This window comes from Phocoena phocoena, chromosome 14 (genome assembly GCF_963924675.1).
Source record: "Phocoena phocoena chromosome 14, mPhoPho1.1, whole genome shotgun sequence".
NCBI classification, from domain to species: domain Eukaryota; kingdom Metazoa; phylum Chordata; class Mammalia; order Artiodactyla; family Phocoenidae; genus Phocoena; species Phocoena phocoena.
The window spans coordinates 82,964,162-83,251,310 of record NC_089232.1 but is presented as its reverse complement, the minus strand read 5'-3'; the positions used below and the strand labels follow the sequence as shown (position 1 = coordinate 83,251,310).

General features: G+C 47.0%; 5 protein-coding genes across 6 annotated transcripts; 4 read left to right on the top strand and 1 right to left on the bottom strand.

Moving 5' to 3' along the window:
* The first annotated feature begins 52,369 nt into the window (after window positions 1-52,369).
* TAF1B (TATA-box binding protein associated factor, RNA polymerase I subunit B) lies at window positions 52,370-112,001 on the top strand. The gene is made up of 15 exons (XM_065891178.1): window positions 52,370-52,442; window positions 53,816-53,914; window positions 57,425-57,512; window positions 59,690-59,787; window positions 61,493-61,588; window positions 64,400-64,553; window positions 70,330-70,486; window positions 80,571-80,670; window positions 93,141-93,288; window positions 97,904-98,081; window positions 98,650-98,696; window positions 101,224-101,314; window positions 105,708-105,778; window positions 106,334-106,556; window positions 111,637-112,001. Exons 1-15 carry the CDS (start codon window positions 52,425-52,427, stop codon window positions 111,839-111,841), a joined length of 1,773 nt encoding a protein of 590 aa, XP_065747250.1. The 5' UTR covers window positions 52,370-52,424; the 3' UTR covers window positions 111,842-112,001.
* Window positions 112,002-127,436: 15,435 nt separating this feature from the next.
* GRHL1 (grainyhead like transcription factor 1) lies at window positions 127,437-171,885 on the top strand. The gene is made up of 16 exons (XM_065890985.1): window positions 127,437-127,456; window positions 130,672-130,858; window positions 133,360-133,430; window positions 135,375-135,765; window positions 136,814-136,890; window positions 138,336-138,492; window positions 138,678-138,789; window positions 139,763-139,857; window positions 158,400-158,558; window positions 162,803-162,854; window positions 164,122-164,261; window positions 165,339-165,376; window positions 167,475-167,566; window positions 167,901-167,986; window positions 170,528-170,592; window positions 171,771-171,885. The coding sequence occupies exons 1-16, from the start codon at window positions 127,437-127,439 to the stop codon at window positions 171,883-171,885; spliced, it is 1,857 nt and encodes a 618-aa protein (XP_065747057.1).
* Window positions 171,886-208,508: 36,623 nt separating this feature from the next.
* On the top strand, window positions 208,509-216,082 carry KLF11 (KLF transcription factor 11). The gene is made up of 4 exons (XM_065891277.1): window positions 208,509-208,550; window positions 210,170-210,439; window positions 211,720-212,680; window positions 215,698-216,082. Exons 1-4 carry the CDS (start codon window positions 208,509-208,511, stop codon window positions 215,976-215,978), a joined length of 1,554 nt encoding a protein of 517 aa, XP_065747349.1. The 3' UTR covers window positions 215,979-216,082.
* Window positions 216,083-224,914: 8,832 nt separating this feature from the next.
* CYS1 (cystin 1) lies at window positions 224,915-247,687 on the bottom strand. The gene is made up of 3 exons (XM_065890864.1): window positions 247,352-247,687; window positions 229,751-229,803; window positions 224,915-225,020 (listed from the first exon to the last, which is right to left on the bottom strand). The coding sequence occupies exons 1-3, from the start codon at window positions 247,685-247,687 to the stop codon at window positions 224,915-224,917; spliced, it is 495 nt and encodes a 164-aa protein (XP_065746936.1).
* Window positions 247,688-269,608: 21,921 nt separating this feature from the next.
* Window positions 269,609-275,596, top strand: RRM2 (ribonucleotide reductase regulatory subunit M2). Of its 2 annotated transcripts, XM_065891081.1 has the most exons (10): window positions 269,609-269,716; window positions 269,802-269,876; window positions 270,236-270,379; window positions 270,669-270,785; window positions 271,260-271,393; window positions 273,031-273,125; window positions 273,241-273,374; window positions 274,575-274,679; window positions 274,764-274,877; window positions 274,956-275,596. In XM_065891081.1, the coding sequence occupies exons 1-10, from the start codon at window positions 269,609-269,611 to the stop codon at window positions 275,106-275,108; spliced, it is 1,179 nt and encodes a 392-aa protein (XP_065747153.1). In that variant the 3' UTR covers window positions 275,109-275,596. The 2 variants fall into 2 exon arrangements, with proteins under 2 accessions (XP_065747153.1, XP_065747154.1); XM_065891082.1 differs by lacking the exon at window positions 270,236-270,379 and having other exon boundaries at window positions 274,956-275,108.
* Window positions 275,597-287,149: the final 11,553 nt, after the last annotated feature.

Below are 287,149 nucleotides of genomic sequence, written 5' to 3'. Positions count from 1 at the left end.
TAAAAATCTGCATGCTTTTCTCCTGTTAATCTGTCTTAGGTCAGTTGAATCCTCAGGCCCAGCTGGAGACCTAAGAGGGGAGAGGTCAAGCCTTCCTCCTCCCACCTGGGGGTGCAGCCAGACGCCAGGGGCGCATATGGAGCCTGTGGAAGTCCAGGAGGGGCCTTGGGAGCAGAACGGACCTCGGATCCTGACTGAGGGGAGAAGGAACAGACACAAAGCTCCAGCCCCAGGTGTCGTGCAGGCCGAGTGGGGACAGATGACCAGTTCACCAGCCCCACCCCGCCCACCTCACTCACTCAGTCCATCCCCTGCCCAAACCCTAGAGATTCCAGGTCTCCAGCCCGTGGTGGACAGTTGGGAGACAAGGGAAGGGAGAGTTGGGAGCAAGAGGACAGGGTTCCCAGAAGATGACTCAGGGTCTAGCCCCCAGAATATGCCTCCATCTCAATAAAGGCCACGAACAAGCCTATGCCCATCCCGCGGGAGGACGGTACCTACACAGCGTTGCTGTCGGCAAGCCAGACCTGCAGTAATGCCAAACCCCTAAAAGGCAACCGGGACTCCAGCCAAGTTCAAGTCCTGCATTGCCAATAAATTACACAGACTTTGGGCAATCAGCTCTCCTGGAGAGGCTTTCCTTTTCTCCTCTGGACAGTGAGGTCCGGTGGCTTTTCCTACTGATCTGTAACATCCCATTTTTAGGATGTCAGGCTAATACTGCTGTTAAAAATAACCTCTTCAAATGGCAAGGTTCTCCCCATTAAGTCCTTATAGAGTATAAAAAGAAAACTAGCCAAGCGAGCACGGAAATCCTGTTTTTAGGACAAATGTCCTTTGGGTTATAAGTAAGCAGATCTTAGCGGAAAGGAGCCCCGAGGCCGGGTCTACGAGGCCCAACTGCTTTGCCCCTTCACCTGGGCACACACATGTCTGGTATAAAGGACGTGACAGGCCCGAGGGGAGGCAATATTTCTGTTGACAGCTGTTGCCAAGGTAACATCAGGCCAGGCTGCAAACAGGTAGAAAGAGCTGGCTCTTTTTGTAAAGCAGCAGGAAGCTGATTAAATTTTCTTAGAATTACAGGTGGGGGCCGAGAAGCCTATTCTTCTCGAGCAACTCGCGGCTCAAAGCTGGACTGGAAACAAACAGACATGGCGCTCGTACCTGTGCTGTCGTGAATTTCCCAGGGTTACCCAGGGAAATCGCTTCTCTGTTTCCCCACCTGCAACGTGAAGGGTTAAATCCGTGGAAAAGCTCCGGGGCTTCAGGGCACCCCTCAGTAGACACCCTGGGCAGGAGCCCACTCTCACCGGTTTTTTCCCCAGAATATAGAAATGGATTTATTTTTCACGCGTCTCCATCTCGGCGTGTCCAAGTTCAATTACAGGTTAAGTAATAGTGGACCTTGTGTTTCAATCAAAATGCAATACTTATCCCATCTAGCTCTAGAGGGTCCAATGAAGTGGAAATAATGTATTCGTAATGATTATATCAAAATCATCCATCTTCGAAGAACATTGTCTTAGGAAACACAATTCTATTAAACTTCAATAAGAGCAGGTGCGGTATCAATTAAATAACAGCAGCTAAACTAAAAACTATTGATCAAAATTGCTTTCAGGAGAGAAAACGGGTAAAGGTCTCTGGGCCCACGGGGCTGCTGCTGCGAATGTGGCATCACCCCCGCAAGTGAGCCGGGTCCCTCAGTCCTGGAGGCTCAGCGGCCTCCTGCCCCGGGGACCTGCTGATCCACGGCCCCGGGCCTCTGCCTCCACGACTGGTGTCCGCATCCCCCCCGCTTCTCACTAGCTGGGCTTCCCCTCAGTGGGAAGAGCTGGCGCCCACTTTTCTCTAGCTTCCTTCTCAGAAGAGATAAGACGTTTCTGTTGCAGGGAAGGAGGTTGTTCTCTCCTGTCCCCTCTCCCGTCTCCTCCTGCAGGAGGTCACTCCAGTGACTATGAGGCTAATGTTTCCACGCACGTCGGGGAGCTGCTTCTCTACCTCCGCGCGGTAAATTCCCCCCTCCGCGACCTTTCTGCGAAGTTCCAGCACTCGCTCTGGGTGAGGTGCAGGCAGGATGTGAGGTGGTAGCTCTGGCACCTCACCGTCCAGCTGTGGGATTTCAGGCTGCAGATGTGCTCACTCACGTTGGAGGCTTCTCATCTGAACTGTAAGTGCTTTGTTCATCTACTTTTCTTCACAGAACGTCTCCTATATTCCTTGTTTTCCTCCTTCAAGCCTTTGGAAGGAGGGGAGCGTGTGGGCCCTCTATGTGGAGGACAAAATCATCACATCTCCTGACTTAAAGCCTCCTTCTGCAGCTGGATGCCCTCCTGCCCACCAGGAACACAGGGTCCTCCTCTCTCCTCCCTCCCTCCCTCTATCCCCGAAGGGCCCTCCTTGTTCACGCTGTGCCTCCCGCCGCTGGGCAGGGGCAGAGGACCGCAAGCCCTCATCCAAGGGGTTCACTCGTGACCCACTTTTCACTCAGAAGAAATGCATCCAGACGGGCAGTGTGCCAACATCTCACGGACGGAGCCAATGTGTCCCTTCCAGTCCAAGCGCGCCTGACGGGGCTCCTGGGGGCTGGCCCATGGCCAGGCTCCTTCCTCCATGGGCCTGTGTCTAGAGCGCACAGCCCCACGGTTGCCCAGTCATCTCAGAACTGTGCCTCTGTGGGCGGCTCTGCCAGCCAGCGGGTCCTTCCTGGCACTGAATGGGCACCCTTAGTGCTTTAGACAGCATCTCACCGTCCTGGTCCCTATCTGGTAGGCTCAGGCCCAGCATCCCCTCGTCCATCACCCAGACCTGCCATAAGCCACTGTCCACAGTGCCTTGACCTGTGGCTGGAAGTCCCAGTGGGCACTGGGGAGCAGGCCACGAGTCCCCGAGTGGACGGGGTGTTCACAGGTCAGACCAGGCCTGGAGGGCGAGGACAAGGGGGCCAAATGCCTGATGGAGAGCAGGGGCGGTGGCGGGAACGACGGCCAGGGCCGCCTCTGTCCTCCGTGCCCTGCACTTTGCTCCCTCCCAGCTCCTGCAGGGGCTGTGGAGGCCCAGCCCTTCACGGGCCACAAAACATGGACAGTTTTATATCAGGCTTCTGCTGAGAATTTCATTTGAATGAATGTTTCCTCAGCTATAAAAATCAGTCACCACTGAACGGTACACTTACACATGGTTAAAATGGTAAATCACGGTTATATTTGACTACAATAAAAATGATTTTCTGATCAAGGGCTGGATCAGATCATCTCTGAGGCCCTTTTTGGCACCAGATTCTGTCCACTGTCATCTGAGATGTGACCGATGCACTACAGTGAGAAGACGGACTCCATGCAGGGGTGGTCTGTGCTGCTCGGGGAGACGCGCTCACCAGGGAGAAGCACAGAGAAGGTCTGAGGTTTTCGCGTGAGGAACAGGAACCCCGAGGCGCTTGGGAACCGGGCACATCTGGGCAGGACCATGTGCCTCCACAGGCCTCAGAACCAGGAGAGCCCAGAGGAGGTGACCCGTGCATCCAGGGACCAGGAGGCCCACCTGGCATCTGGCTCACCACTAGGAAAAGGTGGGGTCACGGGTCCTTGGCTTCAGAAGGAGGGCAAAACTTATGCTGCCTCCCCAGCCCCGCCCGACACTTGAACCTTGGCCGTGATACGCAAGCCGAGGAAGTGGGGGTCTGTCACAAGAGGGGAAATCCTGCCCCACCCTGACACCCCCTGGATGGCTCTGCTGTCTCCAGAGGGGAGAAGAGGGGACCAGTTTTCCCAGGCGCTTCCGTGCTGGGTCCTGCTTCTTCCTCAAAAATAAGCCACCAGATCAGCACAGCTGCGGCCAGGCCCCTGATGACCTCCAGGCCGGGGCTGGCAGAGCCTCCCTGCTAACAGTATCTGTTAGCCGCTGTGTCAAGACAGGGTACTCTCAGTTCACCCCTGCAACAGCCCTGAGGTGCAACCATTTATCATCATTTTACAAAAGAAGTGGCATAGGCACAGAGAGGGTTATCTAGCAGCCCAAGGTCACACAGCTGGGGAGTGGCAGAGCCAGGACTCAAAACTCCAAAAGTATGGTCAAATCTGCTGCCCCAGATGTTGCCTTTTCCTCCCTCAGAGCCAGGAAAGCAGTGAGCGCTTGATAGTTTTACTTGGGCAAGTCACCTCTCAGCCTCATATTCTCCTCACCTGAAAAGTCAGGTAAGAGGCCCAAGACATGGAGGGGGGAGCTGCCAATCCTCGTGAGTCTAGATCCCGAGCTGGTGCAGCGTCCCTTCTGCTGTACTCTGCTGGTCAGAGCAGTCACAGGCCAGTCCAGGCTCAAGAAGAGGAGAAACAGATCCCGTCTCTCAAGGTAGGTATACGTGTCTCCATTTCACAGATTCATCAACTGAGGGTCAGAGAGGTCAAGCACCCAGGGTCACAGAACTTGTGACATGGAACCAAGATCCACACCTGGGACTGTAGCCTGGTCTGTCTGATCTAAAGTCTGGACTCTTCTGCTGGCCTCAGTGTGTGCTGGGGCAGAGCTGATGGGTCAGGACTGACGGCCAACCTCACCACCTGATCCGGCGGTTCCCCGCCTGAGTTGTAGCCTCACCTGGGTTACTTTAAGATCACGGATTCCCTGGCCCTGCGTCCAGGGTTCGGCTTTAATTGGTCTGAGGTGGAGCCTGGACGCTGGGAACTTTTTAAGCGCCCAGGTGGTTTTCATGGAAGCCAAGGGCTGGGGACACTGTTTCAACCAAACAGGTTCCCTCCCTGCCTGTAGCCTGTGTGAGGGACCCTCCCCTGGACCCTCCTTCCCTGACCCTGAGCATCTCATGCCAGTCCTGCCCCTGTCCCTCCCTCCAACCCCCCCTCCAAGTCAGAGGGACTGTCACCAGGTCAGCAGGTTTCCCAGACAGAGGAGAGATGTTCGGTCCCTATGCAGTTAGGGGCTGGAACGAGCGGCCCCCAGCAGAGCAAGTCTAGGCCCAGCTCTGCTGGCGGGCCAGGGATTTAAATCCCAGCTCTGTCACTTACTAGTTGAGGCATCTTTGATGTACAGAGTGTGGTCTCTACTTCACAGAGAGTTTTCAAGGCTCTGAAGAGGGAATAACTGTAAAAAGGCTTTGTAAAGAAGTGCAAAAGGCTTTTACACAGAAAACTACAAAACACCATTTGAAGAAATTAAAGCCCTAAATAAACGGAAAGATATCCCTTGTTTGTAGATTAGAAGATATAACATCATTAAGGTTTAAACTTGTCAATATTGCTAATACTGTGTAAATTGACCTATAGATTCAGTGCAACATTAGGCTTAAAAACACTCTCACAGCCAGGGAATCAGAAGGCTGCTGGACATCCAATGTAAGATGCACATTTTTTGTTGTTGTTGGTGGTGGGAATGTAAGTTGGTGCAGCCATTATGGAAAACAGTATGGAGGTTCCTCTAGAAAACTAAAAATAGAGTTGCCATATGGTCCAGCAATCCCGCTCCTGGGCATGTATCCAGAGAAAACTATAATTCAGAAGGATACGGGGCTTCCCTGGTGGCGCAGTGGTTAAGGATCTGCCAATGCAGGGGACACGGGTTTGATCCCTGGTCCAGGAAGATCCCACATGCTGCAGAGCAACTAAGCCTGTGCACCACAACTACTGAGCCTGCGCTCTAGAGCCCAAGAGCCACAACTACTGAAGCCCACGTGCCACAAGTACTGAAGCCCGCACACCTACAGCCTGTGCTCCGCAACGAGAAGCCACCGCAATGAGAAGCCCTCGCACCACAACAAAGAGTAGCCCCCCGCTCACCGCAACTAGAGAAAGCCCACGTGCAGCAATGAAGACCCAACGCAGCCAATAAATAAATAAATAAGTAAAATCTATTAGAAAAAAAAAAAGATACATGCACCCAATATTCATAGCAGCACTATCCACAATAGCTAAGACATGGAAGCAACCTAAGTGTCCATCGACAGATGAATGGGTAAAGATGTGGCACATACATACAACGGAATATTACTCAGCCACAAAAAAGAATGAAATAACGCCATTTGCAGCAATATGGATGGATTTAGAGATTATCATACTAAGTGAAGTATGTCAGAAAAAGACAAATACCATACGATATCACTTATATGTGAAATTTAAAATATGACACAAATGAATATATTTACGAAACAGAAACAGACTTACATAGAAAACAAACTTACGGTTACCAGAGAGGAAAGGGAGTGGGGGAGGGATAAATTAGGAGTTTGGGATTAGCAAATACAAACTGCTATATATAAAATAGATATACAACATGGTCCTACTGTATAGCACAGGGAACTATATTCAGTATCCTGTAATAAACCATAATGGAAAAGAATATGAAAAAAATATATATATCAGTTATATACACATAACTGAATCACTCTGCTGTACACCAGAAACTAACACAACGTTGTAAATCAATTATTCTTCAATAAAAAATTAAATTTTAAAAAATGCACATTTTGTTGACATTTTAACATCCCTGAAATTAGAGTGTATCTTATAGAGGGTATCATAGTTTCGTTGTCACAGAGCCTCTCCAGCTGGCGTGCCCCCGATGGGGTCAAGGAGACGCCCTACCAGGGTCACCCTCCTCCAATTCCAGGAACTCCGAGGGCTTGCTCCTGGGGTCAGTCCTCCTGGAGGCCACCCGAGGCAGCTGTTTGTGGGGCAAGGGGTGTGAAGATGGGCAGCCTGGACCGATTGCACGCGTGTGCCCGTATGCATGTGTCCTCGTGGTGCAGGGTGGGTGGGATCAGAAGGGGCGGGCAAAGCTGGCTCCCCCGCACCATCACGTTTTGGTGTGTAACTCCAAGGAGGCCCAAAATTCTAAATTTGAACCTGGCTTTGCAGGCCCTCGTGAAGGCATATTTGTCAAAGTGAGAGTCCGGAACATACTTTATTTAATAGTTTATGAGCTTGATTTATAGCTTTAAAATATTTAGCCACAGAGGATGTGGGCCTCCGATTGCCCCAGGGCTTGACGGTGTTAGGATGAGGTCTGCGAAGTCCTCTCCTCTGAAAACGCCAGCCCTGGAATCCGTACAGGTTGTCCCCTTTCCTGGAACGCCCTCTGCCACTCGTCTGCCTGGCCAACTGCAATTTTCCCCTCAAGTCTCAGCTCGGATTCCTGACTCCCCCTGGGCAGACTTGGGCTCACAGGGGCCTGTGTGCCTCTGTCCCTCTCAGCACTTGCTGGTCAGCGCTGCCCAGGCTGTGTGGAGGCCAGGACGCTATGAACCTGGCCAACATCCCTGGAATTTCTGGGCCCTGGCAGGGGTGCTGCCCAGGGAAGGCCCAGTGGGCACGTGCATCACCCTGCAATTCCTTTGCCCCCTTAGCCCCGTTGCTTAAGACACTCTCGCTCCTCAAGGCGTAATGAGCACGTGAGTCACCTGGGCTCTGGTTAAAATGCAGGTTCGGATTCTGTAGGTCAGGAGCGGGGCCTGAGAGTCTGCACTTCCAACCAGCTCCCACGTGACGCCGATGTTGCTGGTTAGCATGACACCACACTTTGAGTGGTGAGGCTTGAGAGCTCGCCCCCAGAAGGACAAGTTCAATAGATGTGTGGCTTGTAGCCAATGCTTTCATGCAAACTGAACGATGCAGCTCAGAAATAAGCCTGCAGCTGCCCACAGGGCCCGTGGGAGAATCCAGAGCAGCCCGCCCAGAGGAGAGCAGTTCCGGGCCTCGGGGAATCACACGAGGTCGCTTGGAATCAGGGCACAGTCTCTGCAGCACCCAGGCCTGTGCCCGGCTCTTGGTTCCAGGCTCAGCAGAACCAGCGTCCTCGGGCGGAACACCTCTTTTCGGGTCTCTGCCCCATAGGCACTGTCTGGCATCAGAGCGAGGGAGGGGACACTTTTATTAGTTATTTTTAAAACTTCTGGCCGCACCGCGCAGCATGTGGGATCTTAGTTCCCTGACCAGGGATCGAACCCCCGCCCCCTGCATTGGAAGGTGGGGTCTTAACCACTTGACTGCCAGGGAAGTCCCGAGAGGGGACACTTTTAAAAGAAAGAAGGACCGGTGTAAACAGCACTTACCACGTGCCACATACCGTTCCACGTGCTTTTCCTGTGCCAGTGTCTTTAACTCCCATGGCCACCCTCTGAGGTGGGCACTTGCCTTCTTACTACCATTTTACGGATGGGGAAACTGAAGTTTGGAGAGAGGGATAGCCCAAGGTCACATGGTGCCGTGAGGCCCCAGACAGTCTGGCTCCGAAGCCCAGGTACTTAACTAACTGGCCCCGAGGCCTCTCTAGTGTGAGGCTGGGCTCAGACAGGGAGAAGGGCTGGGATCCTCTCCACCCCTCACGCCACAGCCCCAAGGCTCCTCTGCAGACATGGTCACAAACCTCTTCCAGGCGTCCCTTCTAGCTCTGGGGCTCTGGCCGCAGACAGACCAGTACTGGAGAGTACCCCTGGCGCCCTCCCACCCCTCCTGGGAAGCCTAGGGCCTCCGGAGTGGAGGCTGGCAAAATCTTCCCGGACCTGGTGGTGCCTCCTGCTGGGAAAGGCTCCTACTCTCAGATTTGAGGCTGTCCTGTTTTAAACCAGCCCTATTTTGTAACACCCCAAACTTCCCCAGTGTAAGTCCCTTCCTCGTTGTATTATCATGGCCTGTTTTCTCCTCTGCCTTCCACCCTAATCCATGCGCTCTCAGAACCGGGGCCATTTTCCTTTTTCTCTGACTGCCAGCTCTGCGCCCGGTGCACCGTAGGTGCTGAATGGACTCGCATCCATCCTACAGTGGCGGTGCACTTGCGGATCCTGCCACCAGAGGGCAGGCGCACACAGCAGCGGGAACACAGGCCTAGCCACTGGGAGAAGGTGGGGCTGTGTGGGTCCCCGAGCGCCCAGCGACTGGACCTCTGGACAGGAGAAGGCCAGGCGAGCCGGCTTGGGGCTTAGGACATCTCTGCAGTTCCCCTGCTAATTCCAGCCTCAGCTCCAGAGCCCCCCTTTTCTCTTCCTTCCCCTCCTCTTTCCCCTCTTTCTTTCCTCTCCTCCCTCCCCTTCCAGGTTCCTGGGTCAACCTCGACTCTGAGTGACTCTGGGCCAGGCACTTTTTTCCCTCTACGTCTTGGTTTCCTCATCTCAGCTTTTGCGCGTTTCTCCTACCTAGGGACTTGGGATCCTCGGTGTAAGGCTATACTTCCCTCAGCCTGGCCCTTCCCTGCTCTCAGGGCGGAGGTCCAGGCTGTGCTGAGGCAGAATCGTGTCCCCCTTGCTGTAAGCTGTGTCCTCATCAGGCCTCCTGCTCCATCCCTGGTGGACGGTATCTCAAGGTCTGAGTCTGTGGTGCTGCCTGGGGCTGGCTGAAGTGGCTGGACTGGCAGGACCACTCCTTTTCCAGCCCAGGAGCTGCCGCAGCCACATCTGTGCTAGGATGCTTGCCAGACATCAGCTGGGCCAGACGAGCGGGTGGGGATGGATGGATGGATGAGAGAAATTCATGACTTGCTTCAGAGCATTTGTAGCAAAGGGATTTTCATACCCACTGCCAGCAGAACCCTAAAGCCTTCTTAAGCCTCTTGGAGCCTGGCTCCAAATGAAGTCAGTTGCGAGCCTGTCCCCCTTTTGAAGCTCCCTGTCCTTTGGGGATTTCCCACTGGTGGTGGCCCTAGGGCACCAATAGCCCTGGTCTAGGCTGTCCTGGGGACAGGGCGGCGGGGGTGGTGGTGGTGGTAAGGATTCTACTAACTGTGAGGGTTTTACTCCTTCGTCCCGGGCTGGTTACAGCGCGAGTCAGCCAGCTTCCAAGGAAGTCCCTGGCCAGAGGGTCAGCCAGGGAGACCCCGAGATGCTCCAGCCCAAACCCCAGGGAACCGAGGGCTCTGTGACAACCCACAGCGAGCCTTCCAAGCTCCGGCCCTTCCCTTACGCCACGCTGCCTCCAGAGAAAGGGTTTCTGGGCGGGCCCGGAAACGAGATGTGTCATGACAGTGGGTTCTCGGTCCCCAGCTGAGCTCATGCTTTCTTAAGTCTCTCCTGGCACTGGGGCCACTTGTCGGGATTTGCCCATTGCTGACCCAGGTTTCCAGGCCACTCTGTCAACACCTCCAGGGCAGGGCAAAGCGCAGCTTCTCAGAGGCCCAAACAGAATCCATGACCAATATCGCAGAAACTTGACCCGCCGTGGGAGGACACCTGCCTATCCACCCGTGGGCCTCCTGGTGTCAGCCTGGCTCTGTCCCTCCCTGCAAGGCTGTCCTCAGGGCAGTGAGTGAAGATCCGTGTTAGGTAGTGGGTAAGGGGTAGGAGGCGGGCAGCACCCAACGGAGGCATGCAAGTTACATGGCTGGAAGGAGGGGCTCTGCGTGTGTCTGGGGCCGGTTTCTTCTTTATGGCTCTTGCACAGTCCCTGCTGCCCTGGGGATCACTCAGAGCCTCCCAACTTCTGCTGCAAGCCCCGCCCCCAACCTTGGCACACCCAGTTCTCTCAGGATGGCTGATCTTGTTGCCACACAGCCTAGAAAATTCTGCCTCTGGCTTGGCTCCAGTTACTGAGCCAAGATGAGGCATGAATCACAGGGCTGTGTCAGAGGAGCTGCACGCCCTGGAGCTGCCGGAGGCTGGCGGGAACCGCAGACCTCAGACCTGCAGAGCCGTAGGCCTGGCTCCTCTTTGGGGCTGACCGCCTTTCCCTCCCTGCTGCCCACCCTCCCCCGCCGGAGGCCATGACATCATCCAGCTTCTCTGGGTCCTTCTCTCACCAGCCTGCAGTGGTTCAAAGAGCCCCCACGTGATCTGGGCCCCACAGCGCATGGCTGTCCCCCACTTATTAGAGGTTTGTCAGGATGAGCCAGAATATGCAAATCGTATTCCTTTTAGATTTTTCTTAGGTTACAAACACCCAATTAAAGGTCTTCTTTGTAAAGAATTCCTAGACTCCCAAGCAGACCCAGGGGACCCCAGTTTGAGGAACTCTCAGAGAGCAGAAGTTTGAAGGTCAGGAACCAGCCCAGTGTCTGGTTTGTCCAGTTGTCCGAGTACCGCCTTTCTCGGAGCCTTATTTCCTAGCTGAAGGCTCCTGTAGCTTGGACATCCTTCTCTCTGTGATTCCTCAAAGACATCCCAGTCCCTGTGGCCGTTCAGACACTGGGCTTCAAGCTTCTGGCTGCACCCAGAGGTGGCAAGCTGGCTGCCAGCCGAGGCCCCTCCGGGCAGAGGCGGGAACACACCCAGGGCTGGGGGGCGGCGGTCTCTACCCCACCTCTGCTGCAAGGTCATCTCTCACTCCCCAACGCCATCTGCATGTTGGTAGCTCGCCACTCAGAAGAGTTTGGCCCAGGCCTCCCATCAGTGACCGCATGGGGGTCCGGGCCGCACGGGATGCTGACCTTGCCGGGAGGCCTGGCCTGAGCCAGCGGGTGGAAGGTCCGTGTACTCAGGAGGGACGCCCACTGGTTCCTCTCGGGCCCTGCGGGGAAGTCCCAACAGATAATGATACCGAGCAGGGCCCTGTGGGGCTCCTGGACATGATGTCTGTGTCCCCCATTTCTTTGATTACAGGAAACAGGCTTCATCCAGCCTCCATAACCTTCCCTGAGTTCCAAGGGGCAGATTCAAGCAGTTGTTAACTAGGGAAGGGAGGGAATGCAAGACAAGGGAGAAACAAAGTCAAGAGAACCATAGTTCAGCCTTGGGGCAAAGTGCTGGGGCCCCATCAATGGATACACGCAACAATATCTCTGAGCTGTTTTGCAGATGCCGAAACACCCTCCAGGTGGGAGAAGTTATGCTGCCTACCAGCGCCGTGGACCCCAGACCGGTTGGAACCAGAAGGTTGATGATGCCGACTCCCACTTACCTCCTCACCAACCAATCAGAAAAATGTCCATGAGCTGATCACGCCCTCTTTGAACTATTGCTATAAAACTTCTCACTACCCTCTAGAAGGGTGGCGGGCACAGCCTTCGGAGGCGCTAGGCTGCAGTGTTCCCTCTTTGCCTGGCAAAGAGTAAAGTTACACTTTCTCTTTCCTCCTAAATTCCGTCTTCGTATTTCTATTCGGCACCAGTGTACAGAAGCCGAGATTTTGGCAAAAATAGCCTGGCACGTTCCCCTGGCCAGCCCTTCTGGAAATATGGCCCCAGCTCCCTCCCCGATGCTGGGAGGCTGCTGCCTCAGTTTCTTAGGAGGAGATGAGGACGAGAGGACGCAGGGGCTGTAGAAACTGCTCCACACACACTACCCGTGCAGACATTTGGGCTGTAAGGTGTTTAGAGCTCACCTGGCCCAAATGCTCCCCATGAAAGAGGGCTGGCCCAGGGCTCCCCGGTGGAGTCAGGGGCACCTGGGTCTCCAGGCTCCTGGCCAGACCTCTGAGCTTCAGAGTCAACATCTGTGAACCTTCTCTGAGAATTAGGCTGTGACATCAATGCACACAGATCACAGCAGAGGTGTGAAAGCCACTTAAAAGAGGCAGGGCTGGAAGGCCCCTTCCCTCTTCCCTGCCGCTCCCCCAGTACACGCTGGAGGGACTCCTCCACGTGGGACACGGTCTGGAGGGCCCACCTCGGAGGGCCCTGTCCTCAGCTCCCCACTGTCTCCTGCCGCCCTCTTGCAGGCTAAGGGGTCAGGCTCTTGGCTCAACTAGAGCCACAACTACTGAGCCTATGCTCTAGAACCCAAGAGCCACAACTACTGAGCCCATGCGCCACAACTACTGAAGCCCGCGTGCCTAGAGCCCGTGCTCCACAACAAGAGAAGCCACTGCAATGAGAAGCCCACGCACCACAACGAAGAGTAGCCCCCCTTCGCCGCAACTAGAGAAAAGCCTGTGTGCAGCAACGAAGACCCAACACAGCCAAAAAAAAAAGTTGGTCCGTATGACATTCATTATTGATAAATCGACATTTTGTCAATCAGTCACGTGAGCTTGGTCAACGTGAGCCCTTCCTCCAGAGATGGATCCATCTTGCCGAGTTGGCAAATCCGGTTCCGAGCCTGCAAGGCTGACATCCAGAGGCCTGGTGGGTAAATAAATCCTTTAGGGTTCGGAGGCCCAGGCCCTGCAGCAACTTTTCTGGGACAGAGGGGCCTGCTGGGCACTGCCCCGCCCTGACCTACCTGCGATGGCGTTGGCTGAAGGCTCCTTCACCACAGGCTGCCTCTCCCCACGTGGCGCCCTCAGAGATGAGGATTAATGGCACTCTGACTCAGTTAGCCCTCCTCTGAGAGCCTCCCCTGAGTCCCCTTGTCTCTGGGCTCCTCCAGGAATGTGTTTTTTATCCACTTGCTACTGGGCGGCTTCCTCCAGAGTGATACTCTCGCCAGCCCTTGGAGGGTCTGTCTCGTTTTCTCTCCATTCTGTGACTCTGGGCCCACTAGCCTCTCCACCCTACCCCAGGGCCCTTGCCTAGCCTCCCCCCAAGGCCACGGTGCTGCGGCCCATCCTGACCGGGGGCCACGGACAGAGAGCTTCTGGTCCAGAGCGGGGCCCACCCTCAGCCCGGACCACAGTGGGAGGCGCCACTTGCCCTGCCCTGGTGCCTGGACACTGCCTGCCACGCCCACCGGCCTCACCAGCCCACCTCTCCGGTCTTCCCTGATGCCCTGCCTTCCGCTCCGGGGCCCTTGGAGCTCTGCTGCTTACCGTCTACTTCCGGGCCTCCTGACCCTCTGAGGCCAGCCCCGCCCGGTCACCCAGCTGTAGTCAAAGCCCCAGCTTATGTGTGCCCTGCCCTGGCCAGCCTGCACAGCCACTTCGCAAGCGGGCCTGGCAGTCCCCTGGAGCCTCCGCCCTCCACCCTGACTTCTTACTGAAGCCCTGTCTCTGCTTGAGTCAGAACCTTGGCTCCAAGCCCCAACGCCAGTCCTGCCTCTGACCCCGGGGCTGGCATCTGTCCCAGGCAAGCTGATGGGTGAATAGTTAGAGCCTGGTTCCCGGTGCAATGGCAGATTGGCCCGTGTGTTTATCACCTGTGGTTCTCCCAGCCCCATAGAGTGATGGGGGCTCAAAGACAAAGGGGCAACAGCAGTGAGAGTTCACGGACTGTCCGGAAGCACATGGAGCTAAGGTAACGGAGGTAGCAGCACTGAAGTTACACATAAGGGCCTGCAGAGCAGGTCAGCGGCGGTAAGGGTCAAGTTTGCCTTGCAGAATCGCAGACCCTTGAAGCTCTTGAAGTCGATGGAACCACAGGAGGCCTGGCGTTGGTAAGAGGGGAGTGATGGAAAGTCTTTATTCAGAGACCTGGACCCGCAGTGGGTATCACTCTCCATGCAGCCAGGAGACCATCGTCTCCCATCCCTGGGGGCCGCAGACAGAGTGTCTGGGGGATCTGAGCCTGAGACGCCCAGCACTGAAAATAGGCTGGGAGGGAAAGAGGATGAAGACAGAGTGGAAGCAAGTCAACGGACGCCCGCAGAGCAGTCCGGGCGGCCCTTGGGCCTCCCTCGCCTCCGCTGGCCGCACTTGACACTGTCTGGCTCCACCCAGACACCCGGGTCCCTGGGACTCCTTCCGGGCACCCCTCTTGGGCGTCAGCTGCCGGCGCTCCCTGTGGCTTTGCCCGCAGCTCTCCTGGGAGCACCGACCTCAGGCTCCTGAAGCCACTTGGCCAGCACTTGCTCAGTCCCCTGGGGTGGCCCTCGGCCAGTGACTGATTGGTGGCTGTTCCAACAGAGTTTTCTATCTAGAAGCTTCCCTTTGAGCCCTCCGAGCTGGACGTAGCACGGCCCTGTCACTGTGGCTTGGATCTCGAGGGGCTGGAGTGGCTGCCTGCTCCCTACTGGCTCAGGAGCTGTGGCCGCCGAGGCCATCGTCCCTGACCCCGCGTCCTTATCTCTTTACACACGTCACCTTCTCTTCTCAGAGGTTCGCTCTCTCTTTAAAACTTGGGTTGCTTCTGACGGCAGCTAGGAGCCCAGCAACACGATGATGTACACCAGCCCTGCTCCAGTGCTGCAGCCCTTCCCCACCCCTTTCGGTGCTGGAGCTCTTCTTTCTATGGCTTCTCTTCTCCACAAGACCATCTCTTTGCTCTCCCCCTGTGCGTGCAGCTTGGTGCCGCCTCCTGTAAAGCCCCAGTGGACGCCCTGCTACATGCCCTTCACCCCAGCCCGGCTCCCCCTCGAGAGGCTCACAGAGCCCGGGGGCCACCGTGCTTGCGCACGCAGCTGTTCTAGGAGGAGCTGCTGAGCGGATGGGTCCACAGAAGTTTGAAGACGCATTTGGGGCCTCAGTTTCCCTGCTCCTCTGGGAGCCTTTGACCCCAGTCCCCCCCCAGGCTCCGGGCATTGCCCAGACTGGCCCGAGGTACACTCACCTTACCCAGAGGGCACGCCTCCTCACTGCCACCCTCCACCCCAGAGGCCCACTGCCTGGGCCTCTCCTTGTCCATCTGCCCCCGAGACTCTGTCGACCCCTCTCCCTCCTCATTCACAAAGGCTGGCGCAGCCCCCGTCGGGGTTTTTGGTGGAAGGACTGGCCTGCTGAGCGGCAAGCCTGAGGGAGAGGTAGGACCGTATCGGGAGGCGGGAGGACCCACATCCGTTCCCAGCCGGGCACCCGACTGCTGCCCCCTGCAGCACCCCACGCTCACCTGGTGTGGACAAAACCTTTTCCCTTGGTTCAGCCTAGCATCTGGTATAAGGGCAGATACAAATAATCATGTTTGCAAAGGACGTTCCTAATCATGTAGCGAAACTTCTAGAAAACGAGTGGGTGCAACTGAAAAGCTCCGGGGTCAGGACCAGACCCTCCCCACACCAATGGATGGTCTCGGTCAGATCAATAACTTCTCTGCCGCCATCACATTCTCAGCTGGGAAATGAGAATGCCTGTCTGCAGGGTTGTTTGAAGATCAAACAGAATCACAATGGGCTAAGCGCTTGGGATCACCACTGTGCCGAGAGGGCCCTTGAAGGCGGCAGTGACTATTATTACTGCTGTATTCCTCTTGCCATAAAGAGTTGCTACCAGCCTGCAGGTGGCATCTCACTAGAATTTGTTCCCAGAAGATTAGCCTCGGCGCTGGTGTGCCAGGAGCATATCAATTTCAAACACTTACAAATGTCCTTGTCATCACCGCATGTTAAAGAGTTGAACATCAATTCTTTACTGGTGGGGTGACCTTGGGCAACTCTGGGAGCCCCTCTGGGCCTCAGTTTCCTACCCTGGAACCTCAGACTCACAATAGAGATGAGGACTGAGAGAGATCCTGGACCCGGGATGCCGTTCCCACCGGAGGCGAGGAGGCGGATTCAGGGCGGGGCCATGGATGCCAGGTGAGACGGAGCCGACGGGCAGCTCTGGGGCTGCTGCCTGCCCACTTGCACGCACGTGCACACGCACACGCACACTCGCCCGCCTGGCACGCGGACGGAGCTGTTCTCCCAGCCCCCGAGGCTCCCCCTTGCTCCTTCCCGGGTACGAGGAAGTCTCGTGTCAGGGGCCCCTGTGCTCCAGCGCACGAGCTCCTTGCGGGCAGAGGCGTGTGTCACCCAGTGATACCCAGCAGAGGTCTGCTGCGTGGAGGGAGGGTGGGCGACCGGGTAAACGGGCGGGGCTGGGTGAAGCCGGGTGGGCACCCACCTAACACGAGTACTTTCACTCAGAGCCGCTCACAGCAGCTGCTGGAAACAACTCTCTCCGTGCAAAGAGTCCACTAACTACCTTCTAAATAACCACCAAATAACCAGCAGAGCTGATGAAGAACACCGCCCCTTCTCACAAGCAAACACTGAAGGGCGTTTCTAACATGAGTATTTGCGAATATAACATTTGAATGCGGTGTGGGTAGATTTTCTTTTCTATCTTAATGAAAAATTTATGGTTTTATGTAGCAAACTATGTTTATGTTCCAGAATTCATGTAACTGAACTTCACAACAGGTACCAAAGTCCCTCCCTGCACATGTGGGCGTGTGGGAAAGGGCACACGCCTATTTCTCCCCCCACCACCACCCACCCCGGGTCACACGCTTACAGCAGAAGAGCCGATCAAGGAGCCAGAAGAACCGAATTCCATTATGGTGTGATTTTAGCAGATCATGAACCTCTAGGAGCCTCAGTTTCCTCTTTGTTTAAATATATCTGCCTCTCTGGGTTTTTAAGGGAATTAAATGAATTTCTGCTGGTTGATACTTTTCCAACTGGGATATAAATTCCCCTGAGGAAATTTAGAAATGTCCTGAAGGCTCATGAAGCCCTAGGATATACATGTTCCTCCTCACCAAAGTGTCAGAGCTTTGAAGAAATAATATTTCCTATGAAAACAAACATGAATTTAAAATAGAGAATAATGTATGAAATGCAAGAATTTTTAAGATGAAACTTGAGACTCTAAAGAAATTTCAAACCTGGAACTCATGGCTTCAGGCTCTGCCCCTGATCTGTTTCTTTTCGATTGTGGGTTGAGTTGTCCCCCTTTCCCCCAAAGATATGTTCTTGTCCAAAACCCCTCGTACCTGCGAATGTGACCTTATTTGGAAGAGGGTCTTTGCAGGTGAGGCCATGGGGGTGGGCCCTAATCCAGTATGACTGATGTCCTTCTAGGAAGAGGAGATGCCATGTGAAGATGGAGACACAGAGGGAGAGGTGACGGAGGCAGAGACTGAGGTGACACAGGGCAAGCCAAGGAGCACCAAGCGTTGGCCACACCAGAAGCTGGAAAAGTCTCAGAGGAAGCACAGCCCTGGTACTCTTGATCTCGGACTTGCGGCCCCCAGAGCTGGGAGGGAATAAACTTCTATTGTTTCAAGCCCTCTATTACAGCAGCTCTAGGAAACTGACACACTCCCTGACTTAGAAAAGTGTGGGAAGCCCTAAGGCTGGCAGACCTGTGACCACACCAGGCCCTGTCCCATCAGCTGTGTAGCCATGGGCAAGTCACTTCGCCACTCGGAGCCTCAGTTTCCATCTCATGTGGGTCCAGCCCATTCCTGGCAGATGTCGCCTGTGTCGTGATTAATGCCCACTGCTACTGTCCTGCTATTACGTGTGGGTAACTGTACCAGCACCATCCACGTCCTGGCCACCGTCTGAGGGGAGCTGGGCCTCCGGGTGGCAGGCCCGATTGGGCCCAGGAGGAGGGACGCAGCTCAGGCCATGCCCCGGGGCGCCAGCTGGGGAGGCCACAGGGATCACGCAGCCTGAGAGCTCAGAGAAGGTGCTGACCAGACTCGCAGCTCCCTCCGCCCGCCTCGGACCCAAGGACTGAAGCCAGTGAGGGGCGAGAGACCGGACCCCAGAGAAGTCTCTTGTGCCCCCCGGCCCTGGGAGGCGGCAGTGAGATTCTACCCCAGCCCGAGGTGTCTTCCTGCTCTCAAACCAACCGACCTCGCACGGGTGCAGGGCAGGTTTCCTGGAGAAAGTGGGCTCAGACCAAGCCAGGAGGGGGCTGCACTGCAGGACCTGCCCGCCCGTCTGCACTGTGCCATCACGGGAGCCCTCGGGGCAGCACAGGGCCAAGCGCAGAGCAGGTGATGGTAAGTATTTGTTGAGGTGAATCAAAGCAGGAGGAAGGAAGGGAAGGCGATTTCCTTCCTGGCTAACCGAGGCCTCCCCTTTGCTCTGTGGAGAGTTCTGGGAACGGTCCAGCACATTTGGGGTTCAGGACAGGGGTATCTGAGCTGCCTGCTAGAGCTCTGCCCTCATCTCCTCCCGGGACCAGGCGGCTGGCCAGAGAGGGCTGTATGGCCGGGCAGCATCCACAGGGAGGCCAGCCGAGTGTGGCTCTCCAGCTGCCCCGAGAATGCATACGGAGCCCCAGCCCCGCAGCCTGCCCGGCCCGGGGAACGTCTGGGCACTGTGGCAAAGGCACCATGCAGAAGGTGGGGCTGCGGCCTCACCCAGCTCGGTGCTCCTGCTAGGAGGCCCGGCCGGCTCAGCCCGCCCAGCTCCCCCCGGGGTCAACCCGCTCGGTGACCTGAGGCCCGAGAGCCCTGCAGCCCAGCCGGTGTCCGCCCTCCACCCCACGGTCTCTCTACCCTGTGGACTCAGAAGGCTCTGCACAGGAAGGGAGTGCAGTCCCCTTTTCCAGAAAGCTCTGGAAACAGTCCCAGCTCGAGGCTCCTCTCTCCTGGAGCCAGCGCAGACCCACGCACTCGTCCCGCCAGGCCTCACCTCACGCAGCCCGTGGGCGCCGCGGGGGCAGCTCCGTCTTCTCTAGCTCCCTTCCTGCGATGGAGTGGGTGCCCCGCTGCTCTGACTGGGTGGGGCAGAGCTCTGGTCTCTTGGTTGGCATCTTGGCACTCAAGTCCTCCTGAGAGAAACTCAGGGAGTGCTTTCCCCCCAACTTCATTCACTGACCATCTCTTAGAAGACTTGAGGGCAACCTTCTCATCCATTTTACGCTGGTCTCACAGCCCCCACGTCAGGAGTCACATCTGACCCACGTGTCCATCTGAGCACGTACCAGGTGCCTGGCACTGTGGCAGACGATCTTGCACCTGCCTGCCATGTACCATCTCCCAGCTGGTGGGCGTGCCAGCAAGTAAGTGATGCCCAACAGGGGCTTGAGGGTAGCGATGAGGGCACCCAGGGGCCACTGAGGGGAGATGTCCCCCAGACAGGGCAGGGAGTGCGTTCCTGGAGACGGTGCCGGCCGCCACTCAAGTTCACAAGCTGCCATTTTTAGCACCTGTTAAGTGCCAAGAGTCTATGTCCATATCTCCAACTCTCAGGAACGTCCGTGCTGTAAATCATTACCCTCTTTACGAAGAGGAAATCTGAGGCCCCAAGAGATCAAGTGGTGTGCCTGTGACGGCAGGCTGTTCAACCCGGGCCTCTCCGCACGAAGCTCATCCTCAGCTCCTACGCCACACGGCACCCCAACAAGGCAGCATCCTGCGACAGCCCCACTTGGCAGCCTCAAGAGCTGGTGAGACCTGGGGGGCGGGGCTGGAGAAACATAAGCACCTGTAGGAATGAGACCAGTGGGACCTTCCCCTTCCAAGCGCTGAAAGCAACTTCCCTGTCAGGAGGCCCGGGGCACCCCGGTGACCCGTCTTAGCGGGGTTGGGGTGTCAGGACAGGCAGGCTGGGAGCATGCGGTCTTCCCACCCACGGTCTTGGGCCCTCAAGCTTTGGGATCCACAGCAATTCTCCCGCCCAGGGGCAGCTTTCAGTGCCATAAACGCTTGGGGCCACAAGGTGGCGCCTGCACCCCTCGCTCAGGGCCAAGAGCTCAGACAGCTTGAACTCAGCAAGGCAGCTGGGGCACTTGCTGCGGGGGACCAGAGACAGCTTCTGCCAGAGGGGCATCCTGGAGCCTTTCAGAATGCAGGGCCTCGGTGATGCCAGGGATGGGGAAAGGACCCCCAAGACGGAGGGAGGACCTGGAGGTCTGAAAGTGTGTTTGAGACAGTTCCCACCTTGGCTGCGCCTGAACCCAGATTTACGAGCAAGGTCCTAGTTTTACATCACAGTTCCCCAGTTGTCATGAATACGCTGTCCTTGTCACCTTGCACATTCCAATGTTTTTGTTCAGAGAAGACTCATAGGGTCTGTGGGCAAAGTTGGAGGGACAGGAACCTGGAGAGATGGACCTTGAATGCCAGGGTAAGGGGTTTGTTTAGGACTCAGAAGGTGACAGGGAGCCTCTGGAAGGCTCTAGATCACTCTGGCTGCATGTGAGAGGAGTAGGCAGGGTCACTAGGGAATAAGCCACATCCTGCATTGGGGACCTGGGCAAGGAAGTGGAGCAGAGATGGACCGTTCCCAGAGATGGTACCCCTTGTCCTGACACTTCTGCCCCGTGTCTGCACCCTCAGCTCTACATCCTTCTCTACATGGTCACACGAGGGCACGTCCTCCCACCTCAATGCCCTCTGCCACCCTTGGTCCCAGGCTCAGTCTTCCTATCAAAGCATGACCTTCCTATGTCCCATTCTTTCCAAGCTCTGCTAAGAAGGAGCTGATAAGCTCACGAACACTTTGTGCCTCTGGACTAGCAGGTATGTATACGCACATAATCCTTCTGTTTCAATGTCTTAGCCCAGAGGGGGGACCCGTAGTGAAATTTCAGGCAGAATGGCAGGCCCGTATTTGGAGATGACCAAATATGGAAGGTAGGAGCCTTCTGAAGTGCCTCAAATCATATGAGAGAAATAGGTCCCCATCATAACCAGTAAAATCAGCTCCCTTGGACCCTAGGACTCTTCTCTGGTTCCCAAGGCCATCTCCTGCTTAATTCGCAGTGACAATACGTCGACCAGCTGGTCCACCGTTAGTGTCTGGCTCTGCCCCAGGCCCCCTTTACTGTAGCTAGAAGGTGGTTACAGTTTGAACTCGGAGCAAGGGACAATTTGCGGCCGAGCAAGATGAAGTAAGAGGAAGTCCTGGGACTTCCCTGATGGTCCAGTGGTTAAGACTCCACTTTCCCAATGCAGGGGGCCCGGGGTTCAATCCCTGGTCAGGGAACTAGTCCCACACGCATGCCGCAACTAAAAGATTCCACACGCCACAACGAAGACCCCGCGTGCCGCAACTAAGACCTGCGCAGCCAAATAAATAAGTTAAAGAAAATAAGAGGAAGTCTTACTTTAATTATTTGCCATAATAGTTTCAGAAAGAGGGGTAGATTAGCTCAGCCCAGTATGATTGGCATTTGGCAAAATCTAGAGAAGCAAGTGCTCTGATAGCTTAGGATTTAACAGGGATGCTATAACTGTTTAGCCATCAACATTTCAAATGTGATCCAGATGCAGTTTTAAAAGTGGATAAATCCACCAGAAACTAACACAACATTGTAAATCAACCATACTTCAATTAAAAAATGGATAAATCCAAGTTTAATAAATGGATAAATCCAAGGAAAGTTTTTCAAAAAAAGAAAGAAAAGACACTTTTACATGGCAAAAAACACTATAAGCAAAGTCAAAATGACATATACTGAGGGAAAGTACTTGTGACGCAGATATCAAAGATATAACGCGAATATGATTAATATTTAAAGAACTCTTTAAAATGTGAGGGAAAAGACCAAAGTTCCAACAGAAAACTGGGCAAAAAACATGGATATACGATTCACTAAAAATGAAATAAACGGCCCTTAAACCTAGTAAAAAAAGGTTCAACTTCACTCATAATAAGAGAAATACAAATTGTAACTATACTGAAATGCCATTTTCACCCATCAGGTTGGCAAAAATTCAAAAGCTTGACAACGCACCACATGGAGAGGCTGTGGAGAAATGGGCGTTCTCTGGCATTGCTGGTGGAAATCAGAGGGGTAAAGCCCTATGGGGTGATGTGACAATACCAAATGAAACTAGACGTGTATTTAACCCCTGCCCCAGCAACCCCATTTCCAGGAATTGACCCTGAAGATTTATTTCCAACTTTATGAAAATACTTATGTGCGCGGTTAGTCACTGCAACATTATATGTAATAGCAAAATAGTGGAACTGCCTCGATACCCATAATCAGAGAGAGCGTGAATTAAACGCGGCACACCCACAAAACGGACCACTAGGCAGCTGTAAAAAGGAATGAGAAAGAGTTCTAAAAGTTCTTATGGAACACGATTCCCAGCATATACCGTTAAGTAGAAAAATAGAGTGATACATTGTATGTTATCTTTTGTGTAAAAAGAGGAATAAGAAAATACATACAAATCTGCTTATTTTTGCCAAATCACAAGAAGGGTAAACTAGAAACGAATGAAACCACATTTAATTACCCACAGGGGTGGGGAGGAATGGAGTGAAAGGGAAAGGAAAGAGAATGATATTTCTCTGAATATACTTGTTCTGCATAGTTTTGACAAACTTTTGGAACTTTGTTAATGTGTCACATGTTGAGTAAATAAAATTCCATCAGTATGGATAGGGAGCTCACCACCCCTAAAACTGAATAAAACCAAAACAAATAAACTGAACTATATATCAAATCGATAACATAACCGCATAAGAAAAAGGAGGGAAAAAAAGAACTAATCCAAGTAGCTTTGAATGCAGTACTTTGACTTTATACCCTTCGTATAAACACAAAAAGAACTGCAAAGAATCTTTAACTTTACTTAATAATTTTGTGGTTGGTAGAGATAGGAGTGTAACAATTCTGAGACAATTTTTGTGTATCATAAGACTGAGAAAATGAGATATTGTTAGGAACCAGAGTTTTCATTGTGGGAGAAAGGAGGCATAAGTAAGAAACAGAGAAAGGTGAGTGTATTAGTTTCCTAAGGCTGCTGTAAAAAGTACCACAAACTGGGTGGCTTAAAACAACAGAACTGTTTTGTTTCCCAGTTCTGGAGGCTGGAAGTCCCAGATCAAGGTGTCAGCAAGGTTGGTGCCCTCTGAGGCTGTGAGGGAGATGACTTCTCCCCTAGCTTTTGGTGGTTTGCTAGGAGCTCTGGCATTCCTTGGCTTATAGAAGCATTGCCCTCATTTCTGTCTTTGTCTTCATGTGCTGTTCTCCCTGTATGTGTCTCAGTTCCCCCTTTTTAAGAGCAGATAAATCCGGGCTTCCCTGGTGGCGCAGTGGTTGAGAGTCTGCCTGCTGATGCAGGGGACACGGGTTCGTGTCCCGGTCCGGGAAGATCCCACATGCCGCGGAGCGGCTGGGCCCGTGAGCCATGGCTGCTGAGCCTGCGTGTCCGCAGCCTGTGCTCCGTAACGGGAGAGGCCACAACAGTGAGAGGCCCACATACCGCAAAAAAAAAAAAAAAAATGATGACAATAATGGATTATAACATATTGAATCAAAAAGAATGCACGAGTCCACAGTGATCCTAAAAATGAAACCAACATACAAATAAACTGGGGGAGATGGGAAAGCTCTTCTTTATAGTAGAAAGATGACAAATGTGGAAGGGATGAGCGTTAGAAAACAAACCTTCTGCAACCATCACTGAATAACTGATTCAAACAAGAATATTCAAACCATTGAGTAAAAGATCGTTGGGTAAACAGATATTTACAGTCTCAAAGTAGCTCCCCAGAGATTATTTAGTAATTACAAAGAGAAAAGATAGATATCTTTATGGTAGAGAAATACAGTGGAGAAGGTAGAGCGCACTGCCTCTGCCTTTACCAGTGGTTAAGTAAACATCAACAGTGATGACACACTCTGACATCAGGTACCTCCTGGTGTAACCCGTTGAGAAGAACACAGTGGCACTTACGCACGGGTCCTGCCAAAACTGAGACATCCAAATCAAATCTTGAGGAAACAATCCAACAAATGCAAATTGAGGGAGGTTCTCAAAACAGTGGGTTTCTATTCTTCAAATACATCAGTCATGAAAGACAAAGAAAGGCGGAGAAATTTCCAGGTTAAAATAATGGGATTTTTTTTTTTACAGGAGCTTAGACATTTACCCTAAAATTTACATAGAAGTAAAAAAGATCCTTGACTAGGTAAGTCATCTTTAAAAAAGGAAAGCAAAGAGGGAGGATTTACCCTACCAGAAGTTAAGACCTACTACAAAGCCATTGTAATAAAAATAGCCCTAAAAGAGACCAATGGACCAATGCAATACAGCAGAGCACTTAGACAGACTCATGCATACTTGCAAAGTTAATATAAGATAACTTGGCATCACTAATCAATAGGGGAAAGATAGATTTTTTTTAAAGGTAAATGGTATTGGGAAAACTGGCTCACTCTAAGGAGAAAAATAAAACTGTTCCTTACCTAACACAACATAACCTATCCCAAAGATCCACTGACATTTTACACAAGAGATATCTGAAAGGCAAGCAAACATATGCTGTTAAACTCATCAATAACCACAGAAAAGGAAACCAAAATGACAAAAGGCTGGGTTCCCACAGCAAAGGGCTCAATGAGCCAAGAGCCAGGGAGGGGAGAGGCAGGAAGCAGGGAGAGGCCCCTGAAGCACGCAGTGGGAGCAGGAACTGTCCAGCAATTAACCAATTAGGTTAATCTAATTTAATCTAATCTAATACATGACTCAGCAATTCCGCCCCTGGACACCCACAGGGACTTTCTTTTTTTTTTTTAATTTTTAAAAATTTATTTATTTTTTACATCTTTATTGGAGTATAACTGCTTTACAATGGTGTGTTAGCTTCTGCTTTATAACAAAGTGAATCAGTTATACATATACATGTTCCCATATCTCTTCCCTCTTGCATCTCCCTCCTCCCCCCCCATCCCCTCCTTCCCTATCCCACCACAGGGACTTTCTTTGTAGAGGCATCTCTGGGGGACATCATGATTGATTGATTCCAGGTCTAAATAGGTCAGACCAGATTCTCAAGGAACCAGATGAGGACACTAAAGTCATGTTAAAAGAACTCAGTGTCCAACCTGAAGACGCTCCCACTGGCCAAAGACGGGATGCTTCAAGCACCAATAATGATAATAACCACAGTGGAAACCAATTGAACGTGTTTATATTCATGAGTTCATAATGATGCCAAAAAACAAGCGAACAAAAAAGGATTGACTGCTTTTAGACAATACTAGGAAACTGCTTCATTATTTTGAAAGCAGATAGATAAGGGGAAAGAGTCAAGTAATTATCGTGCTTTTCTGAAATGAACTGTACTTCAGAGTTAAACCAAATAGGTGATGAAGGAACATTTCTCTTTATATATATATTCCTACAAATACACAAAGAAAGAATGATAGAAATTAAAATATCACTGTTATGGACTGAATTTTGTCCTCCTGAAATTCATACATTGAAGCCCTAACTTCCAGTGTGACAGTATTTGGAGATGGGGCCTTTAAGGAGGTAATTAAGGTTAAATGAGGTCATAAGGGTGGGGCCCTAATTCAATAGACTGGTGTCCTTATATGAAGAGGAAGGGATGCCAGAGATCTCTTTTTCATCAGGCTCACAGAGGAAAGGCCATGTGAGGACATGGCATGAAGACAGCCATCTGCAACCACGGAGAGAGGTCTCACCAGAAACCAACCCTGCTGGCACCTTGATCTTGGACTTCCAGACTGTGAGGAAATAACCTTCTGTGGTATAAGGCCCCCAGTCTGTGTTAATCTTTTATGGCAGCCCAGGCAGACTAATACAAGCACCAGTTTGCAACCCCTAATGAATTATGGATCTGGGCAATGATCTCCAATGGCTGACACCACCAAAGAGAGAGAACCAGACAAACACACCTCCTGATGGTACCACCTAGGAAGTTGTCCAGACAAAACAAACAAAAAAAACCCACAAAACAACTGGAGTCTGTTAGATGTAACTAGTAATTTACAGGAAATACCAGGGACAGAGGACCATGTTAACCAACGCCAGAAGGATGTAATCAGCAAAACCCACAGTGCATGAAATTTGACAAGACTGTTTCCTTGAAAAAAATTGGGAGGAAAATAAAATAGAGGAAACCCCTCTAGATTAGAAGAGATTGAAGAGTCATAGCAAACAATCACAATGTATGGACCTCATTGATCTCAATTCAAACAAAGAAATTTTAACCTCCCAAAAATTTTAAGACAAAAACTATGAATACTGACTAGGTTTTTAATAATATTAAGGAGTTATTTTTAATTCTGTTCATGTGCGATAATAGTTTTATATTTTCTAAAGAGCGTTTATCTTTTAACTATATAGACTAAAATATTTGCAGGTGAAATAATATGTGGGGGATCTGATTTGAAATAATCCAAAGAGTTAAGAAACGGGAGGAGGTGTAGATAAATAAGACTGGCCACGCACTGGCGATAGCCAAAGCTGGGTGATGGATATACATGGGAGGAGGTATAGATAAATAAGACTGGCCATGCACTGGCGATAGCCAAAGCTGGGTAATGGATACACAAGGTACTATATTATCCTCTCGACTGTTAAAAGCTGGACATTTTCTGGAATAAAAAATTGTTTTCTTGAGTACTGAGTATTTTTAAAAGTGATAAACAAAATGAGATTTTCTCTTAGGTAAATTAAATATATAATACACAAAACAAAACACATTTTACAAGAGTACTAACAAAGCAATACACATCTAACACGTAGAGGAGTTGTTGTCTGGAGGAGCGGGAGTAGGGTCTGGGGATAAAAGGAATTGGTTCATCATTTAAATAAACCTGCAGGGCTTTCCTGGTGGCACTTAGGAATCTGCCTGCCAGTGCAGGGAACATGGGTTCGAGCCCTGGCCTGGGAAGATCCCACATGCCGTGGAGCAACTAAGCCCGTGCACCACAACTACCGAGCCCATGTGCCACAACTACTGAGCCCTGCAAGCCACAACTACCGAGCCCACATGCCACATCTACTGAGCCTGCGCTCTAGAGCCCGTGAGCCACAACTACTGAGCCCACGTGCCACAACTACTGAAGCCTGCATGCCTAGAGCCTGTGCTCTAGGGCCTGTGTTCCACAACTACCGAACCCAAGTGCTGCAACTACTGAAGCCTGTGTGCCTAGAGCCCGTGCTCCACAACAAGAGACGCCACCACAATGAGAAGCCCGAGCACCGCAACGAAGAGTAGCCCCCCTTCGCTGCAACTAGAGAAAGCCTGCGTGCAGCAACAAAGACCAAACGCAGCCAAAAATAAATAAAAATTTTAAAAAATCATACATAAATAAATAAAGCTAGAGAGGAACTGAGGAGTACGTTTAGTGCCATCCTCTGCACCTCAGGTCCAAGGACAGAGAAAAATTGGAAGATGGAAAAAGCACGAGGATACACAAAAAATGATTGTAGCCCTACTACCAGAAAGAAGCATTGCTCACATTTCCGTGTTTCCTTCTAGTGTTTTTTCTATATCTATAGAAAACTACCCTCTCCTTTCCACTCATTCTCAGGCTTTGGAGACACATAGAAATGGGTTAAAATTCTGGATTAACCATTTTATGAATGGTGTTATCTTGGACAAGTCATTCTCTCTTGTCCAACTTTCGTTTTCTAATTCTGAAAAGTCGGAACCATCACAAGCACCTAAGATCAGGTGATGATGGGACAAAAAAGCATCTAGAGGCTCCCTGGGGTGGTTCCCACTGGTATTTTGCACAGCTCTGTGCAGAGGCAGTGATAAATATTTGTCAAACTGAACGGGATGAAATTACGAGACAGCCGGATCTCACGTGTGTGTTTTCATCTCAAAGCCTTGTGTTGAGGCACATAATGTTTTTTCCTGTGATTCACTCTCAGTTCCACGTGCAGGGAAAAGAAACTCCCTCTTTGGGGTCACCCAGTTTACATGGTGAGAGACCCCAGAAATGTCTTCTCATCATTTGCAGTGTCTCCCAGGGAAGAGTGCAAAGATGTTGAAGTTGACAGAAGTATTGCAAAAGGCTTCCTGGCTGCTAGCAGTGAGGATGTTCAGTCTCTGGGGCCCAAAGGTTCCCAGGTGGTTTCTGGCCTTCAGAGTCTGGCTTACACGAGCCACCCTGGAAGCCACCACACGTGGTGTTTTTCTGAAACATCACTGGGTGGCTGGGCACAGAGCTGGGGGTCTCCCAGGGGGCTCCTGTGCGGCATCACCGTGCTCCCTAAAGGTCCAAGCGGTCCCGGGAATGTTTTCAGTTCTAGTGTTCAGCATCTGTTGTTAGGAGAAATCGTGCACTCTACTGGCATTTGTGAATTCTGGGACTTTTAGAAGTTTCTGGAATGCAGGCCTCATGGGGCTCAAGGGCCTACTTGACTCCTAGCCAGTCTGGATCCTTGTTCTTCCTTAATCCTTCCAATGATACTTCAGAAGCAGAGCAGGGATTTGGGGTTGTGTTTTTCACACAGGTTTTGGTCTTAGGGGGACACACCAGCACACACAGGAGCACAGGGCCCTCAGCAGGCGTCTCGTGCTTCTCCTCTGCCTTCTCAGACCAGGAAGCCCCGTCCAGAGAGGTCAAGGGACCTGCCCAGGGTCATCCAGAGGAGAGTCAGTTCATGCCACGTGGTTCCGGCTTTGGGGTTAGGAGAGAAGAGGTGAGATCATGAGAGCAAACCTAAGAGGGCTCGTCCTCCGGAAGCCCAGACTGAAATCTCATGAAGTCACAGAACCAGAAACCTGGCTCCTGGACAGACCTTCCTGCTCTTCCAGGCACTGGGGGGTGGGGGCAGGGTAGAGGGGTTAAGAGCTCAGACTCGACTTACATGGACCCAGGTTCCAGCCCTTAGATGCCTTTACTAGCTGCTGAGTTTAGGGAAGTTACTCCACTGCTCCGTTTTGGTTTCCTCCGTAGTGAAACCTATCCCCCTGCAGAGCTGCTGTAAAGACTGAATGACTCAAGGCAAAAAGTGCCTGCCCGATGGTAGGCCCAATGTGAACGCATGATCACTATGGCCCACAGTACTGCGGGGAGAGGCAGGGGTGCAGGCCCTGACTCCCCACAGGTGACTCTGTCTTTGGGGAAATCTCGCAGCCTGTCTCCCAACCTGTAGCCTCAGAGTAAGGAGACTCATTGCACAATGAGGCAATGTGTGTGGAAGCACTTTGTGGACTGCCAAGCACAGGCCGGGGCCCAATACAACGACTGCTGTTAAAAAAAAATCTGGTCCAACACCATCAATTCAAGGAGGAGGTCAGAACACGCCACCCCAAAATATGCCACTCTGGCATATCGCCCATTTTGAGTTAAAGGCACTTAAAAAAAAACAGCAGATACAAGAAGAACACCCGGACTTTCCTTTTTTTTTCTTAAAAGCAAGAGATGAAACTCCCATGTGAAAGATGTCCTCCCTACACCAGAGAGACAGTAACATGCATATCATCAAGAATGGTCAGGTGAGATCACAGAATTCTGTGCCTTGTTAAAATAACTCTTATCTTCCTTTAGCCTATCCACTTATTTTAGTTTCTTTTCCACCATTGCTTCTCTCTGTTTTACCTCATATAAAAGCACAGAGATTTTGCCACTTCTTTGGGTCTTCATGTCCTTTTGAGGGCTCCTATGTCACACAAAACTTCTGTTAAATAAATCTGTATGCTTTTCTCCTGCTGATCTGTCTTATGTCAATTTAATTCTCAGGCCAGCTGAAAAACCCTAGGAAGGTAGAAGGAAGACCCTGCTCCCCTACAAAAGCAAAGCCTCAGAAGGTCCTGGGTCTACTTTCCATGGAGCCTCCATCTGGCTGGTATTTATCTGCCTCCCCTGTCTGTCTGATTTTAGTCTGAGAAGTCAATTCAAGCCCAAAGTCAGCCCATCCTTCTCACTGAGCTTCCATCAGAGTTTCAGCCCGCCTGGGTCACGTGTGCCTGGGGACAAGGCAGAGGCCCTGGCTAGGATGTGACAGCACCAGGTCACACAGGCAGGGTCCCCATCGCAGGGCACAAGCTGGGGCACTGGGAAGCTAAGCTGATAGGGATGCTAACATCTGAGAACTCCGGAGCTGGAAGCAGGCTGGTCCAGATGCTCACGTTGTTGATAGAGAAACCGAGGCCCAGAGCAAAGAAAGAACTTACTCAGGGACACATGGCCCTGGTGGCAACACTGGGACTGGAATTCTGGTTTGCAGTTCTATACTCTTTCTCCCACACCTTGCCCTTGGAATGAAGCCTAGTGCAGGCTTCGATCTGGACATGTTCATTCTGAGCTCACAAATACAAATGCTTAATCCTCTGTAACATTCTTGGTCACGGTCTTGTTTTTTTTCTTTATTTTTTTTTGGCCACATTGCGGCATGCAGGATCTTAGTTCCCTGACCAGGGATGGAACCCATGTCCTGTGCAGTGTGTGGAAGCACGGAGTCTTAACCACTGGACCGCCAGGGAAGCCCTTTGGTTAGGGTCTTGAATGCAGTTCAAGGAGTTAACTCCTGGGGGTAGGAGTTAAACCCAGAGCCATGTTCAGTGTAAGTATTGCTCTGACCTGTAATTTCTTATTTTTAGTAACACTGAATAGCACCCCCAGGCTGTGCTGGAGCCCACTGATTACTGGATGGCTTATTAAGGCCACAGGTCCTGGGAACAGCAAAGGGAAATCAAAATGAAAATCACAGTCTCTCCGACGCACAGGCCTTTATTAAATCCCAGTCTACTGGTAACATTTCAGGATACAAAGAGATTTTTGCTCTCTTTTGGAACTGTGGGAAGATTTAAATCAACAGTCTTTTGTTGAGTGTCGCCTATGGTGGATAGTTTGGGATGACTGAACTTCAGCCTCGTGGGAGAATCAGACAGCATACATTTGAAAAGCACTTTACAGTTTACAGAGCCTATTCATGTTGTCTCAGTTAATCCTTACTACAGCCCTGGGAGGCATCAGACACTCAGAGAGGTAAGGCAATTTGCCAAGTATAGGCCAGCAAGTGGAGAGGCCAGGATTAACCCCAGGTCTTCTGCCTACAGATTCAGGTCACTTCATACTATACCATGCAACACACAGATACAGTGAAATTGTCAGGAGACACAGGTCGGAGAATCTAAAAAATTTATTATTATTATTCTGTGAAAAGCTCTTGGAGGGATTAGCATTTGATATAGGTCTTTAAACGGCTATGATTATTTTCCTTTTTTCCTATTTTAATAGGTCACTGTAGATGATGTGGAAAGTGTAATAAAATGCCACAAACAAAAGATCGATAATCCTGATACAGAGGTGCTGCCTCTATAAATCATTTACATTTGCTCCTTCCAGTTTTTTCTTTGTGTTTTTTAAACTAGTTGAAATCATACTCTCTATATGGCTTTGAATTGTCTTTTTCTCCCCTTTAATGTACATTTTATCACATTCTCTTTGAATGGGTTAAACACCAGTGGGTCTGTGATTAGGGAATTCTGGACTAAGAACATAGCTGGAGGGACTTTCCTGGTGGCGCAGTGGTTAAGACTCCACGCTCCCAATGCTGGGGGCTTGGGTTTGATCCCTGGTAAGGGAACTGGATCCCACGTGCATGCCACAACTAAGGAGCTGGCGAGCCGCAACTAAGGAGCCTGCCGGCCGCACCTAAGACCCAGCATAGCCAAATAAAAAAAGAAAGAAAAAAGAAAGAACATAGCTGGAGAAAAGGTGTGGGGACAGGGAAACAAAGGGCGTATTCAGGAAACGGTGAGTAATTCTTCGAGACTAAACTTGTAACTCTATGATGAGCTGAGGTTTACCAAGGAATCTAGAAAGACCTTTAATATCAGATGGTGGAGAGCCTTGAATGACACACTAAGGAATTTGTAGTTTATTCTCATTAAACAACAATACACTTTACACTGTACATATTTAGAAAAATACATATGAGAACATTCAGAAATAAGTCACAATCTGTGCAGATGGAATTGCTATTAATATTTTGAAACATGTATAACCTACCAATTTTTTTCTGTACACATATTTCTTTTTTCCCCAAACAGGGACATAAAACACATATTCTTTTCTAATCTGATTATAATTCCATGAACATCTTTCTTGGTCATTAAAAGTTCTTTTGCAATAATGGTTTTTAAACACTGTATGCACCGGAACTCTGTTTTTAAACAAAATCCTACCAGGAACCTCAAAGGCCAAAAGGGATATAAGTAGAACTACTGTGATCAGAACATGGGTGGGAGCCCCGATGCCCGCCTGACCCTGTAAGACACCCTGACCCCGTTCTGAAAAACACTGTTGCCTAATGTCATTTTTATGGCTGCAAGGTAAGAGCATAGCATCACTTAATCAGCTTGCTCGGTTGTTTCCAATTTTTCCCTTTGTAAATTGATACTACATTCTTTGAGCACATCCCATAATTATTTCCCAGTGAAGGTTTCTGAACATGGGGTGTGACATAATCAGAGCTATTAGCGTGAATGCCAAATACAGCAGAATCTTACTTAACTGGAATTCAGCTGACCACAATCCTTAATTAACCAAGTTTCTTTTGCTCAACTTTGGGAACATAAAGGAAACTCTCCACCTCCCTCCCTTTTCTTCTCTCTCTCTCAAACACATACACAAGCACACATGCCCGGAACTATGAAATAGGGATACAGTTAACAAATCTATGCGATCACTGTCCTCTGAGAACTATGAAACATTACCGAGAGATATTCAAGGTGAGTGCAAACGGTGAGACATACCATACTCATGGACTGGAAGATTCAGTATTGTTAAAATGCCAATTCTCCCCCAGATTAATCTATAGAGTCAACACAATGACATTCAAAATATTAGCAGGGTTATTTTGAAAAATTTAGTAAGCAAATTTAAAAATTTATGTGGAAATGCAAAGCATGTAGAATAGCCAAAACAACACGGGAAAAGAGCAAAGTTGGAGGCCTCACCCAATCCGGTTTCAAGACCTACTATAAAGCTGACAGAAATCAAGATAGAATGGTATTCAAGTAAAGGTTGACATATAGACCAATGGAACAAAATAGAAAGTCCAGAAATAGATCCACACAAATATGAGGTCAATTGGTTTTCTAGCAAAGGTGCCAAGACAATTAAATGGAAGAAAGGATAATCTTTTTAACGAAAGGTGCTAAAATAATTGGTGGCTATACGTACAAAAATGAGCTAAAACTATAAACCTTTAAAAAAATAGGAGAAAACCTTCGTGATCTTGGGTTAGGCAAAGATTTAAAAAATAGAACACATAAAATTTTAAAAATCAATAACTTGAACTTCATCAAAATTGAAAATGTCTGCTCTTTGAAAGCACAATTAGTTAAAAGAAAAGGCGGGACTTCCTTGGTGGTGCAGTGGTTACGAATCCACCTGCCAATGCAGGGGACACGGGTTTGAGCCCTGGTCCAGGAAGATCCCACATGCCGCAGAGAAACTAAGCCCATGCACCATAACTACTGAGCCCGTGTGCTACAACTATGGAAGCCCACGCACCCTAGAGCCGACGCTCTGCAACAAGAGAAGCCAACTCAATGAGAAGCCAACACAATGAGAAGCCAACACAATGAGAAGCCCGTGCACCACAACGAAGAGTAGCCCCCACTCGCTGCAACTAGAGAAAGCCCACGCGCAGCAACGAAGACCCAACACAGCCAAAATAAATAAATAAAATAAATTTTTTAAAAAAAGAAAGAAAGAAAAGAAAAGGCAAGCCACAGACTGGGAGACTATGTCTGCAAACATACACAAAATAAAGGACTTATGTCCACAATATGTAATGGATTCTCAATATTAAGACAAGACAATTAAAATTAGGCAAAAGATCTGAACATTTTATCAGAAACACTGATGCCAAATAAGCGCATGAAAAGATGTTCAACATCATTAGTTGTTAGGGAAATGCAAATTTAAACCAAATGGAGATACCACTACATATCCACTGTAGTGGATAGAATTTGAAAGACAATGCCAAGTTTGGCTAGAAGGTGGAGCAATGGGTTAGCATTTATTTACAAAGCTAAACATTCACTTACCATATGACTCAGGAATTCCACTCTTGTGTGTTTTTCAAGTGAAGTGAAAATATTTAATATATGTCTACACAAAGATCTGTACGTGAATATTTATAAGAGCCTTGTTCAGAGTAGCCAAAAACTGGAAACAGTCCAGATGTCCATTGATTGGTAAATGGATAAAGAAAAATCTATACCTAAATGGAATACTGCTCAGTAATTAATAGGTATAAACTACTTACACATGCAACAACATGATGAATCACAAAAGCATCACTAAGTGAAAAAAGCCAGATACAAAAGACTACGCACTATATGCATTTATATGAGGTTCTAGAAAAGGAGAATCTGAAGTGGTGATAGCAGATCAGCCGTTGCTAGGGGTTCAGGGATTGGGGATGGGGATTGACTGCAATGTTCTAAATCATATTTTTTTTTTTTTTTTTCCCCAGTACGCCGGCCTCTCACTGTTGTAGCCTCTCCCGTTGTGGAGCACAGGCTCCAGACGCGCAGGCTCAGCGGCCATGGCTCACGGGCCCAGCCGCTCTGCAGCATGTGGGATCTTCCCGGACCGGGGCACAAACCCGTGTCCCCTGCATCGGCAGGCGGACTCTTAACCACTGCGCCACCAGGGAAGCCCCCTAAATCATATTTTTGACAGCAGTTGCACTACTAAAGACATATGTCAAAATTCATCATGTAGACTTAAAATTGGTGAATTCTATTATAAATAAATTATACTTCTCTTGGCATTTGGATTCATCTTCGTTCACTTTTTTGTCATTCTTCTAGCCACTTAGTGGTTCACATTTAATGGTTCAGATTTGCCATGTCTGCTAAGTGCCAAGAATAGAGTTTGTGTTTCTTGTTATTTTCCTTGGTTGTTTTTGAGCAAAAAAAGAGGTGGGAACACCTTTCCTTCACCATTTTAAACTTGGAAGTCTTACAGATGACATTAAAAACCATGGACTGGAGCTATCCCTATTTCTTAATTATTAATTTACATTTTGAGACGCTACTACTGAGTCCCTACAATGATAAATAAGGACGCAGATCTCCCTCACCTTCCCATCTCCACTTCCCTATCCCCCCAATGTAGTTACAGTCAGGACATATTTAATTATGATTGTGCAAATGTCATTCGCTAGAGCGTCACTCGAGCTCTCTGCCCACCCCATAACACCTTAGCTATTCAGTCCTTCACTTTTACTGGAGTTACTCATTTTCCCATGTGCCTGATTTTCTACACATTTAATTTTTCCTAATATCCCAATAAAGCCTGCTTCAGTTCTATTAATAATGTTTTCCATAATCTCAAATATATCATGTTCATCTTAATCCTAGAGACCTTCTTCTCAGAGCCTTCCTTCCAAGTTCTCCAATTTAAACTGTATGCGGTACCAATGTCAACCAGACATTTCCATTCACCATCATCGTGGGGATTCATGTTGCCTCTTGCGCTTCGGATCCCATCCCTTGCTTCCTGGATTCCATGTATTCCTTTCTTGGTTTACTCCCTCGTTTTACTGGATCACTACCTCCAGTAGTTCACTAAAGGTACAAGGGAAGTAAATGATTTTCGTTCTTGCCTGTCTGAAAGTATCTTATGCTATCTTCATCTGATGAACAGTTTGGCTGAATATAGAAGTATAGGATATAAATCAGAATATTGAAGGCATTGGCCCATCGTCCACTAGATCCCAAAGTGTTGTTGAGAGGTCCATTGATTCTGATCCTCTTCTTTTTCTCTCTAGAAGTTTATAATATCTTCTCTGTATCCCTGATAGTCAAAAACTTCACCGTGGTGTACCTGACCATGGGTCTTTTTCATTCTCCGTGCTAGGCCCATCCCTTGAGCTAGCTCTTTTGAGTTGGAAAATCATGCTTTAGTTCTGAGAAGTTTCCTTCATAATTTTGTTCCCTTGGCTCTCTATCTGGCATTTCTAGTAGTTGGCTTTTAACCTCTTAGACTTATCCTCTTGCTTTATTTATTTTTTTAGATTTTAAAATTTTTATTTATTTTTGGCTGCGTTGGGTCTTCGTTGCTGCACGCGGGCTTTCTCTAGTTGTGGCGAGCAGGGGCTACTCTTTGTTGCAGTGCACGGGCTTCTCATTGCAGTGGCTTCTCTTGTTGCGGAGCAGGGGCTCTAGGCACACAGGCGCTCTAGGCACGCAGGCTTCAGTAGTTGTGGCACACAGGCTTCAGTAGTTGTGGCACACAGGCTCAGTAGTTGTGGCTCACGGGCTTAGTTGCTCTGTGGCATGTGGGATCTTCCCGGACCAGGGATTGAACCCACGTTCCCTGCATTGGCAGGCAGATTCTTAACCACTGCGCCACCAGGGAAGCCCTACTTTTTATATTGAATTTTTATTTTGAGTCGTATATGTAACTTTCCAGAGGTTTTCCTTATTTAGTGGATTTTTTTTTTTTTTTTTTTTCCCCAAAGCTTTCTGGTTCTTCTTTCATAGATCATCCCTACTCTTTTCAGGGAGATTGTCAGTTTGAGGTTGTCTCTGATCCTCCCAATTCTTTTTCCCATTTTCTTTTTTTTGTTTTGTTTTCTGTCTTCAAGTTAGAAGATTTCCCCTGTGTCTGGAGGTACTTAGCCATCGGCTCTCACTTAGGAGCCTAGAAATCTCTTTGCACGTATGCCAGACTTGGGTCCTAGGGCTTCAGTCTAATAGGACAGAACTTCAAACCAGCTCATTGTAAAGAATCCCAAATGGTAGTCTCTGGGATTTACTCCAGAGAAGATTCTTATCTCCTGCCTTGGGTGGGGATATAAAACTTGCTACTAGGCATTCTAGGAAGGGGGAGGGGCAGTATTCAGATTTTCACTCAATTCCCCCATTTCTGGTCTGTGCGTCCTCCTACCCCACATGCCCACTTTCAAATCCTCTTCAATTACCATTGCCTCTCCTCCCATTTCCTTGGTCCTTGTGGACTTAATACTTTTTTAAAAAATTTTATTGAAATATAGTTGATTTAGTTTGATATAGTTGTGTTAGTTTCAGGTGTACAGCAAAGTGAATCAGTTATACATATATCCACTCTTCTTTATTTTCCCGTATACATCCTTACAGAGTATTGAGTAGAGTTCCTTGTGCTATACAGTAGATCCTCATTAGTTATCTATTTTATATATAGTAGTGTGCATATGTCAATCCCAATCTCCCAGTTTATCCTCCTCCTTTCCCCCTTGGTAACCGTAAATTCGTTTTCTACATCTGTGACTCTATTTCTGTTTTGTAAATAAGGTCATTTGTACTATTTTTTCAGATTCCACAAATAAGTGATATCATATGATATTTGTCTTTACTAGATGAATTTTAACACTCTTTCTAGTCTGAAATTGTGTCTTTCAAGAAACTAGAACCTGATCTCCATGGTGACTTTATTGATTTGTCCTATTTTGGGTGCTCCCAAGATGTCCCACCAATCTCCTTTTAAGATCTTTTCTTCCCTTCTCCAGAATCAACAGCCACAGGCGGGGCTGGCTTCGTGGGTGTGCAGCCCGTACAGTCACACGGGACCCCACACTCAGAAGGGCCCCAGCCTCGGTTTACTGCTCTGAGGCCACCGCCTTGAAGTTCTTACTAATTTGCAATCCACGGGCATAACATTTCCATTTTGTGCTGGGCCCCACGAGTTATGTAGCCAGTACTGGCCACGGGGAGGGTCACGAGCCAGGACTCATCTTTCAAGGACTTTAAGGCTCGTGGCCAGAGCTACAAACACCTGTGTTCTGTTAACTCTGCTTCCTGGAAGGGAGGGAGGAGCAAGACATGTTTGCCCAAAGATTAGAAATGGAGAAACCAGCCCCCAACAGGTTCTGCAACTTGCCTGTGATCTTATCACTCGAGAGTTTGGGAAACTCCTGAGTTTTTCAGGCCACACTCTGAGACCTCACATGAATCTTACAAGGCGGTTTTGCTTCTGTGTAATCGGGGCTGTGCCTTCCGGCTGTTGATGTCCTTTGACAAAAGGCAATTCTGCATCCACTCGCTCATTCACTACGAAAACCTTTATGAAGCACCTACTCTGTTAGCAGAACGAGTGGGCTTTGAAGCAGGGAGAAATGAGTTACCATGTCCCCCTCTGGCTCTTGTTGGCCACGTGAGCCAGTGAGCCTCAATTTCCCTCCCAGTTTGATGAGGAGAGAACGATTACCTCCCAACTCAGTGATGAGATAACCTGAGTAATGGGCCTTTTATGGCTCCAAACACTGTGTACCCAGCCCGTATTCGTTTCTTTACCTTTCTCCCTAGCGCTACGCAAAACACATGGGGTTTCAGCTTCAGGTGTGGATAGGCCAGGCCGCTAGCAGGTCCTGGAGCACTCAGAGGGTCCATTCTTCGGGGACACACTTGATTCTCTCTTCCTCCAGCAGAAATGTTGATGGGCGCCCAGGGAGAAAGGAGGCACGTGCATGTGATAGGTGTTTGCACTCTAGACTATCCCAGTGCTGTTATTAGCATTTAATAGGTTCCCAGAAAGCTTTGAAGATAATAATACGTCTCCCCTCCCTCTCAGCTGGTGATCTTGACGTGATATATTTATGTCTGTAGTGAAATTTGGAGGCTCTCACAAGGAGCCAAGCACTTGCTCTTATCTTTAAAAAAGCTTAAAAGTCTAGTTATGAAAATTAAAGCCACAGAGAGGAGTGCCCAGGAATGTGTCCCAAGAAATGCTTCCTCTACAAGCTGTGCCTGTTTTGAGAGATGAATGGGGGAATGATAGAGTGAATGAAGTCTCATGACAATTTATGGCATTTGCATCTCACGTCCCAGCTTACAGAGCTCTGACGGAGCCTTTGCACACCCACTATCCCGTTTCTACCTCACAATCTCAGAAGGCGTCTTGGTAGAGTTATCATCTCCACGTTGCAGATGAGAAACCTGAGACTCAGAGAAGTGATTTGTCCAGGTCGCACAGCTGGCAGGGAAGTTTCAGGGCCAAGATTCAAATCCACTCTCCTGATTGCAGAGTCTCTGCTCTGTCGCCTCCTAGAAATAGTATTTAGCTATTTCCACACTCAGCAGAACCTCTTAACTAAAATCTAGCTGAGTTGTCCTGGGCTCCAAGCCCTGGGATGTTGGCAACACCAGGGGAGGGGGGTAGGTCCTGAGGAGGCGGTGGAACCAGCTCTGATGCTCAGATGTGGCCACACCCGGCAGACAGGGGCCCCAGCCTGGCTGAGAGGTGGCCACATTCCAGGAATTTCCATGGCCTGGTCAGGTGAGAATAATGCAGCCCCTCAGGGTGGCCTCATCTGGGGTCAGATCTGTCCCTCTCATCCACTCAAGGACTTTGATCCTGTAATTCTATCCCCCACCCCAGTCAATGTTTCATTTCCATTCACATACAAACCCGCTGTAATAGTTCACATTTTTACCCTCTCTGTACCTCCCTGCTCTTCCTTACAGGCCTTTACTGACGGTCTACCCTTTTCCTCCGGCTCTGCCTTGAGCCCACTCCAATTCAACTGTCATCCTTAACACGTTACTAAAACCGTCTTGTCAGTGCCATGCATCTTGCTAAGTCGGGTTTTTGTTGGGTTTTTTATGCTTAACTCTTAATAGCATTTGATGTTTCTTCTTTCTTGACACTTTCTTCACGTGGTTCTGGTCACCATACTCGGCCCGTTTTCCTCATTCCCCTTAGCCGCTCCTCCTGTACTCCCTTTACTAGATTGTTCTGCCCTTCTGACTTCTAAAGGTCACAGAGCCCGCGTCTCAGCCTGGGGCTCTCGCCTCATTCACTCACTACTCTCGCTCCCCAGGTGTTCTCATTTAGTCCTAGGGCTTTAAATCTCATTTTGACACTAGGACACCCAAATCCACGTCTCCAGCCAGAACATCTCTGAATTCCAGATTCATTTATCTGTAATGTCTCCTCTTGTATTTCTAAGAGACATATCAAACCTGAGGTGTCCCAAATCTTGATTTTCACCCCAAACCCGCTCATAACCATCTCTGCTCCACCATTCACCTCACAACGTTACCCTAGATCCCTAGGATTTTTCTCACAACTACACCCAATCCACTGCTGGCTCCACCTCCAAAGTATATCTATATCCCATTGCCCACGACGGTGCTCTTATCCAAGTACACCCATGTCTGGGTTGGATTCCTGTAACAGCCTCCTGTGGACAGAGAATGTCGCCTGCCATATCAGTAAACAAAGGATGTTGCGATCATCAAGCCCTCAGCAACCACAGGCACCCCACGTCCCCATGGTGCACCCGGAGGGTGTTCAGGATGGAGCGAGCAGGATACTGGCCCCAGATGGCTAAGGTGCGTATCAAAGAAATGATTTCAATGAGCATCCTGCACCTGCTCATACGTAGAAAAGTGCTAAATGCATTAACTTGAGATTCTGGTTTTTCTTTAATTAACAGTAAGCTTTTGATGTTCCGACTACCTGGGGTTTTTTTGTTTTTTGTTTGTTTGTTGCAAAAAATTCCTATATATCCTGGCTCCTCCCTTACCTCTTTGGAGAAATTCCTCAGAGCTACGTGAGAGGCTGTCTCCGGGTTTAAGTCCTCAGTATGTCCGCTGAATAAAACACAATTCCCAACTTTTAGGTTGTGCATTTTTTCAGTCGACACTCCCAATTAGCCGTCTTCATTCTACCCTTGTGATCTGTGGCTGTTCCCTATACAGAGACCTGAATAACAACTAAAAGAATAAAATAGAGCATGTCATTCCTCTGTTCAAAATCCTTCAGTGACTTCTCAACACATCTAGAATTAAATTGAAATACCTTCTGTGGCCTCAGAAGAAATATTCAAAATACTCATATTTAACAACTGGTAGGGAAATATATATTATGTATAAGTTTCTACATAAATCACAATTTAAAAATACATTCCCTTCTATTTTCTAAATAAACCAAACTATATCTGTTTATGTAATAAAACTGCTTACAGATGATGTAAGTTGAAACACAGAGCATTCATCAAATCAGTGTAATAATTTCTAAGTCATTTCTGGTTTTTGTGTGATCTTTGGTTTGATACAGTCTCACTAATTAAATAATGTCCCTATTGGGGCTAGGATTTGACAGAGTGAAACACATCAAACTCCTCCAATAACTTCCCCGTTAAATCAGTAGCCACTAGGTCACTTGTGGTCTTGAAATACAGAATTTCTCTTAATAAAACAATATTGTTTGCAGTACTGAATTGTCCCTCAGCTTCTGCTGAACTAAAAGTAATTATATTCAAACATTTTCTGAGCCTTACAATATCACCTGAGGTTCTTAACATAGTCAATATCTTATTACTGGCTAAGCCACAGGGACCCACTGTGGAGGGCCGTATTTTGCCATATTTCATGAGGTTGACCTTCCAGAGAGGGCCATGTGGCCAAAACCATGTTCTCCACTAGGCTACTTGGTTTTGACTCCTGGCTCTGCCACTTACAGAAATTTAAAATCTCTTTGTTTTAGTTTTCTTGTCTGTAAAATGGGGCTGCTGATGATGATAATATTCAAAGGAGTTAACAGGTTTAGACTGGTGTTTGGCCCAGAAAACGTTACATATGCATTGGCTCTCACTCACCAAGGAAAGCAGCGCTGTTAGGGCCCTTGGCTGGAAAACTCGTGGAGGGTTTTTACAAATGCACGCCCTTAGATGGAAGTGAATTTCCGTAAGAATGGTGAGAAGAGGGGGCTGCACCCTGGTGTCCTCAGGCCCTTCCTTCCTCCACTCCTGGGGTGGGAGTATCTGCCCTCCCAGTGGAGCCCCAACACCTGGCTTATGCCTATGTGGGGCCCCATTTTTCTGCTCCCCCAGGCTCTCCCTGCTCTCTCTGAGTCAGAATCTTGTGAAGCCTGTTATCCCCACACACAGGTCTGGGCTAAGTGGGCAGGACAAGGCAGCCGTAGCTGATCCACCAGGAGTCCCTTCCCGCCTCCCTGGTAGGAGCCAGTGATGGTGGCCAGGAGGCAGGACCCACCAGGGACGCCTGGTGTAACACGTAGAAGGGGCTGTAAGGGTGTACTGGCCTCGTATTAGCCCCGTGGGTCCAGGAGACCTTCAGCAATTGGGCCTTGCCCAGCATCTGACCCCGAGGCCAATGACTCTACTGTTCACCTGTTACCCTCCAGACACACAGGCTTCCTTTTGTTCCTCAAACACACCAAGCCCGGTTCCGTCTCGGGACTTGTCGCTCTCCCTGGGACATAGTCCCCCATAGTCCTGCACGGTTCTCACTGCATTCCCATCTTGGCTCACCTGGCCCTTCTTCAGAGAGGTTTCCCTGATGACTCCATAAAAATTCTGTGCACTTACCCCACCTAGTCATGGTATATACCTACCCAGCTGCGTCTTCTAAAGCATCTATCTACTCCCTAAAGTTATATTTTATAGTTATCAGTTTTCTATTCTGTTGTAATAAATACGGCTGAAATAACAGACAACAAATAATGTTGGAAGACGTAGAAAGTGCTGAAAATTTAGAAGAAACAAGTATGAGAACAGATTACACAGGTTTGCAATTTGAAGGTTTGCTATATAGTTGGATAAAATACAGATGTTTCTAACAAGTCCGTGTTCATGGTAGTCACTAGATTGTTTCAAAAATGAAATATGGAAGGAATGACTTTCGAGGAGCTGCTAATGGGAAGATGTACCAGGGAGCATATATTCTCAACAGTAAATAATTTCTTTTATAAAAGCAATATTTCGGGTAAAATTGTGTCCATATAACCAATGAAAGAGTGGTTGCTTTGACTAGAATAATAAAAGGACTCTGAGATAAGGTTGCCTAGAATGCCGTGGGTGAAGTCCATCCATGGCCTCACGCACTAGCAGGAAGTGGCAGCAAAGGCTGAAGGAAGGCAGAAGTGTGCACATCGCTGCAGGATGCCACGGATCTGGCTAATTTTATAAACACAAGACCTTGCAGATGCCACAGGACTGTTACCCTAACCTGTAATGGGCTGAATACCCGTGAAAGTCCTTTTACCACCTCGAAGGTTGTTGGTTGTCTCATGGCAAAATACTAAAAAGACCTGTCAGACTTGCAGATGAGTTGTCTTTTTTTTCTTTTTACACAAAATGAAAGTATCAGATTTGGACATGTGATAACAAGTGGCTGTCAGTGGCATACTGCCTGGCCGATATTTTTGGAATTGTGAATACACCTCACTTGTCCCTTTGGAGTAAATGGGATGTTTTAACCAAGCGAGCAGCTGAATGGCTGGATGTGTTGAGTGGCCTTATCTCTATATTTACGATCACAGACGCCCAGGGGGCCCCTAATGCTGCCTGTCAATTTATTAGATTTCTGGTTTAACTCCCCCATTTCCAAGAGCTATTACACCTCCCATCCCTCCTTAGACCTCGTACAAGCCCCCACCCCGCTCAGCTGATGACTTGCTTCCCATCTCACTGGAATACTCAGGAAAGCCTTTCCAGCCATTCCCACCAGTGCCTGAGCCTGCTCACACGCTCTCAGTTCACAGATGAATTGCCTACAAGGCCAGCCCTTCTGCTTGGGCCGCATATCCCGCGCCCCTCTCGCAGCTCAGGGAGAGCCCCCTGAAATCGTGCCCTGTCTCTTCTGCATCAGCATTTTTCCCTCTCTGACAGCTCGTTTCCATCAGCTTATAAACGTCTTAAGCAAGCAAAGAAACAAAAGCAGACCAAAGTCTCTCTGGACTTTACATCGTCTACCAGCTACGGCTCCCCTGCCTCTGTCTGTGACAGAATTCCTGACAGGTGAGGTCTACGCTCTTGAACACACTCTGTTTGGCTTTCTTGTCAAGGTCGTTGATGGCACCATTGTCCAAATCTGCCGGTGGGCCCCCGGTCCCCGTCCTCCCGTAGTTCTCCGGAGCACTGGACACAGTTGAGGGCTTCTTCCTTTTGGCCACGCTCTCTTCACTTGGCATCCAGGACACCACGCGCTCCTGGCCACCTTCTACCCCCAGGCACCTGGCTCAGGCTCCTTTTCCGGGTCCTCCTTCTGGCCCCTCCTCGTGCACACGCTGCAGCGCCCAGTCTTAGATCTCACATCTTTTTCTCTATCTACTCTCAGACCCTCGATGACCTTAGCCAGGCTCTGGACTCCCCACTTTATACCTCCGGTTCCTACGTTTCCCCTGAGCATCAAACATCTATGCGACAGCACGTTCAGCATCTCCACTTGGCTATCAAACAGGCATCACTAACTTAAACATCTTCTAAACTGAACTCTTGATTTTTTTCCCCAAACCCTACCATAAGCCCACACCTAAGTCTTCCCTGTCTCAGTAAAATGGCAACTGCATTCTTATGTAGGTTCAGACCCCAAATGTTGCTGTCATCCTTAACCCTTCTCTTTTCCTCACACCCCTTCCCGTAAGGAAAGACATTTTACTTCTGCCTTTGAAATTTATGGAGAAGGTGACCACTTCTCATCAGCATCTCCACCCTCACCCTACCAGCAGCCCGCACCTGGGTCATTTCTGTAGCCTCCAAAATGATCTCCCTGCCCCTCCACCAGCCCCTTCCAATCTACTCTCCAGACACCCAGTGCAATCCTTCTAAACTATGAGTCAGCTGCCGTCACTCTTCTGCTCTCCATCTCACTGAGAATAAACTCTAATGTCCTTACTATTATCCACAAGACCTTACTCATGACCTGGCCCGGCCACCTCTCTGACCTCCTGCCCTCTGCCACCTCCTCCTGGCTTATTAAGGACCACCTTACTGTCGCAAGGTCTTTGCACTGGGAGTGCTAACCCCCAACAAATCTAAATGGCTAGGTCCCCCAGTTCCTTTTTTTTTTTTTTTTTTTTAATACTTATTTATTTGGCTGGGCCAAGTCTTAGGTGCGGCACGCGGGATCTTCGTTGCGGCATGTGGGATCTAGTTTCCTATCCAGGGATCGAACCGGGGCCCCCTGCATTGGGAGCGGAGTCTTAACTACTGGACCGCTGGGAAGTCCCAGTCCCCCAGTTCTTTTATGACTTCTCTCAAATTTCACCTTTGAGAGGCCTTCCTAGGCCATTTTGTCTAAAATAGCAACTCCCACCCACCCCCAATCTTCACATTCTTTTTCCTCACGGCAGTGTTTTGCTATCTGACATATTTTATAATTATTTATTTATTTATTATGTGTCTCCCTCAGCTAGAATGCAAGCTTCATGAGGTAGAGATGTTTTTGTTTATTGCTTTATCTCCTCCTTGTATCTAAAAAGTGTCTGGTGACTTCTCTGGTGGCACAGTGGTTAAAAATCTGCCTGCCAATGCAGAGGACACGGGTTCAGTCTCTGGTCCAGGAAGATCCCACATGCCGTGGAGTAACTAAGCCCGTGTGCCGCAACTAGTGAGCTTGCACTCTAGAGCCAGCGAGCCACAACTACTGAGCCTGCAAGCCACAACTACTGAAGCCCACACACCTAGAGCCCGTGCTCCGCACCAAAGACAAGCCACTGCAATGGGAAGCCCACGCACCACAACGAAGAATAGTCCTTGCTCGCTACAACTAGAGAAAGCCCGCGCACAGCAACGAAGACCCAACGCAGCCAAAAATAAAAGAAACAAAACAAAACAAAAAGTGTCTGGCACAAGCTAGGCACTCAGTTGTTTAATGCATAAAAAAGTAACTGCTTTGGGGCTTCCCTGGTGGCACAGTGGTTGAGAGTCTGCCTGCCGATGCAGGGGACACAGATTTGTGCCTCGGTCCAGGAAGATCCCACATGCTGTGGAGCGGCTAGGCCCGTGAGCCATGGCCGCTGAGCCTGCGCGTCCGGAGCCTATGCTCCGCAACGGGAGAGGCCACAACAGTGAGAGGCCTGCGTACCGCAAAAAAAAAAAAAAAAAAGTTACTGCTTTTTTCGAAGTAACATGCTATGGAGAGAGCATTTTGAGACTAGATGTTTGCACATGTGTCCACTGTTATGAAAACACTTGGTTCTATGCATCTTTGTGAGGTATCTTTTTCTTTTATGACTGCCATTAAAAAGAAGTATTAAATTGAACTTAGGACAAAAACTACAAATCACTGTATTACAGTATTAAGCCAAGATTTAAAGACTAGTGAACTCTTTAATTACATAACTCTTACTAGTATTTTCACTGAAAGGAAAGTTATTTATTATGTTAATAAGTAAATTAAATTTTTATTTATTTTATCAATAAACATATAAACATTTATTTTATATATTTATGAGTGTTCTATAATATACATCACTAGAACAGTCCTGCATGTATATAATATATACAAAAATACGTATCTGTATAATGGGTATGCATGCTCAAAATTTTTCTCTGGTATTTTGCTGTCTAAGGGGTATGTGTTAGGATAGGATTAGATCTGGGCACATGTTTTAGGTTTTTTTGGTTTTTAAAAAATTTTTATTTATTTATTTTTGGCTGCGTTGGGTCTTTGTTGCTGAGCGTGGGCTTTTCTCTAGTTGTGGTGAGTGAGGGCTATTCTTCGTTGCGGTGTGTGGGCTTCTCATTGTGGTAGCTTCTCTTGTTGTGGAGCATGGGCTCTAGGTGCACAGGCCTCAGTAGTTGTGGCATGCAGGATCAGCAGTTGTGGTTTGTGGGCTCTAGAGCGCAGGCTCAGTAGTTGTGGTGCATTGCTCCGTGGCATGTGGGATCAGGGCTCGAACCCATGTCCACCCATCCCTGCAAGGTGGATTCTTAACCACTGAGCCACCAGGGAAGTCCCAGGTTTTTATTACATCATATTCTACTTCAAGAACCAATGCGAGAAATGGCAAAAAAATTTAAGGCCATTTTAAATTCACCATAGGCTTCTTCTGCATGTCATTGTGTTTCATTCATGTTGTTTTATGTAGCAGTTGTTCATTCTTCTTCATTGCTGTACTGTATTCCATTGGATGACTAAATCACATTTGCTTGTCCATTCTCCTGTTGATGGACATTTGGTTGTTTGTAATTTTTGGCTATTATAAAGAAAGGTTTATGAAAATAATTGTACATATCTTTTGGTGAACATATGCACTAATTTACCTTGGGTATATATCTAGGCGTGGAATTGCCGGGTCATAATTAGCATAGATTTAGTATAACTTCCAAGACTTTTCCAAAATATTCAATTTATACTCCCATCAGGAAAGTAGAAGAGACCCAATTCATCCATATTCTTGGCGAACCTTGATACTTTCAATTTTTAAAAAATATTTAGTCATCTGGTAGATGTGTGGTGGCATCCCATTGTTGTTTTTTGTTTTTGGTTTTTTTTTTTGCGGTACGTGGGTCTCTCACTGTTGTGGCCTCGCCCGTTGCGGAGCACAGGTTCCAGACGCGCAGGCTCAGCGGCCATGGCTCACGGGCCTAGCCACTCTGCAGCATGTGGGATCTTCCCGGAGCGGGGCACGAACCCGTGTCCCCTGTCATTGTTGTTTTAATTTTCGTTTTTCTGATGACTCATGATGTTAAGCACCTTTCCATATATTTATTGTTCTTTTAGCTGTCCTCTTTTGTGAACTAGTTGTTCAAGTCTAGCCTATTTTTAATTGTTTTTTAATTGATTTGTAAGAATTCTTTGTTATGGAGATAAGTCTTTTGTTGAATATATGAATTATGAATACCATCTCTCAGTCTTTTGTTTGCCTTAACAATGTTTTTTGATGAACTAAAATTTTAAATTTTAATGAAGTCCAATATAACAATCTTCCCTTTCATGGATAGTGCTGTTTTGTGATCTTTTAAGGAAATCTATCCTATCCTAAGCCATAAAGATATTTACCTATTTTTTTTTTTTCTTAGAAGCTTTATGGTTTTACCTATCACATGTAGGTATGTGATTCATTTCCAATTAATTTTTGTGTGAGATAGGGGGTCAATAATTTTCATATGAATTCAATTCAAATGATCCAGAATCATTTATTGTAGAACAATCCTTTCCCCACTGAATTTTAGCAGCACCTTTGTTGAAAATCAGGTTATCTTATATGTATTTATGGGTCAGTTTCTGGACTTTGTATTCCGTTCCATTGATCTTTTGTCTATCCTTGCACCACACTATCTGGATTACTATTTAAATTGTTGTTGTTATTGTTTTTCAATGTTAAACCAACCTTGCATTCTTAGAATAAACCCAATGTCCTTTTTTTTTTTTTTTTTGCGGTACGCGGGCCTCTCACTGCTGTGGCCTCTCCCGCCGCGGAGCACAGGCTCCGGACGCGCAGGCCCAGCGGCCACGGCTCACGGGCCCAGCCGCCCCGCGGCACGCGGGATCCCCCCAGACCGGGGCACGAACCCGCGTCCCCTGCATCGGCAGGCGGACTCCCAACCACCGCGCCACCAGGGAAGCCCCCAATGTCCTTTTGATTTACTGTTCTATCTATATACTGCTGAATACAGCAGAGGACTTGCATTCAATTTGCTGATACTTCATTTGTTCTGAGGAGAGAACGGACTTTAATGTTTACTTTTCTTGAAATATCCTTGTCAGATTTGGGCATCAAGTTTAAGGTAGCCTCACAAAATTTATTGTTAACTGCTCTCTCTTTTTTCATTATTTGGAATAGTCTGTGTAAGATGGGTGTTATTTCTTTCTCAAAATTTTGGTAGAATTTACCAGCTGTGCCATTTGAGATTGAAGTTTTCTTTGTGAGAAATTTTTGTTTTTACTTATAGAGTCAGTTTCTTAAATAGGTATAAGATTGTTCAAATCTTGTATTTCTTCTTGCATAGCTCTTGATTATGTGTTTTTCTAGGAATCTGTCCATTCATCAACATTTTCAAATTTATTGTCTTAGAGCTGTATCCTCTTATGATCTTTTTAATGTTTATGGTATCCGTAGTGATGTCACTTTTATTGTTCTAATATTGGTTAATTTTGCTTTTCTTCTTGATTGGTCTTTCCAGGGTTTACTGAATTTATGATTCTTTTTAAAGAGCTAATATTAGTTTGTGGACCACCCCCACTGAATGTTTGCTTTTTCTTTTATTAATCTCTCTTCTTTTTAATTTCCTTCCTTCTATTATTATTATTATTATCTGGTTTAACCTTCTTTTTCTAACTTCTTGAGATGTATGTCTTTATCATTGATTTTCAGCCTTTCTTTTTTCTAATCCATGAATTTCAGGCTATAAATTGCCCTCCAGATTTAAGTGCATTTCATAATTTTGCTATGATACATTTCCATTTTTATTCAGTTCAAAATACTCTGTCAGTCCATTGTGACTGCTCAGTTGATTGGGCTGTTTAGAAGTTTATTGCTTAATTTCCAAACAACTGGGAATATTCTAGTTACTTAGTATATAGTTGATAATATTTGTAGCTGACTTCTCAACAGAAACAATGAAAGTTAGAAGAAATGGAACCATGTCTTCAGAGAGCTGAAAGAACAACTGCTAATCCAGTAATCTACACCCAGAGAAAATATCCTTTATATTCAGTGTCCTCTCTCCCTACAGGCAGAATTGAATAATAGTTTGTGTTGGATTCTGTGTCTGTCACTTAAGAGGTATGGTTCCCTGGGGACATTAACTGCGTGGGCATAAGAGTGGTGTGGGGGTCCTTGCTATGGTTAGGTCCTCCTTTTGTTAGGATTGAAGGGCTAAATACATCTCTTGCTGATTACACATTCTTTCTTTAGATATATTAATACCTTCAATCAGGCTTTGGTGTTATATCAAATCTTGGCCCAGGGACTCTTCAATCCCTGTAAGGGTTTATTATCTCCATTCTAATTTTATTTCCCTGTTTCCTCTTCTTGGCATTGCCTCAATATTGCTCCACCATATCACCTGTTATGCAGCTGAATTTTTCTCAAGAAATATGCCCACATTCACTCACACCTGCAGTATAAGACAGAGTCCATCTCACTGAGCCCTTCTGCCACTGATTATTTCCATTAAGCAAAAATCATCTGTGCCAATCTGACAGGTCAGCAATGGCATGTGAACCAGTTTTAAGAAATGCATATTAAAGCTTCTCTGCTGAAATAGTCATCTAAGTCTTACAGTCTAAGAAGACATTTTCTTCCAAGGAGTCTGACTTTGCTCAGAACACTCAATTTTCTGTTAAGGAATGGCTGGGAAAATCTGTGACTCATTTCTGTGCAACCACATGTCCAAAGCCTCAAATCAAGATACGTCATCTCTTTAAACTATTTTGCATATATGTAAAATTCTTACAAAGTCATCTATCCATTTAACAAATATTTATTGATCACATCCTATAAGCTGAGTACTGTTCTAGGCCCTGGGTATACAGCAATAAACAAAAAGACAAAACTTCCTGATGCTATGGTGCTCGTATTTTAGTTCAACATACTAACTCCAGTTTAGTTGGGCATTCAGCAGTGCCCCCTTCCCATTGTAAAATTTCAACATTTGAAATCAGGGTTTGTCTAGAAAATTAGAGGCTTATGATCAAGCTGTTCATATGACAATACTTAATGCTTTGAAGATGGGTAAGGGTTTTTGGAAAGAGTTTGAAGTTTCAGAGCCAAGCCTGGTAAATGACCTGGGTGACACAGCTGGAGAAGAGCATTTATCTAATGCCATGATTAAAATAATAAGACTGAATGCTCCACTGGACTGGGTGCCTCTTGAAGGCAAGGACTCTGTCCTGTTTATCTCTCATTTCCCAATTGCTGGCACAGTGCCTGCCACTTAGTGGGTGTTTAACGACTTTGCAAAAGAAATGAATTGACAGGTGAATAAGGAGATTTTGGTGATCTCCTCTACTCTCATGACTTTAAATACCATCTAGACAGAGATAAATCCCAAATATATATCTCCAGGCCAGAACTTGCCTCTGAATGCTAGACTGCTATATCCAATTGCCTTCTCATCCTACCTAGAGGTCTTATAAGCATCTCTAACTTCACAGGTCCAAAGTCAAATTCCTGATTCCTCCTCTACCCCCCTCCCAAACAGGTCCACCCATAGACTGCCCCTACTCTGTCAAATACAGCTTCACCCTTCCAGGTGCTCAGGACAAAAATCTTGAAGTCATCCTTGACTCCCTTCATCCTCGACAGCTGATTTGATGGGCTTCTTATCCATCAAGATATTCTTATGGTTCTACCTTCAAAATATACATTTCCAGAATCTGTCTACTTCTCACTGTCTCCGCTGCTTTTACCTGGTTCAAGCTACCAGGATTATTGTAACAGACTCCTGACTTGCCTCCCAACTTCTACGTTTGCCCCCTAGCAGTCTAGTCTCCCCACAACAGCCAAAGTAATCTGTTAAACATGTAAGATTGTGTAACTCCCCCAACGGCGTCTCTAATTTCTCCAAGTCTAAGTCCTTAGAGCTGTAATTTGCCCCTGCCTCATTTTCTACTCTCCCTTTAGCTCACTGTTCCAGCCACTCGCTCACCTCCTTGCTGATCCTTAAATGGTCTGGCATGAGGTTCAGGACTAGGGCCTTGGTACTCACTGTTCCCTCTGCTGGGAATGAGGTTCCCAACATGGTTCTTGCTCCCTTGCCTCAAAGGTCACCATCTCAGGGAGACCTTTCTTGACCACTCCATTCAAAACTGAAACCACAGTATGGCTCCCATTCTCCTTTCCGGTTTTATTTTTCTCCTTGGCACTCATACCTGTTTAACGTACAATATATTCTCCTTATGTATTTTTGTCTCTCCCCACCAGATTATAATCTCCATAAAGGCAGGAATTTTTGTTTACTTTGTTCACTGCTTAATCCCCAAGACCTAAAACAGCGCCTGTTTAATGAAATGAAAGTGCCCAATGAAGGGACAACAATAAAGCTAAATTTAATGAGCATTTACCATGTGAGGCTCCATCGCGAGGGACCCACAGGTAATACCTAATTTTTACAGAGGAGGAAATTGAGGCACAAAGAAGCAGAAAAGCCATGATTACATACCCAGGTCTAACTCAACCACGTGTTCTTTTCTCCAGAACCCGGTGCCTCTCCTGTGCCAGAACCAGGTGGAGAGCCCCGAGCGCTCTGAGTCCACGCCACCGCTCCCCCCTCGCAGCCCGAGAGCAGGAGAGCTGCCGGGCCGGAACGGCTGTCGGAACAGAGACTGAATCCTCTCAGCAGTAGGCACCGCCCACTTTTTTACTGATTGGTTTTAGTTACCTCGACTAGGAAAGGGATGCTGTCTGGGGATGCAGGATTAGTGGCGCTTCATCCCAGAGCTAGCGGATGCTTTCCCGCCGCCGCAAAAGACGGAAATCCAAAGTCAAGGGTCTCGGTTTCCGCCCGGAGGTCTCTTCCCGCCGCTCCCGGAAGCTGCTCTCGCTGCCGGGGTAACGGGCCGCGGCGGCGGCGGCGTTGTTGTTGTTGTTATGGACCTGGAGGAGGCGGTGAGGGGGCCGAGTGCCGCGCAGCGGAGCGGCGGGGCGGGAGGGGAGGGAGGCTGAGGAGTAGGGGTGGAGGACGCCGGTTGGCTGTGGGGGCTGCCACTGGCCGAAGGGGGACGGGGCGGAAGGCTGCGGCGTGGGGACAGGGATGGGGCTGGCGGGGCTGGCGGGCCGCGTGTGCCCGCGCTTTGGGGGAAGAGGCTGGAGGTTCTGGCTGGGTGAGGTTGTGGGGGAAGGGACGGTGGGGTGTTGGTCGATGTGGGTATGTTTCGGGAGGAGGCTGAAGTTGTGGGTTTTGTGGGGTGGCCACCCACGTGTCTCATCGCTAAACGGGACCACCCAGAAGTTCCCTTTGATGCTGGAGGTTAGGCGAGGGAGGCGGGGCTTGGAACCAGAATGCCCCCCAGTAACCCCTGCTGGTGTCTCTGCGAATCTTAGCCATGGCCTGTGCAGGAATTCCAAATTCGGGTTTGGGGACACTCCAAGATTACGATAGTTATCCACATGGAGTCACTGAAAACTTGACCAACTTGTTGAAATAGATTTGGCATGCATTTTGACCCACTTGATAAAATGTCACTCTCTGATGGTATTAGAGGAACAGTCGGTAATTAGATCAACAATAATGAGATTTCATGCACCAGAGGGTTGCGAATGGATAATTTGGTGCCAGTCTATGTATGTACAGAAGCATTATGGTGATAGAAGGCCTTACTCATTGTAGACGCTCAATAAATGTCTACTGAATGAGGGTTAACGTCTGTAGATGCTAGGTTAATGAAATTAGCAATTAGAACTCACCATTAGCGTCGTATATAGTTATGAGTAGGGATCTTGTCTGTTTTGCTCACCCTCAAATCCCCAGCACCTAGTTAAGTGCCTAGTACATACATTATACATTATACATTATATTGCTGCGTGAACAAATCGAAACTTGAAACAACCCTAATAAAACTGTGGCTCCTTTGTGGTGGGTATGTGTTCTTAGTGTCCTGGAGGAAGTTCCAAATGGTATGCTATTTCTATTTTTTAAGTCTTCTCTATTCTTGAATCTTATCATCTTTTTCCTCACAGCATGTTCAAGGAGTTTTATTTACTCATCTTTTTTTCCCACTTTACCCCTACCACCTTGTCTTCTTTGTCTTTTTTTTTTCACCCTCACACACTGCATATTTTAGAAACATTTCTTTAATAGTTTAATTCAGTTTCAAATGGCTCAGACTGAACTGTTCTTCTTGTTTATAGATAATCCCTCTGGTATATTTTCTATTCTCAGTGATTCTTTATTTATAGAGTAAAATTGTAGGGAACCCTCTAAGTAGAACTGCAGCGTTTAGGTACAATGTATTGAATGTGGTTTTCCTTTTCTCCTACAGAAAGAGTTCAAAGACCGTTGTTCTCAGTGTGCTGCTGTCTCTTGGGGTCTCACTGATGAAGGCAAATATTATTGCACTTCTTGCCACAATGTTACAGAAGTAAGTAACAGACCTCATTTATGAATTTGCTTGTGCTTTAAAAGTTGCAGTTTCAGCCTAACATGTGGCATAGGTCCCCCCAAAACTGATCTATTTTTATTACTCAGGCAATGTCCAAATATGAAAAATGTAAGCGGTCCTCACATGCTTACACAAGGGTTGAAGACTTTGTAAGGTAGATTTAGGATGAGCTTTTGAAATTATGTTGGACCACATATATAAATGTTTTCCTGATTCAGACTGTGTAGTATGTATATAAGGGGAAATAATTAAAATTGCACTTACAAGATGATGCATTTATTTTTATTAGTTACCACTTATTTAAGAGTTTTTAATGTATTGTGGTAGCTTAGAGGTTTGGAAGACAGAATGTTAGAAGGACTGTTGGGAGTATGAGAAGTGTGCTTCATCGTCATTATATCTTTGTACAGTGCCTTACACATTACAGAGTGTTTTCTCATCCATTAATTCATCCCTTCATAACAACCTGTGAGATGTGTATACTATTACACCTATCTGTAGATGGGGCAAGCAAGGCTCATCAGTTGAGTGAGTTTGCCATAGTCACGTGGATAGAGTGCTGAGCCAGGACTTGAACCTCAGGCTTCCGACGCCTGTGGTCCTTTTATTCCACCACACCTGTCTCTTAAGGTAGAGGTTGGCCTACTGTCCTGTGGAACCTTGGTAAATGAGGCTACCTTCACACTGGGAGTGCTGGGTCCTCTGGGACAGGCTAAACATGCCAGGACTCTGCTCTCTGGAAAAGGATTTGCTCAAAGTCTACAGAGCCAGGAAGGAACAGATATACTACCTTTGCCGTATAGGCCTATATAAGAAAGGTAAATTTGGGACAAATATAAGTAACTGTGTGAACTTCTTCTGGCCAGGATGGAGTAACAGGAGCCCACCTTAAACAACTAAAAGCCTGGACAAAATGTATGAAGTAAAAAATAGTTTTCTTGAGAAAAGTGGTTAATTTCACTTGCAACTCAATCACCCAAGAGCTTTTCCTTGAGACAGTCTTTGTTCTTCAGTCTGCTTCCCATTTGGTCACACAGAGTATTAAGAAGATATGTACTAAAAAAAAAAAAAAGAAGATATGTAGATATGTACTCACTCGATGAAATTGTTGATGTGATGGATATGTTCATTACCTTGTTTGTGGTGATGGTCTCGTGGATATACATACATACACACACATCAACTTGTACACTTTAAATATGTGCAGTGTGCTTTGTTGTATATTGAGACATTAATAGTTTTTGCTTTTGTACCAGCAGTGCAAATGTAAACATGGTGAAGGAAGATGTGTCTAAATGGACTGTTTATCGTTAGCAGATGAAGTCAGCATATACTATTTTTGGAGAAATTAAACTACATTAACTAATTGCTTTCTTTTATTTCTGTCTTTGATAATGTTTCTGTTTGTTTCTATCTGATAAAATCTGCTGCAGTCGTTTTTTAACTTGAAAGCCCCTAATGCCACTGTTTCCACATTTGAAAGATACCAGCCTGTATGGAATGACTTGTCAAGAATGTAGCATTCTTGAGGGTGGGCACCATCTTTAAACAGGCTCAGAACCTGTCTCAATGCCTCCCATGTGATAGGCAGAGCTCTGTGTTGCCCAACTTAAGTGGTTTCTCTTGGCTTTATTGTCTTCATATAGAGCGTGACACAATCAGTCCTTCCTGGAGAGCAGGGGTGTGGCGTGGTGGTGTGGAAATCCAGCGGGTGGGGAATGGCTGACGAGATGGTGGTTTGCATCTGCAAAGAGTGGAGGCTGTGGCACAACTTCCCCTGTTTTTCTGCTCCTTTCATTGCCCTTCAACTTACTCTGTATATAATTCTCATGTTTTAGATACTCCACTGTCTGGAAGAAGGCCTTCTGAATTGATAAAGGAATTAGAATGTTATCTTGATTGATTTTATACAGGAAAAAAATTTTCAGGTCTTAAATCCGGCCAATTTATATTATAGACATTCTCGGAAGTATTTTGTGGGTATTTAATAAAGGTGTATGCTAGAATTGTGGTCATAAGAGCATATTTATTGTAGAAAATTTAGAAATTATGAAAATGAAAGCTAAAATTATCAGTGATCTCAACATACAACATTTCTTTTCATAGCTTCCATTTAGTCTTTTTTTTTTTTCTTTTTTCTGTGTATGAGAAGGGAAAGGGGATGTGGGTGAGTACCACTGAATCTTCTGTCTTAATAAATATTGTCCTGTGTTATTCTAAACATTTGTGGATGTGTTAATTGACTGTATAAATATTCCACAATATAACTATTCAGTAATTTAATTAGTTACAGCTTCAGTTTGTATATGTAGCTTTTAGTTATTTCACATTTTGTCTAATCCAGATTTTAAGCCCTTTTTTTTTTTTTTTTCTTGCCTACTGTTTATAGGTTTTACCTGTTTTTGCTGGGTAACTGCTTTGGTGTGTATTCTGACATGTCTTATTTTCTCAGTGTGGCCAACCCAGTCCACCAGAACTGCTTTGAATGTGGTTTCTTTAACAAGAGAGGATGTATTCCAAAAATCCTGTTAGAGACATTTCTTTTGTTCTTAATGAAAGTTGAAGATCAATTTCATTCCAAATCTCTAAATTTGGACAAATATATAAATGTTCCCTATTGGTTAAAAATCTTCACTTTTCCCCATCATTTAGACCTAATTCTTTTATATTTTGGTTGTGAGAGAACCAGAGTCTTAGGTACCAGCCTTTGAGAGAACTTAGAGTTGAAGACTTTGGGATGAACTATACTCAGCGTTCAGTCATTCTAAAATCCTGTAGGTTTGATTAAGAATAAAAGTAGCACTTTTATAATTTCATAAATAAAGCTGTTTTAGAGTATTATTCAAACACATAGAAAAGTAGGATGAACCTAATCTGTAGCTTAGGCATTGCTGACTACAGTGAATACAGCAGTTATTTTAATTTCAAAGTATGTTTTGGATAGAGAAAAAAGTGAATAAATTTGACTTTACGATTGGTTTCAAACAATTAAAAATTGATTTAAAATAAAAGTTTATTCATTTGACATACATTTATTTAGTGTTTACTGTGTTCCTGGCACAGTTTTAGGTACTGAGAAATTTTGAATCAGAAAGCAATATAGGGCTTCCCTGGTGGCGTAGTGGTTGACAGTCCGCCTGCCGATGCAGGGGACATGGGTTCGTGCCCCGGTCCAGGAAGATCCCACATGCCGCGGAGTGGCTCGGCCCGTGAGCCATGGCCGCTGAGCCTGCGCATCCAGAGCCTGTGCTCCGCCACGGGAGAGGCCACAGCAGTGAGAGGCCCGCGTGCCGCAAAAAAAAAAAAGCAATATAAAGGCTAACCAGAATGTTACACTTTGTCTAATTTTCCCAAAATATTACCATCATTGGTCCTGGCACTCACATTCTGGTTCATTATACATCCCAGAGCATGCTTGGCAGTACAGTTAAGGAGATGTAAATCTATCTTTTTATGGTCTTTTTAATGGTCTGCTTCTATTTCCTGCAGAGATCTAGGGAAGTTATAAACACTGGGGCTATTCCTAATACTAAAATACAAGCCATCAACCGGGGACTTAAAAGAAAACGAAAACTTGGTAAGCTCTTTCTTCACATGTGCTTAGCATTTTTCAGTCATGTTTTCACTTTCATGATTTGGGGATGTGGAATGGAATTTTAAATAGATTCTAAAGAAGTTGCCAGAATTTTAAGCAGGTAATCCAAAGTAGAATTAGAGTGGATAACTGTTGATGGTAAAATTGGAAGCAGATGTCTTAAAACATGTCCATTTTTTATTCTGCTTATTGTTAGTGACTTGATTTTCCAGTGGAGCAACTATTATGCCAAAAATAATCTTAGCAAATGTAGCATATTTCTTTTTGTGTGTTGGTATATGTTTTTCTGTTTTATATCTGTTATCTATTTGATGATTTTCTGTGCTTTTAAAGAAAAATGCTTATTTTCTGAAATGAATCCGCTGTGGAGTTGTCAGGTTAGGCAAGTTAAACATGAAATTCAGCTTTCAGAAATCCATTTCTCACACTGAATTTTGAACACACCCTTTTAAAATAGGGAAAATTATTTTCCCTTAAAATAAGCTCAGCATGGGTGTGCTCTGAAAAGTACTCTATTTCGTTAATCCAGTGAGTACATAATAATTAGCCATTATTGAGAAGAATCTGGGGTTAAGTTTAGCTGATGCTTTTTATTTCTGTGACTGATCGCCTAGGGCCAGATTCTCAGGTTTGAAACTAGGCTAATGGTAACGGTGGACTCTTCTATCTGAGGTAGCTTTAAGGATACACACATGAAATGTATTATATATATAAATGTTAATGAAATATCTATATGAAATACGTTGCTGTTCTTAGATGAATAACAGAGAGACTGCCAAAATGCCAACTCCTGTTCCTGTTTAACCTTTAGTAGTGACTATTTTTATTAGGCTAAACCTGATTAATTTTAATTAAATTTTCTTAGAGTAAAACCTGATTAATTTGGACTTGACCTATCTAATAGTTAAAATTGTATATTTTAAACTTAAATTGCTGAAGGAACGTCAGGTGCTTCAAATTAAACGTTGAGTCTTATATTCAACCTCTTTGTCCTTAGCTGCTGCTTCATCTGTAAAGTGAGAATGTAATACCATTTATTATATACAGTAGGAGCCCAGACTGAGAATTTAAAATACGACTTTATCAGTTTGTCAGAGCAGTGCGCAGGAAGGAGAGAGCACACATGGATAGAGCTTAGAGAGCTTAAACTCCCTCACCTTCAGAAAGCGTCAAAATTACAGGCTTCCTATTTTACTCCTATACAAGCTAAGACCCTTTCCAGAAAGTGCGTCAGTCAGCAGGGGTGGGGAGGCCTTGTGACATTTGAGGTAAGGGAGGGGCATAGGAGTCCTGTGACATTCTGAGGGGAGAGAACCTCTTGGAGTCATGGTAACAGACTTCAGAAGCTGTGTGCTCATAACATATTTTTCAAGGAGTTACAGTATTTGTCCAGTAGGGAAGGGTAAAACGTAAGGGTCTTAACAGATTTTAACATTCTCTTCAACTGGTAGTTTTGTTTAAACATGTAGCTTTGTCCATGGCAGTGGCAGTTCTCGTCACAATCTCCTAAGGTTGTTTTGAGGTTGGAAGAAAATAACCTACTTAAAATACCTGGTAACTAGGCTGAGCTCAATAAATCTTAGTTTCCTTGCTTTCAGTTTCACCCAAGAACCTAGAACCATCTTGAGAAAAGGAGAATGCCGTTGAGCAGTTTATTTTCTTTGTATCTTCTTATTGCCCTTTCCTGCGATCTTGGAGCTTCACATCTTCACTTTTGTTCGTTCATTCTCCAAATACTCATTGTTCCCTTTCCATGTGAGTTGGAACAGAGGAGTCATACAAGCAGTGGCTGAGTGTTGAGTGTCCTTTCATTTAGGATTCTGCTGGGCATTGTTCAGTACAGTATACATTTATAAAACATTTCATTTTTTTAATGTGGTGACTGTTCATTTTTCTGTCTCTGAACATTAACATTTCAGAAAAACTATAGATAATTTAAAATATTTAAAATCTGATAAATTATAAAAATGTTGTTCAGCTTTAGCATTTATGTACAGATTTGCCAGATGGGAAGCAAGAGAGTATAAGAATGGAAACTCTACTCAGGGGTACGAAAAAATTCCAGTTGAAGTGTATAAAACACAATTGTAACTGTGTAGCAGCACGACATTTAGTAAGTTAGGAATGCAAATATCTGAAACCTGTCATCTGTCATTTAGAGAAAGGCTGGGATTGGTATGTGTGCGAAGGTTTTCAGCACATACTTTATCAACAAGCAAAAGCCTTACAGACCCTTGGAGTAGGCCCAGAGTTAAAGGTAAGTCCATGTGTGCCTAGATGTTAGCTTTACATTTTGTTGTTTGAAGAACAGTAGACTTAGAGTGATACTAAGGAGGGCTATCAGTAATAACATTAGGCCTACTAGAAAGAATCATTTTTCTGATGATTTTGCTTTAATCCTTTTACTAGACCAGCAATTCCTAAAGTGTGTTCTACAGGATAGAAATAAGTAATACGTCCAAAAGAAAATAAGGTTTTAGTCTTCAGGTATTTAGGAAACACTGGGTTAAAGTAAAACAAATAACTTTGCCCACTTATTGGTGCCTTTTATGTGTTAGTGTGCTTTTTGATTTCCTAGGGGATGTAGTATGCAGTATTCACAATTTGAGAGCAAAATCCTTTGGCATGTATACGTGTGGGTAGCATCCATCGGGACTTGAGTTCCAGAGAATGCACTTTGTGGAGTGATACATTAAACCAGTGGTTTTTAAACTTGAGTGTATATGTATCAGAATCACCTAAAAGGCTTGTTAAAACACAGATCGCTTGACCTCATTCCAGAGGTTCTGATTAAGTAGGTCTGGAGTAGCGCCCAAGAATTTGCAGTTCTAACAAGTTTCCAGATGACGGTGATGCTGCTGGATTCAGCTTAGCTGGAGAGAGGGTTTCATGCCTATGTGGAATGAGTAAACACGACAGTATATAGCAGTATGCTCATAAATGAAAATAAGAGCAAAAAGAAAAGGGAGAGAGCTCAGTGTCTGCTGAAGTCACCAAGAAGAGATTTGTAAAGTAGCCTTTGCTGTTCAAACCAGTGTCTGCGGCAGGCTGGCAGGATGACCCATAGGCCAGTGCATGGCCTAAGTGGACTCTGAGCCTTACCCATGACAGTCACTGCGTCAGGTAAGATTACTGGTAGTCTGGGCTTTGTGAATCTGGTTTCTCCTTGCAGTCATCCTGTGTATAAGTGTTTTTCAGTAAGTGGTTTCTGTTAGTTACACCAACTAGCTTCAGTAGGGTTTATACCTGTGTGGCCTTCTACCTGCTTCATCGGGATTAATCCTGAAAACAGTTTCTCTGAAATTAACCCATGAGTATAACTGTTTAGACCTGACCAGTTAAATGGCACAGCCAGAACACAGGCTCTGGAATCAGGACCGACTCCAAATCCCATTCATGGCTTTTCTACTTATTGGCTAGGTCATTTTGGCAAAGTTACTCAGTTTCTTCAGTGGTAAAATAAGAGACAGTAGCTATCTTGCAAGATTGTGTTAAAGCTTATGGATGCCTTGTACCTAGCAGGTAGGTGATGAATAAATGGAAAAATTGTTTTGGTTTGTTTTGTTTTACTTTCACTTGGACGAGGGTGGGGACAGTAAGAGGGAGGGGTGTCAATAGGTCACTGGACCCAGTAGCAGCTTTGCCCCTAACTGGAAGTGTAGTCACATGTAAATTACTTTGTTTCTCTGAATCTTAATTTGCTTAACTTGTCAAAGGAAGGGATTCAACTAGGTGACTATATGGAACTAAAATCTAAGATTAAGAAGAATTTATTCCATGCTTCCCGTATACCTGACATTGAAATGATCATTCTTCTTAAGGAAATTTAGGTAAGAAAGGTAAGAATACATATAGATGGAAGCAGTATGTAAAGTACAGGAGAGTAGCGATTCTGTGGTGTAGATGTGCCAGTATATTTTTCATCATAACCTGAAGCACCACTCATTTCCCTTCTACCTTAGAATGAAGTTTTACATAATTTTTGGAAGCGCTACCTTCAGAAGAGCAAGCAGGCATATTGTAAAAACCCAGTTTATACCAGTAGAAGGAAAACTACGGTAAGTCACAAATCTGAAAAGTGGGACCAGAAAGCATGTCTAGTGAAAGGTAGAGATGAAGATGAGGTTCAGCCTTACCTGGGTTTATGATGCTTGGCAGAGGGTTTTCAGTGAAGAGGTTTCCTTTACAGTCCAGAAGGACAGGGTCACTGATCTAAACACTGACCCCAAATAAGACATTGATGTCTTATTTGACCAGTTGAAAACAAAGAAATTTGTGGTTAAGTTTCTAAATAGAAGCTTAAGGAATTTCTACCATTGTGCTATTAAAAGCTTTTTTGCATATATTATTCTTTCTGCTTGGAACACCTACTTCCTTTACTTGTTGTTTCAAGATTCAGCTCAGTTATCATCTGGGTGTTTCACCACCCACCCCCATCCGTCAAAGCAGTTAGATTTTTAGCAGTTTGCTATTAGTGCTTTGTAAGTATGCCATGGATCATTTTATCTAGGGTAGGGGAGGATTCCACTGCTGAGAAATGTGGGTTTGGTAAGCTTTGATGTGTTTTATGTGTGATACTTACTCTCCAGGGCTGGGAAGAGATTCTGAATCTATTTGACAGACTTTTGTTAAGAGCTTAGAAACTTGGCCCAGTGTTTCCTTCTTTGGTTGGGGTCTCGTAGGTTCCACATGCAGAATTTAGTGACCCAGCAGTGAAAGAAATAGGTCCTAAGAACAAGAAGTTTAGAAATAGCAGGTGGGGGCTTCCCTGGTGGCGCAGTGGTTAAGAATCCGCCTGCCAGTGCAGGGGTCATGGGTTCAAGCCCTGGTCCGGGGATATCCCACATGCCGTGGAGCAACTAAGCCCGTGTGCCACAGCTGCTGAGCCTGTGCTCTAGAGCCCGCGAGCCACAACTACTGAGCCTGCGTGCCACAACTGCTGAAGCCTGCCCGCCTAGGGCCCGTGCTCCGCAATGAGAGAGGTCACCACAACGAGAGGCCCGCACACTGCAACGAGGAGGGGCCCCCACTCGCTGCAACTAGAGAAAGCCCGCGCACAGCAACAAAGGCCCAATGCAGCCAAAAATAAAATAAATAAATAAAAAAGAAAAGAAGTAGCAGGTGGAGCAGGAATAATGATAGTTCAGTTTTGGGCATAAATTTGAGACAGCTTTTGGACATCCAAGAGGAAATGTCACGTCCTCAGATATACAGATCTTCAGCTCAGAGGAGAGGTCTGGGCTGGAGTTGTAAATTTAGAAGCTGGCAGCTTACACTATAATCAAAACTAAAATGCCATTGTTTGTAAGATGCACCATTATTTTAAGTACTTCCAAGAAAAGATAATGCTGCAAATTAAATCATGACATGCCCCTGATTGTAAGACACATCCTGATTTCAGGGATGTTAGACTGCGGAGACATGGGAGTGCATTTTAGAATTGAAGGCAATATATGTAGTGAATGGTATTTAAAACCACAAGACCAGATGACATCCCTGAGGAGTGAAGACAGAGAAGAGGACCAAGAACTGAGCTCTGGGCCACGCTAGGGTTAAGGTGTCTGGGATGAAAGAGGGAGGAATCAGCAAAGAAGCCTGAGGAGCCACTGGTGAGGCGGGAGGAAAGCCTAGGGAGTGAAGGGGGCATTCTAGAAACCAAGGGACAGAGTGTTTCAAGAGGAGGGGAGTGATCCACTGGGAGAAATGCTGCCTCCAGCTCAGGAAGGGAGAGGGCTGACAGTCGAAGAGCGGAGCAGTGGGATCAAAACTCCGCCTGGAATGGGGGACGGAGAGGAGAGGAATTGGAGCCAGCGAGTCTGGACAGCTCTCTCTCTCTGGGCACTTTGCTGCGAAGAAGTACAGAGAAATCGCCTTGTAGCTGGAGTCAAGGGGAATTTTTTTCTTCAAGTGGAATTCATGATGGTGCACTGATAGGAATGATACAGGAGAAAGAAGAAATTCTTGATGGAGAACGAATAGAAGTGAATGCTAACCTTTGAGTAGAAAGTGGGTGGGATCGAGTGCACAAAGGGAGACACTGGCTTTAGAGGGGAGCGTGGAGAGCACACCAGAAGAATCCGACGGAGGGCAGAGCACGTGGTGGAGCTGCCGGCAGACGGTTGCCTGCGGGAGCCTGTGGACATTTCCTCAGGATTGCTTCGGTTTTCTCAGTCTCCGCTTATCAGCCAGCTTTATGGTTGCCTGGCCGCTCGTGGGCTCTCCTGTCGGAGGGGATGTGCTTGACAGAACACACAAGCGTTATCCTGTCCCTGATTTTTTTTGTCTCATTCTCTCGTGATTTTCTTTAACATGAGCTTTATCTCCTCATAATAAGATCAAGTTTCTTGGCCTGCGTGGTTGAGAGCATGGCTTTTTGACTGTGATCAGTTCCCCAAGGTAATGTCAGTCAGTGAGGCCTTTAGGTAGCCAGCCCGCTGACCTTTCTTAGGGACACTCTGACCACCATTCCAACAATACATGTGTGAAAAATTAAACAAGGGTAAGAGATAGTATATCCTTGTCAAGCCTTAGTGTGCCTGGAGTCATTATTGACACTTGATGTTTTTATTGGTGTTGATACTAGAGCTGCAAGAGAGGTGTTAGTTACAGAGAGAAGGAGGCCTGACATGTCTGCCTGTTTCCTTGCTCACGCTTGACTGAAGCCCTTCTCCAAGAAGCGTTGCCGGGAGGTGCTGGGGAGCACGTGTGGAAGTCGGGCTCTTCCGGTCACGGGGACTGGGCGGACGGCTGCAGGTCTCTAGAGGGGTCCTTTTCTGGTGTTTGTGATGCTCAGGAATTGGTGATGTTTGTGGAAATTAATTATGTTGTAAATTCCTGTAAAATCATAATTTATACATTTTACAAAATAGGTATTAGAAGATAATCCAAGTCATTCAGACTGGGACAGTGAGCCTGAGCTGCTGAGTGACCTGAGCTGTCCTTCTTTTGTTGAAAGTGGAGCAGAATCTCAGCCTGATGTCCACACTCAAAAGCCTTTCCCCAACATCAAAGCATCACAATCAGGTAAGATGAGAATCAAACTAGCTGGCAATGCATCTTAAAAATAGTCTAATCTCTTCATATTCCAAGGAGGGAAACTTGGCCTAGCGAGGAAGAATGACTTGTTGAATCATATGGCAAGGAGAAAGGTAAACTAAATGAAATCTTAGTGCAATTTTTAAAAAGGTACATCGTCTCTACATGAGTTTTTTGGTGTGATTTTTAAAGGGAGCTAAACAGTAAGTAGATCCACAAAGGATGCTAGCTCCGTAAAGATAGGTGTGGGCTCAGAATTTTCAGAGAAAAGTTGCAGCAGAGAAATGGCAGAACTTAGCCATAAGGTAAGATAGACAAGAGTCAGAGATAAGTCGCCCAATTTCTCAGCATAGCAGGCTGAATAAAACGTACCATATTACGTGTGTGTACACATGTGTCTTACCTGCTGATTTAATTCCATAATTTAAAGTAGATAAGGAATATATTTAAGGTTACAGATATAGACCTCCTGAAAGCATTTATTCATGATATTAGTTTCCACACTCCTTTAAAAAAAAAAAGTGGAAAACAGAGCTCAAAGAACAGACCAAGAATTTATTACAGATTGCTAGAATCTTGATGTGTGCTGATAGAGTTCTTTGAGAGATAGCTTCCAAAACCTCTGGTGTTAGGGATTGTTGAAATCTGCATTAAGCATGGTTATATAAAATTTTCAACAAAACACTTCAGAAGTATGGAGTGCTTATTTGCAAGTCCCTTGCCCTCCAAAGATCAAAAATTCCTATTGTCAGCATATCCTCGTTTCTTTTGCTTTGTTTTGTTTTGTCTGTTTTTTTCAGCATATCTACACTTCTTGGGCTGCACAATGACACAGATATCAGTTAAGTTACATTTTGTGTCCAAAGAAGTTAGAATCCTAGGACAATTGGGCAGCATGGAGTCTCTGGAGTTTCCTTCTCCGTGCTTTCAGGCAAGCCTGGCTCAGATAGTCCCAGAGGACTACAACTCTAAACCATCCAAGCCTTTTATTTATTTTTAAAAATATATTTATTTATTTGGTTTCTTTGTTTATTTTGGCTGTGCTGGGTCTTAGTTGCAGCACGCAGAATCTTCGTTGCGGCATGCAGACTCTCAGTTGTGGCATGCATGCAGGATCTGGTTCCCTGACCGGGGATCAAACCCAGGCCCCCTGCATTGGGCGTGCAGAGTCTTACCCACTGGACCACCAGGAAAGTACCCCCATCCAAGCCTTTTAAAGAAAGCATCGTGATTATTTACCTATATTAGGGGTTTTTGCTTGCATGTTTGTTTTTTAGTAAATGATGATCCTTAGAGCATTATTTTCATTTTTACATTAAGTGTAACTATTCAGACAACTCTTATTACAAAACTATAAAATGGAGGTATTCATGGGAATTCCCTGGCGGTCCAGTGGTTAGGATTTCACTGCCGGGGCCCGGGTTCAATTCCTGGTCGGGGCACTAAGATCCCACAAGCTGTGCGGTGCGGCCAAAGAAATGCAGATATTCATAAAGAAAATAAAATCACCAGTTATTTTATCACCCCAGAATAACCACTGCCACTGTATTCTACTATACTCCAAAAGGTTTTTTGTTTTTGTTTTTTTAAATTGGAGTATAATTGCTTTACAATGTTGTGTTAGTTTCTGTTGTACAACAAAGTGAATCAGCCATATGCATACATATGTCCCCATATCCCCTCCCTCTTGAGCCTCCCTCCTATCCTCTCTATCCCACCCCTCTAGGTGGTCACAAAGCACAGAGCTGATCTCCCTGTGCTATGCGGCTGCTTCCCACTAGCTATCTATTTTACATTTGGTAGTGTATATATGTCCATGCCACTCTCTCACTTCGTCCCAGCTCAGGTTTTTTATTCATGTATATATAGAGAGAAAGGGAAAGAGTTTTATTATTTTGTTTTGCAAAAATGTGAGCTATTTCATCATTCTTTAAATTTTTTAAATCAGAATTCTACATGCATGTTAATTCAAATAAATTTATGACTTGTTATAATAAATTACAAAAATAACAAATAAAAATAAATTGCAGTCCATTGTCTCCCCGAAATGTCCTGTTTCCAAGAGGCATTCATTCATTTTCAACTCTCTTGCAACCTGCGTGTCCCTATCGCATGCTTCTAGTACTACATCTTGATTTCCGGTTTTGGACATTAGCAATTAAATTCCCACTATGGAAGATGAAGCCTTAGCTCTTTCACTCATCCTTCACTGCCCCCCTCCCCATGTAGTTACCAACACACAATTATGAATTTCTCATTCTCTGTCTTTCCAATATAATTTTTTACTGGATCAATTTTTGGTGCTTAAATTTTAAGTGTGTAAATGCTAGTCAGAACTGAACCACATAGCTTACTATGATTACTTTTTCTGTATATCTTTTGGTTTTTCCAGAGTTGATAATTGTCTTGTTATTCGTTTAGTTTTCTATTTATTTATTACTAATCCATAATTTATTACTAATGTATCTCCACACTTCCCCTCAGTTCTGAAAATCTCTCAATTCCTTAGATATTCTGTCAATTTCATCTTCTGTAATAGACTTTCTGGAGCTTCTGAGCTGCTCTGATCTAGAATGATGTATTTCTAGACCTGTGTCCCAGCTGTCTCTGGGATCTCTTTACCACCATTCCAAGGATTCTGTCACCTCTCTCTAATTAAATTTCTTATTTCCTTGATCTCACTTCATCTTCCCTCTTGGTTCACGCCCTCATTTTTGTGGAGCATCTTTTCTTATTTTGCTGAGGATAGTAATATTATTTCCCACAGATTTGAAAATTTGTTTTGGCCTTGCCTGTTTATATTAGAGGATTTCTTCAAGTGTTTAGCAAGCCTAAGAAGGCTAGTCCTGTTTAAGAATGGAGATTGAAAAGTTGATTGAAACTTTCTACCCATGATTAATCTTGTCAGCTCTACTCTGGTTTATTTTCTTGGTGAACCTTCAGCATTGTCATCTTTAATTTATTTCCCCCCTAGCTGATCAGATTTTCCATTTGGAGGTTGTAAACCTGACTGTTCTGGGAACTGGGTGGGAAAAAGGCCTCAGGGGAGGAAGGAGTTGTCTCAATACTCAATATGTAAACGTTCACTTAATCCTCCTGTTTTCAGTAAGATACCCCTACTTCAACTGTGTATGTGACTGACGCCCTATCCCAGAGAGCCCTTTGTTTTACTGTCTCTAGAGGAGAAACTTCCAATTTTCTGGCAAGATTGGGGAGCAGTCATTTGGCCGCATGGAGTTTGGGGAGAAGTTTGGGTGCTTAACTTCTTCTTAATCGGACTTTCAAGCTCTCCTCCCAGTATTAGTCCTACTTCACTCAGTTTCCAGGGGTACCTGGTTTAATCGATTCCTGAGCTTTCCTTAGAGGTCCCCAGGGGAAAATTAGATTGCTTTCTGGCTTTCCCTACTGCTGGCTGTGAATCCAGCTTTCTCAGCACTGATAAGGCAATAATCATCCATCCATTTGCTTTCTGGCTTTTAAAATTTTATTACCGTTGTCTCCTTTTCCATGTTATTTGTTCTTGTATTTATATCTTTTGAAAATTTCTTTATAATTGAAGTGCGACAGAACAGAGCCTAATGTATGTTTTCAATCTGCCATCTTAACTGGAAGTCCCTACATGTTATTATATATATAATATATATAGAAGGTTTTAACATAATATTTTATGGAAATTTGTGTCCTTGTATATTCCTTTAAAACTGTAGTCTTCAAACTTTAGCATCCACCAGAATCACCTGGAGGGCTTGTAAAACCACAGACTGGTAGGTTCGGTAATTTGCGGCTCTAGTAGGTTCTCAGGTGATGCTAATATACCTCCTCCAGAGTCTGTACCTTGAAAACCACTGATCTAAAGCATTGTGTAAATTGTTATGCACTGCTCTCTTGCATGGAGTTATTTAATTACATTTCTATTCCAGTCATTTGGTTGTTTGAAATTTTTGTCTTATTATAAACAGTGTTGCCACAACATGCCTTGACCCTGAATCTTTGCGTGTTTTTGTTTTTTTTTTTTTTGCGGTACATGGGCATCTCACTGTTGTGGCCTCTCCCGTCGTGGAGCACAGGCTCCGGACGCGCAGGCCCAGCGGCCATGGCTCACGGGCCCAGCCTCTCTGCGGCATGTGGGATCCTCCCAGACCGGGGCACGAACCCGTGTCCCCTGCATCGGCAGGTGGACTCTCAACCACTGCGCCACCAGGGAAGCCCGGAAAAGGGGATTTTGAGGGATAATTTGGAGAGTTTTTGCCCGAGAAAACTTGGAGTTTCTCAGGGTCATTCCTCATCCTGCTTTTTAAATCTACCTTCACTCCTTACTTTAAACACCAGTTATATCCTGACAACCCTAAAATTCCTATCTCTTGCCCATCCTCTCAACTATAGGATTTTTAATATTCAGCTACCCTCAACATTTCTGTTTGTATGCTTAATAAAATCTTACACTTGTGCAGTTCTGATATCTTGATTTCTCGTCAAACCTGATCTTTTGCCATCTTCCTTGTCTCAGTAACTGGTACCTCCATTCTTCTTGTCGCTCAGTCCAAAACCCTTAGAATCCTACTTGTCTTCTCTTTTTTTCTCATTCTTCACATCCAGTCCATCAGTTAATCCTCTTGACTCTGCTTTCAAAATATGTCCAGAATCCAGCCACGTCTCACCATCTGTAGGGTCGCCGCTCCAGTACAAGTGCCCATCGTGGTCGACCTGGAATCGTGGTCTCCCGTGTGCCCGCCCCAGCTCCACTCTTCATAGCAGCCAGGGGAACCTTTTAAAACCATAAATGAGATCATGTAGCTCTTCTGTTTAAAACTCTCCAGAAACTTCTTACGTACTTAGAAGAAAATCTAAAGTACAAATCACGACCAACAAAGCCCTTTAGCAATATGGTTTCTTACTCTCTCCTGTCATGTCTTAACACTTGCCCCTCACCCGTGGTGCTCTCGCCACACTGGCTTCCTTGATATTCCTTCAGGTTGACTCTGCTAATGTACTTGGTGTTCCTCTCCAGATCCTTAAGACTTATTCTCTGATTTCATTCAGGTCTCTGCTCGGAAGTCACTTCCCCAAAGTGGCTTCTCTGACCACCTGTGTAAAATAGCACGTCTCTTCCCTTCCCATCATTTTGTATGCCGCTCCAGTGCTATTCATCTGTGTTGTGCTTAACCACTGTCTGCAAATTTTTGTGTGTGGGGGGGGCGTTTATTTACTGTCTCTCACTACTAGTATGTAGGTTTTAGGAGAGATGAGAGACTGTACACTGTCATTTCCCCAGAGCTAGAAGAGTGGCACAAAGAATGAGGTGGATAAGTATTTGTGGAATGAATGAGTTGAGGATGGAATAATGCCCTGTGGGGAAGGATGCCTGGAGGATGGGAGTGGGAGGGGGTGCTGCCTTAGCTAGTGTTTGGAGAGCCTCTCAGAGAAGGGGACATGTGAGTTGAGGCGTGACTCAAAGGAATTACACATTTTTTGCTTTGTAATTGTTTTTCCTTTTATTTATTTGAAAAATTGTTCCTGTTAACTATACAGAAATTCAAACAAGACAAATCTCAGCTCATCCGACTCCCAACAAAGAACCAGCAGTTACCTTTTTGGCCAATTTTCTTCTGAATCGTTATTGCTCTTTATTGCCAAATTGTTCTTTGTAAAGATCATATCAGTAACCTAAAGATATTTAAAATACCGCTTTGGATTTTGCTGGTTTTCTTCTTTGTTGTCCAGAATAGTTGCTTGTGCTTTTAAAAATCTCCCTTTGTCCTTTTAGAAACAGCATCTGTCTGTTCTGGATCTCTTGACGGAGTTGAGTATTCACTGCGAAAGGAGAAGGGAATTGTGAAGATGACTGTGCCACGGACGCTGGCTTTCTGCTACCTGTCATTGCTTTGGCAGAGGGAGACACTCACTCTTGCGGATCTCCTGAGGTAAGCTGGGCCTCTCGTCTAATGATGTTTCTACTGACTATCTGTGTGCACTAGGAGACAACCTTGGGTATTTTGGATTTTACAAGAAGGCTTAAATTAAGGAAGGGAAAGATTGGGGGGCAGTCTGAATTCTAACTCTGAAATTTAATTCTCCTTGGGCTAATAATTCATCTCCGTGGTTTCCTTATTTATGTAGTGGAAATAATACTATTTATCTTACAATGGGGTATTAGAAAATTAATTATCTAATGTGAGTAAAGTGCTTTGAAGATGAAAAGTGACATTTAATTACCTGAGTAGTAGTATTAAGTGTTTTTCATTTTTGACAGAGAAGATGAACAGATGACCTTTACATTGGCAAATGTTATTAGTAGTTACACAAAAGCATACATTGGTATTGTTAAGAGCTAAAATATAGGTTGTGTTTATAAGCCAAAATTAAAAACAAAGCTATTAAAAGAACCTGTTATGTAGATAGTCAGCATTTACATTTTTCAAGGTAATCTGCCGCGTTTTATAGTTAATGAATAAATTATGGCGTCCTGTGTAAGAATTTCTCATTAAATAGAAGATGTGCCAAAATCATTAATGCGTTAATTTTCCCTTGCTTAATATGTGTTCTAAATAATAACATTTGAGTTTTTTTTAGTGTGTAGAGTGATTTTAAGAGCACAGATTTAGAACCAGACTCCTGGGTTCAAATCCTGGCTCTGCCACTTATGTGTTATAGGACCTTGAGTAAGTTATTTAATTTCTCTCTGCCTCTGTTTCTTCATTGGTAAAATGAGGCTAATAAGAATATCTACCTCAGAGGGTTTGAGACTACTTTTAATAATGAGTACTGCATGAAAAGCACACAGTGCCTGGCACATAATAAGAACTCAATGCTGGTTATTGTTGTTTATGTTTTCTTCATCATCATCATCATTATAGGCACTCGGCCCTTTGGTTAAATAAAATGCCTCTGGATGAGGATAGTGCCTTTGAATTTGGCCACATCAACCAAATAACAAGGCTTTTCTCAGATGTAATTAACAGTACATGCAAGTTGAAAACTTCCCTAATACGGAAAAGGAAATAGTCAGTCATGTCCAGGAAGCGCAGAGAGTCCCATACAGGATAAATCCAAGGAGAAACACGCCAAGACACATTAATCAAACTGTCAAAAATTAAATACAGAGAAAAAATACTAAAAGCAGCGAGGGAAAAGCAACAAATTACATACAAGGGAATCCGCATAAAGTTAACAGCTGATCTTTCAGCAGAAACTCTGCAAGCCAGAAGGGAGTGGCAGGACATATTTAAAGTGACGAAAGGGAGAAACCTGTAACCAAGGTTACTCTACCCAGCAAGGATCTCATTCAGATTCAACAGAGAAATTAAAACCTTTAAAGACGGGCTTCCCTGGTGGCGCAGTGGTTGAGAGTCCGCCTGCCGATGCAGGGGATGCGGGTTCGTGCCCCGGTCCGGGAAGATCCCACATGCTGTGGAGAGGCTAGGCCCGTGAGCCATGGCCGATGAGCCTGTACGTCCGGAGCCTGTGCGCCACAACAGTGAGAGGCCCGCGTACCGCAAAAAAAAAAAAAAAAACAAAAAAACTTTACAGACAAGCAAAAGCTAAGAGAATTCAGCACCACCAAACCAGCTTTACAACAAATGCTAAAGGAACGTCTCTAGGCAGGAAACACAAGAGAAAGACTTACAATAACAAACCCAAAACAATTAAGAAAATGGTAATATGAACATACATATCGATAACTACCTTAAATGTAAATATGCTCCAACCAAAAGACATAGGCTGGCTGAATGGATACAAAAACAAGACCCGTATATATGCTGTCTGCGAGAGACCCACTTCAAACCTAGGGACACATACAGACTGAAAGTGAGGGGATGGAAAAAGATATTCCATGCAAATGGAAATCAGAAGGAAGCTGGAGTAGCAATTCTCATATCAGACAAAATAGACTTTAAAATAAAGACTATTACAAGACGCAAAGAAGGACACTACATAATGATAAAGGGATCAATCCAAGAAGAAGTATAACAATTTGTAAACACTTACGTACCCAACATAGGAGGCCCTCAATGCATAAGGCAAATGCTAACAGCCATAAAAGGGGAAATTGACAGTAACACAGTCATAGTAGGGGACTTTAACCAATGGACAGATCATCCACAATGAAAATAAATAAGGAAACACAAGCTTTAAATGATACATTGAACAAGATGGACTTAATTGATATTTACAGGGCATTCAATCCAAAAACAACAGAATACACTTTCTTCTCAAATGCTCATGGAACATTCTCCAGGATAGATCATGTCATGGGTTGCAAATCAAGCCTTGGTAAATTTAAGAAAACTGAAGTTGTATCAAGTATCTTTTCTGACCACAGCGCTCTGAGACTAGATATCAATTACAGGAAAAAAAACTGTAAAAAATACAAACACATGGAGGCCAAACAGTATGCTACTAAATAACCAAGAGATCAGTGAAGAAATCAAAGAGGAAATCAAAAAATACCTAGAAACAAATGACAATGAAAACACAACAACCCAAAACCTGTGAGATGCAGCAAAAGCAGTTCTAAGAGGGAAGTTTATAGCAGTACAATCCTACCTCAAGAAACAAGAAAAATCTCAAACAACCTAACCTTACACCTAAAGCAATTAGAGAAAGAAGAACAAACAAAACCCAAAATTAGCAGAAGGAAAGAAATCATAAAGCTCAGATCAGAAATAACTGAAAAAGAAGTGAAGGAAATGATAGCAAAGATCAATAAAACTAAAAGCTGGTTCTTTGAGAAGATAAACAAAATTGATAAACCATTAGCCAGACTCAAGAAAAAGGGAGAAGGCTCAAATCAACAGAATTAGAAATGAAAAAGGAGAAGTAACAACTGACACTGCAGAAATACAAAGGACCGTGAGAGATTACTACAGGCAACTATATGCCAATGAAATGGACAACCTGGAAGAAATGGACACATTCGTAGAAAAACACAACCTTCTGAGACTGAACCAGGAAGAAATAGAAAATATAAACAGACCAATCACAAGCACTGAAATTGAAACTGTGATTAAAAGCCTTCCAACAAACAAAAGCCCAGGACCAGATGGCTTCACAGGCAAATTCTATTAAACATTTAGAGAAGAGCTAACACCTATCTTTCTCAAACTCTTCCAAAATATAGCAGAGGGAGGAACACTCCCAAACTCATTCTGCGGGGCCATCATCACCCTGATACCACACCCAGACAAAGATGTTACAAAAAAGGAAAACTACAGGCCAATATCACTGATGACCATAGATGCAAAAATCCTCAACAAAATACTAGCAAACAATCCAGCAGCTCATTAAAGGATCATACACCGTGATCAAGTGGGGTTTATCCCAGGAATGCAAGGATTCTTCATTATACGCCAATCAATCAATGTGATACACCATATTAACAAATTGAAGGATATAAACCATGTGATAATCTCAATAGATGCAGAAAAAGCTTTTGACAGAATTCAACACCGATTTATGATAAAAACACTCCAGAAAGTAGGCATAGAGGGAACTTTCCTCAACATAATAAAGGCCATATATGACAAACCCCCAGCCAGCAGCATTCTCAGGGGTGAAAAACTGAAACCATTTCCACTAAGATCAGGAACAAGACAAGGTTGACCACTCTCACCACTGTTATTCAACATAGTTTTGGAAGTTTTAGCCACAGCAGTCAGAGAAGAAAAAGAAATAAAAGGAATCCAAATCAGAAAAGAAGAAGTAAGACTGTCACTGTTTGCAGATGACATGATACTATACATAGAGAATCCTAAAGATGCTACCAGAAAACTACTGGAGCTCATCAATGAATTTGATAAAGTAGCAGGATACAAAATTAATGCACAGAAATCTCTTGCATTCCTATACACAAATGATGAAAAGTCTGAAAGAGAAATTAAGGAAACACTCCCATTTACCATTGCAACAAAAAGAATAAAATACCTAGGAATAAACCTACCTAAGGAGACAAAATACCTGTATGCAGAAAACTATAAGACACTGATGAGAGAAATTAAAGATGATACAAACAGATGGAGAGATATACCATGTTCTTGGATTGGAAGAATCAACATTGTGGAAATGATTATACTACCCAAAGCAATCTACAGATTCAGTGCAATCCCTATCAAACTACCAATAGCATTTTTCCCAGAACTAGAACAAAAAAATTCACAATTTGCATGGAAACACAAAAGACCCCAAATAGCCAAAGCAGTCTTGAGAAAGAAAAATGGAGCTGAAGGAATCAGGCTCCCAGACTTCAGACTATACTACAAAGCTACAGTAATCAAGACAGTGTGGTACAGGCACAAAAACAGAAATATAGATCAATGGAACAGGATAGGAAGCTCAGAAATAAACCCACACACATATGGTCACCTTATCTTTGATAAAGGAGGGAAGAATATACAATGGAGAAAAGACAGCCTCTTCAATAAGTGGTGCTGGGAAAACTGGACAGGTACATGTAAAAGAATGAAATTAGCACACTCCCTAACACCATACACAAAAGTAAACTCAAAGTGGATTAAAGACCTAAATGTAAGGCCAGACACTGTAAAACTCTTAGAGGAAAACATAAGCAGAACACTCTTTGACATACATCACAGCAAGATCCTTTTTGACCCAACCCCTAGAGAAATGGAAATAAAAACAAAAATAAACAAATGGGACCTAGTGAAACATAAAAGCTTTTGCACAGCAAAGGAAACCATAAACAAGACGAAAAGACAACCCTCAGAATGAGAGAAAATATTTGCAAATGAAGCAACTGACAGAGGATTAATCTGCAAAATATACAAGCAGCTCAATATCAAAAAAACAAACAACCCAATCCAAAAATGGGCAGAAGACCTAAATAGACATTTCTCCAAAGATGATATACAGATAGCCAACAAACACATGAAAGGATGCTCAACATCACTAATCATTAGAGAAACGCAAATCAAAACTACAATGAGATATCACCTCACACCAGTCAGAATGGCCATCATCAAAAAATCTACAAACAATAAATGCTGGATAGGGTATGGAGAAATGGGAACCCTCCTGCACTGTTGGTGGGAAAGTAAATTGGTATAGCCACTATGGAGAGCAGTATGGAGGTTCCTTAAAAAAGTAAAAACAGAACTACTATATGACTCAGCAGTCCCACTACTGGTCTTACACCCTGAGAAAACCGTAATTCAAAAAGAGTCATGTACCATAATGTTCATTGCAGCTCTATTTACAATAGCCAGGATATGGACGCAACCTAAGTGTCCATCGACAGATGAATGGATAAGAAAGATGTGGCACATATATACAATGGAATATTACTCAGCCATAAAAGGAAACGAGGGCTTCCCTGGTGGCGCAGTGGTTGAGAATCTGCCTGCCGATGCAGGGGACACGGGTTCGAGCCCTGGTCTGGGAAGATCCCACATGCCTCAGAGCGACTAGGCCCGTGAGCCACAATTACTGAGCCTGCACATCTGGAGCCTGTCCTCCGCAACAAGAGAGGCCGCGATAGTGAGAGGCCCGTGCACCGTGATGAAGAGTGGCCCGCACTTGCCACAACTAGAGAAAGCCCTCGCACAGAAACGAAGACCCAACACAGCCATAAATAAATAAAATTTAAAAAAAAAAAAAAAAAAAGGAAACGAAATTGAGTTATTTGTAGTGAGGTGGATGGACCTAGAGTCTGTCATACAGAGTGAAGTAAGTCAGAAAGAGAAAAACAAATACCGTATCCTAACACATATATATGGAATATATATATAAAAAAAAGGTTCTGAAGAACCTAGGGGCTGGAGAGGAATAAAGACACAGATGTAGAGAATGGACTTGAAGACACGGGGAGGGGGAAGGGTAAGCTGGGACGAAGTGAGAGAGTGGCATGGACATATATATATATACACTACCAAATGTAAAATAGATAGCTAGTGGGAAGCAGCCACATAGCACAGGGAGATCAGCTCGTACTTTGTGACCACCTAGAGGGGTGAGATAGGAAGGGTAGGAGGAAAATGCAAGAGGGAGGGGGTATGGGGTTATATGTGTAAGTATAGCTGATTCACTTTGTTATACAGCAGAAACTAACACACCATTGGAAAGCAATTATACTCCAATAAAGATGTTTAAAAGAAAACACAAAAAGCAGTACATGCAGAGAGTCCATGATTCAGTGAATTTTACTGTTAAGCTAAAAACCTCGGGGCTTCCCTGGTGGTGCAGTGGTTAAGAATCTGCCTGCCAGTGCAAGGGACACGGGTTCAAGCCCTGGCCCAGGAAGATCCCACATGCCACAGAGCAGCTAAGCCCACGTGCCACAACTACTGAGCCTGAGCTCTAAAGCCTGCAAACCACAACTACTGAGCCCACGTGCCACAGCTCCTGAAGCCTGCGTGCCTAGAGCCCGTGCTCTGCAACAAGAGAAACCGCGACAATGAGAAACCTGCACACTGCAACGAAGAGTAGCTGCCACTCACCTCAACTAGAGAAGGCCCATGCACAGCAGTGAAGACCCAACACAGCCAAAAATAAAATAAATAACTATAAACCTCATCTTGTTCTGTATGCCCTCATTGGGTGATCTCATCCTTTCCCAAGGCTTTAATTACCTTCTATACGATGATGATTCCCAAATCTGGATTTCCAGCCCAGACTTGTCTACTGAGGGCCAGACCCATATGTTCATATATCCACCTGCCTTCTGGGCAGTCCTTCATCATCTCTCTCCTCACTCCAGCTCCTCCTCTAGTGTTTCCTTTCTTCATAAATACCTGCGCCATGTTGCATCCCATACAGCCACCTGAGGCTCATCCTTGACTCCTTCTTCTCTCTACATATAGTTAATAGAGTTAATCATTATGTCCTCTCAATTATACTTCCAAAATAACTCTCAAATGATTTTTCCCCGATTCCCTCTCTCTTCACCTGGGTTACTTAGCAGCCTTCCAAGTGAGTCTTGTGCCACTCCTGTCCATTTCCTCCTGAAAACCAGAGGGATCTTAATAGAAACAGCAGTCTAATCATGTCACTGGAGCTGGATAACAGGGTTAGCCATCCTACACAGGGCCGTCTGTAAGGGGGTAACACAACTCTCCTAGAAATCTCACAAGATGGAAAAAGTAATATTTGCCCGAAAATTCTTCTTAGGGAGAATATTGTATGTGGTTGGAAGGATGGGGCAAGATCCTGCACCTTTGTCTATCTGTCTCTCTCTCTCTCCCCCCTCTCCTTCTGCCTCTCTCCCCACCCCTCTGTCTCCCTCTTTCCTTTCCTCCCTCTTTCCTCCCTTCCCCCTCCAAGGGGAATTCCCTTCGAGGAGATTAGATCTAGATAGCTGGAGGGCTTTTATTTTGCCCTGGGACATACAAATTTGGGACCCAGTTTAACTGCTTGGAGCAGTAGGAAAAGAGACTTCACCACTGATCCCCTTTCTCTGCTTTTCTTGGAAAAGAGCTCTAAGTCACAGGTTCTTCTCAAAGTGTTGTCCCCCAAACAACAGCGTCAGCATCACCCGGTGATTTGTTAGAAATGTAAATTCTTGGACCCATTCTAACCTTCTGAATCAGAAACTCTGGGGACAGGGCCTGGTAGTCTCTGTTTTAATAAGCCCTCAAGGAGATTCTAATGGATGCTAAAGTTTGAGAACTACTATTGAAAAACTACTTAAAGAACATTGATTTGAAGGGAATACATTATTAGCCTGACCCCAATACCCATACATTTTATACTGATCTGCATGTCACTTCCCTGTATAAATCCTTTAGCAGCATCTGTAGTCTATAGGATAAATTCATAACCCTTAGATAGCCTTTAAAGAACCCTACCTACCTAACAATAACAATAATAATAAATAAAAATAGCCAACATGTATTTGTTCCACAAATATTCATTGAATACCTACTATACACAGGTGTTGTTCTAGAGTCTAGACGCCTGAAATACAGTTGTGAACCATATATAGATCAAGTCCCGGCTCTCGTGAAGTTTAAGACTAGATGAGCAAATACACAAATAAATTAAAAAACGATCACACAGTGAAGTGCTGTTCAGGAGATTTAAATAGGATGATGGGGCTTCCCTGGTGGCGCAGTGGTTGGGAATCTGCCTGCCGATGCAGGGGACGCGGGTTCGTGCCCCGCTTCGGGAAGATCCCACATGCCGCGGAGCGGCTGGACCCGTGAGCCATGGCCGCTGAGCCTGCGCGTCCGGAGCCTGTGCTCCGCAGCGGGAGAGGCCACAACAGTGAGATGCCCGCGTACTGCAAAAAACAAAAAAAGAAAGAAATAGGATGATGTGATAGAGAATGACCAGATGGCTACTTTAGATGGGTTATTAGGGAAGGCCTCACTGAGAAGGTGGAGTTTAAGCCGCACTCTGACTGAAAATAGAGCCAGCAGCTGAATATCTGAAGTACCCGCATTCCAGGTAGAGGGAGGCTGCTAGTGCCAGGCTCTAAAGCAGTTTCAAGTTCTGTGTGATCAAGGAGCAGAGGAGGCTGAAGTGATGGGAGTAAGAACTTGAAGGAGTAGGAAGATGCGGACAGGGAGATAATTAACAGGGGCCAGATGTAGGTCTTTGTAAGCCAAGTTAGGAGTGTGGATTTTTTTTTTTTTTTTGGAGGTATAGTTCATATACAATACAACTCACCCTTTTAAAGTGTACAAGTCAGTCAGTATATTCACAAGGTTGTGCAACCATCACCTCTATTTCCAGGATATATTCATCACTCCAAAAGGAAACCCCATTCCCACTGGGAGTTTGGCTTTAAGTGTGATAGTAAGCCACTGGAAGATTTTAGCAGGAGACACATAATCTGATTAATGTTTTCAAGATCACTCAGGCAACTGTGAGGAAAGTGGATTCTAGGTAGGCACAGGTGGAAGCAGGGAGACCGGGTGATCTTTTCTATACTTGAAGCAAGAGGGTAGTGGCTTGGGTTAGGGTGGTGGTAATAGAAATGGAATGAGGTGAAAGGGTTCAGGATATGTTTTACAGGTAGAGACAACTTTCCTCTAATGCAGTGCTTCTTAACTTACCTGTAATGAAGAACCAATTTGTTAAATTTCCACTCTGTCACAGATTGAAACTTTTGAAAATTATAATAATATTATAAGCAGAGACAGTGTTTCCAGGGGACGTGCCTGGAGTAGTGGTTTGTTGGTTCAGAGGGTATATGGGATGCTGTTAGTCTGTGCCCATCCCTCTTTCTCTATTCTTCTCTACTTTATTTTTCTTCTTACCGTTTTTTCCTATCTGACATACTATAAATTTCACTTATTTGTTTTGTCATCTTTCTCTTTTCATTAGAATGTAAACTCCATGGGAACAAGAATATTTTACTGTTTTGTTCCCTGCTGTATCCCCCAGCCTAGAATAGTGTTGGGTATATAGTAGTCAATAAATTTCTGTTGAACGAATGAATGAATTGTAAGTATGTATGAGTGTTTATTTATATATATATGTGCTAGTTTCTTTAAACTCAATAATTTACTCAAAATATTTGATCAGCTACTATGTACCAGACATTGAGATGGAGTGGTGAACAAATGTTCCTTTGTTTAATTGTTCTTCCAGTGACAGGCACCTACCGTGCACTGTCATAGGTACTGGAGACTGAATGGTGGGCAAGGAGGTATTCTAACAAGGAAAACAGGGATCAAGGAAGGTCCCGCTGAAGAAATGATTTAAGAGATGAATAGGAGCTAATCATTGTGAGAGAAACTAGGGATAGGAGGAAGGAATGCCATGTCTGCAAGCCTGGTGGTAAATTGACAAATAAGATAAACACACCTTTTAGAAATATTTTGTCTATTTGGGCAGAAACTTAAGAGATTATTAATCAACTAAATGTTTTCTCCACACAGGGGTACAGAGAATAATAGATATTTTCAGATTAATTATCCTTACATATATGTAGGATATACAGTATACTCAACTGATTCTCACCTTGTCTTTGAAATACATTTTTACCTCTTTTGTTTACTTTGCCAAATCAGTACATATCTTTTATTGAAACTCTTTTTAAAAATATAGATTCGTTGAAGAGGAACATATTCCTTATATAAATGCTTTTCAGCATTTTCCAGAAGAGATGAAATTATATGGGCGTGACAAAGGAATCTTTGCTATAGAGGTATGTTATTTTCTTTTTTACTTTGTAGTCACTTATAAGACACAAGAGTAATTTGGTGATTTATATTCCTCTCCTGACTTATTTGGTGTTGGAGTTTTAAAAAATGTCATCGAGTTTTTGTTCTATTCAAATATGGACATTAGTCATAATTTAATGGAGAATAGAATTATTTTTTGTTTTCCTTATGTGGTTACATCTAATCCTTTAGGTTACACAATCCTCAAAATACAGCTATAATGTTAGGTGTGTGCATTGCAAATAGGTGTATTGTTGAGACTAAAAGTTTTATATAGAGACCTTTAGGTAATTTCAGATTTAAAAAACAGTATTTTTTGTTGTTATTTGCACACTATGTTGCTTTGGAGAGAAGAGATGAAAGTTATTATGTTGTTTCAAGGGGCATATATTTTTTAAATATATTTATTTTTAAATTTTTGGCTGTGTCAGGTCTTAGTTGTGGCACGTAGGATCTTCATTGAGGCATGTGGGATCTTTTGTTGGGGCGCGCAGGCTTCTCTCTAATTGTGGCGTGTGGGTTTTCTCTCTCTAGTTGTGGCGCAGGCTCCAGGGTGCGTGGGCTCTGTAGTTGTGGCATGTGGGCTCTCTAGTTGAGGCGCATGAGCTCAGTAGTTGCAGCGCATGGGCTTAGTTGCCCCGCAGCATGTGGGATCTTAGTTCACTGAACAGGGATCAGACCCGTATCCCCTGCATTGGAAGGTGGATTCTTTACCACTGGTCCACCAGGGAAGTCCCTCAAGAGGCACTATTTTAAGTCCTTTGCTTGTGTTAGTCTTCTTCTAGATCTCTTTTCAGCTGTCTCCAATGGCAGCGCTTCTGTCCTTTTAATTATGAGTCTTTATCACTATTTATAGTACTCAAAGGTTATTTTCCCTGTGCTCTTCATCAGAAGGTTTTCAGTGTACTAAATATTGAATATTATCCTCCATTTACCCACTTAAGGAATTATTTTCATAGGCTTTCCTAACCTTCACAACCTTCACATTGTTTTCAGTTTAATTCAAGAGACATTTATGATCCTTACTAAACCCCTGCATGAGTATGGTTCACCATCTTCCCAATTTTACGTGTGAGTAAACACCTCAGACAGGTAGAATGATTTGCCAAGGTCATGCAGATGGTAGTCTCAGACTTGGAACTACAGTGCTTTAGGCCTTTTACTCATTGTATGGTCTTTTGTTCTGTTTTTGTACCATCTTACTATTATTTGTCCCATCTAGTCTTAATTTCTTGTTTCTTCATTTTCTGCCTTTTTTGAATTAAGATTTTTTTATGATTCCATTTTATCTCTACTATTGATTTATTAACCATACCTCTGTTTTTTTAAGAGGTTGTTCTAGAGTTTATAAAATTCATCTTTAACTTACCACAGTCTGCCTCAATAATATACCAGTACATGTATAGTGTAAGACCCTTACAAGAATGTATATACTTCCACTTCCCTCCTCCCATCCCTTAGTGTTAAACATTTTATCTTTACCTGTTAGATATTCCACAATGTGTTGGAATTATTTTTGCTTTAAAAAGTTGGTTATCTTTTTAAGAAATTAAAATGAGAAGAACTACTTCATATTTACCCACCTTTTGCCATTTCTGGCACTCTTCCTGTCTGAAAATGTCCTGTAACATTTCTTATAGTACAGATCTGTTGGCAGTGAATTCTTTTGGCACTTTTTGGTCTAAAAATGTCTTTGTTTTGCCTTCATTTTTGACTAGTATTGAATTCTGGGTTTGTACTTTTCCTTCAGCACTTTAAAAATGTTTCTTTCTACAGGACTGTCTGATTTCTCTTCTCTTCTTTTCTCTTCCCTTCCCTTCCCTTCGCTTCCATTCCCTTCCTTTCTCTTCCCTTCCCTTCCCTTCCCTTCCCTTCCCTTCCTTTCTGTTCCCTTCTCTTCCTTCCTTCTCCCCTTCCTTCCTTCCAACTACATGTTAGACCACAGCTCACTAAGGCTTCTGTTCTTTTTCTTTTCCTCAGTGTGTTTTGTTTTGGATAGTTTCTACGATGATATCTTCAGATTCACTGATCTTTACTTCTTGAATGTCTAATTTGCAGTTAAACCCATCTAGTAATTTTTTCATTTCAGATTCTGTATTTTTCATTTCTAGAAATTCCATGTTAGTCTTACCTTTTTCGTTTCCTTCATTATGTTTATGTTTTCTTTTATATCCTCCAGTTTATTGACAATATTTACAGTAGTTACTCTAAGGCCATCGTCTACTAATTCTGTTATCTTGGTTATTTCTGGGTCTGTTTCTATTGATTGATTTGTCTCCTGATTATGTGCCATATTTTCCTGCTTTGCATTCCTGGTAATTTTGATTGGATGCAGACAGTGTGAATTTTGTGTTGCTGGATACTGGATTTTTGTTCTGGTGTATGATTAGGTAACTTAGATATCAGTTTGATCATTTAGAAGCTTGTTTTTTTAATGGCTGTTCCAGAGCCTATATTGTGAGACTGAGGAAGCCCCACTACTAAGGCATGTCCCTTTGGAAGACTCTACCCAGAGCCCCCAGTATTGTGAAGTCTCTCCACTCCAGCTGGGGCCTTATGCAAACTCTGAGAATTGTTTGCATTCATTGGAAAAATCCAGTGATTTTTTTTTCTCCCCTGGCCTCAGGTTTTTTCTCACACATGCACAGATTGGTACTCAGCCAAAGACTTGAGAGGACCCCTTTGCAGACCTCCAGAGTTCTCTCTCTGCAGTTTTATCCTCATTGGTACTCTGCCTGCAAATTATAGCCACCTCAGCTAACAGGAACTCTAATCTCTCTCTGCTTAACTCAGCAAGACCACTGGGCCCTGTTTCACTCCCTGCTCCCTGCACTACAGCTTGGAGACTGCCTCCAGGCAGTAATCTGGGGCCATTTGTTTCTCTTCTCTCAGCGATTATATAGTCCTGTGCTTCCTGTTACCCGATGCCTAAAACTGTTGTTTCATATATTTTTTCCAGTTCTCTGTTTATCATAGGAAGTAAATTCCCATAGTAGTTTCCCATTGTAGTTAATCCTTTAAGGGCAGAAACAGAATTGTTCTAAATACTCATTTTTAGACATTTAGAAATAGAGTCAATATTCAGATGCTTTTTAGCTGAGTGTTATGAAATACCTGCCTAGTAATAATCTCTTTTGTTGACTATTTTTAAATTAATCTTGAGTTGAGGGGACAGGGCTATGTAAAATAGGGGAGTGATTTCTTGTAGAGATTTTGATAGAAAGTATAAGCATAAAAATATATGAGGTTATGTCTTGGTAACAGTAACTATTGTACTTTACCTTTTTCACTTGTATCTTAGCTTTTTTTTAAATAAACTTTTTATTTTGGAATAATTTTAGATTTATAGAAAAGCTGCAAAAATAAAAATATATCCTTTACCCAGATTCAACTATTGTTAATATTTTATTTTATCCTCTGTGCTGTTCTTCCCTATCTATGTATCTATCTATGTAATTCTATTTCTGAATCATTGAGGGTAAGTTACATTTATCATGGCCCATCATCCCTAAATATTTTAGTGTATATTTTCTAAGAGTAGGGATATTCTCTAATATAACTGCAATTTACTTATTAACTTTTTATTTTTCTAGGAGCTGCACAGTATAGATATGCCACAATTTACCTGACTAGTTTTCTATTGATGGAGTTTTGTGTTTGGGGATTAAAAGCTAAAGAAGGCAGCTAGGTAATGAAAAAACAAAACAAACAAAACTGAAAACAATCTGAATGTCTATCAAGGAAAATGGATAAAATGTGACATAATCAGACATGGTATATTAAACAACTATGAAAATGAATCAACTACAGCCACAAGCAACAGGAATGACTAAGAAATATTCTGTTTGGTGTAAAAGGCAAGACTTAGGATGCTACATACATATGAAATCACTTTTGTTAAGCTCACAAAAGAAGTTAAGCTAAATATATTTATATAAATATATTTATGTGCGTGATAAAACTATTTTTAAAAAAATAAGTTTATGGTAAGCATAATTCAGGATACTAGTTACCTCTGGAGGGGGAGGCACAGAGGGGGGACTAGAGAAGGAGTACACTAGTAGATGTAACAGTCGGGTTTGTTTGTATATTTCTTGCATCCCTAACTACTCTTTGAGAGTAGGAATCATGTGTAATGCTTCTGTTTTATCATACATAAGACCTAATATATAATCATTATGTATACATGGTAAGAACTCTGTGTTTATTGGTTAAATGATTTGAACTAGCTGAAAAACAGAATTAGTTTAAATGCTTTGTTTAGAGAAGATTTCAAATAGATTTGTTGGGGATTTTTTTCCACCTAAGTAGTAAACATCCAGACTGCTTCTTTTGTATTTGTTACATAATATACCCAGAGGCTATTCAGTAGTGGCATTTGACTGAGAAAATTAAAAAGCATTCCACTGATATTTTAGTGGTAAATGTGTAAGGGATATAACTTCTGCTTATAAGCAAGGACATTTAAAAAACTGAGTTATGGGTGTGTCAGTATCACTCATGAAAACCAGTGTGTGAGATAAATAATCTTATCAGTTATTTGTACTGTTCACCAATATACTGAAACCAATAGTAAATTACTCTAGTCAGAAAATGTATGTTTGAGGCTACATTGATGATATTTGTTTTAGGAGAATCATACCTCATGTTTGCTGAGTGAAACCAGTGATTTCATGTGAATTATCTGTGATTTAGTTTGATCCCTTGCCAGTGCCCACCCCTAGTACCCAGCATGCTCAGTCCAGTTCTCCCCCTACCTCTGCTTCCCAAGAGAAGGAATGAGAACCAAGGTTTATACTCATCTAAGGAAAACTAAATAATGACAAAGGTTAGCCTGCTACAAAAATAATCACGTAACCCTGCCAAAATCAAATCAGAATTGTTTGGGGATTGTCTACTCTTTGGATACCAGCTTTTAACCTCCTTTAGTACAGATATGTGAAATTTGAACATAGGTATTCCACAGTCAGCAGAATATTTGGAGGACAGGCACATCTTAAGAAGGAGGGCTCAGGTAGGTTTTTCCCAGCTCTGATCCTGGGGCCAAAACGAATAAGTGCCTCCTGTTCAGCTGGTCATCAGTTCATAAATTCGTATTTATTCATAAGGTTTACCTTGGTCTGTGCAAGTCGACAGCATGTTTCTGAAATGACCTCATCCCCAGGACCAAGACTGTATTTCACATAAAATAATGTATTCACCACAAACTTCCAGAAGATTAGACTTTGAACATAAAAGAGTATTTTTTGCTACTGCTGATAGATTTACAACCATTAAGATAATTCCAGCAGACTAAAAATGCGAATTGAACTGTTTTGTGAATCATAATGCATGTGGAGTTCATTTTACCCTTCCTCCGTGAATAATATATTAAAGTGCTTTGTCATTTCTTCTGACATTTTTATTCCTTGTTAATTTTCCTTTGCAATAGGAAGTCTTATTTTAAGTTTGGGTTAACAGGTGCATGTAGCATTAGCTTCTTCTCAGCTGAATCTTTGCTTCAAAACAACACTAGGAATAAGTAAGGGTGAGGCACTGTCCTTTTTTTAATAGCAAAGCAGGAAGTTCACCTCTGACAGGGTATTGTAATCAGGTTTATCACAAGAGCCTGCTGTTGTGTAACAGAAACTCTAGCTTGTCCTTACCTGTCTTAAGGCATTGCTTCATGAAGGAAAATAAACTCACTGGAATATTTGTGAAATTCAATAAAATGCTTTCCCAAGCACTCCGTTTTTAATGCATGCTAGAACAATTTATTATAGGCTTGTGGTCTTCTAAAAAACATATTAGCCTTGTGATTTCTTAGTATTATAATTAAATGAATCTGTATCACTCTAGAAGCCCTATGTGTCATATTTACTATACCTTTTAGACACATCCTCAGCCATGTCTAGTATTCCCATGTCCATATTCCCTTCCTCCCCTCCCCCACTTTTTCAAGAAAAATGGAGGCGGTTTGGGATGTCTTCAAATGACTGTTTACTTAAATGACAGGCAGCTTTTCTTCATTGTATGCTTTGCCTTTGCTTACAAAAGTGCATTCACTATTACATAGTATGTTGAAACTTTTAAGTGGAAACAGCTTTTCATTAACAAAGGAAGCATTTTCTTTCCTCCTTCCATGTCTTAGCTTTCTCTACTAAGTCTTGGCTTCTTCAGCAGCTGTACCTCCACCAGAAATGAAAAAAGGTGCAATTGTTCTAGGAGATGGTGGTGAAGATAATGCCAGTGAGGTTTTGTGTGTGTGGGCTGCTCGGGACTGTTTTTCTTCTGTGTTTGGTTTGTTTTTGTTTTTGTTATTCCAGAAAGTTGAGCACACCTTAAAAACAAATCAAAGGGAAGGGGGAAAAAAGCTTTAAAGACCCTTAAACCATTATCCTGTGTGAACTGTTTCTTTCCATTAAATTGTTCTGTTAATATTTAAGTGGGCCCCTCTGTCCCACTAACAACAAATCTGACAAAACTCACCTTAAAACATAGGGTAATGGAATACAGAGTACGGAGTATTGATGTGGTTTGTTTCTTCTAACAAGCGGGCCATAAGAGTTTGAGTCTTCCTGCCATTACCCTGACTTAAGAGCAAAGTTCAGGAGAGGAGACAGGTGTGCAAATTAAGTTTTAGTATTTCCAACCATCTCCTTTTTCTGAGTTGTGATTCCCAACTCCCGGTAGGTAGCCGTTTCATTTTCCGTATTTATTTAATTTATTTTTTATTTTTAAAAATAAATTTATTTAATTCATTTATTTGGCTGCGTTGGGTCTTGGTTGCTGCACGCGGGCTTTCTCTGGTTGCGGAGAGCGGGGGCTGCTCTTCGTTGCAGTGCGCGGGCTCAGTAGTTGTGGCTCCTGGGCTCTAGAGCACAGGCTCAGTAGTTGTGGCACATGGGTTTAGTTGCTCCGTGGCATGTGGGACCTTCCTGGACCAGGGCTCGAACCCATGTCCCCTGCACTGGCAGGAGGATTCTTAACCACTGCACCACGAGGGAGGTCCGTGTTTTAATTTAAAGATAACCTCCTCCTCCTTTTTCTGCCTCTGCCTCTTCTGCTGCTTTATTTTTGAGTCAAGTTTCTGAAGTGTGGTACTGATTTGAAGCATCAGTTACTTCTAGCAAAAATCTTTCAGTTCATCTGGTAGAATAAACTAAAAATCTATTCTTTTTCAGGGATACCATCTCCATATGGAGTACCAAATAGTCAAATTGCTGCTTGAACCAAGGTTGGGCCTAAACACACTTATCTCTATTACAGATAGAATTTATTCTGCCAATGACTTAACACACAGTAGGGATACTTCTATCTTTTCAGCCTTGATTTTCTTTATTTTTATGTATTTTAAAACCCACAGACCAATTTCTTAACAGTTAATATGTAACATACATGTTACTCTGCCATGGTCCTTGACAGTAATTCTAAATCCTCTCAAGAATTAGTCATTTCATCATCCCTCACTAGACTCAGCAAGAAGTAATAAAGAGGAAACTGGAAATTCATTCCAAAGTCCATCTCCAGTATTTTGAATGTTGATCAACAGCATCCTCTCTGAATGAGTAAAAAGAAAAGATGTAATGCTGGTTCAGCCAGACCCACTGAGTGGCACTTTGCCATGATGATTCACTTTGCCTTGGAGCAATCTTACACCCTTTGTGAAACTAGGTCCCATCGGTTGAAGGAAGAAAAAGACTCCTCCAGAGCTGTCAGTCCCTCTTTCAGCCTCTCCAAATGAGTGTCTTGTTGGATCAAGGTTTGATAACACTCTGAGTCTTCAAACTCTAGATTTTTTCACCATCTTACTCTGTAGGCCGTGTGTAGCTCTTGAGATTGTTTGTGCAATCTTTGTTAGAGTAATAATCTAACAGGTTTGAAATCTACCTGAGGGAAATTAAGGCGAGTGTAATGATAACAGGTGTTCTCAGTTTCCCTCACTCCCACTCCCTTCCAGAATTACTACTGCCAGACAGCATGAATAGAAACCAGCTGATGTGTTCTTTTGTTCCTGGCTTCCCACAGCGTCTTAACCATCCCTGGAATTTGTGGGTGTGCTTCTCTTGTCAAGCTTGTGAAGTAAAACCATCTGAGGGTCTCTTCCAGGCTACAAGAAAAATGAGGTTGAGAGCCACTTCATTTTATTTTATTATTTTTTTTTTTGCACAAGAATATTGTGGAGAGCTTGTTTAAACTATAGACTCTTAGTCCTAGTGTTAGGGATGGATTTATTAAGTCTGGTGTAGGATCTAGGAATATTTTATGCAAGCACCTTGCAAGTGGTACTGATAGAAAATGGTGCTTTGAGCAGTACAGATTAGTTTTCTTATCTCTGCCTCTGTCATTCTTTTGTTATTACATCTTATTCCACAAAAAATTTGAGGTAAAAAGTAGACTAATTAGGGCTTCCCTGGTGGCGCAGTGGTTGAGAGTCCGCCTGCCGATGCAGGGGACACGGGTTCGTGCCCCGGTCCGGGAAGATCCCACGTGCCACAGAGCGGCTGGGCCCGTGAGCCATGGCCGCTGAGCCTGCGCGTCCAGAGCCTGTGCTCCGCAACGGGAGAGGCCACAACAGTGAGAGGCCCGCATACCAGAAAAAAAAAAGTAGACTAATTAGCAGATAACCAAAAACCAGTATAAAACAAAGTGCTATTATACCTTAACTAAATATGCAAAGTTTTAAACAGGATTCTGGTAGTCCTCTTATTCTACTTAATACATCAGAGATTCCCCACGCCAAATGAAAATACAAAGACCCAACAGCTTCTATGAGACCCTTTCCTTGGGTGTGTTCTGTACATGCATGCATTTTCTAAAAGTCAAAGTAAGACTATTCTAATGCAGTCATTAAATGTTCACTGTAATGGTATTAATATCCATGTTTTGCAATCTTGTCAAAATTAGAGCCTGATTCACCTCTCCAGGCTAAGGACAATGGGACAGAAAGAAAAATGTGACACTGTGATCATATTCTCTAAAACAATGCTGTGTAACAGTACTCCCAGCCTTCTGCCCAAGGTTGGATACTTTGCTGAGCTAGTGGTTCGAGAGTGGCCTGCTTGGTTGGAATAGGAGCAGATGTCTAGGGAGATTAGTCCATAGCCAGCCCTGTAGGGACAACTGGGCCACCACTTCAAGTGATGTCGGAGGCGGAAGGGAGCGGATGTTATTGTGGGTGTTTTAGCTTACCAGATTCCTTTTCATTAATGACCTTGCAATTACTTGTCATGAATTTATCATCCATTAAATTGATTTTTTGAGATGGTTATTTTTCAGAGGGGAACATGCACTGCTCTAGTGTTTGTTTTGTTTGCAGATAAAAGTACTTAATTTCATCTCCTGCCTTCATTATTTGAAAGGCTTAGGGTTGTCATAAATCGTCAGTAATGTTAATTGTTTTAACTTGAAAAGATGCTTCAGATTTTGTGCGAAATGCAGCAGATGTCTAAATAAGTTAATTTTATAAAGAAAAAAGAGCTTTTGCCAAAAGTCACTGAGAATATATGTTTTCCTTTTTTCTCTTTTAAATTCACAGATTAGAATACAATTAATAGTATTTTAGCATACAAGTAGAATTACTGTATCTCAACATTTAAAAAAAGACTTGAAAGGCCACATTGCTGTTTTGGATTGACAGAAATTTACTTTGTATTCTTCAGCTACAGATTAATCATGTTAATAATATAGCTAATTGAAAGCCTTTTTTTTCCTGATAAAACTCACGTTTAGACATTGAAATAGTGGTATCAAAATAAATACAATACAAAGAAGGTTGTAACCTCAGGCAAAGTAAAATCGGGCATAGTTAACACTTTGATTGTTTTCTATAAGCATACTCTTTTTAAAAAATATTTGTTTATTTATTTATTGGCTGCATTGGGTCTTAGTTGCAGCCCGCAGGATCTTTTGTTGCAGTGCACAGGCTCATTAGTTGCGGTGTGCGGGCTCTCTATTTGTGGCACGTGGACTTAGTTGCCCCGCGGCGTGCTGGATCTTAGTCCCCAGACTAGGGATCGAACCAGCTTCCCCTGCATTGCAAGACGGATTCTTAACCACTGAACCACCAGGGAAGTCCCTATAAGCGTAGTCTTGTACCATTATAAAGCATTTCCTTGTGCTTTATAATTGCATATGAGCTGAATGTACCAAAGAAACATTTAACAGAGAAATATTCATTCCTTCAGTTGGCTTCCAAACACCTTCACACATTTAGAAAATGGGCAAGACATGACATAATGGTATTATTGGCACAAATTGTTGGGAAACAGATTTTTCCTTAGAATAAGGAAGAACTTTTTAATGATTAAACCCATTAAAAATGGAATAGACTACCTTCAGGGAAAGTATTGAGTTCCCATCACTGGAGATTTACAAGAAGCGCTAGACATATACCTGCTGGGGATTTTGTAAAGTTAGACCATATACTTTTAAAGGTCTTTCCAACTCTGAATTTGCCAACTAGATTATTTCTCCTACAAGGTGATGTATGAAGTGATTCTGTTACACAAAATAGTTTATTGAGCTGATATTATCTTTCTCTCTTACCACTTTTTTTTAAATAGGCATGCATACAGAAAAGTGAACATATCACAGATGTACCCAACCTGATGAATTTTCATAACCTGAACCAGCCCCGAGATCAGGAAACAACCTTAGCACTCTAGGAGGTCCACCCTTATGCTCACTTGCAGTCATTACCTCCACGACTCCAAGAGTAATCAGTCACTCTCCTGACTTCTAACCATGTAGACTAGAAGCTCGGTGCTGAGTTTTGTACTTTACATACATGGAGTCATTCTCTTTTGCATCTGGCTTCTTTTAACATTATGTTTTGAAGATTCATTCATACTGTTGCATGTAGAGCATTCATTTCTTTGCTGTATAATGTTCCACTGTGAGACTGTATCAAAATTTACTAGATAGTTATTCTTGTACTTACTCTATTGGTGATGGCATTTGGGTAGTTTCTAGCTTGGGACTTTCACAAATAGTGTTACGAACATTCTAGTGCATGTCTTTTCATGGACGTGCATGCACATTTCTGTTGGGTATATGTAGCTAGAGCTGCTTTGCTGTAGAATATGTCCACACTCAACTTTAACAGATACTGCCAAACACGTTTCCAGAATGTTTGTATTCAGGCCTAGTTTTAATGGGGTCCTGCCGTATCGGAAATGTTAGTTTTTCTGAAATCCCATAAGCCTTAAAAAAAAAATCTTGCATGTAGTACTCGATAACTTTCTATCTTATCCTATAGTTATTTTTGTGCACTGATCTCTTTTCTAGAGTATAAACTCCTTGAAGAGATCGCTTTATTCATCTTTATATTTCCCAAAGTATCTTGCATAGAATAGACTCTAAATTTAATATTTTTATGTGAGTAGATGAGTAAATGAGGGAAAATTATATGTAGTATTAATAGAAGAATGTTTGGAAATTGCAGAAATATAAGTAGCATACCCAATAAACTACAAGGGTGATCTTAAAGTGAACAGAATTAATTTATTAATATTAGCTCATAGATTTTCCTGAATTCTATAAGACACTCTTATAGGCTGTTAATGTGGGAAAATAGAAGTTTGAATTGCACATTTTTATCTGTTAGACTTAAACCCTGGTGTCATCTCTCACATAGAAGCATGTGAATATTATGTAACACTGAGCTAAATCTGTTAGCTGTGAATTTGAAGATTGGCGAGAGGGTGCTGGTGAAGGAGGGTGAGAGGGAAGTCGTGCTTTGGAGTGATTATGACGACATTGTAAGTCCAGTTGGGTTGCAGCTGTATACCAGATTCTTCCATGATTGGCAAGAAGGAATGATTTCACTATACCATGGGTAAGGCCAGTGAGAGTTTTATGAGCCAGATAGAATTTTAATTGACCACTATTACTGTTGAAAACTGCTTAGTGAGGGTATTTGGGATTTATGGGCGTTTCCCCTTAATGCTTTTCTCTACATTCCAAATTTTATTCAATGAATACATATTACTTTTATTTTTTTGTTTTTTATTTTAAAAACATTTTTTTTAATTAATTTTTTTTTTTGGCTGCGTTGGGTCGTTGTTGCTGCGCCTGGGCTTTCTCTAGTTGCGGTGAGCGGGGGCTACTCTTCGTTGCGGTGCATGGGCTTCGTATTGCGGTGGCTTCTCTTGTTGCAGAGCGTGAGCTCTGGGCACACGGGCTCAGTAGCTGTGGCACTCGGGCTCAGTAGTTGTGGCTCACGGGTTCTAGAGCTCAGGCTCAGTCGTTGTGGCTCGCAGGCTCAGTTGTTGTGGCACACGGGCTTAGTTGCTCCGCGGCATGTGGGATCTTCCCAGACCAGGGCTCGAACCCATGTCCCCTTCATTGGCAGGCAGATTCTTAACTACTGCGCCACCAGGGAAGTCCCCGTATTACTTTTAAAATCAGAAAGTAGTTTTTAAAATAATTTGTGTTGTAAAAATTGCTACCTTGACTGTCTCTTTCATTCCAGTCTTGGCCTAACTATGAAGATATCTATAAAAAAATAATTGAAGTTGCCACATTTTTAGATTTGCCACGTTTTCCAGACATAACTGAAGACTGCTATCTTCATCCAAACATCTTGTGTATGAAATACTTGATGGAAGTCAATCTCCCTGGTAAGTGTGTGGTGTAGATAATGAGCAAGCTTTGACTTACTGAATTGTCATGAACAATATATTGCCTCTTCTCAAATCAGAAACTATTAGAGTCACCTGACAGGGTCCATAGTAACACGAAGCTTAATTTTAAAATCCTTTCTTAAAATATTTTGGACCATTTAAAATGGGTAAAAGGACACTGTTCAGAAATAATGAGTTCTATTTTGGTGTGAGGGATAAGTTTGAGAGAATATGTTCGGTTTTTACAGTAAGTTTGCTGAGTACAAGTAAAGTAACACGTGTTTCAGTATGTGTTATTAATTACCTAGGCACCCACTCCCCCCAGAAAAGCAGCACTTCTTCATTTGCATGAAGCATGATTATTACATAAAGAACTCTAATTTTAAAAATCCCAGAAGTTAATCTATGGTAACATTTTTGTTGTTCGCTAATATATTGCTATTTCCAGTCCCTAAAAGAAATGGAGTTCCAAGTCTGGTAGGATGAAACACAGAATGTGAAGACAGCCTTACTAGCTGTTGTTCACAATATACCAAGACACAGGTAACCCGAATGGAATCTGCCGATGGAATCCATTCTTGAATTTCTTGCTAAACTAGAAATGTGAGAAATGCAGGATTTCTATTCTTAACAGAAAATACAAACATGGTGTGACTATATTATTGCTTAAAAAATGTGATTGAATGTATTCTTAATAGGGGAGGAAAATACATATGTTATATGAAAAGAGCAATATGTAAAACTGTATGTATGGTATAATTTTAACTATAAACATAAATTGGAGTAACATATATACGCAAATGTAAATATTAAGTCTATACTTCTAAAATATTTTTTTAAAAAGGAAAAAAAAATTTTAACTTTTCAAATACAACATTTATTTATTTATTTATTTATTTATTTATTTATTTAGCGGTACACGGGCCTCTCACTGCTGTGGCCTCTCCCGTTGCGGAGCACAGGCTCCGGACGCGCAGGCTCAGCGGCCATGGTTCACGGGCCTAGCCGTTCCACAGCACGTGGGATCTTCCTGGGCTGGGGCACGAACCCGTGTTCCCTGCATCGGTAGGCGGACTCTCAACCACTGCACCACCAGGGAAGCCCCAAATACATCATTTATTAAGCTAAGGAATGTACGTCTCTGGTTAAGATTTCAGAAGTCACTAGCTATTTGATTAAGATTCCAGAATTTGGGGGCTTCCCTGGTGGCGCAGTGGTTAAGAATCCCCCTACCAATGCAGGGGACACGGGTTCGAGCCCTGGTCCGGGAAGATCCCACATGCCGCGGAGCAGCTGGGCCCTTGCTCCACAACTACTGAGCCTGTGCTCTAGAGCCCGTGCATCACAACTACTGAGCCTGAGAGCCACAACTACTGAGCCCGTGTGCCTATAGAGCCCGTGCTCCACAACAGAGAAGCCACCGCAATGAGGAGCCTGCACATTGCAACCAAAAGTAGCCCCTGCTCACTGCAGCTAGAGAAGTGCCGTGCGCAGCAACGGAGACCCAATGCAGCAGCCAAAAATAAATCAATTTTTTTTAAAAAGACTCCAGAATTTGTAAAGTCTGATTTCTGCGCTTTGGCATGTTACATAGATCAGATTATTGTTTTGGATTTTGGTTTTTTTCATTTACTTTTTTGATGGTTCTTTCAAAATATGGAAGGCTCCTGTGTTCTCTCATATACTCCAAAATCCTGAGCTTATAATGGGAATGCTAAGATATGGAAGGAATACAAGGAATTACCAACACGTAACTGACACGGGCTGGGTTATGGAAAGTGTCTAGCTCACGTAGTTGCTGTTGGACAGAGATGAGGGTGGCAGTATTTTCTGACCAGTGTGTGTGATTTAATACTGTTTCTTACCTAACTCTTCCTGAGAGTAACAAGTAGAATTAAAACCATTATAATAGGCAGAGAGACACTACTAGCATCTGATATGTTTAAGTGCCTTTTTGGAGACTGTATTAAAAAGAACCAGGATAGAGAAATTTTACTTCTCACAAATTGTTCAATAGAAATAATTTGAAATATAGAAAAAAAAGTATACACAAATGTTATTGACCTCTTTATTTATACTGAAAAATTAGAAATAAATATCCAACAGAAAGGTAATGTTTAAGTAAACAATGTTGTTTTACATTGTGGAACATTATGCAGCTTTTAACATCATGTTTGTGAAGAGTTAAAACATGGCAAATGTTTATGTTATAATAAAAATGAAATGGGCCAAATTATAAAATTATATATAAGCATAGCTACATAAAATTAAAATATTCATTAAAATATTAGAAATAAATATACCAAAATATTGAAGTGCTATTTCTAAGCTATGGCAATGCCTTTTTTCCTTTCTTCTACCTTTATGTATCTTGTAAATGTCCTGTACTGAGTTTGTATTACTTAATTGTGGGGGGGAAACAACACACAAAATAGATCGACAGACTAACATGTAATAGTCCCTGCACCTTAGGATTTTGTTTTTTTCATTAATTTATTTATTTTGGCTGCGTTGGGTCTTTGTTGCTGCTCGCGGACTTTCTCTAGTTGCGGCAAGTAGGGACTATTCTTCATTGCTGTGCGTGGGCTTCTCATTGCAGTGGCTTCTCTTGTTGTGGAGCACGGGCTCTAGGCACACGGGCTTCAGTATTTGTGGCTCTCAGGCTCAGTACTTGTGGCTCACGGACTCTAGAGCGCAGGCTCAGTAGTTGTGGCGTACGGGCTTAGTTGCTCCATGGCATGTGGGATCTTCCCAGACCAGGGCTCGAACCCGTATCCCCTGCATTGGCAGGCGGATTCTTAACCACTGCACCACCAGGGAAGTCCCTGCACCTTAAGATTTATATTGTAAAATGTGTCATTGATTGACAAAGCACCCATAAGATTATAAGAAGACCTCTAGAATATTGCCATTTTCAAAATTTAAAGTTTGCTCTCTACAGTACTATCAGTTCTATGGTGCTGTTGATCAAAAAGAAGAAACCCATGTATTTGGCCCTTTCCCAGAAAGCTAAAAGTGGTTTTAAGCATACTGGGGCAACAAATGCCCCTCCTCAGTGCCCTTATGTATGACAGTGTCGTCTCTGGAACTCGGTAGAAAGGTTTTGGCAAGCATGTCACACACACACCCTTACTGAGTAAGCACTGCCTCTTTGATGGCTTTGAGTGAACTCCAAACACATTTCTTAGTATTGTCCCTCATACTGGGACTGAGGAGCCTGCCAGAGAGAATTTCTGGCAGTTTTCACAATCAGTATATAATTTGTGGGGAACTTTATTACAGAGTTCCCAAAGTGCCTCCATCTATATTACCTCATTTGTGAAGGTGGGAAGGGTGGGCAGGTGGGTATTCTCATTTACAGATGAAACATAGGCAAACTGAGTGACACCTGGCTGGTAGATGGCTGAGTACATACTTAAATGCAGCCGTCCCATTCCAAAGCTAGTGTTCTTTCCACATAATGCTCCAGTTCAGAATCCTGTACTGCTTAGTTTTTCTCTGCTGTCCTGGCTTCCTTCCTCATAATTTCTTCCACTTGCTTTTTTATTACTCTGTACTTTTGGCATAAGAGAAAGTTTCAAGATAATTAATTTTAAATAAATAGGGGAGACAGTTTTCAAGAAATGCCATTCTTTATAGTAATAATTCTATATATAATAATATATACTATATATAATACTATATACTATATATAGTAATATATATGCTGTGTGTAATATTGTATATATTACTATAAAATTAAAGTATTGTATACTACATTAAGAGAATAGAATCAATAGGATATAATGACTGAATGCATGTAGGAGATTCAATACAATACAATCTATTATGCTCTTATAAATAATAGCCATTCTACTTGAATTTAATTAAAATAGAATATGGTACATCCTAGGTACTTAAATTAGTGAGTAAAGAAATTTGCTTAGTAATTTAGAGTTTTCAAAGTATATTCACTTGTGCTATCTTATTTAATGTTTATCCTCACCATAACCCATTTTACAAATTAAGAAACTGAGGTTAGGTGACTCTAATTTGGAGTTACAAAGCTAATGATTAGAAAGCCTAAATACATAGGCCGTAGATTTTCTGACTCCGAGTCCTACATTATTCAGCCTTGAATAATAGATGCGGTCTGTGCTGAGCATATAGTTTCTTTGGGAAAGCAGTGCAGCTGGTGAGATGCACATCAGGCTTCCAGTGTGCTAGCCAGGCTTCCTGCTGGTGAGTGAGTGCGTTTTTAGAGAAGCTCTTGGTCTTACAGGAGAGTTAGTTTCAGGTAAATGCAAATTGCTGTAGAAACACAGACAAGAAACATGGATGAAACAATAGAAAAGCGATGTGTGGGGCTGTGCATTAGGTGGCAAGATGTGTCCTATAAATAGCAGATGTTTGGGGAAGTCAAAATAGGAGAAGATACTCCTTGCTAGCGTTCAACCATTAATTTTTCTATACAAATATCATTTCTTGGTTGATTTTAGTTACAAAATGTATGTCTCAGAGTTCTAGCATAGTATCATATTTTAAGATAAACTTATCTCATAGATATACACATTAGTATAGTCTAGTTAGCCAAAGAATTTAATTCACATTTTACTCTTTTATTCTTCAACAGATGAAATGCATGATTTAACCTGCCACGTGGTAAAAGTGACTGGAATGGGAGAAGTGGATTTTCTAACATTTGATCCTATAGCTAAAAAGGGAAAAACTGTTAAATATGATGTACAAGCTGTAGCTGTCATTGTAGTGGTATTGAAACTGCTCTTTTTATTGGATGACAATTTAGAATGGTAAGTGTATGTCAATTTTATGAGGAGAAAATTGTATTGCTTTTACCTAATTATTCAGAGTAAAGGAATCCATATGCTATATCTCAGTAGAAAATAGAGACTCTCAGGTGTTAATAGAACATTGACTAGTAGCAACAGTTACTTCGTACATAATATTTTGACTCAGCTAGTTGTGAGAGATTTCATTTTCCCTTAGTAGGTTGTTTGGATCATGTTTTCTTCCTATTTTTAGGTAGATACACGTGTTTCTCATTGCTCTACTGATTCCTGAGTTTTAAATCATCATACAAAATCCTAAAGAGTCATTTAGCACTTCATCTGTATACCTTTAGGCTTCTGGCACTATGTGTCTTCAAAGATTATTTTGGAAAGTAAAAGAATCCTAAAATGCCAACAGAGTGGCAGTATTTATAGTGTCTCCTTCCCTGTTTCAGTGATAGCTTCTCCATTAAAAGTTGGCATCAGTTTCAAGTACTGTTCTATACATTTCCTTCAGAAGAATTCAAAATTTAACTGTCTTCCAATAAATGATTTCTAAATAAATTGATTTGTTTATTTGTATTTCCAGGTCTTTGTCTAATATTGCTGAGAAATACAATGAAAAGAATGAAGAAGGTACTTACTTTTTTTATGAATCAAACTCAAAATGATTGTAAATGGTGGATTAAAAGATACAATAAACAGAGGGAAGAAACTTTGAGAAATATACACATACACATATACGTACACATATATACAAATTGTACCTTGTACCAGAATGTTTTATATGTATAATTATTTAATTATATCTCAAGGCTACTAAAAAACCTCACTGACTTCCTACTGTGTGTAAAGGCCAGCCTGCTTTTTAGTTCCCAGCTCCTACTCACTAGCCATACTAGACCATGAACCTACTGGCAGCTTTGTGAGTGTACCATCTATTCCAGTGCCTTCAACCTTTGCTCACATTGGTCCTTCTACCTGAAGTGTTCCTTCCTTCTTCCCCCCAACTCCTTCTATCCCTGGCAAGTCCATCTTCATGCTTCAAGACGCAACGTAAATGCCCGCTTCAGCCTCTCTTCACACCTACTCCCCAGCTCACCTCTTCCCAAACCAGAACCGATGACCCTGCCACAGCCACTCCTGTCCAGACTTCTCTTAGTTGTTTAAAACACTGAATTGGAACTAGCGGACTAAGCATTTCTATCCCTGTTAGGCTGCCAGTATTTGTACAGTGCCTGGAGTATCTGCCACAGTGACTGCTGTGTAAGTGACAGACAGGCAGACAAGTAGGTAGATTGCAGGCTTCTAGAGGGAGGGGCCATATCTTTTTTACTTTCTTTTTTGTAATGTATCTTTAATATCTAGCAGAGTGACTGGCCTAATATCCACTTAATAAAGTGTGGTAAATGCATGAATTCTTACATTCAATTCCAGTTTCTTAATGTTCTCACTAGGATTTATGTTCATTGTTTTATTTTTAATTTCAGCTTTTTTGAGGTATAAAATTTTCATATAAAATTGTAAGATATTTAAAGTGTACATTGTAGCAATTTGATGTGTTTGCATTGTGAAAGGATTCCCATGAAGTCAATTAACACATCCATCACCTCTAATATTTACCTTTTTGTATGTGTGAGAATACTTACGTTCTCTCTTAGTGCATTTCAGGTGTACAATATGGTATTACCTACTATAGTCACCGTGTTTTACATTAGAGCTTATTCATCTTACAGCTGAAAGTTTGTCTCCTTGTACCAATCTCGCCCTCTTTCCCGCACCCCTCAGCCCCTGGCAGCCACTTTTTTACTCTATTTCTATGAGTTTGACTTTTTTTTAAGATTCCACACATATGTTCATTGGTTTTAGGAGCTTAGATTTAATGGTGGCAATTAGTTTGTGTGTTCTTTCCAGAACATGTGCAGCATGCTTCTTTCTGCACATTGCTTCATGTTGGCTCCTACATAGAGTAAAAGGTTGGACAAGATGTTTTCTGACGGTAAAGGGCCTTCATAGACTGTGTAGACATTTAGAGTAAAGGGTGCTTTGACGTATTGTCTTCCCGTGACCCTCAAAATAAACCTACAGTGTCAGCAGGGCAGGGATTGTGGTCCCCATTCTCTCTGCTCCCTAGCTGTCCACTGTCCCCCTGCCTTCCCACATTACTGATGAGGAGTTTAAGAAGTTATGACTCACTTAAGGTCAAAGAACCTTGTGTTCTATTAATTGTTATAGTTTTCCTCCTTCCTTATAGCTTTTCTGGTAGTTGCCTGTCCTCTGTGGCTCTGTTGCTCTGTGGCCTACAAGGCCATAAGTAATGATTATATATTGGCCAGTTGAAAGATTTTTAACTAGACATTGAAGGTAGACTGTCTTCATTAGAGAATATATAAGAAATTCAGCCTCTCACTCAGCCATCCTCCTCCTGCCAGCCTTCCTTCCTTCAGACTTCCTCGCTCTCTAAGCCGCTTTCCTGCTTTTCCTTGAATTTCATTTTTTTCCTCCCTACTCGTCCCATCTCCCCACATGGATTGAGTAAAAGAGTGAGGAGTGTAGTTTTATGCTTGACTATATATTCAATTCTGTTGTCTATCTCACCCTGACATCTTGAACACACACTCACTCCACCTGTCCAATGCAATCCACTTTCTTACTTATCTCTAGAGTCTTTGGATTTGGATTAGGATTAGGAAGAACAGAAATAGGAGCTGATGAAACTAGAAGTCTGGTGCCACTGCACACATATAGCCATCGTTTGTCCCTTAATTCATGTATTCCTAGACGTATTGGAGCACCACCCTGTGCCAGGCACTGTGCTGGGATTTGGGTCAGGAGGAAGAGGCCTGATTGTGTAGTCTTCTACATAAACAAAATATGTCCTCTGTTCTCAGGGGGGTGATAGTCAAATCTAGGAGAAACAGACATTTTTGGTTTTGGTATAATTTAGTTAGGGCCACAGTACAGGTAGGAACTCAGAGAAGGGAGTGACGGCAGGTTGCTCAGCTGTGGTGTTAGCATGGATACAGCAGCACCTCCCTCCGTAGTCTCCAAGGGCTGGTATATAAATGCTGAGTCACATCAGTGAGTGAAGACTCAGAGGAACAGTGTGTGTTATAATAATGTGACATATTTGGTTAATAATCATGGATTTCATTTCTTTCAGATAAGCCATGGTTTGATTTCAGAAAATGGTACCAAGTTATGAAGACAGCTGTTGATGAAAAAAAACAAAAATGGGAGGAAGCCAGGGCAAAGTATGTTATCTCTTCTAGTTTTAGATTTACCTACTTTATTTTCAAGTCTGTTACTTTACATTTGAAAGCTGAAGTTTCATCAGTTTAGACTCACCAGCATTGTGACATTTTTTCTAGAACTATTGACCCATCTATCCAAATTAACTTTTTTCTTCTTTCTATTACTATTAACTAAACTAATAATGTCCTTTTTTATTAATGTCCTTCTTCTGATCCGGGATCCAATCCAGGGTACCATATTGTCCTTAGTCTTCAACTGTTTATGATTCGCATGACTCTCTTCTGCATTTCTGATACTCCTCCCTCTTTCCTTTCCCAAAGTGGATCATCTCCCATCTATGCTTCCCAGTATTACAAAGATTACAAATGTCAGCCTGCGACATATGTAATTGGAATGTTCCCCCCAAATAAAGTTCCCTATAAAAATCAAAACAAAGGAAAGCAGAAAGAAAGTAGTATACTTAATTCAGTCAGTCTCACTGTTTGACTTTGAGCTCTCGTTCTGACGTAGGTCCATTGTGCTAGAGTGGAAAGAGCGTAGCGTTAGAGACAGTGCAGGGCTTGAATCCTGACTGTATTACAGCCAGCTGTTTGACTGTGGGCAAAGGACTTAAGTTCTTAGCCTCAGTGCACTAAAACATAGTTAGCTCATAAATTTTCAGAGACACTATCTTATGTAATATAGGGTACATTGCTATAGATCTCTGATTTGAACGGTTTTATATCTATTCTTAGAACTTGGAGTCTCTGTGAGACTTTGAAGAAAAAGTTAGCATCTCTCTAGTTTATGTAAATTTACAGTAGTACTCACTTGATCAAGTAATTTTATATCCCTTGAGAAAAGTCAGTGTTCCTCAAATTAGTTAAAATGATAATTCATTCAGCTCCAGTTTCCTCATCAATAAAATAAGGCTAGTAATGCCTGCTTTAGACTCTAACTAACAACTAAATTTCAGTTTTTGCAGGCAGAATTAGATTATTTTTCCTCTAAATTTAAGAGAGCATTTAAACAGAGAAACAGACTTACAGGGATGAATAAAGTGCTGTGGGAGAGAGGATCCTTGCCGAAAAGGGGAGAAGATGAGCAGTTTCTTCCTGTTCAGGTTGGAAAATGATGAGGGAGAAGAGGTGGGAGGTGAACTTCTGAAAGCCGCGGGCCCCCGGGGAACTGGGTGGGCCCTTCCTCTTCCTTGTTGGAGAAGTCATTGGATCTCAGCAGGTAAAAGAGTAGCAGCAAGAACAGAAGGTTATCCTGTGTTTTTAGGTTGTCCTGGAGAATCAGCCATTGGACCTTCACTTTGGGGGCCAGCTGGGGTTGTCTTGACCGATACTGCGAGGCTAGGTATTCAGGGGCCATGCCACTTGGGCGTCTCAGTAGTGAATAGGCATTCATGAACTCAAACTGGGCAACAGCTTACACTTCAGACATAGCTATTAGAGCCCAAACTCATGTTGCAGTGCTACAATCAGTTGCACATCTAAGACTTCCTGACTTTTAGCTACTTTATGGGAGAATTTAGTGACCAAAGAAAGTACGTCTAGTATCAAAATGGCATTTTCCAGACAGACACCAGGCCCCAGGGAGGAGCTTGTCCAGGGGATCCATTACCAAGATCCTTCATAGAGTATGTGCTTTGGGCTGAGTGAGGTAACTTATGTAAGTCACTACTGACTGATGTGTGGGCACAGAGCCCCAATGCGTGCTGATTACCTGGCTTACCCTACCCCACCTCCATTGTTGACGTAAATTTCTAATTTTCCTCTCTGTTCTTCTGGACATCATCTTCCGTATTGTCAGATAGAAGTTACTAAGCATGGGTCCCTATGCATGGGATTATGAAAAACACTAACAAACAGTAGTTGAAAGCCTAAAAACCCCTTTAGAGACTGCTTTGATGACTTCCAGTTTCCATGGAGATGTTGAGAAGAACATGGAGGAAAATTTCAAAGCACTTGCCGAAAATCTTTGCAGCCTTTTAGGTTAGGCAAAAATTTTCTTAGATATGATACCAAAAGCATGATTCATAAAAGAAAAAAAAGATAAATTAGACTTCATCAGAAGAAAGAATTTCTGTTCTTCAAAAGACCCTGTTAAGAGAAGCTACAGGTTGGGAGAAAATATGTGTGAATCACATATCTGACAAAAGATTTGCATCTAGAATATATGAAGAATTATCATACAGTAAGAAAACAAACATTTCAGGTTTTTAAATGGGCAAAAGATTAAGTTCACACAAAAATCTATATATGAATATATGTAGATATATATACTTCATTCACAGTGGCCAAAAACTGGCAACAACCCAGATGCCCTTCAGCTGGTAAACAGATAAACAGTAGCATATCTGTAAAATGGAATACTATTCAGCAGTAAAAAGGAACAAACTTCTGATACATCCAGAAACACGAGTGAATCATAAATACAGTATGCTAATGAAAGACTCAAAAGGTTACATATGGTCTAATTTCACTTATATGACATTCTGGAAAAGGCTAAACTATAGGGATAGAAAAACAGATCAGTGGTTGTCTGAGATCAAGTTCAGCTGTGGGTATGGAGAGGGGTTGACTGAGAGATTTTTGGAGTGTGCAACTGTTCTGTAGATTAATTGTGGTGGTTACACAACTGTATGTGTTTATCCAAACTAGTGGAACTGTGCACTGAACAGGGTCAGTTTTTACTACATGTAAATTATACCTTAATTTCTAACAGTGGGGAAACAAGTCACGTGGGGAGACTGGACGAACAAAGCATACAGGGCTTTGTGGCATCCTGGAGAAAATGTTAGGACTTTGTAGTGGACCTCTGTTTTTTGTAGCTTTTGTAGTTTTGGGAAGAGGTAAACAAAGTAAAGTAAATTTTTAAAGAAGGACTATCTAAACAGTATTATTATTTTAGATCGCCCACTTATCCTATCTTCTGGGCATATGACCCCAAGGAAGTAAGAGTGCCTCCTTGACTATAGCATAATTGCCACCTGTATGGGCGTTTGTTATAAATACATAAGAAAATCTATCTAGATTAGGTATTCACAAAGAATTTTTTTTTTTTTTTTTTGTGATACGCGGGCCTCTCACTGTTGTGGCCTCTCCCGTTGCGGAGCACAGGCTCCGGACGCGCAGGCTCAGCAGTCATGGCTCACGGGCCCAGCCACTCCACGGCATGTGGGATCCTCCCGGACCAGGGCACGAACCCATGTCCTCTGCATCGGCAGGCGGACTCTCAACCACTGCGCCACCAGGGAAGCCCCACAAAGAATTTTTAACAGAGATTTTTTTACCTTGAGTATGTTGTCACTTATTATTTGATAAAATAAATAACAAAAAGATATTTGAAAGAATCACAAATGAGAAGCTCTCTGAATATTTTAAATGTGGTATGGTTCATTAAAATTTAGTTCACCCATAATTTTCAGGAAGACCATCACCTATTAACCATGATTACACCTCTACATCAGAAGGTGGGCACTTACAGTTAACTTTGTACAGGTTATCAGAATCAGAAGTACCACTACCGGGGCTTCCCTGGTGGCGCAGTGGTTGAGAGTCTGCCTGCCAATGCAGGGGACGCGGATTCATTTCCCGGTCTGGGAAGATCCCACATGCCGCGGAGCGGCTGGGCCCGTGAGCCAGGGCCGCTGAGCCTGCGCGTCCGGAGCCTATGCTCCGCAACGAGAGAGGCCACGGCAGTAAGAGGCCCACGTACTGCAAAAAAACCCAAAAAAACAAACAAACAAAAAAGAAGTACCACTACCTTCATCCCTAGCAGAAGGGCATTTGGCCAAAGACAGGGAGGAACAGTTACTTCTTAGGTGGCTCCACTTTATGAGAACAGACAGCAAGGGAATTTTATGGTAAAGGAAGCTGTTTCTGCATTTTATTTATTTATTTATTTATTTATTTATTTATTTTTTGCGGTACGCGGGCCTCTCACTGTTGTGGCCTCTCCCGTTGCGGAGCACAGGCTCCGGACACGCAGGCTCAGCAGCCATGGCTCACGGGCCCAGCCGCTCCATGGCATGTGGGATCTTTCTGGACTGGGACACGAACCCGCGTCCCCTGCATCGGCAGGCGGACTCTCAACCACTGCGCCACCAGGGAAGCCCCTGTTTCTGCATTTTGATGTAATTAATCATTTCTTTGGGATCTTATGGCATCTGGGAGACTTTGGGGAGGAGCATATCTTTCTGTGACCTTGCTGCCTCCTTCAGTGCTACTTGCCTACTCCTAGGTCATAAGCTCTATACAGACATGTGTCAGTAGGTCATTCTAAGTCAGAGCTATTACACGGGGTATCACGAATTTCAGACACTGCTTTAGAGAAACTTCTCTGAAATGTGTTGAGGTCCATTTATTCTCCATTCTGCTCCAAATGTTTTTCTACCTTGTACAGGTATCTATGGAAAAGTGAAAAGCCACTCTACCACTCAGCGATTGACAGATCAGTGGTATATAAAAGAAGGGGTGAGCTGCATTTCCTCTTGTTAATGCCAAGTAACAATACAGTTGTAGAAAAGCTAAGTATCTTAACTTGAAAAGTAAATGCATATGTACTTTCTTCACTTCTTTAGGAAGTGTTCCAATGCACATCCAAAGAGACATCATCCTCTGCAAGAAATGTCCATAGGAATCTTATCTATTTATTTCAGGAACATTGCATTATTCAAAACAGAACTTAAGTTTCCACCAAAATCTAAAATGCCATATATCTATGACTTTCAGAACTCTTTATCTGGAGAACTGCCTTTAGGTTGTTTTGTTCATTCTTTTTTTTTTTTTTTAATTGTGATAAAATGTTCGTAACGTAAAATTCACCTTTTTAAAGCCTTTTTAAGTAATTCCTTGACATCCTCATCCACTGTCAGTTTCCCCTAGTGTTATGCTCTTATATCGCCGTGGTGCATTTGTCAAAACTAAGAAACTAACATTGGTACCTTACTATCAAGTAAACTACAGACTTTATTCGTGATTTAACATTAGTTTTTATTTTATTCCTTTTCTTTTTTCCTTCATTTCCAGAAATGGTCGTGAGTCTACAAAAACAATTTAGCACACTGGTTGGTTCAACACCAACTGTTGAAAAACAAAGCCCTTCAAGTTTTCAGTTCAGCTGGACCGAAGAGGGCAGTGATAGAACTTGTTTCCATGGGCATAGCCTCCAGGGAGTCCTGAAGCAGAAAGGCCAGTCACTGATGACCAAGAATTCCCTCTATTGGCTGAGTACTCAGAAATTCTGTAAAAGGTATGTGATGCTCTTAGAAATGACAGGATAAAAAAACATGATGAAACTTCTAGTTTGGCCTGAAGGAGTTGGCTGTAGTAAGAGCCAGATAGGTTATTTGTTGGAATTAGAAGGTGGTGAACTTAGAATCAAGACACTCAGAATTACACACTGAGTGTTGTTTAAAGGATGGGCGTGTTGACTAACCTCACGGTGATAATCATTTCACAATATACACATGTGTCAAACCATCATGTCAGACTCCTTAAACTCACATACGTTGTATGTCAGTAATATATCAATAAAGCTGGAAGAAGTTTTAGATTATAAAGACTTTTCTGATTGTAACCTTATATTTTTATACTAATCTCATTTCCATATTGACATAGGAATTGTCTGTAAGGCACATTCCCATAGTTAAGAGGACGTGCTCGTGAATCCAGCTGTTCATATCCCAGCCCTGCCGCTCGCTCGTGTGGGCAGGTTATCTACCATCTCTACAGCTCTGTTGCCCTGATTGTAAACGCAGGGTATGGTACTGACCTTCCTCCCCTTCTCAAAACCTCTAGCAGCTCCCATCTCCTTCCGAGTAAAGTCAGGAGAGCCTGTGGGGCCGCCAGCCCCGCTCCTCTCTGCCCTCCCACTCCTCCGCATGCCACGCTCGCCGCGCAGTTTCACACCAGCCTCCTGGCCGCTCCTGGAGCTTGCCAGCCACACTCCCCGCGCAGGCCTTGGCACGTGTCGTACCTTCAGCCTGGAATGCTCTTCCGCCGTGTGTCTACAGAGGCTCACTTCCCTCAGGTTTTTGTTCAAATTTCACTTCCTCGGAGAGGCCTTTCTTAGCCATCCTGTCTAAAATATCACAGCTCTGCCCTCACACCCACACACACCTCATCACTCTCTAACCCCCCTGCCTATCTTTTTTGCTTATAGCTTTTGTCACTATTGAATGTATTATATTATTATATATATAACGTATTGTTATATATTTATTACATATTATTATATATTTATTTATATTATTATACATACACTAGAATGTCAGGTCCTTGAGTGCAGGGACTCTGTCTTATTTAATGAAAAATCTCAGAGACTAGGACAGTGCGTAGCACATAGTAGGTGCTCACCAAGTATTTGTTGAATGAATGAATGGAAAATAGAAGCTGCCTCATAGGGTTTTCATGAGAATTAAATGAGATGTATGGTGTCTGTCACATAGTAAATACTCGATAAATGATAACTATGATCATTTTTTTAAACAAAACTAATTTTCTGTTGAAGAGTTTAACTTCCGGAGTTGAGTATCAATCAAGATAAATAAAATGTAGAAAATACAGTAGAAGATACTAAAAGGAAGTTATCTGTATTAAAATTTACTGCTCAAAAAAACTTTAGCTGAGTCTAGAATGGTTAAGGAGTATAACTGTCTTAACAGCAACCACGAAAGGCCAGAATCCCAACCTTCGGTCAGCTCCGCATCTGGGGTGATACAGGCCTTTGAGCAGTCAGGGCAATGGCTTTTTTATAACTGATTCACTTTGTTATAAAGCAGAAACTAACACACCATTGTAAAGCAATTATACTCCAATAAAGATGTAAAAAAAAAAGATTTAAGTTTTCCTTGAGAAGAGGAGAAAAGGCTGTAGCCCTGTCCCGCGAGGGGCCCACACACAGGACCGGGCCTGTTAGGACGTGGCGTGCTGGTGCTGTTGTGTCTGCAGAGTCAGCCTGGGGAAGTTAGAGGGGAGCCTGTACCCTACACTTCTCACGTCGCACGATCAGTGGACTTTTGGATGTTCCTCATGGGTTTAATACTGTAATAAAAGATAGTTAGTTGGGGATTCCCTGGTGGCGCAGTGGTTGAGAGTCCGCCTGCCAATGCAGGGGACACGGGTTCGTGCCCCAGTCAGGGAAGATCCCACATGCCGCGGAGCGGCTGGGCCCGTGCGCCATGGCCGCTGAGCCTGCGCGTCCGGAGCCTGTGCTCCGCAACAGGAGAGGCCACAACAGTGAGAGACCCGCGTACCGCAAAAAAAAAAAAAAAAAAAAAAGATAGTTAGTTACAAATAAATAGACCTTGGTATAGTCGGAGATGAAACAACCAAAATATTTTTCTCTGCAGGAATTACAAGGCTAAACACCAAACCATGTAGACGAATAATTTTATGATCCCATGATTTTATGCACCAAAACCATCCGTCGAATCACTTGCCTATTTAGACCATAGCCTAGAACCACAGAGTAAGCAAAAAAGGGTTCAGCTAACCTATCAAAAGGTCACTGAGTCCGTGACTAAAGCTTATACACTTTTCTCAGAAAGCTCACTCGGAGCCTACTCACTCTGCCTGGAGGTGTGTTTCTGTCAGGCTGAGTTGTCTGATTTCCAAATTCCTCATCATCAAAAGAAACGGAGTAGGCAGGAGACTGAGAGGTGTCTGCTGATAAGCATCTTGACAGCAAATATAAATGATATTCATTCGACAAACAATAGAGGAACCAGCATCAGAAGCAGAGGCAGACAAAAGAACTCAAATTACAGTGGGCTGAAGTTCATTCACGACCCACAATAGCTCCACAGAGCTAAATAAACCAGACCGCGTCTCGGCTTCAACACAGAGCATGTCCCCAAATTGTGTGCATCCTCTCTACCTGTATTTTCTAATATTTCCACAATAACAGTGGACAGGTTGTCACAATATAATTTTAAAGGCTTTAACAAATATGCTGAATATGCTTTGCTTAATAATAACCAAGTAATGTATAACTGAGTTTTAAAAGATTTCCATCCAAAATGGTCACAATGAAATGTTTCGATGCTTAAGAGAGCAGATCTTCAGCTACGTGGAGAATTTTGTTACACAGAAGGACTCATTTTTGTGGGTTCAGAAGAGACAAACATTGTACTAGGAAATAATTTAGAGAACACTCAGGCCTTGAGAACTAAGCAGAGAGCGGCTGCAAGAGCACTTCAGATACTCGAAGGTGTTTATCCTTCTTCGCTGAGGCGGAGCCAACAATCTTGATGAATTTAAGTGGTTATATATCACATTTGGTTTTAGCACTTAAAACTTTAGGAAAATTTAAACTTTCTGAGTTTATGATAAGGAATGTAATCCTTAAAAGATATTGTTATTGATTCAACTTAGAAATAAAAAGTCTTACTGTAGCAGATACTCCGTATACCTTTTCTTAGCTTTCTGTTGTAAAAATAAAGTTTTCCTTATGGTCCCTAGGCAAGAGAACAATATTTTTACCCTTTTTGTTGGTAATATTTTGTCTGAAAGAATCTCTCTTAATATAGCTAAAATTAAAACTTAGAAAAGAAGAAAAGCAAGAGGGCACCATCAATGACTTATATTTGATTTTTCCATTAAATCAGTCAATGCACAGACAGTTGAGGCTTTTAAATTTCCTACTAGTGAACATAGTAGGGTATTAGCTTTTTTGTGTATTATTCAAATAGGCTTAAGATTTTAAGTGAAAATTTAAAAATCAATTTTAAAGGAATGTAGGGAAAGTGAACAATTTTGAGCCCTTACTGTGTGCCAACCATTGGTTAAGTGCTTCATATATTTTCTCATGCAATCCTCTTTTCCATCCTATGAGGTGGTACTGTTATTTTTTCCTATTTTTACAGATGAAAGAACCAAGAGTAGTTACCCATAGTCACAACTGATGTGTGGCAAACTTTGTGGTGCAAATAGAAACATTCCTTCAGGAATTTAGGGCCATATATGTTATATAAATCATAATATCTATATGTTTATATCCTCTGTGTACTGTTCACTTGTTTTTTAAAACTTTTTATTATGGAAATTTTCAATTGCACTCAAAAGCAGAGAGCATGGTATCATGAACGCCCCCGTACCCGTAGCCACCCCACTTCAGCAGTTGACTACATGGCTAGACTTGCTTCACCCATGCCCCAACTCCTTCACCCCTCTACTCCCAGATTATATGGAAGAAAATCCCATACACTGTAATTTTCTTAAATAAAACCATGATACCATTAATCAGACATAAAAACTAATAGTAATTCCTTAATCTCGTTAAACATGCAGCCAATGTCTAGATTTTCCTGATTGTCATGTAATTTTTTTTTTTAATTTATTTTTTTGTGGTACGCGGGCCTCTCATCATTGTGGCCTCTCCCGTCGTGGAGCACAGGCTCCGGATGCGCAGGCTCAGCGGCCATGGCTCACGGACCCAGCCGCTCCGCGGCATGTGGGATCTTCCCAGACCAGGGCACGAACCCGTGTCCCCTGCATCGGCAGGCGGACTCTCAACCACTGTGCCACCAGGGAAGCCCACGTAATTTTTAAATAACTCAGAATCCAAGTAAAGTCCATACACTGCAGGTGGTAGAGATATCCCTTAAGTGCTTTAATTCATAAATTCCCCCTTTATCTCTTTTTTTTCCCACTTGCAGTTTACTTATTGAGTAATCCAGGTCATGTGTCCTGTACAATTTCCCATAGTCTAGATTTTACTGATTACAGCCCATGATACCACTTAAGGTGTTCTCCTGTCCCCCTGCTTATACCTTGATATAGTTAGAGATTGATAGAGTTTGCAGTTTTAATTAGTGTTTTAGAGATTTTATGGTAGTGAGAGATTTGATCAGATTCAGGTTCTACTACTTTAAAATAAGCAAAATTGCTTTGTAAACTCTTCTTTCTATAATACATACAGAATTGCAACATACATTATTAAGCCTGGTGTCTTATTTTGGATGGGAGTTGGGGATTATTTTTTTTCTTTCGTTTGTTTTAAAATATGTCCAGAATCTCTCCCTGTCTGCTTTTGTTTGTCTTGACCATGGTAAGAAGAGGGGGGCCCATCTGGAGTGGAACAACTCATGAGACCAGGCTCTGTACCACCTGTGTCCCATGGCATGGTGGCCAGGGACAGTGCTGAAATCTTTTTCCTTTATAAAATTGAGGATTCCTTCCAAATTGTTCTGTTTTCTTCCAGCTCAGAGTACTATTTTAAGCCTAACCATATATATTTTTTAAGTTACTTGGGGGATGTTCAAGGGATGGATGCATACGTTTCTAAAAGACCTTTAAATGTAGTGTCTTCCTTTTTCTTCCCCTTCTAGCTATTGTAAGCATGTGACAACCTACGAAGAATCGAATTTTTCTCTGAGTTATCAGTTTATACTAAATCTCTTCTCCTTCTTGCTAAGAATAAAGACCTCCCTTCTCCATGAAGAAGTGAGCTTAATAGAAAAGAGACTTTTTAAAGCAAAATACAGTACAACAAAAAAGAAATCTTCAAGATCCAGGAAAGCAAGAAAATGTTGAGAAAAATGAAATGGAAACTTTCTGGGGAAAATATTTTAATAGTGACAGTAATGTCAAATTGTAATATGAGATTACAGAGAATGGTGAGAAATAGAATTTTGTTGCAAGCATGTGCATACATACAAATGTATGTATCAAACCGCTTATTAAAATGTATATTAGAAAACAGGTGGGCTTCCCTGGTGGCGCAGTGGTTGAGAGTCCGCCTGCCGATGCAGGGGACATGGGTTCGTGTCCCGGTCCGGGAAGATCCCACATGCCGCGGAGCGGCTGGGCCCGTGAGCCATGGCCGCTGAGCCTGCGCGTCCGGAGCCTGTGCTCCGCAACGGGGGAGGCCACAACAGTGAGAGGCCCGCATACTGGAAAAAAAAAAAAAGAAAACAGGTGAAATTTGTTTGAATTTATTTTTTAAATTATGAATGTTCTCATTGTTAAAATAATAATGTTGTATAAATGGTATCCAGGAGTTTGTATTCATTGTATTTTAAAGCTAAATTTTCTTTTTAAACTAGATCACTTCCTTAACTCTTTATTTCCCAGAATAAATCCCAGATGGATCAAAGATCTAAACATTATAATCTTTTATATATGCATATATAAAGTATTAGAAGAAAACAAGTGTGAATGCTATGATGATCTTGGATTGGGGAAGGACTTTCTAAGATGTCTCAAAACCAGAAACCAAAAGGAAAAGATTGATAATGTGACTACAAAGTCAAAGGCAAATGACAAACTGGGAAAATATATTTGTAGTATATGATGGACAAAGGAATAATTCCTTTAATGTATCAATGCCACTTGCAAAGCAATAAGCCGAACAAGGGATATGAAAAGATAGCTTTCTGAAAAAAAAAACAACAAAGGCCAAGCTAAAAAACGTGATAGGATACTCAACCTTGCTCATATTAAATACAAATTATGGAGATATTATTTCCCACATGTTAGATTGGCAAAGATTATAAAGGTTTATAATACCTGGTGAGGATATTGGAAAATGAGGCATTCTGATTCATAGTTCATTTATTCATGCAATAAACACTTACTGAGCAACTTCTCTATGTTCCAGGCACATGCCAGACCCTGGAGGTACAGGACTGAACAGGGCCTTTAAAGATCATCTATTCTAATTGGGCAGGGACAAATAGTCTACAAATAAATAATATTTGGGGTAATGAAGTGCAATGAAGAAAAAGTAAAGGGTAAGCGATCAGGTGGGCCGTTTTGTAAAAAGTAATTGAAGGAGGACCCTCTGGGGAGGTGACATTTGAGTCGAGATCCACCTGTATGAAGTACAGTCAAGGGAGCAAGCCCTGTAGCCATCCAGAGGAAGATCATTCCAGGCAGAGGAAACACGCAAAGGCTCTGAGGCAGGAGTACGCTTGATGGATTCAGGGAATAGCAAATCGTTTGGGTCAGCTGGAGATTTGGGGTTGAAGGGGAGAGAGGTAACAGATGGCTTGGAAGAGGTTGCCATCAAGGCCATGATCAGGGCTTTGGCTTTTGTCCCAAGTGTGTCACAGGAAGCCATTGGACATTTTTGAGCAAAAGAAAGATGTGATCCAACCTATGTCAAAAGGATCAGCTTCGGGCTTCCCTGGTGGCGCAGTGGTTGAGAGTCCGCCTGCCGATGCAGGGGACATTGGTTCGTGCCCCGGTCCGGGAAGATCCCACATGTCGCGGAGCAGCTGGGCCCGTGAGCCATGGCCGCTGAGCCTGCGCGTCCGGAGCCTGTGCTCCACAACGGGAGAGGCCACAGCAGTGAGAGGCCCGCGTACAGCAAAAAAAAAAAAAAAGGATCAGCTTCAGTTCTTAAATGTAGGAATCATCAGCATATAAGTAATATTTTAACAGTGAGAATAGATGGGATCTCCTAGAGAGTTAGTATAGAGAGAAAAGGTTTTCATAGATACTCTTTATGAAGTTGAGCAAGTTCCCATCTACCTTAGTTTGCTGAGAGGTTTTGGTCAGGAATTAATGTTGATTTTTTTTTCAAATGCTTTTCCTGCATCTATGAGATGCAGGTTTTTCTTTTTTAGCCAGTTAATATGGTAGTTTACACTGAGTTACAAATGTTAAACCAACCTTAGATTCCTAGGATAAACCCCACTTAGTCATGATCTATTATCCTTTTAAAGTACTGTTGAATTTAATTTGCTGAAATTTTGTTAAGAAATTTTGCATCCATGTTCATAAGGAATGTTGTTCTGTAGCTTTCTTTTCTTGTGATTTCTTTATCCAGTTTTGGTATCAGAGTAATGCTATAATCACAGAGTTGAGTTATGAGTTATGAAGCATCCCCTTCTCTTCTTGTTTTCCAGAAGCATTTGTGTTGGGTTCTTCCTCTTATATAGGAGGTGCTCAATGCATGCTATTACTGTTGCAGTAATCCCCCTCTTCCCTTTCAGGCAGTAGGTGGATAAGCTTTTCCTGTGGTTGAATAGTTTTTAGATGTGAGCACACTCAGAGAAGTAACACTTCTTTACTAGGCTTAAATGTAACTCATAAGGTTGAAATGCATGCAAAACCTTATTTTTTTTCAGTTTGTGGGTGCTGAAAACTTTTTATACCTTTGAGCAATCTGTCTCAATATTTTTAAGTGTGTGGAACTTGTTAGCAGATAGTGAAGTGAAGCCCATTTGGGTCTGGATTGGGAAAGTTTTCTTTGTGGGAAGGTTTTCAACTATAAATTCAGTTTGTTTAATATCTATAGGGTTATTCAGGTTATCTATCTCTTTTTGAGAAAGCTTTGCTCTTCAAAGGATACTTATGAAAATGAAAATTTAAACCACTGGCTGGGGGAAAATATTTGCAAAAAAAAAGTTTGCAAAAACAAGCCCTGACAAAGGGCTTGTATCTGTATAAATAATTCTTACAATTCAATAATAAGAAAGCAAACAACCCAATTAAAAATGGGCAGAAGATTTGAGCCGACACTTCACCAAAGAAAATACACAGAGAACAAATAAGCCCTTGAAAGGTGCTCAACATCATTAGTTATTAGGAAAAAGTAAGTTAAAACCAGAAGGAGATACCACTACACACCCAGTGGAATGGCTTAAATTTTAGAAGACTGCCCACAGTAAGTGTTGGCAAGGATTGGGAGCAACTGGTGCTCCAAACTGCTGACGGGAATGTAAAATGGTACAACCATTTTAGAAAACAGGTTGGTAGTTTCTGAAAAGTGAAAAATATATCTACTATATGATCCAGCCATTCCACTACTAGGTGTCTACCCAGGAAAAATAAAAGCATTTTCCACACAAAGACTTGTACACAGATATTCTTAGCAACTTTATTTGAGATCACAAAAAAAGGTAAACAATCCAAATGGCCATCAACAGGTGAATGGATGTGGTGTATATCCATACAAGGGAATACTTAGCTATAGAAAGAGACGAACTATTGAAACAAGTGACAACACTCTGCTCAGGGGTGGGACGGGGGGAGTATATAAGAAGCATGTCTTTCTATAACTTAAAACATTGCTTTCCAAAGATCTGAACTGGAAAATTATTTGAATATGAATTTTATGGAATCAGCACCATGATTTGAAGTGCTATGGTACTTCAGTTGAGTAAAGAGTTGAATTTGCTAACAAGCCCTCCAGGTGATTCTCATACACCTGGAGGGCTAAGCTCATGGCCATGCAAAGATAGCACGCATGTGCTGAAATTGAGTTAAATTTCGTATTAGAGAACCACTGGCCTCAGGGCCGTCCACAGGCAGGGGCACTCAGCTCCACTCAGCTCCAACAGCCACCTTCCATATCCTCGCTGGGAGCTACTTCTGGGTCCTTTCCACCCTCAGGGCACCTTAGTAGGCTGGGCAGCCATTCCTTCTGTGCTGCCATCACCCCACCCGTGTTGGCACAGGGCACCCTGTAGGTGGTCTCCATAAGCCTTCTCTGCCTAAATACTTGCCTCAGCTATTTCGAAGCTGCAAAGGAACGTGATTATGAAATAAGGCAGAAGCAGGCAGAGTGCCATAATGGATGTACAAACAGAGCCCAAAAGGAGCATTGACGGGGAAGAGACCTACACCCCTGGAAGGCTCGGGCGTGGAGGAACTGGATTCCTGGGCAGGCTGCCCCTGCCAGAAGCAGGAATCAAATCTTTTCAAATTGATTCCCCTTTCAGGGGAACTAATAAATTATCTTGCCACTAGAGTGACTTGTGATACTTGTTCATTGGGATGGAATCTCTTTTATGAATAAATCTCATTTAGTTTTGGTTTTTTTTAGTTAAATTGCTTTACCACTGCAGTGAAACCTAATTTTACAATTTAGGGGACCACCCTAAAGGGAAGTAGAACCAAGTAGGATTTCACGTGGCCTCAGATCCAGTAACCATTGTCATAGTGTGGAATCAGATCCTTCTAGGGGGTGAAAATAGAATACAGCAGATACTTCTGGGAAAAAAGTCTTCAAATTGTGTTATGTCTCTCAGTGATCAGTCTAAGCTCATGGCCACGCAAAGATAGCACGCATGTGCTGAAATTGAGTTAAATTTCGTATTTTTAGTTGTCTTAGATCATCAAAACATCGCGGAAAGCACAGCTGTGAAACGCACTCATTAAGCACCTATCTACTTACTGAACATTTTACACATTTTCTCACTTGATGTATTTAGATAAATCTATCCATCTACAGCTACAGCAATTAAAGGTGTCATCACAGTAGATTAAAGCAAAAACTTTAAACGTGTTAAAATTTTTCTTTAAAAATTTAAATCCGGTGAAAATACAATGAGCGTCTTTTCCCACGAGAATACAGAACATTGTCCCAAACAGTTCATTAGTCTACAGGAATAGCTCATACATGTTGAACGTAGTTCTGTTGGTTTGGGGTTTTTTGTGTTTTAATCCTTAAAAAAATGCAGGTTTCTTTAGGCAGCGTGAGATTCTGTGTTAGACTTAAAAGGAATGGGAGTGTCTCCTACCTGCCAGGTTTGGCTTCTCTTGCATGGGATCAATCAACATTGTTATGGGAACATAATGATTGTTCGCAGGGCGAGGAGCCTTATCTCACCTGAAGGGTAGCATTTCCCTCTGGCCGGGAAGCAGCAGACCTGTCACTGCCACTCAGAAGTGGCACTTCTATAGCCCAAAGGAAGGAGGCCGAACACTGACCTGCAGAGTGTCTATAGTCCTTTGTTATCTCTTTGAGATTTTCCCCCCCTCCATTGGCACAAAGCCACCTAGGGGGGTAAAAAAAAAAGAAGTACTAATTCCACCGTATGTTGACACAGAAAGCTATACTGCTTAGAAGGAAAGAAGAAGCATTACTTCCGAGTCTCAAGGAAAACCTTGAATAGAATTTCCAAAGTATGGTGGCTATAAAATTCTGTTGAGTTATTAAATATTGCAGATAGCTAAAAGTGTTTAAAAGTGTGTATTTTTATCTTGAGTATTTAGCCGGTGACTTTTTAAAATTTAATATGCCTTTGCATTCTTGAAAGCCGAGTAAATTCACACAGTATTGTCTCACAAAACGTTTTCAAGAAGCCCTTAGTGTATGTTCCCTTGTGAAGTATTTAAGCATAAAGTGATGGTAGTGCCGGACTTACCTGATAATACACTGTGACTTGAGAAGAACTTACAAAAGAGTCCTTTATTGACTATAAATTAAGAACCTGCTATTTCAGCTGACTTGGCATTTTGCCCTCTGCAACAATGAGTTCCTTCTGGAAAATTATCAAATATCAAATATCCATAAAACATGTAAGGTACATGCTTTATGGATATTTGAGTTGAACAGGGTGACTCACACAGATATTCCCAAAGGAAATTTTAAGTTAGAATACCACTTAAATGTAATTATCTTTTGTCACCACTGTTGTCCACGTTAATTCAGATTAAGTGATTTTGTTAAACATCACCTAAAATGAAAAAAATGGTCTCTGAATTTTAAAACTCCCAAAGTTAAAGTAGCAAAAATGTGTTCTTTACCATGTTAGAGGATAAGGAAATGTTATAAAACATGTTTACTGACTTTCACCTTTCTCATCTTGGAAATTCACACCAGAAATAAAAGTCTCCCTGGGAAGGTCTCTGCTTGGGGTCCCTGGCACCCTAAGCAGTCAGCCTGCTGGGACCCTCAGGCAGGGGCCAGCACCTTGCCACGCCCATCTAGCCACAACGTCTTTCTCAAAGTGCAGCCCAGGGGTCTGCGTCTGATCAAGACGGGGCTCCCCTGCCTGCCCCCTTCTCACCCCTGCCTGCCCCCTTCTCACCCCTGCCTGCCCGAGGATCAGAGTGTGTGGATTGGCCTCAGAGTCTGCATTTTATCCCCTGGCACCCCACCGCCCATCCCCAGGCGCAGAGGATAGGGACTACCCCCCACCACCTGCCTCCACCTCCCCAACCCCAGCCTACTTCAGTCCCCCCTCTGTCTGAAAAGGCATCAAAGGGAGCTCCGTTCTTTCAGTTCCTCTGCACCCACAGCGCCTCCTGTTTTTGGCATTTAGTATAGCCTGATTCAGCGTGTGTCCTGTTGTCCGAACTATGCAGGAAGTTGAAGACTGGGGGCCATTTCTCATGGCTCCATATAGAGCCCTACATCCAGTATTTGTTTAATAAATGTCTGATGAAAGTAATGATGATTAAAAAAAGGAAAATTACAAAAAGCTTCCTACTTTCTTATCAGTTACCACAGTGCAATGATCACTACTTAATGAATGAACTTAGTTGTCTGCCTTCCAAATGTTGGTTTGGAATCAAACTGAAGTACTTTTAAGACAGAAGGGGGAAGGAAATGGACATAACTTTTGCCCACGGTCTACCTGTGGCCTCATCCACTAACTATATAGTACTCAGAATGTGCCAGGCACCGTCCTAAGCACTTGACCCAAATCGCCTCTTTTAATCCTTGCGTCATCACGGATGATGTTGTGCTGTATTATTTTACAAATAAGGACATTGAGACATTCTGATCCCAGGTAGCCTAGCTCCAGAATCCGTGGGCTTTACCAACTTACAGAGCTATGTCTGGAAGACCTCAGCCCCTGGTGATGTCAGTTTGGAATCTAAGGAACCGCAATGCTACTCCAAAGAAGAAAACATTAGCATATGTGAGGAGAGTGTATCCTCACCAAACCCCTCCTCCAAGCCTCCTCCCCAAGCCTGTTTGTCCTTTGTGCTCTGGTCTCAATCCCAGCTCCATTGGCTAACCACCCAAGCTATATGTCGCCAGCCCTCGCTACCTGTCACCGCCAACGTCTCATCCGTCACTCAGCCCTGGTAGTTCCACCACCGAGTTTCTCTCTGGCTAGTGTCCAATCTTCCGTCGACACAGTTACCGCCCACCTCAGGCCCTCATCTCCTCCCCCGTGGTAGGTTGCAAAACCTCTCACCTTTCCAAACATTTCTCATTCCTCTGCCAGTTATTTTCCAAAACTAGATCTAATAGCACTTTGAGGCTCAAAACCCTTTGATGGCTCCCTGCTGCCTGCAACCCGATGGGGTGGCCTGGGGTCCATTACAATGTGGCTCCCACACGACTTTCCCTGTCTCACGCCCTGCGCCTTCTCCCTCCATCTCGGGCAAGGGGCTTCTGAACACTCGCGCTCGGCACCTTTCTCGTGCTGTATTCTCTGTCAGGAGTGTCCTCCCTTGTCTCAGGAGAACCTGTATTCCTCCTTGATGACCCTGCTCAAATGCCATCTCCTCCACTTTCCCCACCTCAGCTCCCAGGCAGAATCCATCCTTCCCAATGCATAGAGCACACGTCTCATTAGGGCATTTACAACATTCGTGCTAACATGCCTTTGTCTCCAGATGGAGCAATTTGATTGCCAGACAGTGAGTTGAGTATGTACCTATACACCTGGGGCTGGGTGGGAGATTTTGAGGTTAAGACACCTGAGACCTTATATGAAAAATAGAGTTCACAAAGGTAAAATGGTATATGTAACATGTCATAGAAGAAACATATTTAGGAGATTTTACACATCTAATTGGTGATAATGAGGTTTATACAATTAATTTCCACTTACCACCATAGCTCATCAGAAACTTTGCAGGATTTCTCTTCTTCACATTTTCAGTGAGACGCCTGTACATCAGTTTTGCTTTACTAAGGATCATATGTATACTAAAAAGCACGTTTTGTGCTTTGCCTGGTCCTCCATCTACTTGTTAGAGCCTCTGATTTCTTTTCTCAGAGCTGCTGTCCTCATCTGCTGATCCCCACAATGACCCCAGGGTAGAGTCCCATGGAGTTTTGTGATGCTTTGAGGCACTTTTATTAAAAGGATTGAAGTATACCTATGTAAGTAATGCTCAACTGTCTCCCAACTCCCAAGTAATACAGCCATAGTGATGCCCACGATAATTTCAGACCAAACACACACCAGTCCCTTTCCCCTCATGGAAAGCAATCCTGATTTCTACTTCTTCTTTCTCTTTTTTTTTTTTTTTTTTTTGCGGTACGCGGGCCTCTCACTGTTGTGGCCTCTCCTGTTGCGGAGCACAGGCTCTGGACGCGCAGGCTCAGTGGCCATGGCTCACGGGCCCAGCTGCTCCACGGCATGTGGGATCTTCCCGGACCGGGGCACGAACCCGTGTCCCCTGCATTGGCAGGTGGACTCTCAACCACTGCGCCACCAGGGAAGCCCTCTACTTCTTCTCTCTTGATGCTTGTCTCAAAGTTCTCCTGATTTTTCCCTTCTCCTTTTTTCACTCTCTAAATCTTCCTTTCTCTAATTACCACCAATAGATGTAATTCAAAATTCCAGATACTGGAATTGATAGTCTCATGGTGTAGAAAAGATACACAAAAGTGAGTGTATCTACACATAAAAACCGAGTTCATGAAATGTCAACTTTGGGCAAGTGACAATCCCTTTCCCTGTTTCCTACCTTTGAGATTAATATCTCTTGTACTAAAATTTGATGAGATGCTACAGCTTTAAATAGATATAATTTTATAACTGAAGATGTTTTACCACTAGACACCTTTTCTTTGAAGAGTAAAATACGCAAATGTGAGCCAGCAAGCAGAGCCAGGGCCTCCCAGCCCCCCTGCCTGTGGCGTTTCCTTGAACTGGCAGGAAGCATCATGGCTCCACCTCACTCCGCGTTAGTCACAGGCAAGAGAGGTTTCCTGTTGCAACTGTTGAGCCTTCACTGGAATGACTGCTCTACAGTGAAGCCATAAGAAAAGAATGTGAGATATCTGGGTTCTAGTTGCCAGAAGGAGGGTGACACCCAACTTGACATGGCTCCTTCTGCCTCCATTCAGAAACAGAGGGAGAGTCTGGATGGAAGGCCAGGTATTGGACGAGACTCACCTGAGACCACAGTCATCCTGGCCCAACAGGTGGCCAAGGTGGGGCAGGGGCAGAGTCTCCAAGAGCAAGCACGTTTGCAGCAATGCCACTGAAGACATTTGAAAAGAGAGTGTGTGGCGAACGCAACGTGGAGAGTCAGTGCTTGGGAATCAACTTAGAGAACGATCAAACGCCATCTCCCAAGCCAGATGTTGTCACAAGGAGCCCCGGCCGTGGCCCTGCCACATTTAAAGTGTCCAGGCTGCTTTATGACGGGGCCACAGGCGAAACCCCAGAATATCAGGTGGAAATACTCACATATTAGCAGCACCACCACCTAGAGGGAAAGTGTGGGATTTGGAAATGAGATGCCTGGGTTCATGTCCCGAGTTTACTGGCTATGAGACTTTGAAAATATTGTTTGATCTCTCTGGACCTCGTTTCTCCATCTACAAGATGGGTGTAACCCTCTCTACCTCATAGGGTTGCTTTAAGTAAGGATCAGGTGACTCAGGTACGTGATTGCTTTGAGCACCAGCTACCTCCAGGAGGTTGCTGTCATTACCATCCTGAATAACAACAATCGTTGATCCTCTGTAATGTGCTTATCCCCATGCTAGATGATGAGGGATTTTTTAAAAATACGATATATAGTTTCCGTTCCTTAAGCAGCTTATAATACAGTCAGGAAAATGGGGAGATGGAACATTTAATGTTTATTGAGTTCTAATAGGTCTGGCATTGTTTGAAACACTTTTCATGAAACAAAACAAACCTATCAGCCCTTGGTGACAGGGATCTCTCATATTCCCCAGTTGAGGAAATTGAGGCTCAGAGGTTCCAGAATGTCCTAAATCACAGAGCTGGGAGGCAAGGGTGGAGATTCCACACCCTCCCTTCCACACCCCATTTGTCCGGAGTGGATGACTTTCATCTCACAAGAGGCACTGGCAAATGGGGTGAGACACAATGGCTCTGGTGAACTGGCTGGTACAGATTCTTGGATGTCAGGCATGGAGGCTGTGCCCTCATCTTGCTACTACTTCAGCTCTCCCTTCAATATGGGCTGTTTCAGGGTGAGGTCCCTGCCTGTGACAAGCCCTGCACATGGCTGGTCAGGCTACAGTTAGGTTGCATGGCCAACAAACAAGTGCTTGGACGGATGGGACAGGGTTCCTGCCCTGCAAACCATTCAGGAAGCAAACCATTCAGGGCCTTTGAGCCAGGCATTGCGTGAGATTCTTTAACTGCATTATCCTTTGTAACTCTGCAAAACTTGATACTGTTTTCCTCATTTTACAGTTGAGAAAACTGGGGACTGGCAGTGAAGTAGACTGCTTAAAGTAAAAACAGGAGGTAGATCTGAGGTTTGAATCCAGATCTTATGCACGTAAAGTCATCCCCTCAAACTCATGCAAAACTGAATTAACTAAAAGGCACAGATGCTCGTGATGAGTGGTTATTCAGGGGTAGCTGAGGAGCTGGGGGAGGAATTTGTATGGGATGGGAAGGGTTCCTGGAGGAGATGGCACTGGAGGTCGGCCTTGAAAGAAGATGCATGACAGGGGTGGTGAGGTGGAGAGAAGGAACAGCACAGGAAACCAGGGGCCTGAAATTGCAGGATGTATTCAGGGAACTCTGTGATGGGGTCCAGGGCATTGGGGGCTTTTAACTGGGACATAAATTTGGAACTGTAGGTTGGGGCCAAATTGGGAAGGAACTTGAATGCCAGGCTTAGGAGCTTGGACTGCAGTCTGTAAACTGTGGGTAGCCAAGATCAGAACTATTCTTAGCAACCATTCTTAGAGTTGGGGGACACTGGAGCTGGAAGGGACCAGATGACCTGTCCAACCTCATCCTTTTCCGGAAGCCCAAAGAGAAGTGACTCTACTGAGGTCACCAGCAGGTCAGTAGAACTTGGACTAGAACACAGGTCTGTGACTCTCCCAATCCACCTCCCGGTCCGCCTCTTCCACAAGTCTGTTAAAACCAGGTGGTCTCCTACGGGAGAGGGGCCCAAAATTCATTTCCTATTCTGAAGCCCACGACTTGGGAAGTTACCTCAAAGATCCTCCTTCTCTTAAAAAAAAAAAGGACCCAGGGACTTCCTTGGTGGCACAGTGGTTAAGAATTCACCTGTCAATGCAGGGGACACGGGTTCAATCCCTGGTCCGGGAAGATCCCACGTGCCGTGGAGCAACCAAGCCCATACGCCACAACTACTGAACCTGTGCACTAAAGCTCGAGAGCCACAACTACTGAGCCTGTGTGCCACAACTACTGAAGCCCGCGCACCTAGAGCCCGTGCTCTGCAACAAGCCACCACAATGAGAAGCCCGCCCACCGCGACGAAGAGTAGCCCCCGCTCGCCACAACTAGAGAAAGTCTGCATGCAGCAACGAAGACCCAACGCAGTCAAAAATAAATAAAATTTAAAAAAGAATTGTTAATTAAAAAAAATACTGATTGCTTACTCATAGTGTCTAGTTATCATACATCCATACGAAGAAATAATATGCAGCCATTTTTAAGGTGCAGTAGATGTATAGGTGCTGACGTGGAAAATGTGCAAGACCCTAAAGTAAGTGAAAGCAAGCAAGCTGAGGAAGGCTGGGCACAGTATGCATCCCACTGTATAAGAAAATAAACATATGTATGTTTGTGGATGCATATGAAATATCTGGAAAGTTATACGAAAACTGGTAACAGTGGTTATCTCTGGGGAGAGGGACGGGGGGAAGAGGGAGCAACTCTGTGCTCTAAACCCTCTGTGTTGCTTACATTTCCTTCTTTTTTTACTATAAGCATGTATTATTTTTATAATTTTAAGAATAGTAAAAAAATTTTTAAGGTATTGCCAACAGCTCATAGATATGGATTTAACTTCTATTTTAGAGAGCTCTTGGAGACAAACTAAATAAGCCAATACTCAGATTTACAAAATAGACCCAATTTTTTTATTAGTACACCTAAGTTCTAATAACCTCGGGCCTTTACTGTTCTTGTTTTTGGATTTATGGTTTGATATTTATTCATTAATCCCATATTTATTTTGTGCCTATCACGTACCAGGCAGTGGGACTGAAGCATGAGGTCGTGTGTCTTCTGCAATAGGAAAGTAATTTAAGCCAATCCCCGATGTGGTCCAGATGGGAGGAGGCTGAGGGCCAGAAGAGATGCCTGCAGAGGAAGGTACCCATCCAGTGAACACTTCCTGGACAGCTTCTATGTGAATACCAGGAGGCTGGGGACCATAAAATGAAAGCGGTACAATCCCTGCCCTCTCTTGAAAAGCTCCCACTTATGGTGGAGACAGAAACAAACAGAAGATCGAGTATTACAAACAGAATGTGGTAAGTGTGGTGATGGGGTGATGCACAAGTACCGTGGGTGCACGTGGGCCACTTAACCCAGCCTAGAAGGCCGGGGAGGACAGCTGGAGGAAGGGGAGGGGGTCCGAGCCCAGCCTGGACGCTTGAGTGGAGTTTGCCAAGCAGGAAGAGGGGGAGCAGGGGCTGGGGGGCAGGGCGTGTTCTTAGCAGAGCAGAGCAGGGCCAGGAGCAGAATTGCAAAAGGGCGGGCGGAGCTGTTCAGTCACACTCGTGCTAAGGTGTCTGGACTTTATCCAGAGTGTAAAAGGTGACACGATCTAAAATTTGTGCTTGATAAAGGTCACTCTGGCCACATCTGGAGACAGATTAGAGGAAGAAGAGGGAAGGATGAGGTAAAGAGACATTGTTTCCCAACTTGAGTCACGTCTGCGGCACAGCTCTGCTGATTTGCACCATATCTGGGGACCACGTGTACTATTATTTACTTAATTATTTTTAAGTTAGCCCACTTTAAAAATATAATTTATTTAAACAAGATAGTGAAGAATAAAAAAGAACAGCCTCCCTGGCTCCAGCGTGGTACCCAGGGCTAGAGGACAGAAACTGGAAATGGCAGAAGGGCATGACGGCGTCTGTGGTTGCCTGTTCAGGTCCCAAGAGGCCTAGAGAACAGGGAGCAGGAAGTTGTTGGGAGTGGATGAGGGATCAGCTGGTACTGAATGAAGGCCCTAATGGCCTCCATGTTGCTAAATGCCCATCTTTCTTAACCTCCTGGCAGCATGTGACCTGGCTGACCACCTTTCCTCCTTGCTTCCTTTTCCTCCAGTGTTGGTCCCATTCTTTCCTGTCTCTCCGCCACTGAGGTTCGTCCCATCTCCAGGCTCTCAATACCATCTCTCTGCTGATGATTCCCAGATGTCATTTCAAACTTGACTTCTCCCAGGACTCCAGGCTCATATGAAACCATCTGCTGATACATCTACTTGGATCTCTAATAAAAACCTTGAAATTAACATGACCAAAATGAAACCCCGACCTCCTCCAGACCTTCTCTGCCTGCAGTGTTCCCCATCTCAATGATGGCCAAGCATTCTTTTCAGTTTTCAGCCGAAAACCTTGTAGTCTTTGACTCTCTGTTTTTCCTCTCACACCCTATATCCGATTTTCAGGAAATTCTGTTGGTTTTACCTCCAGAATAGATCCAGAATTTGACCACTTCTCACCACTCCACCCTACCACCCTAAGCCAAGCGACTAGTATCTTTGGCTTGGTCTCCCTGCTCCCACATTTGTCCCCTACCACCCAACAGCCAGCTTATTTACTTTCAAACAGGAGTGAGGTCATGTCACTGCCCTATTCCAAACCTTCCAATGCTTCCTCATCTCACTCAGTAGATGCCAAAGACTGTACAAGGGCACCCAAGCCCCACAAGGAGTGTTCCCTGTCCCCGTTACCTCCCTGAATGCATCTCCCTTGTCCTTCTGTCCTCCAGCCCTTCTGGGCTCCTGCGGTTCACCGAACGCACCGGGCGTCCCCACCGTCCCCAAGGCTGAGCCTCTGCCTTTATTTTGTCTGTTACCGCAAGAAGGATGCTGGAAGAAGGCAGGAAATTTCGTCCCATCTTTTCACTGCAGTATCCCCTGCAACTAGAACAGTGCCTGGCATAGAATTGTTGAATGAAGGGCAGACCCTGGAAAAGGGAGCTTCGGCTCAGGAAGGACAACTGCGGCCAGGAATAAGTAGGGGTGGAAATGAATGGAAGTTGGCTGGTGAGAGGAGTGAGACGGCTTTAGGGGTGCCGGGAGGGGCGGCAGTCGGGGAGGAGAGTGGGGGGTGGCGGGTGAAGTCGGGATGTGGTTCCCAGAGGGCTAAGACGTAGGCAGAGATGGAAATTCGAGACTGGTGGGGTCGTCCAGAGAGGTGGGGCCCAGGAGAGGGGAGGGCAGGCACTTGGGACGGAGGCGGCTCCCGCGAGGCTGGGGCGACCACGCCACGGGCACCCACGCTGGCCGCACCGGGGTCGGGGGAAACAACGGGTTAGGAGATTGTGGTAGTCTTCCAGTGACTGTCACATAGTGGACAATCTGAAGTGGATGAACACGGGGTTCTAAAGCCAGAGAGTGTCGGTGGGCAAGACGAGCAGGGAGACATCTGAGCTTCCTCGGGTAAAAGCCAGAGCCTCGTAAGTAAGTGCACGCGGAATGAGAGGTGAGCGGGGGCACGAGAAGGGCGGGGCGCTCCACAGACCCCAGGCAGGAAGGTGCCCGACGCAGCCAAACGGCGGACCGCGGGCACCGGTGAGGAGCACAGCCGCCGGGTGGGGAAGCTCCATCACTGGAGCAGCGGGTGGCTTGGGTGGGCGGGCGGGCGGGCGAGGAAGGAAGAGCGCCCAGCGCCCGGGAAGGCGGCGCCAGGGCACGGCCAGTCCCGCGGGTGGGCTGCCGAGGGCCGTGACCGTGGGGCAGAGCTGGGACGCAGCGCCTAGCCGCCCTGCCGTGGGAGCGCGGAAGACCGCCGAGGAGCGCACTGGGAGCCTCGCGGCTTTGCCAGTCCGGACAGGTGGGAGGCGCGAGCGCCGGGCGCGCCACACGGACGCGGCCACGCGGAGCGGCCCCCCGCCCGCGCCGCTCGGCCCTGTCGCCTCCCTTCGGCCCCGCCCCGGCGCCCCGGCGCGCCGGCCAATCAGGCAGCGCCGCCAGGCTCCCGGCCCCGAGGCCCAGCCCTGTGCTTGAGCGCCGCCAGCCAATGGGAGGCTGAGTCCGGGCGCCCTGTGCTCGCTGCCCGCGCGGAGCCGGCTCAAAGCGAGGAAAGCGAACCCAGCCCGTCGGGGCCGACGCTCCGGACCCGCCGCAGCCGCCGCCGCCGCCGCCGCCGCCGCCGCCGCCGCCGCCGCCGCCGCCGCCGCCGCCTCCGCCTCCGCCTCCTCCCCCCCGGATCGGGTGTACTGTCCCAACCCGAAAGTCCAGTTCTGCGGCCCGGCAGCGGCGAGCGAGCACGATGACACAGGAATACGACAAGTGAGTGAGGGCGCCGGCGGGCGAGTCCGGCCGTGCGGCCGGGCTCCTGTTGCCCGGCCGGCTGGCCGGCCGCACCTGCCGCGAGGCGAGGGCCGGGGCTGGTGCAATGTCTGGCGGGCGGGCGGGCGGGCGGGCGGGCGGGGGGCGCCGGTGCGAGGCCGGGCGAGGAGGCGGGGGTGCCAGGCTGGGAGGGCGGGCGGCTCGCGTCTCGCCGTCCGCCTTCTTCTCCGCCGCGGCCTCTGCCTGTCCGCACCCCCGGCCGCCTTTGTTCCCACGAAGACCCCTGAGGGGACCCCTGCCTTGGGGGCCTTGACTCCTGAGAGGAACCGCCACTCCCGGCCTCAGCGTCCTGGTCTGGGGGACCACCCCACGGGCGCGCCCCGCTGCTGCTCTCCGGTGGCCCGGGTGCGCGGCGGGAGCTTCGGGGCGCCCCGCTCGCGGGCTGGGGCTCTGCCCGCCGGCGGCCCCGTGTCCCCACCGGGGCGTTTTCGCTCAGGGGGGACAGTGGAGCTCTTTGGGACGCGCTCCGCGGCTGGAAAGGGAGAGCTTCTCAGGTAATCTCTGTCGCTCAGCCGTATCATTCGGCCAGGCTGCTAGAACTTCCGAAAGGAGAAATTGAGGGGAAAGTGGAAGTGCTCCGGTGTCCTGGCATTTTCTTTTCCCTGGCTGAGAAAATTGTTGCAGGAGTTTTTTTTCCCACTTGCCTCACTGATGGTAATTACAGATTATTGCAACTAGCAATGCTCAGAAATATCAAGAGGATGGAACTTTGAAATCAGGATGGTAGACTAGAGAGCACTGTGCTTACTAACGTGTTTTTCTGGCGATCGTGATTAAAGAAATATTTTCACAAATGTAAGGCGATAATGTAACTGGGTGAGGGACAGTTCTGTATTTTCTTTGCAGCCTTTCTGTAAATATAAAATTGCTCCAAAAAAGAGAAGAAATAGAAACCCCCCCAAAAAAACCCCAAGTAAATCGCACCAGACCAGTCAGTGTATTTGAGATCAGTAAATCCAGGGCAGAGGGGTAACTCTCCCAGCTTTATAATTATTTGCTGAGGATCGCTTTGTTTAAGGGTGCTCTTCTTGTGGATGAGAGGTTTAGATATTATTATGTATGGATAACTTAAATTTCAATTAATCTTGTGGTGTAGAATATGCAGATAAATTATTGCTTGAACTGTATTTCAGAAGTCTTCCAGAGATCATTGATGAAGGGTGTAGGACTCGGGGAGAGGGCAGTGATGAGGCTTTAGGGACTAACAACAGCCTGACTGTCATGAGGAAGTAGACTGAAAAAGGCAGCTGGTTTCGTGTTTATTTCTTGACTTATAGTTTAGATAAGGCATATTTCCAGAGCTCCAATTTTGGCCTTAGGCATAGTTTGGAAATCTAAGACACCTTCAGGGTGATCACAAACAAAACCATTGGCAAAAAAATATTTATTTTCTGTTGCTTGCGCAGATTTGGGATGGGGGTGGGAGAAGAAGGGAAGCTGAAAAACTAGCATTATGGGAATTGAATGAGCCAAGTGCTGTCATAATCTTCTGGAAGTAGGTATTACACTATTAATAATAGCGCAGGACACCAAATCACCCCCAAAGTACCACTGGTTCAGTGGCTGTTGTTCTGTCCTCCTGATGGCGCAGGGAATGCCCCTTTGTATATTACATTTTTTTTTTTTAATTTGAGATTTGTGGGAAGTCTTCATTTTTAAACCAACCATGTGCTTTGAACAACCCATCGTGTTTATTTTGTGTTAGAATAGTATACCACCTCAAAACTTTTCCTACCAAATGTGAGCTCCTAGGACTTTAGGAGTAAAAACATTGGCTTTGAAATAAGACAGTTTTGACTGAGGATAATGAAGTTGTAGGATTTTTTTTTCCCCCTTTTTTTCAAAGATGTTCTCCTTTTTCTGAATCTGTATCTGTTTTTAAAGGGCCTGGGTGACTGCCAAACCCTAACCTTGTTGATTACTTGAGAAGATAATCAATCTTTCTACATTCACTTTTAGAGTAGGTAGGTCACCTTTAGGCAATTTACATATTTCATTTGTGTGTTGCAATGAGAACTGATCCTTTAATGTGCTTTGTTAGGATGGTGATAATTCAGAGTAGGTCTGAATATTTAAAAAGCTTTTCTTAAAAAAAAAACTGCTTGATTTTGCTGGAGGTAGTGTTCCACTTTTTCTCTTTATTGACTTACTAAACAGAACCACTGAACAGTTACTGAGCCTGTTTACATTTCAAGTTTTTGGAATCAGTCATGTTTGCTTTAATCTTTTAAGTTAAATCTTCTATAAGACTCTACTAAGTTCTCCGTTGATTTTTCTGGATTTTTCCCACCGAACTACAGCGTTAAAGTGGAACAGTTCTTGCCCAGTTTGAAAAACCAGTAAAGATTTTTAAAAACTGATTTCCCCACTTATTTCCTTAAAAACCTCTTTTTGTTCAGTGGCTGCATTTATTGTTGTAGATTCTTAAGTGTTTATCTCTACGATAAACAGTTAACTCCCATGCCAGAGAATTGTGCCTCCTTATTGATTTACAGTCCCCTTTGGCCACATTCCATGCTCAGTCTGCTGGTAATCAGTAGAATATTCTAACTCTCTCATATACCCCCGAGGATTAAACCAAGTCGCCCTTTTTCTTTCCGTCTTCTCCTCCTCTCCCCTTTGTTTGTAGTTTTTAAGGCATGGCATCACCGGGAGAAAGAGGGAGATATCGTATACCAGCATGGTGATTGAACCATATATACTCTGTGTACGGGGGTACAGTCCTGAATGTATATGTCTGAAGAGAGTGAATGTTCTGTTTTGCCTTACTTTGTCCTTGTGTTTGTTTTTGTAAAGTGTTTGCATAGCCTGACATTTTCTTGGAGTGGGTTTTTGACTTTTGGTTTTGGGGTTTTTTTGTGCCAGGTAGCGTGTCCTGGGTTCCATGTTCAGGTTAACTGCAGGTTCCCTGGGCTGCCTAAATACCTTATAGCTTACTGGTGACCCATTGGGCTGCATTTAAGCGGGTTGTCTTCTGATCTTGTCTTAATTTAACTTTACTAGGGTCATTGATGAAACAATGGACTGTTTTTTTGGAACATCAAGGAATTGGTTGTTTGCCTTTTAAAAAATTAGTTTATGATGACCTGCAGTAGAAAAAGATGTGAGAGAGAGATATATATATATTTTTTCTTCTTAAATAAATTTCTCCTAAGCAAACGGCCAGTGTTGGTTCTTCAGAATGAAGCACTTTATCCACAGCGTCGTTCCTACACTAGTGAGGATGAAGCCTGGAAATCTTTCCTGGAAAACCCTCTCACTGCAGCGACCAAAGCGATGATGAGCATCAATGGAGATGAGGACAGCGCAGCTGCGCTGGGCTTGCTCTATGACTACTACAAGGTGGGTTCGCCTGCTCTTTAGAAACCCTAACGACAGCCCAAGGCACACTTGATTCAACAGCATATAAAACAGTAATTTGCTGGTAGAATGTAATGCAGGTTGCTTCTGTAGTGACTATAAATAGTTTAATGAGTACCTTGACTTACTGTGGTTCAAAGCTGAAAATCTACAATCGTAGAATCAACGGGTCATTTTTAAAATGTGTAAAGTAGCCAGCTGTTCTGGCTCTATCTGAAAGGTGAAGCTCCCATGAAAGAAGGCATTACCTGTGCCTTAATGAGATTGATCATTTTTCCAAAGGTAGTTCTTAGTGCCATCAAGAGTGGACATTGGTTCATTTACCTGTGCTGCTCTAACCTTTATTCCTATGTAGTCAGAGTGGTTTCCTTTTCCCTAAATGATATTACAGAGCATTTGATTTGATTTGATTTGATTTGATTGTGGGATTCATGAAAAAAACAAAACCTGTATTTTCTAGCCTTGGACTTTCTAGTTCTAAGGTCAGGATATATTTTGTTGCCTGTTCCTAGAGATTTGGATTAGTCTTAATTAAACACAGCCTGTTCTCCGCCTGGAGTTTTACATGGTGTTCATATCTGGACACCCCTGATCTGTACCATCATCATTATCCTAATAATACTAGCTACCACTTACTGATTACCTGTATTGTGCTAGCCATGTTACCAGAATGAATGTGATTTCTGATCCCTCCAGAAACCCTGGAAAATATGTGCTATTATCCCTGTTTTGCAGATGATAAAAATAAGATTCTCAGGTCACACAACTAGTATGTGTTGCAGCCAGGGTTTCAGGTTGTGCCCAAGCCCCCGCCTCAGTGTGCCTTGCTGCCCTGTGGGGCACAGGCTCTGCCTGCTGGGTTCACTTTGGCGTTCTTCTCTCTGACCCATAGCCCGTATATATATAAACTGTAAGATACAGCCCAGGAATGGCTATATATTACAGCTTATTTTTACCATCTCTTTGTTTTTGAAACGTTCAAACCTATAGAAAACTTAGACTAACAAGATAATTAACTCCCAGATACTCTCACCCAGATTCACCAGTTGCCTGCCCTCTGTTACATTCTGACACTGTATTCTTCTCTGAATACAAGAAATGCAGAGGGTAAAAAGCAAAGAAGATAGTTTGATTATCAAAATGGGGGGGGGGGAACGACCTAAACAAAAGATTTAATTGTTTTCTGGTATGAGGCCATGTGTCCAGCTTGTGTTTGAGGTCCGAGGTAAGTTTTTTTCCCTTAAATATGAATGGAAACTTGCACAGTAACCAAGGATGCTAGAAGAAACCCTTGCCTGGGACGTGTGCCACAAATAGAACTTATATTATCTGTTCTTCTTATGGCTTGTTTTATTGACTCAGTGTAAAACCATAAGTTTCTAAGTATTAAGTATGAAGTTTGAAGTTACATATTTTTAATTGAAACTTTTGAGAATGGGAGAAACCCACCAAGTTTAGTGCCAGAAAGACCTATGTAATACCACTAATTGCAGTGGTTGTATGTGTGTGTATTTTAAATAAAGGGTCATCCTAAAAGTATTTTACATCTTAGGAGATAAATCCTCATATCTGTCCATTAAGGATGGCAATCTTAGTAGTACTGCATGTCAGCCTTCTTGCAATAGCTGTAGGGTTATTTATTTTCCTTTTTAAATAAACTGACTTATTTGTTTCAATTCTTTGGGTATAACCATCAGTCATTTTTATATAATAACTTTGGTAAAGCTTTAAAAGCGTGTTGTTAATATGTGAAACAATAATTTATTTTGTCTTTAAGGGTAGAATAAGAATGTAGGAATAGAATTTCTACGTTCACATTGAAAACCAGCTTCAGACATCTTAGTGGTTTTGGAGTACATGTTGGGAATAAGTCTCAGCTGGGTTGATGTCTGCAGTACACCCAGTAATGTTTGCCTGCTGTCACCTCCTATGCAAAGAGGAGCAGAATCAAAAGAGGAATAGACCCAACAGAGTTTGATTTGTCCTTTGGGTAAGGACGTGAATCCCAACGTATCTAAAGAAATTTATCATTTGGATCTTGGAGTGAACCGTTAATATGGCTGTTCCTTTTGGTTTTGCGTTTGATCTGAAAGGAAGGGTAGCAGAGAAGAGCAGGGAGAATGTTGAAAGAGCCCAGTTGTGTTTTCAGTAGCTTCTTCTCTATTACATTATGTAGATAAATGGGTAGAACCAGACCAGAGGTATTTCTTTTAACAGATAAAACCCAAACTCAATGACAAAGTAAATGTTGGATATTCTGAATTTATTTGGCAACTAAATAAAAGTTGGTTTTTACATATCAACCCGGTGACCAGATTGTAAACTCCTTGAGGGCAGATACTGTCTTATTCGTCGCGTGTCCTCAGAGCCTGGGGTTCGGTAGGCAGTAGGCATGTGAATGGTCAAGCTTACTGAAAAGTAAGGACTGTATCTCTACTTCATGAGTAAGAACTAAATTGTTGTCATGTGTGTTAATATCTAAGGTTCCACGAGAGAGAAGGTCATCAACAGCAAAGCCAGATGTTGAGCACCCAGAGCCAGATCATAGCAAAAGGTAATGTTTAATACAGAGCATAAAACAGTACACTTGAAAATGCCAGGCTTCTGTGAAAATAAAGCAAAAGTTTGTTTAAATGAACAGGCACTAGTGGAAGAGATGGGTAAGTTGGCCTCTTAATATCTGAATTCAGATTTCATTACTGGTTTGTCTCTCACTAATAATTACAATTCTATTGCTGGGAAGTCACCCGTTTCTTTAGGTGTAGTTGCCTTTTCTAGAAAACAAAAGCAATAACTTTCTCTGCACCCAAAGGGATGTTTTTAGTAACCACGTGAGTGCACTGTTTGCTTATTTGTCTTTTAGGTTCTCTTAAGAAGGATGTGTCTTAAGGCAATGGTGGGGGCCCATTAAAAAAAATAAGTATCAATGATCTTGAATAACTGCCTAACTGAGTAAAATTTAATAAAGTATGTTCAGCTGTATTCCAAACTCCTGTTGAGGTTATTTTTGAAATCTTTTAGGTTAAAACTTTCAGAAATTCAAATTAAGCCTTGACTTTATAGCCATGAAGAAAACAAGTTAAATGTGCCTTTTAAATTGCCCTGTGTTCTATTAGTAATAAAAGAATAAAACATTTTTGAAGAAAGAATGATCACTCAGAATCCCACTGTGCTCACAGTTTAGTTGTTTGCCGTTTGGGCATGCAGGCGCATTTTATGGGGCTGTGATTATATTCACAGATAGGATTTTCTTCTACTCAGTATATTTCATAAATATTTTCCATATTGCTGTTTTAATCTTCATAATTTGGAAAAGGGCTTATGGCTTTTATTTTTAAATTTTTGTTATAGGCACTTTCAAACATAACAAAAGTAGAAAAATAGTATAAGCCAGTAGCTCCTCAGCTTCAACTGTTATCAACTTACTTCCTCCTTTTTGATCTACTCTTCCCTCTTCTCCAACTTTCTAATTAATTAATTTTTAAATTTTATTTTTGCTAGAATATTTTAAGGCAGACCCTAGCTATCCTTAACATTAAGGCTGTATCTGATTCTTGCTATTACAAAGCCTTAATGAACAGCTTTCTAAATAGCTTTTTCCTTTTTCTCTAAAGAAATTTCTTTAAGACAGTCTTGGGAGTGAACTTATGGTTTAAGGTTTGAATATTTTATTGATCTTGAAATGTGCAAAGTTGCTGAATAGCTTTTTTCCCTTAAAGGTATCAGCCTATATGGTTTGAGGGGGCTTTGAAAATGTATCAATTTTACTCTAAACTAAAAATCATCTTATATTGCCCAGGATATTTATTAAGCCAAAAGTAATTTGTGCAAATATATCTGCTGGTACAATGTAATCATAGGGTGGTGTGGTTTTTTTTGTTTTTTGGTTTTTTTTGGTGAACGGGAAAGCAAGTGAGTCTAAGTACTGGGAGAAGTGGTGGTTGAGGACCAAGTACCTCACACTTCCTGAGCCCCTGTGTGCCAGGCATCATTATATGCATTTCAGTGTATTCTCGTTTCATCCTCATCACCACCTTGTGAGGATAGGTACCATCATTATCCCCATTTTATAGATGAGCACGTAGTTACTGAAGGATTTTGAATCTACATTGTCTGATTGTAGAGTCTGTACTTTAACCACCAGCCTATACTGCTCCAGTTAATCACGTTTGTAGCTTCAGGCTTCTAGTAAGATATGATCATTTTATAGGATTATTGGAAATAAAATATAGTAGAGGAGCGCTCTGAGTTCTCAGCATTTCAAATGAAATTTTGCTCAGTACTTCTGGATTTTACTTGCCCTGTAACTATAAAGCATTTTTTTCCCTTTCTCTGGTAACGGGTTGTTGTGCCATTTCCTATTTATTTTGTTTCTACCAAGTATATTATTATTATTGCGTGGGACCCAATAGCCCAATGCCATTAGGAAGATAAAAATTGTCAAGGAACTGTATCAGCATTGAGTTTGAAAACACAATTTTCTTTTCTTTTCTTAAAGAAATAGCATATCAAACGTGACTGAGCAGCCCCTCATTTCTGCTGGAGAAAACAGAGTGCAAGTGCTGAAAAATGTGCCATTTAACATTGTCCTTCCCCATGGCAACCAGCTGGGCATCGACAAGAGGGGCCATCTGACAGCTCCTGACACCACGGTCACTGTCTCCATAGCAGCGATGCCTACCCACTCCATCAAGACGGAGACCCAGCACCACGGCTTTGCTGTGGGGATCCCCCCAGCAGTGTATCATCCTGAGCCCACAGAGCGTGTAGTGGTTTTCGACCGGAACCTGAATGCTGACCAGTTCAGCTCTGGTGCTCAACCCCCAAATGCTCAAAGGCGTACTCCAGACTCTACCTTCTCAGAGACCTTCAAGGAAGGCGTTCAGGAGGTACAGGAAATGAAAGCATCTTCCTAAGACGCTGTGTGTTTGTATAAGTATTGGGTTCCACCTCTTCCTTGTTATGTAAGCTTGAAACTCAGCCTGAAGTCAGTGGATTGGGAACAAAAGAGTTGTTTTTCTTTTTTTCTTAAAGAGAAAAGGTCCATGGGTATAATTTGTAAACTAAACCTATAAAACCAGAAATTATTATCAAGGGCACATGGCTAATCTTACAAGCAGCTGAGTTAACAATTATGATTTCAGCAAAGTGATTTGCTGGAGAATGAGAAGGAGAGCTGCATACTTAATCTTCCGTGGACAGCAGACATAGACACACAGTCTGTTTTCGGCTTTTGTCCTAGACCAAAACAAGCTCCCCGCAACTGGCCTTAATATAAAATGATTTATCATATACTTGCTTAGAGTTTCTTGCTTGGTACATTGTCGGGGAGGCGGGTAGAGCTTGATGACAAGTGCATTGTGTGACATTTACCAATTAATTCCAAGTACTTCTGAGGGCTCCGTGGTGATGAACATGTCACTCGGGTAAAAGTTAGGGGCTGAGGATGTTTGGAACTGTATTTAATGACTTATGGGGGAAAGGAGCATCCGTCTCCACTTACAGAGTGAGTAGAATAGTAACCTTTCCTGGGAAAGTGCACCGATCCATCCAGCCATGGTGCCGACTTGACACTGTATCTTAACTTGGTGCAGTGATAGAGCTGACTCCTCAAAGTCGTGAGATTTTGGTTGCACATTCCAGAGTTTGGACAGAATTGGGATGTGTGGGAAAGATGGGAAGAGAGAAGAAGGAAGCACTTTGTGGGAGCACTTATGTAAATCGTCTTAATTTAATCAAGGGATGGATAAATGGATATTTTTTTCTTTTTAATTTTCTTTTAAAATTTTTTGTAGCGTCAACATTTTTGTTTCAGACAAACTTTGGAAGAGTGGTGGGTTGCTGTAAGCCACATGCTCTGATGCTGTACCAGACGTTGGTCTTTAGTGAGCCTGATAACCAGTTACATCGTTGTGGCTTATCACGTTGATATTTCAGGTTTTCTTCCCCTCGGATCTCAGTCTGCGGATGCCTGGCATGAATTCAGAGGACTATGTTTTTGACAGTGTTTCTGGGTAATAGTTGTCTTTTAATTTGATTTTTAACTTTCAGCTTGTACGACTTACTTCCTTTTTGTTAATTTGATCTTGGAAAATCAGAGGTGGCTTTCGCAGCTTTCAACTTTACTTTCTTGCAGTTAGTGTGGTGACGTCTTTGCTGGAGGACATTTGCTTTAGTGCATTCAGTTTTGCACTCTGAACTGTGTTTCATGTTTCCCTAATTCTTGGTGTTGGTGCTTTTTCTTGCCTTCGGTTTCTTTATGTGATGGTAGTAGTAGTGGTAGTAGAATGGAATCTCAGAGAAAAGGTGAAGGGATTAAATTAGATCTGAGGTCCCTTCTGTTTGCAAAAGTGTATAATTCGGTGAGAATTTAGGAATAACATGAGGTGGATAAAGGCTTTTATATTTTTATTAGTCTCACTAATGATAAAATAAATGAAGTCAACTGTTTACTGGGCTGACAACCTCTTTTATACGTCACAAAATTGCATCTCACTCTGGAAATATCAATATTTTCCAAGTTATATATAAAATCTTTAGTTTTTTTAGGAGTGTAATTTCGTTTTATGCATTTTTATGTGTGTTGTATTTTTAAATAAAAGTTTTATTTAAAATCTAGGATTTTATGGGAATTGAGACTGCCTTACAGACCTGCCTCAAGGTACAGGAGTCACAAACTCAAATGCCTTCAGGATCTAGGATAGGGGTCAACAAACTTTTTCCGTAAAGGATCAGATAGTAAATATTTTAGGCTTTGTGGGCCATACAGCCTCTGTCGCAACTGCCCAGCTTTGCCCAGCTCTGTCGCTGAAGCACAGAAGCAGCCGTAATGTGTAAACAAAGGGCGTGGCTACATTCCAATAAAACTTTATGTATAAAAATAGGAGTAATTTGCCAACCCCTGGCCCAACAAGGTTATTAAACAACTTCAGGGGAATATAGACATGGTGCTATAAGATAAAAGAAAATGTAGACAACCGTGGAGTGCCATCTGAGTACATTTAAATTATAAGCAAAATGAACAAAAAAGTGCTGGCAGGCCAAATCACATTTAGTCAGAGGCCTCCCGGCCTCCTGTCTGCAGCCTTTGCTGGGTAAATACCAGGTTGGTAGCATGTCTTGTGAGCGTTCCTTCCGGAGTGCTTTTCACTCATTCATATCATTAATATCCTTTGCCTCCAGCCTTCTCATTTGTTAGCATCACTTCACAGATTTTCTAGTAGGCATCTAGTAGTCCCACAGCTGAGAGATTCGAGAATTTCTGGGTTGCTTAAGATTATATATACTTTGGAAAAAGCAGCAACTGCTGTCTATTTATAGCACGACATGGTCAGTTGGATGTTTCTAGCCATCTGCTCTCTGCATACATCCACACTAAAGCATGTCAAGTTTGAGCTCAGGCATTTAAGAAGCTTCCAAGAGAGTGAATTAGAGATCTGTGAGTTTTTTTGTTTTCTAGGAACAACTTTGAATATACCCTAGAAGCCTCAAAATCGCTCCGACAGAAGCCGGGAGATAGCACCATGACGTACCTGAACAAAGGCCAGTTCTATCCTGTCACCTTGAAAGAAGTGAGCAGCAACGAGGGCGTCCACCACCCCATCAGCAAAGTCCGAGTAAGTCCTGCTGTCGGTTCTCGTCTCTGGGAAAGCTGGTCAGAGCTTACTAGTTCCAGGTCCGAGGCAGATCTAAATTAAGATCTGAAATTGGAGTTTTAGTTCACCGCAAAATCGAGAACTAAGTTTTCCAAAAGATACTCACGCCTTCGTGTCTTTACGTCGTGACGCATTCTCTTTCACAGAGTGTGATCATGGTGGTTTTTGCCGAGGACAAAAGCAGGGAAGATCAGTTAAGGCACTGGAAATACTGGCACTCGCGGCAGCACACGGCTAAACAAAGATGCATTGACATAGGTAAGTAGCTCCGGAGCCTGCTTTCATTCCCAGAGGTGCAAGCATCCAGTTTTCTAAATCCAGTTATTTTTGGCAGTGATCAGCTTCCTGCCGAATGCATTTGAATTTTTATGCCAGCTACTGATCTGTTCCAAACATTGTCCTTGGCCTCCTGGAATTGGTGCTCTTAACATTACTTCCTTCATGAGGACATATGCCCCATGTGGTGGCTTTCCATGTCACACTGGGGCCAGGAGCTGTAGCGCCAGCTCGTGTAAGAGTGTCCTGCTTTTCAGTCTACAAATTGTTTGAGGGGTAGTGTCTTCTTTAAGAGATTCTGATTATTTGGAGATGATAATAGGTGGAGGGAAAAAAAATCACCAAGTTAAAGAAAATACCGCTGCTGTGCGGCAACACACACAGTCTTCCCTAGTTACGTGCTGAGCTGCATCGAAAGTCTCTTCTGTCTGTAAATAGACCCAGAGGTTCAGCACTTGGAGTGAGAGCGGCAGACCTGTGCAAATCCATATTTAGTCAGGTAGCTTTGAGAAAACCCGTGTTCTTGCCATGTATATAATTTTCGTGTAAGACCATTGTCTGTATCGCAAGATGGCTCTTAATCTTTGTGTTACTTCTTTTCTTTGCCTGTGGTAATATTCATGTTCTCTTTCAGAAGAATGAAAAGAACTGAGTTCCAGTCTTGATTCTCTGGACTTAGTTTTGTGGCCTTGGGACAGTTATTTAAACGTTTTAGACCTAAGTGTCCTAATTTTGACAAAATGGGATAAATTTAAAAATGTCTAAGCTTGCCTCCATTACAAAAATTCTGTGATTCTATTTCTTCCTTTTTTGAACTTCTTCAACCCAACAAAATGTTAATTTACAGTATCTAGCAGTGATAATATTAAGAGCTGAATCTTACATTGAACTGCTGTAACCTCATGTTGGAAACTAGAAACCACGACTTTCTTTTTCTTTCTCATCCCTCATACAGCTGACTACAAAGAAAGCTTCAACACCATCAGTAACATTGAGGAGATTGCTTATAATGCCATTTCTTTCACTTGGGACATTAATGATGAAGCAAAGGTAGGTAACGAAGTCCAGGGACTCCTGTGTTAACCAGCTCTTTGAGGAGTGGGAGGAGCTTAGTGATTGGACAACCGATTTTTTTTCTTGTTTTTTTACAGTTTTACTTGTTTTCCCTCCTTTGCTAAGGAGGAGGGAGAACAAGCGAGGCTAGGAAGGCAGGTCACGGCCATGGTCATGAGGGGCTTGAAGCAGGACAGGACGAAACAGGCCCCCTGCTCAGCCTGTCCGTGTGTCCTGTTCCTCAGCCAGCTGGTTCTCACTTTCTGTCTTTTCACTGGTTCACATTTTCTGGACATATGGCACTTTCCCAGATGTTACAGAACCGTCCCTCTCCCCTGTCTATTCTCTTCTCCCGGAGCAGGGCTGGCAGCCACTGTCTGGCCTGGAGTCTGACTCCTCACTCTGGGCTCCGTTTCCTCCTTTGCAGAGTGGGATCCATTCCTGTCTCTTCCCTTCTCCGGGTATGTAGTAAGGGTGGTTGGAACAGGGCCTGTGAAGCTGGTGGCGTTTCTTCAGAAAGGCCCTCGAGTACAGGTTGTAATTAGTGCTCCGTCTTGTGTCGCTACCCTGGGAATACAACTTGCTTACGGTTCTTCTCTCTTGGGCTTTGACAAGTGAAGAGTTGCCTCCAATTCAGATGGTCATTTGGATAATTTTATTTGGAAGTTTTAGTACCTTTTAAGAAAAATTAAGCAGATTTTTCAGTCATTGCTGCCCTTCCTACAGCCTTCTTCCCTTTTAGTAGAACCCGTCTCTTCACTAAATTATTAGCACTCTGGTATTTTTTTTTGCCTTAGTTTAAAATTTGGAGCTCAGGCAACACAATAGAAACACATTAATTTCGGGCAGTTGCTCAGGTCAGACTGATCTTTACTGTTGGTTGCAGTCTTAGGAACACTTTTGTATATCAAGGACCAGGTACAAAGTTACCATCACCTTCCTGTCCTTTCTCAACCTTTCTTCTATTTTCTCTTTTATTTATTCAACAAGAATTTGAGCAATTATGGAATAAGACACTGAGTTAGGTGCTAACTATTGTAGAATTTAATTTTTTCCTGCCTAGTCTTGCTATTAAAAATCGTATGACTGGATTCTTGAGACCCGTGTTAACTTTGTATTATAATTACTTTCCTTTCGTACTATGGTTGTGGTGTCTAAGGCAAAAGTGTGTCTTAAGAGTGCAGGATATAGTAAGTGGGGTCTGCCAGTCTGTTAGGAAGCTTAAGTTGCTGTAATTGCCTTAAAGTTATCCTACTGACCACCTCCATCCTATGCAAACGTCTTCAGGCTGCTTAGTCCAGAGTTTGGTGCTTGATTAAAGAGTGAATTCACTACAGAGAAGCTAGTAGAAGGAAAAGTAAACATTTCGTTTTATACAAATGTTGTTAGAGTTATTCTGAAATTAAATATCATAATAGGACTCAACGTGCAAGCAGCCTATAAGAAGAGTTGGCCGTGTGCCCCCCGGGTGCTTCTGTTCTTAAATCAAGCTAGGGAAATTTGTCCTATTTGCCATTAGGGGCTGATGGAGAAATTGTGGAGGAGCTGATCAAGCGCATCCAAGTCCTGAGTTCATTTTTCTGATTTATCTGTGACCTTGGACTGGTCCCTTGATTCACTGGCTCAGTTTTCCCCCTCTTTTCCGCCTAGGAGAATAAAAAGGCCACAGTGGTCAACCCTCTTCTTTGCTGGGGTGTCGTCAGGACTAATAAGCACTTGTCAGGGTACATGGAGATCTTGGCGGAAAGGCCCTGCGTGTGGGCAGGGTGCTTTGTTTGTTTGATGTGTCACTCTTCAGGGTGGGAGTAATGAAAGTCCAGATGAGGGGTAGGGATAATGGCTGGTTTTACTTTGAAGGCCTTCAGCTTGTTTGTATTAAGAAGTATTGTCGGAGGCGTGTCCTAAGTAGCCTTAATAGCATTGTTAATTGATGTAGGGAAGTTCAGTTTCATTCTCCTTTCCAGACCCCCAGCACTGACTTGATTTTTTAAGACTTTGCCAGCCCCCAGATGGGGCTCGTGTCATTTCTTAATGAGGCTGCTGCCTTTTGAAGCTGATATCAGGCATCAGCTACAAGTGTGTGTTGAAATTAAGTCCGTAGATGTTTTGCTTTCCCTGGCCAAGTTGATGTTTTCTGTTTTCACACTGAAAGTACTTGATGCCCCAGGGCAACTGGAGTGAATAGATATACATGCAGAATCCTGTATAGATTTTTTTCACTTCTTTTTTTGAAAGCAACCCACTTTCTTGTTCTAATTTAGGACACATTTGTTGATTCTTAATTCCAGTTCATTCTCCCCCACAAACATAGGGTTTCTTGGAGACATGTGGCATTCCCTTCTCCCCCCCACTTTTTAAAGATATCTAATATACCCTTTTGGCCAAGCCAGGAGGAGTAAAACCAGAATTCCAGCCCAGGGTCAACATGAGAATCTTCTCTGTAGCTTCTGCTGCTCTTTGGAGGTGATTGTTTTTAGGACGTGTCAGGTTGAATCTTGAACACCTTGGCTTAGGTTCTAGGTTGGGAAAAGCACTGTCCAAGCTAGACTCATCCTGTCCCTGTACACACTCCATCACCGGCATAATCATATACTTGCTGTTACCATGGAAACTTGAAGACGTTATGAAACTTGTTTAAAAAAAGTTATTAGACTTCAAAGCAGCAGGGGAGAAGGAAGTTGCTTTGAAAAGCAGAAATATCTTAGAAGCAATCCCCCCTGGTGGCCCTGATCTCTCTACTGTATATACCTATTTCATTCATTTTTCTGTACTCCACACAAAATTAGATTTGTTTGGGTGGTCGGGCATCTTTTTAAGAGTCAGGAATATCTACACAAATTATAGTTTATCTGACATTCACATTTCACTGAGAAATAATCAGATTTCTTCCCTCCTGATATATGGCTGAGATCAGCTGCTTGAGGTAATTTTGGCAGGGAGAAGAAGCGGTTCCCTTTGAAACATTAAAATATGGCGCTCTGGTGAGATGCTGAAGTTTACAATTTGTAAGATAGGAGGGCACTGGTCACTTGGGGAAGAGAGGATTAGGAAATTGTTGGGCATGAGGAAACATCTGGAAGGTGGGAGGAAGATAAACACAGACTGAGACTATATAAAGATTTCATGCAAAGCCAGCTGTGCACCTTGCCCCCAGTTGCAGGACTTCATAACTTTACCCAACAAATATCCAAGTGCCTGCTATGTCCATGGTACTGTGCTCCATCCCGGCAGAAACGCTGGTATTGTAGTTCAGATGTATTGTGTGTTAAATAGGCGTTTGTGGCCTGAGATCCTAAATATAACATCATGTTTCTAAGGAAAAGAAACTTTACAAATGAACTTTGGAGCCACAAATAATTTCGAAGTTGGGTTGTCTGTTCTGCACCAGTTTCAGCATTTCCACAACCAAGTGAGTAGCTCTAGACAGGCTGCACATCGTGGACTGGGGTATCATTTTTTGCTTGGATTGTAAATCTAAGAGTTTACAAGAGCTGTGAGATTTGGATGGTGATACGAAGCCTGAAGATCTAAAATAAACAGAGGAAAAAGAAGTCAGGGAGAGAGAATTAACTTCTTTGAATGCCAGGCACTGTGCTGAGGTGCCTCCTCTGTGTTCGCACGTAACGGGTCAGTGCTGCCTGCTCAGTACCCGTGAGAAAGTGCGTAGTCCTCCAGGTGGGAAGATGTTTGCTGCTTGGTCATCCAAATGAGATCAGCTGAGGAGGTAAGAATCTACACCTTGTAATGGACAGAAGGTGTTCCTGACAGCGGGGAATATTTAAAAGTGTCAGCATTCATATTAATAGAGCAGCATTATGGATTCACTAATATAAATTCCCGTGGTAAGTAGACCACTTTTGCTACAGGGAAACAGTTTATGTTGATTGTTGGATGAGTGATGTTTACCTACAAAGGAGAGGAAATTATAAACCAAAAAACCTCTGTATGGAATCAAGTGAACATTGAGCCAGCCAGCTCCGAGGGATCCTTGGCCTCCAGGGGAGCATTCACAGGAAGGGATATCTCTTGGTGGTATAGGACATGGTTATACTTAACTAGACAGTATGGGAAATGGGAAAACAGGTGCAGTTGAAAGCAGAGCTCAAGATTGCTTTGATCATCTGTATGTGTCTATGATCTCCATGAGTATGAAGCAGACCTTTTAAAGATGTAGTGAAACCCCAGGGATACAAAATATCTAACATGTTTTTCCCAGAGGTGACTTCTAATCCTTACTAGAAGGTGGATTGGGGTTCACCTACCATTCATACATTTCGTTTTTTAAATAGTAGCAGAAAAGAGCTTGCCGTCAGACACGCACTAAAGCTCCACCTGGAGTGAGCAGTGTCAGACAAGGAATAGGTGTGGAGTCTGAGTTTCTTTATACTGGATTTTGCACCCGTGGCTTAAAACAACCCAAAGACTCGTGAGTTGTCCCGCCATGCCGTGCTGGAAGCCGGTGCTTCCCGATGTCTTCATCAGACCCACAGAAGGAGGCACTCCGGATCAGGTGTGATGAGCCTTCTCGCGGGCAGAGGGAACTGCACCTTGTCCTTGTGGCAGGATCGTATCTCTGGCGGGACAGAACCCATCTCAACAGGCTGTTCATGTCTTCATGGTTCACTTCCTTCGCATGTTTCACCTTCAGGGTGGTGCCTTGGCCTGCAGAGAAGGGATAGGACAAAATCAGAGCATCCCCTTCCCCAGAGGGAGAAAACCCTCAGTGAGAGAGCACTTTGTGCTTTTACTTTTAATTTTGAATCTGTCAGCTCTAAGGAGGAACTCCAAGGCATTCTGCAGGATTGTCCTTTGGAACCAAATGTTTTCTGTCATGGAGAGGCTCATGTTACAAAAGAAAGAGGATTAAAGTAGAATGCAGAGCCTGTCTGGAGCACTGAGAGGCTTGAGCACGGGGGGCCTGGGTCCGGCTGGAGCCCTGGTATCTTTCCCTTTTGTCTCCTGTCTCAGCCAAAGTGTATGGGGTTCCTGCCGAGGACTATTGAGGCTCCCAGAGTTCATTCTGTCAGAGGGGTGGAACCATGTTGGTAACTTGAACTTAAGACTTTTTTTTTTTTTGCGGTACGTGGGCCTGTCACTGTTGTGGCCTCTCCCATTGCGGAGCACAGGCTCCGGACGCGCAGGCTCAGTGGCCATGGCTCACGGGCCCAGCTGCTCCGCGGCATGTGGGATCTTCCCGGACCGGGGCACGAACCCGCGTCCCCTGCATCAGCAGGCGGACTGTCAACCACTGCGCCACCAGGGAAGCCCGAACTTAAGACTTTTTGCGTGTGCTATGGGATGCAGGTTTATGAGTTTAATAACAGTTCGTTGTTTTGTCTAAGCGTAATATTTGGAATCCATCGTGAGAGTAATTTTTAATTTGTTTGGACTGAGCGTATCGCTTGCATTTATAGGGATTCCATTCTGGTGAAGCATCCATCAAGTGCTCCAGTAAAATAAGGTGTTGCCAGTTTGGTTGCATTAAGCAGGGACAGGTTTGGTTTGTTTCTCAACTTTACATTTCCAGTGTGAATGGGAGGGAGGAGGGAGAGGTGAGTCAAACGTCTTACTTGCAATTGCAATTAAATGTAGGCAGGAGATTTAAAACAAAAGTGTATCCTCCCTGACCTAACTAGAAAAGGAAGCCAGGAAGCACTGTTACTTTTAAAACAAAGATAAAGGCCTTCCCTGGTGGCCCAGTAGGTAAGACTCTGAGCTCCCAATGCAGGGGGCCCGGGTTTGATCCCTCCGCAGGGAACTAGATCCCGCATGTGTGCCGCAACTAAGAGTCCGCATGTCACAACTAAAAAGTCTGCATGCCACAACTAAGAAGTCCACATGCTGCAAATAAGTTCGCATGCTGCAACTAAGAAGTTCGCATGCCGCAACTAAAATGTCCGCATGCCGCAAGACCCAGAGCAGCCAAAATAAATAAATAAACAAACAAACAAAGGTAAGAGACTTTCAGAGTCCAGACAGATGCAGGCTAGACTCTCCGTGTGTCCTGCCCTTAGACCCTAGAGAAACTCAAGGTAGCCGAGGAGGCTTCTTAGCTGACATTCTTTCTACTCCAGGGGTGTCCTTCCATGCAGTTGGAAAATACATATTTATTAAAGTAAAAAATAAAACTTTGGGTGCCAGAAAGATAGTCACATTCCTTTATGGGGAATGAATAGTCTTTAGAGTTGTGGTTTGATCAGTATTGGAAGTAACAATAAATTTTTCTTGATTGGAAATGTGTGGAGAATGCTTTTCATTAGCTGATACAGAATAAACTCTTGGCAATTGGAAAGCTGACTTTGAAGAACCTGTTCTGGGTCTGATTATAAGGGAGGTTTCTCTTTTAAAGCGAGGGCTGTTGGGCTTTGGCTGCAAAGGGTTTCACGTGTTACCCTAGTGTCTGGGCAAGAGGTCCGTCCTGAATCCGGTGGACCTTCAGAACCTGCAGGTAACAAAAGCACACATTTATCGCTGCACACACCTGAGGGTGAGGGCCAAGTCACGATGTTTCTGGTTGGACAAGGGGGACACGTGGCAGCTGAAGAAAGCCTCGGTTTAGTAGTGAAACTTGCGTCTTGTGAAACGGATTTGAGGCACCGTGTCTGGTCAGCCACTAGAAAAGTGCTGTCACTTGAACTTGTTTTTCAGTCTTCTTTTTGGTGGGGGAGAGTTCAGGTTTTTCCCCATCCTCCACCCTGCCCATGTCACGAAACAATGAGCTCCTCTCTAGAGCTTTTTCTTTTTGACACTTTGTTACATTAACCCTCCTGTTCCTGGTCCTTCCTGGAGATTCCATCTCCAGTGGTTTTCTAAATCTGTCATTTCAACCAGTTTTGCTACTTGTAAGCTAAACCAGAGGGCTTTGACCCTGCCCAGACATTTTTAGTCATAACTGAATTTACCTGGAATAGAGATTTCAGGGCAATGCAGGGTCTGGGAGTTCAGGGGCTTTTTATATGGCAGACCTTCTTCATCTGAGACTCCAAATCTGGTAGTAAATATAAGTGAACTCTACGTTAATTACTCAGGGACTTTTTCTTTAGCTTTTTGAAGTTCACAGTATCTAATTAGAGACTTTGATTGGAAGTCAGCTTCCTGCCAAGTCTTCCCTTGTGACCTGTCTGCTCCCCTGCCCTACTCTGTGCCTAGAGATGCTGGAATGTGGCCAGTGTTTGCCTTGTGTCACACCTGCATCCAGATTTTCGTATTTCAAACAAACGTTCTACTTATTTGGGACAACAGGTGCCCGATCACTGTATCTGGCAAGTGTCCTTAAGTTCACCAGGCCCTGCTTGTAGGGTATGACAGAAGGAAGATGGGCCGCAGGTGCCTCCAGAATGTTTCTCCCTCTCTCTTTTTCTCTCTTTGGGACTTTTCCCTGGCCCTCTGCAATCTTTGCAGGAACTAAGGCTCCATGTGGGCGGCGTGGGAAGGCAACACTGTGGCAACAGTAAGGGTGATGACTGCATCCTTGTTTTGTCTTTGGGGAAACGCCCCATGCCACGTCCATGTGAGAAGGTTGCAAGTTAGTGCTTTGCTCTTCCCACACCCCTCTCCTCGCTGCCCCAGCCTTCCAGTTCTTTTCTCTTGATGGTTGTTGGACGGTCTGCAGAAGAACACAGATACTAGTTGCACGTTTGAAGGCTTTTCGTTCGTGCTGATGATATTCCGTAGTGGGATTTTTTACTCACCTCACGTCATGAGAATAGTGGGGAAGTGTGACTTTCCTAGGATTAGCTGGTGAATCAGTAGTGGAACTGGATCCTGCTTCTGAGTTTATGACTCAGTCTCTGATACCTTCTGGGGCTTAATTAATTAATTAGACCTGCACATCGGGAGAAAGTAGGGGAGCAGCAAGGCTCATACAGAACTAAGATAATCAGGCTTTATTTGGTTTGGGGTTTTTTTGGTTGGGGGGAGGGAATGTTGATTAAGATTGTGTCTGCTGGGGCTTCCCTGGTGGCGCAGAGGTTGAGAGTCCGCCTGCCGATGCAGGGGACACGGGTTCGTGCCCTGGTCCGGGAAGATCCCACATGCCACGGAGCGGCTGGGCCCGTGAGCCATGGCCGCTGAGCCTGTGCGTCCGGAGCCTGTGCTCCGCAACGGGAGAGGCCACAACAGTGGGAGGCCCGCGTACCGCAAAAAAAACAAAAAAGAAAAACAACAACAACAAAGATTGTGTCTGCTGTATAATGCTCAGTAAGTGTTCCTGTCTGATGAGACTTTAGAATTGGACCTTGATTTCTTCCTTTAAACTGTTTCCCACTCCATTGGTTTCAGCCGGCATAACTTCATATACGCATATTGGGAAAATAGTGATTGTATTCTAATTAGCACTGTTGGATTTGGTGAGAATAAACTATGTTATTGACCTCATTATAATTTCATTTATCAGAAGGTTTCTAAGAAAAGCTACTGAGAAATATTTTAGAGTGATCTTTTTGACTGATATGGAAGAGAGTTAAATTAAAACTTGTTCTAGGGCTTCTGCTTTCAACTTAGTAGATCAGTTACATCCCAGGAATGAGGTTAGGAATGTGATCTCTTTATTTGACTAAGTTGAATTTTAATACTAGAAATGGGTTAGAGCGATAAAGACTCCCAGAGGCAGCGGGGATGGTGCCTGTGACGGCTGTCACTGTCTGACGGGGCGAGCCACCTTTAAGTCCCTTGCGCGTTAGGAAGTCACAGAGGGACTTGGCGTAGACTCCCCCCGTGATCTGGGGTATAGGACCTTGACCTCATGCCTCCTGAGCAAAAAGGGACCTTCTGCTCACAGCCACTTGGGGGTCAGTTTTTCCCCTACTTCACTGAACAGTTTTTCCGTTAGGTTCTTCTTCAAGCTTTCCGTGCTTCATTGTGTCATTGTGGTTTCAAGAGCACAGATTTGGAGCAGGAAGCATGGGTCCTGGTTTTGTCTTTGTCATCTGTGTACCGTGTGTCTGTATCTTCAGAGCCTGAACCTCAGCCGTAGTTGGACACTGTCTTTCTTGAATTGAAAGGTGTTGAGTAGCCAGATTCTGAACCATGTGATGCTCGCGTTAAAGGTAAATGTTTCCAGGGAACACAACAAGGATAAGTGCATTCTTGGGACATAAAACATTTTTCAGTTATCAGCTTTGTGAAGTGTCTTCCATAGTTAAATCAGCCCATTTTCCTTTTTTCTTTTCTTCCTTCTATTAGATCTTTTCTCTTTTCTTGCGTATATTTACCAAGCGATTGGAACTCACTTGAACTATCTGAATGTGCACGGTGCACACGTGTAATTCTGACACAGGGTGATCAGGCATGCTCTCAGCTCTGTAGGCTGACACTTCTCCAAAAGTCTGTTGTATGTAATCTGACTTAAAAGAGCAAAACACCATTCTCCCTTGAAAATTTTTTTCAGTCATTATTGATCAATTTAACTCATTTCTAACATCCTTCCAGGAAATTCTCTGCAGGCTAGTTATCAATTGCTCCTGTGTGAGAGGACCGGCTGGAAGTCCTGCTGCAGAGGGTTGACTTTCTCAGCTGTACGTTCATTCACTCAGCAAATTATTCACTGTGCTGCTTTTTGCAGGCAATAAGGGAGGGAGTAAAAGGCGATGCAAGCAGAAAGCCTGTCCTCAAAAGAGGTGACACTCTCTGTGTGATGATACAGGTCTTAAGTGAGGTTTTAAAATGCTCTTTAGATTTCCAGGGCAAAGGGGTACTTTCAGCTAAGGGACTCAAAGGCTTTATGGAAGAGATGGCACTGGGCACCATGCTTTGAGAGATTGCAGCCGCAGAATATTTTTGCAAAGGCTGTTTGATGGGACCTTTTTTCTTCCTTATTTTTCCCCCACAGAGTAGCTGTTGTGAATTTAAGTGGAAACGAGGCACCTGGAACAGCTTACTTAGTCTGCAGAGGTGCTGTGACACATTGAGGCCCAGACATTGCAGTGCAGGAAGCAACATTGGGATTTGTCTGGGGCAACACTCTAATCTTGCAAGAGAGTTGTAGATGTTACCACACCTGTCAATATGACACAAAGCTACAATGAAGGGATAACATGCTTAGTTATCAAATACAGACTGTTAGGTACCTGTAGTTTCTGTAATGGAAAGATGGTCACTGTAGATAATGTTTTAAAGTATAAACGTGAATAGATGCTGTAGAAAATTACCTCATGGCTCCCTATGTGAATTTATCTCTGCCCTAGAACTTACCTGTCTGTCTCTATATATACATCAGTGAGCCTCTAAATTCCATAACCTTTTCCAAGTTGAGGGGGTATATAGAGTCCATTTAATTATTCATTCAACAAATATTTATTTAATGTCCAGTATGTATAAAGAGCTGCTTGGTATCCTCAGTTCTACCAAGATGACCCAGGTGTTCACATCTGCTTGGAGGAAGGATGTGATCATAAATAACCTGTGAACTTGGGCAGCAAGTTACCTAACCTCTAAACTTCATCTGTGAAATGGGGTCAGAGTAGAACCAATTTCATAGGTTGTTTTGAGGGCCAAAGAGTCAGTACACTGCAAGAGTACAGTAAATGGAACTCAAAGATCATAGCAGCATGTAGTTTTATTTGGCTGGAGTTTATGAATTTGGGGTCCTTCATTCAGTGAACACGTATTTCTTATTGGCCGGGCACTGCAAGGATGCCTTGGGAATGTAAAGGTGAGTGGGACGTGGCCCAGTTCTCAGGAAATTCAAAATTTAGTGGAGAAGATTGCCACTCTAGTACTTACAGTGATAAAAGTAAACACAGAGGAATAGAACTTACCTTGGAATAGGAAGATCAGAGAAAGTTCCTCAGGGGTGACACTTGAGTGGGTCCTAAAGGATAAGAACTAGCTGAGCATTCACAGCCCAGAATGAGCCTATAAACTGGATGTGTGTGAGTACAGAGCTCAGATCGGGGCTGGACATCCAAGGCAAGTGGGCGACCAGATCCTGAAGGCCCTGTGGTGCCCTAGTGAGGACCTTGGACGTCTCCCTGTAAAGGATTCGTCTCAAACCCTTGGGGTCTGTGGACCAAGTATATTGGGGTTGGAATTTCTTTGCATTTTCAGTTCAGTGATTAGACTTTTAAAATCACAAGTATATTCTGGTGCCAGTTGCTGCCAGGAGGCTTCAGTGCTAGTGTTTGTGCTTGGGTGTTAGGTTTGAGCTAGATAAAGTCCAGGTGAATCCTTAGGGTGCTGTGTGGTCAACACAGCTGTTTGAATAGAGTCGTATTTCTCAGACTAGGATTGGATATGTTTTTAGGGCTTGAGGAACTTTTTTCTCTCTCTTCAAAAGGATACGTGTATTATTCACATTTGAGAAGTACTGCTCTAGGTGGTGGAAAATATGGCTGGGAAGGCAGATTGCATCACATACGGCATTTGACTGCTAAGGAATTAGTCTATTACACAGGCAGTGGTGAGCGACTGAAAGTTGTTGAGTAAGAATGAATGATTAAGATTCTGCGGTGATACTGGTGTTTGGTGATTGCCTAATGTCAGGGAAGCAGCCTCTCTTTTTTCATTTCTTTTCCTGATTTGTAGCCATTTTACTGTTTAAAGGGCGCTCTCCTAGAGGCCAGAAGAAGGAAGGGTTAATTTATGTAAATTGATATTAGCTCTTTTTTTTTTTTTTGTCGAGTCTTTTCATTTGTTTTATTTTGCGGGGGGGGAGCACTGTTGTGTGTATTTAAAGTTTTGTGAGGATTTGAAGCTTGTTAAATTAAGATTTGGAGATAATAGCTGGATTTTTATATACCTATGGTTTTTCTGTCTCTCATTACCAGCTTTTAATTCAGTACCATTTAGTAGTAATAGGCATTAGGAGAATACAGAAAATATACTAAACACTGGAAGAAATTTTAAAAATGGGTCACACATAATTCCTGCCATCAAGGGGCTTAGAGCACTTATAATCACAGTGTGACAGAGTGACCAAGTGTTCAGTAGAGGTGACGGGGGTGTGGATACCAGGCCCTTGGCCTGAAATAGAAGCTCACAGTAGGGCCACAGGGTGCAGGGGGCAAGGCTACTTATTACAATGTGATAGATAGTAAAACAGGGCTGTAATTCTTTTGGGGTAGTTAGAGAACGCATCTCAGAGAAGTTCTATCAGCTGTTACTAGGTCTTTGTTTATAAGAGAGATGTCAGTAGAGAATGGAATAAAATTTATTTTAAATTGAGGGGCAGAGAAAAGAAAGATCCCCAAAGTGTGTGTAAAAATTCCTGTAAAGGAGGTGTGAAACTAGAATGGGAGTTTGGAGCTGGGTTTTGGAGGGCCTTAAGAATTTAGGTCCCTTCCTTCAGGCTCTGGAGAAGCACTGCAGGTTGTTTATGACTTAGTTGTCCCGGTCACTGAGGTGACATTATGTGGCTGAACGCCTGTGACCTCTCACTCTTATGAGCATTACTCTTTGTTACTCTATTGTAGTGTAAAAATCAGAGCCCTTAAAAAGAAAACTTTATCCCTTAAAAAAACTTAATTAAAAAGAAAACTTTATCCAAACTGTCATAAGAGTGGTTCATATAATGTTCTTAGTGAATCTAAAGGTTCACGTTTTGAAATTTTTTATTCCACTCATTGAGAAAACCATATTATGGAAGTCAAAGGAAATGATTTTCACCATTTTAGGAGCAATGTTATAATAATGTGTAAAATTCCACCTAAATCTCTCAGTGGGAAAAAAAGTTAAAACTGTATTATTTGGCTGTCAGGTTCTTATACAGGAATAATAATATAGAATGAGTATTACTGTTGTGGTAACTTTTTGAAAAGGAACAGCCTTTTTGTTTATGAAAATTATCCTAGTGTATTTAAGTTAGTCAGTTTCATCATTTAGCTTCTGACTCACCTGCTTATAATTTTTGTAACTTCTTCCTGATGAATTCCAAGTGCATTGTTAATGCTTTCTTTCTGTGAATTAGGTGGGTGAAAAATTATTTCTAGAATATGTCCCCACAAATGAAACTCACTTGTCAAAGCTCATACATCTGACTACTCCCTTTAGACTAGAGACTCCATGCGTTTTCTGGAATTGTGCCTTGGTTTGTGGTATTGATGGTAAAGCCCCCAAAGAACAGGTGAGTTGGGGGTTTATAAAATTTGTTCTCAGTTGCTCTCACTCTACGACTGGGAAATGAACTGCTGATTGTGACCTGTGTTTTGAGCAGACTAGTTCCCTGTGTCTTTCTTCTCCTTTTCTTTCCATTTGAGGAGTCACAGTGGACACAGCAGCTGGCTGGTGAACAGTATTGTGTGGCTGCCATAATGCTTCCTGGAAAAATCATCAAAAATTAGTTCAAGATCTGATTTCTTGTTGGTTCTGTGCTTATAAACATTTGGAATGAAAAAATCTATACAAGTTACTCCTTTGACAATGTAAATCTTTATTCTGTTGTTTTTTTCTCATTTTCAAACTGAGGTTTGAAAACAAGATTAAATCTTTTGAAAAATTCTAAGTGCATGAAAACAAAATTAAATTTTTTGAGAAGTTCTAAGTGCATGAATTCTTGGCCAAGAATGAGGAACTGTCTTAGAAAAATGGGCTGGACATTTAAAGAGGAATCTTGCCGAGCATCTTTCCACCTGTTTAGCAGGGTTTTTTGTGGTTAGTTTTTTTTTCTCTCTAGTGATTTTAGGTGGGAACATTAGTTGCTCATCTTTTGAGATTTGTTCCAATTATTTGAATAAAATCAAACTTTTCCTCCAAATAAGTGGCAAGGAAGTATGAAAACAGAGAAAAGGTCATTACTTGAGTTCTTAAAGATCTTTATTTATGTCATTCTAGAGAAGGAAGGTTGTGTATCTTTCGGCCCACTCTCAGACTTCAGAAATAAGGCGTTTTAAGTGTGTATGTGTGTGTGTGCGTGCGCACACACGTGTATTGTATAGAAGAGGAGTTGGATGTGTAATAATCCATCTTCCTTTTCACCTCTTTCCCACCTTCTGTAGGTGATATTGGAGTTTTTCTGTAATCTCATTATAGAAAATATTTCTCTGCACAATGAGTATGGTCTGAACATTTGTTTTATCCAGAGTTGGGTGACTTGGCCTGTTGTCCAAAGCCAAGTCACCCAAGGTAGAACCCAGTCCAGGTGTTAACATGGTGAGGAGCAGAATACATCCGCCATGTTGCTGCCCCAGGACCCAGAGCACAGCTCTGCCTCGTGTCCTACACTTGCTCTCTCCCTGTTTTGGGTGCTGCTGATTAAAGATTGTCACCTTCCTAAATAAAGATTCACAGACACTGACTGAGCTTCTCCAGCAGAACTTAGTGTAGTCCGTCCACGGGCGTGGGCTGCATCGATCAAGACTGTGGGTGTGTGGGTGAAGGTCACACCGATGGGAAGCCCATAGCGGGTATCTTCTCAGGAGGTCACCTGCGGGGAGAGTGGAAATACTGAACTACAAAAAGGCGGGGTAGTGCTTCCTCGCTGTTCTTACCACATTGTGATGTCGTAAGGATCAGTTACTATCCCGGCAGCTTAGAGAATGGTGTAGCTCGGGGGGTCAGCAAACTGCAGCTCTTAGGCCCTGGCCAGCCAGGGGCCTGTTTATGTGAATAAAGATTTTTCAAGATACCGCCACCTGCATCTGTTCACGTATCATCTGTGGCGGCTTTCACACCGTTACTGCGGAGTTGGGTGGTTGCATGTGGCCCACAAAGGCGAAAACTCCATCAGGCCCTTTTGCAGAAAAAGGTGACCCACTGCTGATGTAGATAAATACGAGAAAGCTGCCTTAGGTGTCTGCATTGTACTTCTTCTTGGTCGCGTTTGTTCACTGCTCCCTCGGCATCTTCCTCCTCTTGCTAAAAACCTGTGTGCTGAGCGTGTGCTGTGTACCAGGCCCCAGGAACAGGAATGGCTGCTTGAACGTTGTATCTGTCCTCTGTGGGCACGACACCACCGGCCAGTCTCACACCCGAACACACAGTTCATCCATACACGTCAACCCCCATGAAAATCAAACGTCCCATGAGGGATAAACATAAGAAGTGAAGTCTGACAGGTTTTTAATAGGTTTTCTCAGGTCTCTGTCTTCTAAAGTAGGAGTTCTTGAGAATTTACACGACCTTATTGAATAGCAAAGTTGAGCAGATGCTTTCATCTTTATCTTTCCTTTGATTAAATGAATATTATTCTTATTTGATAGGGCTGTACCTCTGTAAAAAAATTTTTTTTAATTAAAAACAACCTGATGGGATACATATAAATACATGTAAGCACATCGGAACTCTTTCAAGAAAGGAAACCATATATTGGGACTCGTTTTAATAACCTCAGAGTTTTGGAGCCAAAGGAGATCTTTGATCGCTCAAAGTGTGTAAGTACATAGAAGATTAATTACTTGACGGCAGTGGTTTCTATCCTGGCCGATCACGAGAATTACCCAGGGAGGACCTAAGACAGTCCTCGAGCCCGAATCCCACCCCAGGCGTGGGAGCAGGAACTGTAGACGTGGCCTCACCGTCACCGTCTCCGGTACAGGCTGACAGCCCGGGGATTCCAGGTGAGTCAGGGTGTGAAGCACTCGAGCTCCCAGGCAGGATTATGCTCTGGCCACATTTCGAGAACCACTGCTTTGTAAGATTCTTAATTTTATACAGGTAGCTAGTATGATAACTTGGAAGTGGCAACTTCACGTGGTACTCTTAAAAGAACATGATTTGTAAAAAGTTGATTGATCAACGTATTACACAAAATTATTGTCACTAGAAATACAGAGTAGGGATATAGGATTCATCATCTTTCAGTGTAAGTATGCTGGGACTGCAGTTAAAAGTCATCTAGAGATCGTCGTCTAATCCAACCCTGTGTTTGACAGTGGGGGACCCTTGCCCGCATCACAGCACAGTTAGTGACAGAGCTGGGACCAAAACTTAGGGCGTTTTGCTTCTCAGACCAAAGCCTTTCCTGCTGACCACATTACCTCTTGCTAGAACATATATAAGGCATCTTGCACCCTTGCCAGCCTTTGGTGTCCCCCTCAGGGCCAGCTGTCCCTGTGACTGTCCGGCTTGTTCTTGTGCCGCCCCCATTTTTCTGCTGCAGGGCTTCAGCCCACTGTTCCTGTACCTCGTGTCCCTGGCCTAGATACCGCACAGCCCGTTCACTGTTTACTGGTATGTTTGTGTGTTTATCTAGAGAAGGTGGCACTTTTTTAATGCTGAGTTAGGGACGCTGTACACTTTCTCTGACACATTTAGAACACCGCCAAGTTTAGAAAGAGTTGATATGAAAATAGGAGAAGCATGTCCATAAGAAAGCAATTGTAAGTGATCATGAATAACAGTGAGAGTAATGCCTTTCTGAAGGCTCCGTGTTTATACTGATCCTGGGATCTGGCTCCTGCTTATTTTTCTGCTTTGAATAGAAACTTGACACTGGGAAGCAAGGGCAGGTTAGGTTTTAGGTTGGATTACCATGAAATCCTCTTGTAAAGGGAATACCACTTTGGGTCAGAGACTTCCTGGAATTGTTGAGGGTAAAGTGTAACTTTCCCAGGCAGCTGTTTTTGAGTTAGGAATCGAGCCGGGTGGCCTGGAATGATGGAGAACATTTCAGATTTTCCATTTAGTTGTAAAATGAAAAATGTGGTGGTTTGGTTACTTTATGTGCTCAGTTGTTTGCGTGAACTATTGTCTTTCTGTCTGCCTTTCTGTTTGTCCTTCTTTCATCTATTCCATAGACCCTTTTTAACTTTGATTTATGGATTATATATGAAACGGTTTTAAAAAAACGTATAGGAAAAGATATAAAGTCAAAGCACGAAGTTTCTGTAGTGGATTTGAAATTCATGTGTGCCACTTTTGCCTACATATCTAGATTTATGTATTTTAAAAATCAGAGCAATTTGCTTATTTGCTGAAAATTACTTAAATGAAAAGAAAAAATCATAGGTAAGATAAGGCAGTCCTAGATCAGGAACCATGTCAAGTGGAGAAATGGACCCAGCCTGCTGAGTATTTACGATCTAGTCAGGGACATAAAACATACACATATAAAAATGGCAAACCATTCCAGGTAGTAAAGAAAAGCCAAGTGATTTGTCTATAGGATAAAAAGTTGGTTTGGGAAACAGAGGCAGCCAGGAGTGAAGGGGGAAAGTCTTTTATATGAATCCCAGCCCTTTGCTTTCTACCCTGGGGACAGTTTAAAAAGTCTCTCCAGGCCTCACCTGTAAACAGAGGATAACAGGCCCTCCAGGCTGTGCTGACGACACCAGGTCACGTGTGTAAGGTGCATGCCCAGCACGACAGCTCCTTGCTGTCGGCTCCGTGTCACAGTGCGGGCTGAATGCAGACAGTCTGGGAGCAGGGCCTTGAGTCGGACCTTTAGATGGAGAGCAGCAGAGAGGAGCTTGGAGGGGACTGGACCGGGACAGAAGGGGACAGGAACAGGAAGAGGGACAAGGACAGAGGGGAGGCAGGGCCACGCTGCCAGTGCGTCCTCGGCTTGAGAGGGCGGACGGGGCTGAGCAGGGGGGCCGAGTGAGGGATTTGGACAAGTTCTCAGTCTTTTTAGGATGTTTTGGTCTCTTCCTACTTAAAAACAGTATATAGACTAGAGCAAGAATAGAAACCCTGGTTCAGCATTTTACATACCTTCTGGAGAACGTTCTTTGTCCTGTGGCTAGAATTTTTTTCTCCTTACCCTCTGTTCCCACTCCGTGCTCTCTTATCTTACCTTCTTACGGGGTTTCCCCCCTGTGCTGACTGAAACGTCTCCCTCCCTCTCTGGGTCTTGCTTCATCCAGCGGCACCCCGCACGACTGTGGTGGATCTGTTTTTGGTTGTTAGGGCTTCAGGGTTGTCACCTCATGCAGGTCTGGCAGGAATCCAGAGTAAGTAAGGGTCTAGGGTCTTTGAAATGTGCCAACCGGTTTTAAAAACTGTAATTCCAATAATACCCACTATGTGGTGCTCATGCATCAGAAATAAATTCTAAAACTAAAGCATTGACGGGGAGCTCAAAAACCTGTGACCAAGTGTGGAGAGCTTAAAATCCAGGATCACAAATACGGGGCAGGGGCGGGGGCGGGGGCGTGGGGAATGGAGCGTGTTCGTGATCTGTACAAGGTTCACCTGGGTCTCTCTAAGGAACAGTTACCTAAATTCCAGAATATTTGGACATAGATGTTACAGGTCATCCTAGGAGGTGGTATAGACATAAAGACAGGCGGATCCCCGAAGAGTTTGTTGCAAGCTCTAACACAGCTGCAAAGAGAATGTGTACCATTTGGAACATTCAAAAATGACATCAAGAAAGACAACCAGCCTCAGCCCCCCCGTATGATACTAAATAAGTGTTCTGGGGGAGAATTGGCAGGGGGTCAAAGCTGCTGTCTGTTTTTTCCCTTTAAGGTCTGCATTCTTATGACCAAAGGTGGTTTTAAAATAAACCCTTTGTTACCTCTTTAAAAAATCTTTTAAACAAGAAGCTGAGCTCTCATTTAGAACATATTTGGATAGGTTCAGTGACATTACTGTTTTTACAAGCTGTGCAAAGGTTGACCATCAGTGCCTGGTGCTTACAGAACCTTTTCTTTGCTTTGCAGGTTTTCATCTCCGTGAACTGCTTAAGCACAGATTTCTCTTCTCAGAAAGGTGTGAAGGGGTTGCCTCTGAACATTCAGATCGACACCTATAGCTATAACAACCGCAGCAACAAGCCTGTGCATCGGGCGTACTGCCAGATAAAAGTCTTCTGTGACAAGGTAAGGCTGCCGACTCGGCAGGGACACTTAGAATACAGCGTGAAAGGGGCATCCTTCCTCACAGGAAAAGACCGGAGCTGTTTAAGTTCAATAAGAATGTATTGCTGATAATATAAAATAGCTTATTTTAAATAAGCAATTCATGTTTTAGCCACGCAAAATCACATTATATCGGGGAGAAAAATAATCTTTTGACTGAAAAACTGGAGGGGTCGACGAGCACATTTTGTCAGGCGTGTCCGATAGGGTGGCACACAGGGACTCATGCCAGCTGCACCCAATCCTTGGTGGCCCCTCAGCTTACGGGGACCTGCAGGCCACGGCTGCGGTGTTGGAGCTCTTCCTGAGCTCTGGGTCTGAGGACTCTGCGCATGTGTTATCACTGGCTCACCTCCCTCCAGGCTGTTTGGCAAGTTGTCAGCCAGCTCACTAAGGCAGGAGAAAGTGAGCTGCAGATTCTTCTTGACCGCAGCAGGTAGGCAGGAAGAGAGCACAGGCCCAAATGATGTCAGTGTCATTTCTGTTCTCTGGTATGACGCCCTTTTTTCTGGAGAAGAGATGTGCACTTTTGCCAGGTGCAGAGCGAGGGGCTCAGCTGGATTAAATCCAGAGAGAAGCTATAGGCCCATGCTGGTTTGGGGTTTGGAGACAGTGGTATCCTCAAGAACGGGGCAGAGCCGTCTGCTGAACTAAGATTGAAGAAGACTCTGACTTTTCCCACTCAGAAATATTGGACTGTATTGTTTTTGCCCGTCTCCTCTTTTCATCCTGTTGAAACCTCTCTGTAATTAAGATTTTTAGAAGGTACTAGGAAACTGGCAGTGTATTTGCCATCAGGGGTCTGGTATCCTGGCCTGTGTTCTGGGTGCACAGAGCAAGCATGCGGCCCTACGTGGATGAGCCTGAGGCCCTCCAGGCCCAGAGGACTCCCTCAAACACCCAGGCTCAGCGATGTTTACCGAGTACCGGCCGTGTGCCTGATAATGTGCTAGGTGTATTAGTCCTCTGCTGCTGTTAACAAATTACCACGAACTTAGTGGCTCAAAACTACACACATCCATCATCTTACAGTTCTGTAGGTCAGAAGTCTGACCCAAGCCTTACTGGGCTAAAATCAAGGTGTTGGAAGACTGATTCCTTTCTGGAGTCTCTAGGGGAGAACATGTTTCCTTGCTCCTCTGCTTTCCAGAAGCCGCCCGCGTTCCTTGGCTCATGGCCCCTTCCATCTTCAGAGCCATCCTCACACGTGCTCCTCTGGCTCTCCTGCTGTTGTGGACCCTTGTGATTAGATTGGGCTCACGCAGGTGCCCCAGGAGACTCTTGCTGCCTTAAGGTCAGCTGGGGAGCAGCCTCCTTCTCCTTTGCTGTGTAAGCTGACAGAGTCACAGGTTTGAGGGTTCAGACGTGGACAGCTTTGAGGGGCGTTAGTCTACCCACCGCAGTGCTTTAACATGTGCTGCATTTTACAAATGACAAGTTACATCTGCTGTAGAGCAGGGATTTCTGACCCTAAGTCACATCTCTTTCCTTCATACCACATTCTTCTTTTTAGCCAAAAGACAAACTATTGCGATGTCCATGTTCTTTTTTAAAAAATCTAGGGAGAAATTAAAGTTTTATCCGTTTAAAATGTTTTCTGACATCTGCTGTTTCTTTTATTTATTTATTTATGGCTGCATTGGGTCTTTGTTGCTGCGCCCGGGCTTTCTCTAGTTGCAGCAAGCGGGGGCTACTCTACTTTGCAGTGCGCAGGCTTCTCATTGCGGTGGCTTCTCTTGTTGTGGAGCACAGGCTCTAGGCACGTGGGCTTCAGTAGTTGCAGCACGCGGGCTCAGTAGTTGTGGCTTGCGGGCTCTGGAGCACGGGCTCAGTAGTTGTGGCGCACGGGCTTAGCTGCTCCGCGGCATGTGGGATCTTCCCGGGCCAGGGCTTGAAGCCGTGTCCCCTGCACTGGCAGGCGGGCTCTCAACCACTGCGCCACCAGCGAAGCCGTCCACTGGCTTTTGAACACGTGGACTGAGGCCTCGGTAACCGGGTTCATGTCTAGTTTCTGTGTCAGTTCTGGGGTGTTTCAGTGCTTTGGTCACATCTTCCTCACTCTTGGTCTCCGGCCTCCCCGCATGCCTGGCATCTCACTGGACACCAGACGTGTGAGTTTTACCTTGTTGGGTGCTGGATGTTTCTGTCATCCTGTGCATCTTCTTGAGCCTTGTCCTGAGATCTAGTGAAGTTCCTTGGAAACAGGCTGACCTCCCCAGGTGTCCCGTTTGCCGGCTGCTGGGCGTGTCTGGAGCAGTGCTCAGTGTCAGCCCGTTCTTCCCCACGGCTGAGGCGAGCTCTTCCTGGCTCTTCTACCCAGTGCCCGTGAATTATCCGTTTTTCCAGTCTGATCGCTGGCATCGGGCGCTGCTTCTGGCCCTGGCCTAGTCTTTTCAGATGTTTTCTGCTCCCCGACTGGGTGGCTTCCTCACACCGTGCGCTCTTGGTGCTCTGCTGAGTGTGTGGGGCCCTCTGAAGACGTCCAGGGTTCTTTCTCTCCCAGCTTTCCTCTTTGCCACTTTGCCTGCCGCCTTGATCTCTCTGCTTCGCCTCTGCCTTCTCATTCCGAGGAATCTGGCTCGTGGAGACCCCCGGACATCCCTCCCTGGGCCGCAGCCTGGAAACTCTGGAGGGTGCTCAGCACCTGGGGGTCTCGCCTCACTGGTTTCCCGTTTCTAGGGAATTGCTCTTCTTTGTTGCCTGGTGGCTGGGGCCTTCAGAATCCTTGTTTCATGCACTTTGTCATTCTGCCAGTTGTTTCTGAGCAGAGGGTAAATCTTGAGTGGAAGCAAAAGCCCCTTCTCATTCTTTGTAGATGTAGCTGATAAATAAGGAGGAAAGTGTCCTGTTTTGTAAAACTTCCTTTTAGGGAATATAACGTACCATCTACATGAAGTTATTGTTAGACTGTTAGAAGGACCTGAGAGATACCGACCAGCTCCAGTCGGTAACTCGAGGAGACTGGTGATGTCTGCCTGTTCTCCTCCGTCAGGGAGGTGATGTTTGCGTCAGTATCACGTAGCAATGTTGACAAGCAGGTCGTATGTTTACTGGTACATTAGTGGAGCAACACCTTCTAAAAGGCAGAAGGGGGTTTTGTATTCCATATTTTAAAATGTGGTTTTGTTGTACAATCGTGCCAAAATCAGTGGGATGATTTTTACTGCCTCTCTTTGCTATTAGGGAATTTATTTACAGAAAAGTAAGTCACCTTAAGTCAAGTAAGTTCATACCTGAATAACTTTGTAAAGAAATCTACGTCATTCAGAAAGAATGCCAGTAGGTCAAGCAAAATGACTAACGAATAGTTTTGTTTTTATTGCACTTGCTTCTCACTTTCAGGTCGTGCTTGTTACTAACAGGCTTGTGGGTTCAGCTGTGTGGCAGTGCCGTTCTCTGTGTGGTTGGAGCACACTGTGTACATATGTCCTCTTTGTAGGCCTGGGAGCATACTTTTTCTCTCTTAGGTGACTGCAGATTTCTAGTTAAATGTTTGCTTTTGTGAGTCACAGGTGGTCCTATCTGTCACTTAGTAGATGCCAAGTCCTTGGACAAAATCACAGTTTTCAGTGACCACATTGCCCATACAGGAAAGTACACTCAAAGCAGGGTTAACTTGTGTTTTTTCTTTCATTTTCTTGTTAATAGACAACGAGAAAAGTCACTTGTCTTTGAAGCCAGTGTGTGGTACATTAATGGATTTTCTTAACTTTCCATTTAACCTGGCCACGTCCATCGTTGAGGGGAATTTTGCTCTATTTGCTTTGTTTTGTTTTGTTTTTTTGCGGTACGCGGGCCTCTCACTGTTGTGACCTCTCCAGTTACGGAGCACAGGCTCCGGACGCGCAGGCTCAGCGGCCATGGCTCACGGGCCCAGCTGCTCCGGGGCACGTGGTATCTTCCCGGACCGGGGCACGAACCTGTGTCCCTTGCATCAGCAGGCGGACTCTCAACCACTGCGCCACCAGGGAAGCCCTATTTGTTTGTTTTTTGAATAAGTGTTTTCCTCTGATTTTATATAGTTAAAAATAGTTCTAAGAATGGGCTTTTTAGAGGAAACTACTGTGATAAGCTTCATGAGTATAATAAGCAATGCAGCTCATGTCCAAAGAGGAGATATTTTCCCCCCACAGATCAGGATAAGAGTTAAGTATTTTCAAGAGGATCAGATAAACAGCACCATGTCTTGTCTTCTCTTGACCTAGGGAGCTGAACGGAAAATCAGGGATGAAGAACGAAAACAAAGCAAAAGAAAAGGCAAGTGTACTGACCCCAGCTCCCAGTTGAATGCCTGTAAGTAGAAGTGTTTTCACCAAGCATTATAGACCTTTTCCGTTCAGAACAGTGACTTGAAGGCTTCAAGCAGAAGATAGAGTAGTGGATATTCTTTGCTGCTGTGAGGTGGTAGCTTTGCTTCCTTTAACCAGGTACAAGGACAGATGAGGGCTGAACTAAGTCATTTTCTGGGGAACTGCAGGAAGGATTCCTGAGTTTCTCCAGAGTTCAGACGATTTTGCCTGTCAGTTCTGGTTCAGGTTGCTGGCTCCAGTCCTGAAAAATAACACACAGTCCGCCCGAATAGCTCATGATGAAATTGGAACTTGTCTAGGTTTTTAAGAATAACACCCTTTGGAATTCAGGTTGTCTTCATTCCACATGAGCGTGGTGGTCTGATGTTGAGTATTCTGACATTTGCAGAATCTGTAGGGCTTCTGTTTGGACATGGCACTGGGAAAGCTTTTTTTCTTTTTCTTTTTTAATGCGACCAGCATTCATGTTCACAAAATCCTGTAGCTTTCAGCTAAAAGGAAAAAAAAAAAAAGCAAGCTGCTCTGTGCGGGCAGCGCTTCATCCACAGTACGCGGGCGGCCGCGCCTGTCCTCTTCGTGGCTGGCGCCCAGCAGACGTGGCCTGAGTGCAACAGTCAGGGTTCTCTCGCTGGCATCACGCTGCAGCCTCACGACGTCACTTCAGAGAGCAGCTAACTGGCTAGGAAAGCTCGTCACTAAGCACCTCAGGGTGGGGGCTGATGGAGTCTGTAATTCAATTAATAAGAGTTAGACAGCCATGCTGACTCTCACCCTCCCTGAGGTTCGGTTCTGAAGACGAGGGTCTGAAGTTGAGGTTCGTGTTCTGAATTCGAGCGTACATCGCCGTCAGAACAAATTAATGAGGAGAGCGAGGGCGAAATTACTTCCAAATTATGTTTATACAGTCATAAGTTTTGGCCTTTCAGGCAGAAACTCAGCATGCCTTGCCTCTGTTCTGGATCTCTGGTTGTGTGTGTCTGTGTGTGCTTAGAGATGGCCTTTCTCTCCTGAGGTGCGCAGTTGATTTTAGTGCACATACAAACAACCTCTTCCTTCACATCAGCTGTGATTTTCTCAGTTCAGGCAGCATGACCTGTATTTGATATTCTTCTACAATTTAAGTTTCTTAAACAGTGAGGAAGATGCTCTGTGGCCTGCATCCAGTCTGCGTATGTAAGCTGTTGACTGTGGTGTCCTCATTTTTTTTTTTTAAGTGTCTGATGTCAAAGTACCGCTGCTTCCCTCTCACAAACGAATGGATATCACGGTTTTCAAGCCCTTCATTGATCTCGACACGCAGCCTGTCCTCTTCATTCCTGACGTGCACTTCTCCAGCCTTCAGCGGGGCGCTCACGTAGGTAACCAGGATCCCAGGGTGGCTGCAAGGAAGTGAAGCTCCGCAGAAAGAAAGTCTTTGGCGTTGTTCATGGCAAACAGAAGCTAAGACTTCGTGAGGTCTGGCCAGCGTTAGGTGTCAGCTCCTTGGAGTGTTCGGTTTGGGCAACACGATGTCCATGCGGTCAAGTGTGTGTAAGCATTGTTGGCGGAACCACAGTACGAGACCCGGCAAGCTAATTCTGTGTGGATTTATCTATTTGTATCTTATCTCATTTAAAGGATACTGGAATAGTAACAGAATTTGGAGTTTGAGTCAGTGATCCTGTGAATTTAACTTACGTGGGTCTGGACAGGAGGGAAAAGCCAGAGGAATGCCTGGGGTGGGATCCTTAATGGAATAAAGAACATCTGAGGGCTCTCTCTGTGGTTTAAGTTAGGGGATCATCATTGGCACGCGTTTGGCTGTGTTTGGGCGACTAATGGGAGATTTAACAGATACGCAGTCAGCTTTGCTTGGAGCAGAAGCTCAGTGGAGGTAGGAACTGGGTGGCGTGGAGCGTGCCCGCCAAGCTGAGCTCAGAGAAATACCCGAAAGACATCTGCCATGCGCTTTGTACACAGATTCCTACAGACAGATGAGTTTTCAGAATTCTTCGGGAAAGTCACTGCCAGTGTCTTCAGTTTCTAATGAGAAGCTTTGGGGTGAGCAGGGGTCAGCAGTCTTGTGCTGTAAAGGGTCAAATAATAAACATTGTAGGCTTTTGGGGGTCAGACGGTCTCTGTTGTGACCACTCACTTGTGCCACTGTGGGGTCAGAAGCACCGTAAACGCGGCGCCATGAATGGGAGTGGCCGTGTGCCAATAGTAAGCAGGCGCGGGGCCAGGCTTGTCTCGTGGGCTGTAGTTTGCCAACCCCTGAGTTAGAGGAGTTCAAGACATCCCCAAGAATCTGGGCATTGAAAAATAAGGCTGGAAGGTTTTGTATGAGATTGGTCACATTCAAAATTATTTTCATTTTAGGAATAACTCATTTAAGGTCTAAAGTATTTTAGCATATTCTTGAAAAGCAATCTTTTTTATTTTTTGGTCTTAGGTCCTTCCCATTGCCTCAGAAGAATTGGAGGGTGAAGGGTAAGATTTATGTTTTGTTTTAGCAAATTCTTTTTATTTTGAAACAATCTCAAACGTATAGAATAATTATAATACAAAGAACTCATTTTTTCCTGAGCCATTTGAGAGTAAGTTGCGGACCCAGTGATCCATGCATCATTCCTAAATACTTTGGTGTATGTTTCCACAAATGAGGATGTTCTCCTGCGTAAAGAAGTCAGGATATTGACATTGAGACCTTAGTACCATCCAGTCCATGTTCCCATCCAGGCTTTGCCAGTTGTTCCAGTGATATCCTTTATGGCAAGAAAAGGTCCAGTTCAGACTCCCACAGTGTATTTAGTCGTCCTGTCTCCTTAATCTCCTTCAATCTGGCACGGCCTCAATCTCTCCTTGACTTTCCTGAGCTAATACTTCTGAAGGCTACAGACCCGTTGTTTTGCAGGACATCCCTCTGTCTGGGTCTGTCCTTCGTTTCTTCTTGGTTGGGGTAGATGATGCGTCTTGGCGGGAACGTCACAGACAAGGCCCTGCTCTCAGTGTGTCCTGTCGGGGGCACACACTTTCAGGGCACCCTGCGGCTGGTGACGTTCGCTCTGATTGCTTGATTCAGGCGGTGTCTACCAGGCTTCTCACTGTGGAGTTACTCTTCTCCTTTTGTAGTAAGTGTTTTGAGGGGAGGTGCTTTGTAGCTTTGTAAATATCTCATTCCTTGCCCCACTTTGCATTTCTTCATTTACATGTTTGTATCAGTACGGACTCGCGGTTTCTGCTCACATTGTCCCTGGGCTACGGGGTCCCTCAAGCTTGCCCCTGGATCCCTTTGACACGACCCTCCTGTCCTCACTGCTTGAGCACTTCCTCACTTTCAGGCAGAGTGTGTTCCAGGCACTTGCGTTTTCCCTTCTCCGGCCCTCAAATCCGCCTCTTCTCCAAGAAACCCTGGTTCTTTGTGGAGACTGGGCTTTAGAAACCCAGAGGCGGCCTCTGGGTGTGCTTGTTGCTGTTGAGGTGTTGCCGCTCCCCGCACCTGGGGGCACCCTCCTTGGCCCACACCAGCAGCCCTCCCGCTCAGCACTCTACCATGTTGAGGGTCCAGTCCCCCTCTTTGGGCCATCCTGGCTCCCCGTGCCCACCCGAATTGGCCACAGACCTTCTCTCTGCCTCTTTAACTCATTGTGTTCTCAGACATAAATCCTGCAGGTGCTTTCGTCGGAGGCCTGTTACGTGCCGGAAGCTGAGACGGAGTATCTTAAGGGCCAGCCTCTATTCTTGAAGTGATGATTCTGCTCAGAAGCAAACACTTATTTCATTTTCAGTGTTTTTTTACTATTTTCTTGCTCACCTACTCTGAACCTCACAACATTGAACACCGCATAACTTTGAAAGCCAATCACTCTGATCTTTTCACTTCTTTCTCCAAACATACTGTAAACATTTCCCCTTTGTATTTCCGCTGACACTGCTGTATTTTAACCCTTTGGAGTTTTATGCTACGATTGTCTCCAAAGTCCTCCAACTGGTTCTTCTGCTTGTAGGTCCTGGAGTCCCCTCCGATCTCTACCACACACTGATTACAGCATTCTTGTCTCACAGAACTTTCAGATTCCCTGATAACTGCAACATAAAATCTAGAATTCCTCAGAGCTGAATGATCAAGATTTTCCAGATTAGATTTATCTTCTTCTGGAACATTCTGTTTCAGCCAGCCTGGCTTTGCATTTTCCCGCTCACACTTCCTCCCTTTTTTGACATGCCCTCTCCTCTGTTGTACATCCACCTTCATGTACGTCTCAGATCCCACCTCCTTCATAAGTGTGTTCCTGAAAAGAAACTGCGTTCCCACACCGGCAGCTTGAGCCGTGTAAGAGCAGCCAGGGTGTCTGGCAGGTGCCTGAGTGAGCATAGTCCCAGCTCTGCCATTCAGTAGTGCAAGCCTGGTTCACTTGGCATCTTTCCTTGGGCCTCAGATTTTCATCCACAAAATAAGGAAGCTGGACCAGATAGAGAACGAAGGTCATTTTAAATCTAAGATTCAGCGATACACCCCCAAACTCCTTTTGTTTCTGCAAGTGATTTAAGGTGAAGTCACTAATTGCATACTTCGGATCACCTGCAGGTCTAACTTGAAAAGGGGACCTTATGGCTCGGAAGATGATTTTGTGATCCCTCCTCCTGCTAAGCTGAGCCGGGTAGAAGAACCAAAGAGAGGTGCGTTGGTTTACATTTCCTAGTGGGAGTTTTCAGTGGGAAGTGAGCTCTGAATTTGTCAAAAGCATACACTGCTCAAACAGATCTCATCAGTGTTGACTTCCTTGGGTGTTCCTCCGTCAGACCAGCTCCTGGCTTGAGCTGGGCCCTCCAGCAGAGTTAAAAGAAGCTGAAAGCTGTGTCCCTTAAGACAGATTTTATATCGGTTCGTGTTTGCTGTCCTTGATGTGGACATCTTTTATTTTAGCCAATACCCACGGTCTTTCCTCTTATTTTGCTCCTGTCAATGAAGTGCACTTTTCTTTTTCCCTCCTTATTCCCAATTGGGGGTCAGTGCTGCTCTACGTGCGAAAGGAGTCGGAAGAAGTCTTCGATGCCCTGATGCTCAAGACTCCGTCTTTGAAAGGCCTGATGGAAGCTGTAAGTAAGAGGAACTTTGTGGTCCTCTTTAAAAAGTAAAAAGAAACTTACATAGAATTTGATTGGAACAGACCTTACCAGAACATCCGGATTTGTGTGTGGTACTGAAGCCTTTCCTGAGTCCCAGCGCCCTGTCTGTGGCTGCAGCACGTGCCACGTTTTACCCCACGTCCCAAGGTCCTCAGCGGCTGCAGGGCTGTCCCCGCCTCAGACCGCTGCAACCAGCGCACTGGTTGGTAGATAGTAATCACTCAGCAATGTCTAATCCTCTGAATTGAGTGAATTTGTGATGACCTATGGAATAGTTTAATTTTCATAGACTTGGTTAAAGGGAGATTGCCACTTAAACGACTTAGAAGCCAGCAAAAGTTAATTCTAGCGAATAAAATCTTAAAAACTTCACGCGTAAAACAGTGGCTCCTCAGTCTGCCTTTGAAACTCCTGATCTGGGGCGTGTCCGAACTTGTGTCAAGATCTTACTCAGAGCCTATTCATGAAAATGTAGACGTGTGACCAGAGACAACCACAGCCCCTCCTGCAGGATCTCAGCAAAGGGCCCACAGCAAACTGACCCCAGCCTGCCCTTAAGACATCAGAGAGAGATGTGAGAAGGGTGCCATGCTGATTTTGGCTTTGCCCCAGGGTGAAAGTCTTGATATTTATCAACCTCGGCCCCTGTAAATCATCGGGATCTTTGAGCTCAAAGCACCCCCATAACTGGGCTGGAGATAGGTTTCTCCCGCCCCTCCATCCTCACCCCTGACTACTGCAGTGTGTTGGGTTCATTTAAGAAACATTCGTTAAGGGCCTGCTTTGTGCCAGGCACTGTTCTGGGGCCCTGGAGTTAGAAGGGTACGTGACAGTGCCAACTGGAGCTTAGATTCTAGTTAGGAGGATGGAGACAATAACGTAAACGAAGACATTACTGTGTAATTTGCCAGGCACTGATAAGTGTGATGGAGAAAACTAAAGCAGGGCAGCGGGACAGAGGCTGGGGGCGCTATCGCTCAGCCCCTCAGGGAGCTCCGCGTTCACAGTGCCTCTTAGCCCGTTCCTGCCACCTGTAGCCCTCTGCTTCCTGCGATTTCTCCTGGGTCCCTCTGGCTTACCTTGTCTTCTGACGGCCCTTCTTAAAAAAGAATCACGCAAACTCTTGATTATGGGGAGAGGAGAAGGTGAAAAAAGGACTCACTATGCCGAATATAACTTGTTCACAACTCATGAGGAATTCATTACAGTCTTCCATCTCCTGGGCGGGGATTACATAAATATACAAAGAATTACTATCCAGTGATACAGAAAAGAAATGAACTTGTTTGTATGATGGGAGCTTGGATTTGGTTTGAAATGTGTATTTTTGTTAGATTGAAAGTGATCTGAAGGTTGGTCTTCTGAGGCCCCGTTTTCAGGGCCCCCTGGAGCTGTGCTGTTCAGATTGAGGCTGGGTGGGCAGTGACCCCAGTGTGGGAGTGGTCTGGACAGCAGTGCAGATAAAGCGTTTGATCTGGACTGAATCAGCTGTTTGTCCTGTAGTAATCCATCCCCTTCCTGTACAGATAGCGCCTGTGCCCTGAGAGGAAAACCTCCAAAGTTTGTACCGTACTGATTTCATCACACTCTGTGGACCACCCATTGGTCATGAAGGGAGGAGGGGCCACACGTTGGCCGGAGCCTCGCTGCCCTCTGGAGAGGCTCTGGGCAGCCCTGGCAGAGGTGCAGGCCTTGCTGTGATCGGGGCCTTGGTGTTCCTTCTGGGCTGTGGGATGTGAAATCGTTTCTTTCCTTCTCATAATTCTGTCCCCGAAATTAACTCCTGCTTTGTGCTGGACACGTTTTCATCCCACAGCAGCCCTGGGGTGGGCGAGGTGGTATAAGAGGAGGCTGAGGGTTAGAAAGGTCACCTGCCAGTGGAGGGTGAGTCAGAACTGATCCCGCTTGGGTGTGTCTTGACTCCAAAGCGAGGCCTTTGTGTGCTGACTAAAGCACCTGTGACAAGGTGGACGTGTGTCATTGTACGCTTGTCAAGACCCGTGGACGCACAGCTCGGAGAGGGGACCGGAGTGCTGGAGGGCTCCAGTTCCCAACGGCCGCTGAGTCATCACAGTGTCGGCTCAGTCACACACAGCAAGTGCAGCACGCTGCCATGGGGGCGGTGAGCAGCTCCGTGCTTCCCGCTCAGTTTCTCTAGAAACGTAAAACTGCTCTGTGAGGTATTAATTTAAAAAAAACTATGGCCATATAACAGACTTCTGTAATCTCGCGAGAAATAACCAACACCCGATTCCAGCTTTCTCCAAAGGCAGGTAACAGACAGGCTCTCTCATCTGTGTCTTTGCATGTGCACTTGTGAGAAACAGACGGGCTCTCATCTGTGTCTCATGTGCATTTGTGAGAAACAGACGGGCTCTCATCTGTCTTTGCATGTGCATTTGTGAGAAATGGAAAGTCGAGTGTCTGAACCACTATATTAATATATATATTGTTTGTTCTTTCAAGCCATGAAAACAGCACTTTGTGATTATTTTTCTTTTACTCTTTCAGATCTCAGACAAGTATGACATTCCCCAAGACAAGATTGGGAAAATATTCAAGAAGTGTAAAAAAGGGTGAGCAGGGACGGGCATCCTTAGTACCTCTAGATAGCGTTAATATTATATAACGTTCATGTTATTCACGTGCATTTGTGCCCAGTCAAGAACCAGTTATAGAAGCGTCAATGCAAGAATGTGTTTTTTCTTACTAAATTATCCCACAAAGTTGATTTACTTTTCTAGGACATTTTAATGTTTTTTTTTCAAGTAGAGTCTTTGTTCTTCCCATGCTTGGCTGCAGTGCAGTCGCTCCAAATTCCAGAACACGTGATGAAATTTACTAAGGGTGACAATCGCTACCCCGTTTATTGAGCCCTGTCGTGAGTCAGGCACTGGGCTGGGCGCTTGGTGTGTTATTTAATTCTCATGTTACCCTAAGACAGGCGCTACTACTCATAGTTTTTAGACGAGGCAGCCGAGGCCCAGAGAGCCCGAGAGGCTTGTCCAAGAGCAGGTGGTGAGTTAGCGCTGAGGCCATGACTCAAGCTCTGTTTTGACGACTGCAAAACCTTTGCCCTTCCCACTCCATCCTCCTGCCCTGGATCATGTTTTCAATGGCAGAATGTTGCTTCTTTGTCCAGAAGTTAATATTTTTAGTACTGTTTTACTTAAGCGTCTGTGCTGGGTGGCATGGGTAAGCAGGGTATAGAATGAGAATTTTTTGACTGAATTCTAAAGCAAATGGAATTTTCTAGATGGCCCTAGTAGGAACGGTGGGACTTGATAGTAGTAGTTCAGCTAAACCTTAAGGGTAATTAAATTAAAGGGAAGATAATTTGTCAGGGAGCCCTGGCTTCAGGTCATGTAGGTTCATCTTACTGATGTGCTTTCGAAAGCTGGACCAATGAAGTGCTCCTCTGTAGGCTTATTTTGTTCATTATAATAAATGCTGTTTATTGAATGATTACTATATGCTGAAATAATAACAATAGCTAAGCTAGTGTGTTTTCTTTATCACATGCCCTGCATGGCAAGCGTTTTACTTGAGTCCCTCGTTTAATCCCGACAATAATCTTACAAGGTGGGCACTATTGTTAACAGCCGTTTCGTAGATGAGGAGGTGGAGGCATAGGGAGGTTTCAGCAGTCGCCTCCCGCATCCTAGCGAGTAAGGGGCAGAGCTGACGGTGAAGGCTGGGCCTGCCGGCAGAGCGGGCAGCACTGAGTGGGTCTGTCTCGGCTCCCCTCTTGCAGGATCCTGGTGAACATGGACGACAACATCGTGAAGCATTACTCCAACGAAGACACCTTCCAGCTGCAGATCGAAGAGGCCGGGGGGCTGTACAAACTCACCCTCACCGAGATCTGAGGGCGCCCCGGCCCACGACTCCCAGCGAGCTCAGGGAAGCTGTCACGTGGGCCTTTGGGTTGGCAAGCCGCAGGTTCCCCGGTCGGCCACTTTCCAAACGTGGGTGGATGTCAGTGGAAGGGGGGGTTCCTTTCCAGTTGGAGATGGCGCCGCGTTTGGCTTGGAGATAGCATTGACTGTATTGCATTGGCGTTTTTCAGATGACAGAGAAAGCATGTACCACGATGTTTGAATTTTCTGATATAAATACTTAGCATTAAAAGTGAAAACTTTGTTCCAAGATTTACTAGATCACCTGGGAACCTTAAGGTATCTGCTACGTTATTTATAAAAATATTGTCTCTTCAGTGCTAGTGGGCCCTGCTCACTAGTGCACCTCAGACTCGGTGTAACTGTGACCACCTCAGGTTACGGGCGCGGCACCCCAAGAGGACCAGGTGCGCCCTTTCTCCCTCAGCCTCTCATTCCCCAGTAAATGTTTACTCCAGTAGGGCAAGTTACCGAAGTCTTCCTTTGCAACTCTCTCCAACATATCAACTGCCTCTCTCATGAAGAACCTAAACGGTTACAGTGTGCGTCCGTGAAAGCTAAAGCTGCGTGTATGTAAGTGCAATACGTCTTGAAGGCCCGTGTCTGTAAATGTGTACATACCTGTCTTATATAAATAGATAATATATACATGTGGTGTCCGTGTACATATAGTGAAGAGATGTGATAAGGGCTACCTTAAAGACTTTCTTGAGATGAGAGGATAAGTTATTTTTGATCACCTACACCCAGCAGATAGCATACTGTGCTTAGTGGAACCCACTCCGACGCTTTCTTTGCATTTTCCCAAACACAGCAGTCATTCGGTAGCATAGCAAAACCTTCTCAAACGACAGAGATTCTGTTTGCTCTTGCAAATGTTATTATGTGGATGTCAGCACTGATTAACAAATGAAGTAAAGGAAAAAAAACTGCTGCAGCTCATGACTGCTGTGTCTGCTAGTATCAGTCAGGTGGACCCGACAGAGGGAATAAACACAGTAATTGTAACACGTACTGTGATTACTGTGAACCGGTGACACAACTCCAGACAGAGTTCTTCCTGATCTTCCTGTTATGAGAAATGACTTCTGTTTTATCATGTTCCGGAACCTTCAAGCTTTAGTTGTCTAGTGTGCTAACAATTCTAGAAAGGATTCATGAATTTATGAGACTGTGTTACTATGGCAGGGGAACGTTTTGTACCCAAGCTGAAATACATAAAAATCCTAAAAAGTGGAATTTTGTAACGGAACTAAAACCGCAGGTACCTTTAGGCTCAGGGAGGTAGGTTATTTGTATAAGTAGGGTTGATAGTTACATTCTTACCTTAAAATATTCTAATGAAGTATGTGAACTAAATTGCTGGTTTTCTAAGATAAGATATTATGGGACACGGGTCATATAAACAATATTTTATATTTTGTTTTATGGGATCGATTTTGTCTTGTTTTTAATTGTACAATTGAAGATGTATGTTAAACCAAAGGGATTAAATTTTATATGTCTATTTCGTAATATGTCATTTCCTGTTATTCAGTTTGACTTTTTCCTTTCATTAGTCAGTAAAGCAAAATCTGAGATCTTAAAATAGTAGAGCTGAAAAGAATCACCTTAGCATTTTCTCCTTATTTCCCAACATGTATATCTGGGTCTCTTCCTTCCTCTTAATTTTTCCTTAGACGGGTCTGAAACGATCCGAGTAATTGTTAACTGAGGGGGCCCTGAATTAGTCTTCAACTACTTCCAAAATTTAACCACAAAAGCTTAAGAGAAACGCTTTCAGACCTAAAACCTTAGTGTTCTTGGTTTTTAAAAGCTTAACAGAAAACGTCTATTCCCTGGTGGTCCAGTGGTTAGGACTTGGTGCTTTCACTGCTGAGGGCCGGGGTTCCATCCCTGGTCGGGGAACTAAGATCTCATAAGCTGTGCAGTGCAGCCACAAAAAAAGGAATAAAAATCTACCAGTAATGTCTCAGTTCATCAGAATTTCTAAGTCAAACGGCTATTGCAAGCATATGCAGGTAATCCAGGGCCTAAATGTGATAGACACTAAAATATATTTCTAGTGAACACATGGTCACGTGAAGGAAGTAAACTCCCTGATAGATGTCCTGCAATATCTGTGCACCTTGCACTCTAATTCTTGGGCCACGTGTCAGAACTTCTGAGGCGCGGACTCCGCTCCTGGTCGCCCAGCGGCTCCAGGGCCTGTGGGCTGAGTCCCACATGTCCTCTGCCTGTGGGGCCTTCCTAGACTCCCCTGCCCGGTCCCCTCACACCCCCTGCCTTCCCGCCTCTGGGTTTCTTTCTCCCTTGGTCACTAGCTCTTTCTTTGGCCTCAGAGCTTGGCTTTGCCCTGGAGGCGAGGGCCTTCCCCAGTCTCCACAGCGGGCGCGCCCGGGTCGCCCAGCCCTGCACTTCTGCGGCACACTGTGACCCAAAACTGCCTCTCATCTCCCTGGATCGCTGGCACCCAGCCTGGTGCTGGTCACGTGGCAGGCGCTCAGTAACTGATTTTGCAACGATCAAGTGCCAAGCTGGTGCCCTTGACGAGCCCCATCCCTTGCAAGACACCATCAGGGAGATGGTTTAGAAGTTAGAAGCTCAGAGCTGAGCAAGGCTGGACCTGGACCTGTAGGGACAGAGTGGGGGTCGTTCGCTTAACCTGGCGGCAGTCAGGAAGGCAGAGCCGCTGAGGCCATCGTGGGGAAGGGGTCGCAGGAGAAGGCGAACGCGGCGCAGGTGTGGAGGGCCGGACCACGCCTGCTCGGGGCCGCCAAGCACGCCCTCATTCGACATGGCTGTCCTCTGCTCACCCTGTGGAGGCGGTACGTTAGTGTCGTCCGGTATCAGCCGTGTGGCATCTCACCCGCAGATGTTGGCCACCAGGATACAGCAAATATAGGCTGGTAGGGGGCATCGTCAGGCCTTGAACCCACGCCTCCCCTCCGCCTCCCCCTCGCCAAGGGCGTCATGGCAGGTGTGAGTAACAGGCCCGCAGACTGTTCCCTCTCTGTTCGGGTCGCTTCTGTCTGACACACACACCCTTGGCCCTGAACTCCTTTAGCCGTCACCCCCTTCAAATCTTTTAGCCAAATTTTTAAAAATTTTATAAATGTAACACATGGCTAAGAAAAAAACATAAGCCATTAGAATGAATGGAGCTCCATGAGAGGATCTCTCTGAGGGATGAATTTCCTGCCACCCCAATCCCACACCTCGGAGAGAACCACCGATCATTTTTCTAAGACCACACAAGAGTCCTCGAAGCAAACTCAGGAGTACTGTGCATACTGTTTTGCAGGTAGGGTCGTACTATTTTTTTTGCAGACGTTTTCACAAAAACACTATCACTGTTCTTTAGACGTGAGTTCCTTTTAATGACTGCCTTGTGTTCCATTATATAAATAACCATCATCTAATCAGTACCCGCTGATGGACATTTAGGCCAAGATTTTGCCATTACAAACACTGCTGCAGAAGAACCTGCGGGCAGGTCTGTCCTTACATACTTGTGAGGTAGAATTGCAGGATGAGTTCTTAGCAGAAGAATACTGAGTCAGAGGCTATGGTCTGTAAACATTCTGTAGAGACTGTAAAACTGTCACCCAGAGTAAACCGATTACATTCCTGCCCACTGAGCGTGAGTCTGTTTTCTCAGCATCTCACTGCTTTAATTTGTGCGCCTCTGAGTGCAGGTGAGCGTAACTTCGTGTTCAGCGGCTGTTTGTTCTGTGAACTGTGTGTTTACTTCCTCGAAGGAGTAATCTGTTTGTTGTCCCGCTTCCTCACTTCTTACGCACTCGGCCCGGGGCAGCCCGACTTCTGTCCCTGCCACACTGTCTGTGGAGCTCTGTGCCGGGTGCTTGATGATCTCCTTTAATCCTCACAGGACCAGTGAGGGGGGATGGCGCCCCATTTCACAGAGGAGGCTCAGGAGACCACACTGCTAGGGAGAGACAGCGGTACATCCAACCCCAAGCCTCTGTTTCTTGCCACTGTCACATGCTGTGTCCACTGCAAATGCTCTTTTCAAGGTAACCGATGACCTAATTTCCCTTTTCTCTCTCTGTCTCAGACATTCAACGTTAAAGAAAACCTAGATTACTTTGGCTTTCGTGACGGGTATATCAGCTAGAAAGTTTGGGTTGCAAATATCAGAAACTCTCCAAGCTGGTTAAACAATAAAGGAAATGTGTTGCTTTCCAAGCTGAAAGGTGGCCCAGCTTGGTCCTGGACCTTGATGTCACCAGCAGCTTAATTTCCTTCCTCCTTTGGAGGCTCCATCCTAAATTTTACTCTCCTGGAGGAGTTCTACCATACTCTCAGGGATAAAATGCTGAGGAAGGCCAGGCAGGCTTTTAGGAGGGTAATGCCTCTGGTGGGTGGGTGGGTTTTCTTGCAGAGATTAAGGAAGAAAATTGGACTTTCCCGAAAATGTTTCCAACCAGCACGCGTGTGTGTTCAGGTTTCATTGTGTACTTAAAGGAAGATGATTTCAACGATCTGGGTGGAGTTTTCCTTCTGGCCTCTACTCCTTTCCGTGCGTGGTCTCCTCTTTCTCTTTATAGAAAGTTAAGTCCAAAGCCTGCTCACACGAGTTCATACCAGCCCCTGGGATCAGTTGACTCTGAGGCCGGACAGCAAGTTACACAGTCACACCTGGTCACCTCTCCATTCGTTGCATAGCCCCGCTGAAAAAAAGCACGCTTCATTTTCAGGAAAATCGTAGATGATAAAAACTAAAATAGTGCAACATAATTGTTTTCTTACTCCCTATTTCTTTTGAGGCTTTCCTCCCTCCCTCCCTCCCTCCCTCCCTCCCTCCCTTCCTTCCTTCCTTCCCATATGTTAAGAACTCAACCGCTGACCAGCGGAATGATGGGAAGAGAAAATGCTTGAGGTTCCAGGTGGCCGGCTATCTAGGCCGGAGGAGAGGCCTCTCCCTGTAAACAGCCCTCTTCAGGGGTGAGGCATGATCCCTTCTGGTCCCAAAAGCTTAAAACTCACCAGGCTGTTTATCACGCAGACTGCTGTGCCTGGGCCACCTTAAAGGAGGGCAGCAAAGTGCCAAGAGTAGTTCACATGTTACCCCCAGAATGGGTACAGAAGCTCTCCCCCAAAATGGTCTAGACACAGACTTAAAGCCTTCACAAAACTTAGTTAAAAATGGACCACAGGGGCTTCCCTGGTGGCGCAGTGGTTGAGAGTCCGCCTGCCAATGCAGGGGACGCGGGTTCGTGTCCCGGTCCAGAAAGACCCCACATGCCGCAGAGCGGCTAGGCCCGTGAGCCATGGCCGCTGAGCCTGCGCGTCCGGAGCCTGTGCTCCGCAACGGGAGAGGCCACAACAGTGAGAGGCCCGCGTACCGCAAAAAATAAATAAATAAATACCACAAAAAAATGGATCACAGGCCTAAATGTAAAATATTATACAAAACTATAACATTCCTAGAAGATAACACAGGAGAAAACCTAGATGACCTTGAGTATGATGATGAATGTTTAGGTATGCTCCATTAGAGAAATAATTGATAAGCTAGACTTCACTGAAGTTACAGACTTTGGCTCTGCAAAAGACAATGTCACGAGAATGAGAAGACAAGCCACAGGATGCGAGAAAATATTTGCAAAAAACACATCTGATAAAGGACTGTTATCCAAAACACAGTTTCCAAAGAACTTTAGAAACTCAATAATAAGAAAACAAATGACCCAATTAAAAAAAGAAGCCAAAGACCTTAACAGACATTTCACCGAAGAAGATATACAGGTGGCAAATACGCATATGAAAAGATGCTCCACATCATCGGTCATCAAGGAAATGCAAATTAAAGCCACCAAGAAATACCGCCACACACCTACTGGAATGGCCCAAATACAGAACACTGACGCACCAGATGCTGGCGACGATGTAGAGCGACAGGAACGCCCAGACGTTGCTGGTGGGGATGCAGAACGGTGCAGCCGCTTTGGAAGACAGGTTGGCAGTCTCTCACAAAACCATATTCTTACCATATATATGATCCAGGAATCACGCTCCTTGGTATTTACCCGAAGGAGTTGAAAATTTGTATGCACACGAAAACCTGCACATGGATGTTTATAGCAGCTTAATTCATTATTGCCCAAACTTGGAAGCTTGGAGCAACCCAGATGTGCTTCAGTAGGTGAGTGGATAAATCACCTGTGATGCATCCAGACAACAGAGTGTTATTCAGAGCTAAAAAGAAATGAGCTCCCAAGGCACGAAAAGACATGGAGGGAACTTAAATGCATATTACTAAGTGAAACATGTCAATCTGAAAAGGCTACATACTGCATGATTTCACCTATATGACATTCTGGAAAGAACAAAACAATAGGGAACAGTAAAAATATCAGTGTTTGCCAGGGTTTATGGGGGAGGGGCGAATAAGCAGAACAGAGGATGTTTAGGACGGTGAAAATATTCTGTATGATACAATAATGATGGATACACGTCGACATGTTGTTATATGGTGTCCAAGCCCATAGAACGTGCAACACCAAGAGTGAACCCTAATATAGACTGTGGGCTTTGGGTGATGATGATGTAGCGCAGAGGCTCATCAACTGTGACGAATGTCCCACTCTGGCGAGGGATGTTGATGATGGGTGAGGGAGGCTGTGCATGTGTGAAGGCAGGGGGGTAGTAGGTGGAATATCTCTGCACTTCCGATTTTGCTGTAAACCTGAAACTGTTCTAAAAGAATAAGGTCCTAATAAAGAAATGTTTTTCCCGCACAAATGCACAGACCTGCTCTCCTTCAGGCCTGAGGTGCCCGAGAATGCGCAGCCGGCCAGAACCCAGCCCGCCCTCCCCTCCTGGCTGCATACCCAAAGCCAAGGCCAAAGAGTGATCCTTTGGGGGTGCACAGACCGCCTGTCCTGGCTCCCCATCCCTGGGCAGTGTTGGGGTGACCCTATCCCAAGGTGGCCTGTGTGCCCAGATCTTGGGCTCAGCCATGCAGGGAGGGTGGTCCAGGTGGACACAGCCCTCTCGGCCTCCTGGAACCTGAGGCCAGTCAGCTCTCTCTGCTGCGGTTCCCGGACTTGCAGCAAGCCAGATTGTCCCCCGGCCTCACCGTCCCATGTCCACGTCCTGCTGGACCACGTGGAGGCCGTGGCCTCCTTGCCCCGTGGCCGCAGATGGAGCCCGAGGTGAGCCTGGCAGCCGGCACAGATGGCCACACCCCTCAGCCTGCGTGGCCTGCGGCTCCAGAAAGAGAAGGTGCCCCAGGGACAGTAGCTCCTCTCCAGGAGGGTCCTGGGGGAGAAGCCGAGAGAGAGGAGGAATCCCGCCCTTACAGTCGGTCTGCCTTTGATTCTCAAGGCAACGCTGTGAGGTGGGAGGAGAGGGGTTCATGATCCACTTCACAGAGAAACAAACAGGCTCAGAGAGGCTTGGTGGCCTGTCCCACATCACACAGCAGCAGACAGAGCCGGCCATCCCTCAGCCCTCCCCAGAGCTGCATGGCGCCGGTGTCTGAAGACAGCCGTGTTCCTTTCAGTTTCCACCCTGCTCCCAACAGCTGACTCCCATTTCCCATTTTCATTCACGTGGAGTCTGTCCTCCAAGCCTGGTGTGCCCAGCTCAGTAGAAACAGGCAGGATGCCCCCTCAGGCTGAACCAGCTGCTTCCCCAGAGGCTGGCTGGCCTGCTACTTCCCTTCCCACTCCCTCTGGGTTGGGTGGGGGCCTTGAGGGGCGTCTAGTGCCCCCCAGCCCAGATTTCCAAGGGCAGCCGTCTCCGGGCAGCCCTCAGAGGGCGCAGGTTGGGGGGCAGTGTGGGTGACCCTGAGCGAGCCCACAGCACGAGGGCTGCCGTCCAGTGAGGCATCATCCTCTCGCTTTTCGTTCTTTAGACATGGTTTCCTGTAGGTCTGTGAACACATTTAAAATAACTGATTGAACACCTCTGTCCAGTAAGTCCAATATCTGGGATTCCTCAGGGACAGTTTCTATTGGTTGGGTCTTTTGCCTCTTTATGAGTCATACTTTCTTATTTCTTCTCACGTCTTGTAATTTGTTTTGTTGAAACTGAACATTTTAGATAAGGCAGCACAGCTACTCTGGAAATCAGACTCTCCTGCTTTCCCAGGGTTTGTTGTTGTTAGTTCGGCGACGTTTCTGAACTAATTCTGTAGAGCCTGCACTGCACGTCGAGCATGGACGCTGAAATCTCTGCTCACTTAGTTTAGTGGTTGACCGACGGTCAGAGATTTCCTGAAACGGCTGGAACCAATGAATCGCCTAGTCTTTGCGGAGGGGCTCAGTGTGGAGGCTGGGGTGCAGCGTCCCCGCTCAGTCCCGCTGCTCACAACTCTGCCTTAGCCCTCCAGCTCAGCCCGAGGCGAGGGCTCAGGGCCCCCTCAGGTCTCTTCTGGGTGTGCACACAGCCCTAGACTGTGCCTGGCCTTCCAGGCTCCCGGGAGCCTTTCAAAGCACTTATGCCTTGTCATGGCCCAGTTTTTCCCCGTAAGCCTTTTGGTTGGCCTTTCTCTGCCCCACTGTCATCCGGCTTCTCAGGCAGCTGTGAAATTGGACAATTCCATCCAGATATTCTCGACAAGTACCCTCGGGGAAGAAGTTTTTGCACTGGCTGGGCTCTGAGTTGGGTCGGATACAGACAGCTTTGCGAGCAGGGTCTTCCAGGGAACCCCCAGGTAGGCCAGATGATAACTGTTCTCTGGGAAAGGGGTTCTGAAGGAGCTCCAGCTCCTCTCTGCCCCCTGCGGTGGCTGCTGGTTGTCATCGCGGCTGTGGGTTTTGGATTTTCAAGACTCCCTTAGAGCTGAAGAATACAGGATACCACTCTGCAGTAAAAAGAAAAAGCTATAGACACACCCAGAGACGCGGGTAAACCTCAAAATAATTATGCCAAGTTAAAGAATGTGACCAAAAAAAAAGAAAAACCATATTATATGACTCCATTCACAGAAAACTAGAAAATGCCAACTAATCCACAGAGCCAGAAAAGTCAGCAATGCTTGAGTTTGGATGGGGGCAGGGAGCAATGGGTGAAGTACAAAGGGCACAAGGGAGCTTTGGGAGTGATGGAGATGTTTGTCCTCTTAATTGTGGCCATGGTTTCATGGGTGTATACGTATCAAAACTTATCAAACTGTTTAAATGGGGGCAGTTTGTTATATGAATTCTACCTCATTAATTTTTTTTTTAATGTAACGACTACGTGAGTTACTAGTAGTAGATACTACCTGAAAACAATTTTCTCCCTTCTCCCCACGCCCCCACAGCTCCCGTCCACCTGCATCCAGAACTGACGCCAAGGTGCATCTCCCGAAGTCACAGGCCACCGGCCAGGTCCCCGTGGACGTGGGCCCCCCTCTCCCCTCCCGCTCCAGCCCCTGGGCCTCTGCCCCTGCTGCTCCCCTGGCCCACATGCCTTCCCGCGACCGGCCCCTTCTCCTTTACCTGGTGGATGTCTACGCGCTCTTCCGCTGAGCCGGAGCTCCCCAGGCCAGGGCCGGGTCCGCCCAAGCAGCTCCACTGCTGCTCACCGCCCAGGCGCTCCACCCCAGCCCCACCCCTTGATCCTGGAATCCTGTTCATACAGCTGCCTCTGTCAGGAGCAGGGAGGCTCTCGGACGGGCCCTGGGAAGCACTTAGCAGGAGCCGGGCTTCAACATCCGCTGCTTGAAACAAACTCAGCAAGAATCTGAAATCAACCTGAATGTTCAACCCTGGAGGCCCGGGAAGGTGGCTGGCGGCGCCCCTCGGTGGGATGCTCTGTGCTCGGACAGACAGTTCGGGGGCATCTTGGGTGAGGTCGGCGGATCCGAAAGGGCGGGATGCCTGGACAGGTGCCCCACGGGCCGCCTGTTTCCCACCTATGGCCTGGCGTGGGCAGGCCTCGCCGAGGGAGGAAACTCCGAAGCTGACCCCCGTCCACCTCTCTCCTCTCTGTCCTCGTGTCTCCTCCGACAGCCTCTGCCTCCGGTGCGGAGGGACAGACAGTTAGCAGTGCGGGGCCTCACACCCACCAGATCCCCTGGGCCGCCGCCCCGGCACCTGGCCCTCCGTTCCCAGGAAGCCCTCCCTTTGGGAAGCCAGGCCCGAGGCTGCAGAAGCCCCGGTCAGGGGCAGGACGGGGAGGCGGCCGCAGCGGGGCCTCCGCCCACTGAGCGCGCCGGGCCTCCACGAGCTTTGTGCCGCCTTCCCGGGGCGGCCGGCAGCCAGTCAGGCGCCGGCCCGTGGGTGTCTCAGGCCCAGCTGGCCGCCGGCCGCCCTCCTCCCGCGGGCCCTGGCGCACGGCCGCCGCTGGAGCGACGCTCCGACCTTTCCCCCACTTCCCGCTCTGGCCTCCGGATGATTCCAGGCCCCTGCAGTTGACAGGAGTCACATGCGGCTGGCACAGGGCCTCCCAGGCCATCAGCTCCTCCCCTCTCATCGCTCGGGCCTGAAGGCCGCCCGACGGAGCAGGGGAAGACCTCTGGCCCCGCAGAGGGCCGGGCCTCCGGCTGCAAGGCTGGGGCCACGCCCAGTGCCCCGGCCCGGCCCAGGGCCCGCCCCACCACTGTCAGGCTCCTTCCCGCCCCGCCCCAGACGTCCTGCTCCCGTGGGCATCCGCCCTGGGGGCGGGGCTCAGTGACCCACCTTCCCGCGCTGCCCACGCTGTGGGTGCTCCTCTGCCTGGGAGCCTGCCTGTGGCTCGAGCCTCTGTCAGCCGCTTTTAGTTCCCTGAACACTCCCCCAGGCCGGCTCTCGGCTCCCCCGCCCAGGGTCCCAGCCCCACTGGGCTCCCTCAGCCCTCACACTCCAGACACAGCCCTCAGGACAGAGGCAGACAGCTGTTCTCGTCCCATCAGGCCCGTGACAACACGGGGACAAGGGGCTTTGTCACAGAGCCACCACGGGGCAGCAGGGCCCGGGTGTGAGCGCAGGTCTGCCCGAGCCACAGCTGGAGGCGCAGATGGGGAAACAGAGGCACCGAGAGGTAAGCAGGGGCCAGACAAACTGGGCCTGGTGACCCCAGCTCCACACCCTGCCTGGACCCTGGAGCACAGAGCGGGGCTGGGGGAGGCAGGAGGGATTCGGTCCCAACCCCCTCACGCCTGCACGAGGGGCGGAAGCCGCTTCCCGGAGGGCGCCGGGTCAGCCTCGACCCTGCACCCTGCACTGTGCAGCTCCCTGGTTGGGCGGGAATGTGGGGAGGTCACCCTGGCTACTCCCGGCGTCTGGAGAGGGCGGCAGCATCATGGGAGGGAACCCCGTCCACATGGAAGCCTGAGGACGTCGGTGCTCCCCCTGCTCACCCTTGTCCTCTGCTCTGGGAAAGTGCTTCTCCCCCGCTGCTTGCTGACTGCTGGGCAGGGGCACCCAGAGTCGGGGACCTGCTCCTGGGAGAGTCGTGGGGACTTAGCGAACTGGGAAGTGGTATCCTCCGGGCCTGCGCCCTTCCTGCGTCTCCGTCTCCGGGCAAGCGCTGGTCTGCCTGCAGCTGCCCCTGGGGGCTCCCAGGCTGCAGGGAGGTGACTGCAGTCCCTGAGCGAGCCCTTCTTATCTAAAGCTTGAAAGGACATGGTGCGAGGGGAGGAGGACCCCGCGCTGGGGGCCTGGGATAGGTGAGAAACGGAATCCAGTGGTACTTATAGAGGTGTCCCAGGCACACAGAAACACCCATGGGGCCGAGGCCTGGCTGCTGCACCTCTCTGCTGTGCGACGGCATGGTCACTGAACCTTTCCTGAGCTTCAGTTTCTGCAGTTTGAAAACAGGAGCCGTGATAAAACCAGCTTCGCAGACTTGTGTGAAATGGAGAGGGTGCTGAGCTGGCTCAGAGTCTGTGAGCCAGGGATGCTGTTAGGACGTCCCGTCCCGGCTCCAAGCGCCTGTCCCCCACCTCCTGTTAAGAAACCACAGCTCTTCCCCTCCCCTCCTCTCCTCTTCGCTCCCTTTCCTAACAATTTGGTCCAAAGCTTCGGGGAGGCAGAGCAAGGTAGGCATTGGTACCTGGCTGGGGGACACAGTGGCCTAGAGTGGGTGTGAGGCGAAGAGGGTGTCCGCCCAGCCTGAGAGGGTGGGGGGGGCAGTCCGTGGAGCACGTGGGGAGTGGTGCCCAGCGGAGGCCCAGAGCAGGCATCATCCGTCTCAGAGACACCTCAGAGAATTCTCCAGCCTGGCGTCTTCCTCAAGTAGTCAGACGTCGTCTGCTCAGGGGCTTCTCCATCCTGGGGGTACTCGTTTCACCTTGCCAGTGTGGACAAAGCCAGCGCGCTGGAGAGGGCGTCTGCAGAGAGCATCTCTCTAAGGATGCTGTCAGATTCTGGACAGAGAGCTGTGGGTGAGCCTGGGAGAGGGCCCTGTAGGGGGGAGGACAGAACTGTGACCAAATCAATGAAGGCCTCATGGGGGGGACACGAGAGGTGTGTGACCCCAAGGGACAGAAGGGGTTGGAGGGATGAGAAGACTGGGAGAGAAATCTGGGTCCAGCGTAGTCAGAGAACCCCACTGAAGGCAGCCCTGAAACTGGGGGTGCTCGAGCACCCCTGCAATGAGAGTGCTGGGAGGGCAGGGCCTCAAGTGGCACCTACCGCCTTACGCAGATGAGGCTCAGCCGTGACAGATGTGCGCGCGTGCGTGTGCCTGTGGAGGATGGGTGGCCTGGTGGGTTTGCCAGTGGCCTGGCCTCTGACTCTGCGAAGACGTGCCATGGGCCGGGCTGCCTGGGGCCGCTCAGGAATCCCTGAGGGAACTGTGCAAAGTCAGCCTGTTTCCCGGGACACTTTCAGCCATTCTGTTCCTGCCCCAGGGAAGTTTGCCTGCAGGTGGGGTGCCAGTCTGGAGGCAGAGGGAGGAGGAGGATAACTTTCTTGGGCTCTAACCTCACCCTGGGCACAGTGCTGGGTGCGGGGATTCTGGCTTCTCCGTTCATCTCAGCAGGCATCCTGGTTGCAAGCAACGGAAAATACTCTAACTTAGTCAGAAAGCTGGGAAACCAGCATGGGAAACAGGAAAGAACCACAGCTAAGGCCACACCCACAGCGTCCCAGGACACGTCCTCCACCCACCCCGTCACTGGTGGCTGCAGGGCCCTGCACTGGCCCCCAGTTCCCCTCTGGGCCTCGCTCAGGGTGAAGGCTAAGCCAAGGTCACTGCCAGGGCCTGGCCACTGTGCAAGAGCAGGGAGGGGAGCCTGGGCCTCCGCAGCAGAAGACAAGCCGTCCCCCTCTGTGACTTCCTACCCAGGGTTTCCCGGAGGCAGGGATTCTGGAAGGATGGGATGCAGGGTGGCCCTACATGCCCACATCCCCCATGACCCCATCCCAGGACTCTCAGAAAGGTGGGGAGTTAATCGGCGGTGGGGAGTTAACTAGAGAGGTAGAAGCTGTGTGGGGAGGTCTGGAGGCTGTGATCTAGGAGGGCTTCACAGAGGAGGTGACGGTGATTCTGGACCGTGCAGGCTGGGCAGGAGCTCTCTGGGAGGAGAACATGGAGAGTGTGGGCGGAGAGCCAGGCCTGCTTCGGAGTGGTCGAGCTTTGCTGTGAGTGCCTCAAGCAGGGGCTCAGGCTGCAGACCTGGAGGGACAGAGTGATGGAGCTGCCTGCCTCCCCCTTAAAGGGTGTCCTTCCACGGGAAGGGGTGGGCGCATGTCCACCCCTTGGCCCTGGGCCCCTCCCGCTGATGTGGGCACCTTCCCAGTGGCTTCCCGGGACACCCCGAGGGCGCAGACCCAGGCCTGGGACTTGAATTTCTCACTCTGCTGCCGTGTATGTTTGGAACTGGCCCGGAGGGAGGTGGAGCCACTGAGGGGCTTTGAGCAGGGGAGCTGCAAACCCGCTCTGGGCTACAGAGACAGGATTCTGGGTCCAGCTGGACCAGAGACAGGACATAGTAAGGCCAGAGACAGGGCTGTGAAGGCTGTGATGAAATCCAGACACAGACAAGATGGTGGGGGACACCCATGAGAGGGGCTCCATGACTGGTAGCTGGTGGAACACAGCTTTACCTGAACAAACCTTCCCGTCGGAGGGAAGGCAGCAGGACAGTCCCTCCGGCCTGTCCAGGCAGCAGCCCTCGCACACGACATCTCCTCCCCCAGAGCAGGGCCCTGGGCGGCAGGCTCAGGGCCAGGTGGCCTTCTGGGAAGGTGGCTCTGATTTCCTGGAAGAACCAAAACAGGAAAGGCACAGCCTTTCTCTGCACTTCCCACTGTGCCCCGGCCTCTGCTCAGGGAGAAAGGGCTGTGTACGCAGCGGCCATGGCAAAAGGATCAGCGGGATGGCAAAAGGATCTGAGGGCACAGGGACCCAGGAGCCTGGGCCGTTCCCCATGGAGCTGCACCTCACACAGGGCGGGAAGCACGGCCAAGGGCCTGGGCATCCATGAGCAGCAGGGCAGGGCCTGAAGACTGCACGAATCACACGCGTGTGCGCATGCGTGCGTGTTTGCAATCACGTTGGGGGGGGTGTGCACGTGTCGGGCTGCCTCACGCCTTTGCTCAACAGACGCCGAACAGGCCCAGCACATAAGGATGTAGCAGGGACCAAGGTGGTAGAACCTGCTTTCAGGCCTCTCAGGCTATGGGGGAGGCAAACGAGATGTTACCAGGGTGCACAGGGAGACACAGGAGCGCACTGATGGGCCCTGGCCCGGGGAATCGCAACAGAAGCTGAAGGATGAGTAAGAGTATGTGTGTGGTGGGGGGAGGGTCAGCGTTCTGGGCAGAGGGGACGAGCATGGGACATTCTGGATCGTTCATGGAGCATAGAGTGGGGAGTGTATGCATGTGCACTGGGGAGGAATAAAACAGAAACCCAGGGCCTCCCTGGTGGCGCAGCGGTTGAGAGTCCGCCTGCCGACGCAGGGGACACGGGTTCGTGCCCCGGTCCGGGAAGATCCCACATGCCACGGAGCAGCTAAGCCCGTGCGCCACAACTACTGAGCCTGCGCTCTAGAGCTCACGAGCCACAACTGCTGAGCCCGTGTGCCATGACTACTGAAGCCCGTGCACTTAGAGCCCGTGCTCCGCAGCAAGAGAAGCCCGCGCACCACAACGAAGAGCAGCCCCCGTTCGCCGCAACTAGAGAAAGCCCAGGTGCAGCAGTGAAGACCCAACGCGGCCAGTAAATAAATAAATAACTTAAAAAAAAAAAAAAAAAGAGTACTACTCTTTTCCGGCTCCAGCCATAAGAGGGTAACAGGTATCAGACTTACCTTCCCATCATAAACAACTAGAAAACTGGGCAGACTATATGAAGCAACTGTTTTCATGCACTGGATGACACTGCAGGGCAGTGGTCCCCAGAGAAGGACACACATGAGGGCAGCTCCACATTCACTCTGGCACTCTGCCTGGAGCCAGCCCAGGCACTTTCTACACCACACACAGAAAGTGAGGCCCAGAGAGTGGTGGTCTCACCAGACAGAGACGACAGAGGCTGGAGTTCAGGTCAGCTGAGGTGGCTAGAATTTATGGGGTCTCAGAAGAACAGAGAAGAGACTTCAGCCAAGAGTTATGCATAGGAGGGGCCCCAGAAAGTTTCATGGGGGTCCCCTTGAGTGTTTTGAGCAAATACTAAGTAAGCTGTACAGGTGCCGGGCAACTGTCCAAGAGCCTCCTGGGAGCGGTAAGTTGAGGGAGACTCCAGAAGACACCCTGTAATGGGGACATCAGAGTGAGAACACCTTGCCAAACACACTAGGTATCCAGTTGTGACCTCAGAAAAGCGACCATCTTTTAAGATTTAGGTTAGTGCGGTATCATTTACATATAGTATAATTCACCACTTTCAGGTGTACAGTTCTGAGTTTTGACAAATGCATACAGGCATGTAATCACACTACGGTCAAGATATAAAACACTTCTGTCCCCCAAAACATTCCCTGTGCCCTTTGACTGTCATTTTCTCACCCTCCTCCGGCTCCTGGTGAAAAAACAGCACTTTCAGTGTAGAAAGACACTAGCCCTGGAGTAAGGGCTGCTCTAGACTAAAAGCCTGAAAACAAGTCTTGACAGGATAAAACTAACTTGCAAAAAAATGTAACTAGCTGCTAAAACAAAGCTCGGTAATCTTTAAAGGAAGACAACGCAATTCAGACTGTCAGCAATGTAGTTCACAATGTCCAGCATCCAACCAAAAATGATTAGACATGTGACAAGGCAGGGAAACGTGAATCATAACCAGGAGAAAAGTCAGCCAATCAGGAGCCCTGGGGAATTCATGGGGCAAGCAGGCAATACTTTTTGTCCTTATGTATTTTCCCACTGATAGATGATACAGTTGCCATAAAAATGGTAATATTGAAAAGGAGTCCTCAGAAGCAAAAGAAGGAGGACCTCAGGCATTAGAGCCAGCCAGAACCCAAGCAGATCAAGATGGCCTGTAAGTACACAGCATGGACAGGCCTGGAGCCAGGCACTGGGACCCAGAGATGTGGGCTACACAACCACATCCCTGAGAAGTTCAGCCTGGGTGAAGACAGACATGAGAACTGCACAGATGGTAGATGCCAGCAGAGAGGCACAACAAATTCTCGGGGGGTTAGAGAGATCACCTGTTCCTGGGGGAATTATGGAAGGCTTCATGGAGGAGATTCCTTTTGAACTGAGCTTTAAAAGATGGTTGGATGTCAACTGTATCTCAATAAAACTGGGGAAAAATAATTAAAGATAGTTGGGAAATAAAATAATTTTCTAAATCACCCATTAAATCATCCCATTACCCAAATGTGATCACTGTTAGTGTTCTAGTAAGTTTCTTCTTTTTGAATTCTCTTTTTCTCTTCTCCTAAACGTAGCTCAAACCCTGGCTCCTCAATTCTGTTTTGCATTTTCCAGTTGAGGTCATTTCAAAATAGCATTTTCTGAAAATTCTTTGTAACTTACTGTTGTTTTTTTTTTTTTTTTTGCGGTACGCAGGCCTCTCACTGTTGTGGCCTCTCCCATCGCGGAGCACAGGCTCCGGACGTGCAGGCTCCAGACGCGCAGGCTCAGCGGCCACGGCTCACGGGCCCAGCCTCCGCGCGGCATGTGGGATCCTCCCGGACTGGGGCACGAACCCGTGTCCCCTGCATCAGCAGGCCGACTCTCAACCACTGCGCCTCCAGGGAAGCCCTGTAACATCCATTTTTGATGGCTGTGAAATATTTCGTTAAATGTCTATGACATGGTCCAATTAACCTGCTCTCTGTTGCTGAATATTTAGGTTATTTTCAGTTTCTACTTAATGCTGCAATAAGCATTTTGTTCTCCCCTGTTGATGATTAGGTCCTCAAGTTAGATTCCCAGGAGTGGAATGATTGGCTCAAAAGATATAAACATTTTGAGGTTCCTGATACATATTGCCAAATGACTTTCTACATTTGACTTTGTACAGACTTACACTCCCTCCATACTTACTCTCTTATGTTGTAATATGTGCTTTCATGCCTTCTCCCCAACGAATCATGTCCTATCCACCTTCCTATCCTCAGTGCCCAGCACAGGGCAGGATTCCAGTGACATCTGTTGCACCAATTGTAACCACACTTTTGTAAAAAAAAAAAAAAAAAAAAAAAAAGGAAGGGTTATCCAGAGTCAGGGATAAAAGCCCTGAGAGATTCTCCAGGAGCCAAGACTCGGCCAAGTGTAGGTGGACACGTGGGTCTCTGGAGCCTGGCTCGAACACCTGGTGTGGAGATGGGACAGCTCTGAGAGATCTGCAAGTTCAATATCTCACTTGAAAGCTGGGGAAACTGAGATCCAGGTGGGGCGGGTGGCTTTCAAGGGCACAATGCCTGTTCCTCTGCGTTATGGCCCCAGTGGTGTGGACGGGCAAGCCAGGATGTTGGGGCATCAGGCACCCATCGGGACCCGCACAGCCAGGGACCTCACGTCACAGCGCTCGCTTTGCTGTGCTGTGCATGTGAGGAGGTGGGACAAGAGGCAGAGGCCAACCCCCTCTGAGCCGACAGTCCAACGACAGGAGTCGGGAGAACGGTATTTGACTTGGGGGAAGCAGGGCTTGCTCTCTCTTCCGTGAGAGGTTCCTCTTCTTATCATCCAGGGAAGAGCCTCTAAATGGCTGTCACCGCTTCAGAGACCCAGTGTGCCAGAATCACACCATCTAAGAGGTGTCTGGAGCAGGAATCTCTTCCTCAACCTCCCAGACCAGCTTCAGCCTCTGAGAAGCAGAGACCGGGAGCAAGTGTCTGAACCTTTCTGGACCTCAGCCTCTTGTCTGTAAATAGGGGCTGGTCCCGCCTGTCTCCAGGGCTACTGGGAGCACCCAGTGCGGTGGTGGCTGCAAAGCCCTCGGGCCTTGTGCTTGGCGCAACGTCATTCAAGGACACAGGCGGGCGCTGCGAGGTGTACTCTTTAGAAACCCTGATTCCCCATCATGGCTGAGTCCCACTTTTCTCATCCCCTCCGGTTGACACCCCAGGGATCCGCACCTCCCCATGTTCATGACCTTCTGAGTCCATCCCACACTGAATCTGGACAGGTCTGGGTGGCTCATTTGGCCAACAGAAGGTGCCAGAAGTGATGCTGGGCCAGTCGCAGGCCTAGACCTCGAGAGACCTGGCAGCCTCTGCTCTCCTGCGCTCCTGCAACCCAGTCACCATGCTGTAGGGAAGTCAGGCCGTCCTGCTGGAGAGGAAGGCCTGAATGCAGCTGCCAGAGTGAGGTTGGCCAACTCGGGAAGCGGGGTAGCCACGGCCTCAACCCGCAGAATCGTGAGAAAGAATAAATCACTGTCATTTTAAGCCACTACGGATTTCGGCGGCGGGTGGAGGCGCTTTACTCGATGACAGATAACTAACACCCCTGCCCTGCATCCCAGCCTTCCCTCTGGGTCTCTCCAGTGCTGTGCTGGTAAGTGTTTAACAAGCAGCTCTCTGGGCAAGGGTGAGGGGCTAATCTGTAGTGTTTTTCCAATCTCTGTGGTGTCAGTATTCTCATCACGGCCGATTTCAAGCTACAACGTGACACCACTAAACATGGGCTGGAGGGGACGTGCAGAGTCAGGGTGCAAGCCGGCTCAGGCCACCACAGCTCTCCTCCCTCCAGCACGTGACAACCCGCAGAGGTCGGTGGTGAGTGAGCTCAAGGCAGGTGACATGTGTGGCTAGAAGCATTTTTTTCACGGGCACTCAGAGTTCCGGGCTCAGCCTTACCTTCAGGGCAGCAGGTGGCAGAAAGAATTTGGAGTCACGCACACACCTGCCTCCTCTTCTCTGCCTTTGCCATGTGGAAGCAGGGCCCCCGGCAGGAGAACTGGGGCCCCTCGTCTCCGATGTGGGCAGGTGAAGGCCTGCGGAGGCGGCAGCCAGGCTGTGTGTGCCGGGCTAAGGCGTTGCCCTAAGGCCAGGGCAAGGGCCGGCCAGAGGAGATGGGTTCTGAGCACCAGCCCTTAGCTCAGCCCCTGGGGAGTCCTTCAGCCGAGTCCTGAGCCCTGTAGGAGCGGAGGGCACGCATCTGAGTGAAGCCCTGGGGACTGGGGAGCCTGCCCTGCGGCTCCAGACGCCCCCGCCACCCCACCGGCCAACACGCACACACACGCGCACGCACACACACATATCCTACTGGTTCTGCTTCTCTGGTGGAACGCTGCATGATACACTAGGGGTGCTCAGAATCCTGTACCATGAGTGTGACCCTCAATAGCAGAAGACCCTAGTCTCAGCTCCTCAGCTGAGGAGGGGTGCCCCTTCTTGCTGTGGGGTGAAACAGGTGAGCATAAGGCAGGGGCTGCCCCCAGGGTACCCGAGGGGATCAGCGGTCCCAGTGCTGTGGCTAAAGACAGCGCTGCAGAAAAGCCTTATCTCCATGAACACTTTGTGCCCTGAATCCTTTCTCCTCCCTCGAGAGAGGGCTCGGGATTTCTGAATCCAGAGTTTGGGAAAGGCTCCCGGGCTACATCTGGGTGCAGCCCGCCCCCCCGGCGATGGGCCCAGAGCCGCCATCTTGAACCTCCCTGAGCTGGGAGGTGGGAGGACTGGAGGGAAGAAAGGGGACGCTGAGAGGGACGTACAGGTGCAAGGCTGACCCTGCACTATTCGTTGGGTGTGGACGGAGGCCAGCGGAGAAGGAGCCGGGTCCAGCCCTCCAAGCTGCAGGTGGGCAGAGGGCGACACTCAGAGGGCGTCTGGGAGGACTTGAACCTGGAGGGGGGAGGGGAAGGGGAGGGCTTGCAGCAAGTGCTGACAGGAAAGGCCTCTGCTGGGTGCTGAGATCAGAGGTAGAAAAGCAGCAAAGACGCCACCTGGGTAGTTTGGGGGCAGACAGAGACATTGGGGTGAAGAGGAGGGATGTGGGTCCCTCCTTCCACCCTGATGTCTGGTTAACATTGAGCATAGTTGCAGGGCGTGGATTTGAATTTCAAGAACCTGGACGGTGGCAAGGCTTCTCTGAAGGAGGCCACAAAAGGTGTCTCAGAGGGTCATTGCCCTAAAGCTCAGAAACTCAGGTTTGTGTCACTGACGTCGTGACCTTGGTCTGTCTGGCTTCGGGTTCTCCAACCATAAAATGGAGGACATCTTACCTGCCCTTTGCGTGTCCTTTCATGGCACAGACGAAATGAGGCTGAAATGGAAGTCAGTCTCCTCTCACACTGTTGAAAAGAATTGAGGTGTGTGTGTGCGTGTGTGTCCACACTTGAGGACACACATAGACACAATCGGTGCGTCAAGTCTCCTCAGCATGGAAACACACAGAAGGTGGCTTTGACATTGAAAATATGGTCCTGACAACCCAACAAACACAAACTGGCAAAAGATTCAACCAGACACCTCACGAAAGAAGCTGTACAAAGGGCCGATAAACACATGAAGAAATGCTCAGCATCACTAGTCACCAGGAAATACCAATGAAAACCACACTAGTACATGACTTCAGTCCCTCTGGACAGCCAGAATTAAAAAGCCTGACAATATCACAGGTTGGTGAAGTTGGGGAGCAATTGAGGCTCTCACACGATACTGCTGGGAGTGTAAAAAGGTGGAACCATTTGGAAACACAGTTTGGCAGAATCCTATAAAGTTAAACACATTTACCATATGGCCCAGCGATTCCATTCCTAGGTTTTACCCAAGAGAAATGAAAGCATACATCCACACAATGACTTGAACGTGATATTCACAGCAGCTTTATTCCTAAACACCCAAAACTGGAAACAACCCAAATGTGAATGGATAAATAAAATGTGGTACGTCCATACAATGTACCACATAGAATGTGGTACGTCCATACAATGGTATACTATTCAGCAAAAAACAAAAAAGCCCAAATTACTGATATCAGTATATTCACCAACATGGATGAATATCAAAAACATTGTGATAAGCAAAAGGAACCAGATGTAAAAGAATACATGCTGTGCGTTTCCATTTACATGAATTTCTATCATGACAAAAGGGAGACCACTGGTTGCCAGTGGCCCAGACAAAGGGAGAAATTCACTGCAAAGGTGGACAGGAAAGTTTGGGGGTGGTGAAATGTTGTGTCTTGAATACATACTCACTGAACTGTACACTTTAAATGGATGTAGCCCCTTGAGCAGAAATTACACCTTAAAGTTATTTTGTTCAAAAAGATAGCTGAAGAGCATGGTCCCAGTCTCCACACACTTTCCTGAAGGGACTGACAGCCTTTCCCACAATGTATTAGAGGCTTCCCACGGTGAAACCACCCTCATGTCACTTTCCTGCTGCTGTCTTTTGGGAAGTCCTTCAGAGAAGTCTCCAAGCCCAACTCCCCCTGCCCCCAGCTGGACCGCAGCGAGGGATACTCATTGGGAAATTTAAGAGATTTAATTCTGGGACACTTTTTCAGTTACAAGGGTCAGAAATCCCAACTAAACTAAAGGAAAAAAAAAGGGGGGGGGGGGGAATTTACCTGCTTACACAGCTAGGAAGTCTGCTGACATCCAGGCCTCAAATGAGTCATCAGGGCACTAATTAGGTCATCTCTGCTTCTCCGTCTGTTTTGGCCCATCTCTCCTGCTGCTGACAGACTCCCTGCACAGGGGTAGTTCTATGGCCCCAGCACATCCTCACAGCCACCCTGGAGAGGAAGGGACGGTGATTCCTACCAGCCCCAGCCCAAGTCCCAGAAGAAGCCCTATTGGTCTGGCTGATGCCGCATACTACCCTTTAACCAATCACTGTGCCCTGAAGGATGCAGAATTATGATTGCCTGTTGTGGGCCACTTGGTGGGAGAGGGGCAGGTCAGATCTTGGTCACATTTTTCTGATGAGGCCTTTCAGCCCTCAGGTAAATTCCTGGAGAGGAGCAGATATGTGAGAGAAAGAACTTTGTGCAACTGCATTGCAGCCTCTAAACTCCCCAGGATATGTGTGGGGAGGGAGGAGAGCTCCAGGCCCCTGACCAGCCAAGAGGGCCAGCTAGGTGCGTGGGTTTGTATATAAAATCTTCTTTTTAGGTTTCCATAGGTGCTGAAGGGTGTGAATGCAAGTAAACAGAAGGAGGCCCCTGTGGCGGCAGAGTTCTAAGATGGCCCGCATGATCTCTCACACTGGCCTTATGCCCTGTTTAAGCCCCTCTCCTTGAGCATGGGTAGGACCCGTGGCTTGCTTCTAGCCAATGGGATACGCCAAAGATGAGGTCACTCTGTTGACTACATTCCCGCCCCAGCCCCCATAGAAGACTCTGCCTTGGCTGACCAGAGAGAGTGTCTCTCCTGCCGGCGTGGAAGAAAGGGCTGCCATGCTGTGCTGCCTATGGCAGGGAAATGTAGGCGGCCTCCAGGACCTGAGCGCGGCCTCCAGGACCTGAGCATGGCCTCCAGGACCTAAGCTGACAGCCAGTAGGAAGTCTGGCCCTCAGTCATGGAGCCGCAAGGGAAGGAATTCTGCCAACAACCTGAGAGACCATAGAAGCAGGTTCTGCCCCAGTTGAGCCTCCACATGAGAACGCAGCCCACATGCCGCCTTGACTGCAGATTAACAAGACCCCGAAGAGCAGAAGCCCCAGCTAAGCTGCGTCCAGACTCCTCTTTTATTATCTCATGGAAACTGAGATTTTAAAAAAATGTGTGTTGCGCTTCCCTGGTGCCACAGTGGTTGAGAGTCCGCCTGCCGATGCAGAGGACACGGGTTCGTGCCCCGGTCCGGGAGGATCCCACGTGCCGCGGGGCGGCTGGGCCCGTGAGCCATGGCCGCTGAGCCTGCGCGTCCGGAGCCTGTGCTCCACAACGGGAGAGGCTGCGGCAGTGAGAGGCCCGCGCACCGCAAAAAAAAAAAAAAAAAAAAAAAAAAAAAAAAAAAAATGTGTGTCGTTTTAAGCCTCTAAATTTGTGGTAATTTGTCACTCAGCATAGAAAACTAAAACACCTGCATTTTCTCTGCAGCAGGGACGCTGCCGTGGCCACAGATGGGACCCCAGCCCCCAGCCTTGCACCTGTCAGTCTGCTCTCCACACCATAGTGGGAGGCATGGTCCTAAAATGCAAATGGAATTGCCTGTTCCTGTAAGTCCTATCAACGCCTGCTCTCCACTCTCAGAATAAAATGCAAACCCTTTAGCATAGCCTGCAAGGCCCTTGATAATCTGGTCTTTTAAATGAGTTCCCAACTGCCACCTGTCTGTGTGTGGGAACCAGAGACCAGTTCCCCCCCAGCCCCTTACGTTCTAGGCTTTCATGATACACACACACACACACACACACACACACACACACACACACACTCCTTTACTTTTCCTTTTTTCTTTCCTCCTTGAAGCTCAGCTCAAATATGGCCATGAGGCAGGGTTCTGACCCTAGGATGAAGTGCCTATCTACCCTGGGCTCCCCATTCCCCGTGCAGTTCCTCTGGCCCAGACCCCAGTGCCTGGTCACCTATGTGTCCCCCCAATCCCCATCATGCCCCAGACTGTGGACTCTGGGAGGGCAGGAAAGGCTCACTGTCTCTGGAACCTGGGACCAGCTCAGGGCTGGCCATCAGGAAGGGTCTGCTGAAATGAATTAGTGAATAACGCGTCCACTTTCTGGATGGGGGTGACGGTCATTTAACCCTTTCGTGCCCTCTAAATGAGGAGTGGGACCTACACATGAACGGGGCAGTCTTGGGAACAAATGCGCCCCAACCCCAATCCCTGATCTGAACTGCCATGGCATCTGTAGCCCAGCTGACATTTGCTGGAACCCAGAGAGCCTGGTTGGGCTCTTTGATCTGTGCTTCTGCCGGTCCGTTACCACCATACCAGCAAGGTCCTCTCATACCCAAGAAGGGGAAACTGAGGCTGAGGCCAAAAGGAGCCTGCCTCACCATGACCACTGCCCCCCCTCCCCAGTGGCGGCCAACAGCCTGGGTGTGTCCCTCTGCAGGGGAAGCAGGCCAGGCCCACCCAGAGGCTGGGGAGAGATCTTCCCCAGGGTGGGGCGTTTCCTGCTCTTGGGGTACCAGACAAAGCCCTCGGTGGGCCCTGTGGGACCAGGAGCTTCCAGCACCCCTTCCCACGTGCCTCCACCCCGAAGCATGTGCTGGGCCTGTGACACCCTCGTCCGTCCCTTCTTTCGCCGCCCAGAGCTCTGTGAACCAGGAAGCCAGAAGGTGGGGAGACTGAAGGGTCTCCAAGCCCCGCTCTGAAAAGGCTGAGCAGCAAAGTGTGTGTGTCCGAAAATGCTCCAGGGCCTGGCTGCGGGATGGGGTGCCCTCTGAGCGTGCCCTGGGACCACCCGAGCTGAGGCCGGCCCACCAGCCAGGCGGTGCAAACTCAGTGGCTTTGTTTCCTACACCAGCGTTCCGGAGGTGCTTCCCCCAGCCCTGTGGAACTCTAGCCCCTGTCCCTGCCAAGGTTCCTGGGGGTCCCACATCCGGGGTGATGGGTGCCATCCCAGTGTGAGGTTCCCAGCTGCCCCCTTCTCTCTCAGGCATAGAATAAGGAGCTCTCCCACCCCCAAACTCACACCCAAGCTGGTTCTGACATGAGGGCAAGGTGGGCCCAGCCAAGCCAGAAAAATTACCTGCTCGGAATGGGGATAATTTGACTGCCCACAAGGGCCATGTTTTGTGGAATATCACCTGCAATTCTTGTTTTTTTTTTTTTTTTGCGGTACGCGGTCCTCTCACTGCTGTGGCCCCTCCCACCGCGGAGCACAGGCTCCGGATACGCAGGCTCAGCAGCCATGGCCCACGGGCCCAGCAGCTCCACGGCACGTGGGATCCTCCTGGACCGGGGCACGAACCCGTGTCCCCTGCATCGGCAGGCGGACTCTCAACCACTGCGCCACCAGGGAAGCCCCTCACCTCCAAGTCTTAACACAACCCCGCTAAGGAGGTATGATTGCTCCCATTTTAGAGTTGAAGAAACTGACCTCCTATGAAGGTAATGGTCGCCGCCCGGGTGATCACAGGAGAAAATGGAGGGAAAAGTGCTCTGTAAGTGTGTGTGTAAGGGAGCATCATGGCGGCTCATGTGTGCCGGCTCCTAACGCAGGTGGCCCGAGATCTGGGGTCAGGCCTTGAGATTAGACAAATCAGAGGTCAGAGGTTCCCACTGGGAGAGAGTCAAGCCTCCCTAGGTCCGTAATCGCTGCCCAGGCTGGGGGACCTGCCCCTGGGAACCCGTCTTCCCGCAGGAGGTGAGGTGCCTCGTCACCTGGCAGCTACCACGGCTCCTCAAGCCTCCTCCTGCGCCCGAGTGCCGGGCCGTCCAATCGCCTGCAGGGCCCGAGGCCCCAGGAAGCCCCGTTAAAGGAGCCCGGGAGGCAAAGAGCAGACCGGCGTGCTGCACGCAGTCCGGAAGTGGGAGTGCGAGGAAGGCGCTGGAGGGCGGCTGGTGTGATGAGAGAGGACTTCCTGCTGAGGCTCCCTTCCCTGGGGGTCAACCCCTGCCTGAGCCAGTCAAAGCGGCTTCCCAGCACCAGAGAGCATTGGGAAGCCATGCTGCTGCTGAATACGGGCAAGAGAAGACGGAGGGCATTTGCCAAAGAAGAGGAATTTGAGTCTTTCTCCCGGACCCTCGGCCAGCCTGTGGGGCTGCCATCTTGGTAGACGCCTCATGAGGGGCCATGAGCTTCAGAATGATTCCCTGGCAGGCTCTGCATTTATCGGGTTAGTATATATGCTGGAATGGGGGTACCAAGCTAAAACTGCATCCCAGGGACTTGTGGTACCTAGCTAATGGCAGATAGCACGGCCAACTCAGGCAAGGGCTGAGGAGGGACTTCCTGGTGAGAAGGCTAATGCTGTATATGAGAATGGGCTGCCAAGTGCGGTCACACAGTCTGGAGGCCTGTGATACTGTGGGGTCCTGGGAGGAGCTGCCCAAGCCCCCAGAATCTCAGGACTGGCCCTGGGGCCCCAGGGCAGGAATCACTCCGCACCCCTGATGGATTTCTGTCCTTTCTGGCTTGGGTACATCTCAGGTTGGGGAGCTCGTCCCTTGCAGGGCGTCCCTGCATTTATCACATTCCTAACACATATTCCCATTCACTATCGGTGTAGAGGGAGAAAACACGGCCAGTCCCAGAGCTGGCTGCAGAGCTGTTCTTGGAGGAGAGCCACCTATGCGTGGGTCACTGGTTGTGGAGTGAGAGTCCCCAAGGCCTGACCACTCTGGGTTGGTGGTGGGACGGAGTTAACGGAGTGGGGTTGAGGGAGCCGGGGACGAGAGAAGAGGGGGGCACGGCACGTGGAGAACAATCCCTGGAGGACAGAGGACTTGGGCTTTTCTAACAGGGATGTTCCATTTCATGTTGTCATTGTTTATCCCCCCTCCTTCAGCGTGACCTTCGCTCAAGGCGTCCACACACTTGGCCGTGATGGACAGGGGCTTGTCCGAGGGGAGTCCGTGCCCAAGAGATGAGAAGAGGAGGAGAAATTGGTACAAACAGGTCTGAGAGCCAGAGGTGCCTGGGAGAGATGGAGACCTCGGGGGATCCCTGGTGATACTGGAAAGGATGCACATTTCCAGCTGGATGAGGGCTGCACGTGAGCACTTGAAGCTATTCTAGCTGAGTCATAAGGAACAGGGGGGCTCAGGAGTGATGAGGGTCTGGGAACAGCCATGGACAGTACTGTGGATGGGGATTGCTGTTGGGCAAACCAGACGTCGGTCTCCCTAAGAATTGGGGTGTCAGCTCTGCGTGGTACATCCTCTTTCCTGGAAACCCAGGTTCCTCAGCGTGGTTGACAGAGGCCCCCCGCAGCGGCCCCCGCCTTCCTCCAGCCTCCCAGGACTCCCTCCCTCTCGGATCCAGCCACACTCAAAGTTCCCCAAAACTCCATGCTTTCCCCTCCAGCCCGCTTGGCAGGTATGTACTGCTCCCTTACCTACATGTGCACAAGTGCACACACACCTGTGCTATCTGGAAAACCTGCTCTGACTCATCTCTTACAGTGAATTAGTTTTAAAAAATTTTCTTACTTTGTAATAATTTTAGATTTACTGAAAACCTGCAGATAGTACAGAGTTCCGGCACGCCCTCCACCCAGCTTCCGCGAAGGTTAGCGTCTTACATAACCGTGGTTCATTTGTCAGAACTAAGAAATCAACATCGGGACAACACGACAGACTAAACCGCAGACTTTATTCAGATTTCACTGGTTTTCCCACAAATGCCCTTTCATTACTTCCGGATCCCATCCTGGATTTCACGGTGCATTTAGTCCTCGTGTCCCCCTAGTCTCCTCCGATCTGTGATGGTCCCCCGTCTCTCCTTGACCCTTTCTGAAGGGTCCTGGTGAAGCATTTTGTAGAGCATCTTTCAATCTGGGTTTGTCTGCGGATGCTCATGGTTAGACTGGGGTTGTGGAATCAAGGAAAGAATGACACAGACGGGAAGTGGCCTCCTCACCTCATCTCGGGGGCCTGTAATGTCGATACGACTTATCACAGTGACGTTAGCCCCCGTCACCTGATCATGTCTGCCCGCTCTCTCCACTGTGAAGTTTCTATTGCCCTTTCCATACTGTATGTGTTAGAAGTGAGTCACTACATCCAGTTCCTACTCTGGGGGAGAAGATTTAGGCTCCAGTCCCTGGAGGGGGTTATCTCTGCATGTCATTTGGGATTCTTCTTGGGGGAGAATTGTCTCTTCTCTGCCATTTGCTTACTTACAATGCATTTTAATGATCTCCGCTTTAAGATCTTCATCAGGTCTCCTCCTTCCAGTTGAGCTGAGTGGCTAAGACAGCTCCCCACCCCCCATATTTCCACAGCCTGCTGTGCTTTCCACTCTCGTTGCACTTACCAAACTATACCGTTATCACTGCTTTCCTTGTGAGCCTCCCTATCACTGGACAGCTTTCTTAGTCATCATTTACGAGTAGTTATGTGGCAGGCACCTCTCAGTATTTGTGTGAGCATCATCTCATTTAATCCCCACAGCATTCCCGTAAGTAGATGTTATTACCATCCCCATTTTACAGAAGAGGAAACTGGGGCTCAGAGAGGCTAAGCAGCCAGCCTGAGGCCACACAGCTAGTGAGCAGAGTCCGTGAGGCCAGGAACTGTGTCACACCTATCTCTCCCTGGTGGCTGGCAGAGTGCCGGGCTTCATCATCAACTTGCTTGCCTTGCAACAGAAAGAGCGAAAGCCGGAGCTGCTGTTGTCCACACCCGCTTGGGGGAGCTAAGCACAGGGGCCAGGTCCTGCTGGCTTACTGCCCCAAGTCTCCGCGAGGCCCCCGGGGTGGCGGCACCAGCAGAGGCGTCGCTCCTGGCAAGGAGGTTCCCACCTCTCAGTGTCCTTGCCCGGCAGGAGGGAGAGAGAAGGGCAGTGAAGATGGCTCCCAAATCGTGAGCCCGAGCAAACCACCTCTCTCAGAGCCCATGATGGGGTGGCAGCCTAGCGAGTGACCCGAGGGACCCAGCGGGGATCCATGAGTGACACGGAGCCAGAAGGGTGTCCAGGCAGGGGCTCCGGACAAATCAGGGCATGAGACATTTTCTAAACTCATCCTGGCTAAGCTGTTCACTCACTTCTCGGCCCGATCAACACGGGCCTGCTCTGAGGTCAGAGCTCCCAGCTGAGGGTAGAGACAGAAGGGTAAATAAACAAATGGTAAATATAACAAATGTCACTGTAGAGATGCCGCACGGGGACACTGAGGAGGGAGGGGCACTGACTGCACCTGGGACGGGGGCTTCATGGGGAAGACGAGGGGCTTCAGGGCAGAGAGGGAGCCGGGGAGCAAGGGCCCCCACCCAGGAGCCCCTGGTACCTGGGAAGCAGCGGGCAGCGGGACTAGCCCACCCGAAGGAAGCGGGGCGATGCCCCCTGGTTCTGCTGTGCTCAGCTCTGAGCTGGGAGCTGGTACCTCCTTCGAGGGTTTAAAATCCATTCCTATGCTGAGTCAGGCCAGCTTGGGACCACCGGGGTAATGCAGCCCAACCAAGGCTCGGTCTGGCGCTCCCCAGAGGCCAGGCGTGAGGAGCTGGCGTCCCGGCAGGTCCCAGCTCAGGCCCTGCAGGGCCCGTGCAAGTCTCCCTGTGAGACACTTCTCCACCAGCCACTCTGCCAGCACCTCGAGCTGCCGCCCGCTGGCCCTGCTGCCCGCCTGGGCTGGTGCCAGCACCACACTGGGTCACTGGGGAAGCCGGGCTGGCAGCACATCCAGGTACAGGCCATTGGCCAGGCGGACAGCCTGGGCGGCCACGCGGACACTTGGAAGGCTGCCCGCCTAGGCCAGCAGGTACTTTGTGCTGTTGCCCAACACCGCACTGGCCTCTGAGGGCTTGCTTCTGGGGCTGTTCTCAGGACAGTGGCCCTGGGGTGTCCTCCACGGGGCCTCACAATGTGGTGGAGGGCACTGAGCCCGGAGGCGTGGGTTCTGGTCGTTTGAGAGTGATTTGGATGAGTCGTTCCCCTCCTCTGGGTCGGTTTCTCTTCCCACAAAAAGAGGAGGACGGACTAGATGAGTACTTCTCGCAGCTTGCTCCCTGGACCGGTGGCAGCAACGCCATCTGGGAACGTGTTAGAAATGAAAACTCTCTGACCCCCTTGGAGACCTGCTGTATCAGATGCGCCGGGCTGGACCTAGCAGTCTGTTTTGACGCAGCCTCCAGGGGGTTCTAATGCTGCTCAAGTGTGAGAACCGCTGGACTGGCTGCTCTCATCCCAGGTCTCTCCCCAGGCTTATTTCCACCTATCGGGCACCCGCTGCCTAGGCACAGGTGAATGAGGTGTGTCGTCAACACTGAAATGTCACCTCCGCTCCCTGGACGGCTACCTCCCACTTGTCCCTTAACACCAGCTCCAATGACATCTCCTGCAGAAATGGTCCCAGACGGCCCTCCCGCCAGCTCCGCAGGCAAAGGGAGTCAGGTCCCCTCTGCTCCCCCCGCACCTGCGCCTCCAGTGTGGCCGCTGTGGACAGTATATTCCCTCGTTTGTAGGTCAGTCTCTCCTGCCGAATGGTGGGACCAAAGGGGAGGGGCTGGTCTGGTCCCTCCATGGTCCCCTAGCACCAAGCACACAGCAGGGCTCTCCTTCCCCACAGCACCACAGGCTGTCCTGCCCAGGCTCTCAAGGCCCCACTGAGCGCCCATCCCCTCCGAGAAGCCTCCAGGGGCCCACTATGCCCACGTCCGCATCCCAAGCTTTCCTTTGGCAAATGTTGCAAGTTGGAGGCCCCTCTACCCTGGGCCTGGGGACCTGACATACACACAGCCCGGTTCTCCCTCTTAGAAGGTCTGAAGATGCAATACACAGAGAGGTCGTGCCCTGGCCTGGGGACACACAGAGAGAAGGCAGAGCACAGCAGCCACGAGGCAGCCGCAGCCACCATGAAGTTGTGTGTGTGTGTGTGTGTGTGTGTGTGTGTGTGTGTGTGTGTGTGTGTGTGTGTCTGGTGTAGAGGGAGGAGCTGACCTTCCCCTTTGTGTCTCATGGGAGCTGCCAAGGCCCCCGCCACCACCCAGGTCCACTCACAGGACTCACACGTGCTCTTAGTGCCTGTTTTCCAGAAGGAGATGGTTGGGAGAAAGACGCACTGCACGTGGGTCTGAGAGATGGAGCCTGGCTCCACCTGTGCCAGCCAGGGCTGCTTCATCTCTCTAGTCCTCAGTTACTACCCCATTTTACAGATGAAGAAGCTGAGGGTGTTAGGAGTGATGGATGCCTGTTGTCAGGTTGGTGGATCAGTCATCCAACAGGGGGGTTGGTGGGTCGGTGATTCATTAATCCATACACTAATCAATCATTGATTAGGTCGTTTAGTCAACCAGCCTGCTGGTCAAGCAGCTACTCAGTTTACACCATGTTCCAGTCCTTGTGTGGCTTCCAGACAGTGAGCTCAGCCCAGCGAAAGAGAAAGGCAGGAAGGATGGGCCGGACCCAGGCCTTGCCAGCAGCCAGCTCTCCCCTCCCAAGTCAGCTCCCCCTGGCCCTCCCACCCACCCTGGCAGCAGTCGGGGCAGGGAAGGCAGCCTCTGGACTCGCTTTGTTCCTCTTAGCTCCACAGCTGGGCTCTGGCCAAAGGCTGAAATACTCAAGAGCTGGCAAAACCCAGGCTGGCCAGTGTGCAACCTGGAGAGGGGATGCTGAGGGTCAGAAGAAAGAGTCTGCCTGCCCGCTGTGGGTCCTTGCCTCTTGGCAGCTGCCAGGCCCAGGGCAGAGTGAAGTGGAGTCACGCCAACCATCTGTTTCTGACTAGGCCTTGAAATCAGCTCCTCCAAGTTCAACGTGGAAAGGGAACGACCCTTGTGGAACCACGGTTATCCAAGATGGAATGGACCTCCGAAAACATCTAGTACAGAGATTCCCAGATTTGGGCATTTCACTGACCATAAAATTTCAGGACAAGTTTGAGGGGCTGCCATAGGGTTGCCAGTGTTTTGTTCTCACAACTTAGAGTATGATATACCATCTGCTATCACCATCGCTTCCTAAAAGATGTGACACTGTAACAAGAAAAAATTAGGAGGATACAATCTCTGAGTAAGTGAGAGTCTGCAAACTGGGCTTAACTATAGGAAGAAATGTATTCTTTGCCCTTATTTTTCTCATTCATAACAAAACCTTGAAAGCTAACTTGATCACAATTCACGAATGATTATTTTGCAGGTCAGGAAACAGGCTCAAAGATGACAAAGAGACCTGCCCAGGTGATCCAGCACTTTAATACCAGGAGCTTGGACACCAACCCAACACTCTGTCCAGGGTCACTCCAGCATCCTAACTGGGTCCTCAGTGCAGTGGGCAACTGCTGTCGCTCTCCCCGGCCGAGTCCTTAACACGTTTCCCGCTGAGTCTGTTCCAAATCTTTCTCGTCTCACTAGGGCCCCCTCCCCAGCAGATGGCTCCTAACGTCACCAAGAAGGTAGATCACAGGTCATCACCCTGGCCGTCTCTCCTCTGCATCCCAGAATCTTCCTGACTCCCCAGCCACCTTCTCTTCCTTCCCCTGTTCTCTGATGAAGCAGGTCCTTCCTCCCGCCCAGGGCCAGCCTCCCTGTTACGTGCTCTCCCAGCCCTCCCCTGACACCACTCCCCAACCTCCTTCCCTTACCTCTCCCTCTTGCGTCACTCGTTTTCCTCCTCTGAGCCCTTCACTTCAGTGTACAAACACGCTCAAGTTCCTGTACTGTCATTTAAAATTCCTTCAAAGTTCACAGAAACCAAAATCACGATGGCTTTCAAATACATGAAAAACTCTCAAGGAAACCCCACCAAAGAAATGCAATCTACTGTTATGAGTTCTCATTTTTTCCACTGAGCTTGGTAGAGGTCAAAAATTCCAGATGGTTCAGTATTAGTGAAGGGAGAGGGGACTGGCTTTGCAGTTCACTGTTCATGGGGTAAATGGACACAAAAGCATGTTTGGAGGGCAATTTGACAATTTTCCTCAATTAAAAATGCACATACCCACGTATCAGAATTTTCGTAGCAGCTTTACTCATAATAGCCCCAGACTGGAAAGTCCTCATGTCCATCGACAGGAGAATAGATGGACACTGTGCTGTATTTTATATCAACAAGAATAAATGATCTTCAACTACATGCAACTCCATGGCAGACCCAACAGAGAACAAACCATATGATACTCTTTGTACAAGTTTCAGTACATGCAAAAACATCCTATGGTGTTAGAAGTCATGATAGGGATTAACCTGGATGGGGTTAGGGAGGGGGCTTCTAGGATTCCGCTAATACTCTGTTTCTTGATCTCCATGCTGGTGACACAAGTGTGCTTGCCTTGTGGAAATTCACCGAGTTGTACACCTAAGTTTTTGCACTTCCCTATATCTATGCTATACTTCGATAAAATTTATCAAAAGGGAAAAAAAGGGAAAAGGAAAAGAAATGCAAGAGCATTTCCAGCAATTCCAATTCTAGGAAGTAATCTTGTAGTTATTTTTGCATGTGGGCAAACAATGAATGGACATGATGTCCTGGCAAACTGGAAATAGTCTAAATACCCCAGTGATTTAAGCAGGAGTGGTTAAAGTACAACACATCCATATAACAGAATAGCATTTAGCCGTGATAAATCACGAGGGTGACCTTTTTGTACTGATTTGCAGCAGGCTCCAAGACACGCTGTGAAATCAGCAAGCAAGATGCAGGAGGTGCACCGAACACTACCTTCTGTGTAAAAGCATTCTTTCCATATACACAGACTCTCTGGGAGGACCCATGAGAAAGTGGTGGCAGTCCAGCTGGGGGCATCACGCTCTAGTTTATCCAGGAGTTATCTGTGTTGGGGCCCAGTCTGCCTGCTGGACCGCGCTCTGCCTGAGGGTCTGTGGGGCCTGGTGCCAATGAGGGCCTCAGTGATGGCTCTGCGTCAATGACTTGTAACTGTCTTCAGTTTATAAACATGTCAATATCCACTGACTGTAGGCAGGACAAGCATCTGGGGGTTGGCAGCAACCACAGACTGGTGTGTGTGTGTGTGTGTGTGTGTGTGAGAGAGAGAGAGACAGAGTGAGCGAGAGAGAGAGCGAGAGAGAGAGAGAGAGAGAGAGAGCGAGCGAGAGAGAGAGAGAGGCGGGGGGGGGTGCGGGGGGGTGCGGGGGAGAAGGCTTCATGGAGAAGCAGTATCTGGGTAGAGGTGGGGAAGAAGAGAGAAAAGACAAGCATAAGCGAAGACCTGTCTCTCTGTCACATGGACCGATGCAGGAAGGGTAGGGCCTTACGCTTGAAGAGCCCCGAGCCAGCCTGCTGCCCAAGTTTCCAGGTATTCCTGCTGTCCAGGGAGCAGAAACTGAGCTGGAGGTGAGAGAAGCTTGTGCTCCAGACTCCTGGAGAGTCGATGCCACCTCCTATTCTGCAGAGACATAGCCGGCCACGTGGCCTGGCCACACTGGCAGAGCTGGGACTTGCATCCGGGTGTGACTCCAAAACCCTGCACTTAGCACTTGGCTGAGTCGTCCTGCTGTTCGGGGGTCAGGAAGCGCTTTGCTGAGGAGTCACACTGCAGTCTTACAGAGTAAAAGTGGAGAAGGGTTGTGGTGGTCCGCACAGAAGGAACGCCACGTACAAAGCAGAAGGCAGTGATCTGACCTGATGTGGGCGGCACAGGGTTCCGTACGGAGGCAATGGGGGCAGGAGGGAAAGGGATTTGGGGAACTGGCCAGAATGATGCAGCAAGCACTGGCTGGGGCCTGGTCACGCAGACTCATGGATTCCCACCTAAGGAGTAAGTTTCAGTCCCATAGCTGTTTGGATTCCAAACTGAGGGTTTGATTATGCGTTCGGTACCATCTCATCTCTACTTCTAGAAGATCATTGTGGCAGTGAGATGAGGCACAGATTACAGGTGATGAAACCAGAGGTAGGGGGACCCGTTGGGAAGCAGCGGAATAATTCAGGTGAGAGAAGATGGTGGCTTAGGACCAGAGCAGGAGCAGGTGATGGAGAGAATTTAAGAGTTTGAGAGAGATTTAGGAAGAAGAAGAACACAAAATAATTGGCAGAAGGAAGCAAGTGCAGGAAAAGGAAGGGTCAAAGGTGACTCTCAGATTTCTGGATGAAGGAATGAGGTATCTGGTGGTGCCCTTCCGGAGGTGAGAAACCCGGATTGGGGTAGAATGGAAGTTCAGTTTCAAGGACATTGAAGTAGAGGGGTCTGCAGCATGTCCAAGTGGGCAGGCCAGGTGGTGTTGGCCTTCATTCACTCATTCAACCAGTGGTTACTGCATACTTGCAGCGAGCCAGGCACTGGGGGTTCACAGTGAATTAGACAAGGTCCCTAACCTTGGGAGGGTTCCTTCTGGTAGAGAGACAATTAACAAATAACTGAAGAAACAGAAGTTACAGGCCACGAAAGGTACTGCGAAGGATCTGAAGAAGATGAAATGGAGAGAAGCTGCAGGTCAGCCTATGCTCCCTCTGCCCAGCAGAGCAGGCCTGTTGAGGAACAAGCTGGCCAGAGCCCGGGGTCCCACCTGCTTCCTTATCAGTTTAAGGGGGAGGGCCTGGTGCTCTGAGGGCCTGTTCCTTGGGCCCAGAGCTTCTCTTGCTCAGAGCCAATCCCCACAGTGCAGGGATCCTCTACTTTCACCTGCTCTTAGCTTTTAGGGTCAAGGCTTCTGCCCTGTGGCCTCTGCACCGTGCGCCGTGCCGAGCCATATCAAAACCCAGCAAATGTGGGTCACGTGGATGGATGTAGGGCTGTGCAGGTTGTGAGGGTGCACATAAACACAGCCTGCACTTCAGGAACCCGGAGCTGCAGAACTGGACAAACCGCACCCTGAGAAACAGGCAACCGAAGTACTGGAGGAAAAAAAGGTGTCCTAGGCATCTCTCTCACTCAGGCCTGAGGACTTCCCATAGGGGGTGACGCTTACACCTGGTCTGGGAAGAATGGGTTTCACCAGGAGCCCCTCGGGTGGGCACCCGTCTTGCCCTCCACCGCCACTGAGCTAAGCGGAAACTGCAGCCCAGAACTGCCTGGGGACCAGGGTCAGCGGCAGACACAGGCCTAGAAGCTGCGGTAAGAAGCAGATGCAGGCGATGTCACCTGGGGCTAGCCAGCTTTCAAAACTCTTCCAGGCCAGGGATGCACTCCTAAGAGCGACGGTAGATTAATACCAATTAAAAAACAAGAAAGCAAAATCTGGGTTGAGGTCTCCAGGTGAGCCGCCTCTTCTGGACGGATTCACTTCATGGGGACCTGCGCTCCGGGAGGCTGTGGGCGGTGGCTCCTTTAAGCGTAATCCTCCTCCCAGCCATCCCAACGCGCTCGGGGAGTTTCCCGGCCGCAGCTGCGTGGTCCCCGCCGGCCGCGCCGCTGCCACCTTTCCCCTACTTTCCAGGGCCTCAAGCTCCGCCCCCTCGCCGCCACCAAAATACATGCAGCATCCCGCCCTGCCCGATCACGCCGCTGCCAGGCTCTGATCACGCGGCTCCCCGCGGCGCCCATTGGCCGGCGGCGCACGGGCTAGGTGCGCATTGGCTGGCGCACTCCAGGCCCCGCCCCGTCGGGGCGCGGTGTATTTTGGTTTGCCTCCGCGCTCCGCCCCTGCGGCCGCTCCCTCCCCAGCCGCCCCGCCCCTCCCGCACCGCGAGGGCCGCGCCAGTGCAGAGCCGCGCGGGCGGGCGGAGGCGCACGCCGGCTGCTGGAGCTCCAGGTCGCCGCCGCCCGCCGTGCACGTGTGGCAGCTGCCGTACTGAACTCCCGCCGCGCGGCCGCTTTGTTGCCTCCCGGCCGCCGGCACCATGCACACGCCGGCCTCCGCGGGCTCGGGCGACGCACGCGCGGTGAGTGGCCTCCCATTGGAGCGAGGGGCGAGGCGGGGACGCGCTGCCAGTGCGGGCCCAGGGCGCGGAGGAGGCCAGGGGCGCGCGGTGCATAACTGCGCGCGCACCGTTAGGAGCCCGGGCGGCTTCGGGAGTCGAGAGGGGCGGTGGCCGCACGAGGCCGCGCCGAGAGGGGCGGGAAGTGGGCGTGTGCATCGCGCTGCTCTCTGCGCAGCTTTGTCTACCGCTCCCGCAGCGGCCCCGCCCCGCCGGCTTCAGGTGCGGGGCTATTTCCAGCCATGACGTTACCAGGCCCTGAGGAGGTGGCCGTTGGGTGGGGCGCGGCTGGCGGGAACGCGGCACGCGGGCGGCGGGGGCGGGGCGCCGGCGAAGGGGCAAGGACTGTGGGAACGCGGCGCACGGGCGGTGGAAAGGGTGAGGGGGCGGGGCAACGGCTGGCGGGAAGGTGGGGTTGGGGCAAGGGCTGTGGGAACGTGGGGGCGGGGCAAGGGGCGGGGAAAAGGCCGGCGGGAAGGCTGCACGGGGCTTGGGGCGGGCCCTGGCGCCTCAACCCTGGCGGGCTCCAGTCGGGGCCTGAGGGCTACGAGGAGTTCTCTGGTTGGACCTGGGACCTAGTCGAGCCGAGAGAGAGGTGTGGGAGCCCCGCGCCGCCCTGTCCCTGCCCGCCTGTGGGCCAAGCAGGCGGCAGCCCGCACGTCTGTGACTTCGCAGTTCGTTCCGAGGCCTGGGCTGCGGGCAGAAGTGGGGCTAGAGCGGCGTTTGTAAAGGCGGCGGCGTTGTCTGTGTGCTCTGGGGGACACCTGGGCAGGACAGGTTGGATGTTTAGGCAAACTGAGTGGAAGTGTGTATCTTAGTAGATGTAAAATTTCTCTACGAAGAGATCAGTTAGTTTCAGTCGCTTCCCGCCCCACTCGTGCTCGACAAGAGACGGTCTGCTGCGCTGGAAAGTCCTCGGGGCCCGGGCTTGTGGCACATCTTACACTTTCTTCCTCTTCCCGCGCTGGCCTTGTGGCATGAATCGGTGCTCCTGGGTGTGGGGACCGGGGCTGAGCCAGTGCAGGCTCTCCCGCCCAGGGCTCTGCTGAGTGACTGGTGGCCTCACTGGTGTGGAGCCTCCTCGGTTGTCGCAGATGCGTCTGTGGGGACGCTCTGGTGGCTTCGCCGACTCAGAAGGGCTGCGCTCTCATCTTACCCAACCTCAGCCATCAGTGTCTTTTCCTCCTCCCCCGGGGACAGTTTGGTACTAGCCACTGCAGCTCACACCTCTGGAAGTGTTATTAATCATTTCCCGAAGGAGAAGCTAGCTTAATAACGTTTGTTAACAGGATTTTCCGTGGAAGCCGCTGGCGGACCGAGTCCATTCCTCCTCCTACCCCCACCGCCCCCCCCACCACCCCCACCGCCCCCACCGCCCCCCCACCACCCCCACCCCCGCTGCAGAACGCTGGCTCGGAGCGAGTGGTCCTCGGCGCTCGGCAGGCATCCTTCCCTGGAAGCCAGAGCGCGTGCGCGTGCTGCCGGGGGCGGGGCGGGCTTCTGGTGTGCGCGTCCCCGTGCTGTCCCGGTGCCCCCCTCCCTGTGTTTCCAGGGACTCAGCCGCTGTGTTGTGTCGACTTTAGGTTGACATCATGGACATATGCGAGTCAATCCTGGAGAGGAAGCGGCATGACAGCGAGAGGTCTACGTGCAGCATCTTGGAGCAGAACGACATGGAAGCTGTCGAGGCTCTTGTTTGTATGAGCTCCTGGGGTCAGAGATCCCAGAAAGGGGACTTGTTAAAGATAAGACCCCTCACGCCTGTCTCTGACTCTGGGGATGTTTCCACCATTGTGCACGTGGACGCAGCCACACCCGAGTTACCAAAGGACTTCCATTCTTTATCAACTCTGGTAAGAGGGGGAGAGGAGCGATTTGTGCAGTGGCTGGAGTACCTTCAGTAAACATGCTGAAGAGCTCCTGGGGAGATTCACCCGATGCTGGCAAGCAAGTTCATACCCTCCCCTGTATGGGTTCTAAGGGTGAAAACTTCTTTTATCTCTTGAAAATGTGCTTTCCATTGATTGATCATAGCTTGCAGCCACGGGGTGAAAATGTCCATAGGCTGAAACGTACAGATTAATGGGAGAAAGCAAAATGTACTCATTTCCCTGGGGAACTGAGGGTGGAGGCTTAGGTTCCCCAGATATCCCAGGCCAGGGTCAGGATCCGCTGCCACAGCTGGGGAAAGCCTGTGCTTTGGCACCAGACAGCCTTTGTTAGCTGGGTTGAGACCCTGGCCTCTGCCACCCTGTGGCAGCCAGCTTCTTTCTTGGGTGAGTTGGGTGTAGTCAAGCACTGGTTTTGGTTTTGGTTTTCTTAACTTGCTACAGCTCTGAAGTTACTGGGGAAAACTGCTTCACAACTTGGAGAAGTCGAGAGCTGTCAATTGCTAGCAAAACTGAAAATTATAATCTAATTGTCCTGGGCTGGAAGCCTGCCCTGGAAGGAGAGTGTGGAAAACCGACTTGGAGAGAGAGGGATGAGAAGGGACTTGGGGGTAGTGGAGAGGATTGTACGGGTAGTGGGCCTGGCTGCCCAGAGCACATCACAGCGTTGGGATCATCCACTGAGAGGCTGAAGATAAGTGGGAGTGGTGGGGGAGGTGTTACAGAGGCTCACTGTAGGCAGAACCCCTGGTTAGAGCAGGGCCTTTTATGGATCATTCTGACAGGTTTTACCTCTCATCCAGTAGGCACAGGATATGTGTGTGATTGATTGGATATGTGTGTGTTAAATGATTACCACTGAGATTTTAAAAAAATTTTGAGAATCTAAAGTTATTGTGTAAAGCTTTCATCTTGAATATAAGTTTGATTTCTCATTTGCAGCCCTAATATGCAAATTGTTCATTTCAGTAGCTGTGCGAGGCCAGGAATGGCACTGGCGTCCTTATAACCGAGCAGATGGATGGGTTTGAGAGAGGTGGGGAAAGGGGGAGAAAGCTAGAAAGTAAAGTGTCTCGTGCAGCTTTTATATCTACTGGGTGTGATTGTGAGCAGACTTTGACCAGTCTTTTCTAGATACTTCTTTGTAAAGACCTTGGGGACAACATGATCAAAGTAAGTTCCTTAAAATTTAACCAAAACAACCTTTTCACACAGTACTTTTTTCTTTTTTTTTTTTTTTAAAGTGCATGACTCCTCCTCAGAGCCCTGACCTCCTGGAGCCGTCAACAGGGACAGTTGTTCCTTCCCAAGTAACTGATTCCAAAGCACCCGTGGTTGTGGCTTTCCCCCCAGCCTCTACTGGGGCAGCCGGAGTGCTGAGCAGGAGGGCAGAGAGCGCCCTGCCTGGTTTGAAGGCAGAGCTGCTGGAGCCAGCTGTCAGCCCTCACTGCAGGGCCACGGTGACAAGTGTCATTTGCCACAATGGGGGGAGTCCTGCTTCTGCCCACGTTCCTACCACCCAGACTCAAGCACACCAACTTTCGGCCAACGCGGAAGGAGAAGCGCAGTTTTTGGGGCGTGTTGAAGCTGTGCAGGACACACACCTCACAGACAGTGTGCTCAGCGTTAACTCAGCGTCCTGTCAGCCTTGTTTGCACAAGTCCAGTGGCCTGAGCCCCACCAAAGACCCGCAGGCAGGGTGGCCCGTTGCAATTCAGACCTGCTCACCAAAGAATTATGAAAATGACTTGCCAAGGAAAGCCACCCCTCTGATTTCTGTCCCCATTCCTAGTCCCCCTGTCCTTTGCCAAATGATCCCTGTGACTGGACAAAGTGGCATGTTATCAGCTTTTTTGAAGCCACCTCCCCAAGTGTCTGCAGGGACTGTCAAACCCATCTTACCCCACGCTGCTCCAGTGCCCCAGCCTGTGTTCGTGGGACCGTCTGTGCCTCAGGGAACTGTGATGTTGGTTCTGCCCCAGGGGGCCCTCCCGCAGCCTGCCACGTGTTCGTCGAGTGGAATGGCTATTGGGAATACCAAGTTACTGCCCCTTGCCCCTGCTCCAGTGTTCATTGCATCCAGTCAGAACTGCGCCCCTCAGGTAGACTTTTCCCGAAGGAGGAACTATGTTTGCAACTTCCCAGGCTGCCAGAAAACCTACTTCAAAAGTTCCCACCTCAAGGCTCATCTTCGCACTCACACAGGTGAGAACTGAAGCAGGTAGGGCATAGGGAATGTCGGATCCCGTGATCGGGAAACACACGTCCAGCTGCCTTTGAGTGGGAGCGAAGCTGAGAACCGCTGGAGAAGGTGGCCATCTTTCTTTGGTTCTGAAAAGGCTTCATAGTCTTGGGGTAAACATTAGTACAGCTGTCAGTGGTTTTCCTGGAACATGGTATCTGGTGACCCCAGTAGCTAAAATGTAATATAGTTCTGTGATTGTGAACCTGTGATTGAGAGAGGCTTTTAGGGTGAGGCTCACATTCCCTCTTTCTTCACATTGTAGTAGACATTCCTTCTTTGCATTTTAGAAAGTGTCCATTCACGTTCAATAAACATCAGTGTGACTTACTTAGGCTTACTATGGGGAAAGAGCTCTCCAAAGTATGGAAAAGTTTGAATTCTAGAATATTGAACTTAAAGGAATATTGTTTTTTTATTTTTGGAAATATGTGGTTTTAATTCAGAAGGACTCACAAAAGAAACTAACTAAAATGACTTAACGACCTCTTCATTGTCCCGTCAGATCCAGTAGAGTTTTCGGCAGTGATGGAAACGTTCTCTGTCCATTAGGAGGGTAGCCACTAGCCACACACACTTGAAATGTGAACAGTGTGTCTGAGGAACCGAAGTTTACGTTTTCATTAAGGTTGCATTTATATAGCTACATGGGGCTGGTGGCTACCATGTTTAGCAGAGGTGTGAGGTTGCCTGGTAGGTAGAACTTCTGCTGTAGTTGATTAGGGCAGAACGTCTCAGGTGTTCTGTGACACTCTTGTTCTTTGAGTTAGTGTCACTTGTTTTGTTTTCAAGGGTCCTGTGGTTAAATAGTCTGCTTGTTAAACTCACCTTTCAAAGGTTCACACACATATGTACATATAATAAGCCCAGTTAACAGGTTGCAGGTTCTGCAGTAAAGATGTGCTTCGTAAGCTGTCTTGATCGTGGAACCCCAGATGTCGGCTAGTGGCCTGGGGGACAGCAGTGAATTGTGAAATACAGTTTAGGAAAGGCTGAATTGGAGGGAGTTGTCATAGTACTTTACTTTGAAATGCTTTCCTGGTAGAGTGGTTTCTAATTAACACATTAGAACTCCAATCGTGGCAGCTCCCGCTTGCAGAATGAAGCCGCATCTGGAAGGCGGGCCTTACGGAAGGAGCCCTGCTGTCCTCCACACTGCGGAAGGGGCTGTGTGCTTCCGGGCTAAGGCCCCAAACCTGGCCTGTGAAGAACTTGCCTCTCTGCCTTTACCATCTCTCTCCAGTTCCACATTTCTGCCCTTCACCCTCTGCCCTCTGCCTGTCTCTACTTACTGAAAACCCTTTAAGGGCTGTCCCAAAGTTAGTTCTTAGAACTCTCCTGATCTCTCCTTCTTTATTTGACCCTGGTGGTTTGTTGTGTATTTCACCTTATTCTCCCTTTGTATTTTTAGTTACTTACATAGGTGTCTGATCTCACTGGATATAGACTCTTGGTGTCTGTCCCAAGAGCCTGACGCTAGTCATTGGTGATGCAGGGTCGCTGTCATGGCTGTATCGGTGTGAACGGGCACCCCTAAGGGGCTCATTGACTTGGCAAGCCCTGCTTTTCACTGAGACTGCTGAGGTGAACTTCAGATCACATCCGAGCACAGATTCCACATGTGGGGAAGCGCAGTGGAATGAGGTTTTACTGTTTGTTCAGTCAGCTTCCCTTGGTAGGAAGATAAAGTGATCATACAAGCTCTTTTCAGGTTTCCCAAAGTACTTACATTTAAGTAACCATAAAGGTTCTGAAGAATCAAATTCTTGTGTTATTTCACAAACACTAAATTGGAGTTTTTATAAGAAATAGAAATCTTGGATAAGTTTACCTTCGATAAGATAGGTTTTCACCGTACCAACATGAAAATTTGTTTAATTAGGATACAGTCGAGTGAGCAAAGGCTACATTTTTGACATGCTGAAAACATAGGGCACTTTGTAAATCCCATGCCAAAGGGTGGTGGTTCTCTGTCCAACATCTGGCCATCTGGTATGCTGCCGGCACTGGTGGTAGTTTCCTGGGAACAGGTAACCTTATGCTTTCAACATGGGGTCTTTGAAATCCATCACAGCATCACTGTGATAATGAATTTTCCTTTTAAATCGGCTTTGAAAAACATCAGATATTTAGTTGATCTCTCTCCAACACTCATTCATTCAAAACCATTTATTCACCACCTGTCATACAAAGTGCTGTGCTGGGGGTTAAACTGTACATAGATGGATGAACTAGACAAGTCGTAAACCTTCGGGAAGGTAGGTCACATGACAGCACGCAACAGCATTTATCAAATCCCTTCACAAGGTTGCACAGGCGGTCTGTGGTGGTCACAACCTGGTCAAGATCAGGGCTTTAGGATGCAGGAGACGGAGCATTCCTGCTGGCTGGAAAGGCCCAGGATTCTGCGGACAAGGGCTTCCCACTCACCCCTGTACCTCCAGGAAGACACAGTACGGGCAGGACACCTGCCGGTGCTCTGAAACTTTGAGTGAATGACAGATGCTTGAAGCTTGTAACAAGAAGAAGGTAGCTGTTAGAATTCTAACCTGTTTTGCAATTAACCTCTTTGTCAGTGTAATAACAGATATGAAGATGGAATTAATGATTCTGAGAAGTCTTGCAGGTGCTAGGAGGGATCTTTTTTATATGTGCAGCTTCCAGAGAGGGACGGAGTCATTCCTTTCAAGAATTTACCTCCTACCCCAAGTTCACAGTCAAAGATTTATTTAAAAATATCTTTAGAAGGATTAGATTAGTTTGATGTCTTTGGGCCCTGACATATTATGTCTTAGGTGTGGCAGGAAGAAATGCATCTTGGACGATTTCTTGACTTCCAAACAACCTGATACCAGAATAATAGGATATTACTTGCTGCTTAGGTTTTGATGAATACAGTTTTAAAACGACATGAATTAACCTGTCCAATAAGGTGCTGAGCATTTACGTTTTCTTTACTTGGTGTTTTCTTATCTCTCAGGAGAGAAACCTTTCACCTGTAGCTGGGATGGCTGTGATAAAAAATTTGCTCGTTCAGATGAACTCTCTCGCCACCGCAGAACTCACACTGGGGAGAAGAAGTTTGTATGCCCAGTGTGTGATCGGCGTTTCATGCGCAGCGACCACTTGACAAAGCATGCCCGGCGCCATATGACCACCAAGAAGATCCCTGGCTGGCAGGCGGAGGTTGGCAAACTGAACAGAATTGCTTCAGCAGAGAATCCTGGGAGCCCGCTGGTGCACCTGCCGGCCTCTGCGTGAAAGGTCCTCCAGGGAGTTGTGGATGGGAATTTTTCAAAGCCTTTTTTCAGGAATGGAAGTGATGGTTTTCTCTCCAAAAGAAATTCTCTTGAGGGCTAGGGGAGCTGGTTCTGATGAAAGTATGTTAACTTGTCTTTTTTGGTGGGGAACCCTGTTCAATATCTTTTGTAGTTTCAGAAGTTGTTTTAAGGAAAATGGAAGAAAATTTGATAATCTAAATCACCAGCATTCAAACAAACATTTCGGCAATAAATTTTACAAAATCTGGATTTTTTTATAACCTTCCTACTCCTGTTTTGTAGAAATGAGACACGTTACTAATTTTTATACTGTTTTTTATAAAAAAAATTTATATTGTTGGTTCTCAAATTACCAATTTCTATATAGATGATTTTACAATCTTCTTTTCAATGTTTAACAATGGTTTTATAATAACCCTACTTTTAGTAAAGTTGGCACATCATTCAGACAAAAAAACTTTACAACTTTGTAATCAGGCCTTTTAGATCTAAGAATTTTTTAGAATCAGAACTGGTTGAATAGGGGCCTCTTAAAGAAATGGGGGGAAAAAACTTTGCAGTCAGCTTCTTCATAACATTTTCAAGGGAAATTCCAGACAACTATTTCTTTAAGGCTGTAGGCCAAGGAATTAAAATTTTCATTAAGTAGACCTTAGTCACCTGTGTCCATGGTGTGACTTGTGAAGAATGTACCCCAGAGATTAACTTAAAATACTCGGTAGATACCCTGTGAGCAGAGAGCTGATGTAGGGTCTGAGTGTCTGTACTCTGCTGAGAGCAGACTGTTCAGAGTCTCCTGTTTGTACCTCAAACCCCCAAAAAAGAAAATGTAAGCACTCAAACCCAGCTGCTTTGTCAGTTGTCAGTTGACTTCTTTTGCTGTGGCCTTATCCAAGTGTTTTGTGGGTAGAGTAACTTCTTAGAGAAAAAGATGGCCTTAGTAGTTGGAGGAACTTTCCACCAAAGTAAAGCTTATGTAAGGTGAAGCGGACATGCGTATGGTCCAGCTCCAGTGTTCTGATTCCTTTATTTATTAAGTATTAAGAACGACGGGAAATGCAAGTTACACTAAGCGGCAGTAATACTACCAAGCTGTCCTTTCATTCATTTTGTTTGAAGGAAATTGTTTTGATCAAACAGAAAATTACTTGGAATGGGGTATTTTGCAGTCTGGCTAGAGGATAGACCATGGGCATCACTTTGAAGCTGTGAGCACAGGTCCTAGCATTACAGAGACTGCGCCCCAGTGTCCAGGAAGCTGCTGAGACTGCTTTGGTTGGGCAGCGTTGGGAATCCAGGCAAGAGAGTGCATGTAAGGAACACGGTGATATTGCTCTGCCCTTTGAGCCTGGGAATGGTTTTTATTGTGCCCTATGTATTTAGATTTTTGTCTTTGCCTCTTATTTATTTGCATTTACCTTTATTAAAATGACGGTAAGGTGAAATATTGAATAAATATCAGGTTTTGTGTTCAGGTCTTTTTAGTCTAATGACCCTTGCCTGGTCATTCATTGTATGTTACTTGATACCCATGAAGTATCAACCGCTAATTGACATACAGGTCTGTAAGCGCCGGCTGTGTGTTTAGTAGGCTTCCGTGTCTTTGGAGACTTCTGTAATTGAGTATTCCTACTGGTCATGAGACATGCTACAGTTGGAAGAGAACCAGAATTAAATGTCTATAGTTCGTGATTCCCCACCACCCAGTTCTTTCTTGCACTTATATCTTAAATCAGCATAAACGTTTCTTTGTGTATGCTGTAAGTGGCATTAAATCTGGATATATTTAATTATACAAAGTAATGTCAGTCCTGCTAAAGTTCTGGTAGATAATACAGCGTCTTTGAGTATTTGGTTGCTTGTCACCTAGAACTTCATTCTCTGAGCAGTGTTGTTGCTAAAGGATAGATGTGTTAAAAAAAAAAACGTTTTGATTTACACTTCCATTTCCTGATTAGACTTTGAAATACCTTCTGTAAACAACATTTTTGGCCCTCTGTTGATTGAAAGATTGGGAAATTGGGAAACAGCTTCACCTGAAAAATGCAACGTGAGAACCAGAACCCCGCGGTGCGTGTTCAGCGTGGAGTTCCTCCGCTGCGGCCCGGGCATCGGAGGAGGGCGCGGGCGGCACGTCCCCCAGTGCACTTTACTGCCTGAGCAGTTTTGCTTGATCTTTTTTGACTTTGAGCCTTTCAAGTAGTTAATAAAATGTTAAATGTTTCAGAATTATGTTTTATGTAACAGACTTTGACTTATTATTTAAATGAATATGTGTGATGTAACTTTTTTCTTTGTATTATATAAAACTTCTTTGATTTGCAAACTGGACTTGTGTCCTGTGTCATTTAACTGCACTCCGGTGTACCCAGTGCCTGACCCTCCTCTTTGTTTTCTTGGGTTCTGTTCTGCTTTCAGGGCTCCCTTTGGAGGGTCCTTTGTGAAAGAAATGTGTGAAGGAGCAGCTTCTGTGTTGGCCAATTTGATGTCAGGACCGGTCTTGGCAGTAGAGGACCGTGGCTGCTGGGTAACCCGTGACCCTCATCCTCATGCCCTCCGTGTGTCAAGAGGGGAGTATGGGAGGCAGCCTCTTCCCTCCCTTCCCCCACCCCCAGCCCAGGCTTTAAAGGTACGTCAGGGAGCCACAGTCCCCGCTCCTGCCCCTGGAGTACGTTCTCTCTCGAGCCCGCTCTGCTGGGGCTGTGCATCCACGTCCCTCGAGGGGAGGCCCCGTGGGTGTGGCCAGGCACTTGCGTGGGCTCAGCTCCTGGTGCCCATCGTGCTTGTCTATGAACGGCACTGGACGGGGTTGGTGGGTTCCCCTGCAGGCCGCACCGTGCTGCTCTACTCTTACCTCGCTGCTCCTTCGCCAGTCCCCCTCCTCTCCCTGGCCCCTCTTCTATTCCCCTCACAACCTTGGTGATCTTTTCCAGCCTTGGGACTCAGATAAAAATAACGTCTCTGCCAGGAAGAGCCCTGCATGTATGTCTCTCCTTTACACCCCACACCTGGCTTCAAATTCCCGTGTCAGCGCTCTGCTTGGCACCTGTCTAACCAGAATCCCAAACGTGAGGCGACTGAACTCCCCCTCTCCTCCACACTTGCTTTTCTCACAGTGACCCCGCTGCCTTTAAAAAGGACAAGGAGTCCATCCTTCTAGCTGTTCAGGTGCAAAACCTTGGAGGCGCCCTGGGCTCCTTTCCCGCTCCGCAGCCAGTCTGTCACTACCCTGTTGACTGACTGCCTTCCCAAGCCAACCATTCTGGAATGTGATTCCATAAGCCACGCTAGTCCTGGTTATGCGTGTGTGCGTGTGTGCGTGCAGGTGTGTGGGGAGGCGGTAAAGGATCACAATGTGCTTTGCATTTAGCAATCCACTTAGAAAAGTCTCTCCAACTCCAAGCCCCTTTGTGCCTAGGTGCCGGCCACACACCTGTTAGCCTCAACTTTGTGACTCTGTACCTGCTCTCCTCCCTCTGTGCCACCAAGATTTTACTTTCTGGCTGTAACATCCACTGTTCCTTTGCTTTCAACCTGCCTCTTTGTTTAGGGACTTTTTAAATTAAGGACTTCAGACATGTTGCTAACACCCAGGCCCCATCCTGGGAGGAAGTCCGGGCACCAAGGACACCACACCCCAGGGGGGTGAGACACACTCAGTCCCTGCTAAGTTAGGGAGGCTCGTTCTCAAAAGCCTCTCACCACTCTGTAGGAAGCCTAGTTGTCCCAGAATTGCCCAGAGCTGGCTCTGCAAACAGGTTTCCTCTCCCCAGCGTGTTCTCATCTCAGCAGACAAACTGGTCAACAAGCAAAGATGATAAGGAAGAAACAAGTTATAAAATAAACGTCACAGGGATGTAAGGTACAGCATAAGGAATATAGTCAATAATACCGTCATAACTTTCTATGGTGACAGACGGTAATTAGACTTACTGGGGTCAGCATTACACAGTGTAGAAAAATATCAAATCACTATGTTGTACACCTGAAACTAATATAATATTGTAGACTGTAATTTAATTTAAAAAAAGAAGACTGTGTTTTTTAAAAAAAAAGAAACAGGTTGCTACAAGTCCAGTGGTGCTGGGGGAGGAGATGCACAGGCAGAGTGAGATGTTGACAAGGTGGGGCAGTGGCAGCTAAGCTCTCACTGCCCAGCTCTGGTGGTAGCCTCTGGGAGCCTTCCCAGGTTTCCCCTTCTTTGGACCCCTTCAAGACTAGAGGTTCTAACCACTCGGAAGAACTTGCCAGTTTTATTGAATTTGATTGTAAGTCTTGTGGGTCCCACAAGACTTGTGGATGGGTGGGTATATAGATGGATGGATGGATGTGATATGATTTCTATCACGGGGCAGCTTACATTTTAGCAGGTAGATTAGACTTGCAATGGTCAGTAAAATATGGCAAGTTCCTACTGGAGTGGTCAGAACCCCTAGTCTTGAAGGAGTCCAGGGAAGAGGGGCCCTGGGAAGGTCTACCAGACTCCTGGCAGGCTCCTTTGGTAGGTAGTGTTGATTTGGCCTGAGGCAGGCCTGGGTGCAGGTCTGACTCCTTCTAGCTATGTGTTGCTGAGAAAGGTACTCTACCTTTAGGCTCCTTATTTATAGTGAAGACTAGGTAGAGACAGCAGGTAGTGTGCCTGTCTCAGGGTCTGGCACTTTTACTTTGTACGTGGAAGAAAACCTTAGTTTTCTCTCAAAGGGAGCTAGGGCCCAGAAATAACAGAATGGGCTTAGAGTATTCTTGTGTTGCCGGCTGCCATCAAGAGTGTCAGGGACTGTGCTAAACGGCCCAGGGGCTCCCACTGGCCAAGTTGTGACAGTTTAAACATTAAAGTGATAGTAATATGAATTCCACTTCTGCCCATGATGGAGTAACAGGAAACAAATATACTCTCACACCCAAAAAAACCAGACAAAAGGTATCAAATGAGAGTTTTCCAGGAGCTGGACCTTAGGTCATGAAAGACAGTGACCCTGAGAGACAGGAAATAAGTGAATCTTGTGACTGCCCAGATTTGCTGCCTTGAGGAGGTTTCCAGATTGTGGTGCAGGGACAGGAACTCAGCAGGGACCCAGAAGAGTCCCTGAGTCGAGGAGATGGAGCTGAGGGTCCAGGGATGCCAAGGCATTGGGGGTGAGGGGCAGACTGCCAAGAAAGAGAGGACGGCCCAGAAAACCCTGGAGATCTCCAGACGGGGCGCCTGAGGGGAGGGGAACAGCATGAAACCGAGGCGAGTCTTGTGCGCGGGGGCGTGTCCATCTCTGGGCTGAGGAGCCCTCTCTTGTATCACTTCTCAGAGGGCCACCCGACGTAGTTAGAGGGCCGCCCTAGCGGATAAGGCGCTCGGAGAGAGCATAGAAGGCGCACGCGGTGGGTCAGGACGTTGGCGGGGCCTCGGGCTCAGTGTGCGCGCTCCCCGACCCCATGGCCACCTGGCTGGATGTTGGAAACCAGGGAGATGGCTCTGTGTGTGGGAATTACGCGAGCTGTGACAGGTGGTGCCCAGGCGGTTCTTCTGAGAGACACCCCTACCAAAAGGCCACAGCGGGGCAGCAAGTCCGCACACGCACCTCTGAGACCCCGAAGAACCCGGGACCCGGGCTTCAGCAGCCGCGCGGCCCGCCCGCCGGGCCTGGGGGGCCTGCGGGCCTGCGGTCTGCCTCGAGGGGGCGCACCCGAGCTCGGCACCCCGCGCGGGGGACCCAATCCGCAGAAACCGCTCCGGGGACCCTCAGAAGCGCTTCTGCCAGGGCTGCCGGGAAAATTCCTGCCGGCATGGGGTCGGGATCGAAGCCAGGGTCCCCTTGAGTGTCTGCAGACCCGGGTGGGAGCCCCCCCCGCCCCCCGCTCCCTCCGCGCGACGCCCGCGGGTTCCGCACCCCCGCGACCCGCCCACCTCTCATCCGCGTGGCTCCGCGGGGGCACAGCGCACGGCCGTTTGTCCCTCAGGCTTCCCAGCGACCGGGGTGGAGGAAGAGGCGCCGTTGGGCAGGGAGAAGCTGCAGGGCCTCCCTGGGGAGCCCAGTCCCCGTCATCCAAGCTGCCCAAGGACGGGGAGCAGCGAGGATGCTGGAGCAGCGAGGATGCTGGAACCCCGACGGCAACGGCTCTTCCCACCTCACTCTAATCACTCGCATCACATCTTTATTTTATCCCCCAGGGCCCACCTGGCACAGGGCCTGGCCTGGAGCCCGCCCTCTTCAAGTAGATGTTGGATAAATTAAAAAAAAAAGTAACGTGTCTGTAACCTGCGCTACTAAGGTCATGTTATTTTTATTTTTCACTCAAATCCTCTCCTCACCAGATTAGTAGGAAAGTCAGCCCCTCCCTCTACAGTTTCTCCCGTTCCCTGCAAATAGTCCTAAACCTCTCGGGCTTAGTTATCCCAGGCTGGGGTCTTTGTAGCCGCCACTTTCCAGGGACAGAGACACCCAGTCCAAGCGGACACCCTGCTGTGTGGATGCCTTGCTGCCACGTGGTGCCACTCTTGACAGCCGACCACAGGCCCCTGATTTTGGTGGAGGTTTGGACCTTGAAAGCGCAGCCGAGTGCCCTCAGTGCCACACGAAACCACACGCTTTTTCCGTCTCATGTGCACGCCCCGGGGGCACCAGCTCCACAGGGTGTCCATCGGATGTCATCCATCTCTTGAGGACTTAAAATGTGTCACCGCTCCTTCCCAGGATCTACACGTCACAGAAAAGGCAGCTTTTGTTTCCAGAGGGGTTTCATCACACCGGAAAATTGAGCCCCGCCCACCTGTTAAGGTCTGATTTGGTGCCAGGGGTCCAGATGTCACCACCCCAAAGGTCTGGTTTTACATCGTCTCCTTCCTGGGAGAGCGCAGGACTTCAGAGCCTCAGACGTTACTTGTTCTCTCAAAGGCAACCAAGAAGGCTTTTCTCCTGCCTATCGCCAGCCCAGAAAAAGAGCCACATCCCCAATCCACAGAGGCTAGATCTTCAGAGGGCTTTTGGCTACAGTTCTTTGACAGCGCGAGTCCACGTTTACAGGTGCGCCTCTAGAAACGGCATGTCCTTACTAGTGGAGACCGGATCTTGCTGCACGAACCCTGGCATCCAGCAGAGGGCCGGGCTCACAGCAGCAGGGGCTCAGAAGGTGAGAACGAGTGGTGGTGGTGGGGGGGGGGGGGTTGAACAGAAATTCCCCAGGGGCGTCCACCCAGTGGTGCTATCTCACTGGATGGCAGCCCAGTGAGAAATGGCTCTGAGACTTCGGAACATCAAAGGGGAGTGTCTTGGAAAAGCTCACCTTAGGTGAGGAGAGGGAACCTGAGCCAGGCGGGGCCCCTTTGAGAACTCGTGCGAGGGGCAGAAGGAGGGCCGTGGCCTGGCTTCTTCCCCAGGAGGACGGACACAACATTTCTCAGAGCTGGGAACGGAGCGTTTTCTCTAAATTCCTGGGCTTTGTAGCATCTCAGAGGAACTCGCCACCACAGAATCCAGGAGACACGTGTGTGGCACTGAGACTTTTCCAGACATCGATGTGTCATTGTCACCTTCGACATGGAGATGTTTTTCGTCCTGCCTCTATTTCAGCCACATTCCCCCGCCTCCCCTTCATGAGCAGGTTCCACACTCAGCTCCAGAGCAGAAGGCTGGGGCTCAGAAGCAACACCCAGCGACCAAGAGAAGGCCTGGGGCCGCGCTCGGCACCCAGCAGGCCCTCTGTGCACGTCTAGTGCAAGAAGCACCCGCCTCCAGGCCCTGCCTGATTCACAGGGTGTCAGCTTTCTCATCAGTCAGCTGGGAATGTTCTAAGGCTCTCCTGGCCTCACTGCTGTGATTTTCTACCTTCTTCCAGGTTGGAAGAGCCGGCAGCCCTAAAGACCCTTTCCAGGTGTGGCCAGTGGTCACCCTCAGCAGGGAAGGCAGTCCCATGCCCCCAGGGGACGGGGACGAGAGACCGAGGAAGCCTGGGATTGTGTGATCCCTGATGGTCAGAGCTGGGGGATGGGGCGCGCCTCCAGGACTCACTGAGGACCAGAGGGGGGAAGTGACCGCAAGTTAGTGCAAGAGCGAGGATCAGAACCGGGGTCTCTGGCTCCTGTCCCACCGTACCCACTGCAGGGGCACAGGCCTCTCTTTGGGGAGATGGGTGGGTCGTGGCTCTGGGCAGCCTCCAGCACCGGGGAAGGAAGAGTCAGCCAGGCCTAAAGCTCAGACAAGGTCCCTGCTACTCCAGGCATGGCTGGTATCCAGCAGCCTGGGTATCGCCTGGGAACTGGTTAGAAACAACGCAGACTCTCAGGCCCTGCTGGAGACCCACAGAATCAGAATCTGTATTTCAGTAACACCTCCAGGCGACTCATCTACAAAACAGAGGGCGACGCCCTCCAGCTCGCCAAGGCGCACCTCCTGGGCGTGCCCTCCAGAGCGGAACCTCCTTGGGGCCCTCTGGGACGTGTGTTAGAGTTCGCAAAGTGTCCAGCCACGCTCGGTAAAGAGGCTTCTTCGGAGCAGGTGGCAAGTGGGCCTTCAGAAAGGGGAAGCATTTCAAGACCCAGGAGAACCTTGTAGACGGATCTCCCCAGAGACTGAGAGGAGGGGCAGGTATCCGGCAGGTCACCTGCCCACGCACCTGCGGGGCAGCACCTGTGCCTTCCTTGTGGCCTGGATCTGCACAGCCGATCACCTCTTGCCAGCAAGCATGATGGCCAGCTGCCGGCCACGTTCAGGACTGTCTGAGTATGGATTTGAAGAGGGCAGTTGTGAAAGGTCTGGGGGTAACTGCATGTTGGAGGTGGCTAAGCTCCAGCTAGAGCCCTGGGCAGGGCAGGGGGATGTGTGCGCCCAGCCTTAGGTTCCTAAGAGACCCAGTCGGCTGGGGCTGGGGCCGGGAGGAACGGCGCACTGGCTGCTGGATGACCACGGGGCTGCTGCAGCACCAGCCTTAGCAGCAGTACTCCTGCTCGATGCTGGCCATCAGCTCCTCCTCAGAGTAGTCGTATGTGATGGCTGACTGCCTCTCAGGCCTCCTGTGGCAGCTGCCTGGGGCTCTGCGGGTGAGAAACATGGACATGGGAAACAAGATGTTACCTTCAAACCCCACATCTCTACTGGACAACCACGGTGGGCCCTGTATGGAATTCTGATCCATCCTAAAACTACAACTGAAAACCTCTGCCCCGGGAACACCTCCTCAACCTCTTCCATCAGCAGGCCCCTGCCTGACTCTCTGGTTTCATCTCCCCGATGTTACCCAAGACCTTACGCTGTGAGGAAGCCAGTGCCTGTGATGCTTGAGGGTGAGGGCCCGGGGGTGGGAAGACCCAGCTGGAATCCCAGCTCTGCCAATTGCTAGCTCAGTGATAATTTTCTCTAAAATGGAGCTGTGTTCCTAAACTCATCCTGAGGCCTAAATGAGATACTGCATGGACAGCTTGTGACACTGAATTTTGCACCCTGCCCAGCCCTCAGCAAAGGTGAGCTGTGTCTTGACTATCCATCGGCCTGACTCACTCCCTGTGCCTGCCCCTTGGGTGGAGGGGGGTGTCTCACAGGAACTGCCACGCTGGGACACGATTGGGCGTCAGGATCCTGGCCGCTCCCCCAACCTGCTGGGCAGTGTATTAAGTGACCAAATCCCGGATCCTCATCCTGCTGCCTGGGCCCCTGGAAGTGGTTCCCACCGGCCTGGACCCGGCTGCCCACCCCCTCTCCGGCTTTCTGGACTCTGTTGTGCCCCCGACTTCCCTGTCCTGCAGGCTGTCCCACGGCGGTGTCCACCTGTGCCTGGCCATGGCCTTGCCCCCTTCAGCACCTTTGACAGGTGGGAGGGTCTGAAACCTGGGCCGAACTGAGTGCTGCCAGCCTGAGGGGCTACCTCTGAAGGAGGAGTTAGGCCAGAGCTGCCCACTGCCAGGTATGGGACCTCGAGCTCTCACCTGCCAGCCAGAGACGTGCTGCCATGTGAGCTGGGGGGCTGGGCTGGATGATCTCTAAGGCCCACCTGATCACTGCCGTCGCGCTCCTGACATGTTCAGAGCAGCCTCCAGGGCCCTGTCTGCTGTCCCAGAATGTAGGGCAGGAGCTGGGCTCTGGGCCACCTGTCACCTCAGGGTGTGTGGCGCCTAACGAGCCCCCCGGCGCTGAACAGCAGGGATGAGGGTGTAACGGCGGGACTCCACTGAACAGCAGGGATGAGGGTCTAACGGCCGGACTCCACTGAACAGCAGGGATGAGGGTCTAACGGCCGGACTCCACTGAACAGCAGGGATGAGGGTCTAACGGCCGGACTCCACTGAACAGCAGGGATGAGGGTCTAACGGCCGGACTCCACTGAACAGCAGGGATGAGGGTGTAACGGCGGGACTCTACTTCCCCAAGCCCAGAGGTGACACGTGCCTCCCGCACAGCCCTCCGGGGTCACCCAGGCCAGCCCCCTCTCTGTGGATGGGGGAGGAATGCCTTGCCCACGGTCCCATGGTGACCTGGCTACAGACCGTCCTCACCCGGTCCCACAGCTCAGCAAGGCCTTTCTCTCTAGGCACCCGACGCTCCCTGCAGTTGGGACATGGGGGAGAAAGGGGGCGAGGAGGCAGGGCTGGCAGGGGAGGCTGACGGGGAGGCCGGCAGGGGAGGCTGACGGGGAGGCTGGCAGGGGAGGCTGATGGGGAGGCCGACAGGAGGTGTTGCAGCCCCAGCAGCTGGGGCTCCACTCGGCCTCACACCATCCTAGCCTGTCTGGCGGGCAACACTGTCCACCAGCGGCTGTGGGGCTGCCGGCCCGGGGGCCTGAAGACCGAGGTGGGGTCTCCCCCTACTTGGGGGAGGGGAGCACAACATTAAAAGGGAGAGATGGTTCCTAGAGGGACTGAGGAGTCAAGAATTGAATCTTTGTTTAAATTATAATTCACTATGTCAGAGATTCCTCAAGTCACGCAAAACAAAAACCCATTACTCTTCCCCAGAGAGAGCAAATCAGTTACAATTGGGCTACAGAGCCACATGCAAAATGAGGCGAGTCATTTGTACTGTCTGTTGGGTCTAGAATTTACTGACCCTTTGACCATGGGCAAATCATACCTTGTATCTGTTTACTCATTAGGAAAACGGGGTGCCTGGCCTAGGCCTGGCTTATAGTAGGTATCCCACAAGCATTTACAGAATAAATAATGAGCAAATTTCAGCAGCAGCTGCAGACAGAAGGCTCCTGAATCCCTGTTTCCCCTCCACAGGCCCTAGGCTTCTGTTACCAGATCCTCACAGACTTCAAGTCAGGCCAGCCCAGCCCTGTCCTCAAAGCCAGCCCGGCTGGCTCAGCTCTGTTGCTTCCACACCCCAACCCTGGGGAAAGGGCGTGGCCGACATCGAGGGCGGTCAGGACTGGGGGTCAAGGCCCACAGGCCCAGGTTCACACCGAACGTTCCCTTCAGCTGCATCTGTGAAGCACCTGCTCTGTGCCTGGTGCTGTGAGGGCCCAGAGATGTGTCTGAGAGTGAGAAGAAGAGGTAAGACAGGCTGTCAAAGGTACCCGCTGCGTTACACGTACAGGTGTGGTGTGAACTGGAGCCGGCACTGCTGAAGGAGGGAGACTCACCAGGTCGACACGGAGGGAGGGGAGGGTGAGAGTCTCTGAGGAGGAGATATATGAACTGAGTTTGGGAGGATTTTCCTCTTCAACCTTTTATTACGAAGACTTTCAAGCATACCAAAAAGTTGAAATCTGGATTCAACAATTAAGTAAATATTTTTCTGCTACATTTTGCTGGGTTTACTTTATCCCATGTCTATTCCTTTGTCTGATTTCTGGATGCATTTCAAAGTGAACTGCATGCATTAGGACACTTCTCCCTGAAGCGCTGCTTTGAGGGGTTCTGGGGGTGGAGAAGGGGACGGCGAGCTTGTCTGCGGCTGGAAGGGCGGGTGCTGCAGGAACCAGGAGAGGAGGGTGCTGGGGGCTGCGCTCTGTGTGCGCCCAGTCTGGGGGGCGGGGAGGGAGGCGCACGCTGGCTGTGTGGAGGAGCCCAGGGCCGGCCGCTGGCAGTGAGAGGCCACAGTGGGCGTGGTGGCAGGACACCCGCCGCTCCCTCCTCAGAGAGGTTCCCCTACAGGCAGGGGAGCCCAAGTTTGGGGAACAGAGGAGGGCGGCTACTGCCAGTCCAGACCCTGGGGCAGGCCTGTATGGCTTCAGAGTCTGCTCCCGGGAGGCACAGCCCTGATTTCACCTTCATGACGCTCTCCCCTCTGCCGCCACTGAGCCAGGACCAGCCTGGGACCCACCCAGCCTGGAGTCCAGGGCCTAGCGTGGCACTCAGGGCGCTCCCACTAAAGTATATCGAGGGGGTGAATGAATGAATGAATGAAGTACTCCTGGTGAGGGATGTCCTGGAGTTCGCATGTGAGGTGAAGGGACCTATTCATTTAAAAATATGAAGAAACAACTAATTTGTTCGAGGCAGAACTTAATCCTCCTAAAGTCCTTGGGGTGATGAAAACTTAAGAAAGTCACTGCCAGTTATCTTTACAATCAGTAGAAATATGCAGGCAGGACTGAGCTCCGTTGGCACCGCGCCGGGCCCAGGTCCTCAGCCGCGCCATGTGCTCGGGCGTCCAGGTCAGCGGAGCAGAGGCGGCCCTGGCGCCCGGTCACTGCAGCGAGACACAGCGCCCGGTCCAGCACGGGAGTGCACGGGGGCGCTGAGCCCACCCGGAGGCAGCCGTGCTAAGTGGAGCCTGTGACGGTTTGCAGAACAAGTGAAGGGCAGGGCCTGTGAGGGGGGACCGGGAGGGATGCTCCTCTCTGCTGAGAGAAGCGCTGCCCTTGGCAAGGGGTGGAGCCCGTGTACATGTGCTCACTGCTTTACCTCCGCGGCCACGGTGGAGTCCCAGCGCCCAGAGCTGACCCCAGCGTCCTCTGACTGGACAGCAGTGGCCCACGGTTTCCACTTGGCCTTCAAGGCCCTCCTTCTCTCCCCAGACCCTGTGCTAAATGTCACCAGCCTGTGCGTGGTGTCCTGTTCAGACCTCTGTGCCTTGCTTGTGGATCTCACCACCTGGAACGCACCGCCCTCCTCTCTCCTTGGTGAAAATACGTGTCCTGTGAGCCACTTAAACATCAGCTCCTCCACGAGCCCTCGGCAGTTCTGTCCCCTTTCAGACCTCCCCTGAGCCCGTGTGAAGAGACCCCAATCTTCGGGAGAAGGTCTCCTCAAATGTTTGTTAAATAAGGGAAACCGGCAAAGTTCTGGCCCTGAGCCGTTTGGAATTGGTAATAAAAATAGCTGTTGAGCCAGAATTTTCACATCTCTGGTCTTGAGCATCACACTCACCTACCTCCCAGTGACCCAGGGCCGATCACCTGAGCCAATTAGAGATGAGGAAGCCAAGGGCACGATGAGCCAGAGGCCCAAGGTCCCCCCGCACAGCTTCCCGGTACTGGCTGCTCCTGGGGCCCTGGCATCCTCCCACAGCCCAGGGCCGTGCAGACAGAGAAGGCCTGGTCTCTGGGCCTGGGGTCCTCAGATGACACTTTCCAGGAGTTTCAAATGTGTTTTCCTGCTAACGCTGTACTGGGATTACGGGGGACCCACCTGCCATCCTTCTAGGCTGTAAACTCCTGAAGGCCAAGGACTGTGCCTCATTTACAGATGAGCCACTGCAAATAGCTTCTGAGTGAATGGGTGGGGCCAGGGCCTGGGATGCGGAGGCGTGGGGAGGGCGGGGGGTAGGGTGGCTGTGACTCTGGTGGAGATGTGCTTCCCGCCCCCGCCGCCCCTGTACTTACTCAGAGACACTGCTGCTCTCTGGGTGGTCTTCAGTGCTCCGTTTCGGGGACACCTTCAGAAAGACAAAAGGAAGAGGCATCAGAAGGTTGTCAGTGGTGCAGCCTGTCTTTGCCCTGGCTTTGTGCTGACAGACGGCCACCACATTCAACCCAGGGCTGAATAAACCAGAGCTGGAAAGTGGAAAGGCTCCCCTGCTGTCTATTCCATCTGCCTATTTTGCATGTGGGAAGCTGAGGCTGGGACAGAGGAGTGACCTACACAGCTCACACCAAGAGACTCCCCACCTCCCCGGCAGCTAACGGCCAGCATGTCCCCATCTCTCACTCCAGGAGTCGAAGTCCTGACGTCCATCTAGGCACTGCCTGGCAGCCTGCCCTGCTGCTCGGCTGTGCCTTCTCTGTTCTCAGTCAAGGGTGCACAGACGTCGCACGTGTCTGTCTGCAAACTCTTCCAATGGTCCATGCCTGTCCTGTGCCAGCACCACCCCGTCTCAATTACCACAGCTTTAGAATAAGCCTGGACTCTTCCCGGTTCTTTGCACCTCCTTATATGTGTACTGCAGTCAGTTTGTCCCCCTTGGGGATTTTGTTGGGGTTGAATTAATATACAGATCATTTTAGGCAGACTTGATATCTATAATAACAAGTCTTCCAGTTTAAAAACAGGGAACACCTCTCCATTCATTTAGGATTTCTTTAATGTCTTTTAAGAAGTCTTATTTTCCCTGTAGAGGTCATAGATATCTCTTTTTAGACCAATTTCTAGATACTTGATATTATCCTTTTTGAAATAAAATTTTATTTTCTTCCTGTTTGTTTCTGCAGATATATGATTGAAATATATACATTTTGTGTTCACCAGTCTTACGAAACTCTCTTATTAGTCCTAATAACTTATTTGTAGATTCTTTTGGACTGTCTTTCTTCCCGTTCACATTATCTGAGAAAAATGGCCATTTGATTTTTTCCCTTCTGGTCCCAGAAGGGAAACACACTTTTCACCTAGCCCTTCTGCACTGGCTAGGACCTCCAGTACTACCTTGAAAAGAAATGATAACAGGCATCTCTGTCTTGTTCCTTTATTGAAAGGGAAAGTTTTCATTATTTCAAATGTAATATTAGGTTTGCTTTGGCTTTTTCTCAAGTTGTCCTTTATCAGTTCCTGGTCTCTCTGTGTAGGTCATTTCTTCAGTTCTGTCTTCCAAGGCACTGATCTTCTCTTCTTCTCTGTCTAATTTCCTGTTAACCCAAACCATCAGAATCTTTAATTTTGTTTATTGTATTTTTCATTTCTTCAAGTTCTATCTGGTTCTTTTTAAAATATGCTAGGGCACTTTCTAGAGGTCCTGGTCCTTCAAAGGTATTTCCCTTAAATAAGATAAAATGAACATAGTTGATTATAATCTGTGTCTGGTAATCCAAATAAATAACTGAAGTCTTCATTGGTCTATTTTTGTTGTCTTTGCTTCTTCTAGTGTTCACTTGGTTCTCTGGCTGGTTGGTTATTTTTTCTTGTTTGATGCTCATTAGCCTTGAAAACACTTTGTGGGTGGTCTCTGTCCTGAGAGGAACATGCCTTCCTCCAGAGAGGACATGAGCTTACTCTGTCCGGGCACGAGGGGGCACTTCTGGTCTGGGGCCACTTGAAATTAAATCCATGCATTCAGGTATTTTGGACCACCTAGGTGATGGGAACTGGGGCTGCAAACCTTAAGAGGCAGCTAGATTGTGGCTTTTCTACCTTCCTTCACTGTTCTGTGCTGTGACACTTTTCCTTGCAGTCCCCCGAAGGTCCTGGATTTGTGAGGGAAGGATCTACTATTACTTTCATTGGTCCCTAAATTCTGTTCCCTTTACTGCTGGACACCATCAGACCCAAAGCTCAAGTTCACCTGAGGCAAATGCAGCCCAACGTCTTATTTGCATCTCTGATTCTGCCTTTCTTGGATCTGGGCTGGTAATTCCTCACTATCTCACCAGCCACTTAATGTTTCAATGACACTCTTACTACATTAATTATATCCAGTATATTAAGTTGTTTTCACCAGCAGAGGGGTCTGAATAACTTTCCATACTGTGTTCCCAGCATAAGGCACTTGAGGGCACTGTGGACACCAGCCTTTGACCCATGAAGCTGAGCAAGGCCATGGCCCAGCCAGACGTCAGCCTGCTTTGTGCACAAGATCCCCCATTGGCACAAGCAGTGCCCCCCAGGACAGGCCACGACTGTCAAGAACCCAGTCTTCAAGGAGCTCACAGTTCACGGGGAGAGTCTCATAAAAATGCAATGCGATGCTATGTGATAAATTCTGTAGCCGAGTTATAAAGGGCTGGGAGAGGAGGGGAAACCAACTCTGAATGGGAAAAACACCATGGGAGGTTTCCAAGAAGAGTGGCAAGAGTGACATTTTAGCTGGAGTTTTGAAAGAGTAGGGGTTTACCAGGTGGAAAAGGGGAAGGGCACTTCAGATAAGGAACATATTTGCATATGCAAATACACGGAGTTGTCAGAGGTCGTGAATAAGCATTCATCAAGTCCATGTGCCCTGTTGTGTGCCATGTTCTATTACCCATATAGGATATGGTCCTTGCCCAGAGCAGCTCACAGCTGGGCAGAAAAAAACTAGTGTGATGACACAACTAGAGAAAAATCCAATGCCAGACACCGAGGTGTGGACTACAAGTGCACGGGTCATCAGAAGTCGTGATTACAATGGTAAACCAAACATGCAGGCCCGCTTCCCGCTTTCATCACAAATCCTTAGAAATGACAGAAAAGGCCATAAGCAAAAAACAAAACAAAAAACAAAACAACTCACAAATCTCGAACAGTACTGCAAGACTAGAAAGTAGTAGAGCTTTTATTAATATAAATTTTTAAATTTTTATTTATTTTTGGCTGTGTTGGGTCTTTGTCGCTGCACACGGGCTTTCTCCAGTGGCGGCGAGCGGGGGCTACTCTTCATTGTGGTGCACAAGCTTCTCATTGCAGTGGCTTCTCTTGTTGCAGAGCACAGGCTCTAAGCGAGCAGGCTCAGTAGTTGTGGCTCACAGGCTCTAGAGCACAGGCTCAGTAGTTGTGGCGCACAGGCTTAGTTGCTCTGTGGCATGTGGGATCTTCCCGGACCAGGGCTCAAACCTGTGTCCCCTGCATAGCAGGCAGATTCTTAACCACTGCGCCACCAGGGAAGGCCGGTAGTAGGGGTTGTTGGAAGACAGACTGGGTTAGATCGATGGAGGAAACCACAGCCCCCAGCACACACAGGAGGGGGCTGCTGGACAAAGCAGCAGCTTTGGGGGCTCCAAGTTCAGAGGAGACAGACACCAGAGCAGGAGAGGGTCTTGGGGCAAGGGTCAGAGAGGAGGGGCCTGCTTGTGCAAATGACAGGGCACAGAGGTGCATCCCCCAGACTGGGACAGGAGGGGGGGGTAGCATGGGCAGCCGCTGACACCAGGAAGCACAGGAAACTGTTCCCAGACCACTAACGATGGCCACACTCACCAGGAGCATATCCTGACCCTCCTCTGTGACACGTGGAGGCAGGAACCAAACTCATCAGTTCAAAGAATTAAACCTGAGAAAAAAGTTATTAGAGCAGAGAGTGAAAGTGACTTTAAAAGGAGAAAGTTTCACAGTCTCAGCCAAACAAGAATAAGCTGTTGTGCAAGATAACCAGCTAGAGATTTTGGAGATGCCGTCTATGATGGAAGAAAGTAAAATCTCAGTAGGTGTTCTGAAGAGTAAATTAGACACAGCTGAAGAGAAGCTCAGTTACCTGGAAGGTCAAACTGAGAGATTCTCTCTGGAAGCAACACAAAAAGACAAACAAATGGGAGAGAGATACTAATCCTAAATAAATTGTTAATCAAGAGTCTTAGTATTCTGCAGACACTGGGGAGTTTTCAAGGTTTTGTTTTTTCCTTTTAATAGTAGAGCAGGATGAGCTCCCCACTGTGCTCCCTGTGCACGTAATCCTACACCGCCAATAGGCAGAACTGGGCTTTTGCCCCCACAGGAAGCTGCTTACGTCCTCTCCAAATTCTTTTTTGAAGTCCCCCTCCACCCTCCTATTCTGAGGCTTAATCCCAGGGATTAATCAATCACCAGGTGTTAATCAATCATCAGTACCCCAGTGTGCCCAGTGCTCTGTCAGCTGCTGTGGAGATCCACACCCTATACTTCTGAGGTGCAATGTCACCGGAGAAGTTAAGTCTTAGACATGTTAACAATGGGCAAAATGATAAGAGCACAGACGGGGGCTATAAACCTTTGTGCAATCAGTTTAACCCTCAGTTTACTCATTTGTGTAATAGGTACTGAGCCTTCAGGGCTGCAGAGATACGAAAGATTCTCTCTCTCTCTCTCTTCTGTCTCATCCTTGGTATAATGCCTATCCTGTAAGTGACCAGGAAACACCATTACGAACATCTGACCCAACGTCCAGCCCAGAGTAGCCTCTGACACAGCCCTGCTAGAAGAGAACCTGAAGGCCTGAGGAGGAGAGCGCAGGGAAGACCTCGGTGTTCGAGGCCTGAGAGGTTCCAGGACAGCATACGCTTCCCTGAGAAACTAGTTCTGATGTGTTTCTTGGGAAATGTTAGTTAGTGGTGGTAAACAGAAGCAAGCTGACCCTGGGTGTGTCCCGCCACACGGGCCCTGTGGCATGGGCCGTGGCAGCCGCCTGCCACTACAGGCACCCCCACGCATTGGCCAGAAGAGCCTGTCCTGCCTGCCTGGCGCTCTCTCCACGTGGAGGTGCACTGCACAGCGAAGGTGCACAACTTCCTTCCAGGGGCACCTGCGGGGCCGGCTGCTGTCTGCTAGTGGCTGGTGATCTTGCCCCGGGGATTCAGTATTCCCTGCATATTCCTTGGAACATTCGTGCCTTTGGGGAGTGTAAAGATGAAGAGGAGATGACTCCCAAGTCAGCAAGGAATTCACAGTGGGAAGAGAGAGTGTAGGGAGGGGCGACGAAGATGAGAGAGAGGAGGGGAAGTCACACAGGCACGCACACGCGTGCGTGCACACGCGCACACACACGCACTCACCTCCACCACCTCCCGAAGCAGCCCATTCCTGCTCAGCAACTCAGACTAGCTGAAAATTCTTTTACTGCAAATTAATTGTGGTAAGATACACACATCTTAATTAATTGTGGTAAGATACACACATCTTAATTAATTGTGGTAAGATACACACATCTTAATTAATTGTGGTAAGATACACACATCTTAAACCATCTTAACCATTTGTAAGCGTACGGGTCAGCAGAGTGAAGTACGTGAACCAATCTCGCAAACTTCACCTTGCAGAACTGAACCCCTGTCCACATTAAACAACAACTCTCATCCCCCAAACCCCAGTAACCACCACTGTACTTCCTGTCCGACAGAAATGGGTCCTTTAGCGCCTCACCTGAGTGGAATCATACAGTATTCGCCCTCTTCTGCCCCGCTTAGTTCACTCCACGTAATGTCCTCGAGGTTCATCCATGTTGCAGCACGTGCCAGAACCTCGTTCCTTTTTAAGGCTGAATAATATACCACGGTACGTGTATACCATGCTGTGTTATCCATTCATTCATCAAGGGACACTTGGGTGGCTTCCACTTTTTGGCTCTTGTGAACAATGCTTCTATGAACACGGGTGCACAGGTATCTCTTTGAGACCCTCCTTTCAATTCTCTTGGGCACATGAGAGAGTTCTCTCGTATAATATTGACACCAATCTTCCTCCCTGCAGTTTTCAGCCACTGAGGCTGGTTATTTTCTCAGGGACAACAGAGAAGTAAAGTAATACTTTTACTCAAACTACCCTTCAGCTACTTTTTATGAAGTCATCCAGTAGGGACCCTAGTTCCCTCTTGTCCATTTCTGCTGGAACCAGCTTTTGCCATCACCTGCTGGGGCTTTTCCTCTCACCACCAGGTTTTGTAAGAGTTGTTACAGATATGGTTTCTCCCATCAGGAGGGCAACTGAGTGAAAGAGCAAGAAATCGGAATCAAACATTTGCATCGTCAGCCAGTTTCCACTTCTCTGCGCTGCTCTACTCAGTACTAACGGGGACACACTGCCAGCTGCAGGGCCGCGATGATGTGGTGCATCAAGTATGTGGCCTGGACGCCCCAAGGCTGCACTCACACAGAAGGCCATACTCTTTCTTTTCTAATTTCCCTGACAGCTCAGCTTTGTTGTATCTTTCATTTCTTTACCTGTGTTTCTCTCTGTGGTTTGAACGTGTGGTTCTTCCTCTCGTCAGTTTAAGCCTTTAACTTGACTTTCTCAGACGCAAAATGTGTTAGGCAGGCCTCCCAGAAGATCCAACTTGCTGAAGCGGCTTGGGAGCTTGTGAAAAGCAAAGACACAGCAGCCCCTGGCGGCTGCTCCAGACCTAGTGCGGACACAAGCTCCCAGCCAGCAGGAAGCCTGCCACGCCTGCTCGGTAGGACACATCTGGACCCTGGGGAGGCCATGGCGCCCGGACTGGGGCCGTGGGAACCCGGCAGAACTCAGGATGAGCGTGTGATGTGTCATCACTCAAGATCCTAGGGGGGCTTTGAAAAACTCACACCACAGCTGAACAAGAAGCAGAAAACATCTGAGGAAGAACTGAGTAAGATGACTTCTTAAAGTCTTCTCTGGGCCTTCCCTGGTGGTGCAGTGGTTAAGAATCCGCCTGCCAATGCAGGGGACACACGTTCGAGCCCCGGTCCAGGAGGATCCCACGTGCCACGGAGCAACTAAGCCCGTGCGCCGCAACTACTGAGCCTGCGCTCTAGAGCCCATGCTCCACAACAAAGCCCGCACACCGCAACTAGAGAAAGCCTGCGTGCACCAATGAGGACCAACGCAGACAAAAATCAATAAATTAATTAATTAAAAAAAGTCTCCTCTGACTCTTACAACTAGGATTTTTTGAAAAAAAGTGAAGCATCAGTGGTTAATCTTTAGAAAACCCACTGAATATTTTATTTAACAATATGTGTATCCTGCTGCTTCTGTTTAAAGAGTTCTCCCCTTAACTCTTAAAGTACCCATATCAATAATATATATAGTTGACCTGGAACAAGCTGCAAACGTCTGCAGAATACGATCTGGCAGGTTTGACAGGTGTGTCCACTGTTGAACCACATCCATCACCCCCGGTGATGCTCCCTGCTTTCCTCCTCCGCCTTCCCATCTCCAGGCGGCCACTAGTCGGGCCCTGTCACCACACACCCGTGTGCCCTCTCTAGAAGCCTAAAGACATGGGGTCAGACAGCATGCACCCTTTTTTGCCTGGCTTCTTTCATGCCGCACGACGAGCCTGAGACCCATCCACCCTGTTGTGTTTTATCAGTAGACTTCCCCCTTCCTCTCTAAGAACTGTCCTTCTTTGGAGCCCAGGTTTGCTTATGCTTCATTATGGAAATGTTAACACATGCAGTGGAGAGAAGAGTGAACTCGGTCTCTGGGTACCGAATCTCCCCGCCTTGGCAGGTTTCAGCACTTTGCCAGTCGGGTTCAGTCCTCTCACCCCCGGGGCCACTCCTGTCCCCACACGGCTCCACTTCATGGCTTCCCAGGCAGTACACGCTGCAGGCCCAGCGGACTCTGCTGCGAGGGCTGCTCTGCGTTCCTGAAGTGACAAAGGACTTTTGCAAAAGGAGGCTGACTCTGAAGCCACCAGTCCTAGGGCGCCCACCTCCCCTCCCCAGGCCTTGCTTCAGGAAAGTGCTTCCAGAGACAGAAGGCCGGGGAGACCTGGAAAAGGTAAAGGGTGGGACTGAAGGAAAATAACGATCAATTACGTATCTACAGCGTTATAACACCTCTTGAAGCACCTGCAAACGCATTTTCACCCGGGCAGCCGGATCCTCACCCCCGGAGGCAGATGACCTGGCATGGATCCTGGTCCTGCTGGGGATTTGGGCAATCACCCTGCTGGAACCTAAAGGCCTGGGATGTAAATGAGAAGGCAGCCTCGGTGGTCTCTAAGGTCCCTTCAGCTCCGGCAGTCTGTGATTCTCAAACTGCGAAGAAACCGAAGCGGCCGAGTCTGCCGGGAATCTGAATGGTAGCCTTGGGCTGGAGGCTGCCTTCTTAGCACTCAGGTGCTAAGAATCTCCGTCTGCACAAACCACTGCTGACCGTCCGCAGCGGAGTCCAGCTAGGGCTCGTCCCGGGCGCTGGGGGAGCCCGAAGCTCCCGTGCAAGGAAGCCTTCGTCAGCACCTCACTGAGACGCTGCAGTGACGCCCAACCCACCTCACTGCCCCACCTCCCCGCACCAGCACTCAGCACCAGTCGCTGGGGCCCGGCCTCAGGCAAGGCGCTGGGAGACCCTGCTTCCAACCTTCACTACGGTCAGGCTTCCCACCACGACGAAGCCCACATCCCGGAACTACGGAGGGAGGGAGCCCTCTGGGGTCACACCTCTGACCCCATCTCCAGGCAAGCGCTTCTAAACACTTTTAAATCTGGCTGTTTCCGTACATCTCCTGAGAAGAAGCGTCTTCCTCCGGTTCCTGGAGTTCTCCAGGGCGCCAGCTCAGGACTCTTCTCCTCCCACCCACATGCTCTCCCTCATCGCCCCATCTAGATGCTGAAGTTCACAGAGTTACATGCCAGCTCCAACCACCCTGTACAGTGGACCTGAGCTTCTGACGGCCCACGAACTTGTCTGCCTCACACCCCAAAGCCACTTGCACAACACCGAGCATGGCTGTTGACGCTACGGCACCAGCAGGAAACCCGGGTGCCTCTGCGGCAGCCCGCCGTCCCTTGCTCTCACACCCAGTGTGCACCTCGCCTTCTTGCATCGCCTCTTACCTGGATTTTTTTTTTTTTTTTTTTTTTTTGCGGTACACGGGCCTCTCACTCTTGTGGCCTCTCCCGTTGCAGAGCACAGGCTCCGGACGCGCAGGCTCAGCGGCCATGGCTCACGGGCCCAGCCGCTCCGCGGCATGTGGGAACTTCCCGGACCGGGGCATGAACCCGTGTCCACTGTATCGGCAGGTGGACTCTCAACCACTGCACCACCAGGGAAGCCCTCTTACCTGGATTTTTGCAGAATCTCCCACCTGGGCACCCTGCTTCCCGTGCCATCGCCTCTCATCCTCCGCCCTCCTGCCACCCCTTGTCTTTCTAAACACAGGCTGGAGAGGAGACACGAGGACTCGATAAGGTGGGTGTCTCTGGAGAAGTGAACTGGAGAGAGTGGGGGACAGGGTGGAGGGGAAACTTTCCTTCCAGTGTACCTGTTACATTTTCTCTCGTGTGCATGTATATTACCTATTCTGATTTTTTAAATAATCATTTAAAAATAAAAAACACTAAATTTCCACTAGCTCCCTGTTGCCTACAGGATAAAGTTCAACCCTTTAGCCTAGAGGGCTGTGAAATCATGACCCAAACCGATCTCGTTGTCTTCTGTGCTCCGTCCAGCCATCATCACCTTGCTGCTGTTCTCCTAAAGCACTTGGTCCCTCTGGGTTTTTCTACATGCGGCTCGCTCTTTATGGAATGCTCCCTCCTTTACTGACTGCTGGAAAATTCTACCGATCCTTCACAACCAACTCAGATGTCAGGTCTTCTTGGATGCGAAGACTTCTGCCTTGGATGGGATTATTCAACTCCTTGTATGTAATAATTCCTACTTACCTCCACTCCAGGGCTTCCATGAGGAACGCTCACTTCACAACCCTCCCCCAACACGGTATGAGCCTTGGGGGTCAGCACTACGCTTTACTCTCCTGTGACTCCTAGGCTGATCAAATACCACTTACTGCCACTTAAATTTGTGTTCTTTGCTAGAGATCTGAAGGCGGACAGATGGTAACTGTCTTCAAAATAGTGGCTTTTTGCCAAAAGTCCATTAGAGTATCCATCACTTTCAAAGCCCTCTGGTGGATCTGCTTTCCGGCCACGTAATCATTTTGATGCCTCTTTTCACCTTCACATCCCACAGCAGCTGTGAGCCAGGATTACTGGGAAGCCCTGGCTGACGGTAAACGACAAGAAAGAGTTACCCTGGTCCTCCTTCGCTAGAGCAAAATGGAGCCTTTGCAAAAATGGTGGACAGTGGATTCATTCAGCCTAGAAGACAGACAATGATCTTCCCTAGATCTTGAGTGACTAAGATTTATTAGGCGGCGTGGGGGAGCATGAATTATCACCTGGCAGTAAAAACACTGAATTTATATCTATTAGACTGAATCAGAATATCCTCTTTAAGGGTGCCCTTGAATTTCACTAGCACATTTAATCCCCCAAACTTCTTTTATCTAGCCCATTCTGGGACTGAGATTTTATGGTTAACTCAGTGTCCTAATGGAGCCATCCTTATGGCTACCCACCAACACTGCACTGTAAAAAGAACCTTCCTGAAGGCCCTGGCTACTCTCCAGTGCCTCGCCTCCCATTCTCCATGAAGGCCAGCCCATCACGCTTCCCGCATCGCTCCACTGAAACGGCACTGGCCAAGGCACCAGGGACCTCCAAGCCGCCAGATGCAATGGTCAGCTTTCAGACTTCACCTCACTCGTCCCATCGAGCAGCATTTACAAGAGCTGGTCACTACCTCCTCCTTGACATACTTTCCTCCCTTGGCTTCCAGACCTGCATCCTCTTGGTTTTCTTCCCTTTAGGATGTCCCCTCATCTTCTCTACCTCTGAACACAGGTCACACACATAAACACCCAGAGCAGTACCTGGCACACACTCAGGTGTTGGCCGACCTCAGTATTACTGGTGGTCTGATCTAATCTCAACCCTTCTATGTTTTAATGGCTGCCAAATTTATAAGTCCAAACCCAGCCTCTCCCCTGAATGCCAAACTCTTACAAAGATCTTTTCAATTGATATCTCTATGTAGATGCCTAGCACACATCTCAAATTTAACATATTCTAAAACAACTTCCTGATTCACAACATTCAAACCCTACCCCTTCCACATTTCCCATGTCAGCTAATGGCAACTACGTCCTTCTAGCTGCTCAAGCCAAACACTTTGGGGTCCTCTGACTCCTTTCTCACACAACCCACAGCCAATCCATTAGTAAACTGGCTGTCTCTAGTTCGAATCTAGGTCCATATGCCAACCAGTCCTTCCCAGCTCACTCACTACCACGCTAGTCCAAACCAATCCCTCTTCTCACTTGGATTCCTGCAAAAGCTTCCCAGCTCTACTCCCAGCTTTGGCCCCTCCATCCCATCCCAGGCTGTCTTCAACAGGGCAGCCAGGGTGAGCCTTAAAACAAACCAGATCATGTCATCCGCTGTTCAGAATTCCTCCAGCCTTCTCTACCTCTTTAAAGTAAAAGCCAAGGCCTTGGACTTCCCTGGTGGTCCAGTGGTTAAGATTCTGCGCTCCCAATGCAGGGGGCACTGGTATGATCCCACCCCCTACCCCCCCAAAAAAGCCAAGGCCTTCCGGTGGCCACAAGGCTCACTGTTCTCTCCCCGGGCACCAGGCCACCACCCTGTCTCTCCCAGCTCTGACCTGCTGAGAGTAGGCCCACTCCTGCTCTCCCCAGCCCCTACTGCTTTTTTGTTCTTTATACTTTATCTTGTTCACTGTTGGACTTCCATGACTGAAGGTTAGTGAAGGTTTTGTCTGTTTAGTTCACTTATGTATAACCAGCACCTAGAACAGTACCTGGCACACGTAGGTGCTCAAAAAATAAACGTTGAGTGGATAGACCAGTATTAGATGGTACATTTTTCTAACTAATAGACCACTGATTGAGAGAGATACTGCTGCATTTTTTTTAAAAAATCACAGTTTGATTAAATAACTTAATACAAGACAAATCCAAACCCTTAGATTTTCACACGTAATTCTCCCACCGTAAATAGTTTTCAGTTTCAATATCTCACTAAAATACTGTTGATTTTGAAGTTCTTCTGACTTTGGGAAAGGAATTCTGCCTTGGGCACCTAAGACTGCCCAGGAACAAGTTGAAAATTAGTCTAGAACAGTAATAGGTGCTTTAGTGAATTAAAGTACGTGAACTTGATGAAATATTTTGCATTCATTAAAATAATAACGAAGAATATTATGCAACAGCATGAAAAGCCGCTTATGAGATAGATTACGTAAAAAAATTTAAGACTCTGTTATATTCAATGATATATATCTTTAAAAGCCGTGACAAAGTGAGAGAGTGACATGGACATATATACACTACCAAACGTAAAACAGGTAGCTAGTGGGAAGCAGCCGCATAGCACAGGGAGATCAGCTCAGTGCTTTGTGACCACCTAGAGGGGTGGGATAGGGACGGTGGGAGGGAGGGAGACGCAAGAGGGAAGAGATACGGGAACATATGTATATGTATAACTGATTCACTTTGTTATAAAGCAGAAACTAACACGCCATTGTAAAGCACTTATACGCCAATGAAGATGTCAAAAAAAAAAAAGAACAAAAGAAATGAAAACAGGTGACAGCTGATAAGTTAAAGAGTATAGTGGGAAACATTTTAAATTGTTAATGATGCAATATGGTCTTTGCCTATACAATTTTCTTCAGATTCTCAACATTACGGGAATTCTCTGGTGGTCCAGTGGTTAGGACTACACGCTCCCATTGCAGGGGGCACGGTTCAATCCCTGATCGGGGAACTAAGGTCACGCAAGCCACGACGCGGCATGGCCAAAAAAAGAAGGTTCTCAATATTGGCAGAAAATACGCAAACAAAAAAACCTACCTGGAAACAGCCTGAATGTCTCATAATAAGAGATTAATTAAATAACACTACCTCTGGATGGTGGGCAAATTATGAAGACAGTATGATGGGAGAAACGCTTATACTATAATGCTAAATAAAAGGATGCTATAAATTGTATATCTACACTGTGCTCTTTTTTTTTTAAGGGAACTTTATTTTTTTATTTATTTTTGGCTGCGTTGGGTCTTCGTTGCTGCGCGCGGGCTTTCTCTAGTTGCGGCGAGCAGGGGCTACTCTTCGCTGTGGTGCATGGGCTTCTCATTGCAGTGGCTTCTCTTGTTGTGGAGCACGGGCTCTAGGCGTGCGGGCTCAGTAGTTGTGGCTCGTGGGCTCTAGAGAGCAGGCTCAGTAGTTGTGGCGCACGGGCTTAGTTGCTCCGTGGCATGTGGGATCTTCCCGGACCAGGGATCGAACCCATGTCCCCTGTGTTGGCAGGTGGATTCTTAACCACTGCACCACCAGGGAAGTCCTGTGAGCAATCTTTATTTCCTTTTCTATATATTTTTTTATTATATATTTTTTCTGTTTTCCAATTTTTCTGCAATGAGCATATATTCCTTTACAATTGTAGAGTGAAGCTAATATAGGGCTTATCTTTTTATTTAAAACCTCTCATGTGGGACTTCCTTGGTGGTCCAGTAGGTAAGACTCTGCACTTCCAATGCAGGGGACCCAGGTTTGATCTCTGGTCAGGGAACTAGATCCCGCATGCATGCCGCAACTAAGAAGCCCATGTGCCACAACTATGAGCCCACATGCCACAACTAAGACCTGGCGCAGCCTAAATAAATAAATGAATAAAATATTTTCTTTTAAAAACCCACATCTCTCATGAATAAGATCATTTTAAGTATTTTATTGCAGAGAACAACCAAGAACAATTTTTTTTCTCATGTGCATGTATATTACCTATTCTAACTTCAAAAACAAACACTTAAAAGTAAGCATAACCTTTTCTGGGCTGAACACATCTTTAGAGACTGGAACACATCTTGTACGCAATCACGGAAGCCGGGGTATGGAGACCTATCTCAGAGAAAAACTGAACACCAGAGGAATCAGGGAACAAGTGAGAATCCCTCCTGATGGCAAATTCACTCAGTTAAAATTCCAGTATACACAGTGCTCTACAGAGGTATAGTCAGAACGACTCCGACTGGCTCTTTCAAACTGCACGATACTGGCCAAGTGAACTACCTCTCTGGGCCTTGTACACTCCCCTCCGACATGAAGCTGGGGGGAGGCGACACCAATTTGGCAGGAACCTATTCTGATGAGGATTAAGCAAAGCAATGGATGTAAGGAGCCGGCTGTTAGAACAGCCTGAATGAGTAGCGGCTGTATTACAACATCTGAACAATTTCCGAGTGACTGTAAGTGAACTGCAAAGCCCTCTGTTTCATAGGAATCAAACCTGATACAGGATGGGGAAAGGACTCTCTCTGAGTCTTTTGCCTCTTTGTTCTTCTGCTTCTGCCCCCATGCAACCAGCAACATGCTTACATGCAGGGGCTCATGAAAATGCTCAAGTAAAAGGATGCTGGTGACAGATGTACTAAGTGAATAATTGGGAGTCTCACAACTTTTAGTAAAAACTGTAGGACCCCGAAGCACCTAAACATCTGAATGAATAAGGAGGCTGCCGAAAATAACATTCAGGAGGTATTATGAGGGCAAGACGGGTGGTACTTTTATCAGACAAAATACAGGTTCTTGATGAGTTTGCTTGAGGAATGCTAGGGATTACTGAACGTTAAAAAAAAAAATGTAAAGAAAAACGGGCCAGGCATTAGTGCCACTGTGAGCAGAGCACTGAAAGTGCGGGATCTGCCTTGTGACTTGGACACCTGGAAAACGGAAAAGGCATGGAACGTTCCAGGTTGTCTACGGAGGGGCTGGAGCCCGGCAGGGCTGCTACAAACTCTGCTACCCCCACTTACTGGCTGTGTGGCTTTGGGTATGTTATCAATCTCCTGGGACTGAGATGGCCTTGTTTGTAAAATAGAAAGCACTATTTATCTAAAAGGCTGTTTGAAGAGGGGAACGTGGGACAATGACCAGGAAGTACCTAATTCAGTCCTTAACACAGAAAAGGTGCCCAACGGACGTAATCCTCCTTCCCCTTCCCTACTGTGCACGTCATCTGACAGGAAGCCGAACATCTCATGCGCGTCTCTGCAGTGAACACGCACCCAAACTTAAAACTGCATGAAGGGAAAGACTTCTTTCTAGCTGACATGTACTGGTACCAAGAGTTTATGGAACTGGACTGGAAACTAGGAATATCATGGAAATGCTCTTTATTTGGGAAAGTGTCTCAGTAGTTATATTTCAGTGCATGTAAATCCACACACAGACTGTCACGGGTTCCCCAGTGGCCTTGGCCTCATTCATCCCATTTTCTCCCTGAGATCCTGTTTCTTGGACATGGGGATTTGTAACACAGCCCCAGTGCAGAGAGACTACTGTATCCTTCACATTTGTGTCTTACCTCAAATTTACCCATAATTTTTCCTAAATTTACAATCCAGAGTGAAAATCCTCTTACCTAGTGTTTCATTACAAAGTATTATGGTTCACAGACCAAAAAAAAAATATTTAACTGAAAGTTGCTTCTACCAAAATGTAAGAGAAAAATTTACCTTGATTCGGAACATATACACAATAAGAGCTGGAAAACTCCATGGTTAGGGGCTTCCCTGGTGGCGCAGTGGTTGGGAGTCCGCCTGCTGATGCAGGGGATGCGGGTTCGTGCCCCAGTCCGCAAAGATCCCACATGCCGCGGAGCAGCTGGGCCCGTGAGCCATGGCCGCTAAGCCTGCGCGTCTGGAGCCTGTGCTCCGCAACGGGAGAGGCCACAGCAGTGAGAGGCCCGCGTACCGCCAAAAAAAAAAAAAAAAAAAAAAAAAAAACACACCAAAAAGAAACATCTACGGTACAGAAGCTACAAACAATCCGCACCCAAAAGAGCAGCCCCAGCTGGCTGACTTCACCTCCTAGTCTCTCTCGACTCCATCCCCTTCAGCCCTCGCACTGCGCTGCTGCCCTCAGCACCTGCCCGTCTGGACCGCTGAAGCAGCCCCAGTTGGACATCCTGCCCCTAGTCCTTACTCTGCCTGGTTCATCCTCCCCATGGCTGTTGGTCCAACCTTCCTAAGACACAAAATGTCACTCCCCTTAGTCCTTCAAAGATACCCACGGCTTTTACGGTAAAGTCCAAACTCCTCAGCAGGGAATACTCCTAGCATGACATGTCCGTAGCCTGGCATTCACCCTTCCCAACCTCTTCAACTCCCATGCTCCCTCCCACACCCTGGGTACCCTATGCCCCGGCCGCCACTGCCTTTGCTCGCAGGTTTCTCTCTGCCCAAATGCCCTTTGCTGCTTGTTTGCCTGGCTAGGGCCACAGACCCTTCCAGATCCAGCTCAAGTGCTGTCCTGCCGGTATGCCGACCTGACTTCTCCAGAGGACCAGATGCTCCTCCTGTGGACTCTCTCTACAGGCTGCCCACAGGTATTCTACTTTTTGTTTGCAGATCCCTCTCCCCCATTACACTGTCAACTTCTTGAGGGCAAGGACTGCGTGCCATCAGTGTTCATCTCTAGCACCCAGAGCGATGCCCGGCACACAGTAAGTGCTCAAGCAGTACCTGAGAAATGACTGAAAGAATGAGTAAGGCAGCCCATGCACCCTAGGAGTTGCTGTGATACTCAGCGAATGGGGGTGGGGACGGGGGAGGGAAATCCATTCTATTTTCTTTCCATTTTCGCTTCTGAAGTTTCCAAAGCACTTGACCACTGATCCCTAAAACATTGCTTCCATGCCGTCTCAGAATTTCCCCCAAAATTTCTCAACTGTTTATCCATTTTGAGGGTTATATAATGGAACTCTGATGTAATCTTAAAGGAATCTTGTTATATAATTGGGTCCCACTTGCTGGAGCTCACTTTGGGAGGGCAGCAGGGGCTGGGCAGGAGGACAGGGGAGGAAGACCCTGCAGTGTCCGGGTTGGCCCAGTCCTTTCCACCCACCCCTCCCCACCTCACTGAGGAGCTTCCAGGATTCCACTGCTTGGTGGCTGCCCCGGAAGACACCTCCCTCTGGTCCCAGCAGTTGTTAAGCAAAGCCTGCAGGACTCCGGGGAAGGGGGGAACTGCCTTGGACATCCTCCTCAAGCCCAGGAGCTGATATCACAGATCTTGTTCATTCAGCTCTGCTGGAGTGAAGGCTGTTGCCATACGAGAGTGCTCACTTTTATTGTTTTTCTAGAACAGCGGGGATGTTATTACAAGTGTTCTGGAAGAGAGAATTGGGAAGCCAAAAAGAAATCGCACAGCATCTCAAAAATAGCCAGTAGTATGCAAACTGCTTGACCACAAGGCAAAGATCCTGACGTGTCTGACGCGAGGGGCCTTTGTAAACACTGTTTGGCTACCGGTCCCACCTCTTAGCATCCTCCTCCGACAGTGCCCGGGGAATGGCCAAGGGGGAGGTACCTGAGAAGAAAGCAGCCCCGCTGGCCATCCCCTACCTAGGCTGGAAGGAGCCCCAGTTCCAAAAGGAAAAAAAGGCAAGCTCTGGCCAGAAGCAAGCCTGGGAGATGCATTTCTGCTAAGGGATGTCTGTCTCCCTGCCTTTTAAGGCTGCTGCCAGCACAGCACTGTCACCCCCCAAATTGAAGGCAGTGAGACCAGCACCCAGAGGAGGCAGAGAGGGGAGGGGGGCGAGCAGGGAGCGCGCGTCGGGACGGCCGCGGGGGCTGGGGGACAGGGCAACAGGGCGGGGGCCCCGGAGGCACAGGACGCGGCGTGCAGGCCGGCGGGGAGGGGGCTCCGGGGCAGGAACCGGCGCAGCTGCCGCACCGACTCGGCGGGCTCCGACACTCACCGGGCTCCCGGCGCCGGCTGCGGGTCGGGGCCGCGCCGGGCCCCGCGGGGCCAGCTCCCCGGGGCCCCAGGCCGCCGACTCGGCCAGCAGCTGGTCCAGCAGGCGAAGCGTCTCGTCCCCGCCGTCGGGGGGCGCCGCGGGGCCGGGACCGGCCGCCCCCTCCGCCGCCTCCGCCGCCGCCTCCCAGGCCTCCTCCCGGGCCGCCGCCGCCGCCGTCGCCGAGACTGGCGGCCCCGTCCCGCCCTCCGGGGTTGCCCCGCCGGGCCCCGCCGGCCGGCTGTCGGGGCTGCGCAGCCGCCTCAGGGCGCGGCCGCTCCGGCTGCTGCCGCTGCCCATGGCGCGCCCGCCTAGCAGGCCTGTGGCGCCGCCGGAACGCGGCCCGGGGGCGGGGACGCGGGACGGGGCGCGGCCGGGCCGGGGGTGCGGACCCGGGCCGGGCGTGAGCGGGGGGAGGGGGAGATCCCGGGTCTGGGACGCGACTGGGGGCGGGGGGACGCGAGCCGGGCCTGGGGGAGGGGCGAAGCCACCGGTGTGCGGAACGTGGGGCGTGGTGTCGCGGTGGGGGCACTAGATCCCGGGACAGGGGAACGTGGGAGGGGGCGCGACCGGGGCTGGGGTGCTGAGCCCGACCTGGAGGTGGGGGCCGAGAGCCGCGGGTGAGGGCTCTTGGGGAGTCGGCGGCCGGGGGCGGGGAACGAGGGCCGGGTATCCGGGCACTGGATGGCGAGGGCACTGGGGCGCGGCGTCCCCTCCTCCTCCGACTCCTTCCTCCTCCCTCCGGCCCGCCTCGGGCCCCGCCTCTCCTTGCGGGGTCAGCCCTCCAGGCTCTGGCTCCCCGACCCTCCAGGTCCCCGCCGCCTGGAAGAACTGAAAGCACTGGGGCTCCAGCAACACGCCCAGACCGGCCTGCGTGGGGTGGTGATGAGTGCGGAGGTGACTCCACAGCCCGGCCCCTCCCGAGCTTAGAGCGCGATGGGGACTTCACCTCTCCCAGCCTCCTGTTCCTCACATGTTAAGTTGGGGGAAGGGGCCGGACGGCAGAAATACCTCTGAGGATGGAGTAAGATGATGAAGGTACCGGGCATCCCACCCTTCAATTTCTGCCCTGCTCTCTCGTGCGACCTAAGACGGGACAGAAGGAGGGAAGGGGGCGATTCTCCCGGACCGGACTCCCAGCTGCAGTCTTTCCGCAAGGGAGCCGGCAGCAGGCAGTGGTGGGCCCTGGGTTTCCCGTTCCTCTCCTCCTGCCCCAAAGGAGATCTGGTGCTAGAATGCCGAGCCTCATTAAAAAAGTAACTACTTAGGGGAAAGAAAAAATTTGAAAGGAGACAGAGAAAGCATTCTCTCCCCAAGGAAAAAGCCAGTAGGTACTGATCGTAATTAATTCTAGCTTTTGGTCATTGGATAGTAAAAAAGAAAGAAAGAAAAACGTTTATTATTTTTAAATGAACCAAGCCCCAAATAAGAAAAAGGCCGAAGCTGTCTAATTCAATCACGGTGGTGTTATTGTTGGTTGTGCTTTTGCATTTTAAGACTTGACTTCTTTCTCTCCCTTCCTTACTTACTTAAAAAAATCTAACCTCTCCAAAGCAAGACAACTCAAACATCCTGGGTTTAACTCACCTCTTGACATTAACCTGAATCCAGATGGGACTGCAGAATAATTGTTAAAATCAAATTTTGGCTAAACTTTCCCTACCATAGACTTGAAATTTTACTGTTTTATCACTTCAGGAGTAGGCATTGAAAGCTTTATGCCCAAGACAATGGAATAAACATGGGATTCAAGTCTATATCCATTTGTTTTATTATCAAGAGACTAAGGAAGTATTTGTAACCCCTCTTTATTTTTGTTTTTACATTTTTTTGATGTGCTGTCTTAACCATCCAGATGCAGGAGATGGGCCAAATACATGATTTGGTGTCATTTGGGTGTTCTGATTCCACAGATGTGTCTAGTTTGGAAGGTATTGATATAAGTTTTCTTTTTAAGAAAACAAATCTCATCTTGAAACTCTTTAAACCTGGTAGAAAAACATTCACAGCGAAAAGAAATCTTTCTTGTACTAAGTTCAACTAAGTTTAATCATTTAAAGGAAAACATGTTTTACTACTGCGTAAGTAGAGTCTAGTCACGTGACTCACAGTTTAAATATATCCAGAGCTCCCTGTGTTCACCTCCCAGGGCAACTGATTTTTCTGACCGCTCTTGATTCCAACCCTGTTTTCCCCAGACGTGTCTGGCTCACTCAGCTTCAGTGAGTGTAACTGCCAAAGCCTCTGTTCTTTCCACTCTGAGAGTGCATTTAAAATCAGCTACATTTGGGGACCTGGCTTCCATCTACTTGTGCTAAAAACCCAGACTACTTTTATTAGAAGCTTCCCATGACAAGCAAACAACCTGAGTTTTCCCACGTGACCAATGCCACCTAGGACCATCTCTAGAAATAAACAAGAATCTCTTTGTCCCAAAGGGTTGGCAAAGTCCCGGGAATATTGGGACCTTGAAAATGGGGTCTGATCCCTCTTAAGGAAGCAGCCATACTGGCAGCCACACTTCTCCAGCTAAAGGACTTCTTTATGCAGTGACTGGGGTGGTGGCTGGTGAGGGCGGTGGAAGATGAGGCCCAGGGTGGGAGCTGTCTGCTTAAACCCCTGGAAAAGAACATCCCGCAATGAATCAATTAAACTTTGCGAGAGAACTACAGTTGTTGATACTTTTGGCAGGAGATGTGTCCTGAGTGATGTTTCCCTTGGCAACAGGACTAGCCTGGCAACTGGAGATGAAGCAGGTCCTTTCCTTACCGCAGCCTGAGGACCACCCTCACTGCAGTGGGCGGGCAACCCCTGCCCCCCTTGCAAAGCCCCACTCAAGTGCCCTTCTTCAGGAACCCTCTAGATCTCTCTGCTCAGAACCTCTATGATTTCCCACCATCCCTGACCCATCACTAGCTATTACATAGGAGAGAGATATTGTGTAGGTGCCCGTCATTGTGAATATGCAGAAGGATAGCGTTTGTATTCAGATGAGAAATGAGATAGCATTCGAAATGTAAGCAAGCCATGTTTCTATTTTTAATGCTTAATCAGTAACTTGAGAGAGCCACAGTGCTATCAGTTATTGCTGATACCTTCATACCTTTTGAGAGCAGTATCTCATAGAATTGCTATTGTCTTCTTGCAAAGTTCCAAGCTTTTGAATTTGGTTTCATGGCTTCACCACTGAGAGGGGTGGGAGAAGTTGTAAAGGAGAGTCAACACCATTCATTAAGGACTATTAATGAGTTACAGAACTCCTTTGCAAGATTTATTCAGAAATAACATACCTTGGACTTCCCTGGTGGCGCAGTGGTTAAGAATCTGCCTGCCAATGCAGGGGACATGGGTTCGATCCCCGGTCCAGGAAGATCCCACATGCTGTGGAGCAACTAAGCCCGTGCACCACAATTACTGAGCCTGCGCTCTAGGCCCTGCATGCCGCAACTACTGAGCCTAGAGCCCATGCTCCACAACAAGAGAAGCCACCGCAATGAGATGCCCCCGCTCGCCACTACTAGAGGAAGCCCGCATGCAGCAACAAAGACCCAATGCAGCCAAAAATTAAAAAATTTTAAAAAAAGAAAAGAAATAACGTATCTTAAGTCCTCAGAGTTGGCATGTTTACATCATGATTGATTTGGCCCATTCTATAACATTGTAAAAGATTCGCACCCTATGCGGTAAACATGGATGACTTATACCCCGTTTGAACAAAAGATGGAAAGTGGGATTTGTGATGCAGACTTTGCATTAGCTGATCAGTTCTCACTGCTTAGAGAAACATCTACGGGCTTCTGGTTCAAAATGACAGATCAGGCAGAGTTTGCTTCTCTTGTTACTTGAGACCCCCCTAAAATTAAGATATTGAAGTTTTAAAAAGGAAGTTCAGAAAAGAAAAAAGGGACGGGGAAGGAGCTGTAAAGGGGAGAGAAAATCACAAATGAGAGATCTCAACACACTTCTGGAAGATGGAAAGCTGACAGTAGAGAGCTGCCAGATGAAACAGGAAGAGAAATTACAACCTAAGCTATGATGTCAGGGGCTGGAGAGGAAACGGGAGTCAGCCTTCTGACAGATGAGGCTCTGGGACTCCTCCTACGGGCAGTGCGTCATCCCCCACCCCGTTCACGCGTAAGGAGAAAGGACCAGGTCGCTGGTGTGGCTTACTCTGCTACTGTGTGAATAAGACTTTTCCTGCTGAGTTTTTACTTGGAGTGGGGAGCTGTGTGTGGACGGGGTGTTTGCCGGCCGCTCTGGAGTTGCGTTCCTCCAGGTTCAGGTGCTCACACCTGCCCACTGAGCTGTGGTGATGGCTTGTGTGGAAAGACGGTCCTTCCCGGGGGCTGTGGACAGGGCAGGCATCGAGGCTGTGCAGTACAGCATCCATGGCTGCTGGCCTTGAAGAACCCGTCCTCTTCTCCTTGCAGAGCCGCTGCACAGAAGCCACAGGCTGAGTGTTCTTTCCATGAACACAGTTTTGAGTTGGAGATTCGGAGGCTACTCAAAGCATACTCAGATTCCAGGCTTTGTTAGGGTTATTTATCACCCTGAGGAAATTGTGTAGCAGGAGGGGAGAGGGGAGAGGGCAATGGTGAGGAGGGGGCAATGAAGCCTGTGCACATGTGGCCATTAACATGCTCTGTTTATCACAGAAGTTAACCTTTGCAATACCACTGGCTAAAAAAGAGTGTGTAACATACATGAAATGTCGAACTTTAAGCTCAAACATCCTCACCGTGAATGGCAACTCTGCGATGTGGAAACTGCCCTGTTTGGATGGTCAGTTCTGCACAGAAACAGCCTATGGTTCCAGAGAGCTGGGAAGATGCTCACAGCCCCACTTCTCGCTGGAGACCTAAGAATTAACTAGTGAGATAATCAGCTGAAGGTACAGAGGTCTCCGCTTAAAGCTCAGGTTAAACGTTAAGTCTCTTGACTCTTTTGTTCGCAGCTCTTTAACTTGTAAAGTGGAGTTAAAGTCCTAGCCTGCTCACAGCTGTTCCTGATGAATGCCTGTGAGCTGTTTGCACAAGTCCTCCTGCTGGGAAGGATCTCTTGTCCTCTGGAATGTACCTTCTTCCTCTGTGCCATCAACTACCGTTTCCTGAGAAGCTGCCCTGGTTCCCTTACAGGCTGTAACTCATTGAAGGAGCCGCTCAACACATCCTTCTGATGTGGATATCAACTTCCTCCATTTTACGGATGCAAAGCTGAGGCTCGGGAGAGCGGGGGAACTACCGAAGATCTCAAAGCTAGTAAGTAGCAGAGCTGGGACTCAAACCAGGGTCTTTTCATTATGCTAGCTATGCCCAGATAAATGAGAAACCTAGTAGAATAGACAAACTGACCTCTGAGTATAAGGAACTACTGCCCTGGTACCCAGGGCTACCATGCAGGTAGGGTGACCAACCATTCCTGCTTGCCTGGGTCTGGGGGTATTCCCAGGTCATGGGACTTTCAACTGGATAAGTAGGTCGCCCTACATGTACGGTTGTACGGGTTGCTCACTGCACAAAAGTATCTGACCAAACAGCAAGTCGAGGCTGCAGTCTACCCACACTCCATTCACCAAGCTGTCCCTGTAGAGCAGAGCTGTATCCCCCTAGACGAAGGGCAGCATGGGCTCACCAAGGCCCTGCTGGTTCCTCTGACACTATTGACCCAGAACTTTAAGTAGTTCAGTGATTAAAGTAACGGCTTCATTCTAAACTAACCTTTTTACACTCTCTTGCCAGAGAATTTCTCCCAATCCCTGTACACACACACACACACACACACACACACACACACACACACACAGAGGATCAAAACACAAAGTCCTAATCATGTTCTTACAAACTAGTCCTGTCACAGATGGGAAAAGAAGCTGGAGAAATACCATGACAGATCGAGAACACTGTGTCTGACGGTCGTGAGCGCTGCTTTGTGAACATTTCTTCCCGGATGTGTGGGAGGGATGTACTTCCCCCCTGGGGATTGGGTGGTCCTGGAGCAATCTCTGGCCAATAACTCATGAGCAAAAGTGAGTGTGTCTCTTCTGAACTAGAGCAATCAGTCTTGCTGAAAGAGCCCCTTAGTGACTGGCTGTGTTGAAGATGGTGCCAGCACTGTCAGCCAGGGTCCTGGAGGGGCCAACTCATGATGGACGTGGAGCCTGGGTAAGAACTAAACCTTGGCTGTCCCAAGCGAGTTCTGCTGGGTGCGTTTCCTACTGTGGCATAATCCAGCCTACCCTCGCTGATACTCCACGGTAAAGACAGTGACACTCGATTCTGTGAACCATGCGGGGCCCTGGAGAGTAAGAGAGTCAGGTTTGCAGTTTTCAAAGACCACCCTACTCTATCTCACTGGGTATTTTAAACATGAACACGTTTAATAATAAGGTGAGTCTTAAATATATTCGTATTTTTCTTTTAGTAAAAGTTACTTTAATGGTAGATGTGTGGTTAATTTTACGTGTCAACTTGACAGAGCTAAGGGTGCCCAGATTGCTGGTACAACATTATTTCTGGGTGTGTCTGGGAGGGTGTTTCCAGAAGAGATTAGCACTTGATTCTGGACTCAGTAAAGCAGAGGCCCTCACCAACGCGGTTGAGGGCCTGAAGAGAACAAAAAGGTGGGGAAGGGAGAAATCTCGCTCTCTGCTTGAGCTGCAATGTACTCTTCTCCCGCCCTTGGATGTCAGCCATCCTCATTCTCAGGCCTTATACTCAGACTGGATTACATCACCGGCTTTCCTGGGTCTCCAGCCTGCAGACGGCAGACTGTGGGACTTCTCAGCCTCTCTAACCCTGTCAGCCGATTCCTGGAATAAGTCTCCTCTTATATACATCTCTATATGTATCCTATTGGTTCTATTTCTCTGAGAACCCTTACCAATACAATAAGCCACATAAAATCTCTGAGTAATAAAAGAAGCAGATTTACTTTCCTACATTTCTCAGAAAGTAACATTTCTAGTGTATGAAGGTTTGAGTAGTTGCTTCAGAGCCCATTTGTCAAAAAAAAAAAAGGGAGTTCCCTGGAGGTCCAGTGGTTAGGACTGTACACTTTCACTGCCAAGGGTGAGGGTTCAATCCCTGGAGACCATTTGTCCTATGAGCCCTAAAACATGTACCATCTGGCCCTTTACAGAAAGTGTGTGGAGCCCTGGTTTAGTTGAAATTGCTCTGAGTTTCACCCATTAGTCCTGGATGACAGGGTTTATTTATGAAAGAAAAGGAAGTTAATATTAACCACCTTCAATTTTTAGTAACTTATTTCTGCCTTCACACATAACTCAGTATGCTCACCTGAGCCCCCAGGTGAGATTGCTGAGTTACGAAACCCAAAGTAAAAAGGTTCTTCTAGACAAATCAGCCTTCCCAATGTTTAAATTCCTTCTCGTGTATGAACCAGAAACTAGATCTGAAAGTCACCTTTACTTTTCTACTTCTAGATTGTGTTTTTTCCTTACAGATAAAATATGAAGAGCATTCCCCTTCCTTCTTCACTCTCTTATTTGGATACAAATAAAAATCTTTTTTTAAATTTTTTTTCGGTATGCGGGCGTCCCACTGTTCTGCCCTCTCCCGTTGCGGAGCACAGGCTCCAGACGCGCAGGCTCAGCGGCCATGGCTCATGGGCCCAGCCGCTCCGCGGCATGTGGGATCCTCCTGGACCGGGGCACAAACCCGGCAGGCGGACTCTCAACCACTGCACCACCAGGGAAGCCCCAAATAAAAATCTTTTTGATACAAATAAAAATCTTTTCGATTTTTTGCAAGTATCAACACTAGGAATATATTAAAAGTTATTTTTGATCCACTCAAGAATACTTATCCAAATATGTTTTGATTATTTAAACTGAAAGCAAACTTATACCAAAATGAAATCATCAGAAAAGAAACTCAATCTGTTTGAACAAGGATACACCCCTTGTATGTAGATGCAATTTAATTCAACTCCTCAAACATTTGCAAAGCACTTACCATATGGTAAATTTGGGGAATATACAAATAAATGATCCATAATCCCTGCCTCCCAGGAGCTCAGGGACCAGCGAGAGAGACAGCTGTGTTGAACAATTAAAGAGAGAAATGTGAAATAGGTACAAAATCAGAGGAAAGACAATTTACGTGAGTTAAGAAGTCTAGGAGAGGTCAATAAAGCATCATGGAGAAAACACCAGAGCTGGGTTTTGAAAGAGGAGCAGGGCTTCCCTGGTGGCGCAGTGGTTAAGAATCTGCCTGCCAATGCAGGGGACACGGGTTCGATCCCTGGTCCGGGAAGATCCCACATGCCGTGGAGCAACTATGCCCGTGCGCCACAACTACTGAGCCTGCGTGCTAGAGCCCGCAAGCCACAACTACTGAGCCCGTGAGCCACAACTACCGAAGCCCATGCGCCTAGAGCCCGTGCTCCGCAACAAGAGGAGCCACGGCAATGAGAAGCCTGCACACCTCAATGAAGAGTAGCCCCCGCTGGACGCGACTAGAGAAAGCCTGCACTCAGAATCGAAGACCCAACACAGCCAAAAATAAATAAATTAAAAACACACACACACAAGGACAGGGCACAAAGTAAGTGATCAAAAAGTGCTATCGGGCTTCCCTGGTGGCGTAGTGGTTGAGAGTCCGCCTGCCGATGCAGGGGACACGGGTTCGTGCCCCGGTCTGGGAAGATCCCACATGCCGCGGAGCGGCTGGGCCCGTGAGCCATGGCCGCTGAGCCTGCGCGTCCGGAGCCTGTGCTCCGCAACGGGAGAGGCCACAACAGTGAGAGGCCCGCGTACCTACAAAAAAAAAAAAAAAAAGTGCTATCCGCGGGGCTTCCCTGGTGGAGCAGTGGTTAAGAATCCACCTGCCAATGCAGGGGACAAGGGGTTTGAGCCCTGGTCCGGGAAGAGCCCACATGCCTCGGAGCAACTAAGCCCGTGCGCCACAACTACTGAGCCCGCATACCACAACTACTGAAGCCCGCGAGCCTAGAGCCCGTGCGCCTAGACCCCGTGCTCCACAGTAAGAGAAGACACCGCAATAAGAAGCCCATGCACTGCAATGAGGAGTGGCCCCCACTTGCCGCAACTAGAGAAAAGCTGCACGCAGCAACGAAGACCAACGCGGCCAAAAATAAAATAAATATTTTTAAAAGTGCAAACCACCCCCCCACACACAAAAACAACAAATAAGTGCTGAACACCAGCTGCCCTGAAAGCAAACTTTGGTTGCCATGGTAACTGGGCCATCAGCCTCTTCCTGACTTGAACAGTGCCAGCAGCATCACTGTGGTCTTAACTCCAGACTGCCTCCAGCAGCTCACTCTCTGGCTGCACACTGTGGAACTCTGGGTTCCTGGTCGGGCGAAAGGGGGCGAGGGGGTGAGGAGGGTGGGAGGGTCGCGGAGGAGCTGACGAGCCTCTCCTTACTGGCTGCAGTGTTCTTCAGCTTCAGGGCAAATTTCAGAGTCAGTGTTTTGATCCTGACAGAGTTCAGGAGGGCCCACCCTTTCCTTAACCATCTGTGCTCTGTTGGGGAAACAGGCAACACAAGGGGGGACGTTTTGCTGCCTCCCAGGCCCAGCTCTGTTGATCAGAAGTGGCCAGATTCCACCTAGGGATCGGTGGTCCCTAGGCTAGGAGCTCCAGTGAGCTGCGGACCAGTGCAGTGGCCCAGGCCAGGGAGAGACATAGCTTGGGCTGCTCCTCTCTTGGGCAGGCTCCCTGGGTGGGGAGCCAGAGCTTCACCCCGGCCCCAGACTCCTGCCCAGACCTGGGGCCCAAGGAGAAAGGAGAGAGCTGCCTGGCAACGGCCAAGGAGACCGAGAAACTGTCTCAGATTGGAGGAGAGTAAGGAGACATGACAACAAAACACAGGGAGAGATCCTGTATCACAAAAACAACAGTAGGGGGAAAACTCGGGAAATGTGAGTAAAGTCTGCAGTTTTTAGCAGTATTGCGCCAAAGTTAATGTCTTATTTTTGTAGCTGTGCTGTGGTTATGCCATATGTTAACAGTAGGGGGAGCTGTGTGCAGTATGGAAACTACTATCTTCTATAAGCCTAAAAGTATTTCAAAATAAAAAGTTTAAAGCATTGTGTATTTTCCTTCATGGAAATAAAAGGAGGTGCTGGCTTCCATATCTTGGTACACTGTGAAATAGTTTTGTCATACTGCCTTCTGTCTTTACCCCTATAACTCTGGCACAGGCATGCCACCCAGACCACGGGGCAAAGGTCCACGGAGGCTATGGGCTACAGAGAAGAGAACAGCTGGCCTCTTCCTGATGCTACAGCATCATTCTAAATCCTTTATTATTCCAGCCACTCAGTTACTTGGGGTCCTCCTTGACTCCTCTTCTCTCACACCCCACCTTCAAACCACCAGAGATTCCCTTAGTTCTGCCTTCCAACTACATATCTAGAATCTGGCCACTTTTGACTACCTCCACTGCCCTTTCTTATCTCTCTCCAGCCTCGCTGGAGTCCTTGCTCGGCCTCAACCAGACACACACGCACCTCAGGGCCTTTCCACTGACTGTGTCTGCGTCATTCTTCCAGAAAGCTGCACGGCTCACATCCGCCCCCAGTCTCCCTATTATTGCAGGAAGACTTATTTTATTTTATTTATTTATTCTTTGCGGTACGCGGGCCTCTCACTGTTGTGGCCTCTCCCGCTGCGGAGCACAGGCTCCGGACGCGCAGGCTCAGCGGCCATGGCTCACGGGCCCAGCCGCTCCATGGCATGTGGGATCTTCCCGGACCGGGGCACGAACCCGTGTCCCCTGCATCGGCAGGTGGACTCTCAACCACTGCGCCACCAGGGAAGCCCAAATTTCAGATTTTAAAGAACTAAATATCAGTTGAATTTTTTTTTCTGTTCAAGCTAACATGAAGTGGTGTTTAGACCTTTCCTGCACTGTTTTGAGCTCTCCTTGAATAGTTTCCTGTGTCAAAGCAGAGCTGGAGGGTCTCACCCACACATCCTTGTCTTAGGAGGGGCAGGGGGGAGAGAAAGGTGGGGCCGCCACCCATAGGAAGATGCTCAGGAATTAAGCCGACATGGGTGGGGCAGGAGCACAGCCAAATGACCGCCCCAGAGACGGGCTGGAGAACAAAGGCGGGGGCCGAGCTGATGGCGCCGCAGGTGCTGGGGGCAGACACGGCGGGACGTCTACTCCGGACTGTTCAGGCACATAAACCAGTAACACCCTTTATGCTTAAGTGTCGATCACTTGCAGCCAGAAGAGTTCTAACTAACAGTCTCCCGCTCCATCTCTGTTCTGCTTTCCTCTATGTTGATTCCACTTCCCACTCTGTGTTCCCAAGAGCCTCACGCTTAATTCTCCAAGCTCCAAATGCAGCAGAAGTCAGAGCTTCTCTTCGCCCTCCCCCTGCCCCCCACGATCAGCCTGAAATTGGGCTTCCTTAGGAAGGTCTGAGTTGGTCGCCATTCCTGAATGGGTCAAGAGACTAGAAATTACCAAGGTCATGTCCCTCTCCCACATCTTCAAGGGCAAGGAGGACGGGTGGGGAGCTGACTCGCATAAACCTCACGAGCCTTGTGGGCCTTGTAAGGACTTGCACTTCTGCTCTGTGTGGGACGAGACAGATGAAGGCAAAGTGCGTCAGGACCAGCGCTGAGTGTGGAACCCAGGCATCTTGGCCCCCTGTCCACACTCGCTCCATGACCTCATCCTGTCCCTCTACTTCCTGGAACATTTTCTTGCCACTTTGGGGTGTGTCCACCCACCCTAAATGTGATTCTGCAGGTTTTTAAAATGTGCATCTGCCAGGCCCAGCCACCGACCTGTCTAATCTCCCTGCACCGCACGGGGCTGGGCCAAGATAAGCTTCCCATCAGGCACAGGCAGAGAGAGAACAGCGACACCTCTGCTGGGTCTCCTGAAGCAACACGGTGGTGGAGCTTTTGGATGAGGGGTATGGGGTGGGGTCTTGGAAACCCCTGGAGCAAAGATCACAATGATCATAACAGCTACCATTTATTGGGGCTCACAAAGTGCCGAGCACTGTGCTAGATCTGCCCTGAGTTCTCACTCAAGCCACACAACATCCTACCACGGCACGAATCCCCATTTCACAGATGAGGGAGGTAAAGCTTGCTGAAAAAGCAACGTGCTCAGTTACGCAGCTAGGACGTGGCAGGCAGGACCCACCTGGGTGTGTCTGGCTCCAAAGGCCGTGCACTAACGTCACGGCGCCTCCGTTTCAACGTCCCACCTCAGATGAATCTGGTCTCCTGTTGAACTTTTTCAACCTTTTCCACTAAGTGGGGTTATGTGACATGCCGCAGATAAAAGTATCAGTTTTATTCCAAACTCTACATTGTCCACCTATTAAAATACTCCTATAAATGTTAATGATGGAAATGTACATCAAAGCCACAACGGTTATTATTTTCTAAAAAACATAAAATAACAAATGTTGGTGAGGAGGTAGAGAAACTGGAACCCTTGTGCACTCTTGGTGGGAATGTAAAATGATGCAGCCAATGTGGAAAACAATATGGCAATTGCTCAAAAAATTAAAAATTAGATTATTCTCCATACTTAACATTTTTTTAATGAGAGAGAAAAACGTGCCACATTTTCTGATCACACTGCAATAAAAACAGAGAGTGGAAATTAAAAGATAGCCCAAACTGAAATCAAACCAACATGGATTATTAACATTTTTGACGTTCTGTGTAACTCAGATCAAGGTGGAAATCAAAACCAAAAATTCAGACTATTTAGAAAAGTGCAAAAATGAGATCACTACCTATTAAAACCTGTGGGATTTGCCCAAAGGATACTCAAAAGAATGTGCAAGGGCATTAATGATTTCATTTTTTAAAATTGCTAAATGCAGTGGGGGAGCCTGGATTGGATCCTGGAACAGAGAAAGGACATTAGTGAGAAATCTAATGGAATCTGAATAAAGTCTGTAGTTACTAGTTTGGTGCCAACATTAATTTTTTAGTTTTAATAAACGTAAGATGTTAATGTTAGGGGAAGCTAAATAGATGTCAATACGGGAACTTTCTGTAACATCTTTGCAATTTTTCCGTAAATCTAAAATTATTCCCAAATACAAAGTTCAAAGTAAAAGATAGCAGTTTATAGCTACATGGGTGTCAAGAGGAAGGGCATAGCGCATCCAGCTGGTGGCAAGTAGTGTGGACCGGAACCCTGCAATTGGGCACTGGCTTCCTGATACCAGTCTGCTGACCAAGGCACTGGTGGAAGCTCCCGTGGGGAGTTCTATAGTGTTCTGGGAGTTGCCCCTGGCGCCCACCCCTCTAGCCCTTCCAATAATTTTATAAGCACTAATTCCCCCTAGTAAATCCTGCTTAAATTGGCTATAGTAGTTTCTGTTATTCTCAACTGACCCCTAACTGAGGTGCAGATAGAAACACTGAATCTATTCACCCCATAGAAGGAAGTGAAAAAGTTGTCAAATATTTAGCTCCCTCTGCCCAAAAAAAGGTGATGATCCTTGATAGTTTTTACAGGCAAATTCTATCAAACTTACAAAAGACAGATCATTTAAAATATATCAGAGCAAAGAAAATATGTTAAAATTCTTATTTTATTCTAATGAAACTACTTGGATTCCAGACTACGTGAGAATAGAGAACATAATAAAAAACTAACAATTTTATTTATGAATGATGCAATAATCTAAATATTCCTATTGGTTCTAGTAGAGTAATAAAAGAATAAAAGACCATGACAGATACAGACTAACTTTGTAGTTAAAAGCACAGATTCAGGAATAAGACATGGAGGTTCAAACCTGGCTTCACAAGCTTGATTTTGGGTCAGTTACTTAATCTGTCTGTTTCACTTTCTTCATATGTAAAAGGGGGATGATGATGTACCTACTTCATGGGGTTGTTATGAGTTAAAATAAGTAAACGCAGAAAGTGCTTAGGTGGCTTCCCTGGTGGTCCAGTGGGCAAGAATCCGAGCTCCCAATGCAGGAAGCCCAGGTTCGATCCCTGGTCGGGGAACTAGATCTCACATGCCACAACTAAGAGTCCACATGCTGCAACTAAGGAGTCCGCATGCCGCAACTAAGAACAGGTGCGGCCAAAATAAATAAATAAATATATTTTTTAAAGTGCTTAGGACAGTCCTGGTGTATAGTAAGTGCTGTGTATGAGTTGGCTATTACCATTAATATCATTCCAGGATGCAGTGAAGCAACTGCATCAATAAATTTACGGAGAAAAGTCAATACCATTTTATTGGCAGATGTCAAAAGAGCTTTTGATTAAATTCAACTTATAAAAACTCTCTGTGATCTAGGGAAATATTAAAATTTATTGTAAAAATGTGTGTCAAATATCAACAGATACTGCTGGGTAAAGAGAGTGAAGTGAAGCCCAGATCATAGACTCACTTGATTCACTCTCCTGTCATTCATTCAATGAATATTTATCAAGAACATACTGGGATCCCGCGTTGGGGATGCAGCAGTAAACGCAGCTCACTGGGTCCTGGCTCTCGTGAGCTTACATTTTAAAAGGAAAAAATTCAGAGACTGACAAGTACCGTGTAAAACATTGAAATAGGGTGGTGTGTTACAGCGTGACCGAGCAGGTGACAGGAGGCTGATATCTGAATGAGAAGAGTGAGTCAGCCATGAAAGAGGCTGCGAGAAAGGGCATCTCAGGCCCTGAGACCAGCTACTGCAACAGCTCTAAGTGGGAGTCAGGTTGTAATGGCCTCAGGACAGAAAGAAGGACCATGAACTAAGCTATAAAGATACGGAGAATTAAACCCTACAAGAAATATGCAAAACCTACAAGAAGAATATTATAAAACTCTACTGGTGGTCATTGAACAAAACCTTAATGAAGGAGTATACTATGTTTATGAACAGGAAGACGCACTAAGATATTATCTTCCCCCAAATAATCTATAAAATCAATGCGATTACAATTTTTAAATTCCATTAGTGGTTTTAATTTGGAACTTGACAAATAAATTGTAAGATTCACCTAGACAGGGTCTTCCCTGGTTGGCGCAGTGGTTTAGAATCTGCCTGCCAATGCAGGGGACACGGGTTCCAGCCCTGGTCCAGGAAGATCCCACATGCCGTGGAGCAACTAAGCCCATGCACCACAACTACTGAGCCTGCGCTCTAGAGCCCACGAGCCACAACTACTCAGCCCGCATGCCACAACTACTGAAGCCCACGCGCCTAGAGCCCGTGGTGCTCTGCAACAAGAGAAGCCACCTCAATGAGAAGCCCGCGCACCACAATGAAGAGTAGCCCCCGCCTCCCGCAACTAGTGGAAGCCCGCGCGCAGCAACGAAGACCCAATGCAGCCAAAAATAAATAAATTAAATAAATTAATCAAAAAAAAGAGAAGAATATGGAGCAGCGCTGTGATAGATCAGTGAAACATAACTGAGAATCCAGAAATGGACCATGTACATATGGAAATTTAGTATTGTACTCTAAAGGATAAAGATATATTTAAAATTAGAACAGAAAGGATAAATGGATTATTCGATAAGGAGACTGGAACAATTAGCTATCAATTAAAGAAAAAAAGTAGAGCTTGGTCTCAACCTTATTCAGCAAATCAGAGATTCAAGTATAAAAAATAAGCTATCAATGTTATATGAGAAAATGTATCTTTGTATGGTGTTTGAGCAGGACAGCAAAACCAGAAACCTTTTGAAAAGGAAAACTTTAACAGTTCTACCACAGTAAAATTTGTAAATTTCTGAATGGTAATAGACACCATAAATGATATTAAACGATACATGAATAAGCCACAGACTGCGAGAAAATATTTGCAAACCATATATCCAACAAAGGACATGCATAGAAAAAAAAAAAAACACCTCTCTAAACTCAATAGGAAGAAAAGAACCAAAAATGTCTCCAGACATTGCTGATGTCCCCTGCGGGTTCAAATCACCCCTAGACGAGAACCACTGAATTAGAAATCAACCATGAGAAGGAGACAAGGACTGAAAATAAATGCACATGAAAAGATGTTCAATATCATTAGCCATAAGGAAAATAAAAAATAAAGCTCTGATAAGATAATGCTAAACGCCTATTAGAATGGCTAAAATAGTAAAAACACTGATAATACCAGGTGTTCGCGAGGAAGGGGAGCGATTGGCGCTCTCGTTCATCGCTGGTGAGGATGCAAATGGTACAACCACTCTGCCAGACAGTTTCAGTTTCTTGTAAAGTTAAATATCCCCTTGCCACATGACGCAGCAATGACACCCTGGCGTATTTTTCCTAGAGAAATAAAAACGAACGTTCACACCAAAACCTGTATACAAACATTCCTAACTGCTTGATCCGTCCTAGCCAAAATCTGGAGAAGACCCAGATGTCCTGCACCAGGTGGCACATCCATACCATGGACACCACTCGGCAATGAAAAGGAACAACTACTGATCCACTCAGCAACCTGGGTCATCTTAAGGGAACTATATTGAGTGAAAAAAGCCAATCTCAAAGGGTACACACCGGGATTCCATTTATATGATATTCTCTAAATGACAAAATTGTGGGAATGGAGACCAGGCGGGTGGTTCCCAGGAGTCAGGGTCGTGGGAGGGTATGTGTTAAGGACTAGCACAGGGAGTTTCCTTCTGGTGATGAACTCAAATCTACATATGTGATAGTATTTCCAAGAACCATGTGTATACACACACACACACACACGCACGCACGCACGAGTATGGGTAGGAACTGGTGATATCCAAATAAGGTTGATAATTAATAGGATTGAATGAATGTCAGCTTCCTGATTTAAACAATGCACACTGTTGTGTAAGTTACGAAGGGAACCTGGGTGAAAGGTTCACCGGAACTCTCTGTACTAATTTTGCAACTTCTTGTGTGTCTTAAACTCTTTCAAAATAAAAAGTTATAATCTTAAAAAAAAAGAGAGAGAAAAAAGACACAAATGAAAAACCAGGAAACATAACTGCAACATATATAATAGAAAGAGGTACCATCCAAAACGTATAGAGCTCTTAAAAATGACTATAAAAATAAATAGCTCAATCAATACATAGATAAATATCAGGAAATTCAGAGAAGAAATATAAATGTCCATATGTCCATATTCAATCTCACTAATAATCAAATACATTCAGATTAAGGCAAGGAAGTGTGAGCTTCCAACCATAAAGATTAACAGCCACAGGATACAGAGAAAGGGCCACTCCTAGACACTGCCAGTGACAGTGGAGACTGGCCAGCGTTAACACGCAACTTGATGGCACCTATCCAAATTCTAAATGTTCACACCTTTGGGCCCAGTAACTCTACTTCTAGGAAACACAAAGATGTACATTGCAGCACTGTTTTTGGTTTGTCTGTTTGGCTGCACTGCGCGGCTTGTGGGATCTTAGTTCCCCGACTGGGGATTGAACCCCAGCCGTTGGCAGTAAGAGCATGGAGCCCTAACCATTGGACCGCCATGGAATTCCCGCAGCATTGTTTATAATAGTGAAAAACTGGAGATGGCCTGCATACGTGTTACAGAGGGCTGGTTGGACAAATTATGATAATGGCAACTAATATTTACCTGTTGCTTTCGATGTTCCAGGAACTTTCATGAGTATTTTACACGTAATAACTCAATTTAACCCTCACAACCACCCTATGAAGTGGGTTCTAGATGCTGTTATTATGCCTGTTTTACAACTGGGGAAATTAGCCAGTGGGTAAGCTGGGATGCACACGCAGGCAGCCTGGGTCTAGAACCTGCACCCTTTTTCCTTAACGGAGAACTCTGAGCATCCTGAAGGTCTGAAAGTGGAAGGTCAAGTTCAGAAAGAAGAAGCAGGTGCTCTGGAGTCACACAGGGAGTAGCTCAGTTCAGAGGAGGGTTGACCTTGCTTCCTAGTAGTTGGGAAACAAAAGAACTCCATGGAGGGAAGGGGCTGACGGATTGCAGAAAGGAAATCTCATAAACAAACTGTGGGATATCCACACAGTGGAATATTATCCAGCCTTAAAAAGGAATGAAATTCTGACACAAGCTACAACATGGATGAATGCTGAAGACATTATGCTATGTGAAAAAAGTCAGACACAAAAGGACAAATAATGTAAGATCGCACTTGTACGAGGTACTCAGATTCACATAGACAGAAAGTAGAATGGTTTTTACAAGAGGTTGATGGGAGGCAGGAATGGGGAGCTACTGTTTAATGGGATGATAAAAAGTTCTGGAGACGGATGGTGGTGATGGTTGCATAAGGCTGTATATGTGCTTAATACGACTGAACTGCGTGCTTGAAAATGGTTCAAATGGTAGTTTTTAGCTTATGTACAAAAAAAAGATAAGCTAAGTCTAATAAAACCTTTAGATCTTTCGGTTTACAGTAAAAACAGGGATTAACAGAACAAATTAAGTGACACTGTGAAGACACATTAGGCAAATGTAGAATGTGGGACATTCTACAAGAAAACTGGCCTGAACTTTGAAAAGTCAACCACATGGGGGAAAAAAATGGAGTAGTTGTTTGAATTAAAAGAGACTAAAAAGGGACTTCCCTGGTGGCGCAGTGGTTAAGAATCCGCCTGCCAATGCAGGGAACATGGGTTTGATCCCTGGTCCGGGAAGATCCCACATGCCGCAGAGCAACTAAGCCCGCGCACCACAACTACTGAGGCTGTGCTCTAGAGCTCGCAAGACACAACTACTGAGCCTGCGAGCTACAACTACTGAAGCCCAAGCGCCTAGATCCTGTGCTCCGCAGCAAGAGAAGCCACCGCGATGAGAAGCCAGAGCACCACAATGAAGAGTAGCCCCCGCTCGCCGCAACTAGAGAAAGCCAGCACAGCAACGAAGACCCAACGCAGCCAAAAAAAAGAATGCCCCAAGGCAAATAAAACTGTGATAAATTCAAGAACTGTGTTAAAAAAATGAGAGACTAAAAAGGCACAATAACCAAATGTAATGCATGCGTTTAACAGGATCCTGCATCAAAAATGAACAAACCAAATTAAAAGACATATTTGAAATGACAGGGGAGATTTGATTATGGACGAGATATTAAGTGATATTAGAGAAATAATGTTAGTTTTCTTAGGTCTGAATATGGTACTGTGGTTATGTTAGAGAATGTCCTTATTTTTAGGAGCTACTTGTGCAATACACTGCAATATCTCGGGGTGAAGGGTCATAGCTACAACCCAGGTTCAAATGATCCAGGAAAGGGCTTCCCTGGTGGTGCAGTGGTTAAGAATTCGCCTGCCAATGCAGGCGACATGAGTTCGAGCCCTGGTCCGGGAAGATCCCACATGCCACGGAGCAACTGAGCCCGTGCGTCAGAACTACTGAGCCCGCGATCTAGAGCCCGTGCTCTGCAACAAGAGAAGCCACGGCAATGAGAAGCCCGCATGAAGCAACGAAGACCCAACGCAACCAAAAATAAAAAATAAATAAATCAAATAAATTTATTTAAAAAAAAAAGATCCAGAAAAAACAAAAGCCTCTCACACCCGTAAAGAAGGATAAAGCAAATACGGCAGAAGGGAAACAATCGTTGAATCCTAGGTGGTGGGTGAACACTGCAGACTTCTTTCCATTTTTCTGTATGTTGAAAATATTCTTAATAAAACGTTGGGAGAGAAAAGTTCCTGAGCAATGTAAGGAGCTGTGTGACCGTGGGCACCCTCCTGGCCTCTCAGGCCTTAGTCTCATCTAAAGAACAGAGCTAAAAACACCTACTTCACACTGTCGTCTGGATTAAAAGTGTAAATCACCTGGTCCAGTGGACCAGTTGCCCAGTGGCTGTGGAGTTATCATTAGTATTATTTTGACAGTCCCCAGCACGGTGTCAGGTATATAGAGGGATGAGTGGCTTTGGGAAAAATCACTTGGGCTCCCCGGGCCTCAGTGACGCCGCCTGGTGTGGGGTGAGGGGCCCCATAGAGGCCACCGCACACCCCCTCGCGAGACGGTAAAAGTGCAACTGCTGGGGGCGTGGCGGCCGGAGCGCGGGCTGCGCAAGCGGGGGCGGAGCTTGCGGTGGCTCGGCGTAGGATCCCACAGCCTTGGAAGAGCGCAGCCTCTCTGAAGTTGGGGGCGGAGTCTCTGTCTCGCGGACCAGTAGCGGAGTAGCTGTCAAAACGCGCGCCGAAGGGAAAAGGAGAAGACCGCAGGTGGGTCCCAGGGCTTGGCGCTAGGCCGCTGCGGGGAGGGTCCTCCCTCCCCCGGACTGGTCCGCCTGGTCCGCCCGGGCCCTTTGCGTCTCCGGTACCCAGGCAAAGAGAGGGGGAACTGCAGACCAGAACCCCGACCCGGCTGTCTCCTCCCGGCGTGACCGCTCGGCAGAACCACGTAGACTTCTGCCCCTGCTTCTTCCTTTGTGAAGTGAGAGCAGTAAAAACCCGATATAGGGGGAGGACGGGACATGCCCGAATGACTCAGAGGTGGGAGGCGGTGAGGCGGAGGATGGTGGCTTCCCCCCCTCCCCCGCCTCGTGGCAGTTCAACCGAAAATGAAGTAATAGCTTCTGGCTAGCTCGAGTTATACTTTACAGTTCCTGTACATACAGAGTATAGCAGGAGCTGGAAAGTACATGGTGCCTGGGACAGCAACCAAAAGGGGTACGTCGGATATTGATTACCCGAAACTGGATGTTAATTAGGTATTAGCGGATACCAAGGAATCACTGATAGTTTTGTTAGTTTTATGGCTGATAAAGCCATTATCACGTCTTCAATAAAAGTATCCATTTTCTGGAGGTGCATGCTGACGGGGAAATTGACAATGTCTGCGAGTTGCTTTAAAACAAATGACAGACCAAAGTTTTAGTTGTTGCATTGTCTAAGAGATGTGATGGTCATTGATCTTTCTTCTGAGGCTAGAGAATACTTTAAACACAGTACTTTAAGAGAAACAGACCTCTGTGGGGAGGGTATCTTCTCTACCCCCCACCTCTTTAAAGTATTATATAGAAAAGACATTGTAAAAAGTCCAGTCTCACTCAGAGACAGCCCTGACTGTGTACAGCTGTTGGAGCTTTTCCTGGTTAATCTTTTTTTTTTCCTGGATCTTAACACTTCTTTCTCTTCAATCATTTTTGGCGTTTTGCCAGATGCAGAGCAGAAATCTCTGGCAAATCTGAAAGACCGCGTACGAAGTAAAATGAGAACTGTTACTAAGTTCATGTCTCCACCCTCATCCGAATGGAGGTTTTCAACCCCCCCCCACTTTAGGCTCTTTGATGCCCAATAAGCAGTAAATGAATTCCTAGTTCTTCAATCATTCTTTGAACCTTATCTCAGGAATTTTTGCTCAGTTTGCAATTTTTAAAACAATGTCGACATAGAGGACAGGGGTCCGACAGCAGACACGATTTCAGGGGGAAACTGCACCAAAGCCCCTCTATCTGTTATTAACTTGAAAGTTTGCAAAGGACTTCGCATTTTACGTGAATTATCTCATTTAATCCTTTCATTTTATTAGTAATCCTTTCATTTCATTTTATTAGTAATCCCACAGGTCAGGTATGGCTACGAGGCCCAATTTACCAAATCTTTGTCAGATGACGTGTCCTAGTGACTCAGCAGCCCGCGCCCCTAACCGTTTGGACAGCACGGTCACCACCGACCACCCCACACATTTGCCCGACCTCAGGGACCCTGCTGGCACTCCCGCCCACCTACACGTATCTAAATCGCCGCAGCCACGTTCCCTCGCAGCCAGGGGCTTTGTACTGGCATTTGCACCAACCTCATTTGCAAAACCATTTACCCGGAACCGCGAAACGGGTTCAAGAGACGTTTTCAGAGAGGTGGGGCTCGGCGGGGTGGGGAATCCTCTCCCGCTCTCCGGCGGGCGGGCTCCAATCGCGTTGCTTTATTCAATCCCAAACCTTTCCGGTACGAGCGAGTGCCCGCGCGCGCCAGGGCCACCGGAGCGCGCAGGGCCTGCAGACTTTGTCCTATGGGGCTCTCAGGGATATGGGCGGTGGCGCCCCCAGCCCAGCCTGCGGCCCACAGAGGCCCGGGAGGGGTAGGTCCCGAGGCTCCCAGGAGAGCAGGGGCGACCGGCGTCCGCGCGCGGCTCCGGAATCTGCTACGGGAGGCGTGGCCAGCGGCCGGCATCCATCCAATGGGAAACGGCCACGCCCACGGCGCACGCCTGTGAGGGATGCTTTAAATTTCCGGCGCCGCCGTGCAGGGGCTTCCAGTACTTGCGCGCAGCCCCATCTTGACGAGTCGTAAGCAGCCATGCTCTCCGTCCGTGTCCCTCTCGCCACCATCGCTGACCCGCAGCAGCAGCATCCCCTCCAGCTCTCGCCCATGAAGGGGCTCAGCCTGGCGGACAAGGAGAACACTGTGAGCGCGCAGGGGCGAGGGGCGGGGCCGGGCGGCGGGGTCCTGAAGGACGCGGGCAGGCCTCTCACCACGCGTCTCCCTGCAGCCCCCGTCCCTCAGCGGGACCCGCGTGCTGGCCAGCAAGACCGCGAGGAGGATCTTCCAGGAGCCCGCCGAGCCAGTGAGTAGGCGAGCTGGGGGCGCCCGGCGAGGGGGCGCTGCAGGAAGGCGGTGCAGGAGGAGCCTGCTCTTGGCGCCAAAGCCTCATTGTCTCCTCTCAAACCCTACCCCCTCCCGGGCCCGCGCTCCTTTCCCGCCAAAGTCTCTTCCCGATCATTTACTACTTTACACATCTGGACATTTTCCTATTATGTCTCTACTATAGTCCTGCTCTGTTATGTACAGAACCCATGTGTGACAAGCGACATACATTAAACCGCATGAATTTCCCGATAATTGGACATACTTTGCTTAAAAAATAAAAGACAGTTTCGTGGTTCGCCCTATACTTAACATTTTCCATCCTTTCTCCCCCAGCAGAACCCAAAGCTATCTGCCCCCAGTGTGGAGGATGAACCACTTCTGAAAGAAAACCCCCGCCGCTTTGTCATCTTTCCTATCGAATACCATGATATTTGGCAGATGTATAAGAAAGCTGAGGCTTCCTTTTGGACAGCTGAGGAGGTAATCGGATTCAGGAACTAGGAGACTTAAAAGGCAGTTGGAAGCATTGCCCCTAACTCTAGAGGAAGACCCCTGCAGTGCCGGTTATAACTTGTTTGAAATGTGCTTTGCTTTCCTCGTGTTCCTCTTGGGAATGCTTGCCCACAGAGGGAGAGTATTAGATGTTCTCACTGGCAAAGTGCGTGAGGGGTATATTAATCAAGCGATACTAGTAGACTTAAAGTTGAAGAATTACGCATATGTGTGAGGTCCTGCACGTTTGAACCCCTTGTGAACTTCTGTACTCCAGGTGGACCTTTCCAAGGACATTCAGCACTGGGAAGCCCTGAAGCCTGAGGAGAGATATTTCATTTCGCACGTTCTGGCTTTCTTTGCAGCAAGTGATGGCATAGTAAATGAAAACTTGGTGAGTTTGCAAAAATAAAGTCTACTTTTATGCATTTCAAGACTTAAGAGAACTAATAATTTTCTTTTTTCATCTTTTAAATTTTTCCACACTGAATGTGTATATATCTGTAAGCTAGTATTTATATTCCATGGCATTTCCTGTACTATAATATATTTTGCAGTTATTTCTTCCTTATGGTATTTTTTTCCCCCAACTGTAGAGAAGCTCAAAGACAAATGTTAAGTGGTAGTAATAGATCTACAACCCTGGTAGCTATCTATTTGCTCTCCTTTTTGTGGCTTTGCTGTTTTAATAATTTGGTTGCATATATGTCTTGTTGAGTGCATCCTCCTTGCAATGAATTAAAAAGAATGAATTGCTATTTCTACCTTATGATGATACAAAAGAGGAAGTGTGACGCAACCAGTGTTCATTGACTTGAGTTGCTGCCGGTAGATTTTCCTTAAACTGACCTTTGTGTTTTACCACTAGGTGGAGCGGTTTAGCCAAGAAGTTCAGATTACGGAAGCCCGTTGTTTCTATGGCTTCCAAATTGCCATGGAAAACATACATTCTGAAATGTATAGTCTCCTCATTGACACTTACATTAAAGATTCCAAAGAAAGGTGAGTATTTGGGTGGTGATATGCCAACATATTTAGGATTACCAATTGTTACTTTTTGAGATCGTACAGGGATAGAAGAATGACTCTAAAATGACCAAGTCAAAGCAATTCCTAGCACCCGTGGTCCTGTCTGCTCTGAAGAAGAGGCCTGAATTCACTTTACTAGCCAGTCACTTAAAAACAAAGTTATGAGGTTACTCCGTTTTCTAGAGGTGGAAATATACTGCCGAACGTCCAGCCTAACGCCTTCTGAAAAAACATCCCTAGAGGCTGTGTCTGATGCCCCAAAACCTAGGTCTGATAGTTTTCACGTCTGGCAAATCTGTTAACCCACAACTTGAGCCTGGGGCAGGGTGGAAAGGGTGGAGGATGCAAAGGAAAACATAAAACTTGCCTCGTAAGGGGCTGTAACATAATACAGAAAGTAAGACCTAGGAGTGTAAGTAGAGGAATTACATGCTAGTACAGAGGCAGCTGTGAACCATGAGATTAATGAGGCACACAGCTGTTTGCCTGAAGTGATAGTTTATATTGGAGGATAATAGAGAAATGTAGGTAGCCTCGGGCCTGTTTCACATTTTCAAGATTGACTGGAAAGGAGGGGAGAGTTAGAAATGGGTGTTTGAGTAGTCTAGATATTAAGGTCAGCTTCCAGACAAGAGCCCGTGTAGAACAGAAGTGGTGAAGCTGAAGAGTAGCCTCTTGTAGATGACTTGGAAGAAAGTGAAGAGGGAAAATGAGTAGTGACTTGCAAGCCTAGCAGGATTGAGGAGATTCATTGGGGGTAAAAAGATTTGAACATGTTTGTAGACAGAAATGAACAAAGGAAGTAAAGGTAGGGGCATGATTGGGATACATTACCGGAACAGGTAGGATCAGGACGGCCTGGTGGTTGAGTTTTGAAAGCCAGGGAGAGGCGAGACCCAGGTTGACATGGAAAGAGAATGAAAGGAACCCAATGGCCTGATGACCTTGGCTTCAGAAAATAAGGTCATCTGGGAAGGACGAGGCTGGACTGGGGAATCTGTAGACTCCCAAGGTGGGAATGGGGAGGAAGAGAGTAATAAGACCAGGTAAGTGCAGGGCCAATCGATTTGCTTTTCTGACCTGGGATCAACATTGTAGCATAGAATTATAGCTGGAAGCAATCTCAGGTTGTTTAGTTTATTGGCTTTAATTGCTTTATTATATACTTGTCACATTTGTGGCCCAAATAATTAGCACAGTGATAAGAGTGTGGGCATCTATTTAGGGAGATAATGATCAGCATAGCTTAAACAGTCCTAGCAGTTAAGATTTTATAGTTCTTCAAAGTTAAAGATAGGGCCTGTGAACCTTGTCATGACCTGGACTTGAAATAATTAAGCCAGTAAATGCTCTTGGTGTAATAGACTGAGTTTTCATGTTAGTAGATCTTGGGGCTCAGTGTGAATGAATGGATGCCTAAATTTGTATTAACATAAACCAAATGAATGTTGAGATTTTTGAAAACACTGGAGGAAAAAGCAAACAAGTAAAAAGAAAACATTTCAGTTTGAATCCCAAATTGGCCTTGGTCCCAATGCTCTTACCCAGAAGCTTAGGATAGGAGGTCTCTGCTGGAGACTCCTGTGTGCTGATGCTCTGTGTGCCTACAGGGAATTTCTCTTCAACGCCATTGAGACAATGCCTTGTGTAAAGAAGAAGGCAGATTGGGCCTTGTGCTGGATTGGGGACAAAGAGGCTACGTATGGTAAGGATACCTTGGCCCTCCTTACCCCTGAGCTTCGTTTTCTAAGTGATGTTACTGGTTTGTTCCTACGAACACAAACAGATACTCACTAGAAATATTTTGGCGTTAACTCTAGGAGAACGTGTCGTAGCCTTTGCCGCAGTGGAAGGAATCTTCTTTTCTGGTTCTTTTGCATCGATATTCTGGCTCAAAAAACGAGGACTGATGCCCGGCCTCACATTTTCCAATGAACTTATTAGCAGAGACGAGGTGAGTCTAGTTCAGATGACAGGCTGACCTGCACCCCAAACACCTACAACCCTGTGTTCACTGGAGGGAACCCCAGATGTCAGATTGCCTTAAATGCACATTTAACAAGTGGCTTCAACCATATACATACTTGGCAGAGAAAGAAATACTTCAGATAATTTGCTGAAATTATTTTACTCATATTCTCAATATACATAGGTATTGCTCTATAGGTGATGGGATTTTTTTTTAAGGGAAGTTTTATTATTTCTACCTGGTCTTCTGTGTGATCCTATTGTACTTCAAAGTTAGTTGGTGAGCATCTCAGTGAATCTATTCTGATCCAGTATATGTCTTTGAATGCACTTGGATTAAAGTGCAGAAGGAAAAGTGAAGGTGCCCAGATGTTCCAGTGTTAAGTCCCACCAGCAATGGGATTTTTTTTTTTTTAATTTAATTTATTTATTTTTGGCTGCATTGGGTCTTCATTGCTGCGCGCAGGCTTTCTCTAGTTGCGGCGAGCGGGGGCTACTCTTCGTTGCAGTGCGCGGGCTTCTCACTGTGGTGGCTTCTCTTGTTGCGGAGCACGGGCTCTAGGCGCGCGGGCTTAAGTAGTGTGGCTCCCGGGCTCTAGAGCGCAGGCTCAGTAGTTGTGGCACACGGGCTTAGCTGCTCTGCGGCGTGTGGGATCTTCCCAGACCAGGGCTCAAGCCTGTGTCCCCTGCGTTGGCAGGTGGATTCTTAACCACTGCGCCACCAGGGAAGCCCAGCCCTGGGATTTAATGCACTAAGACTTGCAGACTTGATTCACTCGGAATTGCATTCCCGATTTCCCAGGCATTAGGTTTTAAATCTAAAAACTAACTAGCCTAGTCAGAGTTTTGCCTTTCCTGCTGGGAATAGTGGCGACAGTAGAGCTCAGGGCTGTAGAAAGAACGCTCTGAGTGCAAGTTCTGCCCAGTCCTTTGCCACCACACAGAGCAGCGAGGACCAGACCTGGCCTGCTGTCCTCTAGGGGGCAGCCCTAAGGCCCCTGGGTGGGACCGAGCCTGCCTAGGTGACACAGCAGCTGAGTCATCTTCCCTTCCACAGTTAGAATGCTCTTAGTCTGGCCACGCAAGATGTATAAGGAGAATACAGACCAGCATAAAGCAGTTTCCTATTCCACGTTAATGCTAGAAGTCTGCTGGTTTGATAGTGACCTTAAACCTTTTCTTCTAGGGTTTACACTGTGACTTTGCCTGCCTGATGTTCAAACACCTGCTACACAAACCTTCGGAGCAGAGAGTCAAAGATATAATCGTCAATGCAGTTAGGATAGAACAGGTGGGTGGCGCGTGGAGGCCTCGTGCTTGCTAGAAGACCTCTTGATGCTTCTGTTTTATTGAGAAGCTGTGTCCTGGTTCCTAGGAGTTCCTCACGGAGGCCCTGCCAGTGAAGCTCATTGGAATGAATTGCACTTTGATGAAGCAGTACATCGAATTCGTGGCAGACAGACTTATGCTGGAGCTGGGTTTTAGCAAGGTAAAGTATTGTGGGTAGCCCTCTGGTTCTTTCTGAAACTGGTGTTCCGTATTTATGTTTTGCTGTGAACCTTTTCAGATTTTCAGAGTAGAAAATCCATTTGACTTTATGGAGAATATTTCACTGGAAGGGAAGACTAACTTCTTTGAGAAGAGAGTAGGCGAGTATCAGAGGATGGGAGTGATGTCCAGTCCGACAGAGAATTCCTTTACCTTGGATGCTGACTTCTAAGTGAACTGAAGATGTGCTCTTAGTTTGCTGATTTTTCTTCTTTTCCTTCTCATCAAAAGAGAAGAAAATCAGCTACTTGAACTGTATTAACCAGCTACACCATAAATCGCCCATAAAGTTCATTAATGGCATGTTTAAAACTGTGTAGCTACCTCAAAATCAATCCTGTTAATGCTAGTGGGGTCACCTAGATTGGAAGCGTAGACAGAAGCTACTCGGATTCTTACGAAAGATCTTGTCCATGTTTGGCGTTTGCAAGCAGGCTGGCTGTACACGACTTCACCCTGGCTCTTAACAGCACCTTCCTTGGCCTCAAAGTGTGGGGGAGTCAAGTGAGTTTGATCCAGCAGGATTAGACAGTTACTACCACGAGGCAGTAGGAAGACATCAGACTCACTGCTTCAGATTTTAAAGCAGATTTTAAAGTTTACTTATGATTTGTATATAAAACTGGCACTTTACACACAAATAAACATAGTTTGTACTGTCAGGATGAAGGCTTTGATTTAACCTATGTTTGTTGGTTTCTACACCAAATACAAAAGTTTTCTGTTTACCACTAACAGCCAATTCAAGATTTACTAGGTGATCAAAGTAGGTTAAGCCTGTGTAAACTAAGGGTGTTGTTTTTATTCTTTCTTTTCTTTGATGAATTGAAGAGCTTTTGAACTCAATCCTGTGCACGCTTAGGTATCAGTATCAGCCAGGTGGTGCCACATAGAACACAGGTTGGGTTTGTGTTCTGTAGCCCATGTTGAGTATCGTGGGATCAGAGATGTGGAGAAAGGAGACTCTTAACTTAGGTCATTAGGAACTGAAGTGTGATCCGGACTCACTGTGGGCAACCTGGGTGTGCATGAGGGGCGGTATCATTTAATTTCTCAAATTGTATGTCCCCCAACTTCAAGTTAGTATGAAAGATCCTTGAAGAGTTTTCCTAGCTGGGATCCAAGATATTAACTTTGTAAATTGGTTTTCAAATTATCCTTGAATGAAAGGACCCACGTAAGATCTTTCTCCTATTAAGTGGTAAAACCAGGACTGAAATTGCTTCTCCTAAAAGTTGAGTGTTTATTCTGATTTTGTTTAATTTGTGTGTAAGTAGGTACTGTTGACTTAACCATTTGTACTTTACTTTTAAGTTAGAAAATTGTTCTGCTATTTTTTTTTATATCATATCTGTAGTTCATACTTTTTTTTTTTTTTTTTCCCTCTCTTTTCCTTTCTTTCTTTGCGGTACGCGGGCCTCTCACTGCTGTGGCCTCCCCCGTTGTGGAGCACAGGCTCCGGATGAGCAGGCCCAGCGGCCATGGCTCACGGGCCCAGCCGCTCCGCGGCATGTGGGATCTTCCCGGACCGGGGCACGAACCCGTGTCCCCTGCCTCGGCAGGCGGACTCTCAACCACTGCGCCACCAGGGAAGCCCTGTAGTTCATACTTTGGAGTAGTTACCCAGTATTATTTTGCAGTTCGTGATTGATGGAGTGAATATTGTTCAGTGCAATTGCTCCTAGGATTTGCCTAAATGTGAACATCATCTACTGGATTCTTAAACTTCAGTAGAAAGCTAGTGTTATGTGAATAATTAATACGTGTTCCACTCAAATATTAATTTCAGAAGAAAGTATGAACTTAACAGATATATTTAATAGGGCTAGTTTGAATCAATCTGCCTTTATGTTCCCTCCCCCTCCAAAAAAGATGTTACGTGGAAGGTAATGCACGACACACACCCATCCTTTGGCCACGTTTGTTAACACATTGCGTTGTGCGTTGGCTGACCGCTGGCCTGTCCTACTGTCAGTTTTCTTCATTTATTGTATTGATATGAATGGTAAAATAGTCAATTTAAAAATTTCTGTAACATGGGACCCTTTTCTACCTTTTAAATTATTGTTATAAAGTTAATCTAGATTTTATGGTTCTTACACTCGTGCAACACAAAAGTAAACACTTTGCCTGGCGTTGTCAGGTACAGGCGGCACTTGGAAGCAGATTTTAGGATTCCACGTCCCGTTAGCTGTGTGACACAAGCACTAGCTTCTGCCGACTAAGATTCGGTTTTTTAATCTGTTTAAAGGGAAACTTTTTGTCTAAAGCCTTTCAAAGTCCTGATATTGAGTACTGCACGAGTGTCAGTGATTTAAATAAAACCGTTCTCGTGTCAGTTCCTTGATAAAATTTGCATTTCAATTCAGGAAGAAAAAGCCAGGAAGTTTTCATAAATACTGAATAGGAGTTCATTTGCTTTTAGCAGTTCTGGGGAGGGGACTTTCCTCATGCCTGTCCTGGCCCAAGTATGTGGGAAACAGGTTCACTTGAAAGATGATGCCCCAGAGCATCTGCCACAAACTGACCTACAGGGGCTCGGGTTGGTCCCTCTGGTCTATAAATGCCCTTTCCTGGGGCTATCCCACCCACCTTCACCTGTCCATTCCCAAATTAGCAAATTGTTTATTGTGTGTCATCACTTCAGACGTGCAGTTACTCATTGAGCGAACAGCAGCTGTCTCGCTGGGCGCTGTTCTCTGTCAGAGGTGGGACCGAGGACGCAGCCACCCTGTGCGGTTTAGGTTTACTCAAGGAGGAAGCTGGATGCATAAGTAAGTCCTGCTGTTAGATGGCGATGTAGTTCGGAGCCAAACCAGGGAAGGCGCCGCAGGGAATGCTAAGTGGGTGGGAACCTTTAGGAGCCGTGTGGTGACATTCTTTTTCCGTGGTAGAGGTGGGGATCGGGGGTGAATCTTACTGATTGTTGTGCTCCTGCCTTCCTGCGCTGTTGCATTAAGAGTCCTCCTCTTGGGGCTTCCCTGGTGGTGCAGTGGTTGAGGGTCCGCCTGCCGATGCAGGGTACGCGGGTTCGTGCCCCGGTCCGGGAAGATCCCACATGCCGCGGAGCGGCTGGGCCCGTGAGCCATGGCCGCTGCGCGTCCGGAGCCTGTGCTCCGCAGCGGGAGAGGCCACAACGGTGAGAGGCCCGCCTACCGCAAAAGAAAAAGAAGAAAAAAAGAAAGAGTCCTCTGTTTCTTCTATGAAGGAGAGTTCCCTTAGAAGGCACAAGTTTTAGCCGCTCCCTATCTCAGGGAGCACACAGCCTCCAAGGATCGGCCCTCAGGGAGTGGCTGGTGGATGTGATTAATTTGAGCTGGTATTTGGGGCTGGATCCTGTCTTGGGTAGAAGTGTGCTGTGTCCTGGAGGAGTCTCGTGGGCAGCTTTGCCTTTGCACCCCAAGGGCACTCCGTGCCTTTATTATTTGATTCATAGTGTTGGGTTGGTGGCACCATTGGGTACCTTCCAGGCAGCTGTGCTCTAAGGATCGTCAACTATTAGAACAGCCTCCCAGTGGGCAGCCCAGGGTCGTGTCTTTTCTTGCCATCCATCCGCCTGTACCAGCTGCCCGTGGCCTTTCTCAGACACATCTCCGTACTTCACTTGGAGAGGCCTGCGTCAGAGTTAGTGTGGTCAGACCACTGAGTCTGAATTGCCTCTGGTATTAAAGGCTCAGGGGCCCCATCCCAGACCTGCTGAATCAATCTTGGGGTGAAACTAGGGAGCCCACAATTTTAACAAGTTCCCCTTGGGAGGTTCTCAGACATTTGAGATTGGGATGGACTCTTACACAGTTCAAACCAGTGGTTTTCAGCTCTGGGTGTGCATTGTAGTCATTCACAGGCTTTAAAAAACCCAGTGCCTGGATCCCACTTCTCAGTTTCAACTGCATGCGCTTTCTGATTTGGGCTTCAGATGCATAGAGCCCTGGCACTTACGCAGGAGGCACATTTCATCACACCTGAGCCCTGGGGTTGTGCTCACGTGCTGGGGCCAAGTCTGGCTGCCCATAGCAGAGCTGTGAGGCTGCCTTTGCCTGCCGGGCACTGCCTGGCCTGGGATCCAGCCTGGAGACGGGCTCCGTGCAAAGCCGGAACTAGATGGGTATTTGCAAATGCCATCTGGCCAGCGAGCTTCTGGAGATCCTGATAATGGTTTAACTCTGCAGAGCAAGACAGTCCCAGCCCCTCAGTGAGTGGCTGCAGCTTTGAGGCTACAGGATTGCATGGCTTGGCCCATTCAAACCAGTGAAGACTTTGATAGGACCCCCCCTCACCCAACCCTATCCCCTTCTGTAGAGGAGGCTACCCCTCCTGGTGTTGTACTCTCTGGGCACTTGGGAACGAACACTATCAGTGATGTCGCCTTGTCATTCCCTGGAGTGGATTCAGTAACCACAACCTCCTTAGCTTGGTTCTAAAGACTAGAGTGGCTCCAGCAAGATGGTGGGCTAAGGTGCCCTAAAAACCCTCCTGCTTCAGACACCTCCCAATGATAAATAACAATCCCCCTGAGAAAGGGGGATTCACAGATGCTGGGAACAAAGACAGTGGCCATGGGAACCTGTGCTTGGAGGAGCCCTTGGGGTGGTTATTAGTCCCTTAGAGAAATCAGAGGATGAAGGACCAAACACCCTCGGGTTTGGAGGGAGGGATTAATCTGTACTAGGTGGAGTTAGAACCAAAACAGCTGCACAAAGCAGGACCCTGGATGAAATGGAGACTTAAGAAATAATCCCACCAGCCCTGGGGGAGAGGCTGAGGGTGTTCATGTTTCTGGGCTCTGAAAAAATCAAAACCCTAGGTAGGCCTGTGCCTCTCAGACTTGGGGTCTAGGAACTCACGAGAGATACATACTCCCAACCAAACTGCACACGATTCCCACGTTACAAAACGTGCAGGGAAACAAACCACGTGATTGTAGGAACAATGGGTATAGGAATCTAAAGAACTTAGGTTCATAAGATAATGTGTGATCAGAGAAAAAAAAAACGAAGGCAGAAGGAGAAAAACAAATACCGTGTGCTAACACATATATATGGAATCTAAAAAAAAGAATGGTTCTGAAGAACCTAGGGGCAGGACAGGAGTAAAGACGCAGACCTAGAGAATGGACTTGACATGGGGAGAGGGAAGGGTATACTGGGACGAAGTGAGAGAGGCACCTAGAGGGGTGGGAGGGAGGAGATATGGGGATATATGTATAGCTGATTCACTTTGTTATAAAGCAGAAACTAACACCATTGTCAAGTAATTATACTCCAGTGAAGATGTTAAAAAAGAATCAAACCCCAAAGAACAGAACTATAAAGAAATAATAGGCAGACTTTTAAAAAGAACCAGCTAGAATGTCTAGGAATACAACACTACTGGAATTCAAGCTCTTAGAGCTTTAGAAAATATCCTGCTTAGTAAGATTAGACGCAGCTGATGAGTTAGTGACCTGAAGGGGTGTAGCTGAAGTAATTATCTGAAGGTCAGATGTGGAGCGTAGAATGGGGTTTTTTATGGAATGGACAATGTCAAGGTAGTAATGCAATTTCCCAGAATTGACTCGTCTTCACAATCCAAGTCCAAGGTTGCCTCATCCTCCCGTGTCCAGGTGGTACCTCAGAGTGAGGTTCTGGGACCAGTGTGGGCTGGGCAGGTGTGACCTAGTGGCCGCTCGTGATGTGAGCAGTGTGAGTTTTGCAATTTGGCCGCACTGACCTGGGGACAAACCAGCTGAGGGCTTGAGGCCCAGATGGTAGCTGGTGCTGGACACACGTGGCTACGGAGACCAAGACCCTCTTAGTTTGGGCGTTGAGGCTGAGCCTTGCTGGGTGTGCTTGACCTGAGGGTTCAAAGGACCTGCCCGAGGTTGCCTGAGACCCAGAGAAGGCCTGTAACTCTGCACCCTCTGAATCAGGTGGAGAATGGGGAGGGGAGTTGCCGTCCCTCCTGGCTCTAGGAAGATGGAATCTGCTTCGGGAGTGGGTAGGGCCTTGGAAAGGCTCGCTAGCCCCTCTTCCTGCCAGACTGACCCCTGTTGCCCACAATCAAAAGTACCTTGACCAAAAAAAAAAAAAAAAAAAAAGTACCTTGACCACAGCCAGTGGAGTTCCAGACTGCCTGCACGGGGGAACTGGTTACTGCCAACCAGAGCCAGGCTTAGGACTCGAGTTTGGTTTGAACTAGGGGTGGCCCTGTTTTCCCCTGGCCTTGGAGTTTAGGGTACAGAGAATCTGGGGCTGCTGCAGCCACCCCTCAACCATGAAGTAGGCCTGTATGCACAGTGGGTCCCACACACAGGAAAAGAGGGCTGATTTACAGAGAAACAGAGTCCTCATGACTTCATTTTTCTGGATCCAGCCATACCTGAAGTCCACACCCCAAACTATTCACTTAAGTAAGCCAATGAATTCACAACAACTCACAGCCCTGAGTTCATTTGATCCACACCACCCTGGGGCAGCGAGGATTTAGACCCATTTTACAGATGTGGCCTGGAAGCACAGGGAGGTCACATGCCTTGCTGGGGAAAGCACCTGCATATGGATAAACAGTGGCCGACCTGAACTCAGGTGTCCTGGCCCCATGGCCACCCTCTTGTCCCTTTACTACTTGGGATCTCTTGTTCCCCTTTTATGAGGCACCCAGGCCTCCACCCCGGTCCCGAGGAAGCACCCTTGTCCAGGGGGCTGTGTCCTCGCTCCCCTTGTCCTGCTTTCCCTGTCTGCCTGGCGCGGTGCGGAGGCTACTCTCTGCCCTCTTCTTGTCCCCGCGGCCCTGTGGTCTGCCTGGGCAGGAGCCTCCCCTGTTTTGTCTGTAAATCAGAGAAGTTCATCAACAGCCCAGGCTTTGGACCCAGGGAACCACTGCCGGCTGGCTTCTGCCCAAGTCTCCCAAGTAAGGTTGCAGCGACGCGCCCTGCACTGCACCAGGAAGGCTGAGGAGAGAGCCGGGCACTCACGGACTTAGTAACAAGGTGAGTGGGAGCAGTGAGTGACCTTGGAGGTGGAAAATGGTGAGGCTCCAGCTGTTTCCAGAAAGCGCCTGGAGGCATGGCTGCCCGTGTGAGGTCTGGCTGTGCCTTCCCTCCTTCCCGTTGGGGTGGGCAGCCTCTCCTGCAGGACCCCAGGACGTGCGCCTGCTTCAGAAGGCTTGCGGATGGGCGCCCTGGTCTGCTCCAGCCTGCCTTGGGCCAATCCCACATGGATTGCAGTTGCCGAGCTGCATTTCCTCACCTCGGCGAGCCTGTTTCTGTCACTGCAGGGACAGTGGAAGCAAAGACTGGTTTTAGAAATTGTCACCGTGAGAACTCGGTGACTATAGTGCCTGGTGTATTTTTTAAACAGCTTTATGGAGATACTGTGTCAATGGTTTTTAGGCTACTACAGACTTGTGTAACCATCACCACAACCCACTTTATAAAGAGACCCCATACCCAACAGCAGTCCCTCGGGTTTCCCCTCCAACCCCCAGCCCTGGGAACCAATGATCCGTAGTTCTGTCTCCACCGGTTTGATTTGGCAGATTTTTGAGACGCTCGGTAAACAGAAGTTATTAATGGAAAAGGCACTGCATTTTCTTTCTAGGACATCATTTAGAATATTACACGCAGCAAAGAGGGAATGGGTCTGCCTCGCAGAGACAGATTTGATTTACGTTTCAAAAAGCTCTTCTTCCCTTGGCATATTAGAAAAACATTTTGCATTAAAAAAAAAAGATTCCTGACATTGCCTGGAAGGCAACTTGGCCGACTGAAATGCCAAGCCTGTGAGCTGGCTGGCGGTCCTTCATTCCAACACTCCCTGGATCGTCAAACATTAACCAAGCCCTCCTCCCTCTGCTGGGGGAGGAACGTTCCGAAGGCCAGGGGTCAGAAAACCAGGCCCTGGGGCCAAATCTGGTTTGCTGCCTGTTTTTACAGACTCTGAGCTAAAAATGTTGAAGAATGTATCAAAGGAATAATATTTCATAATGCATGGAGATTACGTGAAATCCACATTTCAGCACCCCATGGATGGTTCCACTGGCACACGGCCACATTACTTGTTTATGTATTGCGACAGAGGCTGCATGGTGTGTAGAGCTGAAATATTTTCTCTTTGGCCCTATCTAGAAAGCATTTGACGTCCTCTGAGTGAGACAGGACCTTGCTCTTGAGGGATCTACAGTCGAGTCAGGAAACGGGAAAGTGGTAGTTGGTCAGTAGTGGTGGGCTGGAGCCAGCAAGTACCCACTCAAGAGCTGGTTATTAAATTTTCAGGGATTTTTGGAGTGTATTAGCTTGCTAGGGCCACCATAACAAAGTACCACAGACTGGGTAGCTTCCACAACAGACGCTTATTTTCTCCCAGCTCTGGAGGCCGGAAGTCCGAGATCACGGTGTCAGTAGGTTTGGCTTCTCCTGAGGCTTCTCTTCTTGGCCTGTGGATGGCCACCTCCATACTGTGTCCTCACGTGGTCAACCCTCAGTCTATGTGTGTGTCTTAATCTCTTTTTTTTTTTTGTGGTACGCGGGCCTCTCACTGTTGTGGCCTCTCCCATTGTGGAGCACAGGCTCCGGATGCGCAGGCTCAGCGGCCATGACTCACGGGCCCAGCCGCTCTGTGGCACGTGGGATCTTTCCGGACCGGGGCACGAACCCGCGCCCCCTGTATCGGCAGGCGGACTCTAAACCACGGCGCCACCACAGAAGCCCTTAATCTCTTCTTCAAAGGACGCCAGTCAGATTGGGTCAGGGCCAATATGATCTTAAATCAGGTTAAATATGATCTTATTTAACCTTAATTACTTCTGAGGTATTGGGGGTTGGGACTTCAGCATATAAATTTGGGGGCGGTGCTCAATTCAACCCATAACACTGAGCTAGTTGTTAATTAAAGCCATTACTAAAAACTAAATCACATAAACTTATAATTAGATAGATTAGATTAAAGCGGAATATGATAAACATTCAGAAGTCTTACTACCTGTTACTATTATCCATGCTGCTCGGGCTGTTTACATCTGTCATATCTGTCTGGTGGAAATAACTGCATAACAGCACGTTACTGGGCATCTCTTTCCAGTTCCATGACCAGTGACATCACTTTGGTGGCTCAGAATCAGCTTTGGTATTTACACCATGGAAACTGATCAGTGCTACAATTCAGGCTCCCCACCCAGAGAGCCTATTGTTACCTTTTCCAGCACACCACTGGTGCGGGATGCTAAGTGCTGAGGGAGAGGTCAGCCCAGGCATTGCGGGGCTCAGAGGAGGAGGCCAGGCCCTGGGGAGCCAGGAAAGCTTTCACGGACCAGGGGATGCCGAGTGGCACCTTAGATCGTCTGGGGGTGGGCCAGGCAGGGGGAAGAAGGGGTGGCAAGGGTTTGCAAAGCCCTGAAGCAGGAGAGGGTAACTGGGTCTGGGGAGATGGGGGAGGTGATGACAGGGGTGGTGCATGAACCACCTGGTGGGAGAGAAGAGAGGAGCTTGAAAGGGGGGGTAGGGCAGGCCCTGGGGCACCAGGCTAAGGAGGTTCTGCTTGCCCTGGCGGTCATGGGGAGCCATGGAAGTATGTGGAGCCATCCGGAGGGGGACGGACCCGGTTGGTGAGGCGATCGCTGACTGTGGGTTTGTGGTTGTGCCTGTGTGTGGGGTGTGGATGCAGGGCCCTGTGACTTGCTTTCTCTGTGTCCTCTACAGGTAGAAGGTTCTCCACGAATGCTCGCTACACGGCTGAATCATCCCATTCATTTTGAAATCTCTAACAGGGGACTCAGCCTTCTGTCTCCAGTTAGAGTTGGAGCTGGAAATTGCCTAAGTGTCGAGCAGAGGGGAATGGTTAAAATAAATTACGGGCTGTCTACTCAGTAGAATACTGACTAGTCATTATAAATGGTAAATATGAAGGCTCTGTGGCAACATGGAAAGCTGCTTCCAGAGTAATGGGAAATGAAATAGCAGAACATACAATTATAAGTATACTTCGGTTACAGTGATATGAATGATATAGAAATACACGTACATCTGGATAAAGACAGGCGGTATCACAAACGGAGAAATGAAATCAGGGTGGTGGGAGGGAGGGCAGTTTTCCTTTCTATTCTGTTTTTCTGTTTCAGTTTTCCTCTAATGAATGTTAAAGAGCAGTTGCAGCAACTAAGGGCAGCACCTACCAGGTGGATGGCTGTTCCAGCCCCAGGAGGAGCTCAAGGCAGAGGGGCGGGCCCTGAGCCTGGGGTGCTGGACCCAGCCCTGGAGTTGCAGCTGGAAGTGCCAGGCACGTGGAGGCTGACGAGCTGGGGCTGCATCACGTGGACGTCATGCCACTTGCTGGGCCACGCTGGTGACTAATGTGTGCACCCACTTCTCTGCAGTGGTCTCTGGATGCTACTTAGAAGGCTCGGGATCTGGCTGGGAACCAGGAGTCAGTGGCTTCTGTGGCAAGGGCTGGCCAGGGGTCAGCTCGAAGCCCTTTTCAGTTCAGAGAACTGAGCCCAGCTAAGTCCCGCTCCGCTGTGTACAGGCCGAGCTCAGAGGGGTTCAGTCCGCAGATGTCAGGGCCCGGACTTCAGGTGGGGTGTTGGGCCCTCTGTTCCCCCACCTCCACCCCCGACTGTGTCCTCCATAGGGCTTCGGAGAGCTAGTGCCACCCAGCCACGCTCAGTGACAGGTGTCATGGGCTGTGCTAGGATGACGTCCCTTTGTTCATGTGGCCTCTCCAGGGAGACTGTCAGCTCCCCCCAGGCAGGACCCGTCTCCTTCGCATCCCTGGTTGCTGCCAGCAGAGGCAGGTGGAGACTGAATCCTTGAGTGGAGCAAGCCTGCCGTCTGCGCGTGGGCTCGAGTCAAGGGGGCATGGGGTTAAGGGTCTTGTGCTCCAGGGTCACAGGGAGGACGTGTGATTGGCTCCAGGGAGGGAGAGAGTAGGGAGCAGAAGAACCCCCTATGTGCTCTTGGGAAGGAAAGAGCAGGGGGCCAGGGGTGGGGATGCTGTTCCAAGGTCACAGACACTGAGCACAGGCGAGGCAGACATAGCAGTCAGGGGGAGGGGTGAGGCGTGGGGCAGGAAGGCCATTAATTCCAGGCCTACTATGTATCCCCTGGGCTCCAGGCGCTGGGGAGACAAGCAAGCACAAAGCAGATGAGGCCCAGGCCCTTGCGGAGAGTGTGTGCTGTTGGGGAGACAATGCCGACCACTCACGGATGTGCAGTAAGTCAGGCCGTAGCGGTGCTCTGGGGGAGCGGCTAGGGGCAAGGCATGTGCTCTTTGTTGTGTGCGGTCAGGGAAGGGCTCTCCGAGGAACTAGAGGAGGAAGTGGGGGACAGACCACATGGTTAAAGGAAGAAAGCATGTTTCCAGCAACCACCAGGCAAGTGCAAAGGCCCTGAGGCAGGAACCTCCGGGGAGACGGGGTCAGATCAGTGGGGTTTGTGTGTGTGCGTGGAGGGTCTCGTGGGTCCTTGTAGGCCAAGGTAAAGAGTTTGGCTTTTGTTTTAGTGGGATGAGAAGCATGGGAAGCGGGGGATTAGCCTTCCATTTTATCTATCTATCTATCTGTCTATTTGGCGGGGCCGTGCGGCATGCAGGATCTTAGTTCCTTGATAGGGATTGAACACGTGCCCCCTGCAGTGGAAACACGGAGTCTTAACCACTGGACCACCAGGGAAGTCCTCCTTCCATTTTAAAAGGAGCGCTCTTGTTCCTCTGTGTCAGGCATCAGTCAGGATGTCCCAGTGGATGCAGGAGACTCGCTCAGAGGCTGTTGCACCTGCCCAGGTGAGGTGACGGCGACGTGCCCGGGTCGGGGAGGGCAGCAGGGAAGGTGGCGGGCACGGCCAAGTTCTGCCTGGATTTTGAAGACAGAGCAGATGGGATTGGCTCAGGGGCTGCCTGTGGGTGTGAGAGGGTAGTAAAGGAGGGTGCCAGAGCAGAGCACTTGGAGACACACACGAGAGGCCTGTCCTGGGCAAGTTACCCTTGAGATGCCTGCTACGTACGCAGGCATGTGCTGGACAGGCAGGTGAGAACAAGGGACTGGAGTCCAGGGAAGAGGCCTAAGCTGGACACAGCACCGCGGGGGTCTTTGAAGTCATGGGACGAGTGAACCCCAGGAAGTGCGTGTCGACGAGGAGAGGAGAGGGCAAGGACTGTCCCACGAGACTGGAAAAAGGGGCGCTTCCAGCAAAGGAGGAGGGGGGCCAGGGCGGCCAGGGGGGCGCCGTGGGTGAGGCTGAGAGGG

Coding starts and splice junctions, on each gene's coding strand:
- KLF11 (XM_065891277.1), top strand. CDS start 208,509: ATGCACACGCCGGCCTCCGCGGGCTCGGGCGACGCACGCGCG. Junction 208,551..210,169: donor GCTCGGGCGACGCACGCGCG/GTGAGTGGCCTC, acceptor TGTCGACTTTAG/GTTGACATCATGGACATATG. Junction 210,440..211,719: donor TCCATTCTTTATCAACTCTG/GTAAGAGGGGGA, acceptor TTTTTTTTAAAG/TGCATGACTCCTCCTCAGAG.
- CYS1 (XM_065890864.1), bottom strand. CDS start 247,687: ATGGGCAGCGGCAGCAGCCGGAGCGGCCGCGCCCTGAGGCGGCTGCGC. Junction 229,804..247,351: donor CAGCCGGCGCCGGGAGCCCG/GTGAGTGTCGGA, acceptor GTCTTTCTGAAG/GTGTCCCCGAAACGGAGCAC. Junction 225,021..229,750: donor GAGAGCAGCAGTGTCTCTGA/GTAAGTACAGGG, acceptor TCTCACCCGCAG/AGCCCCAGGCAGCTGCCACA.
- GRHL1 (XM_065890985.1), top strand. CDS start 127,437: ATGACACAGGAATACGACAA. Junction 127,457..130,671: donor ATGACACAGGAATACGACAA/GTGAGTGAGGGC, acceptor ATTTCTCCTAAG/CAAACGGCCAGTGTTGGTTC. Junction 167,987..170,527: donor TGAAAGGCCTGATGGAAGCT/GTAAGTAAGAGG, acceptor TTACTCTTTCAG/ATCTCAGACAAGTATGACAT.
- TAF1B (XM_065891178.1), top strand. Junction 59,788..61,492: donor GAGTAGGCCCAGAGTTAAAG/GTAAGTCCATGT, acceptor CTTCTACCTTAG/AATGAAGTTTTACATAATTT. Junction 105,779..106,333: donor AGTGGTATATAAAAGAAGGG/GTGAGCTGCATT, acceptor CTTCATTTCCAG/AAATGGTCGTGAGTCTACAA.
- RRM2 (XM_065891081.1), top strand. CDS start 269,609: ATGCTCTCCGTCCGTGTCCCTCTCGCCACCATCGCTGACCCGCAGCAG. Junction 269,877..270,235: donor TCCAGGAGCCCGCCGAGCCA/GTGAGTAGGCGA, acceptor CTCCCCCAGCAG/AACCCAAAGCTATCTGCCCC. Junction 271,394..273,030: donor ATTAAAGATTCCAAAGAAAG/GTGAGTATTTGG, acceptor GTGTGCCTACAG/GGAATTTCTCTTCAACGCCA.